This window comes from Moschus berezovskii, chromosome 4 (genome assembly GCF_049115385.1).
Source record: "Moschus berezovskii isolate FMDL1 chromosome 4, NW_MosBer_1.0, whole genome shotgun sequence".
Taxonomy (NCBI): domain Eukaryota; kingdom Metazoa; phylum Chordata; class Mammalia; order Artiodactyla; family Moschidae; genus Moschus; species Moschus berezovskii.
This window is the reverse complement of record NC_142463.1, coordinates 79,723,930-79,967,722: the sequence shown is the minus strand read 5'-3', so window position 1 is coordinate 79,967,722 and position 243,793 is coordinate 79,723,930. Positions and strand designations below refer to the sequence as shown.

Here is a 243,793-nt window from a genome sequence, read left to right as displayed (position 1 = left end):
AAAACAACAGAACAGGAAAGACTAGAGATCTCTTCAAGAAAATTAGAGATACCAAGGGAACATTTCATGCAAAGATGGGCTCGATAAAGGACAGAAATGGTATGGACCTAAAAGCAGAAGAACTGTACAAAAAAGATCTTCACATGACCCAGATAATCACGATGGTGTGATCACTCACCTAGAGCCAGACATCTTGGAATGTGAAGTCAAGTGGGCCTTAGAAAGCATCACTACGAACAAAGCTAGTGGAGGTGATGGATTCCAGTTGAGCTATTTAAAATCCTGAAAGATGATGCTGTGAAAGTGCTGCACTCAATATGCCAGCAAATTTGGCAAACTCAGCAGTGGCCACAGGACTAGAAAAGGTCAGTCTTCATTCCAATCCCAAAGAATGCTCAAACTACCGCACAATTGCACTCATCTCACACACTTGAAAGTCATGCTTAAAATTCTCCAAGCCAGGCTTCAGCAATACGTGAACCGTGAACTTCCAGATGTTCAAGCAGGTTTTAGAAAAGGCAGAGGAACCAAAGATCAAATTGCCAACATCCACTGGATCATGGAGAAAGCAAGAGTGTTCCAGAAAAACATCTATTTCTGCTTTATTGACTATGCCAAAGCCTTTGACTATGTGGATCACAATAAACTGTGAAAAATTCTGAAAGAGATGGGAATACCAGACCACCTGACCTGCCTCTTGAGAAATCTGTGTTCAGGTCAAGAAGCAACAGTTAGAACTGGACATGGAACAACAGACTGGTTCCAAATAGAAAAAGGAGTACATCAAGGCTGTATATTGTCATCCTGCTTATTTAACTTATATGCAGAGTGCATCTTGAGGAACGCTGGGCTGGAAGAAGCACAAGCTGGAATCAAGATTGCCAGGAGAAATATCAATAACCTCAGATATGCAGGTGACACCACCCTTATAGCAGAAAGTGTAGAGGTACTAAAAAGCCTCTTGATGAAAGTGAAAAAGGAGAGTGAAAAAGTTGGCTTGAAGCTCAACATTCAGAAAACTAAGATCATGGCATCTGGTCCCATCACTTCATGGGAAATAAGTGGGGAAACAGTGTAAACAGTGTCAGACTTTATTTTTGGGGGCTCCAAAATGACTGCAGATGCTGACTGCAGCCATGAAATTAAAAAACGCTTACTCCTTGGAAGGAACATTATGACCAAACTGGATAGCATATTAAAAAGCAGAGACATTACTTTGCCAACAAATGTCCTTCTAGTCAAGGCTATGGTTTTTCCATTGGTCATGTATGGAAGTGAGAGTTGGACTGCAAAGAAAGCTGAGTGCAGAAGAATTGATGCTTTGGAACTGTGGTGCTGGAGAAGACTCCTGAGAGTCCGTTGGACTGCAAGGAGATCCAACCAGTGCCTTCTAAAGGGGATCAGTCCTGGGTGTTCATTGGAAGGACTGATGCTAAAGCTGAAACTCCAGTACTCTGGCCACCTCTTGCGACGAGTTGACTCACTGGAAAAGACTGATGCTGGGAAGGATTGGGGGCGGGAGGAGAAGGGGACGACAGAGAATGAGATGGCTGGATGGCACCACTGACTCGATGGACATGAGTTTGAGTGAACTCCAGGAGTTGGTGATGGACAGGGAGGCCTGGGGTGCTGTGATTCATGGGGTCGCGGAGAGTCGGACACAACTGAGCTTCTGAACTGAACTGAACAAACTAGGGGGGAGTGAAGCCATACTACTAAGCGCTACAGAAATGGTTAGAGAGCAAGCAGAAGAAGTGCATGTAGACACACATGAGATACTTGACAACACACAGAGGATAAAGCCCTCATTGTGTAGCACAGATTGATGGTAAGGAAGAGACTGTTTTGATAAAGAGTATGTTTGAGAAGATGGGATGAGTGGGATCTGGGGTTTTGTGAAGAAGTTATTTTAAAAAAGAATTTCTTCTGATTAGAGGAAATAATTCGGAAGGATAATGGTCAGATGTTTTTGGTCTTCATTTCCTGTGAGCTGTTGATAGAGAACAGGGTGAGAAAATAATTTGAGGTTAAATATCTGGAGACACTTTGAGATTCGTTTATGAGTTGAAATCATGAGTAGGAGGATTTACAGTGAGGATCTTCACTGTCAAGACATTTCCAAGTCTCCTACTATCTCCTCTCTCCTGATCAGTTTTGCTGCTCCTGGGCCCTGAGACTCATTCTTTCCTTACATTCCGTAAGTCTTCCAGAATCTGCTCCAGTAATTTAAATTCACGTGGTCTTTTCAGTTCATCAAACTGATAGACAATTCAGGTTGTTGTTGTTCAGTCACTCAGTTGTGTCCTACTCTGAGCAACCTCTTGGACTGCAGCACACCAGGCTTCGATGTCCTCCATCTCTCAGAGTTTGCACAGACTCATGTCTGTTGAGTTGGTGATGCCATGCAACCATCTCATCCTGCTATCCCCTTCTCCTCCTGCCCTCAATCTTTCCCAGCAGCAGGGTCTTCTCCAATGAGTCAACTCCACATCAGGTGGCCAAAGTATTGGAGCTTCATCAAACAAACAGACAATTCAGGTAGACTTTTTAACAGAAATTTTATTGGAAGAATTTTGATAACAATCATTTATTATTCTTTTTAAATACATCTGAGTTTAAACAAAATACATGAATGTCTTCAAGTAGAAAAAAGTGAAATACACATTTGGAATTTGTTATGTTGTTCTTAGGCAAATCATAATTGCTCACTCTAGTATATTCAAACCAAATTACAATATAGTCTTTGACATTCCAACCTAGCCTTGTGCTCAAATGTTTACTTAGAAATGTTTTGATGGTGTACTCTTCACCAAAGGTATCAAACCCAAATCAAACTTGGTGATATGTTTAAACCATTAAAGACAGGGAGGTAAAGTGTTGTAGGGGTATTTAAAATATACCAAGAAGGGATTTGGCAGCTTTTCATTCACAGTATTTCTGATACAGAAGAGTCATTCTGTTTGTTGATCAGACTCACAAATGTTGGGGCAAAATATCACTTGGACAGATATATCACTAAATTTGTTGCTGTTAGGGAAAGCGATAAGACTACATGACAAGCTCTTGACAGGGTATGTCTAGTTCAAAACAGAATAATGAGTCTAATTTACAATATGATACATAAAATTCAAATACTAACATTCAAAACAAAGATTTTTTTTTTGCCAGTGAAAGAGAAGTTTTACATTGGCAGCAGTAATGAAAACAGACAGAAAATAAGAAATAGAAGCTCTACTAAAATTTAGTATTTAGAGGGGAAAAAGAGAAGATATAAACTACCTTAGGAATATTTAAATCACTTAATGAATACATGTAGTGTTGCTTTTATAGAAGCACTTTGAAGATAGACCTTTGAAAGAATTTTGGATGAAAATGCATCTGGGATAAATGAAATAGAATGTTATACACAGGCCCTTAAAGTACTGGATAAAAGGAATATAGCAATTTCCTATAAAAAGAGAGACTGTGGTTTCTCATTCAAAATACACAAAATATAAAAACTCAGGTGATCCCAGTTCCACTGTCCCAGTTCTAGCAAATTGCTGTCCTAACACAGCTTGCAAAATGGAAAACATCTCTGTATTCCCACTGTTCCTGTATTACAATGAAGTAGTAGCTTACAGGGTGACTTTAAAAAAATAAAACCGCCATAGTGAATATAAAGTCACTTATCTGTGCAAAAATGCCAAAGAAAAGCTAAGATGTCTTCTGTAATAAACAGTAAATTACTGGTTTTACCTTACTTGTGTATCCACTGCTGACTACAATAGTTGCTCACTGGTTAACCAAACATTTACTGTGCATGTAAGTGTAAATTCATGCTAAATTTGGTGATAACAGGATGTATGAGACAAAGACATTCTTTTTTTACAGACTTTCCACCATGATCAAAGTTACAAATATTAAAATTTTCAAAGCCGTGGGAAGAGTTCACAGTTAAATATTAAGTTTAAGCATAGATTAATACTAATTATGAAATATATTTCCTTTCGAAGAGCTATTAAGTCTATAAAATGTAATGTAAGTCAAATTGTACACATCCCTCTCCTGCAGTACAAAATCACCTGTACTTAGAAGACAACTTCCTACCAATTAATTTAATGTCTCTTGGCCAGGAGGTGTTTCTCGTCACTCACACTGGCGCTGACACTTGAGTCAGTCCCTTTTAAGCAGTTAACTCTGTGTCAAGAAAACATTTTACAATTTTCAAAAAAATGGTCTTAAAAGTGCTTAAAGGACCTCTGATTGTTCATTTTAGCCTGCAGAGTTTAAGTTAAATGGAAAAGGTAATAAGCGTAGGAGAGGATCCAAAGAAGGAATGAGTCTAAACAAACATTATGTGCTGTGCTTAGTCGCTCAGTCATGTCAAACACTTTGCGGCCCTGTGGACTGTAGCCCACCAGGCTCCTCTGTCCATGCGATTTCCCAGGCAAAAATGCTGGAGTGGGTTGCCATTTCCTTCCCCAGGGAATTTCCCAACCCAGGGATCAAACCTGCATCTACTGCTTGCCAGGTGGAATTTTTACCACTGAGCCACCTGGGAAGTCATAATTTTATAGAAGAGTGTATTTAAGTCTGATATAACTTCCTGGATATTTAAATCACTATGCTGCTGCTGCTAAGTCACTTCAGTCGTGTCCGACTCTGTGTGACCCCATAGACGGAAGCCCACCAGGCTCCCCCGTCCCTGGGATTCTCCAGGCAAGAACACTGGAGTGGGTTGCCATTTCCTTCTCCAATGTGTGGAAGTGGAAAGTGAAAAGTGAAAGTGAAGTCGCTCAGTCGTGTCCGACCCTTAGCGACCCCACGGACTGCAGCCTACCAGGCTCCTCCATCCATGGGATTTTCTAGGCAATAGTACTGGAGTGGCTTGCCATTGCCTTCTCCGATAGAGTGACATATAGTTGTCACCAAAAAGTACTTGATCTAGAATCAGGGCTCTGCTACTGGCCATTCTCCAGTCAGTTCATTTACATTCTCTCAAAACAGCTTCCTCATCTGTAAAATGGAGTTATGAATTTCTTCCTCATAAGCATATTAGGAGAATCAGAAGATAAAATGCATTTGAAGATCTATCAATCAAAATCATGCAACATTCTTTTTTTTTTAATGAAAATATAAGGATTTTACATGTGATAACATGGAAAAAGCCATACAAACAGCCTGATATATAAATACTTAATAAAAGGGTGTTCTTTCTGTATAATTTATAGTTAGGAAATGGTTAAACATAAACCAAAGACACCCTCATCAAAGACACACTGATTTATAGTAAATAAAACTATACTATCTGCAAATACTTTTTGATATAGAATTTTTCATTGTCTTGATTCTGTGGTAGAGATCTAGATCATGAAGACTTTTGGGGGATCATGTCTTCAAACAGTCTTCTCTGAATAAAACTTTTATTGAATGTTCTTCGAAGAATAAAATCATTTCCTTTTTTTTTTGCCAAAGTTCTTGTGAATTGGAAAATAATTTGTTTTGAAGACAGTGACAAAAAGAAAAACAAAGTTTAACTTTCTCAAGGTAATGCTTTTAATGAAAAGTTGAAAGTTTCAATTTAGCATTTGGGATTCTCTATAAGACTTCAAAATTCTACCCTGTTAAAATTTTTGTTTTGTTCTATTCAACATTTAATGCCCAATTTTGTGTGGCTCTGGGAATAATGTTAAGAATTCAAGATCCCTCCAGTGACTGAACACTTAAAGTAATAAGAATGAAATTATATGACCTGTGAATTAGCCTGGTTTCTAAAAAGTATCAATTCACAGAACATAAAATAAACTAAGCAGGGCTTAAATTGGATTTAGTCTTGGGCAATAAACAGAAAAATTTACTCACAAGTTAAAAGTATACGATACAGAGGTGTCACTATCAAAAAAAAAAATCAGGAACTGGTTACACAAGAGTAGAAAAGTAAAAAAGAGTAAAAAATTAATTATATCTTTCATAAAGAATACTATGGAAATAATATTCTAAGCCTCATAATTAGCTATGAAAAATAAGACAGTAAAACTCCATTTATAAAGTGCCTTAATGTACCAAAAATGGAGGTCATATGTCTTTTATTTAAAAATGCTTCTTCATCACATTTACATAAAGGCAAATATTATTACACTGGAGACACAGCACAGAAGAGTAGAAAGAACTCTTGACTTGGAGTCAGAAAACCTGGATTCTGGTCTTGACTTTGCCACTATAATTATCTCTGTGACCTTGAGCAAATGACAGCATTTCTGGGCTTCAGTTTTCTCATCTGTAAAATGAGAGGTAGAACGAGACTGCTGCTATGGACAGCCTCCTTGGATGTAAAATTCTAAAATTCTATGTTCAGCGATGAATTATTTTCATTCTTAAGCCCCAGAATTATGTAAGAGGATGCTACCTTATTAATAATATCTATTAAATTGATTATTCTGTAGGAGGTTAAAAAATAGAACTCTGATCAACTGCATCTGGAGTCAGTGATTTGGCTTTTAACAAAGGTGCACAAAAGTCACAGTATTTTGGCTACTGGTGTATACAAACAGGCTTTGAAGAATGCTGGAGCATTCCAGGTATACGGGAAATGCCAGTTACATCTGCTTCCACTTCCTCATGTCTCTGCAGAAGAGGCTGTGGGTAAGTATGAGGAACGCTGAGCTACAGATAAACTAGATACTGTCATTCAACAAAGCGCACAAGGAGCCAGCAAAATAAAGGAGCTGTGAATAGGTTAAGCCCTTCATCTCGATGAATATATTCTTAGATGTAAAAACACAAAACTAGTCTAGGTATATATATTTCTATTTAGGGAAGTTTACTTGGCAAGGTAAACATTCCCTGAGCAATACAAATTTGTTCTCCAGAGTATATTTTGGTTCTTAAAATATTAGGAAAATTTTATCTCATTTTTTCCCTCAAAATTAGCCCAACATTAGAATCCCCAATAGGGACATTCTAAATGTATTTTATAAGAATAATCAAGTAGTATTTGTCAGTGAAATTATCTACTTTAGCAATACATCTGTGCCAAGAACACTGAGAAGACAAAAGTATTTCCTAAGAGTGAGAAAAAAATTTGTTTTCCTGTTGTACACACAGGCTTAAGAACATTTAATTAAATCATAAATGTTAATGCCAACCTGCTAAATGTTTTGAATTGGAGATCTCTTATAACAGGTGCAAATCAGAGTTTCATCTTGGTCAAATGTCCTAAAAAACCACACTCATGCACTTGTGTACTGAGAGTGTAAAAGTTAAAGTGATGCATATTTTGACAGAAAATTTCACTTGGAATGGAGGACTCAGTGAAAGGCAGAAATGGATCTTCAGTGTGCCCTGGTAAATTTTACAGGCCAATGTAAATATTACCTCTGTATGCGACGTATCAGTACAGTTTCACATATTTAGTTTTTAAAGGCACACATCAAAGTCCCTGCCTTCATGCAGACCTGTCACTTTCCACAATATGCCAAAACCTACAGAATATCTCAGGCTTGGCAGTGGATGCAAACTTCCAAGTGACTACTTATACTTACAGTGAAAAAGTAGTACCATATTCAGGACATTTCCTTTTATATTTCCCTCTTGAAACATCTTAACAATTGTTTCAGTTAAAAGCATTCTGATGACAGGAATTTTTAGCTTCAGAACTGCCTGGCAGTATGTAAAAATACTTTGAAAATACATATAATCTGCAGAAAAAGACTATCAATAGTTCATGGCAATCTGCAGTGATTTAGAAAAGCATGAAGAAAGTAGTCTGTAGTTTACAGTATATTTCATAAATTGTAGGTCAGAAATAGGGCAACAGGTACTCTGAAACTTAAGACAAAACCAACAGTGATTTCTGCCACATCAGTCAAAAAGTGCTTATTACTTATCTTCATTCTAAACATTCATTTCCATCCTGCAGGGTTCCCCCCCAAAATTTTTTTAAAATTTTTCCCTTTCAGTTAAAAGGGAATGTACATTATGAGAAAATGAAGTACAATGGGAAAATATCTATGCAGATCAATTTCTTCATAAAACACAGAAAATATTTAAGTAGAGTGTTCAAGCACTTATCTCAAATTGCAATTTTATTTTTCAAATAAACAGGAACCTAGAAATCAACTTATTATGAACTTCCAAGATACTTGTGTTAGGAGTTCTATATTACCACATTTACTCCATACCTTCAATACTTCACTCAATAAAATGCCGCTTTAGGATTCCTGAAAGCAATTGTATTTTTGCAATGCTTGCATAGGAAAACAAATTATAGGACTTGGCATTTGAAGAACGAAAAAGCAAAATAACATTGTCACAACCTTTTCTGCTTTCACTCTACATGCTTTTCCCTTTCATTAAGAGAATCTTTAAAAATAGCAAAGAGATACAGGCAAGTTTATCATAGACACAGTAGCTTTATAGAAATTTGAAATTTAGCAGATGTCTTAAGTCAAAACACCTGTCTGTATAACAGAAGCATCTGCAAAGTTTTGAAAACACAGTCCACAAAATAATTTAATATAATAACCAAATTTGATTTAAAAAGCAAAATAACACCTTTTATTTTTTGATGAGAGAGCAATAAAAGGCAAATTTTTCTGTATCTAAACCTATGCTTGAAGTACACAAAAAGACATCTGTATATGTTACTAACAAGAGTCTTCTTTTGTACAGAATACCTATTTAAGAAAAAAAAAACATATACATGACCTTTGATGGAACATTACTATGCTGGCAAATACATTTTCTGATACAAAGGCACTTTGAAAACCCAATATGGTTTGGTTCATAAGTTTGCAAGGTACAAACAATTTCACAAACATATGATTATACTGAAAAACGTCAACAACTGTGACATTACATATAAAACAGATTTCCATTTCTTATTTTTTTTTTCTTTTTTAAAATAACACTGGTTTTGTGGGAATGAAAGCAGTGGTTTCCAGCAGCTTCAGTGAAGACATTCCAGATGATTAGAGACCCACAGTCTGAATTTCTTACTGGCTAGGATGAAGGGTGGGCGTGAGGGCATTTGAAATGAAAAAAAAAAAAGAAACAACAATACCGAGAAAACAATACCCTGGAACAAAACTAGAAACCTCAGAAATCAAAATGGTTTGGTGAGAAGAGCACAAAGACAAGACCAGAAGTCCAGAGAGATCCTCTTACTTCTGACCCCTTAGTTGTAAACTCCCAGCAGAGCACAAACGGTGGACTCTGCCTGGTCTACTTGGCGCTGGGGAGTTGTAGTGACGATTTCTCTTTTTAGAAAGCTAGGTACAATATTTAGGATTGTACAGTACCAGAAAAATTAGGTCCCCCCAAAAAGCATAGTTTCTTTTCACTCATTACATGGCCGCAAAGTCAATCTGTACATAAAGCTGTCTCACTCCAGCCTGAAAAGTTAAAAAAAAAAGAGAGAAAATTAAACAAACTATAACAGACTATATATTTCTAAAAAGTAGTAGGAAAAATTAGTTTTCTTTCTTTCTGAGAAAGGGAAGAATTATTTTTCTCTTCTGTCTTTGGGAAAGAATTCTCCATTTTTCATCATAAAGTGCCAATAATTTTATTTTAGAAACAAGTATGTTAATAAGTTATGAAAACAAACAAAAAGATTCTCCATATAGCTCAACAAAAGAAAGCTGTGGTACTAATTACATGCCTTGCCCAAGTGAATTTTGGAAAAATGAGGTTACCCATCTACCTATTCTCCTAGAGAGAACACCACAGTGATTGATGAGTTGGCTATTAAAATCAGAAGTCAATGCCATCTAAATCTTCCTATGATAAATGATTTGCAAACACTGAAATAAGTAAAACCATCTATTAGTTATTGATTCCTTTACTCTCCAACTCCTCCCTTCAATTTTGGATATAAACGTGCTATTCAAGGACACTGCTCCCAAAATTGCTCCCATCTCTTCTGTATCAATTTTTCTATATTTGCTATCTACACTTCCTTTACTCTCTTCTCTCTTGAACCTGTTTCAACCACTTTTGCTCCCAACCACTTCCCCTAAATTGCTCCGACCAGTCTCAATTCTCAGTCCTCATCTTAGTAACTAGTCTAGCAGCAAGGACACAGGAGATCAGTTCCTCCTGCTGACACTTTTCCCACTCTCAGCTTCCACAGAATACTCACTGGTTGCCCTTTTACCTCACTTATCAGTCTTTCTCAGTCTCCTTTGGGGGTTCTACCTCCTGTCTTTGAACACTAAACACTCAAATACCCAAAGACTCAATCCTCAGATCCCTTCTTTTTTGATACTTCCCCCTAGATGGTCTTACCCAATATTCAGACTTTCAGTACTGTCTACATTCTCACTCTTTTTGTAGGCTGAAACCTACCTACCATCTACTTGACAGTTCTACTTATGAATGTCTGAAAGCACTGAAACACAGCTAAGCTGATCACTATCTCCTCCCCTCAAATCAGCTGATGAGGTATCTTCTCCGGCTCAATTCCTCCCTCAATGTTGCAACTGCCTGTCTTTCTCTCACTCCCAACCCATTATTAGCAAAACCTGTTTGCCTCACCTCCAAAATAATGCAAATCCAGAGTCTGATCACTTTATGGCACCTCCACTGCTATCCCCTGGCCTGAGTCACTATCATCTCTTACCTGTATTTTGTAACAGCCTGTGATCTAGTAAAGGCCTTTGCACTCCTTTGGTCTGTTTCCAGCAGAGCAACTATGGTGCTGTCACTCTATCACTCAAACCCAACAACAGTTTAATCTCCCTTAGTCCTTAGGTCTGAGTCCTTACAGTGGCCTTTAGAGCCCTCCCACGATCTGGTCCCTGACTGCCTCTCGTTTGACTTTGTACTCTCCCTTTGGTCACTCTGTTCCAGCCACAGCTGGCCCTTCTGCCTGGAACAGTGGTCCTCAAGACTGCCACGTGGCATATTCCCTCTCTTGTCACATCTCTACTCAGATGTCAGTGAGGCTTACCCTGACCACCCTATATCAAATGCAGTCAATTCATTCATCCAACAAATACGTTTTATGCATCTCTTAGATTGCTGGTACTGTTCTGTCTGCTGGGAATACAATAGCCAACAAAACAGGTACAAAATACCTTGTGCTCATGGAGTTTATAAGCTATTGGGAACTAAGAAGGAGGGGAGATGATAAATAATCAAGTATATATAGTATGTCAGATGAGATGATGAGATAGATATCATCTATCCATATATCTATCCATTCATGAAGAAAAAAAAAAACAAAGCTTAGTGCAAGAAATGGTAAATGCCTCAGCACCTCTGGTCTCCCTACTCTGCTCTCCCTATCTATAACACTTATCACTTTCTATTATATCATAAAACTTCTTTGCTGTGATACTGTTTATTGTCACTCTCCATTGACAATGGACTCTCTCTGAAATAAAAAGATTGTCTATTTTTTCACTGCTGACTCCCAGAACCTCAAGTAGTCCCCACCACACAGTAAGTGATTAACAAACATTTGTTGGATAAAGTAAAATTCTACTAATTTCCTTCTTTCAATAAACAACTTGAAAAACATTAAAGCATACAATCAGTTACAATAAGCACTTTATCAGTAACAGAATGAAAAGTAAATTAGAACATTTAGAAGAACGGAAAATCCAGAGTGGGGGATAAAATAATAATGCTACCTTTTCATAGGAATTTCTGGGCTCCTCAAAGCATTGCTTCTAGCATGGATTTCTTTCCCCCTAGCATTCAAGTTTTGGAGAGCTCTGGCCCAATACTATGAATGCCCAAAGAGGCAGGAGCTGCTCTAATGAAATAAAAAGCCCAATAAGACCCCAGTGCCTTTCCAGCACAGAAAACGTTAGCTTTTTTGTCTCATTAAGAAGTAAAAAAAAAATCCTTGCTGTGGTAAAGTTACTGTTCTCTGAAAATGCATTTAATAGCATGCACTCCTTGAGGTCTGTGGGAGAAAAAAGATAGAACTTAATATCTTATGATTTTAAGCTAAAAACTGAAACAGAATCTCAGTTTTTCTAATTTTAGAATTGTGGATAAATATCAGTCCTACCTATCTCACAAAACTGTTGTGTATTCATCCAGTATTTGACATTTAATAAACCCTTGTTACGTAACAGGCACTATTGTAAGGATCATGTGTGAACATATGAGAAAGATTTTACATGCTATAAAAAACAAATTATGATTGATTATATTTGATTTACTCAACCCAGATGGGTCCCAAAATAACTATACTTGCAAATTTCTTGTATATCTAACCTCAAGTTGTTGTTCAGTGGTCAAGTCGTGTCCAACTCTTTATTGCCCAAATAAACTGGCTTAATTTCTTTTCAGTTCAGTTCAGTTCAATTCAGTCGCTCAGTCGTGTCCGACTCTCCGCGACCCCATGAATCACAGCACGCCAGGCCTCCCTGTCCATCACCAACTCCCGGAGTTCACTCAAACTCATGTCCACAGAGTCGGTGATGCCATCCAGCCATCTCATTCTCGGTCTTCCCCTTCTCCTCCCGCCCCCAACCTTTCCCAGCATCAGAGTCTTTTCCAGTGAGTCAACTCGTTGCATGAGGTGGCCAAAGTATTGCAGTTTCAGCTTTAGCATCAGTTCTTCCAATGAACACCCAGGATTGATCTCCCTTAGAATGGACTGGTTGGATCTCCTTGCAGTACAAGGGACTCTCAAGAGTCTTCTCCAACACCACAGTTCAAAAGCATCAATTCTTCGGCGATCAGCTTTCTTCACAGTCCAACTCTCACATCCATACATGACCACTGAAAAAACCATAGCCTTCACTAGACGGACCTTTGTTGGCAAAGTAATGTCTCTGCTTTTCAATATACTATCAAGGTTGGTCATAACTTTCCTTCCAAGGAGCAAGCGTCTTTTAATTTCATGGCTGCAGTCACCATCTGCAGTGACTTTGGAGCCCAAAAAAATAAAGTCTGACACTGTTACCACTGTTTTTGCCATCTATTTCTTTTCAACAAACTTGTTAATGAAAGCTAAATGGACAAAATAAGTTGGTCTCCCATTATTATCTCTGCCACTTTCCTAAATCCCAGCCCAAATACAGTGACGAAGGTAGGAAGAAATGAGGTAGCCCAAGGCAATAAAAAAAAAAAAAGGGAGAAAAACAAAGAGGCTAGGAAAATTTATCTTTGCATAATCATGAGTTAATTACTCAAGCTGGTATTTTTCCCGAGGGCCCACTGCTTCATACAAAAGCTCTGTCTAACAGAAAATGTGATGTGTTTCATCCATCTGGCTGGATGGGCACAGTTTTAAGTCTTCCAGGTTCCCATTTTCCTTTCTCAATTTCCTTCAAAGTAGAGAGAAAAAGTGAAATTTTCAAAAACTTCTATAGTATGTCACCTACTTTCTGAACGCAAACTAGGTTTCCTATACAGTTTATTCTCATGACAAATACTCTAGGAGATCAAAACGGTGCTCAGTTCCCTTAAATATTCTACTATTGGGATGACGCTAGCAATCAGAGGCCTGCTGAGGGTCGTCCTTCAAAAAAGTGAAAAACATAGAATACTTGTACCTTATATCCTGAGAATCATGTACAAACCATAAAAAAATCAGTTAAAACTTTTTTAAGTGGGAAAGACAGTTATTTTTAACACCTATGCTTCTAAGAAAATAACTGTTAACCTGATGTCATAGACTTAGAATATTTGCCATAAATATTCATTGCTGTGGAAAGGAAAATAACTCAGCAACAAAAATTTAGAAAAATAAACAAGAATATGGCTATAGAAAATTACTGATAGTTTGTACTTCTCTACCAATTCTCACTGATGCTTTTGAAGAACCAATGCTTTTGAACTGTGGTGTTGGAGAAGACTCTTGAGATTCCCTTGGACTGCAAAGAGATCCAACCAGTCCATCCTAAAGGAGATCAGTCCTGGGTGTTCATTGGAAGGGCTAATGCTGAAGCTGAAGCTCCAATACTTTGGCCACTTCATGTGAAGAGTTGACTCACTGGAAAAGACTCTGATGTTGGGAGGGATTGGGGGCAGGAGAAGGGGACAAGAGAGGATGAGATGGCTGGATGGCATCACCGACTCGATAGAAATGAGTTTGGATAAACTCCGGGAGTTGGTGATGGACAGGGAGGCCTGGTGTGCTGTGATTCATGGGATCGCAAAGAGTCGGACACGACTGAGTGACTGAACTGAACTGAACCAATTCTCAGAAACTACAGAAACTTTCTACTTTAGTTTTTGACTGAATGTATTATATTAATCTTTATCCCATAAAAATGAATTTTTGAAAAACTGCCTTGGTCTTTCATGTGAAAACAGAATCGTCTCAGAATTCATGAAATAGTGACTGAATATGATGAAATTACAAGTCATGAACAATAACGTGGGTCTGGGCTCCTTTTTCTATAAACTGGGGCTAATATCCCACCTGTCTTGTAAGGAAAGACTAATACATTTGGTACCCATCACAGTGTTTGGCATGTGGAGGGCTCTCAGTAAGGCTAGCTGCTGATGCTGTTGTTATTTCCACCACCATCAACAAATGAGCACTTAAACCTTGTGGATTAATGAAAAACAACCAATACTTACAAAAGATTAAAACCCCCCACAAACAGGAAAGGGTGGAAAAACAACTCGCCACCTGGAAAGCTGGATAGCTTTCCCTCCTTCTCCTCTCACCTCCCAGGAGACACAACAAGGAGGGGTGATGTCTGCTGTCAGAAACACTGGAGGCATTATGCATGCAGAAGAGTGGTGGAGGTGGGAGGTTCTGAATCTTGGGGAACTCTCAACTGGGCTAGTGAGGAGGCTCAGGTTCCTTCGGGGTATCAGTGTTAACTTCTATTTTGAGCCTAGAGACTAGAGCAAAGAAGGCTGAAGCAGGAAGCTGAGGAGTTAGGACTTAACAGGCAGAAACAGGCCAGAAGAGAAGAAAACATGGACGATATCAAGACAGAAGTTCTACTGAAGACTAAATAACATGTATTAAGTTAAACTGTCTTTTCTGCTTTATGGAGCTGAGGAGGGTTATGAACCCAAGCATATTCTAGATTTTTCTTCTAACATTATTTCTAAACAAAAGTGTGTCTAAAAATTAACAGATGATATCAGCCAGTTCAAAACAAGAAACATAAAATGATAAACTGCCTTCCTCATCCAGTTTCCCACGTCCACATCCTGCTCAAATACTAAATGTAAATAATGTTTTCTACTTCATCAATTCCCAAAAGATACATCATTTTTTAAAAGTTAATGCATGCAGTGAGGAGAATGGACTTTTCCAATGTCAAAAAAAACCCTGTAGTTTAAAACTGGATTATCACTTAACTAATAATCCCAAAGAAACATTACTGAAGAGACTTCTACCAATTCACTTGTATTAGTCTACATTCGTGACAGCAACCCAGCTTCCTTAACCATTCATGATTAAGTGATAACGATGGAAAATGAGAATAAAAAGACATGCTTAACACAGTTCCAAAAGAGTCACAAAGTTTATAGATTTATAAACAAAACAAAAAGCTATAGTTCTCAAATTTAATGTTAACCTCAAAGTTATCTCCATACAAATTTTAACAAGAACAACTTAAAAAAAATTTTTTTTAATCAATTTAAGATCAGCTCTAACAAAAATACTTTAAAATATCATAGAAGCACCAAGTATTAAGAAAATTCTTCTTTTGATCTTTTGGAACTAAGGCCACCAGTATTTAAAGTCTTTCTACAAGAAAAGTACTTAAAGCATTAGTGTAATTTTTTTCTTTTGGACTCTGTAGGAGAAGGCGAGGGTGGGATGATCTGAGACAATAGCATTGAAACATGTATATTATCATATATGAAACAGATCACCAGTCCAGGTTCGATGCATGAGACAGGGTGCTCAGGGCTGGTGCACTGGGATGACCCAGAGAGATGGGGAGGGAAGTGGGAGGCGGGTTCAGGATAGGGAACACATGTACACCCATGGCTGATTCATGTCAATGTATGGCAAAAACCACTAGTATATTGCAAAGTAATTAGCCTCCAACTAAAATAAATAAATTTTTAAAAAATGAAGTAAATTTTATTACTTTTGGTAAGTAAAATCTATGATTAAGATATAATTTAAATTTTTTAAAAATGTAAAAAATCTTAAATTTCAATTCACGAATTGAAAATGTTACTGCAAGCCCTAGGATATACTCATAGCATAATGAATATGCGTGATGAGGGCATAAGCAGAAAAGGAAAATAATTTTTTAAAAAACCCTTCAATTTCACATATTTCAGAACCAAAATAACTATCACACATCAACTTACAATCATTAAATGTGTGGAATGAAAGTTATGAGTACGGTGACTTCACTCTCACCACTGGGAAAAATGTGTTGAACCATTTTCACTGCAAGCCTAAGACAGTCCCTGGTCTCTGCAAGGAATGAAATCAAGTTGGTTTGACCTTAGCTGGTAAAAAGGCTTAAATATGTTTTAGAGCTGAAAATTTTCAAAACCCAAACACAGCTTCCACAACCAAAGAAGCAGCTGAGTAAACTTTCAATTTCAGCCATTTTCAAAGCAAAGCCAAGATTTCTACGGTTACCAGAAGAACCTCCCTCCACATACTTCAATTACAACTTCAGCAGTTCTTAGCACAGACACCACTATTTGTGCATTTCTAAACCTATAAATCGCACTCCTTTCTCAGAGGGAGAACTGTGACTTAAGTGCCAAAGTTTTAAGACAGCATGAGGTATTCTAGAGCTGGACAGATGCTCATGCTGTGAGGGTGGAAGGACATGGTATAACTAGGAGAAAATCGATAGACTGAAGGAAAGAATCATGATCTAGAAATGGTAGTGGAAAGCAAGGTTGTTGAAGGCTACTGAAGGCTGGCCATGCTCTTTTTGCCTCTGAAAAAGGGAGGAGGTGTGAGAAGGATTCTGACTTACTGTGAAGGTTTTTACATGCTGCATTATGAAACTTGTAATACCACAGATTTCTTACAGCATCTGCTAAGAAAAGACTTGGTTCTTAAAAGTCTGGGATAAATAAACGGTACTAGTATACTGTTTTGCAGTAGAGTAAGTCTTGCTGTTGCCTACGTTATAAGACCATTTCATTAATTATTCCAAAGGAACATAACCATGCATCTCTCTTTTATTAGACAAGAGAGATCATTTGATTTATACTAAGGTCCTGAATTTAAACTGTCCATCTGTCTCTCTCTCTCTTTCTCTTATTTGTATATGAGGCTTAGAAGGGTCTTTAAGGCTTTAGAGAGAAAGTAACAATTGAATTGGACCTTTACATTAGAGTAGGAGAAAGCAAGAGAGTTTCAGAAAAACATCTATTTCTGCTTCATTGACTATGCCAAAGCCTTTGACTGTGTGGATCACAATAAACTGTGGAACATTCTGAAAGAGATGGGAATCCCAGACCACCTGACCTGCCTCTTGAGAAACCTGTATGCAGGTCAGGAAGCAACAGTTAGAACCGGTCATGGAACAACAGACTGGTTCCAAATAGGAAAAGGTGTACGTCAAGGTTGTATATTGTCACCTTGCTTATTTAACTTATATGCAGAGTACATCATGAGGAACGCTGGGCTGGAAGAAGCACAAGCTGGAATCAAGATTGCTGGGAGAAATATCAATAACCTTAGATATGCAGATGACACTACCCTTATGGCAGAAAGTGAAGAGGAACTCAAAAGCCTCTTGATGAAAGTGAAAGAGGAGAGTGAAAAGGTTGGCTTGAAGCTCAACATTCAGAAAACAAAGATCATGGCATCTGGTCCCATCACTTCATGGGAAATAGATGGAAAAACAGTGGAAACAGTGTCAGACTTTGTTTTTTTGGGCTCCAAAATCACTGCAGATGCTGATTGCAGCCATGAAATTAAAAGACGCTTGCTCCTTGGAAGGAAAGTTATGACCAACCTTGATAGTATAGTAAAAAGCAGAGACATTACTTTGCCGACCAAGGTCCGTCTAGTCAAGGCTATGGTTTTTCCCGTGGTCATGTATGGATGTGAGAGTTGGACTGTGAAGAAAGCTGATGGCCGAAGAATCGATGCTTTTGAACTGTGGTGTTGGAGAAGACTCTTGAGAGTCCCTTATACTGCAAGGAGATCCAACCAGTCCATTCTAAAGGAGATCAATCCTGGATGTTCATTGGAGGGACTGATGCTAAAGCTGAAACTCCAATACTTTGGCCACCTCATGAGACGAGTTGACTCACTGGAAAAGACTCTGATGCTGGGAAGGGTTGGGGGCGGGAGGAGAAGGGGACGACGGAGAATGAGATGGCTGGATGGCATCACCGACTCTGTGGACATGAGTTTGAGTGTACTCCGGGAGTTGGTGATGGACAGGGAGGCCTGGCGTGCTGTGATTCATGGGGTCGCGGAGAGTCGGACACGACTGAGCGACTGAACTGAACTGAACTGAGGATTTTTGTCTCATACAGATAAGTAGGTAGTCTAGTGGGGCTGGAGTATGAAGTACCTGGCAGTGAATTATAGCAGGAGAAAGGCTTGAAAAGTTAATTGGGTCATGTTAGAAAGTTTGGGCTTTATCCTGGTGGTAAGGAGGAGCCACTGAAGTTTTATTTTTTAACTTTTTATTTTGAAAAGACTTAAAGACAAAAGACTAGCACAATAAATATCTATCTACCCATCACTTATATAAACCAATCACGAACATTTTGCCATATTTGCTTTTTTTTCTGTATGTGTATTTATTTGTAATCTTTTTCACTTTTGCTGAAGCATTGGAAAGTCAGACATCCTGACGCTCTGCCATTAAAGCCTTTGGCATGTATCTCCTAAGAACAGGAGTGTTCTTCTATAGCCACAATACCATATCATACCCAAGAAGTTTAACACCTACACAATTATGTGAATTATTATGTATCCATATTTCAATTACCTGATTACCCAGAAGTTTCCTTTGTGATGTTTCTCCCCAGTTTAAGGTCCAATCAGGCACCACACACTGCATTTAATTGTGAAGTCTCCTCTAATTTAGAAAAAGCCCCTATCATTCCTTTTATTCCTTTCATGACACTTTTTAAGAATCCAGGGTGACAGGCCACAAGCTGGGTTTGTCTGGTTGTTTACTAGTGACTGGATTTACATTAACCGTTTCTGGCAAGAGTACCACACAGGTCATGTATACTTCCCACTGCATCACATCAGGAGGCTTGGGTCAGTTTTTAAGCACAGATTTTTATGGCATGGAATCAGTTTCCACATTAGATTTATGTGTTAGATAAATTTGGCAGCAGTGTCAACATCTACATTTTCTGCCAAATATTTCCAGCAAACGAGACCCCCCCATCCAAAAAAAAATCTGTGGTCTCTCTCTCCTCAGATATTCTTGACATGATGTTCTTATTTTCCCAGTAGGTTCAGAATAACCTAGTAATCACTTTTAGTTTATCAGTCACTATGTCAACTCATGATGGCTTAAACATTACCTGATATAATTTGGTTGCAGCCATGAACTGACTAATTCATGATTCCATATACAGAATTAAGAAAAACTCAAGAGCATCTTAAGTCATTAAATCACAAAGAAGGAGCAGAGGCTTTGCTATCGACAAAAATGTTAAAAGAGAGTTTGCTTTAAGTTAAAGCGACTGACCAGGCATTATTCTTATTCCAAATACTATCTTAGAATTCCTAGCTTCAAACAGCATTTAACATGTCTTATAAGGAGTATACAGTAAGGGAGAATCCACTTTTTCATAAAGGAACTCAAATCAGCTCAATGATGAATAAACAGGACTGTCTTCATTAAGAGTATTCACTAAAGCAAGGACCTCCCAAATTTGACTCTGTGACTGAAAAAATCTTTTATATGTACCTCACAGTGTAGAATATATATATATATATTTTTTTTAATATGTTAAATAGTAAGTATTTTTAAAACTAGTAGATACAATAAATTCCTAGACCCTTAAAAGAGGTGAGTAAAAATATCATACCTGAGTAAAAATGTTATGCGTTTGGCTTAAAATCCACCTGGCATCAGCATCAGGTGCTACTACTAATTTCAAGGTCCCAACATAAACATCAGAACATAAGGTCCAGAAATGCTGTTCTTGTAAACTGTAAACTCCTTGCAACTGCTGCACCTAAAATATGAAGAGCAGATATTAACATGAAATCAAATATAAGTAGATGCAACTTAAATCATTACACAACACAGGAGGATTCTATCCTCTAAGGAAAAACGTGGGCTGGTGGAGTGGGTTCGAACTGATTAACAGATACCTATTGAATACTCACTATGTGCTGGTACTATGACAGGTGTTCAGGAAATATAAATGAACACATATCAAAATTTGTAGGGTATAGGTGAGAGAGTGCCTAGGGGAAATTTACATTTTCAAATACAGCTGACTGGAGAACAGTGCAGGGGAAGGGACACCAGCCTGCCTCTCAGTCAAAAATCTGAGGATGCAACCAACCATGGATCATGTAGTACTGTGGTACTTACTACTGAAAAAAAAAAAAATTCCATGTATAAGTAGAACGTGCAGTTCAAACCTGAGTTGTTCAAGAGTCAACCATACATCGATCAGAGGATAAACATAAATACAAATGAGCTAAGAAATTAGGAAAAGAACAACAAGGTCAACTTAAGAAATAAAAAGGAAAGAAATAAAGGATGGGAAGCAGAAATGTGGAAATGATGGAATTCTCAATGTCAAAACACTACTTCTTTGAAAAAAAATCAATGAGCTAGAGAGTCAGTGTTTTATACACAGTGGGGGCATATTTTAGACAGGATGAGTCTTCACTGTGTACAACTGTCAGAAACTACAATCCCAGGACCCAGGGAACTAAATGCCAACATATACACTTCCCCAACTCATGTGACAACCAAAAACGGGAGGGGTGGCTCTAAGTCTTTCCAATGGCTCCTTAAGTGTTCCTCACCCTGAGGTTGAGAACCAGTGACAAGACAAACTGATGGAGCTTAAAAAATAAAATAAATATGTAATTAAACAAAGTACTAAATGAAAAAGGAAAACAACTACCAATAACAAATTTAAAAAACCATAAAGGGAATACTCTAAGATATGAATGTATCAACATATGAGTATACAATATATTACAACCAAGTAGAATCCTAATACTTCTCACCATCTCTACTGCCATCAGTCCAGTTAAAGCCACTCCAGTTTGATTAAGCAGTCTCCCTATTGCTAGCCTTGCACCTCTTCATCTAGTCTCGAAATAGGAGCCCAAGTGAGACTCTGTTGCTTTAAGTCAGATGATTTCATTCTGCTCAAAATCCTCAGTAGAATCCCATCTTACTCTGAACCAAAACCAATGCTTCCACAATAACTCACATGGACCCATGTGATGCAGCGCTTATTATTTACATTTACATCATCTCCTCTTCCTTCTCCCCTTGCATCCTCTTACCCAGCTACAGCAGCATTCTCACCACTGTCTGAAGAGTCTGAAACACTCCTGTCTCAGGGTATTTGCTATTCCCTCTGCCTGGAGTGTCCTTTCTTCCACAATAATGACTAGTCTACTTTATGTGGGCCTTTACTCAAACGCCAACTTCTCAGGAAGCCTTTCTACTGTTATCCTAGCTAAAACAACGCTTTCATTTTTACATTTCTCTGCTTTGTTTTACTTTTCAGCAGCTAACGACACACGCCACATTACTTATGTTATTTATATTGTTTATTGCCTGTCTACTATGACAGAACTCAAGCTCAATAAAAGCAGGGATTTATTTTTGAGTTTCATGTTTGTATCCTGAACACCTAAAACTATAAGCATCTAAGCCTGGCCTGCAAGTAAGTGCTCAGTAAACAGTATATTATGTATATATAAAATGAATAAACACTCAATTTTGGTATTTGCTTTGGCAGCACATATATTAAAATTAGAATGATACAGAGAAGATTAACTTGGCCCTTGTGCAAGAATGACATGCAGATTTGTGAAGTGTTCCCTATTTTTGTGGTGGTCATTTCACAATGTACATGAATATCAAAACATCAAATTGTACACTTTATATAATTTTAATTTATCAATTTTACCTCACTAAAGCTGGAAAAAAATAAATAATAAAATCAGAAAACCAACAAAAAATAAATTCTAAAAAACTAGACAAAAATGAATAAATTTTGGGAAATTATTTCAGAAAATCCCATAAAAAAAAACAAAACAGAAAATATGAAAGGACCATTAAAAACTGAAAAGGTAATAAAAGTTCTCTTTCATAAAGTCCCCCAGCCCTGCCGAGTCCCAGAGGGAAAACTTTCAAGTAACTTAATCTCTTTGTTTTGCCAGAAAATAAAAAAGAGGCACTACCTCATATAAGTAAAAATAATCTTGATCCCCAACCAGATAAAGACAGTAACATATAAGCTGAATTCTCTTATGAATTAAGTAAGCTAAATCCAACAGTATATTAAAAAAAATAACGTATCATGACTAAGTTAGGTTTATCCCAAGAGGGAAACAATAAACATCAGAAATTCTATTACTGTTATTCTTCAATTAAAGAAGCAAAGGAGAAAAATCACACAATCATTTTAATGAATTGCAATTACTTAATAAAATTCAACCCCTGTTTATGCTTAGAAGGACACTTCTTTAACTTACTAAAAGCTATCTACCAAAAATGTATAGAAAACACTTAAGGAAAAAAACATTAGATGTATTCCATTGAAGATCAGGAAAATCTTTACAAAGATGCCCAAACTACTGCTATTGTTCAGTATCTCTGTAGATAGTAGATCTGGAAGAGATGAACTAAGATCAGAACTCAGAAGTTAAAAGAGGCTCAATGTAAAAAGATCTTTATAATAACTCAGTTCAGTTCAGTTCAGTCACTCAGTCGCATCTGACTCTTTGCGACTCCATGAATCACAATTAGATCAACTTAAAAGAGAAAGAGGTTACTCTGTGAAGAGATTAGCCACTAGTTCCTGGAAATGGTCAAGAAGCTGGATGACTAACTAAATGTTGCAGAGGAGATTCTTGCAACAGACAGAAGTCTGGACCAAGTGAATAATAAGATCTTTTCAAATTCTGAGATTCTCTGATTCTTAAGTAATCTATTTGGGATGCTAACTAAGAAAAGGTTGAACTTTTTATCAAAATATTTATTTTTATCAGAATCTGATGCATACAGGATTACCTTCTATGAGCTCCAAGACTCCTGGGAAATTGAGACAATACCCACTGTGCCCGTTAAAAAAAAACAACTGTTTTTACTGGGGAAACAGGGCAAGGTGGACTTTCTCTTCCTCTTTCAGGACTCTGATGACAGAGCAGTTTGAAGTTGATATCCTGTACATTTTTCTAAAGAGCATCCTGACGAATGGTGTGCTGCTGCTGCTAAGTCGCTTCAGTTGTGTCCGACTCTGTGCGATCCCATAAACGGCAGTCCACCAGGCTCCCCCGTCCCTGGGATTCTCCAGGCAAGAACACAGGAGTGGGTTGTCATTTCCTTCTCCAATGCATGAAAGTGAAAAGTGAAAGTGAAGTCGCTCAGTCGTGTCCGACTCTCCGCAACCCCATGGACTACAGCCTACCAGGCTCCTCCGTCCATGGGATTTTCCAGGCAAGAGCACTGGAGTGGGGTGCCATTGCCTCCTCCCACGAATGGTGTAGTGAAACACCAATGCTAGTGAAACAACACGCTGACTGAGGAGATTTCTTCTACCTCCATGGAAACAGCAGCACAAGTACATTCTTGCAGGTATTCTAAAGCATTAGTTAAGGAATGACTCTTACAGAAATTGGCATTCAGTTCAGTTCAGTCGCTCAGTCGTGTCCGACTCTCCGCGACCCCATGAATCACAGCACGCCAGGCCTCCCTGTCCATCACCAACTCCCGGAGTTCACTCAAACTCATGTCCACAGAGTCGGTGATGCCATCCAGCCATCTCATTCTCGGTCGTCCCCATCTCCTCCCGCCCCCAACCCTCCCAGCATCAGAGTCTTTTCCAGTGAGTCAACTCATCGCATGAGGTGGCCTTAACTTTCCTCAAATTAAAAATGTGCAGAAAGTGTAGTTACAGATGAAAGTCTATGTGGTTCTTCTTGTTCTGACAGTGTGGTGTAACAAAAAGAGCAGGAGCTTCTAAAGCCAGAATTATATGGATTAGAATCCTGATTAGCCGCTACCATCTGTGACCTCTGAGTTATTTAAATCTTCTGAGCCTCAATTTTACTCAATTTTCCTAGGGAAAGGAACAGGAAACAGCCTGTATGGTTAATTTGAAGAACAGAAACAATATACGTACATCACTTAGTATAGGGGCCAGCTTAGAGTAGGCATTCACTAAATTGCCCCTTTCTCTTCCACAATTATGCTGACTGGTCCTCCCTTAAAATCATAAAACCACAAAAGGCAAATGGGCAGCATTTCACTTTCCCTATCTCAAAAAGAATTATTTTACACCTTCTCTTTTTCCCTCTGGTCTTCTCATTTCTCTGCATGATTACACTGCCCTGTAAGTCAAAGAGAAAACAGAGGCACACAGAAAAGCTCTTCTGACCCACCGAATCTACCAGTCAACCCTCATCTATTTCAGCATTCTCTGCCTTCCCTTGTGGGATACAGTACCCCTGGCTCGTATCTACAATTAATTCCTCCATAACGCTTTGGATCCTATCCCTTCTCACCTTCTCAAGAACTTCATTCCTTCATTAAATTAACTTGCTTCACTACCACATCATTAATTTCTTCCTCTCAGTTGGCATGTTTCCGTTAGCAACACACATGTTCCCAAACTGCACTGAGCAATACAGAAGTCACTCAACACATGTGACTAAATACATGAAAATGTAATGAAATTAAAAAAATTAGTTGCACTAGCTCAAAATTATTAAGCTTCAAATGCTCAACAGCCACAGGTTCCTTGTGACTTCCATACTGGACAAGGAAATTATTGAACATCTCCATTACTGGGGAATGTTCTATGGGATGCTGTTTTAACAAATTCTCTTCCCCTTCTTACTGTATCCATAGCCAAGCTTTCAGCTCATTACTCTTTAACAACACTTCTTAAAAGAATTGACTGTAACAACTATCTCTACTTCCCCCATTCATTTCCACCCTAATCTACTAAATCAATTCAGTTCAGTTCAGTTCAGTTGCTCAGTCGTGTCCGACTCTTTGCGACCCTATGAATCACAGCACGCCAGGCCTCCCTGTCTATCACCAACTCCCGGAGCTCACTCAAACACATGTCCATCAAGTCAAGCTTTCACCAAATTTACTGAAAATGTTTTTATCAAGGCCATTAATGCCGTTCATGATGCCAATCAATGGTCACTTCTTTGTTTCTATTAGAATTGCCTCACAGAAATATTTGGCACAGTTGATTACTTACTCCTTCTTCAACTTCTTCTGGGTTTTCCAGCTCCCTTTCTACCTATGCTCTAAATCTGGAGTTGAAAGTTGAGCCAAAGAATAGAGCTGAATCCTTCCATGGTAATCTCATACAATCCTAATGTTTTAAAGGCAATTTATATGTTGATGAATCAAAACTCCTCCTAGTTCTAATCAGACCCTAAAATTCTGTATTTGCACATATAAGCACTTCAGTGACATTTCGCTTAGAAGTATAGTAGGCATTTCAGTCTTAACATATCCAGAATAGAACTCTTGATATGGGAAGATTTTCCACCCTCACACCTGCATCAACCTCAACAAACAGTATTAGGATCTAGCTAGTTGCAATTCAACACTTTTTCTCCCCTCTGCTAATATAATCTAATCTCTAAAAACTTATCCAAAATATCTACTTAGCTCCACTGTCATTGCTACCATTGTAGTCCAAGCCATAACTTTTCAAATTAAATGATAATATCTTCTTAATTGGTTTCCTTTGCTTTCATTCTTCCTAGAGTTTATTCTCTAATAGCAAGCAGAATAAGCTTTTAAAATTTAAGTTCTGTGACACTCTCCCTGCATAAAAGCTTTCTAATGTTTCCCACAGAATCAGAATTAAATCCAAATCTCTTAGTAAGACCAACACTTCTGTATCATCCATCCCCGGCCATTCTCTCCAGCCTTTCCAGCCACTCTTCCCTTTATCTATTATGCTTCAGCCACAATGGCTTTTCCTCACTGTTTTTCAAATACACTAAATTAGTTCCAGCCATAGAACTTATTGCATTAGCATTTGCCTTTGCTTGGAACACTCTTCTCCAAGATTTTCATATGTCTGGCTCCTTCTGATCAACAAGATTTCAGCTTCCTTGAATGTGACATCCTCAGTAAATCTGACGGAGCCATCCATGTCTACCACCTCACTTTGTTTCATTTCTATTATAGGAATCATCACTGATATTTCCTTATTTATTTCTTGTTTAGTGCCTGTGTTTCCCCGCCAGACCATAAATACGTTGACAGACCCTGTCTGTCTTGTTTACCATTACACCCCTAGGACCTTAGATGGGGGGCTCACAAAATACATGCTGAAGAAATGCTTATACCATCTGCTATTCATATTTATATTTTAAAAGAGCCGCTGGATTTCTAGACTAGATGAGGACAATTTCTACCACATTTCTTTAGTGAAGCTCAACATTTTCCAATGATTTTATTCTGGTTTAAGTGGCATTCATGGTCAGCTTTTAATCTTGGAAGAAATACTAAATTATACACACATGCTACCCATATTTATAAAAGTTGAAACCCCCAACAACTTGGAAACAACTAAAACCCAATGGTTTGGAAGCATTGAAACTTACCCTCTGATAGCACTGAGGTAAAGTATTTTCCAAAAGCGGAGGAGTTCTCTGCATTAATATTCCAACAGACTCTCTTAAGAGAGGAATAACACTGTAGAAAAGGAAGACAACAAATTTATTAGAGCCATATTCTGACCATCCCATTCTGCAAGAAAGTAATAATATACCTCCTGACAATAGAATATAACAAAGATTTATCAGAATAATATGAGGAAAAAGAATCTAGTCACTATTTCAAATTTTTCATGGGACAAAAAAGTTATTATTTAAAGTAAAAGTAGAAGAGTTAAATGAAATATATCAGTGTATGAAAAAAGAGTTAAATGAAATATTTCAGTACTAATATAATACTACTTCACAGTACTGGAGCACCTAAAAATCTAAACACAGCAGTCATTCAACTGCCATTTAAAATATGACTTCAAATGGCTAGAATCTTCCAAGATAATCTATAAAGCATATCATGGCTGACTGGTCCTTAACATTTATCAAACATTTACATGCACTTATCCAAACAGTTCTATTAAGGAATATACAAAAAAAATTAATACAGTATATTAGGTTCATTCATCCAATGTTTTTCCAATCCGATTATGTATCAATCTTCTTTGATTATTAAAAAAAGTAGAAGCCTAGATATCACCACAGATCTAGTGAAGAATCAGCACCTCCAGTGATAGGGCCCAAAAGACTGTATGAATTGATGTAATTAGTCTGTAACTGGTATTTGGAAAGTAGAGCTTTAAGCTATTCAGATGGTTAAATGCACAGAAAACAGTTAATGGTGAGGGTGACTCTACTGCAACAGTTTTCTAAACGAGTGACACATCAAATTCACCTTAAGAGTGTGGTTGGTTTTCATTTCTAACATACTGAATGAGAATCTCTGAGGAAAAGGTGAAGTACCAATATTTTTAGAAAGCCCTCCAGGGGGAGTCCAGTAAGTCACTGGAGTGAGCAGACACTCACTGCTCTAATGCTTGATGCTGACTGAAAGGCAAGGTCAGGAATAGCTTCATTACATTTAAATGAACCTTTTTTTTTTTTAAATGTAATTAATTTATTTTTTATTGGAGGCAAATTATTTTACAATATTATATTGGTTGGTTTTGCCATACATTGATATGAATTTGCCCCGGGTTTACATAAGTTCCCCCTCCTGAACCCCCCTCCCACCTCCCTCCTCCCTTTATCCTCCCTCTTCATTACATTTAATAGCTGAAGCCAGTGCTTTGTTTTAAACTTAGAATCTCAATGTTTCTAGAGTAAAACCCCTCCTGATTATAGCTAAAGGTATGTGTGCATGCTCAATGTTGTCCATCTCTTTGCACAGACTGTAGCCTGCCAGGCTCCTCTATCCACGGAATTCTTCAGGCAAGAATACTGGAGTCAGTAGCCATTTCCTACTCCAGGGGATCTTTCCGACCCAGGGATCAAACTCATGTCTCCTGCATTGGCAGGTGAACTCTTTCCAACTGAACCACTTGGGAAACCCCAGAAACCCCATAGCTATAGGAGATAAAGAGAAAACAAAACATACACCTTTTAAGGAAGGTAGAAGGTGAAGTGGATAACTTAAAAGATTAGTGTTATTTTTGACAGACAGAAAGGAAAGAGAAGATATTAATGATCAGAGGAATAGGGACAATGCTTGTCTTGCTGTTATATTCCCAAGGAGGCCCAGTAAAGTGCTGGTCACAAAGTGGGCCCATACTTGTTGGTTAAATGAAAGATAAATGTATCTAGCAATTAGATGTTTCAGAATCTGATTAAAGAAAGGAAAGGCCTCAGAGAAGAAATTAAGAAATTGCTCCCACACTTTGTGTACAGAGATAAGTAGCTGGGTAAGGAGGGTAAAAGTAGGAACAGAGACAAACAGGAAAATTAAACAGACTCTGAGAGATACTGAGATGCTGAGAAGCTGGAGTCCTGGGAAGTAACACCAAGGGCAAGTTTAGAAACCTAATAAGTGTGGAGAGAATAGCAGTAATGCATATAAAAGCTCAACATGGACAGGAGTTGAAGACACATTCAAGTGAAAATATTCTTCAGTCAGACAGTGATTTGCTAGCCAAAAATAATTAGATGCCACCTTTAATTGCTTCTTCTCCCTTAAAACCTTCATGCTCTAAATCACCAAGTTCTCATGACTTAAACTGCTAAGCATTTCTTGCCTCCATTCCCCTCCTTCATTCTATTACATACGTCTACAAAAATCTCTGTATCATTTCACTTGGATTATCAAATAGCCTCCTAAGTGGTCCCTTTGCCTCTAGTCTTATTTTCTTAAGTCCACTGTGACAGGCGGCTTCAAAGATGGATCCCAGTGACCCCTGCCTTCCTAGTGTGCATGCTCTTGTGTCATCCCCTCCCCGTGAGTGTGGTCTGGATCCAGTGACTTGCTCCTAATGCATCAAGTATGGCAAAAGTGATGCTTCTAAGGTAAAAGACTCTGGCTTCCATCTTTTCCACACTCCTCTCTTGCTCTCTCACTTATTCAAAGCTGCCACACTGTGAGCTGCCCTAGGCAGAGGCCCAAGGCAAGGGGAACTAAGAGATGCTTCTGAAGAAGAAACGAGACCCTCAGTCCAAGAGCCCCAAAGAAACTCAATACTGTCAACAACCACTTCAGTGAGACTGGAAGTAGATTCTCTCCCAGACCAGCATTAGAATGACTACAGCCCTGGCTGACACCTTGACTGTCACCGTGTGAAGGAGCCTGAGCCAGAGAGCCCAGTTAGCCATGCTCAAGCTCCTGAACCAAGGCAAAGAATAATGTGTGTCATTTTAGCTATGCTCTTTTTGTGTAAGCTGTTACCTTACCATCGATAAGTAATAGAACCATTCTGTGTAAAGCTATTAGACTAATCTAATTAAAATCAGAACCTGACTCTATCTTTCCCTCAAAATAAAAAAGGAAAATCCATTAACAGCTCCCTACTGACTGGTGTGCTCCAGTCCACGGGGTCACAAAGAGCCGGAAACGACTGAGCGACTGAACTGAACTGAACTGCCTGGGGAATTAAATGTAAACTCTAGCTTCACCTCCTATCATTCCTGCTTCACAGTTTAAGCTCTCTAAAATGTAAACATACTTGTACTTCACTTTCTGCTGTTTCTTTCTTTCATGCTTTGTCTCATGCTGTAATCTCTCTACATGTCCCTAAACTGTCCTTTAATCTGGCTTCTAGTCCTTCTTTAAAATCTCAACTGTCACCCCTTGTAGGGGATATTCTCGGATCCCAAACTGTCCTCCAAACTCTACGAAGTTCTTCTCTGTGCTCTTACAAAAAGTTTGTGATATCTATAGTAAGGCTGGAGGGAAAATGGGTGGAAAGCAACTAGAATTGGGGTTAAGGATTTTGACAGTGAAAGAACCTGAACAGTAATGTCTGTTTCTATCCACCGTGCTGTTATTGAAAAGGTGAAGTTTCCCTGGATTTACCAAAAAGGCAAAGAAAAACATCATAGTAGAATAACAAGGCATAATTCAATTATGACATTCTTCTTTCCTCTCTCCATCCTCATTTCTCAGGAAAAAGAAAGGATCCATAACTAAATGCTTTTATATATCTAACTTAAACAATTTTTGTTTTCCTACTTTCCTTATTGTACTTCTCAGGAAATGAGGCACAAAAGTAGTTCCCCCAGAATAACTCTTTGAGAATAAGAAAAAAGTATTTTTTCCATGTGCCGACTAAATTTAGCTATTTTGATCATTTCTTCTTCAATCTTTATCTCAAAAAACTGCTAATAATGCCTGGAGATACCTCATGTGGAAAAATCACTCAAGCGTAAATCATACAACCTAGGTTCTAACTCTGCCATTAAACAGCTTTAGACAAATAATATAACCTTCCAAAACATCAGTTTTCTCATCTATAAAATAAGGGACTAGATTAAATTTCTAGGCAATTTCTTCCATCTTTAATTTATTTTCATTCAGTAAGAAAAAAAAAAAAACGGTCAAAGTACAAGGAATACTAGAGAGAGAATATATTTGGAAATGAAATATAAGTTGCCTTTGTATACTAAAAAGCAACAACATGCCAGTATCATCAACTGAGATATACTTTGCAAACCAATCTAATCCATTACTAAATAGGTAAATCTGCAAATAGATTTTATTATGGAATCAATACAAATAAGCAATAAGTACTACATGCTTTGCTTGGCATCAGATTTTCTAGAATCAGATGGAATCTTACTCTAGAGTTGTGGAAACGGAGACCTACTGCACCAAAGTAACTTGCTTAAGGTTAAAGCTAGTGAATGGGAGAGCTAGAATAATAATAGGTCTTCTGACTCCAAAATCAATTTTGAACAGTTCAAGTCTACAAACATTTACTGCTTATCTACCACGTACCAGGCATGTGCTAGGCACCAGAAATAAAAAGATAAATAATTCACAATGCCTTACTTCAAAGGAACTCAACAGTATTGCAAAAGCCTGTAGAGATCAATGGAAACTACACAACAAACATTTACTGGATTGACCCAACATGTGGAAAAAGACACACATGAATACAAAACAACTGTAGATTAAAAGCCTGTATCCGTTTTCATTTCCCAGGAACTTTTGGCAGATGGTTTTTTAATTAGTATGTTGATAACTTACTCTTCAACATACCTTTAAAAATAAAAAATACATCTTTCCAACTTCCCTGGTGGTGCAGCGGATAAGGATCTGCCTGCCAATGCAGGGAACATGGGTTTGACCCCTGATCCAGGAAGATTCCACATGCTCCAGAGCAACTCAGCCCATGCGCCACAACTACTGAGCCTGTGCGCCAAGACTACTGAAGCCCACGCACCTGTGCTCCACCGCAAGAGAAGCCACCACAGTGAAAGTCAAGTCAAGTCAAGTCGCTCAGTCGTGTCCAACTCTTTGCGACCCCATGGACTGCAGCCTACCAGGCTCCTCTGTCCATGGGATTTTCCAGGCAAGAGTACTGGAGTGGGGTGCCATTTCCTTCTCCAGGGGATCTTCCCGACCCAGGGATCGAACCCGGGTCTCCAGCATTGCAGACTGTCTTTACTGTCCGAGCCACAGCCTGACACAACTAGAGAAAGCCTGCACAAAGGCAAAGAGCAGGCGCAGCCAAAAATTAATTAAAAAATATATATCCTTCAAAACAATGTGGGGAAGAAAGGAACAGAAGAGAACATGGATTTTACTGTAACAACAGACGTGCAATATGAGCAGTGATATTACTTAAGCAATAGTTGTAAAATATAATCTTGCAAAAAACTTTTAAAATCTTTGTCTTAGTATAGCTAAGGCTAGATTAAGACTTTCCCCCAAAAGAGCTAAAGCACAATTAATACAAGAGAGTTAAGTCCAATCTAGATTAATCCTTAAGGAAATCAATTTTAAAACAGTAAAGACATTTCTTTAATATAGTCTCCTAATAAGTCACCAAATACACAGGGAAACAGTGACAGACTTTATTTTCTTGGGCTCAAAATCACTGCGGATGGTGACTGCAGCCATGAAATAAAAAGACGCTTACTCCTTGGAAGAAGTTATGACGAACCTAGACAGCATATTGAAAAGCAGACATTACTTTGCCAACAAAGGTCCATCTTGTCAAGGTTATGGTTTTTCCAGTAGTCATGTATGAATGTGAGAGTTGGACTATAAAGAAAGCTGAGCGCTGAAGAATTGATGCTTTTGAACTGTGGTGTTGGAGAAAACTCTTGAGTGTTCCTTGGACTGCAAGGAGATCAATCCAGTCCATCCTAAAGGAAATCAGTCCTGAATGTTCATTGGAAGGACTGATGTTGAAGTTGAAACTCCAATACTTTAGCCACCTGATGCAAAGAACTGACTCACTGGAAAAGACCCTGATGCTGGGAAAGACTGAAGGCGGGAGGAGAAGGGGAAAACAGAGGATGAGATGGTTGGATGGCATCACTGACTCAATGGACATGAGTTTGAGTAAACTCTGGGAGTTGGTGATGGACAGGGAGGCCCGGCGTGCTGCAGTCCATGGGGTCACAAAGAGCTGGACATGACTGAGCGACTGAACTGAATAAGTCACGAAAAACAACAGTCTACAAATTCATCCAAATCTTTGTTCAAATGTTTATGTGTATACTCCACAGTGTTGCCTCTCAAAGTCTGCTACTCTCTTTGTAAAAACAACAACAATGAACAACAACTAGTACTTCTCCTTTTCTCCTAAAATTTACTTTCACATGTGGCCCTTAGTTTGAGGATTCTAGAACTGGTGAAGCTCCATGATCACAGATAACACAGTGTTAGAATTAACAGAATTTAGAGATCCCCCATTTTAATACAATTCAAAAAACATAACGGAGACAAATACTTTAATAAAATTAATATTAGAAGTCAGCATCTATTTTAAAATAATTAAATGAAAGCTATAACTGATACAAGATAATAATATATAGAGAGTGTACCAATGAGGTTTTTACTGACCTTGCTACACTATAAAATTTCAAATGGTTGTCTACTTAGGTAGAATTTTAATAAAATGCTTACATTCAAGAGCAGCAAGCATTCACCAAAGCACATGGAAACATCAGGCTAATTTTCTCCAATATTAAAATATTGCTAAGAATTTCAGCTGTAGGAGCTATAACTAGGTCATGAAACCGGGATGTGGAGAAAAAAGTACTTGCTAAATCAAGTGTGGTGATAAGCAATTTAAAATCAAAGTCAATTTCTATAATAATCTCAAAAGTCATAAAAATGTAAAAGAAACCTGCAGAAACTCTATTTTTGTTTTTTAAAATTGTGTTTAGCTCAGGAGTTTGTGCCCATATTTTTCTGATTAACTACTGTAATAGGGAATCATAAAATAGATTTTAGCATGGATCTATCTAGCCATAATGAAAGGATATGGAAAAAAGACAAACTTAGCAAATTCCTGACTGAGCTAAGACTTAGAGTTGCATCCAAACCCAAAAAGTAAGCATTTGGAAACAATTAGAGGTCACTTCTGGTTGACTAACTCAATTCTAGCTTTAACAATGAAATACCATTTTCCTAGCATATATAAAAGAATGACTCATTAGGTACATGAGTTTACCAGTAAAACATGGTAATATTTTTATTCCTCAAAAGCTTAGTCAAATTTACAGTCATATAATCAGAAATTTACAATTAATATGAAAGTTTACATGATAGCAGATTAAATAAGCAACAGTTAGCTATTACTCTTTACTGCCAGTAACTCTGCAAATGAAAATTTTACTTCAAAAGCATTTAGTGAAAGTCTCACCATTTCAACAGTAAATAAAATTGTCTAGCAATAATTATAAATAAACCAAAGAAAAAGATATACATTATGAAAACTCGAAGAACAATCAGACTAGCAATAATCATAATCCTCAACAATAAAGAATTCCAGAGAGTTGAAACCATCACTTAACTCTGAGAACAAATACCTATTAATAATAATTAAAACATAATTACTGATTCAACTTTTTTGAATTGGCTAACGGACTAAGTCTCCCTGCATATTATCAGTGGTTTTTATAATCCACAGACATAAACACAGCTGTACTTTATAAAAGAGTCTATAAATTTGAAGTATTTTCTAGCATATGTCATATACTCAAAAATGTTTAGTGGACAAAAGAAGCCAAAGAAAATTGACCCTGAAAAGCAATGTATTCTACATTTAGGCATGGTGATCCTGTTGATAAGCTGTAAATATACAGTCATATTTGCACAAATACAATTATTCCACTGTAAAAAACAATTACCTATAAACCCAGAATTTGGTAAGCCTAATACAGAACAGAAAACCTAAAACCACAGGGATTGTGATTTACCTTATAATTATACTGAGCTTCTGAAATCTACTGCTTAAATCAGTGCATATTTACAGAGTACCTATTTTACTCAATAACAGAGACAGATGATATCCTAAAATACCCCTACAACTTGGAGCCAACATCATGAAAAAGTGACCCTTTTCTCTAAAGTTCTGGAACTTAGTTATAACACTTAACGCATCTGGTCTCTGGATCAAAAGCATTTGTAAATAATGTCAAATTAGCAGATAATAATGTCTTTGTTTAAACAACACTTAATAGCTTCTTTAAGTACTATTAATAAAGTACTTTAAGTACTTAATAAATTTTTTTCCAATTTGATCCTCACAACAATTTAAGCAGCTTTAAGAAAATGTTGGAATGACAGATACAGACAAGATCATAAGCGCTTATTTAGACCAACTCCCTCATTTTACAGAAGAGAAAACCATCTCAGAGAGATCAAGACAACTCGTTCTTTGTTACATATTGGTAAGCAGCAGAACTGGAGGTAATAACTCCAACACTAAAGCTTTCTTCTCTACACTGCAGCCTCTCATGACGACTGAGTCCTCTGGGGTCAGAGACCAGCTTGTATTCCTTTTCTTTCCAGTGCCGCGCACAGTGCACGGAATATAGTAAGTGCTGGACACACGTCTGCTGAATGGACAGTCTATTATAAAGTTTCAAACACTAGTGGAAGATTATTAAAATGTCGAACAGCCCTTGTTTGATATGACTTTCAACACTTAACAATAACAGCTAAATAACAAAGCAGTAAAAAGGCCCTTAAAAGAATCATTCCCCCAAAAGAATCTCTAATAAGCAAAAGCAGAAGTATCTTATCCTCTATTCAAGTATAGGTGACAAAGAATTAATTATACTTAGGCAGGAGCAATCAGCATTCCCAACTCTTAATATGCAACCTGTTATCTTAATAAAGGCTTTTCATTCTCTTGAAAAAGAATATTCTCATGAATAAAAAACTAAAATAACACCAACAATATAAATAGAAAATAAAAGTGATAACATATGTATCCATGAAGCACAAAGGTGCAAATAAGTATGAAAAATGAATGAGAACTCATGCTAATATCCTCTCAAGAGGGAGGGAAATGGGGAGAGACAATGGAATAGAAGTAAGAGGGCAAAGAACACCACAAGATACAGTTTAGAGAGAAGACTGGAATAAATCTTATTATTCATATTAAATATGGTAACATTTGCATCTAAAAGCTAATGAGAACTGGAGGCACCTCTCTACTCCCTCGTGACCCACTGAAAGCGGTGGCTACGCTAACATGGATAAAGGCAGGAGATGAAGCTCTTTAAGGAAATCTGCATTTTAAAAAATGGTACGAAACAGGACTTTATTTCAAAAACCAGATGAGATGGCAAGAAATATTTATATATTAATACTATCAAAACCAACATATCATTAAATGGCTTCAGCAATTACAAGTTTTAACTCAAGACAAAAAGGCCTTAAGATCAGTGAGAAAAATATAAGAGGAATGGGACCAGGGTGCTGATCAATACCTAGGTTCAATAAGACTATTAGTAATCTGAGCTAAACTGTGTCTAGCTACTCCCAGGTTAAGCAGTTAACACTTACACAATGCCTGCCAAGTGGCAGGTCTGGTCTATACTTGGTATATCTTAACCTACTTAGTCCACATATTACAAGTTATGAGGTAAATGTAACTGTCATTTCCACTTTCAAAATGAAAAACTGAGGTTAAGTGACTTGCCCAGGGTCACACAGATAAAAGGTCAAAACAGGATCTGAACCCAGGCAGCTATGCTCAGAAGTAAACACTCTTAACTGCTCGGTAAGACTTCTTCTAATTAAGTCATCAAGGTGGCTCTGTTAGTGCTCCCAAGGCACCTTCACCTAAAGGAGAACTCTGACTTTAGGAGAAGCTGGCCTTCAAAGTGTATTGAAGGCCTGGATCATAAAAAGAAATTTAAAAACTCAGGAAAAGATGAACAGTAATAAAAATATGAAAGTTTTCTGCCATCTGAGAGGTGACTGGTACAGTCAAAACTTGAACAGAAGCAAACCTTGACACCTACTTTCTGTTCTGTGCCCATACTCAATGATAACTTTCAAAGTCAGATGTCTGTGGGAGGCAAATCTAATATAGGAAATAAAAAGCAAAGGAAAAAGTACCCTTATTTGCTTATCCAAATTAAACCTAAAATATATGTGAGAGTATATTTTTTATTAAATATCTCAAAGTAGATTTTTAATTGCTACACTGGAGGCTGCATAAGTATTTAGCTGCTGAGGTAGGAGTAGAAATCATGTTTTCAAAGGATAAATTAAGTGAGAGAACAGAGTAACTTAAGTGCAGGCTATACCTAGTGGTGGAGAATTTCACAGTAATTACATGTAAATTAACAATGAACATTGAAAATGTATAATCAAAAGGGAGTAATATTTTTTCTTTTGGTAGGTATAAATTAAGAGTTGAAAAAACACAATGTACTTTCAACCTTTAAAAAAGGCTAAAAATGTCTATGATTCCAAAGTCAAAAGGATATTCAACATATAAGTCTCATTTCTAATCCCTTCCTCAGTCTAGAGGTAACTATATATATTATATTCATTTTCAATTTGTTCTTTGAACATGCAGAGTATATATGCATCTTTCCTTATCAAAAAGATAAAGTGCTACTTTTTAATCTGTCTTGTGCTGTACTCCTATATATCAGGTGCTACATATCAAATGCTCTTTTGTTTTCTTAACAATATAGCTTGAAAATAATGCCTCATTACCAAAGCTAGTGGAGGCGATAGAATTCCCGTTGATCTATTTGAAATCATAAAAGAAGATGCTGTGAAAGTGCTGCACTCAATACGCCAGCATATTTGCAAAACTCAGCAGCAGCCACAGGACTGGAAAAGGTCAGTTTTCATTCCAATCCCAAAGAAAGGCAATGCCAAAGAATGCTCAAAATACCGCACAACTGCACTCACCTCACATGCTAGCAACGTAATACTCAAAATTCTCCAAGCCAGGCTTCAACAGTATGTGAAGTGTGAAATTCCACATGTTCAAGCTGGATTTAGAAAAGGCAGAGGAACCAGAGATCAAATTGCCAACATCCATTGGATCATTGAAAAAGCAAGAGAGTTCCAGAAAAACAACTACTACTTTATTGACCGACAAAGCCTTTCACTGTGTGGATCACAACAAACTGGAAAATTCTTAAAGAAATGAGAATACCAGACCACCTGATCTGCCTCTTGAGAAATCTGTATGCAGATCAAGAACCAACAGTTAGAACTGGACATGGAACAACAGACTGGTTCCAAATTGGGAAAGGAGTACATCAAGGCTGTATATTGTCACCCTGCTTATTTAACTTATATGCAGAGTACATCATGCAAAACGCTGGGCTGGATGAAACACAAGCTGGAATCAAGATTGCTGGGAGAAATATCAATAACTCAGATACTCAGATGACATGACCCTTATGGCAGAAAGCAAAGAAGAACTAAAGAGCCTCTTGATTGAAAGTGAAAGAGGAGACTGAAAAAGTTGACTTAAAACTCAGCATTCAGAAAACTAACATCATGATATCCGGTCCAATCACTTCATGGCAAGTAGATGGGGAAACAGTGAGAGACTTTATATCTTTGGGCTCCAAAATCACTGCAGATGGTGATTGCAGCCACGAAATTAAAAGATGCTTGCTCCTTGGAAGAAAAGCTAAGACAAACCTAGACAGCATATTAAAAAGCATATATTACTTTACCAACAAAGGTCCATCTAGTCAAAGCTATGGTTTTTCCAGTAGTCATGTATGGATGTGAGAGTTGGACTATAAAGAAAGCTGAGCACTGAAGAATTGATGCTTTTGAACTGTGGTGTTGGAGAAGACTCTTGAGAGTCTCTTGGACTGCAAGGAGATCCAACCAGTCCATCTTAAAGGAAAGTAGCCATGACTATTCACTGGAAGGACTGATGTTGAATCTGAAACACCAATACTTTAGCCATCTGATGCAAAGAACTGACTCACTGGAAAAGACCCTGATGCTGGGAAAGATTGAAGGCGGGAGGAGAAGGGGACAGCAGAGGATGAGATGATTGTATGGCATCACCTACTTGATGAACATGAGTTTGAGCAAGCTCCGGGAGTTGGTGATGGACAGGGAAGCCTGACGTACTGCAGTCCATGGGGTCACAAAGAGTCGGACACAACTGAGAGACTGAACTGAACTGAATCATACAGAGATCTTCCTTATTCTTTTCTGTTATACTAAAAAAAACATGTAACACTAAATGTATTAGCCTAACCATTTAAAAATGTATAATTCAGTAGTGTCAAGTAACACTATTGTACAAAAGATCTCTAGAACTTTTTTCATGTTGCAACACTAAAACTCTTTACCCATTAAACACTAAAATTTCCCATCCCTCCTGCTCCCAGCCCTTGGCAACATCCTACTCTGTTTCCATATTTCTTTATATATTTCAATATGATTAGACTCATATAATATTTGCTCTTTGGGACTGGATTATTTAGTATAATGTCCTGAAGTTTCATGATGAAGTGTATGATAGAATTTCCTTCTTTTTAAAGGCTGCATAATATTATACTATATGTATAAACCATATTTTTTTAATCCATTCATCTGTTGATGGAGACGTGCGTTACTTCTACCTCTTATCTATTGTGAATAATGCTGCAATGAACACAGGTATATGAGTATCTCTTTGCAATCCTCCTCTGAGTTCTTTTGGACATGTACCCAGAAATGGAATTGCTAGATTACATGATAACTCTACTTTTAACTTTCTGAGGAACATGAATACTAATTTCCACAATGGCTGCACCATTTTACATTCCTTCCAAAAGTAAACAAAGGCTCCAAATTCTCCACATCCTTGCTTACAGGTATTATTTACTCTTTTGATAGGGGACATCCTGATAGGTGGGCTTCCCTGGTAGCTCAACTGGTAAAGAATCCACCTGCAATGCAGGAGACCCCAGTTTGATTCCTGGGTCAGGAAGATCCCCTGGACAAGGGATAAGCTACCCACTCCAGTATTCATGGGTTTCCCTGGTGGCTCAGAAGGTAAAGAATCCACCTGCAATGTCGGAGACCTAGGTAGAATCCCCTGGGTTGAGAAGATCCCCTAGACGAGGGCATGGCAACTCATTCTAGTATTCTTGCTTGGAGAATCCCCATAGACTGTAGCCCAGCAGGCTCCTCTGTCCATGAGGTCACAAAGAGTCGGACAGGACTGAGCATCTAAGCACAGCAGAGCATCCTGATGGGTGTGAGGTGATGTCCTGTCATTTGTATTTGCATTTCCCTAGTTATTAGCAATGTTGAGCATCTTTTCATGCGCTTACTGGCACATGTAAATCTTCAGAGAAATGTCTATTAAAATCCTTTGCTTCTTTTTAAATTGGTTTATTTTGTTTTTGTTGTTCAGTGTAGACCTTATATATTCTGAGTATTAACATCTTACAAGATATATGATTTGCAATTGTTTGCCTCAATTGCATAAACTGACTTTTTAGACAATTCCAAAAATTACTCTGCCGACTGTTTCTTTTGATGAACAGAAGTTCTTAAGTTTGGTAAAGTCCAATTTGTCTATTTTTTATTTTGTTGCTGTTTTCTTTGGTTTCTATTAAAAAAAAAAATCACTCCAAAAACCAATATCCTAAAACTTTTCTATGTTTTTGCCTAGGGTTTTAATAGTTTTAGATCATATGTTTAAAGTCTTTAATCCATTTTGAGTTAATTTTTATTGTGGAGTAAAGGTCCAATGTCTTTTTGCATGTTGGTACCCAGTTTTTCCAAAATCATTTGTTGAAAAGACTGCTTTATCCCCATTGTGTAGTCTAGGCACCTTATCAAAAATCATTCGGCTATTTATATGCAAACATTTATTACTGGGCTCTCTATTCAGCTTACTGCTTTCCAGCTCTGTCTTTATGCCAGGACCACACCATCTCAATCACTGTTGTTTTGCTGTACATTTTGAAATCAGGGAGTGGGAGGCCTCCAATTTTGTTCTTCTCTCTTGAGATTGTTTTGGCTATTCAGTTTCCTCATATTCCACACAAGTTTTAGGATTTTTTAAAAAACTATTTCTGCAAAAAGATGCCAGTAGGATTTTGAATCTGTAGATCACTTTGGGCAGCATATACATTTTAACAATACTAAAGTCTTCTGATCCACAAGCATGAGATATCTTTTCATTTATTTGTATCTGCTTTGGTTTCTTTTAGCAATATTTTATAGTTTTTTCAATGTACACATCTTTCATCTCCTTGGTGGAGTTATTCTTATGTATTTTCCTTTCTGGTGCTATGCTAAATGGGATTGTTTTTAAAATTTCTTCTGATTGGCTCTTGTTAGTCTTTAAGAATACAACTGGGTTTTGAGTGTTGATTTTGCATTTTGCAACTTTGCTGAATTCTTTATTAGTTCTAACTGTTTGTATATGTGTGTGTAATCTTTAGGATTTTCTACATGTAAGATCATGTCATGTGTGAACAGGGATAATTTATGATAATCCCTTGTATTTTAATTAATTTTTTAATGAAGTAAAATTGCTTTACAAGTTGTGTCAGCAGCCAGGACAAGGAAACAACCTAAATGTCCATCAACAGGTGAATGAATAGAGGAGATGTGGTACATAAATACAATGGAATATTATTCAGCCATAAAAAGGAATGACACTGGGTCATTTGTAGTGATGTGGATGAACTAGAGTCTGTCAAACAGAGTGAAATCAGAAACATAAAAAAAATATCGTATATTAATGCATACATATGGAATCTGGGCTTCCCTTGTGGCTCAGCTAGTAAAGAATCACCTGTAATGCAGGAGACCTGGGTTTGATCCCTGGTTGGGAAGATCCCCTGGAGAAGGGAAAGGCTACCCAATGTACTATTCTGGGCTGAAGAATTCCATGGACTGTACAGTCCACGGGGTTGCAAAGAGTCGGACACAACTGAGCAATTTTCACTTCACTGTGGAATCTGGAAAATTGGTACTGAAGAACTTATCTGCAGGAGAGGGTGGGATGTATTGAACAGGGATAATTGTAATTCTTCATTTCCAATTTGTATGTCCTTTATTTATTTTTCTTGTCTGATTGCTCTGCCTAGAACCTGCAGTACTTTGGTGAACAGCAGTGGGAAAATTGGGCATCCTTGCCTTGCTCATGATCTTAGAGGAAAAGTTTTCAGTCCTTCCCCAGGTGTGGTTTCTCCTATATGGTTGTTACTATGTTGAGGTAACTTCCTTCTATTCGTGGTTTGTTGAGTGTTTTTAATCATGAAAAGGTGTTGACTTTTGTCACTTCTCTGCACTGTTTTGAGATGATTACATCCTTTCTTCCTTCACGCTACTCATGTGGTGTATAATACTGACTGATTTTCATGTGTTAAACCATCCTTATTTTCCAAGCATAAATCTCCCCTAGTCGTGATGTATGATCCTTTTTATGTGCTGTTGAATTTGATTTGCCTACTGTTTTGCTTAGGATTTTTAAGTCAACACTCATCAAGGATACTGGTCTATAGTTTTCTTGATGTGTCTTTATCTGATATTGGTATCAGGTTAACACTGGCCTCATGAGTTTGGGAGCCTTCTTTTCTCTTCAAATCTTTGGAAGAGTGTGAAAAGAACTAGTGCTAATATTTCTTTAAATTTTTGGTAGAATTCACCAGTGAAATCATCTGCTCATGGGCTTTTCTTTGTTGAAAGGTTTTTGATTACTGCTTTTATCTTCTCACTAGTAATAGGTTTGTTCAGATTTTTAAAATTTCTTCATGATGCAGCCTTGGTAGGTTGCATGCTTCTAGAAATTTAGCAATTTCTTATAGGTTATCCAATTTGTTGGCATATAATTATCCACAGCAATCTCCTACAATTCTATCTCTGTGATATACGTTGAAATATCTCCTCTTTCATTTCTTATTTTAGATAATTGAGTCTCTTTCTTTTTCTTAGTTGGTTTAGCAAAGTTTTGTCAATTTTCTTGCTCTTTTCAAAAAATCAACTCTAGGTTTTGTTGACTTTTTCCTATTATTTTTCTGTTCTCTATTTCATTTATCTCTGCTCTAACCTTATTGTTTCCTTCCTTCTCCTGATTTTGAATTCAGTTTGTTCTTCTTTTTCCAGTTCCTTGAGTTGTAAGGTTGTAAGGTTAGATTGTTAACTTGAGATCGTTCTAGTTTTGTAATGTATGCATTTATAGCTATGACCTTCCCTCTTTGTACCGGTTTTGCTGAATTCCATACATTTTGGTATGTTGTGTCTTTGTTTTCATTTTTCTCCATATATTTTCTGAATTCTCTTGTGATTTGTTCTTTGACCCATTGGTTGTTACACAATGTGTTAATTTCCACATATTTTTAAATGCTCTTGCTTGCCTTTTGCTATTGATTTCCAGTTTCATTCCACTGTGGTCAGAGAAAATATTTCAGATAGTTTCAACGTTCTATACTTTGTTAGGACCTCTTTTGTGACATGATGTGTCATCTTTTTGGGAGAATGTTCCACATACACTTGAGAAGAATGTGTATTCTGCTGTAGTTAGGTTAGGTCCAACAACAACCTGTTAGTCCCAACTGGTCCACTGTGTTCAAGTCTTCTCTGTTTATTGAGCCTCTAATGATTGATTAGTTTATTTCCTAGTTGCCCTAAGGTATTGATGTTTCTCACTATTACTATGTTCAGTTCAGTCGCTCAGTCGTGTCCGACTCTTTGCGACCCCATGAATCACAGCACGCCAGGCCTCCCTGTCCATCACCAACTCCCGGAGTTCACTCAAACTCATGTCCATCGAGTCGGTGATGCCATCCAGCCATCTCATTCTCTGTTGTCCCCTTCTCCTCCCGCCCCCTATCCCTCCCAGCATCAGAGTCTTTTCCAGTGAGTCAACTTGTCACATGAGGTGGCCAAAGTATTGCAGTTTCAGCTTTAGCATCAGTCCTTCCAATGAACACCCAGGAATGATCTCCTTTAGAATGGACTGGTTGGATCTCCTTGCAGTCCAAGGGACTCTCAAGAGTCTCCTCCAATACCACAGTTCAAAAGCATCAATTATTCCGCGATCAGCTTTCTTCACAGTCCAACTCTCACATCCATACATGACCACTGGAAAAACCATAGCCGTGACTAGACGGACCTTTGTTCCGTTCCGTTCCGTTGCTCAGTCGTGTCCGACTCTTTGCGACCCCGTGGACTGTAGCCTACCAGGCTTCTCCGTCCATGGGATTCTCCAGGCAAGAATACTGGAGTGGGTTACCATTTCCGTTACTACCTATTATTTCTTCCCACCTCTTCATCAGTGTTGATTTATATATTCATGAGATCTCACGTTAGCAGCATATGTACTTATAAATGTATCTTCCTGGTGAACTGACCTTTTTAATCCTTATAATTTTCTTCCTTGTCTCTTGTGACAGTTTTGGTTGTCTGTTCTGGTTAATATTAACTATGGCTACCACTACTCTCTTTAGACTCCTGTTTGTACAAAGTATCTTTTCCTACTTTTTCACTTTTAGTCTCTTTGAGTCCTTATATCTATAGTGAATCACTTGTAGGCAGAATAAAGATGAATCTTGTTTTTTAAAAAAAAATCCATTTATCCAGCCAGTCAATGCCTTTGAATTGATATGCTTAATCCCTTTACATATAAAGTAATTACTGGCATGAAAGGACTTAATATTATCATTTTGTTCAGTTTTCTATCTTTAGCTTTTTCATCTCTTCCCCTCTTTTGCTGTCTTCCTTTGTGTTTCATTGATTTTTTTTTTGTAGTGACATGTTTGATTTCCTTCTCATTTCCCTTTGCATATATTCTATAAATATTTCCTTTGTGGTTATCATTGCATGTGACAAGTTACTTATCTCTTTCTGCTTTCAAGAGTCTTACTTTGTATGTAACCTCTGACAGTTTGATTATGATGTGTCTCAGTGTGGGCTTTATTTTTATATTTATCCTAGTTGAAGTTCTTTACATTTCTTGAGTTTCTATATCCACTTTTCTTCTCAGATGTGGGAAATTTCCAGCCTCAGTTTCTTTAAATAGGTATTCTTCCCCTTTTATTCTTTACTTTCTGGGACCCACAATCCACAATGCATATGTTATTCTGCTAATCAGTAAATCCTCCAGGATCCCCCACACCTTTTTTTGCTTCTTTTTTATGTTCTTCTGCCTCAATAATTTTTGTAAGTCCTGCCCTCAAATTCACTGATTCTATCTTTTGCCTGGTCACATCTGCTGCTGAGGCCCTCCAGTAAAATTTTTAATTTGTTTCTTTTGTTTGGCTCTTGTCCATTTCTGTCTCTTTGATGATATTCCCATTTTGTTCATGTACCATTTTCCTGATTTTGTTTAGTGTCCACTTGTGCTTTTTAAAAATTATCTGGGCATCTTAAGGACAGTAATTTTTATTTCTTTACCTAGCAATTTATATGTCTCCTTTTCTTGAGTCTGGTTTCTGAATATCTAATTGTTTCCATGGTTGGCTGTTTCTTTATGTCTTATTTTTCATTGTTGGGATTTCAGCATCTGAAGAATCAGTCAACTCTCCAGACTTTGTGGTCAAGATTTCATGCAGGGAGGACTTTCTCTGCATAATCTGGCTGGAGATTCTGAATTCTCAAGCGTTTTCTGGTATGTGCCCTCTCTGACGGAGAAGGCAATGGCAAGCCACTCCAGTACTCTTGCCTAGAAAATCCCATGGATGGAGGAGTCTGGTAGGCTGCAGTCCATGGGGTCGCTACTAGTCAGATAGGACTGAGAGACTTCACTTTCACTTTTCACTTTCACACATTGGAGAAGGAAATGGCAACCCACTCCAGTGTTCTTGCCTGGAGAATCCCAGGGATGGGGGAGCCTGGTGGGCTTCCGTCTATGGGATCACACAGAGTCGGACACGACTGAAGTGACTTAGCAGCAGCAGCAGCAGCAGCCCTCTCTGAGCTTGTGCGTATAATCTCCTATTTGAAAAAGTAAGCTGGCTCCTACTCAGGAGCTCCTCCTGGTGTCCATCTGTAATACTGCTGCCTCTTGGACTTGTAGTAAGTCACAGTCCTGGGGTCCCACCTAATGGCTGTCTGAGGTACTGTATCCCCATCTTCCCAGGCAGCTCAGTGGTAAATGCTTGCCCAGCAGATTGGGTTCGCTCATTGGAACCAGAAGATCCCCAGAGAAGGAAATAGCAACCCACTCCAGTATTCTTGCCTGGTAAATACCATAGACAGAGACCCTGGTGGGCTACAGTCCATGGTGTCGTAGAGAGTCAGACATGATTTAACATCTGAACACTATCAACAGCAACCTAAGCAGGCACCCGTTTTGGTCAGTACCTGAATACAAGCAAGGCAAACCTCTCAGACAACCCTGCTAAAAGTCAGTTTATATTAAACTCCTTTCCCTGCCCTGGAAGAATATGGGGATTATGGGTTTCTTCCCAAACAGTCTACCACGTGCAGAAAAGTAGGAAGTGCCATGAATTTCCAATCAAGCTTCCATTGTGGTTAGTTTTCCATTAGGCAACTGTGCAGAAACCTTTTAACTAGTTTCTGGATTTCTCACAAGGCTATTTTGTCAATTTGCTCAGTTAAGTATCCATGGAGGAAAGAGAATCTAGGGCTTCCTATTCTGCCATCTTGCTGATTTTACTTCCCTGGTCACTCAGTCGTGTCCGACTTTTTGCGACCCCATGGACTGTAGCCTGCCAGACTCCTCTATCCATGGGGATTCTTTACGCAAGAATACTGGAGTGGGTTGCCATACCCTCCTCCAGGGTATGTCCCCAACCTAGGTCTCCCGCATTTCAGACAGATTCTTTACTGTCTTGAGCCACCAGGGAAGCCCCCCCACCCCGCCGTTTTTGAGGGGATGCAGAGAATTCCCTTACTAATGCACATTTGTATTCTTTCTAACCCAAGCACATAAAACCACAAAGAATGGCCTTAAAAATAAATCTTACAGATTTTTCTCAATTTATGTTTAGGATACATTCCCAGAAGTAGGATTGCTTAATCAAAGGTAAACATACATTATGATAGATGTTTGTTAAAGTTCTCTCCACAGAGATAGTACCACTCTCATTTCTATCAGCAATGTATCAGAATACTTATTTTACCTATGCCCTTGCCAAATATTATGCAAGTTTCTGAATAATTATTCATCTGATTGGAAAGAAGTGACACTACAATGAAGTTTTAGTTTACATTTCGTTTTTTATGAGTGAGGCTAAACTACTTTAACGAAGATCATGGCATCTGGTCCCATCACTTCATGGGAAATAGATGGGGAAACAGTGGAAACAGTGTCAGACTTTATTTTTTGGGGCTCCAAAATCACTGCAGATGCTGATTGCAGCCAGGAAATTAAAAGACGCTTACTCCTTGGAAGGAAAGTTATGACCAACCTAGATAGCATATTAAAAAGCAGAGACATTACTTTGCCAACAAAGGTCCGTCTAGTGAAGGCTATGGTTTTTCCCGTGGTCATGTATGGATGTAAGAGTTGGACTGTGAAGAAAGCTGATCGCCGAAGAATTGATGTTTTTGAACTGTGGTGCTGGAGAAGACTCTTGAGAGTTCCTTGGACTGCAAGGAGAGCCAACCAGTGCATTCTAAAGGAGATCGATCCTGGGTGTTCATTGGAAGGACTGATGCTGAAGCTGAAACTGCAATACTTTGGCCACCTCATGCGACAAGTTGACTCACTGGAAAAGAGTCTGATGCTAGGAGGGATTGAGGGTGGGAGGAGACGGGGACGACAGAGAATGAGATGGCTGGATGGCGTCACCGACTCGATGGACATGAGTTTGAGTGAACTCCGGGAGTTGGTGATGGACAGGGAGGCCTGGCGTGCTGTGATTCATGGGGTCGCAAAGAGTCGGACACAACTGAGCGACTGAAGTGAACTGAACTGAAACTACTTTTACCCATTTAAAAGTCATTTGTATTTCTTTTCCTATGAACTAAATGAGTTTATACTTTTGCTCATTTTTCTTTCACGTTTTTAATTTTTTAATTTAAGAGCTCTGTCTATATTAGGGAGATTAGTCCTTTATGATCTAAGTGGTAAATATGTATCCCAGTTTATTATGATTTTTGACCTCCCTCATGGTGTTCTTTTTTCTTTGCCAAAGTTCTTTTTTCTTTCTAAATGTAACTCATCAATCTTTTCTCTCACTGATTCTAGGTTTTGAGCCATAGCTAGCTATTCCCCTAACACACTCATGCTGTAAAAGTAATTCAGACGTTGAGTTTGTGTTTTACTTTTAGAACTCCAATCCATTTGGAATTATCTGGTATACAGTATGAAGTACAGTTCCAATTTGTCTTTTCCACATCATTATCCAGTTACTAAAAAAAAGCCCATCTTTTCCCCACTTACTCAAAATGCTGCTTTTATCCCTATAAAATTTCTATCTGCAGATAAATCTACTTTTATAATTCTAATCTGCTCCATCTCACTATTTTAATTATAAGGACTTTATATCTTTTCCAAGGTTTTCTTGGCTATTCCTCCTGCTTCTTTGTTTCTCCTTATAAACTTTAAAATCGCTTTTATTACCTCCTCTCTAAAAAAAAAAATTTGACTCTTCAAAAACACCAAGTTGTTATTGTTGCTGTTATTCAGTCACCTAAGTCGTGTCCAACTCTTTGTGACCCCATGGACTGCAGCATGCCAGGCCTCCCTGTCCCTCACCATCTCCCAGAGTTTGCCCAGGTTTGTGTTTGTTGCATTGGTGATGCCGTCCAGCCATCTCATCTTCTGACACCCTCTTCTCTTTCTGCCCTCAATCTTTCCCAGCAACAGGGACTTTTCCAGTGAGTCATCAGATGACCAAAAATACTGGAGCTTCAGCTTTAGCATCAGTCCTTCCGGTGAATATTCTGGGTTGATCTCCCTTAAGATTGACTGGTTTGATCTCCTAGCTATCCAAGGGACTTTCAGGGGTCTTTTTCAGCAACACAGTTCAAAGGCATCGATTTTTTGGCATTCTGCCTTCTTCACAGTCCAGCTCTCACAACCACTGGGAAGACCATAGCCTTGACTACACAGACCTTTGTCGGCAGAGTAGTCTCCACTTTTTAATACACTGTCTAGGTTTGTCATCGCTTTCTTGCTAAGAAGCAATCATCTTCTGTTTTCATGGCTGCAGTCAGCATCTGCAGTGATTTTGGAGCCCAAGAAAAGGAAATACCACTATTTCACTTTTTCCCTTCCTATTTGCCATGCAATAATGGGGCCGGATGCCATGATCTTAGTTTTTCTTAATATTTAGTCTTAAGCCAGCTCTTTCACTTTCCTCCTTCACCCTCATCAAGAGGCTCTTTAGTTCCTCTTAGCTTTCTGCCATTAGAGTGGTATCATCTGCGTGTCTGAGGTTGTTGATGATTCTCCTGCCTATCTTGATTTCAGCTTATAACTCATCCAGCCTGGTATTTCTCATGATGTGCTTAAGCATATAGGTTAAACAAACTGTCACCTAGCCTATACAGCAGACAGCCCTGTCGTACTCCTTTCTTGATCTTGAAACAATCAGCTATTCCATGAAGGAAACTGCTCTTCTTGAGCCTCATACAGGTTTCTTAGGAGACAGGTAAGGTGGTCTGGTATTCCCATCTCTTTCAGAATTTTCCACAGTATATTATGATCCACACAGTCAAAGGCTTTGGCATAGTCAATGAAACAGAAATAGATGTTTTTCTGGAACTCTCTTGCTTTCTCCATGATCCAGCGGATGTTGGCAATTTGATCTCTGGTGCCTCTGCCTTTTCTAAAACCTGCTTGAACATCTCGAAGTTCACGGTTCATATATTGCTGAAGCCTGGCTTCAAGAATTTTGAACATGACTTTACTAGCATGTGAGATGAGTGCAATTGTGCGGTAGTTTTGAGCATTCTTTGGCATTGCCTTTCTTTGGGATTGGAATGAAGACTGACCTTTTCCAGTCCTGTGGCCACTGCTGAGCTTTCCAAATTTGCTGGCATATTGAGTGCAGCACTTTCACAGCAACATCTTTCAAGATTTGAAATAGCTCAACTGAATTCTATCACCTCCACTAGCTTTGTTCACAGTGATGCTTTCTAAGGCCCACTTGACTTCACATTCCAAGATGTCTGGCTCTAGGTCAGTGATCACACCATCGTGATTACCTTAGTCATGAAGATCTTTTTTGTACAGTTCTTCTGTGTATTCTTGCCACCTCTTCTTAACATCTTCTGCTTCTGTTAGGTCCATCCCATTTCTGTCCTTTATCGAGCCCATCTTTGCATGAAATGTTCCCTTGGTATCTCTAATTTTCTTGAAGAGATCTCTAGTCTTTCCTGTTCTGTTGTTTTCCTCTATTTCTTTGCACTGATCGCTGAGGAAGGCTTTCTTATCTCTCCTTGCTCTTCTTTGGAACTCTGCATTCAGATGCTTATATCTTTCCTTTTCTCCTTTGCTTTTCGCTTCTCTTCTTTTCACAACTATTTGTAAGGTATTTCTATTAGAATAGTTTAAAATTCATAAATACCATAAGAATTAACATGTTTATAATGTTGACTCTTCAAAAACACCATAACTGAACAAAAAAAAAATTCTGAAGGTCTACCTTGGTGTTTTTCAGAAGTGTTTAAAATTTTTCTCCTATAAGTTTTATAAATTTTATCTCTAGATTGTCTTTGTTATTGCTACTGAAAAGGTGTCTTCTCTTTAGCTGTATCATTCAACTGGATTTTGCTTATATACATATATCCTGGGTTGGAAAGATCCTCTGGAGTAGGAAATGGCAACCCACTCCAGTATTCTTGCCTGAGAAATCCCTTAGACAGAGGAGTCTGGTGAGCTGTAGTCCATGGGATCACCAAGAGTCCAACACGACTTAGCAACTAGTAACAACATACTTCATATCCAGTACTTTCCTAGATGTGTAGATGAGAAGTTATTAACAATAATTACATACAAATGGATACTTCAGGGCATTAGGGAATTCTCTGCAAGAATGCTGCATGAGAAAAGCTGTTAGATCAATCAGTATTTATAAATGCTCTACTGGTTTTACATATAATTAAAAATATAATTATTATGCAATAATATTCCAATATGTTCAATTTACAAAATGGATACTAACCCCAAATTAAAATCTTGGGGAACTGTTTACCTTTATCTTAGCCTCCAAAAGTATGGTTCACAAATTATAACCACTTGAAAGACAAACCGCAAAGGAAATTGTTAGGGAACACCCAAAACCATTCTTGAAAAAAAAATCTGTAATTTCTCATATATATTAAACTATTTGAGGATATGGTAGATACTTACTTGCTTAAAAGAAAATACTTATTAAATTTAATATAGGCTACAAATAATTACCTTTTTAACCACAAGGTCAACAAGGTTTATCAAAATTAGTATCTGATCCAAATCCTGTATTCATGTACAACGATAATCATCTAGATAATCATTCAGAATTTGGAATTTATAAATTTAATTCATTATTGCATAATCTTTCCATTGCAGACCTCAATTTATGCCATTACTTGTCATTTCTAAGGCCTATACCTCAGTTTGCTTCTAAAAGTTGGGCTATTTTTTCTTCTATATGATAATAAATAAACGTATTATTTGAAATACTTTTGCATCTAACAAAAAGACAATTTATTTTATTAAAGAAGCTTTTCTTTGTATTTACAAATGATTACAGTGAAAGTCACAGAGCACCACGAGATAATAACTTTTGTTAGTTGCCGAAAACTGATTTTGAGAAAAAAAATAAAAAGACAAAAAACTCCAGCAAGGCTTCAAAAATACCACACCACTAACAAAGCTTTTTTCGGCATCCTGTTTATATATTTTTTCCCATAATGCACAGGTGCCCCTTTTAGTTAAGTGAATCAAACATCAAGCTACAGATTTATGTAGCTTTTAAATTAACATGCTTCTCTTGGCTAATGGAACTACAGATAATTTTTTTTCTTATTCTTTTTTATATTTTTATCAGGTTTATCAACATAACTACTTTCAAAGTTTTTAAAAACTAGTTTTAAACATGCGACTTCCATTAAATCGTCAGTTTCTCCTCTGAATAGCCATAGCATGTTGCTGCTCTACCTGAAAACTGGCTATCGCCTGAGGACAATTTTCCCCACAGCATTTTCTCTTCTATACTCCCTGCACTACCGAGGCTTGTGGGGAGGTAAACATCCTCCTCACTTATCACTACGACTGTTCTTCCTACACCCCCATCACAGCTCCTTTAAGGCCCACACCATCAGGTTATTCCAGCCTTTCTCTTCCTCTCTTAGCATGTGTGCTCAGCTGTGTCCAGCTCTTTGCAACCCTACAGACTGTAGCCCTCCAGGCTGCTCTGTCCATGGAATTCTCCAGGCAAGAATACTAGAGTGGGTAACCATTCCCTTCTCCAGGGGATATTCCCAACCCAGGAACCGAACCCAGGTCTCCTGCACTCAGGCAAATACTTTACCACCTGAGCCACCAGGGAACCCCCACCCTCTGCCCATCCTCATTAACAGAGATACAATTCTTTACAGCTCCCCTTCAGACACTAAAGAGTTTAGCAATAGGATTATTCTCTTTCCTTCTCTATCCTTTTCATTACTCTATTAAATATCCATGTGAACAGTGCATTCCAACATTTGGCTTTATATGATGATCCTTTGCTGAATCCACCCTAAGATCAGACCCTAGATCTTAAGATCTCAGTTTCAAGCATCTCACAAACCTTCCTACTTCTGGATTTCTTCCCCTAATCCATCCTCCCTAACACCTCAGAATTCCAATCCAGTCCACTGCTATCACTTTTACCTTAAGAATCTATCATTACCTTTAAATCTTAAGTTTCCCACCCTGCCTTACTCCTTTCTCACACAGTCAGTACTCATCCAACAAAACCCAAAACCTTTTAAATCCAATTCTCTGCCTGCTGCTGCTGCTGCTAAGTCACTTCAGTCGTATCAGACTCTGTGTGACCCCATAGACAGAAGCCCACCAGGCTCCCCCATCCCTGGGGTTCTCCAGGCAAGAACAGTGGAGTGGGTTGCCATTTCCTTCTCCAATGTGTGAAAGTGAAAAGTGAAAGTGAAGTCGCTCACTCGTGTCTGACCCTTAGTGACCCCACAGACGGCAGCCTACCAGGCTCCTCCATCCATGGGATTTTCCGGGCAAGAGTACTGGAGTGGCTTGCCATTGCCTTCTCCGAATTCTCTGTCTACTCTATACTCTTTACCAAGTAGCTAAAGAAGAGCAGGGGGAAAAAAAAAAAACAAAAACCCAACATACAATTGCTGGTTGTTTTCACTTTAAATTCATGACCACATATCTCACAGTGAGATCTACTGATCTCACACTGGGACTTAAGTGTTGCCAGCAGTCACACTGCTCTGCTCCCCTTTACAGTAAAGAGCTTTGAAAAGTGGTTGACTACAGTTATCTCTGCTTCTTCTCTGCCAAGTTTCTTAAAATTATTCTGATCAGGCTTTCATTTTCATCACTCTCTGGGGATCTTATCTAAGTTACCAATTATCAGCCCCACAGCATTTAACAGGGTTAATCACTGCAGATGCTGATTGCAGCCATGAAATTAAAAGACGCTTACTCTTTGGAAGGAAAGTTAAGACCAACCTAGATAGCATATTAAAAAGCAGAGACATCACTTTGCCAACAAAGGTCCGTCTAGTCAAGGCTATGGTTTTTTCCGTGGTCATGTATGGATGTGAGAGTTGACTGAAGAAAGCTGATCGCGGAAGAATTGATGCTTTTGAACGGTGGTGCTGGAGAAGAATCTTGAGAGTCCCTTGGACTGCAAGGAGATCCAACCAGTCCATTTAGAGGAGATCAATCCTGGGTGTTCATTGGAAGGACTGATGCTGAAGCTGAAACTCCAATACTTTGGCCACCTCATGCGACGAGTTGACTCTCTGGAAAAGAGTCTGATGCTAGGAGGGATTGGGGGTGGGAGGAGACGGGGAAGACAGAGAATGAGATGGCTGGATGGCATCACCGACTCTGTGGACATGAGTTTGAGTGAACTCCGGGAGTTGGTGATGGACAGGGAGACCTGGCGTGCTGTGATTCATGGGGTCGCAAAGAGTCGGACACGAATGAGTGACTGAACTGAAATGAATCATTCCTTCTTGTTTAAAACACCATCTTTACATGGCTTCTAAAGCAAGGCATGCTCATGACTTTCTTCCCGCCTCACTGGCCACTCCACTTTACTCTCCGCTTCTGGAATTGCCTCCTGTTCCCCATCTCCCCTAGGATTCAGTCCTCAGGCTTCTTCTCTCTATCTATACTCATTCTCTGGGCAAACGCATCCAATTTCATGGCTTTAAATACCATGCATAAACAGAGGACACCCAAATTTCTATCTTCTACCTCACCCCCTTCTCCAAACTCTAGATATACCTATCTGCCACCCTGATGCTGAGAAAGACTGAAGGAAGGAGGAGAAGGGGACAGCAGAGGAAGAGATGGTAGAATGGCATCACCAACTCAATGGACATGAATTTGAGGAAGCTCCGGGAGTTGGTGATTGACAGGGAAGCCTGGCATGCTACAGTCCACGGGGTCACAAAGAGTCGGACACAACTGAGGACTGAACTGAACTGAACTGAACTGGCCACTCTCTACCCTGCTCACTGCCCTCCCCTGTCACCGTTTCTCACACACCAGGCATGCTCCCATCTCAGTGTGTTTACTTCAAGTTCCCTCTATCTGGAATGTTCTTCTGACCAGTCCCAAGTTCCTCTCCTGCAGTATTAAGGTCTCTGCTCAAATGTCACCTCATGCAGAAGACTTTCCACATCCTTCTAAAATATAGCCCCTTCACCTACTTCATAGAATTTACCATCATGTGACATCACATTATCTACCTGTGTGTTCATCTGCTTTATTGACTCTACCCTCCTTAGAACATAAACTCCACTAGGGTAAGGTATCTGCTACATTGTTTACCAACTAGTTCAGTTCAGTTCAGTTCAGTAGCTCAGTCGTGTCCGACTCTCCGCGACCCCATGAATCACAGCACACCAGGCCTCCCTGTCCATCACCCACTCCTGGAGTTCACTCAAACTCATGTCCACAGAGTCGGTGATGCCATCCAGCCATCTCATTCTCCATTGTCCCCTTCTCCTCCCGCCCCCAACCTTTCCCAGCATCAGAGTCTTTTCCAGTGAGTCAACTCGTCACATGAGGTGGCCAAAGTATTGCAGTTTCAGCTTTAGCATCAGTCCTTCCAATGAACACCCAGGATCGATCTCCTTTAGAATGGACTGGTTGGATCTCCTTGCAGTCCAAGGGACTCTCAACAGTCTTCTCCAACACCACAGTTCAAAAGCACCAATTCTTCAGCGATCAGCTTTCTTCACAGTCAACTCTCACATCCATACATGACCACGGGAAAAACCATAGCCTTGACTAGAAGGACCTTGGTTGGCAAAGTAATGTCTCTGCTTTTTAATATACTATCTAGGTTGGTCATAACTTTCCTTCCAAGGAGTAAGCGTCTTTTAATTTCATGGCTGCAATCAGCATCCGCAGTGATTGTGGAGCCCAAAAAAATAAAGTCTGACACTGTTTCCACTGTTTCCCCATCTATTTCCCATGAAGTGATGGGACCAGATGCCATGATCTTTGTTTTCTGAATGTTGAGCTTCAAGCCAACCTTTTCACTCTCCTCTTTCACTTTCATCAAGAGGCTTTTTAGTTCTTCACTTTCTGCCATAAGGGTAGTGTCATCTGCATATCTGCACAGAGTGGACACTAAAACATTTGTCAAATGATTTAAAGATAGGGTAAAGTTGTCTGCTTTATCTCCAAGTGATGGGATTAAGAGGATATTTCAATAGACAAGTTGTACATTTCAGTAACATTTGAGTTTTTTACAATCAACATGTATTACTTTTGCTAAGAGAAGAAAAGAACAAGTAAAAGAATAACAAAATGAAAAAGAATCAAATTATATGAATTTGAGACTATGTATTTTTTAAACTACTGAGAAAAAGTTTTAGAAACAGGTCCGTAGGACTTACACAGGGCTTCCCTTGTAGCTCAGTTGGTAAAAAATCTGCCTGCAGTGCAGGAGACCGGGGTTCGATCCCTGGGTTGGGAAGATCCCTTGGAGAAGGAAATGGCAACCCACTCCAGTATCCTTGCCTGGAAAATCTCATGGACACAGCAGCCTGGTGGGCTGCAGTCCATGGGGTCGCAGAGTTGGGCACGACTGAGCGACTAACACACAACAGGACTTACACAAGGACACGTAGGTTTTATAGGTTCATCTTGAAAGCCAACTGTAGGTGACTGGTTGTGGCTGCCTCAAGCAGTACTCCCTGAAGCTAAACTGGGTTCAGAAGAAAAGACGGTGGCTTTCCAGGAAAATGGAAGTGGTAGGAATTGTGGTATTCATGCCACATAAATGCCACTCCATGACTTTATATGTGAACTACTGGACTGGCCAAAAAGTTCATTCAGGGGAAAACTCAAATGAACTTTTTGGCCAACCCAGTATTTCCAATTCTTTATATTCAGCTGAGTGCTCCCAAGAATTCCATACTTTTACTTGTACCACCTACCTGAAATCTCCATATGAATGTCTAACGAGAGACCTCAAATCTATCAACAACCAAAACAGAACTTCCAATCAGCAATACCTTTGAAACAGATAAACTCTTCCCCTAGTTTTCCCTCTTTCAGCAGAGGCACCTTCAATTCACTCAGCTGCTCACATAACAACTCTAGGAAGTATCCTTAATTTCCCCTCTTTCACTCAACGCTTCACCTAAACATTTGTATCTATGAGCAAATCTTATCACCTCTAGGCCCAAAGCATTTTCTAACTTCAGCTAGTCTTTCCACCTCCTCAATTATTAGTACTTTAGACCAAGGAACCCAGGTCTCTTATTTGTTCCACTATAACAGCTTTCTAGCCAATCTGCCTATGTGCCTTCTTTCCCCGCTTTAATCCTATTACCTTCACTGCAGCCAAAATCATTTTTTTTTCAAAATCATTTTTAACGATACAAATCAAATAATGGCATGCCTTATGGTTTCCTCCTCCACCAGAAATAAAAATCCAAATTCCTAACCACTGGCTCATTTTCCCAGGCCTGTCTCTCCAGCTTTATTTCAAAGCACTCTCCCCTTACTCCCTATACTTCTGCCATACCGACCTCCTTCCAGTGCTAACGTTCTTTTCACTATAGGGCTTTTACACTAGCTGTTCCTTAGGCTAGAGTGCTCTCTTAGACATTTTGACTCAAAACCCTCCCTCTTCAGAAGTCTTTCCTTATGATTCAATCTAAAGTGGTATCTTGAGGGGGCAGTCCTCAGATGGTGGAGGAACAGGACAGGGAGACCACGTACTCCCCCACAAATTCGTCAAAAGATCATTTGAACGCTGAGCAACTTCCACAAAACAACTTCTGAATGCCTGCAGAGGACACCAGGCACCCAGAAAGGCAGCCCATTCTCTTCAAAAGGAGGTGGGACAAAATATAAAAGACAAAAGGAGAGACAAAAGAGGGATGGAGACCCATCCCAGGGAGGGAGTCGTGAAGGAGGAGAAGTTTCCAAATATCAGGAAAACCTCTCACCAGCAGGTCTGTGGGGAGTTTTGGAATCTCAGAGGGCATCATAACTGGGAAGGAAAAAAAAAAAACACAGAATGTGTGCCTAACCGCAACTCCCAATGGAGCCCAGACACTCGCGTTTGCCACCAGCAAGTGGGGCTGAACAGGGAGGGAGGCGAGGGTTGCATGCTTAGGGTAAGGACTGGGCCTGAATGCCCTGAGGACAATCTGAGGGAGCTAACGTAAGATAGCAACCCAAACGTGGGACACCCAGAGAGAAAAAAAAAAAGAGAGAGAGAACTTTCCCACAAGAAGCTCTAACCTAAGGCACAGCCTGACCCACTCACAGAACAAAGGACTGAGCGAATACCAAAGAAGAGCTAGCCGGCTGCAGACCAGCCCATCCTCCTGATGGAGACAGAGAGGCAGGTGGGTGACAGCCAAAGCCAGAGGGCAACGGGCAATCTCGGCCCCAGAGACAGCATCCTCCACCAAACTGTGAGCAGACTCCCAGTTGCTAACCAAGTCTTCCTGGGATCCTGGAGGGTGGACCTCTGCCAGGAGGGGGGCAGCCAGACCCCAGCCCCCCAGAGGAAACACACGGCACACCTGAGATGGCACTCTTGTGCTGCACCCAGGAAACCGAGCAGCCACGACCAGGGAGGTGATTAAGAAGCACAGCCCACCTGGGACAGTGTGCTCACCAAGCACCTGGTTGCCTGAGCTGCTCGGACCTGGGAAGGGTACAAAACGCATGCCCAACCTAGTGGAGCAAAACTCCATGCCTTTGTGGAATACCCAAGAACCTGAACCTGAGCAGCTTACATCCAGGAATTGCATGAAACCCAGGACCAGCTTTGAACAGTTACCCTGCAGAGCAACCTGGAGCCTGAGCAGTGTAGACTGGGAAAGCACACATGTCACGAGTTGGGGCAAACCCAATGCGGTCCATACACTGTGAACACTCCCCACACACACCAGTGATATTTGTAGTGCTCCTCCATCCCCACAGCATAACTGAACAAGTGAGCCTAAATAAGTGACCACCTTTGCCCCATTGTGTCAGGGCAGAAATTAGACACTGAAGAGACTTGCAAACAGCAAAAGCCAAAATAAACAAAGAATAGGGAACTGCTCTGGAAGTGACAGGTGCAACAGATTAAAAGCCTGTAGTTAGCACTAACTAAGCACTGGAACGGCCCTATAGACCTTGAGAAGAAGTATAAGCTGGAACAGGGAACTATCTGAACCTGAACTGACCCCACACTGACCTCAACAGCTCCAGAGAAATTCCTAGATATATTTTTACTATTGTCATTTTTTAATTAAAAAAAAAAATTTTAAGTTCTTTATTACTCCTTTAATTTTCATTTTTAGAACTTACTATTATCTTACCAAAAAAAGACCCAATTTTTAATGCAAATTTCATACATATATATTTTTTATAATTTTTGTGATTGATTTTGATTTGTATTTTTAATATTGTATTCTTCAGAGTGTAACCTCTACTCTAGATTTTTTAATCTTTGCTTTTTGGTATTTGTCATCAATTTTGCACCTTTAAGAATCTAATCTTCAGTACCCATTTTTGCTTAGGGGTGTGATTACTGGCTTTATTGCTCTCTCCCTTTTTGACTCCCCCTCTTCTCCTCCTGGTCACCTCTATCTCCCTCCTCCCTCTTCTCTTCTCCATGTAACTCTGTGGACCTCTTTGGGTGTCCCTCACTGTGGAGAATCTTTAGATATTCTATTATCTGTGCTGTATGGATGGAGAAGTCTTGAGGCTACTGTAAGAATAAGACTGAAAGCCAAAGGCAGGAGGCTTAAATCCAAAACTTGAGAACAGCAGAAAACTCCTGACCCCAGGGAACATTAATCAACAGGAGCTCATCCAATAGCCTCCATACCTGCACTGAAACCAAGATCCATCCAAGAGCCAACAAGTTCCAGACTAAGACAAACTACGTTAATTCTCCAGAAACGAAGGAACATAGCCCTGAGCATTAAAATACAGGCTACCCAAAGTCACACCAAACCCACAGATACCTCAAAACTCACTAATGGACACTTCACTGCACAACAGAGAGAAGAGATCCATTTCCACCAACCAGAACACTGACACAAGGTTCCCTAACCAGGAAACCTTGACAAGCCACTAGTCCAACCCCACCCACAGCAAGAAACCTCCACAATAAAGAGGAACCACAAACTTCCAGCACACAGAAAGGCCACCTCAAACACAGCAATCTAAACAAGATGAAAAGGCAGAGAAATATTCAGCAGGTAAAGGAACATGATAAATGCCTACCAAACCAAACAAAAGAGAGGAGATAGGGAGTCTACCTGAAAAAGAATTCAGAATAATGATAGTAAAGATGATCCAAAATCTCAAAAACAAAATGGAGTTACAGATAAACAGACTAGAGACAAGAATTGAGAAGATGCAAGAAATGTTTAACAAGGACCTAGAAGAAATAAGAGAGTCAATCAATAATGAATAATGCAATAACTGAGATCAAAGGCACCCTGCAGGGAACCAACAGTAGAATAACTGAGGCAGATTAGGATAAGTGAGGTATAAGGTAGAATGGTGGAAATAAATGAAGCAGAGAGGAAAAAAGAAAAAAGAATTAGAAGAAATGAGGACAATCTCAGAGACCTCTGGGACAATGTTAAATGCCCCAGCATCTGAATCATAGGAGTCCCCGAAGAAGACAAAAAGAAAGGCCGTGAGAAAATACTTGAGGAGATAATAGTTGAAAACTTCCCTAAAATGAGGAAGGAAATAGCCACCCACGTCCAAGAAACCCAGAGAGTCCCAAACAGGATAAACCCAAGGTGAAACAGTCCAAGACACATATTAATCAAATTAACAAAGATCAAACACAAAGAGTAAATATTAAAAGCAGCAAGGGAAAAGCAACAAAAACACACAAGGGGATTCCCACATGGATAACAGCTTATCTTTCAATAGAAACTCTTCAGGCCAGAAGGGAACGGCAGGACATACTTAAAGTGATTAAAGAGAAAAACCTACAACAAATATGAAGGAGATATCAAAAGCTTTACAGACAAGCAAAAGCTGAGAGAATTCAGCACCACCAAACCAGCTCTACAACAAATGCTAAAGGAAAATCTCTAGACAGGAAACACAGAAAAGGTTTATAAATTCGAACCCAAAACAACAAAGTAAATGGCAATGGGATGATATTTATCCATAATTACCTTATATGTACATGGGTTGACTGCCCAAACCAAAGGACAAAGACTGGCTGAATGGATAAAAAATAAAACCCCTATATATGCTATCTTACACAAGACCCACCTCAAAACAAGGGACACAGACTGAAAGTGAAGGGCTTAAAAACAATATTTCACGCAAATGGAGACCAAAAGAAAGCAGGAGTAGCAATACTCATATCAGATAAAATAGACTTTGAAATAAAGGCTGTGAAAAGAGACAAAGAAGGACATAATGATCAAAGGATCAATCCAAGAAGATGAAACAATTATAAATATATATGCACCCAACATAGGAAGGCACATTATGGAAGGCAAATGCTAACAAGCATGAAAGGGGAAATTAACAGTAACAGAAATTAATAGTAACAACAATAGTGGGAGACTTTAACACACCACTCACACTTATGGCTAGATCAACCAAACAGAAAATTAGCAAGGAAACACAAACTTTAAATGAGACAATGGACCAGTTAGACCTAATGGATATCTATAGGACATTTCACCCCAAAACAATGAATTTCATCGTTTTCTCAAGTGCACAAGGAACCTTCTCCAGGATAGATCACATCCTGGGCCATAAATCCAGCCTTGATAAATTTGAAAAAACTGAAATCATTTCAAGCATCTTTTCTGATCACAATGCGGTAAAATTAGATGTCAACTACAGGAAAAAAAAACTATTAAAAATACAAACATATGGAGGCTAAACAACACACTTCTGAATAACCAACGAATCACAGAAGAAATCAAAAAAGAAATCAAAATATGCATAGAAACTAATGAAAATGAAAACAAGACAACCCAAAACCAATGGGATTCAGTAAAAGCAATGCTAAGGGGAAGGTTCATAGCAATACAAGCTTACTTAAAGAAACAAGAGAAAAGTCAAATAAATATCCTAAATTTACACCTAAAGCAACTAGAGAAAAAGAAGAAATGAAGAACCCCAGGGTTAGCAGAAGGAAAGAAATCATAAAAATTAGGGCAGAAATAAATGAAAAAGACAGGAGACTATAGCAAAAATCAACAAAACTAAAAGCTGGTTCTTTGAGAAGATAAATAAAATAGAAAAACCATTAGCCAGACTCATCAAGAAAAAAAGAGAGAAGAATCAAATCAACAAAATTAGAAATGAAAATGGAGAAATCACAACAGACAACACAGAAATACAAGGGATCATAAAAGACTACTATCAGCAACTATATGACAATAAAATGGACAACTTGGAAGAAATGGACGAATTCTTAGAAAAGTGTAACCTTCCAAAACTGAACCAGGAAGAAATAGAAAATCTTAACAGATCCATCGCAAGTGCAGAAATTCAAAGTGTAATAAAAACTCTTCCAACAAACAAAACCCCAGGACCAGATGGCTTTACAGGTTAATTCTACCAAAAATATAGAGAAGAGCTAACACTTATCCTTCTCAAACTCTTCCAGAAAACTGCAGGGGAAGGTAAACTTCCAAACTCATTCTGTGAGGCCACCTAATACCAAAACCCTAATACCAAAACCAGATAAAGATGCCACAAAAAAAGAAAACTACAGGACATATCACTGATGAACATAGATGAAAAAAATCCTCAAAAAAAGTCTAGCAAACAGAATCCAACAAAATATTCAAAAGATTATACATCATGACCAAGTGGGCTTTATCCCAGGGATTCAAGGATTCTTCAATATTCACAAATCAATCAATGTGATACACTACATTAACAAATTGAAACATAAAAAATATATGATTATCTCAATAGATGCAGAGAAAGCCTTTGACAAAATTCAACTTTCATTTATGATAAAAAACCCTCCAGAAAGCAGGCATAGAACGAACATACCTCAACATAATAAAGGCCATATATGATAAACCCACAGGAAACATTATCCTCAATGGTGAAAAAATGAAAGCATTTCCCCTAAAGTCAGGAACAAGACAAGGCTGCCCACTCTCACCACTACTATTCAACACAGTTTTGGAAGTTTTGGCCACAGCAATCAGAGAAGAAAAAGGAATGAAAGGAATCCAGATTGGAAAAGAAGAAGTAAAACTCTCGCTGTTTCTAGATGACATGATCCTCTACATAGAAAACCCTAAAGACTCCACCAGAAAATTACTAGAGCTAATCAATGAATACAGTAAAGTTTCAGGATATAAAATTAACATACAAAAATCCCTTGCATTCCTATACACTAACAATGAGAAAACAGAAAGAGAAATTAAGGAAACAATTCCATTCACCTTTGCAATGAAAAGAATAAAATATTTAGGAATATATCTAACTAAAGAAACAAAAGACCTATATATAGAAAACTATAAAACACTGATGAAAGAAATCAAAGATGACACAAAAAGATGGAGAAATATACCATGGTCATGGATGAGAAGAATCAATATAGTGAAAATAAGTATACTACCCAAAGCAATCTATAGATTCAATGCAATCCCTATCAAGCTGCAAATGATATTTTTCAGAGAACTAGAACAGATAATTTGACAATTTGTATGGAAATACAAAAAGCCTCGAATAGCCAAAGCAATCTTGAGAAAGAAGAATGGAACTGGAAGACTCAAACTGCCTGACTTCAGACTATAATCCAAAGCTACAGTCATCCAGACAGTACGATACTGGCACAAAGACAGAAATATAGATCAATGGAACAAAACAGAAAGCCCAGAGATAAATCCATGCACCTATGGACACCTTATCTTTGACAAAGGAGGCAAGAATATACAGTGGAGAAAAAATAATCTCTTTAACAAGTGGTGCAAGGGAAAATGGTCAACCACTTGTAAAAGAATGAAACTAGAACACTTTCTAACACCATACACAAAAATAAACTCAAAATGGAAAAGATCTAAATGTAAGACCAGAAAATATAAAACTCCTAGAGGAAAACAGGCAAAAACACTCTCTGACATAAATCACAGCAGGATCCTCTATTTCCCACCTCCCAGAGTAATGGAAATAAAAGCAAAAATAAACAAATGGGACCTAATTAAACTTAAAAGCTTTTGCACAACAAAGGAAACTATAAGCAAGGTGAAAAGACAGCCTTCAGGAGAAAATAATAGCAAACGAAGCAACTGATAAAGAATTAATCTCAAAAATATATAAGCAGCTCATGAAGCTCAATTCCAAAAAATTAAACGACCCTATCAAAAACTGGGCCAAAGAATGAAACACATTTCTCCAAAGAAGACATATAGATAGCTAACAAACACATGGAAAGATGCTCAACATCACTCATTATCAGAGAAAAACAAATCAAAACCACAATGAGGTACCATCTCACCCTGGTCAGAATGGATGCTATCAAAAACTCTACACACAATAAATGCTGGAGAGGGGAAGAAAAGGGAACCTGCTTACACTGTTGGTGGCAATGCAAACTAGTACAGCCATTGTGGAGAACAGTGTGGCGATTCCTTAAAAAACTGGAAATAGAACTGCCATACGACCCAGCAATCCCACCGCTGGGCATACACACCAAGGAAACCAGAACTGAAAGAGACACGTGTACCCCAGTGTTCACTGTTTATAATAGCTAGGACATGGAAGCAACCTAGATGTCCATCGGCAGATGAATGGATAAGAAAGTTGTGGTACATAATACACAATGGAATAATACTCAGCTATTAAAAAGAATGCTTGAATCAGTTCTAATGAGGTGGAGGCAACTGGAGCCTATTACACAGAGTGAAGTAAGTCAGAAAGAAAAATACCACTACAGTGTACTAACGCATATATATGGAATTTAGAAAGATGGTAATGATGATCCTATACGTGAGACAGCAAAAGAGACCCAGATGTAAAGAACAGACTTTTGGACTCTATGGGAGAAGACAACAGTGATATGATTTGAGAGGTAGCATTGAAACACATATATTACCATATGTGAAATAGATTGCCAGTCTAGGTTTGATGCATGAGACAGGGAATCAGGGCCAGTGCACTGGGACAACCCTGAGGGATGGGATGGGGAGGGAGGTGGAAGGGGGTTTCAGGATGGGGGACACATGTACACTCATGGGAGATTCATGTCAATGCATGGAAAAAACCACTACAATACTGTAAAATAATTAGCCTCCAAAAATAATTAATTTACAAAAAGAAAAAAAGTGGTATCTCAGTCTCTACAACCCCATATTAACTCTCTGCACAATACCTGCTTGATATTGGTTTATTGATTAATTTGTGTCTCTCTCTTCTGCTATAATGTAAGATCAAAACTATAAGTATCTTGTCCTTTCACTACCCTGGTAAGAGGTACTTACTTAATAAATATTTGCTGAAAATAATTTGTATAGCTTTTCAATGTGTTATATTTCAACAACAACAAAAAAAGGTTTTCTTGTCTTGTGTGCGTTTATTTATTTATTTACTCATATTTCTGGTGCAACAACTGAATGGGACTAGAAACTTCTAAGTAAGAAATCCCCATTTAGGATTAGAGAAAATCATTCTCTGAGACTGAAAAAAACACAAATTTATTTTGATTCAAATCAAAAAATGTATCAAGTTTTACCTGGCACAGTTAGGTGCTGACTTTATAACCATGAAAAAACAGTTTGCCCTTATGGAGCTTAAAGGAAAATGTAAAACAGGCTCTAAGTAACTGCTGCAAGTGGAGTTGCAGGTTTACGGGTTTACCTTACCCCTCCTGAGATGCAGGGAATCAGGAAAGGCTTCTTCAAGGAAGTGCCATTTAAAAGGAAAGATCTATGCATTTGGAGAGTGAATGGAAAGTAAGAAGGACACTCAATGTAAGGTTAGTTTATTTTGCAGAGAGGAAAAATGAGAAAGCCCCAGAATCCAGAGAGCTCATAACATGTTTCCAAGAAACTGACAGTTACTTACTATGGCTGGAGAACAGATATAAATTGAGACAATGTGAGAGAAAGACTGAAGAGATAAATGAATCGCAACATGAAGGCCTACTAAGGAATTCAGACTTTATCCTGAGGGTAAGAAAGCCATGAAAAGATTCAAAGCAAGGTAATTTTTCCACGTACCATAATCTTTATTAAAGAAAGATCACTTTGGCCAAAGTGTAGAAAATAAATTAGAAGGAGACAGAAAGGCCAACCTCTTCCAAGCAACAAATGACAGACTTAGGATATAACATTGGAGACAAAGAAAAATTGAGATTAAGATCCAACTCTAAGAAGTATTAGAAGCAACCAAGAATTACAACACAAAATAAAATGAACACTGAACATGCAAATAAAGAGGAACAGATACACATCTATCAGCAGTTAAGTTTCACAGAATATGTGATATCTAAGCTTTAGAACTTTCAAGAAAGTACAGTAAGATTTCCAAATATGAAGAATAGAGATTCTAATCTTTATAAAAGATTTTTAAACAGCAGAGATGTTTGCTAGTACAAATAATTTAAATAAAATTTAAAAATAAGCTGCATGTTTAAAATGTATATCCTATCTTTTATGAAAAAACTTAAAATCTACATTTATGATGAATTTACAAGATTATAATTTCATTGTAATTTTTTAAGTCTATCTATTCAACTACAAGCTATAAAAATCATCATAGTCTACCCACTAATGGGTCTTTGTTATCATTATAAAGACAGCTTTACTAACAGTAAAATCATATGGATAAACTAGACAAAATCAGTCCAATCAAGACATACCTCTGTAAATAAGTCAAGACTGGGAAATAAAGGCACAACTGTTCCATTATTCTAATAAAAATTAAAATAATTTTAATAATTATTTAATATATTTATATAAATATATAAATTTATATAGATATATTATATAAAAATATTTATATAAATATATATTTATATTTAATAATTATTTAATAATCAGATGACCATTATATCTACTACTGTGGGATCCCTTAGAAGAAATGGAATAGCCATCATGGTCAACAAAAGAGTCCGAAATGCAGTACTTGGATGCAATCTTAAAACTGACAGAATGATTTCTGTTCGTTTCCAAGGCAAACCATTCAATATTACAGTAATCCAAGTCTATGCTCCAATCAGTAATGCTGAAGAAGCCGAAGTTGAACGGTTCTATGAAGACCTACAAGACCTTTTAGAACTAACACCCAAAAAAGATGTCCTTTTCATTATAGGGGACTGGAATGCAAAAGGAGGAAGTCAAGAAACACCTGGAGTAACAGGCAAATTTGGCCTTGGAGCACGAAATGAAGCAGGGCAAACACCCTCTTCCAACAACACAAGAGAAGACTCTACACATGGACGTCACCAGAAGGTCAACACCGAAATCAGACTGATTATATTCTTTGCAGCCAAAGATGGAGAAGCTGTATACAGTTAGCAAAAACAAGACCAGGAGCTGACTGTGGCTCAGATCATGAACTCCTTATTGCCAAATTCAGACTTAAATTGAAGAAAGTAGGGAAAACTACTAGACCATTCAGATATGACCTAAATCAAATCCCTTATGATTATACAGTGGAAGTGAGAAATAGATTTAAGGGACTAGATCTGATAGATAGAGTACCTGATGAACTCTGGACGGAGGTTCGTGACACTGTACAGGAGACAGGGACCAAGACCATCCCCATGGAAAAGAAATGCAAAAAAGCAAAATGGCTGTCTGAGGAGGTCTTACAAATAGCTGTGAAAAGAAGAGACGCGAAAAGCAAAGGAGAAAAGGAAAGATATAAGCATCTGAATGCAGAGTTCCAAAGAATAGCAAGGAGATAAGAAAGCCTTCCTCAGCGATCAATGCAAAGAAATAGAGGGAAACAAAAGAATAGGAAAAACAAAAGATCTTTTCAAGAAAATTAGAGATATCAAGGGAACATTTCATGCAAAGATGGGCTCGATAAAGGACAGAAATGGTATGGGCCTAACAGAAGCAGAAGATATTAAGAAGAGGTGGCAAGAATACACAGAAGAACTGTACAAAAAAGATCTTCACAACGAAGATAATCACGATGGCGTGATCACTCACCTGAGGCCACACATCTTGGAATGTGAAGTCAAGTGGGCCTTAGAGAGCATCACTAGGAACAAAGCTAGTGGAGGTGATGGAATTCCAGTTGAGCTATTTCAAATCCTGAAAGATGATGCTGTGAAAGTGCTGCACTCAATATGCCAGCAAACTTGGAAAACTCAGCAGTGGCCACTGGACTGGAAAAGGTCAGTCTTCATTCCAATCCCAAAGAAAGGCAATGCCAAAGAATGCTCAAACTACCACACAATTGCACTCATCTCACACGCTAGTATGGTCATGCTCAAAATTCTCCAAGCCAGGCTTCAGCAATATGTGAACCGTGAACTTCGAGATGTTCAAGCAGGTTTTAGAAAAGGCAGAGGAATCAGAGATCAAATTGCCAACATCCGCTGGATCATGGAAAAAGCAAGAGAGTTCCAGAAAAACATCTATTTCTGCTTCATTGACTATGCCAAAGCCTTTGACTGTGTGGATCACAATAAACTGTGGAACATTCTGAAAGAGATGGGAATACCAAACCACCTGACCTGCCTCTTGAGAAACCTGTATGCAGGTCAGGAAGCAACAGTTAGAACTGCACATGAACAAAAGACTGGTTCCAAATAGGAAAAGGAGTACGTCAAGGTTGTATATCGTCACCTTGCTTATTTAACTTATATGCAGAGTACATCATGAGGAACGCAGGGCTGGAAGAAGCACAAGCTGAAATCAAGATTGCCAGGAGAAATATCAATAACATCAGATATGCAGATGACACCACCCTTATGGCAGAAAGTGAAGAGGAACTAAAAAGCCTCTTGATGAAAGTGAAAGAGGAGAGTGAAAAGGTTGGCTTGAAGCTCAACATTCAGAAAACGAAGATCATGGCATCTGGTGCCTTCACTTCATGGGAAATAGATGGGGAAAGAGGGGAAATAGATGGGGAAAGAGTGGAAACAGTGTCAGACTTTATTTTTTTGGGCTCCAAAATCACTGCAGATGCTGACTGCAGCCAGGAAATTAAAAGATGCTTACTCCTTGGAAGGAAAGTTATGACCAACCTAGATAGCATATTAAGAAGTAGAGACATTACTTTGCCAACCAAGGTCTGTCTAGTGAAGGCTATGGTTTTTCCCGTGGTCATGTATGGATGTGAGAGTTGGACTGTGAAGAAAGCTGATCGCCGAAGAATTGATGCTTCTGAACTGTGGTATTGAAGGAGACTCTTGAGAGTCCCTTGTACTGCAAGGAGATCCAACCAGTCCATTCTAAAGGAGATCAATCCTGGGTGTTCACTGGAAGGACTGATGCTAAAGCTGAAACTCCAATACTTTGGCCACCTCATGCAAACAGTTGACTCACTGGAAAAGAGTCTGATGCTAGTAAGGATTGAGGGTGGGAGGAGACGGGGACAACAGAGAATGAGATGGCTGGATGGCATCACCGACTCGATGGACATGAGTTTGAGTGAACTCCGGGAGTTGGTGATGGACAAGGAGACCTGGCGTGCTGTGATTCATGGGGTCACAAAGAGTCGGACACAGCTGAGCGACTGAACTGAACTGAACTGTTCCATTTTTCTAATAAAAATTAAATTAATAAATTGACATAAATTTAAAAGACAGTAACTATCCTCTAATTCTGATAATACTTATTGAGAATTTATACACAATCACACTTTTATATAAACATTGGTATACCATCAGTTCAGTTCCGTTCAGTTCAGTCGCTCAGTCGTGTCCGACTCTTTGTGACCCCATGAATCACAGCACGCCAGGCCTCCCTGTCCATCACCAACTCCCAGAGTTCACTCAAACTCATGTCCATCGAGTCGGTGATGCCATCCAGCCATCTCCTTCTCTGTCGTCCCCGTCTCCTCCCACCCTCAATCCCTCCTAGCATCAGACTCTTTTCCAGTGAGTCAACTCGTCGCATGAGGTGGCCAAAGTATTGGAGTTTCAGCTTTACCATCAGTCCTTCCAGTGAACACCCAGGATTGATCTCCTTTAGAATGGACTGGTTGGATCTCCTTGCAGTACAAGGGACTCTCAAGAGTCTTCTCCAGCACCACCGTTCAAAAGCATCAATTCTTCGGCGATCAGCTTTCTTCACAGTCCAACTCTCACATCCATACATGACCACGGGAAAAACCATAGCCTTGACTAGACGGACCTTGGTTGACAAAGTAATGTCTCTGCTTTTTAATACAATAACAGGCAATAAATAGCCAAAAAGCTAAAAGACAGATCCTTCCTCAAGAATTTATAATCTCGATAGAGGACATAAATATACTTCAGTAAATATTTTTACAAGACTTCTACAACAATAATGTGAATTTATAAATTAAAGCTAGTTCTAGAAGAGATTTTAGCATTCTTTTACATTTGATAGTACAAAATACAGATGTCAAAGGAATAATATTCTAACATTAATACATTTTATATTTCCAGTGTTCTACTCTACAACTATAGTGCTGGGTTAAAGAAAATTACTATTGATTTGATTTACAGAAGATCAATCACTAAATACAAATAAGAAATATCAAACCTGATAAGATGAAAAGATAAAACAATTTATGTAGAAATCTGTTGAAGACCAAAAAAACCCCAACACCATAATAATTTAGATCTGTAATTTAAGTAAGATATTTATCACCTCTCATTTTAATATCTGAAAGTAACATACCAACACTTACCTTATAACTATGAGCATGGCTATCAGGATTGAACAAATAGGATCTGCTATCATCAGACCAAAATTCTGCATCATGATGGCAGAGGCAATTACACCAATACTCCCAAGTGTATCTGCTAGAATGTGTAAAAATACACCTAGAAATAAAGCATAATGAGAATCAAAATCACATTTTCTGCTCAATTAAAAATGTAAATTTTTCTTAAAACTATATTCTTGGTTTTATATATTAAAAAATTAAATATCAATTTGAAAATCAGTACGAATGCTGATTCAGTTTAGTAAAGAAGTAATAATACCCCTCGGAATTAAAATAATCTTTCTTTGTAAAAAACAGGAGGAGTTAAAATATTTGAGTTGTAAGTTATACTCACTCTTCATGATCCTTAATATTTTTCTATAATATAAATGAAGAAGTGAAGAAATACTTGATTTAAAAAAAATTCTGTGCACATTCATTTCTGGTTGAGTCCAGAAGTTAGCTAATAATTTGTTAGAAGAAAACTGCATTAGACTGAAAGAATCAGTCAAGAAAATACTGTTTATAACTACAAATATATGTACACACAGAGCCCTCTACAGGTAATTAAAATTATTACCTTTTAAGACTAAGATTTTCCTATGGACCATAACTCTGCTAATTAACTGGTAAACTAATTATCCTGAAGGTATTGTTAACTAAAGTTACAAACTAAACTCAAACACATGAATCAAAGTAACGGTCTGAATATTTTAAAGAGGATATAAATATATTTTTAACTTCTAATAATTAATTATTACATTGAAAGTTAAAGCGTTGATCGCTCAGTTGTGTCTGATGCTTTGCGATCCTATAGACTATAGCCCACCAGGCTCCTCTGTCTATTGGATTCTCCAGGCAAGAATACTGGAGTGGGCTGCCATTCCCTTCTTCAAAAATATTACAATGGTAAGATACTGATACGCTAACTGCCCACGAACCTATATGTATGAACATTTAATAAATGATACTTGACAGGAAAACAACTTAAAAAGTCAAAAAATTCAACAATTAAATAGATTAACAAGTCTTGGGATCACTTTAAGTTTTAAAAATAAAACTTAAGGATGATACACATGGAAGTGGATGAGGGTCCCTAACTTGCAAAACTCTGAAGTGATATGATAAAGGCTTTAAATTTTTATATATTCTTTAGTCAGTGTTCTTGTAGGATCCGAATTGAAAACAGTTTTAACCACTAAAAGGAAAAAGAAAAGAATTCTTTGCTCTTGATTTTCCTTTAATTGGCAAGTCCCTGGCTACATCTTAGGTGCTAACCTAAAAACCAGTTTTACTGGCAAATGTCCTTAACTAAATATGCCCTTTTTACTTTCCACTAACCTTTTCAAGAAGAAAGTTACTAAAGAAAGAAATCTAAACTAATATGTTTAACGCATATAAAAGCCAGAAGTCATACTGAAAATGCAGCAAATAACTGAAAAATTCAGTAAACTTGGTTTTCACCTGTGAGTATCTATGTGGAAAAGTGTTAGTATCTGGCAGTTATCCTATGGGCTGCTTCAGCCACCATAAATGGACACTCAGAAAATATTAGTTAATTTTTACAACAGCTTATATAAAAGATAATTAGGAAGGCAAATCTGACCTCCCTTTCCTCAGTTTGTGATGATTTCCATAACTAAAACTTAACTCTTAATATCAAGGCTAAATGTATAGTATTATATATTCATGATTACAAGTCATTTCAACAAACGCTGCCCTAAAACAATTCTCTGTATTTCACAAAGGGAAAATTAGTGACTAGAAGGCACATTTAAGCCTCCTGAAATGAGGTCCTCAGGATGAAGGAATATAGTCCTAGGAAAAAAATAAAAAGCAAGAGCTACATCAAAAAAAATAGTGGAGAAAATAAAAATAAGCACAGCAGAAACAGGATCACAAGTTAGTGAGAAAGTCTGACTGTGGTCAAAAGTTAACAAAGAGGACCTCCCTGGTGGTCCAGTGGTTAAAAAACTACCTTTCAATGCAGAGGATGTGGGCTTGATCCCTGATCTGGAACTAAGTTCCCACATGCCTTAGGGCAACTAAGCCCACACACCTCACCTAGAGAGCCCGAGTGCCGCAAGGAAAGACCCTGCATGCCACAACTAAGACCCAATGCAGCCAAAAATAAATAAATAAATAAATAAATATTTTTAAAAATTAATAAAGGCAGGAAGATGGGCAGCTGGAAATTAAAAAATTTGACAATGAAACCTATATAGAAATCCAGAGCCAAAGATCAGTTCACATCCCAAAAAAAGAAACTGCCATTGTTCATGGACAAGACAGATTTTCTCTAGCTTGTAAAATTTTGTAATGTATCATTTTACATAACCTGTAAGCTCCTGTTTACATTTTACCATCTGATGCTTATGTATATGCAAAAGATCTCTCTTTGCATCACATTTTTTGAAAATATGACATTACTTTTGAGAGCAGTTTTAGGTTCACAGCAAAATAAGTGGCAGATACAGAGATTTCACTTATACCCACTGTTCCAACTCAGGCACAGTCCCTCTCATTATCAACATCCCCCACCAGAATAGTGCATTTGTTACAAATGACATATTATTATCACCCAAAGTTCATAGTTCATATTTGGATTCACTCTTGGTGTTATACATTTTCTGAGTTTGGATGCATTACATTTTTAGCACTAAATTTTCCTACAACATAAATTCATACTGAATATTATTTTTAGAAAAATTATTTAACAATTCTATAAAGGCAAACATATATAGTGTTACTAGAGTCAATGGCAAGAGTATATATATTTAAGCAGTCTAGTTCTGAATATTTTAATTTTCTTATTAAATATTAAGAAAATAGCTCAGTGACAGTTAAAAGAACATCTGCTAACATACCTAATAGTACATATTAAAAAATCAACTAGGAAGGCTAACATTTTAAACACAAATACTATGCTATATGTTTTTCTTAAAGGAAAACTACAGTTAGCTCAAAACTATGAAGCCAGCTGCATAAAACTGAGAAATACACAAACAGTCTGTCATACCTTGTAAAATCTGTCTACTGGGTCCTGTTGTTTCTTTTAAGGAGGGGCCATCTGTAGAGAGTTAAGTTAAATTATTTTAAAACATGTCTTCAATTCCTGATTCAATTTTTGCAATTCAGAGTACTTTTCATTCAAATGTATCGTGAAGGATGCATGATTACATAGCCACATCAGACCTACAAAATTATTTTTAAAATTTAATATGGTAATTAAATGAAGATAGACATAGGAAATTTCAAAATGCATCAACAGTACAGAGTATTTAGGAAATTAGCAAATTTAGGCAATTTGGTTTAAAAAATCCAGTAAATTAAAAACATTATGAATTTTCTAATATCCATAGCATACTTTACAGAATTTGCTACATCAATTTTACAGTTGGAAAATTCAGAAAAAACAAAACTACCCCTTGATATTATAAGAAGACCAAGAAATGAAACCAGGACATTTTCCAGAAAAACTGGATTACGGCAAACAGTTTCTCAATAGCTTCTAGATGAATGCGGCAAGATTTTCATACAGTAAAGATAAAAATACTTTTTCATTTTGCCTTTTTGATGAAGAAATAAAAAATATAATGCAATTTTTATACTAAATAGTTGGAAGATCACTAATCAACATTAACGTCGAAGCAAAAATACAGGTGAACAATGTAAATGATCAGCAGTATTTGTTGTAAGGGAGCATCAGGATGACTGATGAGCTTTCTGATTAACAAAGTCCCAGTTCTTGGCCCACAGTAACGAAGAATGGACCTACCCTTGTTTACTACAGCTTTGATGGAACACTGTGACAATGCCAGAAGAATTGTAAAAGCACAAGGTTATGCAATGATTTTGGTCTAAATATGGTACTGCTGCATGAGGAGAAAGATGTAGTCATCTTAAAAATCCTGAGAGATAAAAGTGTAACTGTTCTAAAACTCAGACTCCTGTTCAGGGCATGAGATTTTTGTCTATACATAGTTAGTCCAGATAAAGACAGTCATTTTTTTTTCTTTTCTATTATGGTTTAAGATAGTCCTGTGCCATACAGTTCAGTTCAGTTCAGTCGCTCAGTCGTGTCCGACTCTCCGCGACCCCATGAATCACAGCACGCCAGGCCTCCCTGTCCATCACCAACTCCCGGAGTACACTCAAACTCATGTCCACAGAGTCGGTGATGCCATCCAGCCATCTCATTCTCCGTCGTCCCCTTCTCCTCCTGCCCCCAACCTTTCCCAGCATCAGAGTCTTTTCCAGTGAGTCAACTCGTCTCATGAGGTGGCCAAAGTATTGGAGTTTCAGCTTTAGCATCAGTCCCTCCAATGAACATCCAGGATTGATCTCCTTTAGAATGGACTGGTTGGATCTCCTTGCAGTATAAGGGACTCTCAAGAGTCTTCTCCAACACCACAGTTCAAAAGCATCGATTCTTCGGCGATCAGCTTTCTTCACAGTCCAACTCTCACATCCATACATGACCACGGGAAAAACCATTGCCTTGACTAGACGGACCTTGGTTGGCAAAGTAATAGGACCTTATTTATTTTATATATAGTAGTTTGTATCTGCTGATCCCACATTTTAGATTTATCATATAAGTGATAAATATCATATTGTATTTATCTTCCTCTTTCTGACTTACTTCACTTACTATGACAATCCCTAAATCCATTCATGTTGCTGCAAATGGCATTATTTCATTCCTTCTTATGGCTGAATACTATTCCATTGTGCATATATACCATATCTTTTTTATCTATTCATCTACTGATAGACATTTAGGTTGCTTCCATGTCTTGGCTATTGTAAATATTGCTGCTGTGAACACTGGGGTGCATCTTTTTGAATTAGTTACACTCAGGAGATGGTAAGGGACAGGGAGGCCTAGCATGCTGCAGTCCATGGGGTCAGAGTCTGACACAAATGCAGGACTGAACAACAACATTCTCCAGATATATGCCAGGAGTGGGATTGCTAGATCATATGGCAACTCAATTTTTAGTTTTTCAAGGAACCTCCATACTGTTTTCCACAGTGGCTGCACCAATTCACATTCCCGCCAGCAATGTAGGAGGGTTTCCTTTTCTCCACATCCTCTCCAGCATTTGTTATTTGTATACTTTTTCATGATGATCATTCTGACTGGTGTTAGGTGGTACCTCGTTGTAGTTTTGACTTGCATTTCTCTAATAATTAGAGATGCTAAGCATCTTTTCATGTGCTTATTAGCCATCTGTATATCTTCTTTGGAGAAATGTCTATTTAGACCTTTGGCCCATTTTTTGATTGGCTTGTTTGTTTCTATGTTATTGAGTTGAATGAGCTGTTTGTGTATTTTGGAAATTAAGCCCTTTTCGATAGCATCATTTTCAAATATTTTCTTCCAGTCAGCAGGCTGTCTTTTCAGTTTGTTTATGGTTTCCTTTGCTGTGCAAAAGCTTGTAAGTTTGATTAGGTCCCATTTATTTACTTTTGTCTTTATTTCTATTGCCTTGGGAGTCTGACCTAAGAAAACACTGGTACGATTTATGTCAGAGAATCCTTTGCCTGTGTTCTCTTCTAGGAGTTTTATGGTGTCATGTCCTGTATTTACGTCTTTAAGCCACTTTGAGTTTAGTTTTATGTATGGTGTGAGAGTGTCATCTAACTCACTGATCTACATGCAGCTGTCCAGTTTTCCCAATATCAGTCACTGATGAGATTCAACAGTCATTTTTGATATAATTATTTAAAAACTTATATTCAGCTATACTAATATAACAGTTACATAAAATAACTCCCACCTATGTAAAATCTGACAATCCTTTTGGATATAAAATTTGTTTTCTGTAGCAGATATTGGCTACCTCCTTACCAGACCCATTTCTTCTTCCTCTCTGATAAACAACTTAACTAGATTTCCCAGGCTCCCTGAGTTAGGGATCACCTGAGTTAGGTGGTGTATGTGACTGAGTCGTATACAAAGAAAATACAAGATGTAAATTATTTCCAGGCTCAGCTCATAAGAATATCCTATATGATCTTCTATATACTCAGAAGGCAATGGCAAGCCACTCCAGTACTCTTGCCTAGAAAATCCCATGGATGGAGGAGCCTGGTAGGCTGCAGTCTGTGGGGTCGCTAAGGGTCGGACACGACTGAGCAACTTCACTTTCACTTTTCACTTTCACACATTGGAGAAGGAAATGGCAACCCACTCTAGTGTTCTTGCCTGGAGAATCCCAGGGATGGCAGAGCCTGGTGGGCTTCCGTCTATGGGGTCACACAGAGTCGGACACAACTGAAGTGACTTAGCAGCAGCAGCATACTCTATCTCCAGCTAGATGCAGAGAATCCAGCGGTGGAATTCAAGGGTTAAGAATCCTAAAGATGGAAAGAGCCTGGATTCCTGAATGGCCATGAGGAGAAAAGCCCCTACCCTCTACCCAATCAATCCAAGATATAAACTTTTACTGTTTAAGTCACTAAGATATGAACACTTAAAAAACCTGTGACACTCCACTCACAGTGACAGCTGACACAGTGACACTTCACTCACAGTGCAGCATTCCAATAAATACAAAGTTCACAGTAATGCATAGTGAGACTATAATGGTTCTTATAGGCAAAATGGAATAATGGCCTTATTACTTTTGCATTCTCAGACTGGCTTATAAAATACTGAAGGTAGAATAACAGTTAACAGCAGATTTTGAAGTCAGATTCCCTGTTTGAGGCCTGGCATTTCTATTTACCAGTTACTATAATTGTATCTTAAAGTCATTTCCAAATCTTTTCTTTTCCCATAGAAGGGCTACTTTTCAACTATCTAAAAGCTTATCACAGTGTATTCCCCAGAGTATTAGAAAAATTGTAGGACATCAAACAAGGGGTCAATTGTAAATGTTGGTGGCAGTGACTCTTAAAGATTGGCTAGCAAATCTTTTTGTAAGTAACACAGTTTCTAATTCTTTGCTTCTAATAAAAAGTAGGGATTAGCTAATAAAACTACCAGTTAATAGATCATCAAAAATATTTGATGATATACTACGTAACTTTTGGAATATAATTCTGAAGGTAATCAAAGAATTGACAGAAACTGCTATAACAGAATTCCTTCTATTTAAGGTTTCTTAGAACTTACACTATAAAGATGGAAAACAGGAACAGAATTGATGTCAAAACCTGTTTTATGCTAATAAGTTATTTATCCATAAACTAACTGAGAAAAAGAGTTTCAATCATCTTATTAAGATATGTATTTCAAATACAATGCTGCTTTTTAATGATTATATATGTATCAAAAATCAAAACATAATTATTTGACTTTATAATATTAAAAGCTACAATAATTCCATCTGAAATATTTAAACACTATCTTATGTTCCTAAAAGATAAAAGATTTTAATTAATATACCTATTTTATTGCCAAGAAATATAACAGATGACCAATTAAAGCCTTAACACAAGTATACTCCACTTCATAAAATTCTGGAAAGGAAGTGGAATAGAAATAAAAATTCAGGAGAAAGGATGTTATAAAATTGACAACTGTTTAAATATTTTTAAATAGGTGACAATGGGTCTCAAATCATTAAGTTAGAGTCCACTGACTATGTTCAATAAAGTAATACAGAAATTTCATTCTAAAATATAAAGTATCAAATTATATTCTCTGCAATTAAACAATAAACTTTTTTTAGAAATCATCCTAAGAATGTGAATATACGGTTTTTATCAAAATTATTTTGTGATGTATGTGAGCAAAAAGCTTAGAAAAGTAAGGTGTTAAAGCAGACAAGTGTAATAAATAGTTACAAAAGTAGAGCAAATATTAGAGACTGAAAATATTAGGGACTTAGTACTCAATCCCTCAGGCCCATTTCATCTTTTCAGATTGAAAGTTTTAGGATTCTGTCTTTGTGGCAAGTACAGACAATCTTTAAGCATACAACTTATTTAAAGATTAGTCAAACCCAAGCAGCTTCTATTAGATTAATAATATTCTAAAATTCTGTGAATAAACTAAATATAATTTTAAAATAAAATATTAAGTAACTTGGTAAATACCTTATAACTTAGTGTCCAATACTATATAAGTTAACATATAAAGACTTCTAAGGGAACTGGAGGTAAATATCAGGTGATATGTTAAAATTACAATAAAAATGTGGAAAATCGAAAACTATTATACTTTTATAAGCCTATATATGGCACAAAAGGCCTTATCATAATTAAAAAAAAAAAACTGCTGAAATGCAATAGCTCCCCATTCACTGACACTCATTAAAATAGTGGCATTTTATTATGATAAACTCACTGAAAAAAGCTACATTCACTGCCTTATGCCAAGTTAATTTCATTTTATACTGAAAACAAAGTCTTAGAAACCATTTAGTCCAATTTATTAGAAAGGAACTTGACTGCAATATTTTTAACAGATTATTTCAACTTGAAAAATTAATCTGTGCCATTTCTGTTTAAGAAGCTGTCCATCTGAAAGCATTTTTGTTGTACTCACCATGAGAGTGAAAGTGTCCATGTCCATGAGCATGATCATGGCTGTGTGCAGCACCATGCTTCAGTTCATGACTATGGCAGTGATCTCCATGGCCATGTGTCTGATCCAGAGCACCATTAAAGAGAGAATGACTGTGTCCATGGCCTAAAAGCAAAGTGTGTAAGAACAGAAGGTATGTAAAAATATATCACTTCATGGTTACAATAATACTGACATTAGTGAAAAGAATTAGCGCTAAAACCAGATTCAGTTCAATAAACATTTATTTGTAGAAAGTCCTAAAATGATGATGCTCAGTCGCTCAGTTGTGTCCAACTTTTTGCGACCCCATGGACTGTAGCTTGCGGGGCTCCTCTGCCCATGGGGTTTTCCAGGCAAGAACACTGGAGTGGGTTGCCATTTCCTATTCCAGGGGATCTTCCTGACCCAGGGATCAAATCCATATCTCTGACATCTCCTGCATTGGCAGGCGGATTTTTTACCACTGAGCCACCCAGAAAGCCCCACTGATTCATTAAAACAATACTGAGTTCTTAGTATAGAGTTCAGGAAGGAAATAAAAGCACAGTAAGAAGTGGCAGACTCTACTGGTGATAAAAATAAGTGAGAAGTACACAGAAGGATTTAAAGAGATTAGATAATGTTGCTCATTCATTCCAGAAGTACTTAGTTGGAACACATTATGTTACAGTACCATCCCAGGCACTGGGAATAAAACAGTGAACACGGACAAAAATCTTGGCCAAAACTTTGTCAAGGACTATCATACATATAACACTAACAAAGTTAAAATAATACATGCATATGGTTGCGTTAAGGCAGAGGCAGGGAAATGGCTGCATTTGGTAAAAGGACCAATAAAATTAAAGCAAGTAGAATCCTTAGAGGAAAAAAGGCACAAAATAGTGGGGAATCATTTCTCCATATGAGACCTAAAAACTACCTAACCATCATAGAAAAATCTTCTACAAACTATTTCCAAGGACAGAAAATGACTCGATGCTACCTAATTCAAAAATATCACTTATATTTACAAAAATCCTAAATACCCTAAAATCAAACTCAGCAGTGCATTATATGAAAAATTATGAATAAGGAGATCAACTTCCAGAATGCTAGACAGAGGTTGTTGGCAAGCTAGCTCTCCTAAAACAATAAAAATATGGGAAACACAACTAAAAACTTTCAGAAGTCTGATAATTAACCAAACCCACAAAAGGAACTGAAAATCATCTATCCAAGAAGCTACCAAATCCCAGTAAGACAGCAGAGTCTTGATGTTTTAACTTGGGGTTAGTTCCATTCCACTTCCTGCCTAAGCTCAAATGAAATTAGCCAAAAGTCAGCAGCTTTGCAGACACTGGAGAGATCTGATTTCTTCTGATACTCTGTTAAAAGCAACATGTGCAGAACACAGTCAATATTTTGTCCAAACTTGGCAGTTCCCTGAAAAAAAATCTTTATTCTCAATGTGGTAACTATCAGATTCAGAGCTCAGCTTCAAGAATTCAATGGACATACACTGCAGGACATGAATCAATACAAGGAAGTCATGCAATAGGATAAATAACTATAATAATATCAGGATCAACAAACTTTGAGAGGAGAGGGTGAATTAATCTGATACCAATGTCATTTTGGAGAAGGGGATGACAGAGGATGAGATGGTTGGATGGCATCACTGACTCAATGGATATGAGTTTGAGTAAACTCCAGGAGTTGGTGATGGACAGGGAGGCCTGGCGTGCTGCAGTCCATGGAGTTGCAAAGAGCTGGACACAACTAAGCAACTGAACTGATACTGAATGTCATTTTAATACTAAAGGTCCAGTTTTCAATAAACAATTAGTAAGATATTCAAAGAAAGAGAAAAATATGCCAAAACAGGAGAAAAACCAGCCAACAGAAAATGTTCCTGAAGGGGACTCAGATTTTTGACTTTATAGACAAAAACTTTGATCAGCGACTACAAATAAGGTCAAAGAAGGAAATCACATCTAAAGAATCAAAGTACAATAATGATTACTCATCAAGTAGAGAATATTAATAAAGAAATAAAAAACCAAACAGAAACTCTGGAATTAAAAAAAAACATTATAACTGAAATGAAACATCCACTTTAGAAGGGCTCAACCACAGATTTGGGCTGCAATAACAGTAAACTTGACGATAGATCAATAGAGATTATATACTCTGAAAAACAAGTGGAAAAAAGAAAATCAAGAAAAATGAACCTTAGAGACCTATTAAAACATCGTCTACCAAATTAAATATAATTAAAGTCCCAAAGAGAAAAGAGGGAGAAAAAGAAATATAAAAAATACCTGAAGAAATAATAGATGGAAACTCCCCAAATTTAACAAAAAATATTATCTACACATTCAAGAAGTTCAGGAAACGCCAGGTAGAATAAACTCAAATAGAACTACATCTAAAGACATCATAGTCAAATTGATGAACATCAAAGAGAAATCTTGAAAATTGTATAGCAAGATAAAAAGGACTTATGTACAAGGGATCTTGAATAAGATTAAATGCTTACTTCACAACAAAAATCAGGGAGGTCAAAAGACAATGGGGTAACAAATTTAAAATAGAAGAAGACTCAATCAAGAATTCTAAATTCAACTAAAGTCTCCTTTAAATATAAAGGAAAAATCAGACACTTCCACATAAACAAAAGTATTTCCTACAAATGAAATGACACTAAATAGTAATTTAAATCCACTTAAAGAAATAAAGAGCACCAGTAAGAGTACTCATGCAAGAGAAGACAAATGTATTTTTTAATTTGCAACTTGTTTCTTCTCCTGTATGTTTTAGAAGACAATTGCATAAAGCAATAATTACAAAACTGTACTGATGGGCTTATAACATAAAAACATGTAAATTGTCTGACAACAGTAGTATAAATAAGGGAGGTGGGAGTAGAGATATATCTGAGCAAAGTTTTTGTATATTATTCCGTTCCGTTCCGTCGCTCAGTCGTGTTCGACTCTTTGTGACCCCGTGGACTGTAGCCTACCAGGCTTCTCCATCCATGGGATTCTCCAGGCAAGAATACTGGAGTGGGTTACCGTTTCCTTCTCCAGGGGATCTTCCCGACCCAGGGATTGAACCCGGGTCTCCCGCATTGGAGGCAGATGCTTTAACCTCTGAGCCATTAAATTACTATTAACCTGAATTATTAAATTACTATTAATGTTTTAAATTAAGATGATGTTTGTAATCCCCAGGGCAACAATTAAGAAGAGAACTAAAAAATTATACAGTAAAAGAAACAAGAGAATTAAAAAGTATATATACTAGATATATATACTAGATAAAATATATCTAGTATATATAAAAGTATATATACTAGAAAATATCTATATAATATAGAAGATAAGAATCAAGGATCAGAGTAACTGAAAGGACAAAAGATTCAGACAACAAATATCAAATGGCAGATGTAAATTCTACCTTAGTAGTAATTAAAGGAAATGTAAATTTTTTTAAACCTCTAGTCAAAAGGCACAGACGGTAAAAAATGGACTAAAAACAATGATTCAGCTACATTCTGTCTATAAGAGGAAAACTGTAGATTCAAAGACATAAATAAATTGCAAGTAAAATGACAGAAAAACAAATCAATGTCATGCAAGCAGTTAAAAAAGAGACAGAGAGAGCCAGAATGGCTATCATAATACTATAAGCCAGAAATTACTGTGAGAAAAAAAGAACATGTTATTAGCAAATTCTATGCCTCAGGAAGACATCCATGACTATAGAAATAAATGAACTGAACAACACAGCTCCAAAATACATGAAGCAAAAACTAAAAAAATTAACTGGAAAACTTACAACAATATTACTTGAGGACTTCAATACCCTACTTTCAATAATGGATAGACACGTAGGCAGAAGATCACAAAGCAACAGAAGACTGAACAACTATGAACAAACTATACCTAACAGACAGCTACAGAACACCCCACCCAACAACAGCATTCTTCTCACATGCACGTGGAAGAATCTCTAGGATAGACAAATGCTAGGTCATTAAAATAAGAAACAAGATTCAATAAACATTTTTAAAATTTGAAATAATAAAAAAGGTATGTCATCTTATCACAATGGAATTAAATCAGAAATCAAGAAGAAAATTAGAGAAATTCACAAATATGAGAAAATCCAAAAGGATACCACTAAATAACTAACGGGTCAAAGAAGAAATCACAAAGAAATTTTAAAATACTTTGAGATAAACAAAACTGAAAATATGACATACCCAAACTTACATTATAGCAAGGGTTAGACAAATATTTATAGCTATTAAGCCTCTGCTAAAAGGAAAAAAAAATTCAAATCAATAATCTAATCTTCCACCTTAAAATATTAGAAAAAGAAAAAAAACTAAATCTAAAAGCAAGGAAAAGAGTGTATAATAAACATTACAGCAGAAATAAAATGAAATAAAGAAAAGAAATAGAGAAAAACCAAAAGGAAAAAATAATTAGACTGACCACGAAAAAAAAAAAAGTAAAAATTACTAAAATCACTGCTGACCTTATGAGAAAAAGAAAAGACATACTTTTTAATACATATCTAAAATCATTGATAAGTCACTTAGATGAAAGACAAATTCCTAGAAACACACAAACAACTGAAATGACTCATTAGGAAACAGAGATCAGATAGACCTATAACAAGCAAAAAAACTGAATTAATAATTTTAAAACTGTCAACAATGAAACACTTGGTTTTCACAAGCAAATTCTGCCAAACATTTAGAAAGAATTAGTACTTCATTAGATATCCCTCAACTATACCCCCCCAAAAAACAGAAGAAAAGGGAATGCTTCCCAACACCAGTGTTACTCTGATATCCGCACCAGCCAACGATCTAAAAGAAAACTGAGGACAAATATCCCTTAGGAGTATAAACACAACAAGTGTGAAAAGTGTTAGTTGCTCAGTTTTGTCTGACTCTTTGTGATCCCATGGACCACCAGGCTCCTGCCTCCATGGGATTTTCCAGGCAAGAATACTGCAGTGGGTTGCCATTTCCTTCTCCAGGGGATCTTCCCAACCCAGAAATTGAACCTGGATCTCCTGCACTGCAGGCAGACTCTTTACCATCTGAACCACCAGGGAAGTACAAAAGTCTTCTATAAATACACAAGTCTTCAACAAAGTACAAGCAAACCAAATCCAGTAATATGTCAAAAGGATTACAAACCATGGCCAAATGGGATTTATCCTGAGAATGCAAAGGTGGTTTAATATCTGAAAACCAAGCAATGTAACACACTATATGAATAGAGTAAAAGAACCAACTGATTATCTTTAAAAATGAAGAAAAAATCATTTAAAAAGCCCAATACCCTTTCATGATGAAAACACCCAATGAACTAGGAATAAAAGGAAAATTTCCTTAATTTGGTAAGGAGTATTTCTGAAAAACCCATAGCTAACACAGCTAAAATCATATTTAATGATGAAATATTGAATGCTTTCACCCTAAAATCAGGAAAAAGAAAAGAATGTTCATTCTCACTACTTCTATTTAACTGTAGGATCTAGCCAGGGCATTTAGATTTGTTTGATGCAAGGCTGCCACAAACCTCCAATTTGTGAAAAATGCAGAATGTGCAAAGCTCAATAAAATAAGGTATGCTTATATATAGAAAATTCTAAACACTCCACTAAAAGCCTGTTAGGATAATGAACTACTTCAACAATGTGGCAGGACACAATATCAATATACAAATATGAGCTCTATTCCTATACTAGCAATGAGCAATCCAAATATGAAACTAAGAAAACAATCCTACTTATAGTGGCAGCCAAAAAAAAAAAAAAAACCCCTACTGGTAAAGTTAACAAAAGAAGTGTGAGACAGTTACTCTAACAACTACAAAACACTGTTGTAAGAAACTAAAGAAGCTGAAAATAAATGGAAAGGCATCCCATGTTCATGGATCAGGAGACTTAAGATGTTAAGATGACAATAATTCCAAAATTCATCTACAGATTCAATACAATTTCTTTCAAAGCCCCAGCTGCCCTTTTTAAGCAGAAATTGACAAACTGATCCTAAAGTTTATATGGAAATGCAAGAAGGGACTCAGGGTAGCCAAAGTAACCTTAAAAAAGAATAAAGTTGGACAATTCAAATGTTTTAATTTCAAAACATACCCAAAAGCTACATTAATCAAAACTGCACAGTAATGGTACAAGGACAGACATACAGATCCACAAAATAGAACCGACAGTCCAGAACTAAACTCAACTGATTATTGACAAGGGTGCCAAGACAATTCAATGAGGAAAAACAATCCTTTAAAAAAATTCTGTTCAGACAGAATTTTACATTTATATAAATGTATTATAAATTAATATTATTAATACATTAATAATTATATAATATATATTTATAAATTATAAATATATATTATATATTTATAATATATTATTTATAAAAATTAATGTTATTTATATAAATAAATATATTATAAATTAATATATACACATTTATATATAAGAAAATGATATTGGACTATGCCTCACACCATATACAAAAATTGACATAAAATGGATCACAGACCTAAGCTTTAACACTCGAAAGAATTTTCATGAGAAAAATCTTATCAACATAATTACCAACTTTAAAGCAGGAAAAAAAAATGATTACTTCAATAGATGCAGGGAAAAAAAATATTCTTAACTTGGTAAAACAGTTTTATCAGAAACAGACCATAAACATCAGACTCATTGGTAAAACTTCAGTAGCATTTTTTAAATAGCAATGGTTCTAAACCTTTATTGCGCATTAAAGTTGACTGGAGAGCTTCAAAACATGCTGATGTTGGGGCAAAACATGCTGATGTTGGGGTCTATTCCTCCAGAGAGTCTGATGTAAATATTCTGGGATTAAATCTGGGCATCAATGTTTCTTTAAAAGTTAGCCAGGTGATTATACAGGTTGACACAATGATATAAGCTGTAACTACTTCTAAACACTGTGATAGAGATTCTGGCTATGTAATTAAGACAAACAGGAAAAATAGTTTTCATTCTTAATAGAAAAAACTAAAAATAACTAAAGATGAACCAAAGTGACTAAGACAATAGAGGACTCAAAATTTCAGATGTTAATTCTCCAGAATTAAACATAAAGGCAATGCATTCCCAATCAAATCACAAAAAGATTTTTCATAAAACCTGACAAGGTGATTAAAAATATCAAATGAGCAAGACAGGCCCAAACAACTCTGGAGGAAAAAAACAGAAAGATGAGACTAATCCTTCCAGATGTTAAAACATCAAGTTTATAGCAATTAGTCCCGTGTGATTCTGATATTAAGGTAATTTAGGCTAAATGTGTCCTTTTATATCAGTGAGGTAAAGAGCAAATTGATAAATGGTGCTTGGAAAACTGCTTACTCACACTGAGAAAAAAAGTCTTAACTCTTCATCACAAAAATATATATAAATGAAGGACCAACGTAGTTGGGACAAAAACCAAAATTTTCACAGTATTAAATAATAAAAATATTTTTATGACTCAGGGATAGGAACTCCTTAAAAAAAAAAAAAGCAGAAAACATACCACAAAGTATATAAGACAAAAAAAAAAAAAGAAACTAGACAATATCCAAATTATAAACCCCGGGGCGAGAGGAGAAGGGGACGACAGAGAATGAGATGGTTGGATGGCATCACCGACTCTGTGGACATGAGTTTGAGTGAACTCCGGGAGTTGGTGACGGACAGGGAGGCCTGGTGTGCTGTGATTCATGGGGTCGCGGAGAGTTGGACACGACTGAGTGACTGAACTGAACTGAAATAAAAGTTTAAACAGACAAGCCACAGACTATAAAAATATATCTACAACACATAAAACAAAGAATTAGTATTAAAAATACATAAACAAAAGCTTGTAAATGGATTAATAATAAGACAATAGAAAAATGGGGTGTTAAGGGGGGATGGGACAATTCCAGAAGAGGAAATAACCTGAATGATGGCCAAAAAACATACAGAAAGATTTTCAACCTCACTACTAGTCCAAAAGATAACAAATAAAGTAAGATATCATTTTTATCAAAATATCAGCAAACTGGTTTTAAACCCATAATAGTAAGTTCTGATATGGGTAAAAGAATCCTAGTACTTACATTTTATGCTGGGGTAAACGTAAATGAGTCGTTTGGAGGGCAAACTGCTAATGTCCATTGAAACTAAATATTATATATCCTGTGTTTCAGCAATTCTATTAATATTCGAGAAACTTTCAATTCAAAGAACTTTCTGTGATGATGGAAACTGTCTATATTTGCTATCCAATATGGTAACCCTATGTGTCTACTGAGCACTTGAAATGTCATTTACTGAATTCTTAATTTTATTACATTTCATTAACCATAATTTAAACTTAGTCACATGTGACTAACAACTACTATATAGGACAGCACAGCTCTGGAGAAACGTTTGCATGTGTTCATAAAGATATGCTTCATATGGAAGTATGACAATCCATAGAAGACTGTTTAAATAAACCACAGTAACCCACACCACGCAGTTTCATGTGTCTGTGAACAAGAGATGGTACACTGATGGACACCAGGTGGAAGGATCTCACAGACAGACTGTATTATAAATTTCATACCCGCATACACTATGATTTTTTAATATCTAAATTTGTATTGTTGTTTTGGTATTTGCTTTATATAAATGTTATCATACCAAACAGATGAGCTACAGAGGTCTTGAAGTAGCCACACCAAACTGATACTGTAACTCTGAGAAACCACAAAAGGGGAAGATTCAGGAAGACATTAACATGAGTCAATTAACATATTGCTCTTGTTATTAAAAATCAATATAGAGTTAGACTTTAAAAATCATCAATTTTCAAAAGTGAATAATTATGACAGAAACCAGAAATGAAGAAACAAAGGGTTCTAACCATCATACCAGAGCCATGAGAATGTCCATGACCTCCATGCTTGAAAACAAATATTCCTACTAGGTTTACCACAAACCCAAGAATTGAAACAAGAAGCAGTCTCTCATGATGTACATCTGGAGGGGCTAATGCTCTCTAGAAAACACAGAATACAAACAAACTGTATTGATATATTTTCTGACTAATCAATTGATAAAAATAAAAAGCAACTTAAAAAATTTTTTTATTTTCAGAATTAAAACCACGCCAAAATTGTCTGCCAAAACAGTTAACAGAAATAAAACCATTCCTCACATATTTCAGAAAAGGTAACAATTATTATTTTTAAGTAAGTACACTTAAAGGCATGAATATTTGGACTAAAACCATCCTTCTTTGGAATCTTAAAATACTGTAATTTTAAGTTGATTAACTTTTAAATTTTTACTTGTTTTAAACACCGAAATATTGAAGATTCATTGGCAAAATCCTCAGATTCTATTTTAAGAACTATTTCCAACAGAACTCACCACCAGGATTGTTGTGTGTTTACTTTTCAGTGTCAAAACATCATTCACAGCTTACAAAGCACTACTATTTGTTTTTCACATATAACTTTCCAATTATTTTATAAGTTCCTCTTATATACACATAATACTTTATGCAACCCAAGACTGGCCTCAGTAAATATCCAATGATAGTGTGAAAAAATAGCTCTATTACATGTACCTTTAGTTAGTAAACATTTTCATTACAGAAATGTAATTTACTGGCTCTAATTATTATCTACTATACCTCAACTCCTTCTGAGAAAATAAAAAAAGCAGTGAAGATCAAAAACAGGCCATTGACAAAGCCAGCCAGAACCTCCGCTCTAACATACCTAGAGAAGAGCAAAGTAAACAACTGAATTAAGTTATTTCTTTAAAAGAAAACCAAATCATAAATTTACATATATTCAGAGGTACTAAACCATACTACGTAGTTATATGTAGCCAACAAAGTCCCAGTGTTTATAGGATAGTATTTTCCTTGTACATGTCACAAAATTGAGAAAATAAATTTAATCACCATGAGTTATGTTTAAAGAAGAATGCCATAAAATACAGAGATATCTACAAGCCGACCAAAAGACCTTTTTAGAGTAAGCAGTTTTAGAGAGACCTTTCAGAGTAATGTAAATCTCAAGCTGCAACTGGAGAAGGAAGAATAGGACCAGATAAGTGGGCAAAGAAGGAAGGATACAAAGATAAAAAGTTGAGAAAGAGAGCTTGAAAAAGGGCTTTTGTAACTTATTAATTCCTCCTTTTCTAAGAACTCCTTATACTTTTTACTTTGTATCTTTCAGCTTTCAGTTCTGAATTATCCCAGAGACAACTTGAGATTTATATTTCTATCACTCTTCTTCTAAAGATGACTAAATTTAAGAAAAAATCTTCAATTACCTAAATTATAGAATCAATTCTAGTTTCACATAATTTTAATTAAACTATTTTAAAAATACCTGTCTTTTGTTCCATGGACTTCTGAAGCTTTCTGCTTCCTACCTGTGTGAAGCATTGGGGAAAGATTTTATTTTTTCATGAGCTATATTTGGCTTAGTTAAAGTTATTAGAAACAACTTTAACTTGGCAGTTTAACATGTTCAGACATTATTCAAAGGGTGTAAACAGCAGTTAATCACTCTGGTCCTTAAACAATGTAATAGGAGCATCAAAAATATGATTTTTTCAAGCTTTCTGTGTTAATTTCTAGATAACACAATTTTTACGGCAAAAATATTTTTAAAGTAAATAGAACAAACTCTTTAAAATATATTCCATACAGTAATGTTGGAGTTTGCCCTGTAAAGCACATTTCAAAGTAGTGTATATATATATATCTATATATCTATACTCAGAAATAAAGCATATATCTACCTTCTAATACATATAAGTGAATTAATATATTATTTATCAAAGCATATACTTTATTATTAAATTCAAAGAATTTACTGCCTGCGTTCCACAATCCACACTTAGGAATTTATCTGTGTCAACAGGGCTACTTCTCCAAAATAAAAACGCACTTTCTTTTAACCCACTCTTCTAATCTCATAGCTAATGCATGATTGAAAGCCTTTTGTCCTTGAGTTCCACTAGATTTCAAGATAAAAGGCAAGATCAGTTTTCAGGTATCTCTTTGTCCCTAATGCTTAGTAGGTGTTCTATAAATTCTGATAAATAGTTGGGCTTAAATGATTTAATTAGGCTTAATGTATTTGCTAAATTTGACTAGCGGATTAAAATGAAAAACTTGTAAAGTCCAGATACACTTGCTTTTACAAATGACTGTGTTTATTTGAATAGCCTGTCTGGGAATTGAAATGTATGATCCATTAATGTACTATTACCTATTTAAGAATGATCACACCTGTATTCCTTAGCCAAAGCAAAAAATATACAAGTATATGTACATATGTATACTAGCACGGACACAGGCATCCACCTATCAGATGTGTATTACTTTCATTCTGGCTTTACTATTTCAAAATTAGGAGTGTGACAAGACACAAAGGTGACATCACACAAAAAATACTGAAGAGCTTTCACTGCCTCCGAGATTCCTCTGTTTTTCTATTGCACTCAGTCTGCTACTGTGCTCATACTGAACTGGAGATTTGGGGATTCTTCACTGGCTCAGCCTATTCAGTGACATTTTGATATACTGGCAAAACAGCAGTATATTTCTACTGCTGCTACTTACTACTATAGCAGTTACTAACAGTTTCAAATGTTACATCAGCTTTTATTCCCTAATTTTTCCCTTCTCAAAAGAAAAAAAGAGCAAAGAAGAAGACAGGATAAACAAATTAAAAGGTGGCAAGAATATTACTCTCATATATTTTAATTAAAGTTGAATTAGTAAAACCTGCTATGGTACTGAAGGTATTCAAAGCCATTTCTAAAAACCATCTTATACCAGGAGATTATGCATTCTAAATAGAAAACAGGATACCCTAAGAATTAAGAATTTTTAGTTACTGTCTATCCAGAAATGTTGCTTAATACATTCTAATTTGATTTTTTATATAAAATATGTATGAATCACTAATTTTCCAACACAAAATTATAATTTCACACACAACCTTTCTTTAGTAATTCAAAATATACTTAAGAATCTTTGATTATATAGTGCCATGGAATAGGTTCTTTTCTGAGTTTTCAAGCTGTTTGGATTTGTAAACAGGATCTCTTGCTCTATACTATAAAAACAATATAATTTGTTTTTTGTCTCATCTCCTGGGTTATACCCCAGATCAGAAAGTTCTGTCACAGAAATTCACATATCTCTCTTTTAGCACTTGTCACACAATGTATGGTTATTACAATATTTTTACAGAACTGTTTCCCCATCAGACTACAAGTTCTTCTAGGCAGAAGTCACACCTTATTCATTTTGATATCATTAGAAGTAACACAGTATTCAAATCATAGTGGATCCTCCATAAACATTTGAAGAGAACAAAAGCTCATGCAAGCAGTATGTGCTCACTCAAGAACAAAAGCAAAGCTAGAAAGAAAGAGGAAGCAGTGGAGGACTACGCGTAGGAGAGATACAAGAGACAGTTGATGTAAGAAGGCAGATGTGAATGGGAGAGGGAGAGAATGAGAGAAACTGCACAAGGAAGGAAGTTCTCAGGGAACCTGTGAAAGAAGGAAAGAGAACCTGAAAAAAAAAGAAAACAACTACAGCTGAAGAGGTTAAGCAGTGGAAAAGAAAGAACGAACCTGAGGGTACAGTGGTATAGTATAGAGGGACAGAGTAGCAGAAAGGAAAAAATAAAAGAAAAGATGGGAGGGAGGGAGGAAGAATGACAGTAGAAGGGAGAAGAAGAGAAAAAACCTGAACACAGACGCAAGTAACTAGAAAGAAACAACAGAAAAGGAGGGAAGGGAATTTAGGAGAAATAAAGAGGAGAGAATGAGTAGGAGGATGGGGACAAGGATGACAGATGGAATGAAAACAGGAAAGATAGTAAAGAAAGGCAAGAATGTGAGCCAGCACTCAAAAAAAAAGCAGGGAAAAGACCTAGGGCAACTGAACAAACAAGCAGGTGAGAGGGGAGCAGGAACAAGAAAGCAGGTGGAAGAGAGACGAAGCGGACGTTAGTTCTGAGTGCTGCCCAAACATAATTACACTGTAAAATATTCTGGACTCAAAAAAAAAAAAAAAGAAAGAAAACAGGCAGAGTAAATCAAATAATGGAAACCCCATTGTTCCCCCCAATCAGAGATGGCATAAAGAAACCTCTGACTCTAAGGTTACTAGGCTCAGAAGTGAGACCAGATGTTCAGAGCAAGTCCCTTCAGCATAAAAACACTTTCCTAATATTTAATTAATTGTCTGAATTCAGAAAAAGTAAGAGAAATATTCTACATAAAGGCAGAGCTGAAGACAATAAGTAAACAAAATATCAACCAAAAATGAAAAATAAACAAGCATGATCATATTCATATTCTGAAACTTTTTCTTTTTCCTCTTCTTCTCTCAAAAAGAAAAGGTTAAGAGCTGGGAAATTCCCCTATCTAGTAACCATCTCACCTGAAATTCTCTGGTAAAATCAAGATGCAAAAGAACTTAGATGCAAAAAAAATTTACTTATTATAGATTCTAATTATATATTGTCCAAAAATGGGCAAAACTAAGCCATCGAGTCAGGAAAGTGGAATGTGAGTGTTAAAGAACTAGAAGGAGACATGAGGGGGTTTCAAGGGTTCAAGTTACATAAGTGTGTTCAACTGAAAAGTGAGCTTGAGATTTATGTATCATTTTCTGTATTTCTTATACTTCAATAAAAATGTTTTTAAAAAGTCTTACCCATAAGAGAAAGCATCATTATCTCTCCATTTTGAAATAACAGATGCTGCCAATCCAGCCAAAATGGCAGTGCTATCGAAAAACATGTGAAAAGAGTCGGAAATCAAACCTAAGCTGGAAAAGAACAAACACATTGGCATATTACAATAATAATCAAATAGCAGTCATCCTCTAAAAATCTAAGATTCAGCCTCTGCTTATCAGGAACTAATCTTATAAAAGGACAACACAAATATGATATATTGAAAAATATCTAAGATAATTTTTAAGTGTCTAAGAAGACACCCACACACTCCCTTACCAAAGGAAGAGACCAGCTGCTATTGAAAGAAAGGTAGGAATATGCCCACCCTCTGGTGACTAGCAAAGGTTGACTGGAAAGAGAAACAGAAAAAATAGCCATTTGTTACTGGGGCCAAGGCTGAAGCCAGCTTGGGCTCAAGACCTTACACTGATATAAAGCAAAGGTCTGCTGTTAGAAAAGGAACAAGACCCTTTCTTCTTTTTTTGATACAACTCTGGCAAGAGGGATGAGAAATGGGGCAGGAACATTAAAAACACTCACTCCTACACTCAGGAGTAAAGGGCCTGCCCAATACTGAGACTGCAAAAGAAGAACCAAACACCCATCCCCCCACTTCTCCAACCAAGTTCAGTTCAGTTCAGTTCAGTTCAGTCGCTCAGTCGTGTCTGACTCTTTGCAACCCCACGAATTGCAGCACGCCAGGCCTCCCTATCCATCACCAACTCTCGGAGTTTACCCAAACTCATGTCCATCGAGTCGGTGATGCCATCCAGCCATCTCAAGCTCTGTCGTGCCCTTCTCCTCCTGCCCCCAATCCCTCCCAGCATCAGGGTCTTTTCCAATGAGTCAACCCTCTGCATGACATGGCCAAAATATTGGAGTTTCAGCTTCAGCATCAGTCTCCAACCAAAGCCTTGCCTAAAGCAAAAGACAATAGCAATCTACCTCTGAGAGCCAAGAAAGAGCACAGAGAGGACTCCTCCCTTATGGCACAGGTATGCATGGCTTGCTGAAACCTCAGAATGGTAACTAGTTATACCAAAACACAATAGCCCAGCTCAACTATTGCCCAAATAGGTTCAAAACCCCCACACTAATGGCCTGACCAAAAAAATAATAAAAAAAAAGATGTGCACACCTCTGGTCATAAATACTACTAACCTCAGTCTCTACTGTTCTTTTAAACATAACATATAGCACTTTATGTATAAGGCAAATTAACAAGATCAAGGGGAAAAAAAAGTAATAAGACCTACTGTCAAAAGCTAAAACAGTCGAAAGAAGCAGAATCTGAAAAGTTCCAGAGATTATATTGTAATAGGAACTATAAAATGTGATTAATATGTTAAAGGATGTGTTACAAAGCTGGGGAAAATTTATGATCAGAGATAGAAACCAGAAAATAGTCAAATGGAAATGACAAAAAAAATTTAAATATCATAATATTGAAGATTAAAAATAATATACACAGACTTCTGAGCAGACAGGACACAGAGAGGAAGAATCAATGAGATCAAAGCACATTATCCAGAGTAAAACACAAAGAAAAGGAATGGAAAAAAGAGAACAGAAAATTCAAAATCTGTCAAAGCATCAGACAGACATGTATTTGGATTCTCAGTTATGGAGAGGGAAGAATAAGGTAGAAAAAGTATTTAAAGAGAAAATGATTAGAGTTTTCCAAAATTAATGGAAAAAACAAACAAACCAACAACAACAACAAAACAATTCCATATCCAAGAAGCTTAATGAGATCCAAGCAAGGCAAAACCCTACATAACTCACAAATTGCTGAATACCAAACAGAAAGAGAAAATTCTGAAAACAATCAAAAAAAAAAACAAAGAAAGGAAAACTGGATACATAAAAGCAAAGCTAAAGATTAATAGCATATTTTGCATCAGAAACTACTCAAGGCAGAATCCAATGAAGTAATATCTTTAAAATATTGAAAAACAAAAAAATGTGTCAACTAAAATTCTATATTGTGTAAAATATCTTTCAAAAATGAAGGCAAAACAGACTTTTTCAGACAACCGAAACTAAGAGAATTCACTGCTAGCAGGTCTGAACTACAATAAAAAGTTATTGAAGTACAAATATGATACCACGTGGAAACTTAGATTTGTATGATAAAGATCATTAAATGTGGGGAAATATTAAATATAATTTTTCTAATTTTTAGTACTTTTAAAAGTAACTTTAAAACAGAAAAGGTAACTTTAAAACAGAAAAAAGGAGGATAAAACAATAAACTAAGGTTGGTTCTTTGAAACTATCAGTAAAATTCACAACCTTTAACTAAAATGACCAAGAATAAAGAGAAAGGGTTCATTATTACCAAAATCAGCAATGAAAGTGACACACTACTACTGACTTTAGGGAAAATAAAGATTATAAGAAGTTACTATGAACAACTAAATATAAGCCAACAAATTAGGTAACTTAGATGGTACTTACAAACTCCTAAACAATCTAGCAAAATTGAGAGTCAAAAAGAAGTCTAAACAGATTTATAGAAAGTAAGCAGATTAAATTAATGCTTTTAAAACTCAACAACAAAAAAAGCCTAGGCCCAGATAGCTTCACTGGTAAATCCTACTAAACATTTAAAGAACAATAAATGTCAATTCCTAGAAGATGAAGGAATACTTCGCAATTTATTGTATAAGTATTACTCTGATCCCCAAATCAGACAAAAGACATCACAGGAAACTAGAGACCAGTAGTTTTTGCAAACACACATACACACAAGAATCTTCAACAAAACACTAGCAAATCAAATTCACCAAAAAAAAAAAAGGAGTACAGACCACAAACCACAACCCCGACAATGCAAGGTTGGTTAACTACATGAAAATCAATCAATATAATACATCATATCAATGGAATGAGAGACAAAAACCACACTATCATCTTAATAGATGTAGGAAAGTATTTGACAAAATCCAACATTTTTATGATGAAAACATTCAACAAACTTGCAGTAGAGGGAACTTCCTGAACTGATAAATAGCATCTATAAAAAACCCACAGCTAACATCAGCATCATTATTATGGCCAAAGATTGAATGTGTGAGTATCTGTTCAGTCATGTTCAACTGTATGTGACCCTTTGGACTGTAACCCGTGAGGCTACTCTATCCATGGGATTTTTCCAGGGGGTGGGTTGCCATTTCCTCCTCCAGGGGATCTTCCTGACCCAGGGATCGAAACCACGTCTCCTGTGTCTCTTGCATTGCAGGCGGACTCTTTACCACTGAGCCACGCGGGAAGCCCCGAAGAGTGAATGCTTTCCTCTCAGCTCAGGTACAAGATAAAAATGTCCCCTCACCACTTCTATTTAACAATGTACTAGAGAGTATAACAAGGCAGGAAATGAAATAAAAAGCACCTAGACTGGAAGGGAAGGAGTACAAACTATCTCTATTTGCAAGTGGCATGATCTTTTATATGCAAAATCTTAAGGACAATTTAAATCTGTTAGAACTAATGAATTTGGCAAGGTTGAAAGCTACAAGATCAATATACAAAAATGAATTATATTTTATGCATTAGTGATGCACAAAATGCAATTTTAACAATTTCCATTTATAATAGCATCAAAAAATACTAAAGAATAAATTCAGCAAAAAAAAAAAAAGTGCAAAAGCTACACTCTGGAAACTATAAATATTGTTTAAAAAAATAAAGACCTAAATAAATGGAAAGATATCCATGTTTACGGATAAGACAATACTGCTAAGATGGTAATACTTCCCCAATTGATCCACAGATTCAACTTATTCTCTAATAAAATCCCAGCTGACCTCTTTGGAGAAACTGACAAGTTGATCTTAAAATTCATATGGAAAAGCAGGAAATCTAGAATAGCCAAAACAATACTGAAAGAAAAGCAAAGTTGGAGAACTCACACTTCCCAATTTCAAAACTTATTATAAAGCTACAGTAATAAAAACAATATGGTACTAGGATAAGAATAAACACACAGATCAATGGAATAGAATTTAGAGTGTCCAACAAATGATGCTGAAACAACTGGACGTCCACATGCAAAAAAAATTATTTTTGACCCTTTCTTCATATTATATACAATAATTAACCTAAAATGGACCAAAGACCTAAACATAAAAGCTAACTAGCAGTCTCACGGAGAAGGCAATGGCAAGCCACTCCAGTACTCTTGCCTGGAAAAATCCCATGGATGGAGGAGCCTGGTGGGCTGCAGTCCGTGGGGTGGCTAAGGGTCGGACACGACTGAGCAACTTCACTTTCACTTTTCACTTTCACACATTGGAGAAGGAAATGGCAACCCACTCCAGTGTTCTTGCCTGGAGAATCCCAGGGATGGGGGAGCCTGGTGGGCTTCTGTCTATGGGGTCACACAGAGTCGGATACAGCTGAAGTGACTTAGCAGCAGCAGCAGCAGCAGTCTAAACCTTTTTGGCACCAGGGACTGGTTTCATGGAAGATAATTTTTCCACAGATGGGAAAGGGGTAGGCATGGTTTAGGTGGTAATGAGAGCAATGGGGGAGAAGATTCAGGCAGTAATGTGAGCGAAGAGGAGCAACAGGGAGCCACTCATCTCCTGCTCTGAGCCTGGTTTCTAACAGCCATGACCCAGAACAAGTCCAGTGGTTGGAGAACTCTGAGCTAAAGCATTCACAACCTCAGGGTAGACAATGGTTTCTTAAATATGACTTCAGAAGCATAAGCAATAAAAGAAAAAAAGAGGAACACAGACTGAACATCACTGAAATTTTAAAACTTTCATGCTTCAAAGGACAGTATCAAGAAAGTGATACAATGTACAAGTGGGAGAAAATATCTGCTAATCATATATCGGACAAAAGGCTTGTATCCAGAATATAGGAAGAATTCTTAAAACTCTTCAAAGACAGAAAATATCCATTTTTTAAAAGTGAATAAAGGATCTGAACAGACATTTCTCCAAAGAAGACATACAAATTGCCATCAGCACTAGAAAAGTTACTCAACATCATTAAACGCAACTCAAAACGATGATAAGTAACAACTTCACATCCACTATGATGACCAGAATAAAAAAGTCCTTGTATACCGACGGCTGATTCATGTGGATGGATGGCAGAAATCAACACAATATTGTAATTATCCTTCAATTAAAAGTAAATAAATTAAGAAAAAAAAGTCCAATAACTACAAATGTTGGTGGAGAAACTGGAATTCTTTCACATTGCTGAAATATTATTTGGCAATAAAAATAAAAGAAATACTGATACATGAAGAACATGGATAACCCTGGAAGCCACTGGGCTAAGTGAAATAAAACATCACAAAGGATAACATGCAAATTATTCCATTTATATGAAATGTTCAGAACAGGCGAATACATAGAGACAGAAGGCAGATTAGTGATCACCTAGAATTGGGACAGATCAGGGGACAAGGGAATTGGAGGGTGATAGCTAGAGCTTTAAAGTTTCCTTCTGGAATAATAGAAGCGTTGCAAAATGGACTGTTGTGATGATTTTACAACTCTATAAATACATTAAAAGCCATTAACTAGTACAACATGAATGGGAGAATTTTAAGGTATTTGAATTGTATCTCAATAAAGCTATTTTTAAAAAAGATATCTGACAATCTAATGCAAGGTCGGCAAGCTATAGGCCACAGGTTAAATCTGGACCACTATCTATTTTTATAAATAAAGTTTTGCTGAAACACAGTTACGCTCATTTGTTTATATATTGTCTATGGCTATTTCTGTGCTATAACAGTAGAATCGAGGAACTGTGACAGAGATTTTATGACCCTTAAAGCCTAAAATATTTACTATTTGCTGTCAAGAGGAAAGGTTTATTTATTAACCTCAGGTATAAAGCAAAAGAACACTATATTGTGGGGTTTACATAAAAGTGAAACATATGACAGTTAAAGCACAAAAGATAGAATGAAATGGAACTGTATTATTATAAAATTCTTATAAGATACATGAAATGACATATTATTTGTGATGTTAAAGATTCATATTATACACGCTTTTAAGAAAGACACTGAAACAGGAGGGAAGGGCAGGAAATTCTTTTGGGTAGAGGATTCTGTACCAACACAAAGCAGATGTTCTGCTAGCAAGAAACTCACTTTCACCCAAGACTATCTTCATATATGTGACAGACTTTCACTGTCATGAAGGGAAGAGTGAAAATATAAAAACAAAAACAATCAAATGAAAAGCACACCCTCAAGGGCCAGGCTCAAAGGGCTGAGCCTGCATAAGACTGAGGCTTTGTCAAGATAATGAATGTCCCTCTGCACTCACCACAAACCTCACACAGAGTAACGATCAATAACCATCTATAGCTTGGCAGGCGAAGGGCACCATGAGCACAAAGAGAGAGCTTCTGTGACACATGCATATAAGAAAACTGGAAGTGAAAGGCCTAACCAACTAATAGGCTGACAGAGGACACACACCGATTCCTAGTAATGAATACTATTACCTCAGTATCTACTGCTCTTTACTCATAACGTCCAGCCTTTGATCAAAAATCTCAAGAAACACAAATACAGGATGAAAAATAACTCGTAAAGAGATAATGCAGTTAACGGAACCAGACAACAATACTGACCCAGATATAGGAGCTATCAGAACTATAAGTAATAAAGGATCTATGGGAAAGGTGGGGGGGAAATGCATGAATCAGTAAGAAATTTCAGCAAAATGGAAGTACAAAAAAAAAAATTTAACAAAAAATAAGGTGTTAGAGATGAAGAATTCTACCAACTGGCTTAACCACAGACTGGACAGAGCTGAGCATCATCAGCGAACTTTAAGCAAGGTCAACAGAAACATTCTGAAAGTAAGCACGTCAGCAGTTCAATCTTTAAACATAAGAAGTATCAGAAGGGTTAAGAGCACTACTTTTGAAGTCAGAGTATCTGAGTTCAAATTCCACCTCTACCATTTACTACTTCTGTGAATGTCAACTTGCTTAACTACTTTGGACCTCAATTTAGCACCATTTAAACAGGTAACAGGTATGGGGGGAAGATGGCAGAGGAATATGACGGGGAGACCACTTTCTTCCCTACAAATTCATCAAAAGAACATTTGAACACTGAGTAAATTCCACAGAACAACTTCTGGATGCCAGCAGAGGACATCAGGCACCCAGAAAAGCAGCTCATTGTTTTTGAAAGGAGGTAGGAAAAAATATAAAAGATAAAAAGAGAGGCAAAAGAGGTAGGGATGGAGATCCATCCCGGGAAGGGAGTCTTAAAAAAGAGAGAAGTTTCCAAACACCAGGAAACACTCTCACTGGGGAGTCTGTGGCGAGCCTTGGAACCACAGAGGGCCACATAACCAGGAGGAAAAATAAATAAATAATTAAAACCCACAGAATATGCGCCCAATGGTAACTCCCAGCAGAGAAGCAGCACAGACGCCCGCATCCGCCACTAGCAAGCAGGGGCTGGGCAGGGAGGCACAGACTGCATTGCTTAAAGTAAAGACCGGGCCTGAATGCCCCGAGGGCAATCTGAGGGACCTAACTTGAGATAGCAGCCCAGACTGTGGGATAGCTATCCAGCAAAAAGGCAAAAAGCCCTAACCTAAGGCACAGCCAGACCTGCTCACAGAACAAAGGACTAGAGCTATGCGAAAAGCCCTAACCTATGACACTGCCTTGACGCACTCCTTTTCCTATTTGGAACCAGTCTGTTGTTCCATGACCGGTTCTAACTGTTGCTTCCTGACCTGCATACAGGTTTCTCAAGAGGCAGGTCAGGTGGTCTGGGATTCCCATCTCTTTCAGAATGTTCCACAGTTTATTGTGATCCACACAGTCAAAGGCTTTGGCATAGTCAATGAAGCAGAAATAGATGTTTTTCTGAAACTCTCTTGCTTTCTCCATGATCCAGCGGATGTTGGCAATTTGATCTCTGGTGCCTCTGCCTTTTCTAAAACCTGCTTGAACATCTGGGAGTTCACGGTTTACATACTGCTGAAGCCTGGCTTGGAGAATTTTGAGCATGACTTTACTAGCGTGTGAGATGAGTGCAATTGTGCGGTAGTTTGAACATTCTTTGGCATTGCCTTTCTTTGGGATTGGAATGAAGACTGACCTCTTCCAGTCCTGTGGCCACCGCTGAGTTTTCCAAATCTGCTGGCATATTGAGTGCAGCACTTTCACAGCATCATCTTTCAAGACTTGAAATAGCTCAACTGGAATTCCATCACCACCACTAGCTTTGTTCGTAGTGATGCTTTCCAAGGCCCACTTGACTTCACATTCCAAGATGTCTGGCTCTAGGTCAGTGATCACATTATCGTGACTATCTTGGTCGTGAAGATCTTTTTTGTACAGTTCTTCTGTGTATTCCTGCCACCTCTTCTTAATATCTTCTGCTTCTGTTAGGTCCATACCATTTCTGTCCTTTATCGAGCCCATCTTTGCATGAAAAGTTCCCTTGGAATCTCTTGGGCTGGAAGAAGCACAAGCTGGAATCAAGATTGCTGGGAGAAATATCAATAACCTCAGATATGCAGATGACACTACCCTTATGGCAGAAAGTGAAGAGGAACTCAAAAGCCTCTTGATGAAAGTGAAAGAGGAGAGTGAAAAGGTTGGCTTGAAGCTCAACATTCAGAAAACAAAGATCATGGCATCTGGTCCCATCACTTCATGGGAAATAGATGGAAAAACAGTGGAAACAGTGTCAGACTTTGTTTTTTTGGGCTCCAAAATCACTGCAGATGCTGATTGCAGCCATGAAATTAAAAGACGCTTGCTCCTTGGAAGGAAAGTTATGACCAACCTTGATAGTATATTAAAAAGCAGAGACATTACTTTGCCGACCAAGGTCCGTCTAGTCAAGGCAATGGTTTTTCCCGTGGTCATGTATGGATGTGAGAGTTGGACTGTGAAGAAAGCTGATCGCCGAAGAATCGATGCTTTTGAACTGTGGTGTTGGAGAAGACTCTTGAGAGTCCCTTATACTGCAAGGAGATCCAACCAGTCCATTCTAAAGGAGATCAATCCTGGATGTTCATTGGAGGGACTGATGCTAAAGCTGAAACTCCAATACTTTGGCCACCTCATGCGACGAGTTGACTCACTGGAAAAGACTCTGATGCTGGGAAAGGTTGGGGGCGGGAGGAGAAGGGGACGACGGAGAATGAGATGGCTGGATGGCATCACCGACTCTGTGGACATGAGTTTGAGTGTACTCCGGGAGTTGGTGATGGACAGGGAGGCCTGGCGTGCTGTGATTCATGGGGTCGCGGAGAGTCGGACACGACTGAGCGACTGAACTGAACTGAACTGATGACACTGCCAGGCCCACTCACAGAACAAAGGACTGAGCAGAGCTAGCCGGCTGCCGACCAGCCCATACCCCTCTGGAAACAGGCAGATGAGGGCAGCCAGAGCCAGGAGGGGGCAATCGTGGCCCCAGAGAAGCATCTGATACCAAACTGCAAGCAGGCTTCATTGCTAACAGAGACTTCTTGGGTTTCTGGACAGTCAACATCCACCCAAGAAGGTGTGCCGGCTGTACACCCAGAAAACCGTGGCAGGGACAGGGAAGCAATCAGTTGCAGCAACCACGCTCGCCAAACACCTGGTCACCTGAGCTGCTCGGACCTGGGAAGGGCACAAAACACAGCCCCAACTGAGTCTGCACCTTTGAGGAGTACCCGAGAACCTGAACCTGAGAGACTTAGACCTGGGAAGTGCATACAACCCAGGGCCGGCCTCAGACAGTCCTGGCAGAGCAACCTAGAGCCTGTGCAGTATAGATTGGGACAGCACACAAGCCGGGAGCGGGGGACAAACCCAGTATGGCCGGGACACTGCGAGCACTCCCCATAGACGCCAGAGATATTTCTCTGCAGCGTTCCTCCCTTCCCAGAACAGGACTGAACAAGTGAGCCTTATAAAGTGTCCACCACCGCCCCCTAATGTCAGGGCTGAAATTAGACACTGAAGAGACCAGCAAACAGAAGAAGCTAAAACAAACAGAGGGAGAGGGAACCGCCTTGGAAGTGACAGGTGCAAAAGATTAAAACCCTGTAGTTAGCATTGACTACATAGGAAGGGACCTATGTAGTCAATGCTAACTACAGGGTTTTAATCTTTTGCACCTGTCACTTCCAAGGCGGTTCCCTCTCCCTCTGTTTGCAGAGTACATCATGAGGAACGCTGGGCTGGAAGAAGCAGAAGCTGGAGTCAAGATTGCTGGGAGAAATATCAATAACCTCAGATATGCAGATGACACTACCCTTATGGCAGAAAGTGAAGAGGAACTCAAAAGACTCTTGATGAAAGTGAAAGAGGAGAGTGAAAAGGTTGGTTTGAAGCTCAACATTCAGAAAACAAAGATCATGGCATCTGGTCCCATCACTTCATGGGAAATAGATGGAAAAACAGTGGAAACAGTGTCAGACTTTATTTTTTTGGGCTCCAAAATCACTGCTGATGCTGATTGCAGCCATGAAATTAAAAGACGCTTGCTCCTTGGAAGGAAAGTTATGACCAACCTTGATAGTATATTAAAAAGCAGAGACATTACTTTGCCAACCAAGGTCCGTCTAGTCAAGGCAATGGTTTTTCCCGTGGTCATCTATGGTTGTGAGAGTTGGACTGTGAAGAAGGCTGATCGCCGAAGAATCGATGCTTTTGAACTGTGGTGTTGGAGAAGACTCTTGAGAGTCCCTTATACTGCAAGGAGATCCAACCAGTCCATTCTAAAGGAGATCAATCCTGGATGTTCATTGGAGGGACTGATGCTAAAGCTGAAACTCCAATACTTTGGCCACCTCATGCGACGAGTTGACTCACTGGAAAAGACTCTGATGCTGGGAAAGGTTGGGGGCGGGAGGAGAAGGGGACGACGGAGAATGAGATGGCTGGATGGCATCACCGACTCTGTGGACATGAGTTTGAGTGTACTCCGGGAGTTGGTGATGGACAGGGAGGCCTGGCGTGCTGTGATTCATGGGGTCGCGGAGAGTCGGACACGACTGAGCGACTGAACTGAACTGAACTGAAGCCGGATCAAGGAACTATCTGAAAATGAACTGACCCCACACTGTCCACAACACCAACAGAGAAAGTCCAAGATATATTTTTACTATTATCATTCTTTAATTTTTAAATTTTAAGTCTTCTATTACTACTTTAATTTGCATTTTTATAACCTACTATTACTTTGCAAAGAAAAAGACCCTATTTTTTAAAGCAAACTTCATATATATATATTTTATAATTTTTGTGACTGTTTTTTTCCCTTTATTATTGTATTTTTGAAAATCCAACCTCTACTCTAGATTTTTAATCTTTGCTTTTTAATATTTGTTATCAATTTTGTCCCTTTAAGAACCCAATCCTCAGTACCCATTTTTACTTGGGAGTGAGATCACTGGCCTGACTGCTCTCTCCTGCTTTTGACTCTCCTTTTTCTCCACCAGGTCGCCTCTATCTCCTCCCTCCCCTTCTCTTCTCTACCCAACTCTGTGAATCTCTGTGTGTGTTCCAGACTGTGGAGAACACTTAGGGAACTGATTACTAGCTGGATCTGTCTCTCTCCTTTTGATTCCCCCTCTTTTCCTCCTGGCCACCTCTGTCTCCCTCCTCCCTCTTCTTTTCTCCATGTAACTCTGTGAATCTCTCTGAGTGTCCCTCACTGTGGAGAAACTTTTCATCTTTAACCTAGATGTTTTATCAACGGTGCTGTATAGATGGAGAAGTCTTGAGGCTACTGTAAGAAGAAGACAGAAAACCAGAGGCAGGAGGCTTAAGTCCAAATCCTGAGAGCACCAGAGAACTCCTGACTCCAGGGAACATTAATCAACAGGAGCTCATCAAACGCCTCCATACCTACACTGAAACCAAGCACCACCCAAGGGCCAACAAGTTCCAGAGCAAGACATACCAAGCAAATTCTCCAGCAACACAGGAACATAGCTCTGAGCTTCAATATACAGGCTGTCCAAAGTCACATCAAACCCACTGACATCTCAAAACTCATTATTGGACACTTCATTGCACTTCAGAGAGAAGAAATCCAGTTCCACCCACCAGAATGCCAACACAAGCTTCCCTAACCAGGAAACCTTGACAAGGCCCCTGTCCAACCCCACCCACAGTGAGGAAACTCCACAATAAAGAGAACTCCACAAACTTCCAGAATATGGAAAGGCCACCCCAAACACAACAATAGAAATAAGATGAAGAGGCAGAGGAATACCCAGCAGGTAAAGGAACAGCATAAATGCCCACCAAGCCAAACAAAAGAGGAAGAGACAGGGAATCTACCTGATAAAGAATTCCGAATAATGATAGTGGAAATGATCCAAAATCTTGAAAAAAATAAAATGGAGTTACAGATAAATAGCCTGGAGACAAGGATTGAGAAGATACAAGAAAGGTTTAACAAGGATCTAGAAGAAATAAAAAAGAGTCAATATATAATGAACAATGCAATAAATGAGATCAAAAACACTCTGGAGGGAACCAAGAGAAGAATAATGGAAGCAGAAGATAGGATAAGTAAGGCAGAAGATAGAATGGTAGAAATAAATGAAACAGAGAGGAAAAAAGAAAAACGAATTAAAAGAAATGAGGACAATCTTAGAGACCTTTGGGACAATGTTAAACACCCCAACATTCGAATCATAGGAGTCCCAGAAGAAGAAGATAAAAAGAAAGACCAGGAGAAAATACTTGAGGAAATAATAGTTGAAATTTTCCCTAAAATGGGGAAGGAAATAATCACCCAAGTCCAAGAAACCCAGGGAGTCCCCAACAGGATAAACCCAAGGCAAAATACCCCAAGGCACATATTAATCAAATTAATCAAACATGAAGAACAAATATTAAAAGCAGCAAGGGAAAAGCAACATATAACACACAAGGAGATCCCCATAAGGATAACAGCTGATCGTTCAATAGAAACTCTTCAGGCCAGGAGGAAATGGCTGGGCATACTTAAAGTGATGAAAGAAAATAACCTACAGCCCAGATTACTGTACCCAAAAGGATCTCACTCAAATATGAAGGAGAAATCAAAAGCTTTACAGACAAGCAAAAGCTGAGAGAATTCAGCATCACCAAACCAGCTCTCCAACAAATGCTAAAAGGATCTTCTCTAGACAGGAAACACAGAAAGGGTGTATAAACTCGAACCCAAAACAATAAAGTAAATGGCAAATGGGATCATACTTAACAATAATCAATTCAGTTCAGTCGCTCAGTCATGTCCGACTCTCTGCGACCCCATGAATCACAGCACGCCAGGCCTCCCTGTCCCTCACCAACTCTCGGAGTTCACTCAAACTCATGTCCACAGAGTCAGTGATGCCATCCAGCCATCTCATTCTCTGTCGTCCCCGTCTCCTCCCACCCCCAACCTTTCCCAGCATCAGAGTCTTTTCCAGTGAGTCAACTCGTCGCATGAGGTGGCCAAAGTATTGCAATTAAATATAAATGGGTTGAATGCCTCAACCAAAACACAAAGACTGGCTGAATGGATACAAAAACAAGACCCCTATATATGTTGTCTACAAGAGACCCACCTCAAAACAAGGGATACATACAGACTGAAAGTGAAGGGCTGGAAAAAGATATTCTACACAAATAGAGACCAAAAGAAAGCAGGAGTAGTCATACTGATATCAGATAAAATAGACTTTAAAACAAAGGCTGTGAAAAGAGACAAAGAAGGACACTACATAACGATCAAAGGATCAATGCAAGAAGAAGATATAACAATTATAAATATATATGCACCCAACATAGGAGCACCACAATATGTAAGACAAATGCTAACAAGTATGAAAGGGGAAATTAACGATAACACAATAATAGTGGGAGACTTTAATACCCCACTTACACCTATGGATAGATCAACTAAACAGAAAATTAACAAGGAAACACAAACTTTAAATGATACAATGAATCAGTTAGACCTAATCGATATCTATAGGACATTTCACCCCCAAACAATGAATTTCACCTTTTTCTCAAGTGCACACGGAACGTTCTGCAGGATAGATCACATCGTGGGCCATAAATCTAGCCTTGGTAAATTTAAAAAAAATTGAAATCATTCCAAGCATCTTTTCTGACCACAATGCAGTAAGATTAGATTTCAGTTACTGATGAAAAACTATTAAAAATGCCAACATATGGAGGCTGAACAACACGCTGCTGAAAAATGAACAAATCATAGAAGAAATCAAAAAAGAAATCAAAATATGCATAGAAACAAATGAAAATGAAAACACAAAAACCCAAAACCTGTGGGACACTGTAAAAGCAGTGCTAAGGGGAAGGTTCATAGCAATACAGGCATACCTCAAGAAACAAGAAAAAAGTCAACTAAATAACCTAACTCTACATCTAAAGAAACTAGAAAAGGAAGAAATGAAGAACCCCAGGGTTAGTAGAAGGAAAGAAATCTTAAAAATTAGGGCAGAAATAAACACAAAAGAAACAAAAGAGACCATAGCAAAAATCAACAAAGCCAAAAGCTGGTTCTTTGACAGGGTAAATAAAATTGACAAACCACTAGCCAGACTCATCAAGAAACAAAGGGAGAAAAATCAAATCAATAAAATTAGAAATGAAAATGGAGAGATCACAACAGACAACACAGAAATACAAAGGATCATAAGAGACTACTATCAGCAACTATATGCCAATAAAATGGACAACTTGGAAGAAATGGACAAATTCATAGAAAAGTACAACTTTCCAAAACTGAACCAGTAAGAAATAGAAAATCTTAAAGACCCATCACAAGCACGGAAATTGAAACTGTAATCAGAAATCTTCCAGCAAACAAAAGCCCAAGTCCAGACGGCTTCACAGCTGAATTATACCAAAAATTTAGAGAAGAGCTAACACCTATCCTACTCAAACTTCCAGAAAATTGCAGAGAAAGGTAAACTTCCAAACTCATTCTATGAGGCCACCATCACCCTAATACCAAAACCTGACAAAGATACCACAGAAAAAGAAAACTACAGGCCAGTATATCACTGATGAACATAGATGCAAAAATCCTTAACAAAACTGAAGCAAACAGAATCCAATAACAACACATTAAAAAGATCATACATCATGACCAAGTGGGCTTTATCCCAGGGATGCAAGGATTCTTCAATATCCGCAAATCAGTCAATGTAATACACCACATTAACAAATTGAAAGATAAAAACCATATGATTATCTCAATAGATGCAGAGAAAGCCTCTGACAAAATTCAACATCCTTTTATGATACAAACCCTCCAGAAAGCAGGCATAGAACGAACATACCTCAACATAATAAAAGCTATATATGACAAACCCACAGCAAACATTATCCTCAATGGTGAAAAATTGAAAACATTTCCCCTAAAGTCAGGAACAAGACAACGGTGCCCACACTATTCAACACAGTTTTGGAAGTTTTGGCCACAGCAATCAGAGCAGAAAAAGAAATAAAAGGAATCCAGATTGGAAAAGAAGAAGTAAAACTCTCATTGTTTGCATATGACATGATCCTCTACATAGAAAACCCTAAAGACTCCACCAGAAAATTACTAGAGCTAATCAATGAATACAGTAAAGTTGCAGGATATAAAATCAACACACAGAAATCCCTTGCATTCCTATACACTAATAATGAGAAAATAGAGAAATTAAGGAAACAATTCCATTCACCATTGCAATGAAAAGAATAAAATACTTAGGAATATATCTACCTAAAGAAACAAAAGACCAATATATAGAAAACTATAAAACACTGGTGAAAGAAACCGAAGAGGACACTAATAGATGGAGAATATACCATGTTATGGCAAGCCACTCCAGTACTCTTGCCTAGAAAATCCCATGGATGGAGGAGCCTGGTAGGCTGTAGTCCGTGGGGTCGCTAAGGGTCGGACACGACTGAGCAACTTCACTTTCACTTTTCACTTTCACACATTGGAGAAGGAAATGGCAGCCCACTCCAGTGTTCTTGCCTGGAGAATCCCAGGGACGGGGGAGCCTGATGGGCTTCCGTCTATGGGGTCACACAGAGTCGGACACGACTGAAGTGACTTAGCAGCAGCAGCAGCATACCATGTTCATGGATCAGAGGAATCAATATAGTGAAAATGCATAAACTATTCAAAGCAATCTATAGATTCAATGCAATCCCTATCAAGCTACCAACGATATTTTTCACAGAGCTAGAACAAATAATTTCACAATTTGTATGGAAATACAAAAAACCTCGAATAGCCAAAGCAATCTTGAGAAAGAAGAATGGAACTGGAGGAATCAACCTGCCGGACTTCAGGCTCTACTACAAAGCCACAGTCATCAAGACAGTATGGTACTGGCATAAAGACAGAAATATAGATCAATGGAACAAAATAGAAAGCCCAGAGACAAATCCACACACCTACGAACACCTTATCTTTGACAAAGGAGGCAAGAATATAAAATGGAGAAAAGACAAACTCTTTTAACAAGTGGTGCTGGGAAAACTGGTCAACCACTTGTAAAAGAATGAAACTAGAACACTCCCTAACACCATACACAAAAACAAACTCAAAATGGATTAAAGATCTAAACATAAGACCAGAAACTCTAAAACTCCTACAGGAGAACATAGTCAAAACACTCTCCGACATAAATCACAACAGGGTCCTCTATGACCCACCTCCCAGAATATTGGAAATAAAAGCAAAAATAAACAAATGGGACCTAATTAAACTTAAAAGCTTCTGCACAACAAAGAAAACTATAAGCAAGGTGAAAAGACAGCCTTCAGAATGGGAGAAAATAATAGCAAATGAAGCAACTGACAAAAAATTAATCTCCAAAATATACAAGCAGCTCATGCAGCTCAATTCCAGAAAAATAAATGACCCAATCAAAAAATGGGCCAAAGAACTAAACAGACATTTCTCCAAAGAAGACAAACAGATGGCTAACAAACACATGAAAAGATGCTCAACATCACTCATTATCAGAGAAATGCAAATCAAAACCACAATGAGGTATCATTTCACGCCAGTCAGAATGGCGGCTATCCAAAAGTCTACAAGCAATAAATGCTGGAGAGGGTGTGGAGAAAAGGGAACCCTCTTACACTGTTGGTGGGAATGCAAACTACTAGAGCCACTATGGAGAACAGGGCGGCAATTCCTTAAAAAACTGGAAATAGAACTGCAATATGACCCAGCAATCGAACTACTGGGCATACACCCGAGGAAACCAGAATTGAAAGAGACACGTGTACCCCAATGTTCATCGCAGCACTGTTTATAATAGCCAGGACATGGAAGCAACCTAGATGTCCATCAGCAGATGAATGGATAAGAAAGCGGTGGTACATATACACAATGGAGTATTACTCAGCCATTAAAAAGAATACATTTGAATCAGTTCTAATCAGGTGGATGAAACTGGAGCCTATTATACAGAGTAAAGTAAGCCAGAAAGAAAAACACCAATACAGTATACTAACGCATATATATGGAATTTAGAAAGATGGTAACAATAACCCTGTATGCAAGACAGCAAAAGAGACACAGATGTATAGAATAGTCTTTTGGACTCTGGGAGAGGGCGAGGGTGGGATGATTTGGGAGAATGGCATTGAAACATGTATATTATCATATGTGAAATGAATCGCCAGTCCAGGTTCGATGCATGATATAGGGTGCTCGGGGCTGGTGCACTGGGATGACCCAGAGGGATGGGATGGGGAGGGAGGTGGGAGGGGGTTCAGGATGGGGAACACGTGTACACCCATGGTGGATTCATGTCGATGTATGGCCAAACCAATACAATATTGTGAAGTAAAAAAATTTTTTTTAAATAAAAACAACAAAAAAAAAACTAAAAGTAAACAGGTAACAGTAAAAAGTGTCATAAGTGTTATAATTAAATTATAGTTATACAACATATCACTGTGCTTGTCACACTAAACCCACATCAATATTCCCATTATTTCTATTATTATTAATAAATTACTTCATTATTAGTAATGACTGAACTGAACTGGAGTAATAATATTAGTATTAATATCTAGTATTCCCAGCATGATCCATAGCTCTTAATATCTGGATATATGTCAGAACTTTCTTCAGTTGTTAACTGCTACAAACTAAAAGTCAAAACCTTCTTCACTGAAGTAGAAAAAGCAGTTTTTAAATTTCCTTGTTATTTAGGATAATTATAAACCTAGAAACTAAAGTAAAGCATATTACTCACCCATATAGAAAAGAACAAAAATTTACAAGTTCCTCAAAAATCATTTTGAAAATGTCTTAAATTTTATCATGAACCTTATATATTTTATTCAAATATACAGAGATGCATAAAATAGTTTTAAGTACTGTCTACTGAAGTGACTTAGCAGCAGCAGCAGCATACTTACCTGAAACCCAACTCAAAGCAGAACAAGAATGAGTGAACAAATAAAAAGGCTGAATGAGAAAATCAATACCTGAAGAGGACAAAGTAAGGTTCTTGCCAATCAAGTACAGATTTATAGTTATTTTAAGATTTTTCCTTGAACAGATCACTGAAAACTACACATTTGACCCTTAACACTAAAAATAATAATTTAAATTTTGAGGTATGAAGACCCATTTGAAGAAAATCTTTGTAATGTGTTACAAAACCAATAAAGATTGTTTATGATTTTTTTTCTATGTTCTGACATGATATAGTAAGCTATTTTTAAAATCTGGTTCAAAAAACTCTCTCTCTAGTCTGATAATACAGTTGACAATGAGAATTTTTACCCACTCTGCCTTGATTTCATGAAATTTTATAACTAAATTCAAAAGTCAATTTCAGTAACAACAGTAGTCTACATATTTAACTTCCCTGGTGGGTCAGACGGTAAAGCATCTGCCCACAATGCAGGAGACCTGGGTTGGATCCCTGGATGGGGAAGATCCTCTGGAGAAGGAAATAGCAACCCACTCCTGGAAAATTCCATGAAAGGAGCCTGGTAGGCTACAGTCCATGGGGTCGCAAAGATTCGGGCATGACTGAGCAACTTTACTTCACTTTATATATTTAACAGATTTATTTTTCCTCTCTGTATATAGTTTTAAATGTTTTTACTTCTTAATTGGAGGGTTTTATTGTATATATGACTTTTATTCTAAATAACTGTAAATCAGTTATAGAAGGCAAGGTATTTATGCTAAATAAATATAAACTTTAAAATTCACTGATTTATTGATCTACATATATAGTTACTGAAATCTTGTTATGGGTTGAACTATATTCTCCCCCAAATTTCTAAGCTGAAGCCTTACATCTCCAGTAACTCAGAATGTGACTTTATTTGGAAATAGGGTCACTGCAGACATAATTTGTAGAGATTAAGTCAGTCAGGTGGGCCCAAATCCAATATGTCTGCTCTCCTTATAAAAAGGGATATCTGAAGACAGACATGTACACAGGGAGACTGCCAAGCAAAGATAAGGCAGAGGTCATGTGACGCTTCGACAAGCCAAGGAACGCAAAAGACTGCCAGCAAAGCAAGGGACCTGGACCTCATCGACCTCAGAAGGAACCAATCCTGATAACACCTTAATCTCTGACTTTTAGGCTCCAGAACTACAAGACAACAACTTTTTGTTGTTTAAGTCACCCAGTCTGTGGTACTTACAGCTACCCTAGAAAATTAATATACATCATCTCTTTTACAACAATTTATTTATATTTGGTGTCAATAGACACCAAAGACTGCCTCAATAGTGGGAAAAAAATGATAAACCTCTTCTGTATACTAGAGGAATCAGATTCCTTTCCAATGATTAAATGTAGCGTGGCAATTTTAATACTCATCAAAATGATATTTTAATTTTATTTAAATTTTTAATAAATTTGTCATTAAAATTGTTTTTTTTCCAACATTTCATAAAATATGATTCTACCTGAAAAAAATACTCCCTCTTTTGAGGTGGCAGAACATGAAGCTCTCTTAAAGCACTGTGATTATGAGAGCGTGAACCCCACACCATGATTTGAAAATTACTTAGTTGCATCTATGTAGGCAAACTCATGTGAAAATAGTCTGCTTCTGTTCTCTACTCACCTATCATATATCAAAACAGTGCTCATGAGGAATGTCAATTTTACTGCTCATCTTCAATCAGCAAATGTTTCTAATTATGAATTATCACCTAAACTACCTGGCACAAAATCCTTAGAAAATAAAGGCAGCATAGGGAATTCTTAAGGCTATATGATTTACACACAAAATGTAACTTGATTTAAAAAAATGGTTGCTAAAAGCAGCGTATTGTTTTGGCTCTGATCGTTAAACACTAAATATTAAAATTCATTTTTAAACTTTTTTTAAATGACCATGTTCTACAGGTATTTTAATAAAGAAAATTTCTAAGGATATAAAAATGGAAACATGATCACTAAAGCAAAATATAACAAATCTGAACAGAACATCTGGCCAAAGAAACTTATGAAAGGGATTTTATCTAAGGTCTACTGAAGGCAATGCCAAAGAATGCTCAAACTACCGCACAATTGCACTCATCTCACATGCTAGTAAAGTCATGCTCAAAATTCTCGAAGCCAGGCTTCAGCAATATGTGAACCGTGAACTCCCAGATGTTCAAGCAGGTTTTAGAAAAGGCAGAGGCACCAGAGATCAAATTGCCAACACCACTGGATCATGGAGAAAGCAAGAGACTTCCAGAAAAACATCTATTTCTGCTTCATTGACTATGCCAAAGCCTTTGACTGTATGGATCACAATAAACTGTGGAACATTCTGAAAGAGATGGGAATACCAGACCACCTGACCTGCCTCTTGAGAAACCTGTATGCAGGTCAGGAAGCAACAGTCAGAACTGGACATGGAACAACAGACTGGTTCCAAATAGGAAAAGGAGTACGTCAAGGCTGTATATTGTCACCTTGCTTATTTAACTTATATGCAGAGTACATCATGAGGAACGCTGGGCTGGAAGAAGCACAAGCTGGAATCAAGATTGCCGGGAGAAATATCAATAACCTCAGATATGCAGATGACACTACCCTTATGGCAGAAAGTGAAGAGGAACTCAAAAGCCTCTTAATGAAAGTGAAAGAGGAGAGTGAAAAGGTTGGCTTGAAGCTCAACATTCAGAAAACAAAGATCATGGCATCTGGTCCCATCACTTCATGGGAAATAGATGGGGAAACAGTGGAAACAGTGTCAGACTATTTTGGGGGGCTCCAAAACCACTGCAGATGCTGACTGCAGCCATGAAATTAAAAGACGCTTACTCCTTGGAAGGAAAGCTATGACCAACCTAGACAGCATATTAAGAAGCAGAGACATTACTTTGCCAACAAAGGTCCGTCTAGTGAAGAATATGGTTTTTCCCGTGGTCATGTATGGATGTGAGAGTTGGACTGTGAAGAAAGCTGAGCGCCGGAGAATTGATGCTTTTGAACTGTGGTGTTGGAGAAGACTTTTGAGAGTCCCTTATACTGCAAGGAGATCCAACCAGTCCATTCTAAAGGAGATCAATCCTGGGTGTTCATTGGAAGGACTGATGCTAAAGCTGAAACTGCAATACTTTGGCCACCTCATGCGACAAGTTGACTCCCTGGAAAAGACTCTGATGCTGGGAAAGGTTGGGGGCGGGAGGAGAAGGTGACGAGAGAGAATGAGATGGCTGGATGGCATCACCAACTCTGTGGACATGAGTTTGAGTGAACTCTGGGAGTTGGTGATGGACAGGGAGGCCTGGCGTGCTGTGATTCATGGGGTCGCGGAGAGTCGGACACAACTGAGCGACTGAACTGAACTGAACTGAAGGAAAAGACAAAGGAAGAAAGAACCGATAAACTGAGACTTAAGAGACATATCAATCAAATACCATAGATCTTGTTTAAATTCTGATTTGTAAAACCAACTTCAAACAGAATTTATGAGACAATATGGGATATATGAACACTCACTCAATGGACATTTGATATTAATAAATTATATATTTTTATAGGTAAAAATAGCACTGAAGTGAAGTGAAAGTCGCTCAATGTGTCCGACTCTTTGTGAACCCATGGACTGTAACCCACCAGGCTCCTCTGTCCATGGAATTTTCCAGGCCATACTGGAGTAGGTAGCAATCCCCTTCTCCAGGGAATCTTCCCAACCCAAGGATTGAATCCAGGTATCCTGCAATGCAGGTGGATTCTTTACCATCTGAGCCACTAGGGAAGTCCAAGAATACTGGAGTGGGTAACCTATCTCTTCTCCAGCGTATCTTCCAACCCAGGAATTGACCTGGGGTCTCCGACATGGCAGGTTGATTCTTTACCAGCTGAGCTACCAGGAAGTCCAAGAATAGCACTGGATTATAGTAAAAACAGGGACTCTTATCTTTTAGACCCAATTGAAGTAGTTATTGATATGTAAGAAATCATACTGTAGCTGGTATCCACATTAAAACAATTCAATGGTGACAGATATAACAGATGAAACAAAATAGGCCACATGTTAATAAACATTAAAGGTAGGTGACAGAGACATGAGGTCCACTGAACTCTCTACTTTTACATACATTTTCCAAAATAAAAAATTTAAAGGTCTATAGGTAACTAAGCTAACAGCAAATTTATAGTGGCTGTTAGAGATTAACTGGAAATCGAACACAGGGAATCATCAACTTGAGTTCCATGAGATGGAAAGGGGGAAACTATTTACTATCAATTAATTAGCAAGAAAATAGAAAATCCTTAGAATTCTGATATTTGTATAAGTTGTTAAACTAATGAGTTATGGTGAAAAACCCACAACTCCACTACATTCCATATAACACCTTCCTGTAAGGTAGAATTCTCAGCAAAATGGAATAGGAATCTGTTTTTATAAAGTTAAAAAAAAAAAAAAGACAGAAAGCAAAAGAAGTCATCACTGTAACCTGGTAACCAATGTCTTTTCAGAAGGGAAAAGCCGATAAAAATTCAAGATATTTAAAATCTTTAATGCCACAGAAAAAATGTTACTAGTGGAAGCATTTTTCTTTACCAAGGAATTACTTTACAAACATATGCTGCGACATATTATACAGAAGTAGGACAGAAACAGTGACTAGTAGGGCCTAAAACATTTCTTGACCAAGTAATTACTTTGCTAATACAAAGACATTAATCTTTAGAGTTAGATGAGTTTCCTCTAAGCCTAAGAGGAAAATGATTGTTAACAGCTTTGGTAGAAAATATCACTGAAAATTAAAAATCCTAACAGTGAGGTAAACATAAAAAAGAAGAGCATTAAAACAAAAAAAAGAAGCAAACTATATTAAGATAATAGGGGGAAAAATCACTGTATAGTACAAAATATTTGGGTAACTGATGCCTCTAAGCTCTTCTACTACTCTGGAAAGTAGAAAACTCCCTGGGCCTTTTATAAACTATTCCACCTGTAGAAGAGGTCCCACTTTCTGAGCCTACATATTTCCTTTCATCATTGGTAAAAAATTCATGACTTTCAGAATATCTGGTTGACTGGAAAAAAGATGACATTTGCAACTAGACACGAACAATGTGATAAAGGTTTAGCCACTGAAATACTGGTGAAGAGTGTTGTGTGCCAGTGTCCAAATAAGTCTCCTTAAGAGACACTGTACATACTTTTTATCTCTTTTTGTCTCCATTCTGGATATTCTGCTGCTAGGGATGGCTGGACGGAGAAGGCAATGGCAAGCCACTCCAGTACTCTTGCCTAGAAAATCCCATGGACGGAGGAGCCTGGTAGGCTGCAGTCCATGGGGTCACTAAGAGTCAGGCACGACTGAATGACTTCACTTTTCACTTTCACACATTGGAGAAGGAAATGGCAACCCACTCCAGTGTTCTTGCCTGGAGAATCCCAGGGATGGGTGAGCCTAGTGGGCTGCCATCTATGGGGTCGCACAGAGTCAGACATGACTGAAGCGACTTAGCAGCAGCAGCAGCAGCAGGGATGGCTGGAACTGTAATAGCCATTTTGGAAATAAAGTTTTATTTTGCTCAGACAATCACTAATTTGGGGTTTTCCTAAAACTGAATAATTTAATCCTAGATGGTACAAAACCACATTGTTATATCTACTATACTACCTCAAGATTACGCAACAATAAATAAGTAAATGAAAATAAAATTCTAGAAAGAAAAGAACCATAGAAGAAAAGATCACATATGGTATTCCTACCATTTTGCTACCAATAATAGAGAAAGAAGGGGCTTAATGTCCTTCCCCGCAACCCTGCCCCAAATGAGGTAGTTAGCAAGGTTAGTATAGGTAGACTAAATCCATATATTCATTATTCCTTTGTTCTTTCATTCAGCAAACATGTATTAAACATATTATGTGCCATGTACTAAGGTGCCTGAATAAGATAGAAAAGATTCCACTTTAATAACATTTACGTTCTAGTGGAAAGGTAAAAAGTACTAGATATTTATTAAGGGAAAATATACAAAGAGCTTAGCTATTCTCCACTGATGATACAGTCTCATCATCAAAAATACAAATCAACTATAATTAAGTTCTTATTTAAAATGAAGGTGCTAAATCAGAACCAAAACTGTTTAACATTCATTCCAATGAGGTCAAATGTTTCTGTGAACCTTTATTCATGAAGAGAAAATGTGTTTTACCTATCTTTGAATTCCATAATGGAAAAAATTCTTGACATCTCATACATCTTGAAACTACTTTTACAGAACACAAAGGAACATAGAAATGACTATGACAAAAATAGAAAACAAGTTTTGGTAAGGAATTTACTCAAGGAACTTAAAATCTAATTGAACCTTCAGGAACAGAGATAATTTAGTCATGTAAAGAAACAGCTAATCAGTCTACAAAGGGGCTCCAAATTTGTAGTGTCTGAATAAGACAAAAAGTCAGATTATGAAAAGGCCCAAGCAACTTCTAAGTCCACAAAGGCTTCAACAGGAACACATTTGTACTCCCAATCAACTGATAAAAATTAGCATTGGGGAAAAAATAAATGATTGTGGACGTGGAGGTTAACACAGTAATGCATACCTGCTAATTAATCTAGGCATGACAGACAGTAGTTCAGAGCTAGATTGCAAAGATATAACACAAGGAAAGGGAGTAAACTGGCGAAGAGGCCTAAAGTCAAAAGAACAAGTCACCTGAAGGCAGAACAAGCCATGCACCATTGATGTTTTCTTTATATCCTGATGAATACTGACTAATTGCTTAGAAAACAATGGTCTTAGTGATTTCCTCAACAGATCTCTACAGATCAAAAGAATTACTGTATACCTAACTTTCCATAGACCGGTGGTTTAGGTACTTCAAACATAATCACTTCAACAAGACATCTCACTTCGTGATTTATGCAATGGAAGGCCACAGTGAAATGTATTGTAATATAACATAACTACAGCAAAACTGTACACAGGCAAACCAAGATAGAGCCCTGACAACAGTCAACACATATGCCACAATATGGCATAATTCAGGAAGAGGAAAATGTAAAACAAATATTGCATATTTATATGTAATAGAACATATTTATTATATTGTAAATGTAATATTACATATTTATAATAAAGTATGATTATTTCAATACAAACTAAGACAATATCATGCTTTTAACATGACAACATATCAAAGAGTATTAATATTACAGGACACATAAATCTGATCCCCAAATGATTACAAACGGTTATTACCTAAATTGAGATTTTATTATGTTTCAATATGCCTTTTACACTTGAGTGATGACTAAACCAATAACTGGCATAATCTGCTGAGTAGTTCTGATAAAAAAGAATTGACATTTGAATTTAAAAGTCTACCTTTTCATATAAAAGTATACATGTCACAAAAACTGGTGGTATCACCTAATGTCATTGTTCAATCTCAATAAAGACCAAAAACAAATTCTCTCTGAAAATGGACCTTAAAGGACAGAGACTTAGTTTATTAAATTAATAGAAAATAAAGCATAGATGGCATAGGTTCTTAAAATTGGGGTCCAAGATCTATTTCAAGGAATCCAAGAAAAAACTGAAATTTTATATAAAATTTTGAAGTATTGGCTATTATAAGACAAGTACGATATTTAAAGAGGAATCAATACACCTAGAAGTGAGATGATCTTTTCCTTAGCTCAACAATTTTACTAGACCTTAAGCATTCAACTGCAAATACCTGCATAAAATTACTGCATTTCCACAGTCAGACCTCGTCCCAAAGCAGTTTAAAACAAAAACAAAAAGAACCAAAGGTGACACCAAAAACCACCAACTCAAGAGATGAAAAGCTTTTAGAAAACTATGTGGCATCTTTTAGCACAGTCAAGACCAGAAGAAAACCTTGAGTTTCAGCATAAAAGTAAAGAGAATGAAACATGTTTCTCCATATATCCCCTTTATAAACCTCTCCCTCGTTTCAAGACCTAGTATCAAATTAAGTATAAGATCTCAGGTATTCCCTCCCACAATTTTAAAGGTCAATTCCTAATACCACTACCCCACAGAACGGCAAGAAAAGGATTTCTCCCAATTTCAAGAAAGTGGGCAAAGCTAAGGTGTGCAAAAACAAAAGACTCTTCATCTGTCAAAATGAGGAGGGGACCTGTCACCCTGGTTTGAAGGAGTAGGGGGTGGGGATGGGGGTGCTTGGCGAAGGAGGCGGGGACCTAAATCTTAACTGCTGCACGTGATGGCCTCGGCTCTTAAGAAACGTAACCGTGCCAGACTGGTGTGGATATGAAAACTGAGCAGCATAGGTGGTGGCAAAGGCAAGACCTGAGCCTCCGGGTGAGGAGCTACGTGGCATTAAGCAAACAGAGGTTCGTCTCCCCCACCCCCTGCTTCCGCCCCAACCCTTTTCCCCTTTGGTTACCAGTTGCTCCAGATGCCGTAGAGTAGTTCAACAAAAGCGAAAGAGAGGTTCAGGCACAGGAAGAAAAACAGGTTCCGAGACGTCTTGTCCGACAGGATAGACCTAGGCATGACACAAGTGGGAAAAGAACGGGGAAAGTCAAAGAAGTGCCAGACCGGGAGGCTGGGTCCCCTTTCAAGACCCTCCCAGTCCACACGCTCCTTTCCTCACACGAACGAGGGTGTCCCAGACGCTGCCCCCCTGGACCTCGGGCCATCTTCAGATCTGGGCCTTCTCCCCTCGTGCCGGACACCCACTTCCCGCAAACACAGTTCCCCGCACCTAAACCAGCCTGAGATCTTGCGGAACAGATTGAACTTGGGTGGTTTGTATTCATCGTCCTTGATGGACAGAGGCAACATCTTCTCTGCCCGGCGAAGGGCCGGGTCTACTCCCCTCTAGCAGTGGCTCCGTGGGAGATGGTAGTGATACAGGTGACGCTTCAGATGGGAATCCCCAGCGCCTGTCCCGGGCCGCGCGCCGCTTCCAGACACAGACTCAGACACACACCCGGGAACCGGGCGACTTCCGGCCCGGGCCGCGCAACGCGTCCTGGGACGGGAAAGGGGGAAGGCGGGGCCGGGGGCGGGACTTGCGCGGTGGGCGGGGCTTACGGCGGGGGCGGAGTTGCGAGTTTTACAGCAGCCAAAGAGAGGTGGTGTGCTGTAGGTGGTCTAAAGGGCTGACTTGGAGTCAAGTCCCGCAACCCGTACTCAGCAAGAAAATCCTGAGGTGGCCACCCACGAGTCGTGCTGACCGGAAGGTTGAGCGCCCGCTCACGTCCACTCCGACTACCTATCACTGCTGTTCCCGGATGCGCTGGCATCCTGCGCCTGCCCTTTCGCCATTGCCCGTATCTATTAGCATCAAATCCCGGTTTGTTAGGTAGCAGTGCTTAAGAATCCAGTCTGCAGGAAGCGCAAATGATGATGGTTTTGCTGGGTGAACTCTATGGGTGCCCAAATCCCAGTAGTCCACCAAGCCCCCGCGCCTCCAAACAGCGCCTGACCTTTCTGTACGTCACGCGGGAGACAAATACCTTCCGAAAGAATGTTAAGTGTATTTAAAAGAGTTCTTTTTGAAAAGAGTGCCTACGAGACCGTGTTGAAATTGAGATTTGGTTAAGGCGTTGACTGATTCCCCGACCAGCTCGATCCGCTGTTAACCCCAAACTCGAGTTCGTACACGTCCCCTTTACTTCCAGGTCATCCCAGAGGCCGGCGCCGCGGCTCTGATTCTCGTGAGAACCCCATTGCCCATTTCAGGGAAGCGCAAGGAAAACTGACTCGCTGGTGGGACACGAGGGTTTGCGGAGCGCGGAGGGGTGAGCCTGCGGACCAGCCCTGGTCCCCACGGTCGCCGGAGCTCCTCTTCGGTGTCTTTACGGGAAATTGTTTGGGTAAGGTCAGGTGGTCCATCACCTGAATGATTAAAAGTTGCTACGTTGAGGGAGAAATGGGGGGAAAGACTGGCTTTTGGAAGTGAGCTAGAAACTACAAAACCGAGCTTCTTGGGAACAGCCTTTTAATCTAACAGGAAGTGGAGCATCACTGAAAGGGAGGGGCGGCCACCGGCTACTGTCCCCGGCTTTAGGCTCTCTCTTTGTGGGCAGCGTTTCATCCAGGTTGTCAATCCAGCGAATGACGCCGGGTGAATGCAAACTGCTGGGTTTGGAGAAAAAGCAAAAAATGAGTAAGTGAGACGCCCCTTGCGTTTTATGATAACCAAGCTGCAAGCAAATAAATCGCCTAGGTCTCACTGCAGTCTTTTCTGCACGAGAGGTAAGGAAATAGCAAAATTCTCTCTGGTTAAAAATTTTTTTACAATGAGAATATATGTTTTGCTCTCTTTCTTGGAACTTTATAACTTTGTGGGGTAGTGATTCTGTTTTTATTTTTGGAAATATAATGTATATATTCTACAATTTAAAAAAAATGCTCGAGTTAATTTAAAATGCTATGTAAAATCAGCTAGATTCCAGAAATTAAGTTCTGGACAGAGTATTTTGTCTTTGCCTTTCTTGGCCTATATTTCATTACTTTAATTTGAACAGAAAAACATAGAAATATTTTCAGTTAGCAGCATTTATTTATATTTTTAGGAAGCTTTTATATTAGCCAGAAACTAAATTTTGCTCAACTGCACTGCTGGGGAAAGGTTAAATGGGTACAAATTAGGTTAATATTTAAATATTATAAATATTTCGACTGCAGTTGAATTTTTCCTCCAAAGCTGCTTTATTTCAATATGATGTAACTGGGGACAGGGGTTGGGGGGGAGGGTGGTTCAGATGTGTATATGGAAATAACTAAATTTCAGCAACTCATTTCCAGTATTCTCTTAACTCATCAAGGTCAGCTGCAATTTGACCCTGTGTTTTTGTATTCTGCCTTTGAAAATAAATTCTTTATATTGCTACAGATGAGAAATTGTTCAGTTGGTTTATGGAGAAGTCTCCGACACCGTTTTTCAAATAGTTTTGAAATAAGTTGGAGAAACTGAAATTTAATTTTCGTTACATTGGTTCTGGAACTCCTAAATTCCTACACTGCTTACTCTCAAAAACGTAAGATAGCTATTCCTGCAAAGAACTTCTTTCAAAAAATGGCAGTGCCACTTCACATTCTTTGATGGCATAATTACCAACTTCAGTTGTAAATATTTTCTTAGAAATATAATGGTTTATATAAATTTCCAATTTACAAATATAAATTGGACACTAAATCAGGAGAAGTTCTCTGAGTGGAAAATGACATCTGGCTTGTTTTGTCATCTTGAAATGATGTTTGTTAACCAATGTATGTTGTCATATCAAAGTTATAGTTACTTTCTTTAATTCATTCAACTATCATTTAATGTGTCTACTATGTGCTAGGCTCTGTGCTAAGCAGAGAATTAAAGTTCCTAGAGGAATTTTACGGGAAGAGGAAGCAGATGTGAGGACAGGGCAGATCAGTCCAGGATTTTAGAACTATGTGATGCTAAGATGTGCACAAGGGGTGCTTTTGGTATAGAGAGGTGGAGCAAGTGTTACCTGATGAGTCTAGATACAGGCTAAGCCACTCGTTTGTCCCTTCAGTAACTGTATCATGAAAGAATATGAGTTTGAAAAATCAAAAGTGATTCTTCAGCTCTATTCAGGTGGTCATTATAGATGCAGTATCTTGCAAGTCTCTAATCAGCTCTGAATTCCTTCATATATTATGAGTTTATAAGATTTATAAAATAGGTAGATATATTCATGAACATTTTAAAACTAATGAATGAATTTCTGCCCTGAACTTTTATGTAGTTGTTTAGATCATTGACTAATTGTATTAAGTTAACTGTGTGGACTATATGAGGGAAAAGCTCTAACATCTTAGACATGTAATTGAGGACTGTGAGAAATGAAGGCCGAGAGGAGTAAGGGGCATAAGGTCATCTCCAGCCAAAGTTCTGGCTCTCTTTGGGCAATAGGAAGGAATAGGAAGGATGCCATCTGTCATTCCTCAGTAATGTAATTAATCTTGACCTTAACCTGCAACTCTATTTTAAACCCTGTATTTTTCTTTTAGTACTTCAAATTGAATGCCATATGAACCTTAAGTGAAAAAAGAGTTTTGATGATAGATAAAACTACAGACACTTTAAAGTCTGGAAATTGAATACAAGTGCAAGTTGCTGCATCTGGAGGCCTTTCTGCATGGCATATGTGTTCTGGTTTCAAATGAGTAAACATTAGATCATCAGGATAATATGGGTTTACTGTTTCTGGATACTTAAGGGAAAGATAAAAACAAAAATATAGCAATGTTAGCATGAACCTCAGGAAGATGTCATCTACCTAGTGGCCTACATGTAATTTTTAGAACACAGTATAGAAATTTTTAAGTTCTAAAAATAATTCAAAGTCTATGGACCATGGCATTAAAGCATTTTTTAAATTCTGCCTGATTGACAAAAACATCACAGGAAATTCTTTGATTTCCCTTAATAGTGCCAAGAGAGCCTGTTCCTATCAATTACTGAAGCCATAAGGAAAATTTTTTCAAAAATTAAAACTTTACCATAATGAGGTAAGTACCAGTATTTTCTTTCTACTTTTTAAAAATTGTGGTAAAATACACAAATCTGCCATCTTAACCATTTTTAAGTGTGTAGCTCAGTAGTATTAAGTGTATGGACTATGTTGAAAAGTCAATCTCAAGAACTTTTTCATCCTGCAAAACTGAAACTCTATAACCATTAAACAGCTCTCCGTTTCTCTGTTCCCTGGGTCCCTGGCAGCCACCATTCTACTTTTCTGTTCCTTTGAATTTGACTCTTCTAGATTCCTCACGTAAGTGAATCATAGAGCATTTGTTCTTTTGTACTGGCTTATTTCACTGAGCATGATGTCCTCAAGGTTCATCCATGCTGTAACATGTGTCAGAATTTCCTTCATTTTAAAGGCTGAATAATATTTCATTGTATGTCTATACCACATTTGTTTATCCATTCATCTGTCAATGGACATTTGGGTTGCTTCCACCTTTTGGCCCTTGTGAATAATGCTGCTGTGAACATAGGTGAAGTACCAGTATTTTTATCTGAGAAAAAATGTTTCCTATAGAGGTACTTTTGTTTCCTTGGAAATAAAGAGTTTTTACTTGAGCCAGGATCTGTTAGAAAATACTGCATTGCCTGTTTTAGATCTTATCCATTGAAATAGTATTCCAGACTATAACATAAAGTCAATAAAAAGTTTATTCCTGTAAACTAGAACAGAGCTGAAAACAGAGACTACCCTGAAAGCACTGAAAATACAAGGTGGGTCACATGGGAGGTGGGAGTTTGTTCAGACCCTCTACTCTTTCTGTGGCTCAGGAAACATTTAATATTCTCAGGCTCAGCTATCCCATTTACAAAATGGGGTGGATGTATTTTAATTGCTGTGTCTCTAAAGATTTGAGATGTTAGGTAACACACAGAGGAAAGAGGTCTGACAACTTTTGTTACTACTGGTAAGCTCTGTGAGGGCAGGAATTGGAGGTCTTACTCATTATCAACCCTAGTGTCTGACAGTGTGCAGGGCTGGGTAAGCACCTAGGAATGTTTGTTTGTGGACTACCAGGGATATTCTGACCTTTCTCTAACAAAGTTAGGAAGCTAACATGAATTCGGATTGCATTGATTTTAGATCTGATATCTAAAGCTATTTAGAAATTATAATTCATACATATAAAATCTGTTTCTCTTCAAGAAACAATTTTGGAATGTGAGTTTGTTGCTGAAAACCAGTATTGAGTAAAAAGTAAGAGGATTCTGTAGAACATTCCAAGGATCTGTTGCCCAGCAATCTTGCCTCCCCTCCACTTTCCTGTGACTAAAACAGAGAGAAGTTCAAATGAAAAGCTTCAATATTCTGGAATGGTAAAAATAATGTATTTGCAGATAGACTTGGTTTCTTTTTGACCCATTTCTTGAACTAATTTTGCATGACACTGTACTGAGCTAAAAATGCTTTTCTATTTCTAGGCTTTCTTCTTAGGATGGATTGACTCCTTGGATCCTTATAAGTAGTGGATGTTCCTCTTAGGAATAAGGCCATTCCTTCTCCTGCTTTGATATATGTCCATAAGTTTGATCATCTTCAAACATCATCATCATAATTATCATCATAATAGCTACAGTTAGTTAGCAATTCCAAGAGGAAGATGCAAGACTGGAAGAAACTTTCATCTAGCATAATTGAAACCTGTGCACTTTGAGGGTAGAGAGGACCTCTTTGCCTCAGTAACAAATGGCTGGATTGACAGAGGCAGTGTTTTAAGAAGACTTTCTACATAATATTTATATGTTATTTCCTCTTTAATCAATGATGAGAAAGCAAATCTAGTTAATTGAGTAGCTACCTGAAGAAGTATTGAGAAGCTATTTGATGATTTGTACAGGATGCCTTCAGTTTAGTCGCTCAGTTGTGTCTGACTCTTTGCGACCCCATGAATCACAGCACACCAGGCCTCCCTGTCCATCACCAACTCCCAGAGTTCACTCAATCTCACGTCCATCGAGTCGGTGATGCCATCTAGCCATCTCATTCTCTGTCGTCCCCATCTCCTCCCACCCCCAATCCCTCCTAGCATCAAACTGTTTTCCAGTGAGTCAACTCGTCCCATAAGGTGGCCAAAGTATTGGAGTTTCAGCTTTAGCATCAGTCCTTCCAATGAACACCCAGGATTGATCTCCTTAGGAGGGGACAAAAATGCCAGGACTGACAAGCAGCCTATGCTACTGATAACAGGGCGAGACTGGGGAGGAAAGTGGAGACACGGATACTTGGTGTCTGCTATCTATGTTTTATGGGCTTCCCAGGTGGCTCAGTGGTAAAGAATCCTCCTGCAGTGTAGGAGACCCAGTCTCAATCGCTGGGTCAGGAAGATCCCCTGTAGGAGGAAATGGCAACCCACTCCAGTATTCTTGACATGGAAATCCCAATACAGTCCATGGGATTGCAAAGAATCAGACACTGCCTAGCAAATGAGCACACATGTGCGCACACACACACACACACACACACACACACACACAGACACTTTTTTTAGAGTTCATTTGAACCTGATATACCTGTAAGGGAATGACTCACTCAACCTGGCTGCCAGGAGGAGGACTTGCTTTTTAATGTGATCAATACAGAAATTCTTTCTTACAGCTTGCAGTGAGAAATGACCTGTGGCAGCAACTTCTGTTTTTTAAAATGTGATATTGTAGTAAATGCATCTATTTGCCAATATGTTTTAACAATTCTGTTCCAGAACTGTAGGCTCAAAAGGGCAGGAAAGGTCAATCTTAAGCCTTCTAAATGACAGAACTTAGATTGGCTATCAGTGATCCTATATATGTTGTAGTCAGTTATACTGTTGATAAAAAAAGATGAATCATTTTAACCCTAAGAGCCAGTTCATGACACAGTAGATCCAGATTGTAGGCATCTAAATGATTCATTCAGATCACTGTACAGTTGGTTGTAAACACAGCGAAACCACAACATAAATTTGTGATACTATGTGGATCCTTTTATTATTTATTACTTTAAGTCTATTCATATTCCTGCCTTTCTTATTCCTAAATAGATAATATCATTAACACAAAATAACTTATTTTGATTATTTAGACTGGTGAAAAAAGTAATGAGAGTTAAGACTCCCTGATGGGAGTTAAGGACTTCTCTGGTGGTCCAGTGATTAAAACTTCATCTTCCAGTGCAGGGGACACAGGTTCGATCCCTGGTCAGGGAGCTAAGATCCCACATGCCTCATGGCCAAAAACCCAAAACATAAACCAGAAGCAATATTTTAACAAATTCAATAAAGACTTTAAAAAATATGGCTTATATATTAAGAAAGGTGTTTCTTAAAAAGAAGAAGAATCATAAAAAAAAAAATAGATGGGTTCCTTAGAAGGAAAACTGAGGGAAAATCATTTAGGAAGGAGAGGATATCATTGGTTGAAAATGAGAAAGCTGAATGGCATTTATAAAATACAATGAAAAGAATGAATTTTCTGAATAGGGGGAAATAAAAGGTAAAAGCTCTTCTTAGAATACTGTCTAGCACCTGGAAAAGACTCATAAAGAACAGTAACCTTTCATGTACTATTATTGGCATTCTGGATTTTGCAATGAAATAAATTCTAGTGTGTGCTGCTTAAAACTAATGGAAGAGGCTTACTCTGAGCAATAATGAACTGACTTATGTGGTTTTCTGACTTAGTTTTCTGTTTCTGCCAATTGTCCTGAAGTCTCTAGGGTTTTTTCAGTTTCTAAACAAAAATTAAACTTTCATTTCTCAACTAGCCATGACTTTATTATCTCTTTGTTTAAGTCATGTATGGTGCCAGATTAAGGATACAGCTTCTGGTTATTGTTACCAGAATTTACAAGGATAATATTATCTGATAAGTAATGGTTTTCTCCCAAGGCAATTCAGCTTATTCTCCAGTAACTTCCATAGAAATAGGGATGTTCAAAAGTATTTTAATGCAGAATATCTTTGAAAAAATCAGAGTTCTGGGACATCTTCCATAAAGTAGTTTTGGCCACAGAACTTAAAGTAGAAAGGTGACTTGTGTGGCCTGAGCTTTAGACTACATGTCATGCCCTGGTGCCCAGATGGGTGATAACCCAGGTCTTTCATAGAGGGAATGGTTTCTTAAGTCTTAACTCGATCTTAATTTGCATCTGAGTTTTTTTTTTTTAATTTCAGGCATTTCTTATTCATTATGAAGTTTGTGGTTGTTATTTAGTCATTGTGTCTGACTTTTTGCTACCCCATGGATTACAGACTACCAGGTTCCTCTGTCCATGGGAATTCTCAGACAGGAACACTGGAGTGGGTTGCCATTTCCTTCTCCAGGGGATCTTCCCAACCCAGGGACCGAACCCGCATCTCCTGCTTTAGCAGGTGGATTCTTTACCACCGAGCCACCAGGGAAGCCCCATTGTGAAGTTTAAGACTGTTTACATATAGATTCCCTCGCTTTTTTCAACCACAGAGAATTGTGAACCTTGCTCAAAGAATGGCCAGGCACTGTTCTGGATTGCAGAGCCTGACAGAAAGGGCTCTCAATACAGTCAGAGTCAGAAAGGAGGCTCAGTCAATAGTTGCAATACCTGGAAACAAAGTCCAGTAGCACTGCTTTCCCCGTCCCCAGGATCACTGAGGATGGAGAGCGGTGAGAGAAACACTCACAGGGGAGGGGATGTTTGAAAGAGTCTTGCCCATAGAAGGGCAGGGTGTAGGAGTCTGGTGGGTGGGGAGAATGGGTTTTGTAGTGGAAAAGAGTGTGTACAACATGTGGAGTCATGGTCACCCTGCTGGCTCTAGGTACCGTCAGAGGAAGGTCCTTTGGAATTGGGTGCCACATGTGCCTTTGCCTCAGTTGGAACAATGTATGTCACCTGCATGCTGTAAACCTGGCCAGAAACTGCTCATCAGGTGTGCGCTGATATCTTCTGATTCTTCTTTCATGTTCACAAAAGGGAACCCCAGGCTCTAAATTAGCCTCTGTGCTCCACCTTGGAATGTTTTTATCTCGTGGCAGTGAAGGGCCCCTTTCTGAGCATCTATATGCTATAATCATCAGGTTTTTTTTGGCAAGTGCGTATTTTGGAGGATGAGCCAGAGGAGAAAGCAATCTGTACAATATGAGGCAAGTCTCATAGTGAAATGGCAGAATAGTTACTATTCTTCCACCATCTGTGGCATTAAAATGAAAATGACAGCTTCTCAGTGTATGACGTGACGCTGCTCATTGCTTTTCTATCTTGTGAGTCAGAGGATATAGCTAATCTTCATTCATGCCATGCTCTGGCTAAACTAGTCTTTGTTCATGCTATGCTCTGGCTATTTGTTTTCAGCTTTTGTCTAGACAATTGTTGCTTTTTAATCCCAAGGAACTAGCCTGGAGTAAAGAATTCATCATTCAGTAGTGTTCTTCCTGAGGAACTCTGGTAGAAGGTGTAGTAAATAACTGAATAGCAGGGCTTTGAAAATTCAGATTGCCTCATTCATTTAAAGACAACAGTAGAGTTTTTGTAACTGTTGCTTCATTGTATTATTTACTTTCCTACTCTGTCTTATGTCCACATTTAAGAACATTTCTTAAAATTTCAAATAATGGTTTTCTAAAAGCTACCTCACTTTTCAAATATTTAAAAATTCTAATATAATGACCCAGTCATTCCACTCCCAGGTACATGCCCAAAAGAAATGAAAACATATGTTCACAAAAAAGCATGTACATGATTATTTGTAACAGCAATATTCATAATAGCAAAATGTGGAAGCAACCCAAATGTCCAGCAACTGTTAACACAAACAAAATGTGGTAGGTATATCTGTACAATAGAATGTTATTTGGCAATAAAAAAGGAATTAAGTATGGATATATACTATGGCATGGGTGAACCTTGAAAACATTTAGACTAAGTGAAAAAAAGCCAGACACATAGGCAATATGTGTATGATCTCTTTTTAGGACATGTCCAGAATAGGCAAACTATGGAGATAGAAAGTGGATCAGTGTTTGCTTGGTGCTGGAGTAGAGAATGAGGGGAAATGGGGGTGAGGAGCGACTGCTAATGAGTAGGTCTTGGGTTTCTTTTTAGAGTGTTAAAAATGTTACAAAATTAGATTTGGTTGCATAATTCTATGTAGATACTAAAAGCTACTGAACTATGTACTTATTTGGGTGAAGCTTATGGTATGTGAAGTAAATGTTAATAAAGTTGTAAAAAATATCAACATACCAATATTAATGTTTATGTTATCATACAGGTACCTTAGTGACAGTCTCATAGGCTAATTTATGACGCATCCTTGCAGAATTTACCACAACACGGTGGAAAGAGTCATGGACTATGCCATCAGGAATCTCGATCTTTTTTGTAATGAAGCAGGGTTTCAGAAAATACAGACAGATATCATTTTAAATTTTATTTATTTATTATTTTTGGCTGCCCTGTCTTCATTGCTGTGCAGGGGCTTTCTCTAGTTGCAGTGAGTGGGGGTTGCTCTCTAGCTGTGGTGCACAGGCTTCTCATTGCCATCCCTTCTCTGGTTGTGGAGCACGGGCTCTAGGGCACTCGAGTTTCAGTAGTTGTGGCTCCTGGGCTCTACAGCACAGGCTCAGTAGTTGTGGTGAATGGGCTTAGTTGCTCCCTGGCATGTGGGATCTTCCCAGACCAGGGATTGAACCCATGTCACCTGCATTGGTAGGCAGATTCTTAACCACTGGACCAGCAGGAAGGTTTACAGATATACTTTTAAATTAAATCATTTTAATTCTTGATTCTTTCTAAGATGAAGTTTATCCAGGTGTATTCTTTCTCATATTCCCCATTCAAAACTCAGAGCTGTGAATTAGATGATACATTCTTCTCTAGACAATGAACAGAAGAAAGCTATACACTGAAATCCAAATAGCTATATGAAGTCATCACTCTCCAATCTGTTCTAAGGCTGTTTCCACTGCATCTACAATAAAGTCCCAGACTTCAGCTGTTCGTAAAGTACAGAGATGCCACTTGCACTGCAATCTATATAGTTCTTACTTTTCTATACAGACTACACATTTTGCATAACTTTATCGGTCTGTATAATTGCATGAAATATTTACATTGTCTTTCCAAAGATATAAATTATTCATAACTCTCAAAACATTTTTGATACAAGGAAAATAGGGGATTAGAAGATCTGACAGAGGAAATTTCTATGATGGATATGGAGGAAAACTCCCACTTAAAGGTATATTATTGGTAAAAGTGAAACAGTCGTTCATGAATTCTCTCTGACAATGTCTACTTATAGTAGGCTATAGAGATGAATCTTCATTACTCTTTCTCTACTAAACGCAGGTAGTTAGCAAAATCTGCTTTATAGACTAGAGACACTGCTATATAAATTCTAGAATATGTTATTCCTACTCTGCTGTAGAAAATGAACATTAAGATCTCAATCAGGGTATACTTTAATGTAGTTGTCAGATGAATCTTAACTCTGAGTGCTTATAACCAGCCATTTTTATGCAGAACTTAAAATATGAGACTTGCTTTTTATGAGACTTGCTTTTGATTCAGTGTTAGAAGGATTATCAAGGTCTTTGAATCAAGACTATTAATTTATAATGGTTTCTGTTTGGTTTATCACATTAACAGTATGTTTTGTTTTTGGGAGAGATTATATACAATGAAGACATTTGTACTCTCAAACCTTAAATTGGCCATCCTTGAAAAATAATCATAGTAAAGCTGAGGTTACCTAAAAAATAATCCATTTTATTCATTTTTTAGAGTGAGCCCAAGATGAAAGGGGAAACACAAAATTGCTTTTCTTAACAGAACAGGCTGCAGACAAAGTCCAGGAGAGAATATCCTTGAAAGCTCTCTGAAAGGATTACTACAAGGGAACATTGCTTTTCAAATCTGGACTTTTGAAAAGTGAGAGTCGCTGAGTGACATTGACCATTCCTTTGTCCTTATGAATAAGTTCTTCTTTTGCTTGCACATCGCTCAGTGCACTAGCACAGTATGGGGTATAGTCTCCTTCCATCTTTGGAATTCTCCAGTACCCACTCTTGTGAACTTTAAAAGATGTTAAAGGCAAGGTCTGTATGACCTCTGTATGTCCTTGTTGACCTGTATAGAGAAAAGCTATTTCTACAGTGACACTGCACACCTCACAACATGAAACAAGATCAGGGGAACTGTTGCCAAGTTTCCTCAATGAAAAACAGAAGAGTAGTTGCACATCATTTGAATAGTGAAGTGAGATTTCATTTGGAATCTAATGTCTCCAGAATGATGGCCCAGCTACAAGTGCCCAATTGAAACCACAAGGTGTCCTTCTGATGTATTCTCTTCATTACCACTATCCTAAATTAACTTTGAGTTTATTTACTTTATCTGTCTTTCCCTCCTATTTCCTCTGCTATGAACAGCAGAGACATCGTCTATCTTATTCATTGCTGTATGCACAGAACCTAAAATAGTGCTCAGTAATTATTTAATTTATTGAGTAAATAAGCAAATACTATGGCACGCAAAGCACAGAGTACAGGATCTAATAAGTAATAAACCATTATAATTGTTTGCTGCTGCTGCTCCTACCACTGTTATCTGATTCATATATTAGGATTCTGCATATGATTTCATTTGAAAACAAATTTGCTGCCAAAAGTTAAGTTTAAATTTAGTATACTGAAATGTTTATATGTGTGTGTATGTATATCTATATATATATATTAGAATAAGTTGTACACCTTAAATATATATAATTTTATGTGTCAATGATATCTCAATAAAGCCATTTAAATAATTAGTATACTACTAAGAGAAATATTGGAGAAGGAAATGGCAACCCACTCCAGTGTTCTTGCCTGGAGAATCCCAGGGACAGGGGAGCCTGGTGGGCTGCTGTCTTTGGGGTCGCACAGAGTCGGACACGACTGAAGCGACTTTGCAGCAAGAGAAATATATACTAAATTATTTAAATAGTTACTAAGAAAAATATAGGGCTTCCCAGGTGGCTCACTGGTAAAGAATCCGCCGCCAATGTAGATGTGGGTTCGATCCCTGGGTTGGGAAGATCCCCTGGAGAAGGAAATGGCAATCCATTCCACTCCAGTATTCTTGCCTGGGAAATCCCATGGACAGAGGAACCTGGTGGACTACAGTTCATGTAATCACAAAAGAGTCAGATACGACTGAGTGACTAAACAACAACAAAAGAGAAATATAATCCAATTTGAAAATAATAATCTCATTTCCAAATTTTTAGTAGCAAAATGAGGGCAAATTTTAAAATATGCTGCTTAATTCTTCCTGTATATAGATGTTCTTTTGTCTGCAACTGCAAAGCAGTCAGAGAAGGGAAGGTTTATTCACTGTGCTTTTTGTCTTAGGCCAAATCAAAAAGGCAGGAGGAACTGAACTTGAATAACTAAAAGGTGATTAACCTTTCTCTCCTTAAAAAAGCAGAGGCAAAACCATGGTAACTAGTAAGAATGCTAAGATTCTGCATTTTACTTCCATTTCTACCCCAGGTGTTGCCACATCTGCAAGCTCCCAGGAAGAGTGATGGGAATTCGCGTGCTCCGTCTCTCTTTGGTGGTCATCCTTGTGTTACTGCTGGTAGCTGGGGCTTTAACCACTTTACTCCCTAATATCAAAGAAGACAAGATGCTCACTTTGCGTAGGGAAATAAAATCTCAGGGCAAGCCCACGCAGGATTCCTTTACTCTCATAATGCAGACGTACAACAGAACAGATCTCTTATTGAGACTTTTAAATCATTATCAGGCAGTTCCATATCTGCACAAAGTGATTGTGGTATGGAACAATGTTGGGGAGAAGGGACCAGAGGAGTTATGGAACTCCCTAGGGCCTCACCCTGTCCCGGTGAACTTCAAAGCACAGACCACAAACAGGATGAGAAATCGACTCCAGGTCTTTCCCGAACTGGAAACCAAAGGTGAGTTGCAGCTGGGTTTTTAGTCTGACAGGGCTGCAGTTAACCAGAACTGGGGACTCATGTGTGGCTTTGGGGCCTCCTACTTACCTTAATTGTCTGGAGAAAATAGGGAAATTTAATCATGAGAAAGCATTTTGAAAAACTTAAGAGGCAGTTTCCCAGTTGTCAAGAAGCCGTCTCCTGGGGAGAAATCACATATATCTTACAACAGTGATAAAGAAGTTAATTAATATTGTAAAAGAAGACATGCTATGATTACATCTTATTGCATCACAGGAGTTAGTAAAATGCTGTTTAACTTATGCTTGATGTGTTTTGCCACCTTCTTTTCCTCCCACTCATAGCAGTTACATGAGCTTGTAATTTGCTTAAAAGAACCTTGGCTTTATTTATTTATAGGTTCATTAGTTTCTAGGATAATGGATGATAACTACATGATAATCTCCCCCTTTGGAAATTATAAAATCAATTATAGTCCAAGCAAAAACTTTTTCTGCTAGATAAATCTTTAAGAATACATTTTTTATTTACTAATTTCATTCAGAAAATAGTTCATCTGAATGATGTATAAAGACACCACTGTGTCTTACAACTTCTGTCTTCACTTCCAAACTGTTTGATTTAAATTTTTTTTCTTTCATTTCAGCGGTGTTAATGGTAGATGATGACTTGCTAATTAGCGCCCAGGACCTTGTTTTCGCTTTTTCTGTGTGGCAGGTAATGTTGCTACATGCTTTATGAAATCATCAGTATAAAGTCTGATCTAGTGTTTAACCAGAGCAACATGGTTTAATGTGGGGGTTACTCCTGACTAGTGTAGACAATAAAAAGGAGATTACTTTGTCATAAAGTAATCAGATTTCCTGAGCTCAGTTAAGCTAACTGACAGTTATGGTACCTTTTATCTATACTTGATTTATATTTGGTATATTGGGGAGAAGAGCTAGAATTGCCTTCCAAAGAGCAATGAGGAAATGATCTGGTATAGGACAGAGCAAAGACTAAAATCCCGAGACACTTTCCACAAGGCCACAGACCTGTATCTCAAATGAGAAGTGTATTTCTGTATTAATGCTGCATAGAGCTTCCTCTGAAAGAAATAATTAATTATATCCACAAAATTTAATTCTGAGACCATTGTTTAAAAATTAATAATAATACTACATACATGCACCATTGTGGTGGCAGATTTTTCCCCCCTTAAATCCCAGCTGGTATAAATAGGCATTAATTGCCTGGTATTCTATAAAAATACCTTTTTCCTGTTGATTATTTGTTCATAGTAGCCAACTTTTTACAAGTTTCACTACAAGTACCTAAAAAGCAGAATTGCATACAAATACTCTGAAGCCTGTCCAGTAATTAAACACTGTGCTACCCAATAAATTGTCTAATTTGCACTGTAGTAACTCTCCTTGATTAGCAGCTTGAGATGTGACAACATTAGGTATTAATGGTAAGCGGTCACAGTACTCTACAGATACCAGCATTTTCAAAACTTCAGTTTTCAGCTTCCTGCCTAGCGTACTGGTCAACACATTTTTTCCATATCAGCAACTTTTCCAGCCCCATAAATAAAAGCTTCCCAGGCAAAAATTTCTAATGTAATACTCCAGCTGTGAGATTTCTATTTCAGGTGAAAAAATCAATTTTCTGAAAATGTCAGGTTTGGGGAAATATGAGTACTACAGTTAATTAGAACAATCCAAGTAAACCATGATTAAAGATGGATAAATATGATTTTAAGCTTCATCCATAAAACTGTCAAGAACAGTTTCAATCCATTGCCCAAGATAATCTGACTCCTCAAGTTCGGTCCCATTGGTGCCCTATGGAGTATAGAGATTTGGGGCATAGGGACAAACAGGATCAGAACAGACACACGTCTGTGCCTTTGCACTTAACCGTGACCTCCATTTGCAGTGCTTTTCCTTTTCCTGCTCTAGCCATCTGTGAAATCTCTGTCATCCTCCTAGATTATGTAAGTGGTACCTCGTCTCTGAGGCTTCCCGGCGTTTATCTCCCCAAGCCCCTGATGTTCCCCTTTACCTCCCAACAACACACTTGTCCCTCTGTCCTCAGTGCTGTCCTCAGAATTATTCAGCAGCATTTACAGCTTTCTCAACAGTGTGGTAATTTCTAGTTCACGTATCTGTATCATACTGTCCCTAGACTATGCATTCTTTGACATGGGATTAAATACAGACTGATTCGTGTGTGTTTGTGTGTCCCCAGTTTAGTGTCTGTTGGTAAATGAGTGAAACTCAAGGTATTTATGAGATTGAACTAAACTTTTTTCAGTTCATATTTCTTTTCCATGACTCACTGCTTTTCTTTGTTCGCTGATTTCTGTTTTATTTTTAGTCATTCTCATCCTACTATTATTGCTTTAATACCATCCTGTCTTCATAGTTCCAGAGACATCTCTTCATATATATGTATATATATGACTTCCCCCATGGCTAAGCCGCAAAGAATCCACCTGCAGTATAGAAGACGCAGAAGACACTGATGTGGTCCCTGGGTCAGGAAGATCCCCTGGAGGAGGCAATAGCAAGCCACTCCAGTATTCTTCTGGGAAAATCCCATGGGTAAAAGAGCCAGCCGGCTATGGTCCATGGGGTCGCAAAGAGTCAGACACAACTGAAGCGACTATACACATATATATATGTATAGGTGTGTGTATATATATACACAACCATACATATTGACCTTTGAACAACACAAGCTTGAAGCATACAGGTCCACTTATACTCAGATATTTTCAATAAATAAATACCATATTACTATATGGTATGTGGTTGGTTGAATCTGTAGATACAGAACCATGGATATTGAAGGCTGACTATAAAGTTATACATGAATTTTCCATTATACTGTCAGTTGGCACCCTTAAACCCTGCATTGTTTAAGGGCCAACTGTATATATGTGTGTGTGTGTATGTATATTTTTTTAAGAATAAAGAAAAGGGATAAAAATAAAACATTGTTTAAAACCAACAGTGACTTTCAAAAACATTGAAATCAACATGGAAAAGCAGTAAAATGATACATGTACATCCATAATTTTATTTACTCCTAAGAGATTAAAAGTTTTTCAAAATAATCACATATCTTCTTAATCTCCTATAATAAACATTGTTCATATAGTCAACTTCTTTTACAGTAAACTCTGAAAAACCAGACTCTTTGGTGACTAGAATTTATTAATATCAGATAATGTGTAAATTGGGAGACTATTTGAGAGGTCAGAAATGTTTTTAAAAGATTTGGGTTATGATGGAATTTGAACTTTAAGCTTATTAGGACATAGATTTATGAAGTTGCCTGGAGTTAAAGGAAATTGAGATGTAGAAGCCAGGAATAAAATAACACTGATAAATCAGTTTAATTCTTTCTGTAGCAAATCATTGCCTTTTTTATGATGTTAGCTCTAAAGAAATGCCACATTGAATTATTAGTATTATTTTTTATCTTTTCAGCAATTTCCTGATCAAATTGTAGGATTTGTTCCCAGAAAGCATGTGTCTACTTCCTCTGGTATCTACAGCTATGGAGGTTTTGAACTGCAGACACCAGGGTTTGGAAATGGTGATCATTACTCCCTGGTCCTGATTGGAGCATCGTTCTTCCACAGCAAATACCTGGAACTCTTTCAGAGGCAGCCTGCAGCTGTCCATGCTTTGTTAGATGAGACGCAGAACTGTGATGACATTGCCATGAATTTTATCATCGCCAAGCACACTGGGAAGACTTCAGGGGTATTTGTGAAACCTGTAAACATAGCCAATTTAGAAAAAGAAACTACCGGTGGCTATTCTGGAATGTGGCATCGAGCTGAGCACTTTCTGCAGAGGTCTTATTGTATAAATAAGCTTGTTAACATCTATGACAGCATGCCGTTAAAATACTCCAACATTATGATTTCTCAGTTTGGTTTTCCATATGCCAATCACAAAAGTAAAATGTGAGAGTGAAACAGTCAAAAACAAACCTCAGAACTGCTTGTTATTTGAGTAGCTTCTTTGTGCTCTGGTTGGTCTTTTTATTTATTTATTTTTAAGCAACATCACAAACTTTTTTTCTACTCCAGAAGTCTCTGCAAAGGGGAAGAATGCATGGGGCTTCTAGGATGTACAATTTACATGTGCTTCAAAACCCAAGAAGCTGATATTATCCAGATAGGTCTCGTGATAAGTCTTCATTCATGGATATAATTCCTTGGTCAACAATTTTATTGTTTACATACCAAGACTGTTTGACAATTTTTTAGAATTGAAGTATAGTTGATTTACAGTGTCGTGATAATGCTCTATAATTTTGTTTTTTGACTCCTGGCACTTGCCATAAGGACCTTTAGCAAGCTGTTTCCAGGATCAAAATCTCCAGAGAGATATTTCTCAGCTTTATCATTCAAGGATGATTATTTTCATCTGAAGCCTGAAATGCCTCTTTCTCAAAAGACTGTGGTGTAGGGAAAAGCCATGTGAGGCGAGAATAGTCTCAGTCTCATATAAAAACAAGCGGAGATTTTGTGACAATCAGGATTTCTCTTCTGGTTCTTCCAACCAGCCCTTTCTAGAACTAGCTCGTCCCCAGCACGGTTTTGACGCCACCATCAGTGCTTTCTGTGGTCAAGTCTGTTGTGACTGGTTGCGTTAATTTTAGTAGCTGAATGATGTCTAGTTGTTTGCTTAACTTTTGTGAACATTTACTGCATGGATCACAAAAAAGTGTAGCCTGTATTTCCTATATGCAACTTCTATGCAGCAAGGAGTAACTGGATTCAGGTCCTGCATTTTGGCACTGAATCTGACTTTGAGATTGTACATTAATTTTTAGATTTTATATAAAAGATGTATTGTTTAAGAAATATGTGTAACATAACTCTTCTGACAGAGTGATTCAGTAAGACCAGGCAGAAATTAAAACCCTTACTATCAGATGATCTTTATTGTTATAAAAGCGTAAGTTATCTCATGGATACTAAAATGTGTGTGTTACACACAAAGTCAGTCTCTTGGATTCTGAATTCCCCCTCCGAGCCCCTGCTGCCAAAGGATTCAGAGATCATGATGAAATTTGAATTACATAGATGTAGAAAAAAATAAAAGACCTGAGTCATAGCAGAGAAATTCCACAGGGAGCCTGCATCAGTTCATTGTTAAGTTGCCCACTCTCTGTTACATGAATTAGTGTCTGTTCCACACTGTCTGTGTTTGGTCCTTAATTCACTAAAGGAATGCTTAATTAAGCCTCTTTCCACCACATTCTCCTCTTCCTATTCCCTCTCCTTCGCCCATATTCCATAATGGTCTCAAAATGGCACAGCTATGAAAATAATCATGGTTAATGTTCCAACGATGAAATCTCTTGTGCAGTTACCTCAGTGTATATTGTTCCTTTACATGGGCATGTGTATGTGTCAATGCCATCTGAGAAAACCAGTAGAACTTGAAGCCTCATTAAAAATCTATAGTGTTAATTATCTGCTTTGTCAAACCTTGGTAGTGATTTTTTTTTTTTTTTGCCTCTTGAGATTGACAGATAAATAAAATAAACTTTTACCATCCAGATGTTTTTGTTAATTAAGCAGACAAATGCTTTTGTTGTCCGTATTCACACAAATTCCAAATATTCTCATACTGCTTAGAGTAAGGTAGGGATATCTGCTACACTTCCCATGAGAAAATTTTCCAGTGGAAAAATATTCTCAGATTTTTTCATCTTCTTTTCTTAAACGTCTATTCTTCAGCATCACTTAATTTGCTCATATATTTTCAGACGTTGTAGAGCAAATATGAAGGCAAAGTGAAGTTCAATCTGTATTACTAAGACTCTTGCATTGATTGGCACTAAACTTCTACACAGGTGGCACTAATGGTAAAGAATCCGCCTGCCGATGCAGGAGACATAAGAGACACAGATTCTATTCCTGTGTCGGGAAGATCCCCTGGAGGAGGGCATGGCAACCCACTCCAGTATTCTTGCCTGGAGAATCTCATGGACAGAGGAGCCTGGCAGGCTACAGTCCACGGGATCACAAGACTCAGACTTAGCAACTAAACCACCAAGACATGACAGGCAGAGAAACTACATGCTTTGGCAACCAAAAAACTAACTGAGTATTCTTGCCTGGAGAATCTCATGGACAGAGGAGCCTGGCAGGCTACAGTCCACGGGATCACAAAGAGTCAGACATGACTGAAGCAACTTAGCGCGCATGTACAATTTTCCCTTCATGCGTCTTATTCTTACTCCAGATGATCTGGAGCAAAGATGATGCTCAGGCTTAAAACTACATAAGAAAAGCAAAATAGTTTAGAGGTTAAGTGTGCCAGTAGAGTACTTGGGCTCAAATCCTTCCTGTATCTCATACTTGCTTAACCTCTTGGAGCTTCAGTTTCCTCATCTGCAAAAGTGAGAATAATATCTACATAGGGATTTGTTTTAAGGAATAAAGGAGATAGCCTGTATAAATATAAACACGAGACTTGCCCATTTAAAAATGGTCAATAAAGGAAAGGTGTTGCAATGTGTATGGACAATGAGTGTATGCTTAATCATGTCTGACTTTTGGGACCTCGTGGACTATAGCCTGCCAGGCTTCTCTGTCCGTGGGTTTATCCCGGCAGAAATACCGGAGCAGGTTGCTATTTTCTCCTTCAGGGAATCTTCCCGACCCAGGGATTGAACTTGCATCTCCTGCATTACAGGTGGATTCTTTACCACTGAGCCACCAGGGAAGCCCATCATTGACGATAAGGGCAGTTAATTCTATGTTATCAGAAAGGCCCCTAAATCCCCCAGGTGAGATATTCGGGAAATTGCTTCTACATAACAGTGTTCTACATAACCATGGCGGTTTTCATCTCATTTTCTTTATTTCAAATGCCCCTCTTCTTATTAAGACAGTACATACTCATTCTAAGCAATTTTGGCATATGCAAAATGGTATAAAAAAGACATTAAGAGCCTACCACGTTAAAAATCACTAAACATTTTTGTGTCTATTCTTTCTGACTTTTCTAGGCATACGTTTTAATAGCATGGTTTGGTATTTCATTGGATGGATAAACCATGGTTTATATAATCAATCATATTGCTATTCTATTAGATAATATCTTATTATTCTAACAACATTTGGGCAAGCATCCTTACCTTGAACAAATATCTTTGAGCATACCTATAATGATTTCTTTAAAATCAAGTCTAAAAGTCCAATGCCTGGTTCCATTTAGTAGTTGTATTTTAGGGTTTTTAATACATATATATGCCCCCATAAGCATTCCCATAGCTACAGTATTTCTGCATCCAAGAGCACCTGTTTCTCATCAGACTTCCCAACATTGCATATTATTTAAAATATTCTTAATTTCATTTTCCATGCACAAAATACTCAAATGTTGCAGAATTTGGAAAGACTTTGGCTATGTTAAGAACTCCATGTTGAGAAGGCTGAAAAACAGGCAATCAACTGTCAGATGAAAGGTTCCAGGACAGTATAAACTTTGGGAATCTTCTGAAGTGCTTCCAAAAATTCTTTGCTCCCAGGATGGAGTATAGGCAATGAATTGTTGGCTCTTTGCTGGTCCCAGGAAACAAAAACTTGGAAGCAGAAACAGCAAAAAAAATACACTGGTTCCTCTTAAAAAGACCTGGGGCTTTGACCACAAAGTCAGGAGTGGATGAGTATGTGTCTGCATGTGTGTGTGTGTTGTGTGTGCACGTGCACAAGCACACAGGCCTACACACATACCTACATGCACACGTGTGGTGGCAGTGGGCAGGGTAGGAGGTAGAAGGAGTGGCAAGGAGTGGGGGTGGAGCAGAGGACAATGCTGTCATGGACCAGGAAGAGAGAGGTGCCAAATCCCATTGGTCCCCAGGAGGACATGGATGGTGAGATCTGATCATCCTCTTTCCATGCTATTTCTTCAGCCAGCTTTTGTTTTTCTGCTAGGGTTCCCCCAACTCTCTCCCCTTCCACCTCTTCTCCTTTTATGAAGGTTCTGTCAATATAAAACCCATTTTTTTTCTTTTTAGTTTCTTACTTTTATTATTCTTTTATGCTTTCTTTCTGGGAGAAAAAATAATAAGCCTCCACCTCTGCACATTTCAAGCCTGTACCTTCTTTTTTAAAATTTTTTTTATTGGAGTATAGTTGCTTAACAGTGTTGTATTAATTTCTATTGTACAACAAAGTGAATCAGCTATACATATACATATATTCCCTCTTTTTGGGGATTTCCTTCCCACTGAGGTCTCCACAGAGTATCAAATAGAGTTCCCTGTGCTTTATGGTAGGTTCTCATTAGCCATCCACTTTATATAGGGTAGTGTATATATGTCAATCCCAATCTCCCAATTCATCCCACCTGCCTTCTTTCCTCTTGGTGGCCACACATTAGTTCTCTTTGTCCGTGTCTCTGTTTCTGCTTTGCAAATATGTTCATCTCTACTATTTTTCTAGATTCCACATATATGCATTTATATAAGATATGTGTTTTTCTCTTTCTGACTTCACTCTGCAATATTTAAAAAATATACCTATTGTGGATGAAACACAAAGAACATTTGATTCATCGGAAACATGCACTGAGTCCTGGATCCACTAAATTTCCTCATCTGCTGAATGAGGCTGAAAATACCTGACCTAAAATCTCACCAATGGCTTTTGGTTTCAAAGAGCACAGTGTGTAGGAAGAACTTTATCAAGAAAATGAAAGAATTTTTTAAAAAATCATTACAGATAAAGAGCAGCTCAATTGAGAATGAAAGAAACTTGTTTGGGAATTACTAGGAGTGTCAAAATTATACCTCAGAGCATAAAAAAGCAAAATTAATATGAAAGCATCAAAAACAATTTAAGGAACCAATTTTATTAGCTCTGGTTCAGAATACAGTGTTTAAATGAAGTATTTATTTAAACTAAAGATGACATGAGGCTCTTTCTTATTTCACATGTCAATATTTCTTTTATTTGGAAATATAAAGGATCATATTTTTGACCGGAATGCTTTTAAGTAGTTTAAAAAAATAAATCTGAAGGAAACAGCTTTAATTTACAGCAATGGTTCTTCACTTGGGCTCATTTCCTGCCTAGGGGTCATTAGTAGTGTCTGAAGACACATTTGGTTGTTACAAATGGGAGCTGCCTACTGGGATGTAAGAAGGATGCTACAGCCCTCCCGCCACAAGAATTAGCCATCCCCAAATGTCAGTAGTGTTGAAGTTGAGGAAAATGCATGGCCTCATATTATAGAATATTTGACTGGTGATTTTTATATATGACACTTTTATGACAATGGAAGTTGCATTGCTAACATTTTATATAACAGTGCCTATTAGAACAAAATTAGGGGGGGGAAACATGTTTATATTAGAGAGATCCAGAAAAACATCTACTTCTGCTTTATTGACTATGCCAAAGCCTTTGACTGTGTGGATCACAACAAACTATGGAAAAATCTTAAAGAGATGGGAATACCAAACCACCTGACCTGCCTCTTGAGAAATCTGTATGCAGGTCAGGAAACAACAGTTAGAACTGGACATGGACAGACTGGTTCCAAATAGGGAAAGGAGTATGTCAAGGCTGTATATTGTCGCCCTGCTTATTTAACTTATATGCAGAGTACATCATGAGAAATGCTGGGCTGGATGAAGCACCAGCTGGAATCGAGACTGCGGGGAGAAATATCAATAACCTCAAATATGCAGATTACACCACCCTTGATGGACAGGGAGGCCTGGCGTGCTGTGATTCATGGGGTTGCAGAGAGTCGGACACGACTGAGTGACTGAACCGAACTGAACTGAACACCACCCTTATGGCAGAAACCAAAGAAGAACTAAAGAGCCTCTTGAAATTGAAAGAGGAAAGTGAAAAAGTTGGCTTAAAACTCAACATTCAGAAAACTAAGATCATGGCATCTGGTCCCATCACTTCATGGAAAATAGGTGGGGAAGCAATGGAAACAGTGGCAGACTTTATTTTGGGGGGCTCCAAAATCACTGCATATGGTGACTGCAGCCATGAAACTAAAAGATGCTTGCTCCTTGGAAGAGAATTTATGACCAACCCAGACAGCATATTAAAAAGCAGAGACATTACTTTGTCAGCAAAGGTCCCCATAGTCAAAGCTATGGTTTTTCCAGTAGTCATGTATGGATGTGTGAGTTGGACTATAAAGGAAACTGAGAGCCAAAGAATTGATGCTTTTGAACTGTGTTGTTGGAGAAGACTCTTGAGAGTCCCTTGGACTGCAAGGAGATCCAACCAGTCCATTCTAAAGGAAATCAGTCCTGAATTTTCATTGGAAACATTGATACTGAAGCTGAAACTCCAATACTTTGGCTACCTGATGCGAAGAACCAACTTATTGGAAAAGACCCTGATGCTGGGAAAGATTGAAGGCAGGAGGAGAAGGGGATGAGAGAGAAGGGGATGAGAGAGGATGAGATGGTTGGATGGCATCACTGCCTCAAAGGACATGAGTTTGAGTAAGCTCTGGGAGTTGGTGATGGACAGGGAGGCCTAGTGTGCTGCAGTCCATGGGGTCGCAAAGAGTTGGACATGACTGAGCGACTGAACTGAACAGAATTGAAGACATCTGCTGCATAGTTGTATGACCCTGAATCTGATCAAAGATCCAGAAGTTTTCATGATTAAGGTTTATTTTTGATTCTTTTTTTTTATCCACTTGCCTTTTTCTTTTTTCACATATAAGCATCTGAATGCAGAGTTCCAAAGAATAGCAAGGAGAGATAAGAAAGCCTTCCTCAGCGATCAATGCAAAGAAATAGAGGAAAACAACAGAATAGGAAAAAGAGATCTCTTCAAGAAAATTAGAGATACCAAGGGAACATTTCAGGCAAAGATGGGCTCGATAAAGGACAGAAATGGTATGGACCTAACAGAAGCAGAAGATATTAAGAAGAGGTGGCAAGAATACACAGAAGAACTGTACAAAAAAGATCTTCACGATGAAGATAATCACGATGGCGTGATCACTCACCTGGAGCCAGACATCTTGGAATGTGAAGTCAAGTGGGCCTTAGAGAGCATCACTGCAAACAAAGCTAGTGGAGGTGATGGAATTCCAATTGAGCTATTTATCTGGGGCTCAGTTTCCACATCTATGAAAGACATGGATGAATTAAGTGATTAGGAAATTTATTTCCATTTATAAAATTCTGCAACCCTGAATCATGTTGAATTGGTATGCTTTGAAGGAATCATGTTATACTTCCTGAGAAGAAAACAAATCCCCTGAAGTTTAGCTCTGCCGTAGCTTACAACCTTCCCTACACCATAAGCCTATTTTCCTTGGAATTCTTTCTCAAAGCGAAAACTAACTTAATAAACATCACTACTGTTGTACTGCTTTCAGATCAAAAGAAATCATCATGATGACGGGATGAAAAAGAAGTTGATGATGTAGTTGTTCAGTGGTAAACACTGACTGGAAGAATTTATGACTTAAAAGATATTTTACTTCATAACTAAGCATCTATTGCTATGTCCTTTAGGAAGATTCCCTCAAAATTTGCAAGAGGTTGACAAAATACTTGAATAAAATTGAAGTATGAATCAGATATACAGCCGTTAACTTGTTAAACCCAGAATGCAAATACAAGTTTTAAAGACTAAAGTAAACTGATTCCTTTGAAATTAATGAAACATGATTTTAATGAAATTTTCTGTTTTACCAGCAGATGTCAGTGCAACCTAATTAACTGAGTAACTATTTTTTTTTAGCAGATTAAATACCTGCCAGTAAACTGAGTGAAAACAGTCTTAAAATAGCAGTTTAAAAAAACCTACTGTCAATGTGTTTGATTAAGAATATCTTCCTAGGTGGAGCTATAGAGAAAAAACCAATCCTTAAAAAGTTATGAAGTTAAAATGGGCCCTTGCCTAGGTAAATGATGTTACGTAAGTTAAAACACATTGTTATTATCATCATAATTTATGTGACATTAACATTTCTCAGTGACATATAAAAGACATGATCTTAATTAAGTACAAAATGCTAATCTGTAAAGCATAAGAATGTGGATGTGTTAGTCTCTCAGTCGTGTTCAACTCTTTGTGACCCTGTGGACTGTAGCTTGCCAGGTTCCTCTTTCCATGGGATTCTCCAAGCAAGAATACTAGAGTGGGTAGCCATTCCTTTCTCCAGGGATTTTCCCAACTCAGGGGTCAAACTCCAGGTCTCCCACAGTGCAGGCAGACTCTTTACCATCTGAGCTACCAGGAAAGCTCCAAAACATAAGAATAACTATTTTAAAACTCACACGCCACAGACACTAGAGCCATAGGAAACTCATTTGTCTTTGGGTGACATTTTTATAGCTCCTGAAGAAACACATTAATTCCTAATGAAACCTAAAATATATATTGTGTGATACCATCTGTTTTCTAGAATGTAGCTTGTAGAAAAAGTTGTTAATCTAACAGCAGTAACAGCAATGTCTTTGATGAACATGCATTTATGCATCTTTCTAACAGCCTGCAACTTAAATACCTGTATCACTCACCTTTCAGGATTCAATAGCTGTCGTTTAGGGAGGTTAGTTAATCTGTCTATTAAGAAAACTTATGCAGAAAGTCAAAGTGACAGACCTCAGATGATTCCAAGGCTATATTCTTTCCTTTATGCAATTTTCCACTCTTCTAAAAATGCTATTTCATGACACTGTGTAAAAAGAGGCTTCTTGTTGCATTTTTGTCACACATGGAACTCAAGCTATATTTTGTACAAAAGATTTCTACAACAAAGTCGTGTCATTTGGGACACGATTAGAATAAAGCTAAAATAAGAATAAAGTAAAGAAATACATGTAAAACCACTTTTATAAAGCAAAAGTCAGGTTTTTTTTATATATATAAAATAAATGTGCAGTTACCACGTAACCTAGCAATTCCATGCCTGAGTATTTACCCAATAAATATGAAAATATGTATTTACGCAAAGACATGCATAAGATGGTTTATCACAATTTAATCATAATCATTAAAAGCAGAAAACAACTCAAATTTCTATCAGTTAGTTAAAGAATAAATATACTGTGGTTTACCCATGAGACAGAATGCTACTTAGCAACAAATGGGAACCAAAGACTGATACATGCAACAACATGGTAGAATATCAAATCTCTAAGCCAAGTGAAGGAAGACCGAAACAAAACTACATACTATATGATTTCGTGTATATGAAAATGCAAAGACCTTCTGGAAGAGGCAAAACTGTAGAGAAAGAAAACAGATCACTGGCTGCCAGAACCTGGAAGTAGCAAAGAGGTTGACTATAAAAGAGCATGAGGACAATTTGGGGGATGACAAAAGTATTCTAGAGCTTGATGGTGATGGTATTAATGGTACTATGTACACTTATCAAAACTCACAAAACTACAAACTTAAAATTGGTGAATTTTACGTAAATTTTACCACAATAAACCAGACTTTTTTAAAAAAACTAAAAGACATTGGGCACATACAATGTCTTAATAATTTCATAAATAATAAACTTTAAGAGTTGAGTCAAATAACAAGAGACAGAGAAGTTAACAACCTGAACCTTGCCTTGGAATAGTTTGCCTAGTCTGGGAATGAAGGAGAACAGAAATCAGGGTGCTAGTATTAGCCGGCCAACCCACTTGTGTGTGAGCTTAGTCGCTAAGTGGTGTCTGACTCTTCGTGACCCCATAGACTGTAGTCTGCCAGGCTCCTCTGTCCATGAGATTTCCCAGGCAATAATACTGGAGTGGGTTGCCATTTCCTCCTCCAGGGGATCTCCCTGACCCTGGGATCAAACTTACATCTCCTGCTTGGAAGGAGGATTCTTTGCCTCTGAGCCACCTGGAAAGCCCCGAATAGGATAACTTTTCTCCAAATTTCAGTTAACTTAATAAAAGACATTGAATTAAATAAAATTTTAAAATTTTGTCTTGAGCTCAAGACAAAAACAAAACAAAACAAAAAAAAGGACTAGGTTCACCATTCCAAAAAAATCTTCCACTTGCTGATTAAGGATGATTAGAGGAAATCTCGGAGATGGCAATGGCAGCCCACTTCAGTACTCTTGCCTGGAGAATCCCATGGACGGAGGAGCCTGGTAGGCTGCAGTCCATGGGGTCGCTAAGAGTCGGACACTACTGAGCGACTTCACTTTCACTTTTCCCTTTCATGCATTGGAGAAGGAAATGGCAACCCACTCCAGTATTCTTGCCTGGAGAATCTCAGGGATGGGGGAGCCTGGTGGGCTGCCATCTATGGGGTCGCACAGAGTCGGACACGACTGAAGCGACTTAGCAGCAGCAGCAGCAGAGGAAATCTAATATATGAACCCTAAGCAGGGAAGCTTCCCTGGTGGCTCAGACCATAAAGCATCTGCCTGCAGTGTGGGAGACACCGGTTCGATCCCTGGGTTGGGAAGATCCCCTGGAGAAGGAAATGGCGACCCACTCCAGTACTCTTGCCTGGAAAATTCCATGGACTGAAGAGCCTGGTGGGCTAAAGTCCATGGGATCTCAAAGAGTCGGACACAACTGAGCCACTTCACTTTACTTCACTTCAAGCAGGGAAGCAGTGTTAATCAACTTTATTACTCTCCATTCCTTTGGAGAGGGAAATTATATAATTTGGCCAGCAGGTGTCATGCACTCCTCTATGAAAAACTGACAGCTCTTCATATCAAAATGCTTTCTTAATGTTTTCCTGCTACTTTCATTTGTAATGGTTATGAACATTTCCCCCTCTCTCTATATATATACACATATCCTTAAAAGGAAGGAGGATGTTTTAAATATCCAATCTTTTCCTCCTTTTTTCCTCAGCTCTAATCAAGTATGAATAATTAAATGTACATATTAAAACAGAAAAGAAATCACTCTTATTTCATTATGTTTAGTGTTTCAAAGATTTTTGGAAAATGGAGTAAACAGCATCACCAACGTTATTTGCATAATTTTGGCAAACTCGGTCTTTTAATGGCATTCTCTTTACTGTCAATGTTATGTCTTGAGTGAAGCCTTCCTCTGGGATCTCATATACCATAAAATGTTCCATTATCTACATAAAGCAATCGCCATGTTGTCTTGGAACTGTTTATGTAAAAGGTCTATCTCTCTTCTCTTTTGACCACTCCCCCAACTAGGAGTGTACCAGTGCTGCATCTCCAAATATGTAACATAGTTCAGTTCAGTTCAGTTCAGTCGCTCAGTTGTGTCCGACTCTCTGCGACCCCATGAATCACAGCACGCCAGGCCTTCCTGTCCATCACCAACTCCCGGAGTTCATTCAAACTCATGTCCATAGAGTGATGCCATCCAGCCATCTCATTCTCTGTCGTCCCCTTCTCCTCCCACCCCCAACCTTTCCCAGCATCAGAGTCTTTTCCAGTGAGTCAACTCATCGCATGAGGTGGCCAAAGTACTGAAGTACCTTGTACTAAAAAATTTTTTTTGATAATAAGCAAATAAGTGATTAAACCCTTGAATCAATTTTGCCTTTTCCAAGACAGTGGTTTTTCAATAACCAGGTGAAAAGTTAAAGGACCAGTAGTTAGTTGAATCAATAGAAAAGTACATAGAGGCAAATGGCTATCTTCCCTGGAGGAACATTTAGGACAATTGTAGCTTGCTGAAAAAAGGGCAGCAGCATATAGAATCCAAAAACAGGATAATGGAGTAGCAGATGGCTTCTGTGATGGACTAGCAGGAAGGCTTAACTTTTTTTTTAAAAAATTGAAGATGTTTTTATTGCCTCTTTAAAATACCACAATGGAGTCCATAGAACCATCTGGCATCTTGCTGTTTCTGCCGCCGGACCACTCAGATCTTATCAGTCAGCCTGCTGAATTGTTCCTTTTTAAGAAACATAGATGCTATTCAAAATTTTTCTGAAATCCTTGTTTTTAACTGCGGTGGCTTGCTGAATCAAAGCACCTGAATTTGACACAAGTTCAATGACATTTCCTTCAAGAATCAACTCATCTTCCTGGACTTGAGATACTGAACAAGCAACCCCTGGCCTCATCTGAATCCTGCGGATGTATTTTTCACCCCCCAAATTTAATCTCCACAAGAGAACCATTCTCCTGAATAACAAAGTTGATGGGGAAGTGGGCACACACAGATCTCATCTTGTAATGGAAACCCAGTGTAACACCCTTGATCATGTTCTGTACGTGACTACAGATTGTGTGAACAGTTGCCAGTTCCTTTCTGTTTCCCCACCATTTGTCAACCCAGAGCCTCTTCTTTTTCTTTCCAAAGAGACTCAATTCTACATTGATGTGATTGAAGTCCCTCCACAGGGTGCCTCTGGGGCCCTTCACAATAACTGCCCATCCCTTCAAAGTAGCATTGACATTTTTCTGGAACATCGACAGTCTGATTGCTGAAAAAAGTCTTCATTCTCACAGTAGATGTGGCAAAGAGCAGTCTTAACTTTTTAGTACCAAAAATTCTTTGACACCTGGGGAAGACTACAGATCCCTTCTTGGAAAAATGTTTTTAAAGAACATAAAACAAAACACGTAAGATTACAAAGGAAACTAATTACATATAAATACAATTTTCAAAATAGGCTTAAATAATTTATTAATAAGATTTAGCAGTAGGTTTGATAACTACCATAATTTCTTAACATTAGGAGTGTAAATGATATTTTAAGAAATTTGTGACAACTGTAATATGATATGAAAATATATTTTTGACAGTCACAGGCACTGCTAGTCTTTGTAGTTTTTGCCTACATTGATGAAAATGCTAAATTTTAAACTAGTAAAATTAAAGTCATAATTTTTTTTTTCCTTTTTAAATATATAGGCCCCTTTAATTCTATTCATAAACCACCTGAAGGGGTATATGGACCCAAGGTTAAGAACCTCTGGTTAGGGCTTCCCTGGTGGCTCAGTGGTAAAGAATCCACCACCAATGCAGGAGACATGGGTTCAATCCCTGATCTGCATGCTGCAGATCCCACATGCTGCAGAGAAACTAAGCCTGTGCGCCACAACTATTGAGCCTATGCCCTGCCCAGCATAGACAAAATAAAATAAATAAATAAAATTATAGTAAACAAGAATCTCTGGATGAAAGGGAAGTTAGGGTGATGGAAAATAGAGAATTATGAGGGAAGAGGAAGCTAAAGGAGTTTCCTTCTGCAGGTAGTCTTCTCTCTTTTCCTTCAGAAAGCTCACAGTATTCAGTGAGGTTTGTACCCCTGTCCTTCCATAAAGCCATCCTTTCCCGTCATGTCTGGTGTCCAGGCAGGACGCTGACCAGAGTGTATCTCAGTCCTTACTTCATTTGATTTCTCTTTGGCTTTTGTACTGTTGACTACTCTCTTTTTAAAGCTTCTTTTCTCCTTTGGCCTCTTTCTTTCTCTCATATCTTTCTGGTTCCTTTTCAGCCTCCTATCCTACTTCATCTTATGTCTATGGATGGGTCCCTGGAGTTCTAACGACTCTGTATATCTGCTCTCATTCTGCGTTCTTTCTCTGGATAGTCTTGTCAATATAATCTACATCTTTAGCTGAAGGTTCTTTCCTGATCCTAAGTCCCTATGTTCAACTATCCATAACTCTTCTTAAATATACCAGGGATCCCTCAGACTCAATATACCCCCCAATTAAATTTATTCTCTTCCCCTCTCTGCCTCTTTTATGTTCCCCATTTGGGTGAATGACACTGGATTCCAAATCTCCCCAAATTAAAGCTCTTTTGATTTAATCTTCCTTATCCCAAACATAAAAATAACTGCCAATTTTTCCAGAGTATCTATCTTGAAGACTGCTCAAGTTTGTCCCTTTTTTTTTCCATGTTACTATGATTGCCTTAGACATTTTAATAACCAGTAACAATTCATGTTTACACTTGGTACTCTGCCAAGTGTTTTGTGTAAACTGTTTATTTAATCCTCATATCACCCCACCGGATAAAAATGATTATGCCTAAAATTACACCTGAGGAAATAGAAGAAAAGGGAGAGAAGGAATTTCCCAACTTTACAAGGCTTTTAAATGGCAAAGCCAGGATCAGCACGTTGGTCTGTTGGATTCCAGAGCCATTTGCCCAGCTGTTGCTCTCAGGGTCTCCAGGATTGCTCTGGTCAATTTTATTTATTATGGCACCACCTAAGTTCTCTCTCTTAGAGGCAAATCTTATTTGGCTGCCTAGGCTTTTCAGTGTTCCCAAGACCCTCCCCCATGGAGCTCAAATTCCTCAGCTAGGCTCCAAGAACTCACCCTGCTTATGTCTCTAGCCTCTTCTCTCGCAGCCACCTAGCTTCCATTCCACACCCAGATGCTTTTCTTCCCAGGGGCTTTTCTTCCTGAGCCCCACAGTATCAGTTTGCTAAGGTAGTCATAATAAAGTACCACAGACTGGGTAACTTGAACAACGGGAATACATTTTATCACAGTTTCAGAGGCTGAAAGTCAGAGATCATGGTGTCGGCAGGGCTGTTTCTTTTGAAGTCTCTCTCCTTGACTTGCAGGTGGCCGTCTTCTCATTGTGTTCTCACATAATTTTCCCTCTGTGCTTCTGCATCCCTGGTGTCTTTCTGAGTGTCCGTGTTTTCTCTTCTTTCTTAGGAGGACGTCTAGTAAGACTGGATTACTGGCTCTACCTAATGGCCTCATTTTGACTTAATTACCCCTTTAAAGGCCCTAACTCTAAATACAATCACATGAAGAGCTCCAGGGGGTATGGCATTACCAAATAAAATCCTGGGAGGATACTATTCAGTCCACAACACCTGCTCACATAGCTCATTTTGAGTCATCCTTTTCAATTCCTTCTTTCATGGCACCCTCTCTGGGACGTCTTCTCTGGCTGCCTCAGGTCTGAGTTAAATACTTCTGACATTAATTCTGTTACAATCCTTGAACTTCTTGCTGTTATACTATTCTGTATTGCAATTATTTTATTTCTCTGACACCCCCATTGGACCAAGCTCCTCGAAGGCAGGAATTGTGACTCATTTTTCATTTTTCTAGCCAAAGCCCAAAACACAGTACCTGGATTGTATGTGTATTTAATCAGTCAATTAGTTAACAATTTGATAGTTAATATTTTCCAAAAGCTTATTTCAGTCAGGTACTTTTCAAGAAATTAAGGACACAGTGGTGAGCAAGACCAAAGAAAAGTTCCTCCTTTCATAGAATTGACATTTAGCTAGCAGTCAATAAACTGGTAAAAAATAAATGAACAGTATAATTCTGGTACTGAAAAAGAAAATAAAATGGAGTAATTTGGTGGAGAGCAGCTTTTGTTGTTGTTTAGTTGCTAAGTCATGTCCAACTTTTTACAACTCCCGTGGAATGTAGCCACCTCTGCTGACAAAGGTCTGTATAGTCAAAGCTATGGGTTTTCCAGTAGTCATGTATGGATTGTGAGAGTTGGACCATAAAGAAAGCTGAGCACTGAAGAATTTGTGCTTTTGAACTGTAGTGTTGAAGAAAACTCTTAAGAGTCCTTTGGACTGCAAGGAGATCAAACCAGTCCATCCTAAAGGAAATCAGTCCTGAATGTTCATTAGAAGACTGATGCTGAAGCTGAAACTCCAATACTTTGGCCACCTGACGTGAATAACTGACTCACTGGCAAAGACCCTGATGCTGGGAAAGATTGAAGGCAGGAGGAGAAGGGGAAGACAGAGGATGAGATGGTTGGATGGCATCGCTGACTCGATGGACATGAGTTTGAGCAAGCTCTGGGCGTTGGTGATGGACAGGGAAGCCTGGCATGCTGCAGTCCATGGGGTCGCAAAGAGTTGAAAATGACCGAGCGACTGAACTGACCGATTGACTGGACTGTAACTCACCAGGCTTCTCTGTCCAGGGGATTTCCCTGGCAAGAATACTGGAGTGGGTTGCCATTTCCTTCTCCAGGGGATCTTCCTGACCCAGGAGTCAAACTTGCATGTCCTGCACTGTGGGTAGATTCTTTACCTCTGAGCCACCAGGGAAGCCCTAAAAGGTAGTGTTAGAGGATTTCTTTCATCTGGGGTTCAGGGAAAGCTGGGGACGGCATTTGAGACATGGCTTGAATGATGAGATGTAACCATGTATGATCTATAAGAAGAGAGTTTCAAGCAGGAAAGATCACAGGCAAAGACCCTGAGATGGGAATTAACTTGGCAAATTTGAGGGACAGTAAGAAGTCCAGAGTGACTTTAGATCAGTGACTGATGGTGAGAGCAGAAGAAGATGATGTCAGAACCTCAAGCTGATTTCTAAGTACAGAGGAAGCCACTGAACTGTGTTGAACCAGGGCTGGATATGATATGATTTGTGGCCTTAATAATATTCCTCTGGCTGCTGTGTGTGGTGTAGATTTTAGAAGGACGATGGTGGAGCTGGGAGTCTAGTGAAGAGAGTGCTGTCAATAATAGAACAATGGTCTCAGTTGGGAGTGATCTTGTACCCCCAAGCTTCAAAGGGCATTTGGCAATGCTGGAGAGAGTATTGGTTTTCACAGCTGCGGGGCTGGAGTGCTACCGTAGGGTAGTAGGTAAAGGCCAAGGATGCTGCTAAACAGCCTCCAATGCACAGGAGAGCCCCCAAGACAAAGAATTATTTGGTCAAAATGTCAGTAGTGCTGAGACTGAAAAACTCTGACTTAGAGAGAAATGACAGTGGTTTGACCCCAGTGGTAGCAATGGAGGTTGTAAGAAGTTCTTAGACTTCAGATATATTTGGAGGTAACTGGTAAACTATACAGGACTTGTAGACATATCAGATGTGGGCTCTTAGGTTTGGGGCCTGAGAAACGAGGTGAATGTTGTTAATGAGGTGGATGAGGAACACTGGGGGTTAGTCATAAGAGCATAAATGATATATAAAGCCATGAGACTGGGTGAACTCATTCAGGTAGATAATGTAGAGAACCAAAGAGGCCTCGGACAGTCCAGCACTGGAAATCCTCTTAGAGGAAGTGTAGCCAAGGCTGGAGACAAGAATGAGGTCCTCAGAAGGCCAGAAAGGATGGGCTCCAAACTCAGAGAGGGTCACCCAAGGAGCAAGACACTTCTTCCACTAAAAATGGGAGGAAGGTAAAGTTCATGAATGGCTTCTCAGATGTCTCAGTGGTAAAGAATTGCCTGCCAACGCAGGAGGCACAGGAGATGTGAGTTTAATCCTTGGGTCAGGAAGATCCCTTGGAAGAGGAAATGGCAACCCCCTCCAGTATTCTTGCCTGGGAAATCCCATGGACAGTGGAGCCTGGCTGGCTACAGTCCATCGGGTCACAAAGAGTCAGACATGACCTAATGACTAAGCATGCACAAAGTTCATGAATAGGTGTATAGGCAGGTGAGTGGACTTGGTAACAATAAGAAGGGTAGCTTTAATTGCATTTATTGTTTTTATTAGACTGAGCGACTAAGCACGTACATATTGTCTTATATACTAAGGTCTGAGTGTGAGTATCAGTTGACTATGAGTGTCAATGTGTGTATAGCAGGGGGAGATATTTGAGATTTGAGAAGGGAGAATGTTATTTGATAGCAAAATTGGAGAGAGGGAGAATGAAATAACCATGGAAATTAGATAGAATTTTCAGAGTTTTGAGCCATTTGAGCTTTGTAGTCAAAATTTAAAATGAGTCCAGTCAGTATAATTTCTTTTTTTTTATAATTTCTGAATTAATAATTAATTAATAACTTATATTGAATAAATAAAATATCAAAGTAACAATAATATCAACATCTACCATTTCTTGACCATTTGTAATGTAGCATGCTTCAATCTTTACAGAATACCCTTATTTAATACTCTCAAATAACCCCCATGAGATAGGCAACATTATACTGAACTAACTTCTAAGGAAACTAGAGCTCAGAGATATTAAGTGATTTGTTCAAGCCTACAGAGTAAAGAAGAGAATCCAAAACTGGTTCCATCAAACCAGAGCTCATATTCTTCACTAGCATTTTGTATCCTCCTCAGGCTGTTGTTATTGCTGTTGTTAAGTTGTGTGCAACTCTTTGTGACCCCATAGACTGCAGCCCACCAGGCTCCTCTGTTCATGGAATTCTCCAGGTAGGAATACTGGAGTGGGTAGCCATACCCTTCTCCAGGGGATCTTCCCAACCCAGGGATCAAACCCATGTCTCCTGCATTGCAGGCAGATTCTTTATCATCTGAACCACCAGAGAAGCCCTCCTCAGGCTATGCTTAATGACAATCACTGCCCTGAGCAGGACTTTGTCATTTCCCTACCTTTCTAAAGGCCAAAAATGTTAATAACTCCAAGAGAAGGGGCGGGAGTAAAGGGAGGCAGTGCTGAAAAAAGTCACCAGTTTTCTTAAAAATGCATATAATTGATGCTATGATTTACTTTGTTGTGATGTGTCTCTTCTTATTTATCCACATGGGTTCAGGAAGGCCTGTGGAGAGGGAATAAGACACCAGAGAGGCAACAAGCACAGGGTGTGATTTGCCCTCAGTCTCCAACCTCCCATGGGACAGTCTTGAATACAGAAGAGCAACTAAGATGACTTCTACCAAGGAAACATTCCACTTTCCCCTATGCCTCCACCTTTGGTTGGAAGAAGATGTGAGGGTTGAGAAAGAGGTTATCTAAAACCTCCAGAGATTCTCTGATGAGAATGGAGATTTTCCTTTGTAATTTGACTTCTAATGCACACCCAGCTCACCCCACATTCTTGACAGCGATGTAGTTACCTTAGAGATTTAATGCAAAATATGACAGGTCCTTTCATTCAAAACCACAAAAACAAAATGATGCACTGAGTTTCCCTCATTTTAAATTGTTGTCAGCCATACTCTTTACTTCTCTCCCTTCAACAATTAAAACGTTTTCAGTTCAGTTCAGTTCAGTTCAGTCGCTCAGTCGTGTCTGACTCTTTGCGACCTTATGAATCGCAGCACGCCAGGCCTCCCTGTCCATCACCAACTCTTGGAGTTTACCCAAACTCATGGCATCAAGTCAGTGATGCCATTCAGCCATCTCATTCTCTGTCATCCCCGTCTCCTCCCGCCCCCAATCCCTCCCAGCATCAGAGTCTTTTCCAGTGAGTCAACTCGTCGCATGAGGTGGCCAAAGTATTGCAGTTTCAGCTTTAGCATCAGTCCTTCCAATGAACACCCAGGAATGGTCTCCTTTAGGATGACTGGTTGGATCTCTTTGCAGTCCAAGGGACTCTCAAGAGTCTTCTCCAACACCACAGTTCAAAAGCATCCATTCTTCGTGATCAGCTTTTCTCACAGTCCAACTCTCACATCCACACATGACCACTGGAAAAACCATAGCCTTGACTAGACGGACTTTTGTTGGCAAAGTAATGTCTCTGCTTTTTAATATGCTATCTAGGTTGGTCATAAGTTTCCTTCCAAGGGGTAAGTGTCTTTTAATTTCCTGGCTGCAGTCAGCATCCACAGTGATTTTGGAGCCCAAAAAAATAAAGTCTGACACTATTTCCACTGTTTCCCCATCTATTTCCCATGAAGTGATGGGACCAGATGCCATGATCTTTGTTTTCTGAATGTTGAGCTTCAAGCCAACCTTTTCACTCTCCTCTTTCACTTTCCTCAAGAGGCTTTTGAGTTCCTCTTCACTTTCTGCCATAAGGGTGGTGTCATCTGCATATCTGAGGTTATTGACATTTCTCCTGGCAATCTTGATTCCAGCTTGTGTTTCTTCCAGCCCAGCATTCCTCATGATGTACTCTGCATATAAGTTAAATAAGCAAGGTGACAATATACAACCTTGACGTACTCCTTTTCCTATTTGGAACCAGTCTGTTGTTCCATGTCCAGTTCTGACTGTTGCTTCCTGACCTGCATACAGGTTTCTCAAGAGGCAGGTCAGGTGGTCTGGTATTCCCATCTCTTTCAGAATGTTCCACAGTTTATTGTGATCCACACAGTCAAAGGCTTTGGCATAGTCAATGAAGCAGAAATAGATGTTTTTCTGGAACTCTCTTGCTTTCTCCATGATCCAGTGGATGTTGGCAATTTGATCTCTGGTGCCTCTGCCTTTTCTAAAACCTGCTTGAACATCTGGAAGTCCACGGTTCACATATTGCTGAAGCCTGGCTTGGAGAATTTTGAGCGTGACTTTACTAGCGTGTGCGATGAGTGCAATTGTGCGGTAGTTCGAGCATTCTTTGGCATTGCCTTTCTTTGGGATTTCCAGTCCTGTGGCCACTGCTGAGTTTTCCAAATTTGCTAGCATATTGTGTGCAGCACTTTCACAGCATCATCTTTCAGGATTTGAAATAGCTCAACTGGAATTCCATCACCTCCACTAGCTTTGTTCGTAGTGATGCTTTGTAAGGCCCACTTTACTTCACATTCCAAGATGTCTGGCTCTAGGTCAGTGATCACACCATCGTGATTATCTTGGTCGTGAAGATCTTTTTTGTGCAGTCCCTCTGTGTATTCTTGCCACCTCTTCTTAATATCTTCTGCTTCTGTTAGGTCCATCCCATTTCTGTCCTTTATCAAGCCCATCTTTGCATGAAATGTTCCCTTGGTATCTCTAATTTTCTTGAAGAGATCTCTTGTTATTCCTTTACTGTTGTTTTCCTCTATTTCTTTGCATTGATCACTGAGGAAGGCTTTCTTATCTCTCCTTGCCATTCTTTGGAACTCTGCATTCAGATGCTTATATCTTTCCTTTTCTCCTTTGCTTTTCGCTTCTCTTCTATTGTAAGGCTATTTGTAAGGCCTCCTCAGACAGCCATCTTGCTTTTTTGCATTTCTTTTCCACGGGGATGGTCTTGATGCCTGTCTCCTGTACAATGTCACAAACCTCCATCCATAGTTCATCAGGCACTCTATCTATCAGATCTAGTCCCTTAAATCTATTTCTCACTTCCACTGTATAATCATAAGGGATTTGATTTAGGTCATATCTGAATGGTCTAGTAGTTTTCCCTACTTTCTTCAATTTAAGTCTGAATTTGGCAATAAGGAGTTCATGACCAGCTATGAAGAGATATCCCAGGACCAAGGTAAGAGAAACCCAAATAAGACGGTAGGTATTGCGAGGGGGCATCAGAGGGCAGACACACTGCAATCATAATCACAGAAAACTAGTCGATCTGATCACATGGACCACAGCTCTAACTCAATGAAACTAAGCCATGCCGTGTGGGGCCACCTAAGACGGGTGGGGCATGGTGGAGAGGTCTGACAGAATGTGGTCCACTGGAGAAGGGAATGGCAAACCACTTCAGTATACTTGCCTTGAGAACCCCGTGAACAGTATCAAAAGGCAAAATGATTGGATACTGAATGAGGAATTCCCCAGGTCGGTAGGTCCCCAGTATTCTACTGGAGATCAGTGGAGAAATAACTCCAGAAGGAATGAAGGGATGGAGCCAAAGCAAAACAAATAGCCAGTTGTGGATGTGACTGGTGATAGAAGCAAGGTCCGATGCTATAAAGAGCAATATTGCATAGGAACCTGGAATGTTAGGTCCATGAATCAAGGCAAATTGAAAGTGGTCAAACAGGAGATGGCAAGAGTGAATGTAGACATTCTAGGAATCAGTGAACTAAAATGGACTGGAATGGGTGAACTTAACTCAGATGACCATTATATCTACTACTGTGGGCAGGAATCCCTTAGAAGAAAAGGAGTAGTCATCATGGTCAACAAAAGAGTCTGAAATGCAGTACTTGGATGCAATCTTAAAAATGACAGAATGATTTCTGTTCGTTCCCAAGGCAAACCATTCAATATTACAGTAATCCAAGCCTATGCCCCAACCAGAAACACTGAAGGAGTTGAAGTTGAACTGTTCTATGAAGACCTACAAGACCTTTTAGAACTAACACCCAAAAAAGATGTCCTTTTCATTATAAGGGACTGGAATGCAAAAGTAGGAAGTCAAGAAACACCTGGAGTAACAGGCAAATTTGGCCTTAGAGCACGGAATGAAGCAGGGCAAAGGCTAATAGAGTTTTGTCAAGAGAACGCACTGGTCATAGCAAACACCCTCTTCCAACAACACAAGAGAAGACTCTACACATAGACATCACCAGATGGTCAACACCGAAATCAGATTGATTGTATTCTTTGCAACCAAAGATGGATAAGCTGTATACAGTTAGCAAAAGCAAGACCAGGAGCTGACTGTGGCTCAGATCATGAGCTCCTTATGGCCAAATTCAGACTTAAATTGAAAAAGTAGGGAAAACCACTAGACCATTGAAACATGACCTAAATCAAATCCCTTATGATTATACAGTGGAAGTGAGAAATAGATTTAAGGGACTAGATCTGATAGAGTGCCTGATGAACTATGGACTACAAATCCAAAAGTAACCTGGTCCCACCCTGACTCCCTGACTTCCCAACCTCCCCTCCAGGCCTCACTCAGGCTGCCCTAGCCACAGGGGATCTGGGTTGTTCTCTGTACATGCCAAGCAGATTCTCATCGCCCACCCTGGCTGTTTCCTCTCCCTGAAAGGCCGTTCTTCCCTCAGAAACTGGCACAGCTGGCATCCTCTTGTTCCTCAGGTTGTCTCCCCAACAAGGCTATCCTTTACGCTGCTGTTCCCTTGTGTGTGTGCATGCTCAGTCACTTCTGTCGAGTCTGACTCTCTGCAACCCTGTGGACTGTAGCCTGCCATGCTCCTCTGTCCATGGAATTCTCCAGGCAAGAACACTGGAGTGGGTTGCCATTTCCTTCTCTTCGGGATCTGTGCGAACCAGGGATGGAATCTTTCTTTGTCTCTTATGTCTCCTGCACTGGCAGGCAGGTTCTTTACCACTAACGCCACCTGGGAAGACTTCTCAGCTTTCTATTTCTGCTTAGGACACTGTGATCTGCTGTACCATATATCTTACCTGTCTATTTATCTAGTTCTGTCTTCCTTCACTAGAAGGTAAAGTATCCTTAACTTTGATATAAAAAGTCTAAATTTGCTAGACATGTCTGTTTAAATACTTATCAGTGCTTATTTACAAAAACTGACTACAATCTGGGTCTTGTGGCAAAGCTTGACAAATTTCAAATTGTTCTCATACAAAGTATGTTTTCTAAACATAACTGAAAATAAAAAGCAAACAATGAAAGACATGCAAAAAAATTTAATATACTTGGAAAGGAGAAGTTAAATTGTAAATTACAAACATTTATAACTAAAAATATTAAAATTATTATATGTTAAAATATGAGCGAACCAGCAAAAGTAGTTTTTAGAAAAAAATATGTAGCCTTAAATGTTTATATTAGGAAAGAATAAATGAGCTGCACTTGCAAGCTTAGAAAAAAAATATTTAAGGAGGAATAAAAGTTAAAAACAAATTAATGTTTTAGAAAATAGAAAATATAATAGGATTTACAAAGTCTTTGGTTCTTTGAAAAGACTACTAAAATACACAAACTGCTAGCAAGGTTGATAAAGAAGATTAAAGAGGGCACAAATAAACAATGTTATCAATGGAAAAAGAAAATTATTTCATATTCAGGAAAATTTATAAAACATAATTTTGATTAATTTTGTGCCAATAAGTTTGAAAATTTAGAAAAAAAATATACAAACTTTTAGAAGTAGTTCAACAGCCTATTAAGAACACTGACAAAGAAATCGAACGTCTTCCCATAAAGGAAACATCAAATCTCAGATAGTTTTATTGATGTGTTCTACAAAATTTGCAAAGAAAAGTTTATTCTACTCTTTTGAAATCTCTTTCAGAAAATAGAAAAAAGAGGGAATAATCCTGACCATACTCTGTGGGTTCAATATAATCATGATAGCAACCAGACAAGGATTGTATAAGAAAAAAAAATTGCAGGCCAACTTTACTTATGAATACAAATTTAAGAATTCTAAATAAATATTAGATACATCACGATCAAGTTGGATTATCTCAAGAATTCAAGACTGATATAACTTTAGAAAATTCTAGAATGCTATTCATCAGAAGAATAGATTAAAGGAGGTATAACCTATACATTTTTTCTTGAATATTTGGTGTTATTCCAAGGAATATTTGAAAAAACAAAAAACAGTGAGTTGTTTGGATTTAAAACCAAAGTTTCTAAGTTTCCCTGTCTCTGACTAAAGTGTTCTTTTATCACCTGGCAGAATGAAGAAGTTAAAAAAGGAAGAAAATTAGATTTTCATATCTGAGTTTTGTCCTTAAAATATCCTATTTAATAAGCCTGTCACTGGAACGGCTTTATTTTCTTATATTGTGAATTTTCCCATACAAATTCATGCAAAATATACAAAAAAAGTCTTCTGAGGAACTATCTTATTACAAAGTTTGGTGAGCAGCATCTCCTCCATTCTTTTATCTTGTAATTAATAATTTTAAAGTTAAAAAATTGTTAATTGTGTAGCATGACTTGTGATTTATTTTTTAATGACTAGAATAGTTTGTAATCAAATTTCTTTTGCCAGATTAAAACAGGAATAAAGTAAAGTAACATATTTACTGAGCTTAACATGCTCTATAGACGTTGACTTGTAAACTCCTATGAGGTTACTGATGCTTGAAGAAGTGAAGAAACTGGCCAACATTCCCTGTTTCTACCATAGAGTGTTATTGGAAATTAAGCAGAGTTTATTTGACTTTGAGATCAGCCTCCATCTGCCAGACTTGGGAGGAAAAATGACATACTGAGACAGTTTTCTTGATAATTAGAGAAAATTTTCACTTTCTTTCACAGTTTTTTGTTTTCTTTTTTACTTTGGTGCTTTTGGTATGGGAACCTTAACCAAATCATTTCTGCAATTTTGCTGGATTCTCTATTTATAAATCAAAGTTTTTATTGAGTTTTATATAGATTCCCATTTTGATAAGCTCATTAAAAACTGTAGTAAAGATGCTAGGAATTTAGTTTGATATCCAAAGGCACTGGTAAGTTTTTGTACTAGAGGAAATGTACTTGACTTCTATGTTTGATCTGGGAAAAGACTAAAAGGTAAGAGAATTTTTGTTTGACTTCATAGCATCTTCCAGGTTTCTATGGCTCCCCTCATTGTATTATATTCTACTCTTTTTCTCTTCACTTTTCATACTCAATCTATCATTAATCATTTAAAATAGACTCCATAGCTCATGCAACTCCTCTGCCTCTACCATGAACCCACCCTACCTGAGGATGGACAAAGAAATGGCAACCCATCCAGAATTCTTGCCTGGAAAATTCAATGGACAGAGGAGCCTGGAGGGCCGCAATCCATGGTGTAGTGAAGAGTCGGACACGACTGATCACAATACCACCTGACTCCTGCCCTAAGCCTGGAAACCCTAAAAAAATCCTGCTGCTGCTGTTCTGTTCTGGCAGCTAAATTCTAAAGAAGTTTCCCAATCATACAGTCGTTCTCACTGTAAATTTATGTTCTGAAAATTTGCTGAGCACTCAATACTGCTTACCAAATTATTTCTTATTGAAACTACAATTAGCTATCTTAGTCTTTTTACACAAGGCCCGATAGCTTAATTTTTCTATTGAAGACTTCAGTGTATTTCTTCTCCACCCAGTAATAGAAAAGAATTTCCCTTTCTCTTTTTTTTGGAAAATATTGAGCTCATTAGGTTATCATTAGACCCATGTTTTTAAAGATCTAGTTTGTTCATGCTTCCATCCTGGTTAGCTACTTATATTTACTTTTGTTTTCAAAGACATTGCCCAAATACAACACCATCCATGGAAGAATGTAACTTAGTAACTACCAAAGATGTTTTCTGTCTTTTTTAGGAAGCTGTGCTATTGTTTCTAATAATCTGCATTAATTCCAGTTCTTAGAGATTCTTCAAAACTCATTTTAAGTGAATTAGTTAATATGTACACAAAGCCCTTAATATATTATAATCACAAGCAGGTAGATTGGTGGATCTGGCTGTATTCTCATTGTTTGATTTACTATTGTTTTATACTGTTTAGAAAATATTTAGTGTTTATTCACAAATATGTTTGCTTATAAGTATAGGCAAATGTTTAACCATTTATTATAATTGACATGATTCTTTTTATAAACTCGTATTGAATAGGTCCAAAATAAATAATTCAGTGTATCTCAGCTGCTGTAACTGTTCTATTCAGCTTTATATTGGGACCTACATGAGTTTTATCTCATGAACATCATTAAAATGGCCTTAGGTAATCACAACAATGGAAATTTCAGACATCAGAATGATTGCATACACACACAGACACATCTTTTAAAGGTAAACTAAATCTATAATATAATTAAAATTGTGAGCTGGAATAGAGAATATATCTTGTGCTTTACTGTATGATTACAGGGCCTAATGTAAGCCTGTGAATAGAGTACATACTCACTACTTGGATGAATGAGTAAAAGGACTTGTGGTCATCAGTAATGCATCTAGACACTGAAGCCAGTTGCTTACACACATATCCTAGCTCCATTGCTCCATAACTCTGTGATGTTAAGCAAATGATATGCATTCTCTGAATCCCAGTTTCTCAGTCATTAACTGTAGATAATCATTATATTCACCTCAAAAATTTTTCTTGAGCATTAAATGAATTAATAATACCCTACAGATAATAAGCATTCAGTTAGTATTAGCTATTACTGTTAGGTACAGTTACACTAAAATGGAGCCTTGTCTTTAATATTTTTTATGTAGATATGCTTTTTTCATAATTCATAGAACTTAGAAATATTTTTTTAATTTTATATCTGGGTATAAGGCTTTCCTGGTGGCTCAGAGGTTAAAGTGTCTGCCTGCAATGCGGGAGACCTGGGTTCTATCCCTGGGTTGGGAAGATCCCCTGGAGAAGGAAAGGCTACCCACTCCAGTATTCTTGCCTGGAGAATCCCATGGAGGAAGGAGCCTAGTAGGCTACAGTCCATGGGGTCACAAAGAGTCGGACATGACTGAGCTACTTCACTTTCACTTTATGTCTGGGTATAACCGATTAACAATATTGTGATAGTTTTGGGTGAATAGCAAAGGGACTCAGCTATACAAATGCTTCATATGTAGATATTTTCTAAAACCATTACCACAACAAGATCTGCATAGAATAATTGTTCAATGAGGTTCTTGCTGCTGTGTGGGTTCAGTTCAGTTCAATAGCTCAGTCATGTCTTACTCTTTGCCACCCCATGGACTGCAGCACGCCAGGCCTCCCTGTCCATCACCAACTCCCGGAGTTTACTCAAACTCATGTTCATTGAGTCGGTGATGCCATCCAACCACCTCATCCTCTGTCATCCCCTTCTCCTGCACCTTCAATCTTTCCCAGCATTAGGGTCTTTTCAAATGAGTCAGTTTTTCACATCAAGTGGCCAAACTATTGGAGTTTCAGCTTCAACATCAATCCTTCCAATGAATATTCAGGACTGATTTCCTTTAGGATTGACTGATTGGATCTCCTTGCAGTCCAAGGGACTCTCAAGAGTCTTCTCCAATACCACAGCTCAAAAGCATTAATTCTTCGGCGCTCAGCTTTCTTTATAGTCGAACTCTCACATCCATACAACTCTATGGGAAAAATCATAGCCTTGACTAGATGGACCTTTGTTGGCAAAGTAATGTCTCTGCTTTTTAATATCCTCTCTAGGTTGGTCATAACTTTCCTTCCAAGGAGCAAGAGTCTTTTAATTTCATGGTTGAAGTCACCAACTGCAGTGATTTTGGAGCCACCCAAAATAAAGTCTGCCACTGCTTCCACTGTTTTTCCATCTGTTTGCCATGAAGTGATGGGACCAGATACCATGATCTTAGTTTTCTGAATGGTGAGCTTTAAACCAACTTTTTCACTCTCCTCTTTCACTTTCATCAAGAGGCTCTTTAGTTCTTCTTCACTTTCTGCCATAAGGGTGGTGTCATCTGCATATCTGAGGTTATTGATAGTTCTCCTAGCAATCTTGATTCCAGCTTGTGCTTCTTCCAGCCTAGCATTTCTCATGATGTACTCTGCATATAAGTTAAATAAGCAGGGTGACAATACACAGCCTTGACGTACTCCTTTTCCTATTTGGAACCAGTCTGTTGTCCCATGTCCAGTTCTAACCATTGCTTCCTGACTTGCATACAGATTTCTCAAGAGGCAGGTCAGGTGGTCTGGTATTCCCACCTCTTGAAGAATTTTCCACAGTTTATTGTGATCCACACAATCAAAGGCTTTGGCATAGTCAATAAAGCAGAAGTAGATATTTTTCTGGAACTCTCTTGCTTTTTCAATGATCCAGTGGATGTTGGCAATTTGATCTCTGGTTCCTCTGCCTTTTCTAAAACCAGTTTGAATACCTGGAAGTTCATGGTTCACATACAGTAGAAGCCTGGTTTGAAGAATTTTGAGCATTAATTTGCTAGCATGTGAGATGAGTGCAATTGTGCGGTAGTTTGGGTATTCTTTGGCATTGCCTTTCTTTGGGATTGGAATGAAAACTGACCTTTCCCAGTCCTGTGGCCACTGCTGAGTTTTCAAAATTTGCTGTTATATTGAGGGTGGCACTTTCACAGCATCATCTTTCAGGATTTGAAATAGCTCAACTGGAATTCCATCACCTCCACTTACTTTGTTCGTAGTGATGCTTCCTAAGGCCCACTTGACTTCACATTCCAGGATGTCTGGCTCTAGGTGAGTGGCCACACCGTCATGATTATCTGGTTTGTGAAGATCTTTTTTGTATAGTTCTTCTGTGTATTCTTGCCACCTCCTCTTAATATCTTCTGCTTCTGTTAGGTTCATACCATTTCTCTCCTTTATTGAGCCCATCTTTGCATGAAATGTTCTCTTGGTATCTCTAATTTTCTTGAAGAGATCTCTTGTTTTTCCTATTCTGTTGTTTTCCTCTATTTCTTTGCACTGATCGTTGAGGAAGGCTTTCTTATCTCTCCTTGCTATTCTTTGGAACTCTGCATTCAAATGGGTATATCTTTCCTTTTCACTTCTCTTCTTTTCACAGCTATTTGTAAGGCCTCCTCAGACAGCCATTTCGATTTTTTGCATTTCTTTTTCTTGGGAATGGTCTTGATCCCTGTCTCCTGTGCAATGTTATGAACCTCCTCCATAGTTCTTCAGATCTAGTCCCTTAACCCATTCATGGGTTAAATGAATGTTCAATGGGTTAAATGAATGTTAAAGCCTAGTTTAGCTCCTGACACAGGGTAGACGTCAAGAATACTAGTTTTTCTCCCCCCTTTTTCTCCCCTGACTTATCATGTCCTTAACCTCATATTTCTTTCTGACCACTGCTATTCTTATGACTGTATTACATATAACTTTTTGGCATTGCTAATCCCACAACTTTGATCTCAAGACATCTATTATTCTCTGGGTCTTTTATGTTCATTTACAAGAAAACCTTGATTCTATAATTAGGTAAACCAGAATTTAAACCTTGGTGTTACCACTTGATCTCCACAGGTTTTATACACTCATCTACAAAAAGGTCCTTAATCTACTTTACAGAGTTGCTGAAAGGATTAGGGCAGTTATATGCTCTGTTCCCATTATAATGCCTGCTGCTGCTGCTGCTGCTAAGTCGCTTCAGTCGTATCCGACTCTGTGCCACCCCATGGACGGCAGCCCACCAGGCTCCCCCGTCCCTGGGATTCTCCAGGCAAGAACACTGGAGTGGGTTGCCATTTCCTTCTCCAATGCATGAACGTGAAGTTGCTCCATCGTGTCCGACTCTTAGCGACCCCATGGACTACAGCCTATCAGGCTCCCCTGTCCATGGGATTTTCCAGGCAAGAGTACCAGAGTGGGTTGCTATTGCCTTCTCCTTATAATGCCTGGCACACAGTAAATTATCAAAATACATTACTCTAGTTCCTTCTCTCCTTGAATTGCTACTAGTGCTACTGCTAAGTCGCTTCAGTCATGTCCGACTCTGTGCAACCCCATAGATGGAAGCCCACCAGTCTCCGCCATCCCTGGGATTCTTCAGGCAAGAACACTGGAGTGAGTTGGCATTTCCTTCTCCAATGCATGAAAGTGAAAAGTGAAAGGGAACTTGCTCAGTCATGTCCGACTCTTAGCGACCCCGTGGATTGCAGCCTACCAGGCTCCTCTGTCCGTGGGGTTTTCCAGGCACGATTACTGGAGTGGGGTGCCATTGCCTTCTCTGCTCCTTGAACTGACTTCCCTCATTTTGCATTTTTCTGCTGTACTTTATTTCTTTAAAGGATTCAAAGAAAACTATTTACTCTGACCCATCTGTTTTCTGGCTTTCCTGGTGGCTCAAGTGGTAAAGAATCTCCCTGCAATGCAGGAGACCCAGGTTTGATTCCTGGGTCAGAAATATCCCCTGGGGACGGGAATGACAACCCACTCAAGTACTATTGCCTGGAGAATTCCATGGACTAGAGGAACCTGGTGTCATACAGTCCATGGGGTAACAAAGAGTCAGACATGACTGAGTGACTAACACGATCATCTTTTCTCACAGCATTTTGCATTTTTGTTTTCCAAAAGAACTTGAATAGTTTTAGATTCTCCTGCCTCCTTTAAGGACTGTGCTTATAGAGAATATAAGCCTATAAAGAACACAAAAAAATTTTCCACTGGAAAATTTCACCGGTGGCTCAATAGTAAGGAATCTGCCTGCAGTGCAGAAGACACAGGTTCCATCTCCTTGGGTTGGAAAGATCCCCTGGAATAGGAAATGGCAACCCACTCCAGTATTCTTGCCTGGAAAATCCCATGAACTGTAGCCTGCCAGCTGCTACATGTCACAAAAGTGTCGGACACAACTTAGCGACTAAACAACAAGAGGAAGCGGGGTCTGGGAATTTTCCTGGAGATTTTGACCAATATCTTAATAATCGGGTTTCCCATCTCCATTCAAACACTTTCCTTAACCCAGAAAAAAATTTAAACTCTCTCCTATGGGGGAAAAAAATACCCAGGAAATAATTTAATCCTTGTATATTATAACTGGTCATTTGCAGTTGAAAAGCCAAGAACTTGATATCTTTAATTTTTGGTTTGCACTGCACCTACCTCCCCTGTCCTTGTTTCTCATCCTGCTTCTTGGGAGAATGGAACAATCCAGTCTAGTGTCAAGGACAGGAAAGGTTCAGATAGAGGAAATACTTCACTGTCTCCATGACACAGGGATTTTATTTATAGTTTAAAATACTTCAGTCTTAATCAGATTTGGGTTTTCTGGAAACCCAAAGTACATTTCTGAGATAGCAGTTCATGTTGTCATATTGAAATTTGTTCCTCTAGGCTTTATTTTCTGACAATAGGCTTTACAACAGAATTATTGTGTTTAAACAGTGAATATTGGGCAAGTAGGTGGCATTAGTGGTAAAGAACCTGTCTGTCAGTGCAGGAGACATGAGATGTGGGTTCGATCTCTGGGTCAGGAAGATCCCCTGGAGAAGGGAATGGCAACTCACTGCAGTATTCTTGCCTGGAAAATCCCATAGACAGAGGAGCCTGGTGGGCTACAGTCCATGGAGTTGCAAAGAATCAGACTCGACTGAAGCAACTTAGCATGCAGACTCATGGAAGTAACTTAAGCCTCTTCCGTCTTCAATAATCTGGTTTGATATAATATGTGATGTTTCAAATAATATGTTCTTTACTCCACAAAGTCTTCTTTGATTTCTCGAGAATTAGTTCTGTATTTCCAGAATTCCAGGTATTTACTTCTATGATAACCTTTAGCACTCTGTTCACTATACCTCTTATTAGACTATTAGATTACAAGCTCACTGAGGTCAGGGCCAGTGTCTGTTTCACTGTTGCATCCCCAGTGCCAGACACAGCACCTGGCTCATAGGAAAAATACAAAAACTGCTTGGAAGAATAAATGAACAAATTCACTGATATTATCTAAACCATTCCTCACCTACCCTCAATATATTAGAAGAAGAAAATAAGTAATAAAGTGTTGTGGATGTCTTTTTTAGTCCAATCACTGACTCAAAGTAAAAATCTTTTATATAAAATTGCTACAGAGAGTCAAGCTTTTGCTCAAATATTTCCCAAAGATAGAATAGATTTAGCATATTTCCATTTATGGGTAGTTTATATTTTTAGAAAGTGCGTTTAATAATTGAATCAAAATCTGCCTCCTTGGTTCTGTCTGCCCTTTGGAGTTTTATATATTTGCATTTTCTATACTAGAATTCTCCAAATTTGTTAAAAAGACATAAAATCAAAAAGCATTAAAAAGTGGTAAGGACTATTATTTTGCACAGAAATCATCAACCAGAATGTCCGCTTTTTCCTCCAATAAAACACACAGGTCTTGCTTTCAAACTAAGGTACTCACAGACAAGTCAGAAAGGTAATAGGGCAGGAATACTGAAAGGTTTGGCTACTGCATTCCAAGAGGGGAAACTGCTGTGACTTTTTAAGCCTTGTCTTTGTTGTGAGAGAAGCATTGTCTAGGTACTTTATAATATATGTCATACAACACATGATGAGGATTCATTTCTGCTGGAGGTAGCTTATACTGGACAATGCTCATCAATATTTCTCTATGTGCTTTTGCTCTGTCCCCTTATTGCTAGGGAGAAGGAAATGGCAACCCACTCCAGTATTCTTGCCTAGAGAATCCCGTGGACAGAGGAACCTGGTGGGCTGTTGTCCATGGGGTCGCAAAGAGTCGGACACAACTGGAGCAACTTAGCATGCATGCATTGGAGAAGGCAATGGAAACCCACTTCATTGTTCTTGCCTGGAGAATCCCAGAGACAGAGGAGCTTGGTGAGCTGCCGTCTATGGCGTTGCACAGAGTCAGACATGACTGAAGCGACTTAGCATCAGCAGCAACATATTACTACTGCCTAATTGTCATTGTTGCCTCAATTCCTACATCTAAAAGGCCCAAATTACCTACTTTTCTTAATCAATTTCTTCAGCCGGTTGTTCTATGGTTGACATCATTATTCCCACAGGCTTATAAAATATGGGGTTAATTTGTCCTGCTCATTCCCCTATCCTGTCAGTTACCCAGTCATTCACATTTCTCCTCTGTAGTATTTCTCACATCTGCTGCTTTCTCTCCAGTGAGGCTGACAAATGGCCTTCATCAGGCACATGATTTGATTTCTGCTGCCCTTCCTTATTCCAGCTTCTATCCCATTTTAATGTAAAAGGCATACCACAGCTATACTAATTTTCCCTTAAAATCCCCTGTTATCAGTATGTCACCTAGTTTAAAACCTGTAATGTATTGATGTTCTGCTGCATCAGAGGCCAAACTCCTCTGCCTCCACTTCAAGGTCCTTCTTCAACCCGCTAAGCCCTCAAACTGTCCAGTCCGCCCCATCTACCCACCCTCCCTTCAAACTCCAGGTCCACTCCTGTCACCCACCTTTCACTGCAGCCCACCTGCTCCCCCACCCTCTCACAACCCTGCTGCATCTGACTGGTGTCATCTGCAGTCTCCTCCAGGCCAGTTCTGAAGCCCACTTAGGTCCTATTTTCTCCACAGTTTTTTGGCTCAATTTTTCCAGGATTTACCCAGCTCCTTTCTTCTCTCTCCTCTATTATTTTTATTGTGAATTATAAACCAAAGTAAATACAACTTATGTGTACAGTTTAACAAGTAGTTGTAAAAAGAACACCATCCAGATGGGAAATACAACCTGCTGGAACTCTGGGGGCCCATCCCAGCTCCCTTCCCAATTAATGTATCCCTTCCCAATTAATTTTATAGTACTAACTCTCTCATCATTTATAGTAATTAAGTACCAACTTGCTTTGCCTTGTGGCTTAACTGTGTTAATTTTATTCCTCCTCCTCGACTGTAGGCTGTTAAAGGGCAGGGTCTGTATAGATTATTCTTCAGAAATCCTGCAATATCCCAAGCAGTGCTAAGCATATATGGGTATTAAATAGATACTTGCTCATTGATTATAGGACAACACTGAGGACAAACAATGGTGCTTGTGTCCCATCTGTATTTTTGTGTCCAAGAGTGAACGCTGTGATCTCTCTCAAGCACATGCTAATGTTTAGAAAATGGCACAATTCTACTTCACTGAGTACTTGCCCCATATATTATGCTGTGGTTTCAGTTTTCTTTTCCTTTATATCGCACTCAGCTTCCTTGGAAATTCCTCAGGGAATTTCCAGTTTTGTCAGACAGAATGTAGAAGAATGCCTTGTTAATGAATGTTGTCCATGGCAACATTGCAGAAACACTAGCAATTTTCTATTTCAAAGACTTGCTGTAATCACAAAACAACCTTCTCTCTTCCATTGCACAACTCTTCCTCTCATGAAAGGACTTTGCATGGCATCTAAATGTCTTTAGGACTAAATGTTTTAAGGAATGTTAGCAACATTCCCTATCTTGGAGGTTTAATCACACGAGACTTCTAAAGAAGATTCCACGCCAGGAAAAGAGAAGAAAAGATATATGTATAATAAACAAATAAGGTAATAATAAACAAACAAGACACACATAAAAAATAAGTAATTTCTGAAGAAGCTCTCTGTGTAAGTAAAATATTTGATTCAAGGAAATGATACAGTGTAAACATAAAAAATACATACAGTATGCCAATGATGGTACTGAGAAAAATGGCATATATATCACAAAACCATAACAATTCTAGTCAGTTCAGTTCAGTTCAGTTCAGTCGCTCAGTCGTGTCCGACTCTCCGCGACCCCATGAATCACAGCACGCCAGGCCTCCCTGTCCATCACCAACTCCCGGAGTACACTCAAACTCATGTCCACAGAGTCGGTGATGCCATCCAGCCATCTCATTCTCCGTCGTCCCCTTCTCCTCCCGCCCCCAACCTTTCCCAGCATCAGAGTAGATAGTGAGAAAATAATGCAAAAGAAGCATTCTTGTGAGAAGAACCCGGGATTTAGCAGCAAAAGGAAGGAAATCCACCTTTTTGTCTTATCCTAGAACTTTTATGGCTGAGGCAAAATTCATTGTATTGCAGAATTATTTCTGTCTTGGGATAATTATAATGAGGCAGTGGAGATAAGCAGGAAGGAAACCAACACTTATTGAAATGGGTTTTCTGTTTTTTTACAATAGCTTAGCTCATGCCTCGGCCAGTGAAATGTCTATGTCAGGCGGGATAGAAAGCTACAAAGAATAGCACCTGACAATCACCACTCTGTCAGTTAAGCAGCTACGCTTAACCGCCAAATGTCAGATGTGGGGAGGACAAGCGCTATGGAGAAGTCTCAGATTTTCATTCGCTCAGTTTACAAATGAACGAGCTTCTCCCATGTGCCAGACCCTATTGTAGTCACTTCGGATACATCTTTGAACAAATAGGTGAAAGTCCTCTTTTTTTTGCTTTTGTGGCACCCACATTCTAGCAAAGTTATGCTGATCGTGATTCATACAGTGTGATAGGAATCTGTGAGTAAGAATCAACTTTAATGAATTTCAAAAACAAAAATATATATTGTTTACTTTGTGGGGAAACCATAGAAAGCTTATAAGTAAACAGAAGCCTCAAGATAGTGGTTGACTAGATAAGGATGAATGAAAGCAATAGGATCAGGAGGGAACAAACAGGTAACTCCAATGACATCTGTGTGTTAAAGCTCTGAGTTTGGGTAAAGGAATGATAGGTGCATGTTTTACTATTTTGCTTTACAAGCTAAGTAAGAGTTACATAATATCCTTTGTACATATAGGATATTACATCATAAAGTTTTGTTTGTTTGTTTGTTTTTAATGAAAGGGGAGAGAAGATGGCAGTGATTTTTTACAAAGGAGCAAGAAGGCAGGGCATGAAATTTATTTTCTCACATTTTTGGAGTCTGGAAGTCCAAGATCACGGGACAGTATGTCAGTTTCTGATGAGAGCTCTCTTCCTGGCTTGCAGATAGCCATCTTCTAACCATGACTTTGCATGATAGAGAGAGCAAGTTCTCTGGTAACTCTTCTTACTAATCCCACCATGAGCTCTCTACCTTCACGAACTTATCTAAATCTAATTATCTCCCAAAGTCCCTATCTGCAAATACTACCTTATTGGGAGTTACGGTTTCAACATATGAATTTCGAGGACAAATATTCTATCTATAACAGACTCTGCAGAGGGTTTACTGAGGAGTGTTTTCAGTAGACATAAGAAAGTGGAAAGTCATAAATGGACAGAAGTAGAAACGACCAGGAATGAGATTGCAACTGAGACCTCAATCTATTTTATGAGGAGTTGTGGAGCTGGGATAGACCTTCAGAAATATAGTGAATTAAAGGCAAGGGGATAGCCATTGGCTGTTGGTTGCTCCCTAAAGGGCATAACCCGAGCAAGACAGTATCTAGGGAGAGATGCAGTTTTGAGCCATCAATGGCTGATGGTTCCAGCAGCTAGAAGACTGGTGTTTAAGCCGTGAAGAAGTGATCTGGGAAAAACATGACTGTAATCACCAGAGTTTAAAGAGCTAGAATATCATGGTGATTAAAACAGACTGAAGCAAAAATCTGAACTCTGTATGGTCTACGAAATTTCAATGAAATCTATTAAAATTTTTTTCTCATCTGTAAAAAATGGTTATAATAATACTATACTCATATAAAATAGCATAATATATTTTACATTATAATTATATTTGCATTATTCTAACAATTGTTATAAGATTACATAAACTTCAAAATATACAAAGAAATTTATTGTAGTACCTGACTTGTACCTTCACTAAATGGTAGCAATTATTACTATATTAATATCATATAATTTCTGAAACAAGATTGAGTATATACAAATAAACAGTCAGATGCCTCAATTAGTTCATAGGATAAAAATTTTTTTGAGAAATTTTCAGTACTTATTGATATCAGTGCCTTGGGATGTTCTGAATTGTAGTGTCAAATTTCACACAGGGGTCTGAGATGGCAAATGGATTTAATCCCAAAATCTGGCTAGGAGTAATCTGTAGTAGCTGCTGGGAGGGTAGTGTTAGGAAACTTTCTAAGGAGATTTCCACTTCCAGTTAGATTGTAGTTAGATGGGAAAGAACTTTGAACCTAGTAACAACTAGGAAAAACACCCAAGCAAAATTTTAAAAATCATACTTTTTTATGGAGCTAGACATGTTCAGTTCAGTTCAGTTCTGTTGCTCAGTCGTGTCTGACTCTCCGCGACCCCATGAATCACAGCACGCCAGGCCTCCCTGTCCATCACCAACTCCTGGAGTTCACTCAAACTCATGTCCACAGAGTCAGTGATGCCATCCAGCCATCTCATTCTCCGTCGTCCCCTTCTCCTCCCGCCCCCAACCTTTCCCAGCATCAGAGTCTTTTCCAGTGAGTCAACTGGTCGCATGAGGTGGCCAAAGTATTGCAGTTTCAGCTTTAGCATCAGTCCTTCCAATGAACACCCAGGATCGACCTCCCTTAGAATGGACTGGTTGGATCTCCTTGCAGTACAAGGGACTCTCAAGAGTCTTCTCCAACACCACAGTTCAAAAGCATCAATTCTTCGGCGCTCAGCTTTCTTCACAGACCAACTCTCACATCCATACATGACCACGGGAAAAACCATAGCCTTGACTAGATGGACGTTGGTTGGCAAAGTAATGTCTCTGCTTTTTAATATATTATCAAGGTTGGTCATAACTTTCCTTCCAAGGAGTAAGTGTCTTTTAATTTCATGGCTGCAATCAGCATCTGCAGTGATTTTGGAGCCCCCCCAAAAAAAGTCTGACACTGTTTCCACTGTTTTTCCATCTATTTCCCATGAAGTGATGGGACCAGATGCCATGATCTTAGTTTTCTGAATGTTGAGCTTCAAGCCAACCTTTTCGCTCTCCTCTTTCACTTTCATCAAGAGGCTTTTGAGTTCCTCTTCACTTTCTGCCATAAGGGTGGTGTCATCAGCATATCTGAGATTATTGATATTTCTCCCAGCAATCTTGATTCCAGCTTGTGCTTCTTCCAGCCCAGCGTTCCTCATGATGTACTCTGCATATAAGTTAAATAAGCAAGGTGACAATATACAGCCTTGACGCACTCCTTTTCCTATTTGGAACCAATCTGTTGTTCCATGACCAGTTCTAACTGTTGCTTCCTAACTGCATACAGGTTTCTCAAGAGGCAAGTCAGGTGGTCTGGTATTCCCATCTCTTTCAGAATTTTCCACAGTTTATTTTGATCCACACAAAGGCTTTGGCAATGAAACAGAATAGATGTTTTTCTGGAACTCTCTTGCTTTCTCCATGATCCAGCAGATGTTGGCAATTTGATCTCTGGTGCCTCTGCCTTTTCTAAAACCTGCTTGAATATCTGGAAGTTCACAGTTCACATATTGCTGAAGCCTGGCTTCGAGAATTTTGAGCATGACTTTACCAGCATGTGAGATGAGTGCAATTGTGCGGTAGTTTGAGCATTCTTTGGCATTGCCTTTCTTTGGGATTGGAATGAAGACTGACCTTTTCCAGTCCTGTGGCCACTGCTGAGTTTTCCAAATTTGCTGGCATATTGAGTGCAGCACTTTCACAGCGTCATCTTTCAAGATTTGAAATAGCTCAGCTGGAATTCCATCACCTCCACTAGCTTTGTTTGTAGTGATGCTTTCTAAGGCCCACTTGACTTCACATTGCAAGATGTCTGGCTCTAGGTCAGTGATCACGTTATTGTGACCATCTTGGTCGTGAAGATCTTTTTTGTACAGTTCTTCTGTGTATTCCTGCCACCTCTTCTTAATATCTTCTGCTTCTGTTAGGTCCATACCATTTCTGTCCTTTATCGAGCCCATCTTTGCATGAAATGTTCCCTTGGAATCTCTAATTTTCTTGAAGAGATCTCTTGTTTTCCCTTTTCTGTTGTTTTCCTCTATTTCTTTGCATTGATAATTGAGGAAGGCTTTCTTATCTCTCCTTGCTATTCTTTGGAACTCTGCATTCAGATGCTTATATCTTTCCTTTTCTCCTTTGCTTTTCGCCTCTCTTCTTTTCACAGCTATTTGTAAGGCCTCCTCAGACAGCCATTTTGCTTTTTTGCATTTCTTTTCCACGGGGATGGTCTTGGTCCCTGTCTCCTGTACAATGTCACGAACCTCCATCCATAGTTCATCAAGCACTCTATCTATCAGATCTAGTCCCTTAAATCTATTTCTCACTTCCACTGTATAATCATAAGGGATTTGATTTAGGTCATATCTGAATGGTCTAGTAGTTTTCCCTACTTTCTTCAATTTCAGTCTGAATTTGGCCATAAGGAGTTCATGATCTGAGCCACAGTCAGCTCCTGGTCTTGTTTTTGCTAACTGTATAGAGCTTCTCCATCTTTGGTTGCAAAGAATACAGTCAATCTGATTTCGGTGTTGACCATCTGGTGATGTCCATGTGTAGAGTCTTCTCTTGTGTTGTTGGCAGAGGGTGTTTGCTATGACCAGTGCATTCTTGGCAAAATTCTATTAGCCTTTGCCCTGCTTCATTCCGTGCTCTAAGGCCAAATTTGCCTGTTACTCCAGGTGTTTCTTGACTTCCTACTTTTGCATTCCAGCCCCCTATAATGAAAAGGACATCTTTTTTGGGTGTTAGTTCTAAAAGGTCTTGTAGGTCTTCATAGAACTGTTCAACTTCGGCTTCTTCAGCATTACTGGTTGGGGCATAGGCCTGGATTGCTGTAATATTGAATGGTTTGCCTTGGAAACGAACAGAAATCATTCTGTCATTTTTAAGATTGCATCCAAGTACTGCATTTCTGACTCTTTTGTTGACCACGATGGCTACTCCATTTCTTCTAAGGGATTCCTGCCCACAGTAATAGATATAATGGTCATCTGAGTTAAACTCACCCATTCCAGTCCATTTTAGTTCACTGATTCCTAGAATGTCTATGTTCACTCTTGCCATCTCCTGTTTGACCACTTCCAATTTGCCTTGATTCATGGACCTAACATTCCAGGTTCCTATGCAATATTGCTCTTTATAGCACCGGACCTTGCTTCTATCACCAGTCACATCCACAACTGGGTACTGGTTTTGCTTTTGCTCCGTCCCTTTATTCCTTCTAGAGTTACTTCTCCACTGATATCCAGTAGCATACTGGGCACCTACCGACCTGGGGAATTCCTCATTCAGTATCCTATCATTTTGCCCTTTGATACTGTTCATGGGGTTCTCAAGGCAAGTATACTGAAGTGGTTTTCCATTCCCTTCTCCAGTGGACCACATTCGGCTGTGGTCCATGTGATCAGATCGACTAGTTTCCTGTGATTATGATTTCAGTGTGTCTGACCTCTAATGCCCCCTCCCAATACCTACCCTCTTATTTGGGTTTCACTTACCTTGATCGTGGAAAATCTCTTCACAGCCTCTCCAGCAAAGTGCAGCCGCTGTACCTTACCTTGGACAAGGGGTATCTCCTCAGGGCCGCCCCTCCTGACCTTGAAGGTGGAGTAGCTCCTCTCAGCCCTCCTGCACCCACGCAGCCACCACCTATTGGATGTGGGATAGCTTCTCTTGGCCGCATGAGTTTGAGCAAACTCAGGGAGATAGTGAAGGACAGGGAAGAAGCCTGGCATGTTGCAGTTCATGGGGTCAAGGAGAGTCAGACACGACTTGGCAACTAAACAACAAGCAAGAGAGAGGGACATAAGGAAGTCCATAAGAACTAAATTACAGGGACTTCCCTGGTGGTTCAGTGGCTAAGACTTTACCTTCCAATGCAGGTGGTATGGGTTTGATCCGTGGTTGGGGAGTTAAGATCCCACAGGCTTCTCAGCCAAAAAACAAGACAACATAAAACAGAAACAATAGTGCTTCAATAAAGACTTTAATAATGGCCCACATTAAAAAAAAAAAAAAACTTTAAAAAGAGAACTAAATTACAGAGCAGTATGTGCCACATCTATTTGATCTGGGAACTGTGGCTGCCTATATACCTGGGTGGAGAGGAGGTGCCTGTTCTGTGTCCAAATGGATGGAGGAACTGGCCTGTCATGGTTCGAGAAACAGAACAAATAAGGATAAATCAGCTAAGACTTTTCCTTAAATAACAGAATGCATTAAAGAAACAGGATGACATCTAGAAAAGTCCCATATATAAAGCAAATTGCTAGGTCTGATGATTCTCTATAACCCTACTCTGAATTTGTGCTGAGACCACAGTGGGTGTTGCGGGGGTGACAGTGTAGTCCGTAGCATTCTTTAGCAGTCTTGTGGTAATTAGAGTTCAGGGATCTGCCCAATTAAGTCCAAAAAGTGAACCAAGTATATCTTAAAATTCAACACAATTGACTGCCAGCTCAATTATCAGTTAAAAAAAAAAAAAAGAAGAAGAAGAAGAGAGGCATATAAGTTGAACTAATCACAAATGAACTTTAAAACAAAACCAAGAACAATCTCTAGAATTGTTAGAATTTCTAGAACTGAAAAGTGTAATGTTTGAAGTTAAAATTTCATTGGACGTGTTTAACAGCAGATAGATCACTGCAGAAAAAATTAGTAAATTCTTTTAAAAGTTAATAAAAATTATCTAAAGAAGAAAGGTAACGTGATTTTAGAAAACAAAGTATCAGGAATTGCGGGATAATGTCAGATGGTCTTCAGTTCAGTTCAGTCGCTCAGTCGTGTCCGACTCTCCGCGACCCCATGAATCACAGCACACCAGGCCTCCCTGTCCATCACCAACTCCCGGAGTACACTCAAACTCATGTCCACAGAGTCGGTGATGCCATCCAGCCATCTCATTCTCCGTCGTCCCCTTCTCCTCCCGCCCCCAACCTTTCCCAGCATCAGAGTCTTTTCCAGTGAGTCAACTCGTCGCTTGAGGTGGCCAAAGTATTGGAGTTTCAGCTTTAGCATCAGTCCCTCCAATGAACATCCAGGATTGATCTCCTTTAGAATGGACTGGTTGGATCTCCTTGCAGATACATGTAATTGGGGTCCTGGAAATGGAGGAGAGAGACAAGGGGATATAAAAGATATATGATGAAAGAAAAACCTAAAATTTTCCAAATTCACTGGAAAGGGTGACATATAAGTATTTACTTTATCAATAGATATATATTTTTGTTTAATTTCTTAAATTTTTAATATTAGAAAAGATAAATATTTAAGTAAAGAGGTTTTGAAATTAGACTGCTTGTGTTTGAATCTCTGATCCATAATTATTAGTGTGTCACCTTAGAAAACTTTCTTTAGCATTCCAGGTTCTTCGTCCCTCATCTGTAAACTGAGTATAATAGCATATTCACCTCATAGAGAACATTATGAAATAATACACGTTAAGCTTTTAGCATGGTTCCTGGCACCTAGAAAGAACTCAATAGAAGTAAAATTTCTCCTCTTTCATATTCTCTTTCTCTTCTTTGTCAGCTAGGAAATCTTTAGCCGTGGTCATGTCTATGCCCAAAGGCCAAGTTCATATCAGATACAGCAAGCTGTAAGACTCTTTCCTGATGACCTCAATTCAAGGTAAAGTTGCTTCAAATTCATTGTAAATAAAGCATTAGATATGATCCTCATCCAGAGAGGGTGAACCAGCATATTGATGGGAGAGGCTGGAATAATCAGGTCTGTCCATATCTGAAGACTTAACCTCTGGCCAAGCATACCATTCCGCTGAACATACCACAAGGCCTGGAAAATGGTACCTAACAGCCTGCTACTTGGTGACTAAGCTTTTGTTTTGGAGAGAAAGCAGAACAATTCAAGCAACCTATCAGAGATACCATGGTTTTCTACTTCCTTCCTAACCAAGTTTAGTTTTCATTTTGCCTTTCTGGCAGAAAAATACACTAGAATGACGTCTGTTTGGGCAGTCTGGACCAACTCTGTGCCCCTCCCCAATGGTCAGTGATCCTTTGTGTTTGGACTAGTTTTCTCTTTTGCACCATCTGGCATCTGTCCGTGTGGAAAAATAGGGCTGATTTTCTAGCAGACACAGCCTTACATTTTTTATGCTGTTTATTTTTGTTGGTTTTAAATTTCTTTTATTAGGAAGAACTATATGTCTTCTAAAAATCCAGAAAATTTTACTAGGCTCTCTTTTTTTTCAGATAATATCTTAAAATATCAAGGGAGAGCATTTCCTGCTTTTATCATTGGGAAAACCCATTTGTTTATACGTTTGTCAAGGTAGTGTTTATTTTTACCCTAAATTGTGATCTTTAGACCAGTTTATCAATTCAAGCATTTTAATATATGTAACAATTATTCATTTACCAGATACCTTTCTTGGTGGGGGGATGCACTAATGAATATATCAAACACATGATGAAGATCTTGCCTTTGTTGATCTTACAGTATAGTGAGGAAGAAAGAGAACAGTAGAACAATACCACTGACTTGAGGGTGACAGTCTTACAATGACAGAAAACCAGCATCTACCATTGTATAAAGTCAAATCCTTGGAACAAATATTGTTGTGTTGTTGTTGTTCAGTCACTTGGTAGTGTCCAACTCTTTATGACCCTATGGACTGCAGTGCAACAGGATTCTCTGTCCTTCACTGTCTCCCCGAGCTTCCTCAAACTCACATCCACTGAGTTGATGATGCCATCCAACCATCTCATCCTCTGTCACCCGCTTCTCCTGTCCTCAATCTTTCTCAGCATCAAGGTCTTTTCCAATGAGTTGACTCCCTGCATCAGGTGGTCAAAGTAGTGGGACTTCAGCATCGGTCCTTCCAATTAATATTCAAGGTTGATTTCCTTTAGGATTGACTGGTTTGATTTTGCAGTCCAAGGGACTCTCAAGAGTCTTTACCAGTCCCACAGTTTGAAAGCATCAATTCTTCAGTGCTCAGTCTTCTTTATGGTCCAACTCTTACATCTTTACATGACTACTGGAAAAACCATAGCTTTAACTATACAGACCTTTGTTGGCCAAGTGATGTCTCTGCTTTTATAAATATCTGTAGAACCTCCTAATGGCTCTGCTTCCCTGATTGAACCCTGACTGATACAAGTATTGAGCAGATTTCCATAGGTGTTCCTCATCTGAGAAGCTCCAGGCAAAGCAGGAAGTAAGAGACAACACAGGGAAAACTATCAGTTTGCTCCTGTGCAAAATTGGCTAGAGCAGATATTGGAAAGGTAGCTGCAGCAGTGGCGGGAATAAGAGGTGAGACTGGAAGTGTTTGAAGTGGCACACAAGAGGTGTCTCATACGGCATTCTATAATTAAAAAAAAATGCATTGGGTGCTAAGGTACTACTCAGTTCATTTGGAGAAGGGCATATCAAGGGAAGGATTCATAGATCTCTATGCCTAGAAAACAATGTACTCAAATAAACATCATCACACTTGTTATAATCATTGTAACATTCCAGTTTTATCAGTAAAGCTTGTTCCTTACCTTAGTCTTGGATCCTTTCAGGTTTTAACTGAATATCCATATTTAGTAAGGAGTTTCTGCTGCTGTAAAAAGTGCAATTTGTCGATGACATGAAGAAAGGAACTCAGATGCTCTTTGTTTAATAGTGTGAAACACCAAATCTATCAAATCAACAGCACAAGACCTTATGGAGTCTTTACAAAGAGGATGTCTTTTTTACTTCCTGGACAGATTCCCAGCACTTCTTTCATAAATGCAGGTTTTAATACTGTATTTTTCACTTTTCTTTTCCTTTCTTATCTGTGGCAACAGGGGAGGATTTTGGAAGTGTAACAAAGGGTGACCAAAAAAGTAGACTGGGCTTCATATGGATTGATAGTGACGTGTGCAATGTCGGTAAAATTTTTGCTTATATTTTGCCTGGACATAAACATTTACAACATAAGCCAATGCCTATTGTAAACAGCCATTTTTATACCATTAAAAAGAAACTATGAAATCAAGCCTTTCATTAACCAGCTTTGTATTTTGGGTAATGTAAATTCTCTGGGCTTCTGCTGCTTCTTTTATATATAATAGATGTTTTGGTTAAAGATATTTTGTTCTATTTCAATGATTCTATTATTAAGGCTTTTGTTTTGCAATAAAATTTCAAATCACCAAAGAAACCCAGAAAAATACCAGGAAAATAACATTATTTCAATTTTCTTACTGGGTTTCAGATTTCACTGGTGTTAATAGTTTAATTTATCAGCACCTTATTAATGGAGTTGTTTACTCTCTCATCGGGGGAAAAAGTAAATTCAAATCCTTATTATACTGGACATATTGTTTTTAGATTTTTATCACTTAAAAGCATCAGAAAAAGTTCCTTTTCATAATATTTAAAGGAAATTAAACAATTCACTTCTAGTAGCAATAAATCAGTTAAGTTCTACACACCACACCCCTTGACAAGCACCTTGAAAGAAAGATCAAAACCCTTGCAAATTTTTTGTACCCCTAAAAATCCCATTGTTTTGAGAAGCTCCCTTGATTGCTGAAATTCAAAAAGTCTGAAGAGTTGGATCTGATGAAAACTGAAAGTAAACCCCCTAACAATTGTGTTTAGCAATATTTTAAAAGAACAAAGTTTAAAATCTAAGTAGGTGAATTGAACCGGATGTGAGACATTCTGAGATCATCTTCTTTGACGTATATGCTATCAGATGTAAAAATAAATCCAACCCAGTAGCCAGGAAAGGCTGCAATTCTCTGCATAAGAATAAAAGCTATTCAAACTCTCTGACAGCAATGAAACAAAAGAATACAATAAAGGTAAAGAGGAGGAAAAAAAGCCTCTAAAACTTAGAAACAAGAAAATGAAATTTACCATGCAGGTGATAGCTCAGCAGTAAAGAATCCTCCTGCAATGCAGGAGACTTGCAGGAGACAAAGATTCAATCCCTTGGTTGGGAAGATCCCTTTGTAGAAGGAAATGGAGATCCACTCCAGTATTCTTGCCTGGAAAATCCCCATGAACAGAGGAGCTTGGCAGGCTACAGTCCATGGCATTGCAGAGTCGGACATGACTGAGTGACTAAGCAGAAATAACTGCTTTTGACTCCCTCTGACACAAGCGATACCACCCTTTATTAAATTTCTCTTTCCCAATACTCCATTAACTACTTTACATACATGATGCTCTGTGTGCATGAATGGATAGTCAAGTTTGAGGCTAAGTACCTCCACTCAGAAAACAAAGATCATGGCATCTGGTCCCATCACTTCATGGGAAATAGATGGGAAAACAGTGGAAACAGTGTCAGACTTTATTTTGGGGGGCTCCAAAATCACTGCGGATGCCGATTGCAGCCATGAAATTAAAAGACACTTGCTCCTTGGAAGGAAAGTTATGACCAACCTAGATAGTATATTAAAAAGCAGAGACATTACTTTGCCAACCAAGGTCCGTCTAGTCAAGGCTATGGTTTTTCCCGTGGTCATGTATGGATGTGAGAGTTGGACTGTGAAGAAAACTGATCGCCGAAGAACTGATGCTTTTGAACTGTGGTGCTGGAGAAGACTCTTGAGAGTCCCTTGGACTGCAAGGAGATCCAACCAGTCCATTCTAAAGGAGATCAATCCTGGGTGTTCATTGGAAGGACTGATGCTAAAGCTGAAACTGCAATACTTTGGCCACTTCATGGGATGAGTTGACTCACTGGAAAAGACTCTGATGCTGGGAAGGATTGGGGGTGGGAGGAGAAGGGAACGACAGAAAATGAGATGGCTGATGGCATCACCGACTCGATGGACATGAGTTTGAGTGAACTCCGGGAGTTGGTGATGGACAGGGAGGCCTGGCGTGCTGTGATTCATGGGGTCGCAAAGAGTCAGACACGACTGAGTGACTGAACTGAACTGAACTGAACCTCCACTTAAGCAGTTCAGTTGTGGTGATAGATTTGGGCAAATCTATTTTCATGAAGGTGCTCAGTATCCCCCCAGGAAACAGCTAACTAAAGAAGGAACTAGATCATGTGCCTAACCCAATATCAAAGCCTTTGTCATCAGAAAAGAGGAGAGAAGAGTTTGCTCACTCCTTGGGAGACTTAGATTTATGCCTTGCTCATGGACATGACTGAAGCAACTTAGCAGCAGCAGCAGCATGGACTCTTGTTGCAGTTTCTCCTTTGTCCTTGGATGTGGGGGTGTCTTTTTCTGGTGGGTTCCAACATTCTCTGATGGTTGTTCAGCAGCTAGTTGTGATTTTGGTGTTCTAGCAGGAGAAGATGAGTGCACCTCCTACTCTGCCATCCTAGAGATTTGGGCTCTGAGTCAGGGAGAGAGAGAGTCAGGTGGGAGTAAGAGAGAGTATGCCCTAGAAGAGCATTTCCATGAAAACTGGAAAGTATTGCTACTCCTCTAATGCAGTGTAACATAAATGAGGGAGAGAGACACATCTCCTATTTATCACAATCTGACAAATAGTTTTAGTACATTGAGTGAGAAATGTGTGAACTGAGTGAAAGTGTTCGTCGCTCAGTTGTGTAAACTCTTTGAGACCCCATGAGATACTCTGTCCATGGAATTCTCCAGGCAAGAATACTGAAGTGGATAGTCATTTGCTTCTCCAGGGGATCTTCCCCACCCAGGGATTGAACTGGGATCTCCCATGATGCAAACAGATTCTTTACCATCTGAGCCACCAGGGAAGCCCAAGAAGTATGTCAGTTGAATTCAGTTCAGTTGCTCAGTTGTGTCCGACTTTGTGACCCCATGTACTGCACTACTCCAGCCCTCCCTGTCCATCACCAGCTCCTGGAGTTTACCCAAACTCATGTCCATTGAGTCAGTGATGCCATCCAACCATCTCATCCTCTGTTGTCCCCTTCTCTTCCTGCCTTCAATCTTTCCCAGCATCAGTGTCTTTTCCAACAAATTAGTTCTTCGCATCAGGTAGCCAAAGTATTGGAGTTTCAGCTTCAGCATCAGTCCTTCCAGTGAATATTCAGGACTGATTTCCTTTAGGATGAACTGGTTGGATCTCCTTGCAGTCCAAGGTACTCTCAAGTGTCTTCTCCAACACCACAGTTTAAAAGCATCAACTCTTTGGTGCTCAGCTTTCTTTATAGTCCAACTCTCACATCCATACACGACTACTGGAAAAACCACAGCTTTGACTATGTGGACCTTTGTTGGCAAAGTAATGTCTCTGCTTTTTAATATGCTGTCTGGGTTGGTCCTAACTTTTCTTCCAAGGAGCAAGCATCTTTTAACTTTATGGCTGCAATCACCATCTGCAGTGATTTTGGAGCCCCCCAAAATAAAGTCTGCCACTGTTTCCACTGTTTCCCCACTTATTTGCCATGAAGTGATGGGACCAGATGCCATGATTTTAGTTTTCTGAATGGTGAGCTTTAAGCCAACTTTTTCACTCTCCTCTTTCACTTTGAAGAGGCTTTTTTGTTCCTCTTCACTTTCTGCCATAAGGGTGGTGTCATCTGCATATCTGAGGTTATTGATGTTTCTCCCGGCAATCTTGATTTCAGCTTGTGCTTCATCCAGCCCAGCATTTCTCATATGTACTCTGAATATAAGTTAAATAAGCAGGGTGACAATATATAGCAGAAGTGTGTTGCAGGTAACTATAGAGAACTTTGGTGGGAGGTAGCATTTGCTTAAAAAGTTTCAGTGGGATCTGCTGGATGCCCTTTGATACGTGGATATATTTGATCGTGCTTCTAGAAATTCACTTTTACTTCCAGAAAGCTTGTAGGCAAAAAAAAGATGGGTGTTTTCATCAGGAGAGGCTAAGTGGTCATAACAAACATGTCACTTCTGTTTACGAGCCAGTGATGAGAAGTGCTATAGCCTTGCCTAATAGTAAGTGGGCAAAATGGAGGAATAGAGAGTGTCTCTGCCACCATAAAGGGTGGATCTATAAGAAACAAGTAGGTGAAGGCAGTAGCTTGTGAAATATGCTCTTAATTTGACCTCATTCATTCCCACACATACCTGAGACCAAGGATAATGGTAATAGTCTGTATGTTGTTATTGTTGTTTAGTCACTAGGAGTTGTCCAACTCTTTGAGACCCCCATGGACTGTAGCCTGCCAGGTTCCTCTGTCCATGGGATTTCCCAGGCAAGAATACTGGAGTGGGTTATCATTTCCTTCTTCAGGGGATATTCCTGACTCAAGGATGGAAATTGAGTTTCCTGCATTTGCAGGCAGGTTACTTACCACTGAGCCAGTAGGGAAGTTCCTTGGTGGTATATATAATACCTTTTATTTATCCTCATGACAGATTCAGAGAAGTTAAGTAATTGACTAGAAGTTATACAGCTGTCCAGTTCTCCATGACTCCAAAACTGTTTTTTTATTTTTCCACATTTGCCACAAAGCTATATGCTTTAAAATAACCCCAAACATTTATGAAATTCCTGCTCCCTTCTTTATTTTTTCCTTTATTTTTTCACAACAACCTAGGGAGGTAAGATTGGTATTATCCTCAGTAGGCTCAGAGAGGTTAAGTAACTTGATCTAAGTCACAAAGCCTGCAAGAAGAGATAGGCTTGAGCCCAGATCTTTTGCCTTCACTTGGAGAACTATTTCCATTCACTCTTTCAAGCAAGTGCACCCAGACAGGTTAAGAATTTGCCCAAAGTCACAAAACTAGCAAGCAACAGACTAGAATTCAAATTCAAATCACACAACTCCCAGACCCATGCTTTTTGCATCACAACACCTCTCCTTAGGGGGATGATTCATTCACACTCCATGTACATGTATTATCAATGTTATCAACCTCAGACTATAAACTTAGTTCACTGCAAACTGCTCATTCATTTGGTGACTGCTACTGTAGAGAACCGGAGAAGGCAATGGCAAGCCACTCCAGTACTATTGCCTAGAAAATCCCATGGATGGAGGAGTCTGGTGGGCTGTAGTCCATGGGGTCGCTGGGGGTCGGACACAACTGAGCGACTTCACTTTCACTTTTTACTTTCACACATTGGAGAAGGAAATGGCAACCCACTCCAGTGTTCTTGCCTGGAGAATCCCAGGGATGGGGGAGCCTGGTGGGCTTCCGTCTATGGGGTCGCACAGAGTCGGACACGACTAAAGTGACTTAGCAGCAGCAGCACTGTAGAGAATAGCTTCTTTCTAGTTTAAAACTTTATTTTTCATTAGAACAAATCGTTGAACATCTCTAAAGCATAGATTCCTTGTCCTTCACAAATTGAACAGAAACACCTTTTCTATTAATTGTATTAGATATCAAATATGCAAGATGAATGATTAACCCATGGGATGTTTTTGAGGCAGAATTTATAAAAAAAAACTCAAACAACGTCCATTAACATAAGCTGAGAAGGAAAACAGATGAAGCACTAACAAAAAAACAAATTTAAGGGAAATAAATACTAAATACTAAGAACTGAGCACAATTAATTTTTCTAAATGTGTGACATGTAAAATGGTAGAAAATATATCCTATAGTAAGAATATTCTACGGTGTTGTTTAGTCACTAAGTCACATCTGACTCTGCAGCCCCAAAGACTGTAGCCTGCCAGGCTCCTTTGTTCACTCCAGAATACTGGAGTGGATTACTCCCATTTCCTCCTCCAGGAGATCTTCCCTACTCAGGGATCAAACCAGTGTCTCCTGCATCTCCCGCATTGGGGGCAGATTCTTTACCACTGAGGGCTTCCCTGGTGGCTCAGACAGTAAAAGCGTCTGCCTGCAATGTGGGAGACCTCGGTTCAATCCCTGGGTCAGGAAGATTCCCTGGACAAGGAAATGGCAACCCACTCCAGTACACTTGCCTGGAAAATTCTATGGATGGAGGAGTCTAGTGGGCTACAGTCCATGGGGTCCCAAAGAGTTGGACACGACTGAGTTACTTCACTTTCACTTTTCTTTACTGCTGAGCCACCAGGGAGGTCTATACTAGGATGAAGATAGAATCAAAGAAGCGGGGAGAAAACTAGAGAAAGTCAAGTTGTTTGCATACCAACTAATTCGTAGGTCATTTCCAACTGCAAAATCTAGCCCTATGCAGATAGAGTTTGAGACTTGTCTGAAGTAAATTAAACTTTGTTTATCTGCAAATAGACTGATTTCTTCACACAGGCTCTCAACTACACTCTTTATTTAAAAATAGCCTTTGTAACAGGACATATTTCTAAGATGACAAATGGAACAAAAACACTTTTCCATTAATTGTATTAGACATCAAATATGCAAGACGAATGATTAACCCACGGATGTTTTTGAGGCAGAATCTATAAAGAAAAGCTCAAACAACGTCAGTTGACATAAGCTGAGAAGGAAAGCAGATGAAGCACTAACAATAATCTACCTTCAAATTATTGCGAAAGCAAAGAATGTTTAGATTTAGCTTTCACCATTTTTCCTGTCACCAGTAAAGAATCTGCCTGCAATGCAGGAGACACAGAAGATACGGGTTCAATCCAGGGAAAATCCCCTGGAGCAGGAAATAGCAACCCACTCCAGTATTCTTGCTGGGGAAATTCCAAGGACAGAGGAGCTGATCAGGTTACAGTTCCTGGACTCACAAAGAGTTTCTGACATGACTTAGCAAATAGACAACAACAACAATTTTCCCTAAAGGGCAAACAACTGACTCCAATCAAAGACACTATTAAAATGACTGCCTTCAAATCCAAAGTTGATGCAGAGGGTCTGCAGAAGGGTCTCAACTCTAACTACTCCTTTTTATTTTTTTCCTTTAAGCTATGTACAGTTTTAACTTTAAAAATTCCAATTATTACCGTTTAAAATATTTCCTTGGGACTTCCCTGGTGGTCCAGCGGTTAAGAATCTGTTTGCCAATGCAGGGCACACAGATTCAATCGATCCCTAATCCAAGAGGATTCTACATGACTCAGAGCAATTAACCCTGTGGAACACAGCTCCTGAGCCTGTGCCCTAGAGCCTGGGAGCAACAATGATTAAAGCCTGCCTGCCTAGAACCTGTGTTCCTCAACAAGCGAAGCCACTGCAATGAGAAGCTTGTGCACAACACTGAAGAGTAGCCCTGGCTGACCACAACTAGAGAAAGGCTACACGCAACGAAGACGCAGCGCAGCCAAAAATAAATAATTTTAAAAATTTTCCTGGCAGCTATGTCATCACAAGTGTGAAAACAACAACAACAAAAAAAAAAAAACAAAAAACACAGAAAGATATCTACTTTGTTAATAAGTGAAAAGTTTGCTGAATAGTGAAGCTATGCTATTTTTGGAGACATTCATGTTTACATTCAGTTGAAAATCCTTATAATTCACTATAACTATTTCTGAATTAACACCATTTAGACTACAGGTTAATTTCTGCTACTGTCATAGTTAATTGCAATCATTTCTTTTCTAACACATTTATTTATTATTTTTAATTTTTATTTTATATTGGAGAATAGTCAATTAACAATGTTGTATTAATTTTAGGTATACAGCAAAAAGCAATGTAAGTCAGACAGAAAAAGACAAATATATAATATCACATATATGTGAATCTAAAAAAATGTTACAAATGGTCTTATTTATAAAGCTGAAGTAGACTCACAGATTTAGAGAATGGATTTATGGTTATCGGGGGGAAGGTAGGAGAAAGGGACAGATTGGGACTGTCATGTACATGCTGCTAAATTTAAAACAGATAATATAGACTACTGTGTTCAGCAGACAAAGATCATGGCATCTAGTCCCATCACTTCATGGGAAATAGATGGGGAAACAGTGGAAGCAGTGTCAGACTTTATTTTTTGGGGCTCCAAAATCACTGAGGATGCTGATTGCAGCCAGGAAATGAAAAGACGCTTACTCCTTGGAAGAAAAGTTATGACCAGCCTAGAGAGCATATTAAAAAGCAGAGACATTACTTTGCCAACCAAGGTCCGTCTAGTCAAGGCTATGGTTTTTCCCGTGGTCATGTATGGATGTGAGAGTTGGACTGTGAAGAAAGCTGATCGCCAAAGAATTGATGTTTTTGAACTGTGGTGCTGGAGAAGACTCTTGAGAGTCCCTTGGACTGCAAGGAGATCCAACCAGTCCATTCTAGAGGAGGTTAATCCTGTGTTCATTGGAAGGACTGATGCTAAAGCTGAAACTGCAATACTTTGGCCACCTCATGCAACGAGTTGACTCACTGGAAAAGACTCTGATGCTGGGAGGGATTGGGGGCGGGAGGAGACAGGGATGATAGAGAATGAGATGGCTGGATGGCATCACCGACTAGATGGACATGAGTCTGAGTGAACTCGGGGAGTTGGTGATGGACAGGGAGGCCTGGCGTGCTGTGATTCATGGGGTCGCAAAGAGTCAGACACGACTGAGAGACTGAACTGAACTGAACTGAACTGAATCGTGTGTAAAGTAGATAGCTGATGGGAAGCTGCCATATAGCACAGGGAGATCTGTGATGATCTAGATGGGTGGGAAGTAAGGTGAGGCGGTAGGAAAATTCAAGAGGGAAGGGACATATGTATGCATCTTTCTGATTCACTTGGCTGCAACTAACACAATATTGTAAAGCAGTTATACTACAATAAAACTTTTTCTAACTAAAATAAAATAGATAACCAACAAGGACCTACTGTGCTCTAGTACAGAGAGTGCTGCTCAATATTCTGTAATAACCTAAATGGGAAAAGACCTTAAAAAAGAATAAATATATGTATGTCAATAACTGGCTACTCTTCAGAATCACCTAAGATTGATGCTAAAGCTGAAACTCCAATACTTTGGCCACCTCATGTGATGAGTTGACTCACTGGAAAAGACTCTGATGCTGGGAGGGATTGGGGGCAGGAGGAGAAGGGGACGACAGAGGATGAGATGGATGGATGGCATCACCAACTCGATGGACATGAGTTTGAGTGAACTCTGGGAGTTGGTGATGGACAGGGAGGCCTGGTGTGCTGTGATTCATGGGGTCGCAGAGTCGGACACAACTGAGAGACTAAATTGAACTGAACTGAAGGCATTGTCAATAAACATAGCCACATTGCCCCACCTGTAGTGGTTCTAGTTTAATTGGAGTATGGGGTCCCAAGCAAGTTATTCCCAGGTAATCTGACACCTGATCTATAGCTGTCTGGTACTGGTCTTGTATGAGCCTACGTTTTCTTGAAAAATTAGCCAGCCCACCCAAACAAACATACCAGAAGCCCTAACATGTGGAAGATTAGCCATGTCATGCTATGACTGGTTTATTACTTTTTTTAGTTTAACAGTTTAGTTATTAGTGTATTCTTCACAAATGCATATCACGACTGGTGATGAATCACATTTTTAATATGAGAAATCATAACAAGGTGGTGTTAAATCTTTTACCTTAATGAATATGATAAAAACCTTTCCCACATCTTATTATTAAATTTAAAGCTTTATCTTTAGCAATTCTCTCTGTATAATTCTGCAGCCTTCCTTGCACACAATTTGATGCTGCTCAGCATGTCTGCTGTCTTTGTTTTTATATTCATCTATTCCCTAGAAAAGTGGTAATTAGTTTTAAGATTAAAAGCCAATCCTGACTGGGAGAGCACTGAGCTATTATTACTGCTGGGTAATGTATCACTGGAAGTCCATGCACGGTAAGTCAGAAAAAAGGTTTTTCTTATGTTCTCTCATTGGTTTATTATTACAGTTAGGGGAACATCCTGCACAATTTATTTCTTAAGCAGAGTAGGGATGGAAGAAAGTAAAGAATATAAAAATGAGAAACAGTGAGTTTCTAGGGAGCAATCACTAAATCTGACATTTTATGTCCCAGAAGAGCAGGGATTCAGCATCCAAACCCTGATCTACTGGAGAAGAGGGAGTCTCCAGATTTCTATAAATCCTCTGAAATGACAAGCAAAATAATGTGTGTGTGTGTGTGTGTGTGTGTGTGCGCGCGCGCAGTTTTGAGAAGGTAAATGCACTTGACATCTAACAAAGGCTGAACATTGAGGTATCTACAAATTGATCTGAAGGAACAGCCTCTTCTCAAATCTTTTCCTTCTTACCAGTAACCAATTCTGGCTCATTTGACACTTTTCTTTCAGGATCCTTCTGCTGGTACAAGCCATAAGTACTTTATATATTTCTTCAGTGTGTTCTTTCAGGATTTCCTGATTAACGAATATTGGAATCAGGCTTGCCTCTTATGTATAAGGACCACTGTGGCCAGAACTTAATTTCCTGAACAATAATTGCTGCAACTACTCTTCCTTTTCTGCCAACACTACCTCTATTTATACTGTCTTCATCTTCTTTTTCCAGACTTCTGCTTGTCTTCTTGGTGGGTGGACCCACTAGCTAGGTGCCAATGAAGCTTAGTATCTACCTAGCTCTAGGCTCTTCTCCCTTGCTCTGTGGAGGAGCAGGTTGAGATCTTCTATGGCAGGGCAGGACCTCAGCTCTCCTGAGTGAGTGGGAAGGTAGAGGACAGGGTCTTCATTTCTTTATTTCTTAACATTGCGTCAAGGTCCATCCATTTATTCATCCATGGTTCTATTATTTTGCATGGAGAATTCTCTGTTTCCTATTTCATTTCTGTTGGACTGTGTGTGTGTGTGTGTGTGTGTGTAATTGCATGGAGGGTGTAGTCTGAGCACTTAGGCTGTAGGAATGGGCCTATAATGCTGTTTCCTGATAATCAAGGCTCAAGGCCAGACAGTTTACAAAAAGATCTCTGATATTTAAAGCAAGCTGTAGCTTTAACTCTATACATCAGGAGCCTAATGCCATGAACCATGTCAGCCACAGTTGTTCCTATTTATTGAGATTTACTGCATATAAAGCACGTGTGTGTTCATCACTCCATCGTGTCCAACTCTTTGCGACCCCATGGACTATAGACTTCCAGGCTCCTCTGTCTGTCGAATTCTCCAGGCAAGAATACTGGAATGGGTTGCCAGTCTGTTCTTCAGGTCAAACCCAGGTGTCCTGCATTGCAGACAGATTCTTTACCATCTGAGCCACCAAGGAAGCCCATAAAGCATGTAATTTGTATTATCTCATTTAATCTCCACAATAATCCTCTTGTGCTGCTGCTAAGTCACTTCAGTCGTGTCCGACTCTGTGCGACCCCATAGATGGCAGCCCACCAGGCTCCACAGTCCCTGGGATTCTCCAGGCAAGAACATTGGAGTGGGTTGCCATTTCCTTCTCCAATGCATGAAAGTGAAAAGTGAAAGTGAAGTTGCTCAGTCGTGCCCGACTTTTAGCGACGCCATGGACTGCAGCCTACCAGGCTTCTCCGTCCATGGGATTTTCCAGACAAGAGTACTAGAGTGGGGTGCCATTGCCTTCTCTGGTAATCCTCTTAGGTAGGTCCAATTATTATTCCCAGATTATTATCTACAGATAATAAAGATTTAGTGTAACCAAGTAATTTGCGTGTCATACAACTAGTAACTGGTTGAGTTGGGAGGTCTGCCTGACTCCAGAGCATCGTGCTCATCAGCATTAACTCCATGTCATCTGGAAGGATCCAGAATCTCTAGGGTAGGTAGAGTCACAGTCACAGAGGATAGTCATTGTGACCTTGAAGCCCAGGGAATAAATACAGCATTGGCTACATATTTCTCACAGATTTTTCAGAGGTATTTTCTTGTATAAAGAATATTGAAAGTAGCAAGTTTTAATATGAACATTCGGTTCAGTTCAGTTCAGTCGCTCAGTCGTGTCCGACTCTCCACAACCCCATGAATCACAGAACGCCAGGCCTCCCTGTCCATCACCAACTCCCGGAGTTCACTCAAACTCATGTCCACAGAGTCAGTGATGCCATCCAGCCATCTAATTCTCTGTCGTCCCCTTCTCCTCCCGCCCCCAACCTTTCCCAGCATCAGAGTCTTTTCCAGTGAGTCAACTCGTCGCATGAGGTGGCCAAAGTATTGCAGTTTTAGCTTTAGCATCAGTCCTTCCAATGAACACTCAGGATTGATCTCCTTTAGAATGGATTGGTTGGATCCTCAAGGGACTCTCAAGAGTCTTCTCCAACACCACAGTTCAAAAGCATCAATTCTTCGGCGATCAGCTTTCTTCACAGTCCAACTCTCACATCCATACATGACCACGGGAAAAACCATAGCCTTGACTAGACGGACCTTGGTTGGCAAAGTAATGTCTCTGCTTTTTAATATACTATCAAGGTTGGTCATAACTTTCCTTCCAAGGAGTAAGCATCTTTTAATTTCATGGCTGCAGTCAACATCTGCAGTGATTTTGGAGCCCCAAAAAATAAAGTCTGACACTGTTTCCACTGTTTTTCCATCTATTTCCTATGAAGTGATGGGACCAAATGCCATGATCTTTGTTTTCTGAATGTTGAGCCTCAAGCCAACCTTTTCACTCTCCTCTTTCACTTTCATCAAGAGGCTTCTTAATTCCTCTTCACTTTCTGCCATTAGGGTGGTGTCACCTGTGTATCTGAGGTTATTGATATTTCTCCCAGCAATCTTGATTCCAGCTTGTGCTTCTTCCAGCCCAGCGTTCCTCATGATGTACTCTGCATATAAGTTAAATAAGCAAGGTAGACATCATTAAATCAACAACAACAAACAATGTATTTAATCACTGCTGCTGCTAAGTCACAGACCTTGAAAACATATAACCAGTCCCTTCAGAAAACCCATGAGTATTTATCTGCTCATCACAATTTATAGTGACGTTTCCTCAATGTCCTTCCTCAAGGAACAGCATTTTAAAATTAAATCTAATAACACTTTGTTTAATTATCAGAAAATATCAGTATACCACTGCTTATCTATATTTAAATATATTTAAATAATTCTATTTTAGCACTGATGATTATGTGTCCAGCTATGTTAGAAATTATTTTATCTTAGGATATGATATAAAAATTATGGAGTGTCTCTTACTTTGTTATCCATAAACTATGTATCATGTGTGCCACCAGATTACAAACTTGATCTTCTGCAGTCAGTAACAAGGAGCTGCTGCTGCTGCTAAGTCGCGTCAGTCCTGTCCGATTCTTAGCGACCCCATGGACTGTAGCCTACCAGGCTCCGCCATCCATGGGACTCCAGGCAAGAGTACTGGAGTGGGTTGCCATTGCCTTCTCCGTAACAAGGAGCTGCTGCTGCTGCTTAGTCGCTTCAGTCGTGTCCGACTCTGTGTGACCCCATAGACGGCAGCCCACCAGGCTCCCCTGTCCCTGGGATTCTCCAGGCAAGAACACTGGAGTGGGTTGCCATTTCCTTCTCCAATGCATGAAAGTGAAAAGTGAAAGTGAAGTCGCTCAGTCATGTCCGACTCTTAGCGACCCCATGGACTGTAGCCCACCAGGCTCCTCCATCCATGGGATTTTCCAGGCAAGAGTACTACCAACTGCTAAAATAACTTTCGTTGTGACTTTATTTATTTTTGCTTGCTGTGCTGGGTCTTCAGTACTGTGCGGGCTTCTCTGTAATTGTGGCGAACAGAGGCTACTCTCCAGCTGCAGTGTGCAGGCTACTGTCTAGTTGCAGTGCCCGGGCGTCTCATTGCGGTAGCTTTTCTTGCTGTGCAGCATGGGCTCTAGGACTCTCAGCTTCAGTAGTTGCTGCTCCTGGGGTCTAGGGCACAAATGGAATAGCTGTGTCAAAAGTTGTGGTACCCGGCCCAGCTGCCCTGAGGCACGTGGAATCATCCCAGACCAAGGATCGAACCCATGTCCCCTTCACTAAACGGCAGATTCTTTACCACTGAACCACCAGGGAAACCCTGTGGTGGTTTCAGTATCTTAATAATAACTCTCACAATTCGAACAGTCATTCATCAATTTTTTTACTTTGTGTTTTTTTTTTTTTTCAGTGTATGCCAGCCACTATAGAAGGTAAAGACTTCATAGTTTTCTATTGGAAGTCAGTGACAGAATTTTGACGCCCTTGGAATATTTCCCAGGGACACTTGATCACCTAGTAAAATTTATTTTAAGAACCATGATACTACTGATCAAAATAAGATATCTAATTACCATACACACACTTTACAATGTCTAGTAAATGCATTTTTTTATTATTAGTAATTGATGGAAAAAGGGAGAAATGAATGTGAAGTCTAAGTGACATGAAAAGGACATAAAGTAGTTTTTTGAGAAATCAAGTGGCCTGCCTTATAAATGAGCAGTCTTGCTGATATGTTAGGGCCCAAACCCATTTATTTCTATGGAGAAATCATGTTTTCTTCAAATTATGCACATCTTTTCTTATTCTAACTGAGGCATATGGAAATAAGCCCAGAATATAATCTCAGAGTCATCATAAAATAAGAAATTCCTTTTTCTGCTGTGTTTTTTAGGTATTCTTTTCTGTATTCCTACTTCACTAGAATAATTATGTTTTTTTGAAACCTACTTACAATAAAATTCCTCTTCTCGTTTCATAGTGTTAGAATCCTCAAAAAGCACTTAGGGAGATCCTGATGACCCACATGAAAAAGGATCAGTCAATAGTGAATCACTGGAATTCCATCAAATTGTACAAAATAACTTTGAAATCATAAGCCTAGAATAGAAGTAAGGGTATTCAACCCGTCATGACAGACTGATTACTGCCTTCATATCTCTGGAATATAGTCATTGCCGATATTCCTACAAATACCCAACAATTTAAATAATCAAACCTATGAGCTCTTCCTAAAAACTTGCCCCCTAAGTCCTTTTTCATTAGCATAAGCAATCTGTTAAGAATTCATGGTTTCTGCTCCTTGTTCTGCTATTACAGCAACCTTCATATCATAGGCATATGCAAAGAAACGAACACCACCTAACCAGTAACATCAAATTGTCATGACAATTGCTATGTTAAATACAAAATGACAAACCAATTTCTAATTGCTGAAGCATAAAATCAAGGTACAACCATACTTTCAGATCTCTTTTAGCAAATACGTATAATGGTGATGGTGGTGGTGTTGGTAATAAGTGATGGGACTAGAAAGGGGAGTTTGGAAGAGATAAACATATTAGACAAATATTAAAAATTCAGTGCTAACTGAGACTACCCATTGAAAGACGACCAATTATAGAGTGGCCTGATCCTATGCAAATATAAAATATGAAATCTGTTTTACCCATCTATTAATAATAATAATAATAAAAGCTCACCTCTTTTGTGCATCTTTCAGTTTGAAAAAGATAGTTGTAAAATATGCCTGATAAATAAAATATGTCTGATAGTCTGATAAGTTATTCCATTAAAGCTGCTGCTACTGCTGCTGCTAAGTCGCTTCAGTCGTATCCGACTCTGTGCGACCCCATAGACGGTAGCCCAACAGGCTCCTCTGTCCCTGGGGTTCTCTAGGGAAGAATACTGGAGTGGGTTGCCATTCCACTAAAGCTAGGAGAATCTTAATGTGCCTCCCTAGGGGCTTCCCAGGTGGCACTAGTCGTAAAGAATCCACCTGCCATTGCAGTAGACACAGGAGATGAAGATTCAGTCCTTGGATTGGGAAGATCCCCTGGAGTAGGAAATGGAAACCCACTCCAGTATTCTTGCTCACCCTCAGAAAGTACTTCAGCTGGTTCTGGTTCTCCACCTGGTTGGATATTCCTAATCTTTTGGGGCTTTCCAGGTAGCTTAGTGGTAAAGAATTCACTTGCCAATGCAGGAGATTCAGGAGACGCTGGATTGATCATTGTGTTAGGAAGATCCCCTGGAGAAGGAAATGGCAATCCACGCCAATATTCTTTTCTGGAAAATCCCCAAATCCCATGTACAGAGTCTGGTGAACTGTAGCCCATGGGGTCACAAAGAGTTGAACACAACTGAGTGACTGAACACACAGAGTTCTAGAGCAAAATCATGCCTTGAGCAGGGGAGAATCACACATCATTCAGACAGCAGCTCTTGGCAAGCTACCAGGCACACGGAAAAGGAAAACTTTGATCATGAGGCAGTAAGTAACTATCTGGCTAGAGTTGCTCCTCATAAGTTGACTTTTGTCACACCTACAAAGTCATAAGATCAAGTATGAAAGTGTTAATTGCTCAGTTGTGTCCGACTCTTTGCAACCCCATGAACTGTAGGCCAAAGCTCCTCTGTCCATGGTATTCTCTAGGCAAGAATACTGGAGTGGGTTGCTATTCCCTTCTTCAGGGGATCTTTCTTACCCAGGGATAGAACCTGGGTCTCCTACATTGCAGGCAGATTCTTTACTGTTTGAGCCACCAAGGAAGCCCAAGATCAAGTATGCCCAGCAACAATTCACTGTAAGAGAGAAATGGAATACCTGGAAGCAGGCATAGCACTGGCTGGAAGGCACAAGTAAGCTATAGAAGTAAGTATCCCAGACCCACCTCTCACTAAGCACTTTCATGGGCCCTTGTCCTCACCTTACATTTATAGCCATGGAAGTGAAGGGGCAGGGCATCGCTTTATGACAAGCTGATGGAGGACAAAAAAGACCAAGCTTAGTTTATAGATAGGTTGACTCAATGTGTAAGTGCAAGCTAGAAAAAAAAAAAAAAGACTGCTGAATACTGCAATCCTATAGAGGACTGGCTCCAAAATTCAGTCATGAGGGTAGGTCCTCCCAACAAGCAGAGCTTTATAGAGTGCATACTCTTCTTTCTTAAAAGTAGCCTAAAACGAGAATATACATAGACTCATGGGTAGTGGTGAATGGATTAGCTGCATATTTAAAGTGCCTGTGAAAATAAATACTTGAACATCAGGGATAAGAAAGTCTGGAGAAGAGACATGTGGATGACCTAAAGAAGTGGACATAAAATATGAAGATCTTTGTATCACATATCAATGCCCAACAGAAATCACTTATCATGGAAGAGGCACTAAATTACCAAGGAGACAGAATGACTCAGCCAGTTGACATCATCCTGTTGTCTCCAATCATTCTTGTGCTAGCACAATGGACTGTTGTAGTGGACCCATTGATACTGATGAAGGCTGACGTGCAGGGCTTAAGTGGGCTCCCATTGACCATGGTTGATCTAGTTACTGCTGCTGTCAAATGCTCAACCTTCCAGCACCTGAGCTCCATATATATCGCCTTATCCCTAGAAGACACCAATCAACATGCTGGAATGAGCTTAAAAGCAACAGGCTCAACTGGAAGATCACAGAGGGCCGTTTAGAAACCCATCACAGGATCAAGCTATTATGCTGGGTTTATACTTGGAAGTTTTGGTTTCCATTTGATTAGTCAGATGTTAGAGATATTTACTTTAATCTGCCTTATTAGCAATTAATATTTAATTTGATGTGTCATGTGTTAGTCTCTCAGTCGTGTCTAATTTGTAACCCCATGGACTCTAGGCTCTTTAGACACTAGACCCACTAGACTTCTGTCATAAAATTCTCCAGGCAAGAATACTTGAGTAGGTAGCCATTCCCTTCTTGAGGGGCTCTTCCAAACCCAGAGATCAAACAGGTCTCCTGCATTGCAGGCAGATTTTTTACTGTCTGAACTACCAGGGAAGCTCCCATTTAGCTTAATGCTGCTGCTGCTGCTGCTAAGTCATGTCAGTCGTGTCCGACTCTGTGTGACCCCATAGATGGCAGCCCACCAGGCTCCCCTGTCCCTGGGATTCTCCAGGCAAGAACACTGGAGTGGGTTGCCATTTCCTTCTCCAATGCATGAAAAGTGAAAGTGAAGTTGCTCAGTTGTGTCCGAGTCTTAGCGACGCCTACCAGGCTCCTCTGTCCATGGGATTTCCCAGGCAAGAGTATGGAGTGGGGTGCCATCATTTAGCTTAATAGTTTTCACCAAATAAAATGCTTCTGAGTCTTGCTCACTAAGATGGAAACTGTCCAAACTGAAATCAATCATCAATCAGTCGAACATATGACTAACTCATTTTGATTAGATCTGGGTATTAATGAGACAAAAGTTGAAGTCACTGGCCTTTTTAAAGTTCTTATTTTAAGAAAGCATGTTTTATTTTTAGAATTTGTGTGCAGCAGAAGCTATCTGGTACAAGCCATCCATCTTCTGCTTGCCACACTAATCCTCAGCCAAACTGGTATAATAAAATTACTTCCTTCTCCTTCTGGCCCTAGGTTATGGAACTTCTTAATGTTATTCCTTGGTGACCCATATTTCTGACATTGAACTCAAATTAGGTCAGTGGCTGCTACCCTTAAGTTTAACATAATAACATTGTACTATGATAGAACTACGCCTTAGACACAGCAAGTACTCAAAAGATGTTTGTTTAATTAATTTGAATAATTTCACAGAGCATCAGTATTTGCAGGAGTTTTAGAAAATATTTTAAAATCATCTCTACACATTTCTCATTGAGGTTATTCTTAAATATTTAGTAGTTATTTTGGATAGGTCCTTTTTTATTTTTAAAGGAGAAATACTACTTTGAGATTTGTTTTAAAACTTTTTTTCAGATACTGAAACCTAGGAGTCAGCATTTTAGCAAATACCTCAACTAATTGTTGATTCACATGGTTCACATTTTATTGCATACATGCATATTAGGTGGTGCATGTTCTTCCTGGGCATAGGCTTAGATCACAGAGCCATATATTCAGGTCACACTCTCTTAACAATGCTCAGAATCCTCTCCAGTTAGCTAGACTTTAATGATCTATTTTTGGTTTTGTCAGACATTTTATTTATTTATTTATTTTTGTCAGACATTTTAAAGTTGTTCAGTTCATGCCCTTCTCTTTATTAGGAATGGTTCTAGTGTTTCATTATTATTTTATTTTTATTTTTATTGGAGGCTAATTATTTTACAATATTATATTGGTTGGTTTTGTCATACATTGACATGAATCCGTAGGAACATCATGAAAAACAGTCCAAGCTTTTTTAGTAAATGAAAATTTTTAGTAAGTTTTTTAATAAATGTAAATATAATAGATCCATGGTTTGGAAGACTAAGTATTTTGAAGATGCTCAATTCATGCCCTTTTCTTTATTAAGAATGGTTCTAGTGTTTCATCATTAAGTATGATGTTAGCTGCTGCTTTCTGACATTCACTATGTTAAGAAAGTATTCTATTCCTCAATTTCTAAAACTCTAAAATCAGTAAATGGTACGCATGTGAATTACATTTGTTGAGCTTCGGTTTCAAAGCTACCTTTCTAACATAAACTGGAACACATTCAATCTTTTTAAGCTTTGGAATGGTTTATACAGAACTGGACTTACGGACTTCAGATCATTTTCTAAAGGGACATTTTTTTGTATATGTATGACATTATAATTTCCATTGTTTTACTACATTAGTAATTTTTTCCCATTCTTATTGTCTCCATTTTTATACATGAGCTAAAAAAAAAGATGTCAAGAAAAAATCATCTCTATCCCTTATCTTCCACACCCAATTTTTTTTAATCTCCTGAATACATCCACCTGTAATCCATCTACTTCTCAGTTTTACAGCCACCACCTAGTGTCTACCTCTACCATTTTTTACTTGCAGTGATGCTGATTGGTCTTCAATCTCATTCAGTGTCCCTTGGACTGCAAGGAGATCAAACCAGTCAATCCTAAAGGAAATCAACCCTGACTATTCATTGGAAGGACTCATGATGAAACTGAAGTTCCAATACTTTGGCCACAAGATGCAAAGGGCTGAGTCATTGGAAAAGATCCTGATGCTGGGAAAGACTGAGGGCAGGAACAGAAGGGGTGAGAGATGAGATGAGAAGGGAAGATGAGATGGTTGGATGGCATCATTAACTCAATGGACATGGGTTTGAGAAAGCTCCGGGAGATAGTGAAGGATAGGGGAGCCTGGCATGCTGCAGTCATGGGGTTGCAAACAGTTGGACATGACAGTGAATGAACAGCTCCTTCAACCTAGCCTTCACAGGGCAGTTAATTGATTTTAAAGTGAAAACTTGATCACTTTATACTCCTGTTTAAAATACTTTAATACTGCTTATTGCTTTTAGGATAAAGACCATAATACTTTGAGATCCTCCAGATCTGTCCTCTGCCCACCTCACTGGCAATGGTGTTTCTAGAGTTCAATTAGGGCCAGTGACCTGAAAAGTGAGGGGTGAAGACTTCTCCCGAAGGTACTACTAGACAGTAAACATCCTATTTTTCCTATTGATGTGGGGTGGCTTCCAGAACTAAAGGTCCCTAGGATGCAGCTGCTTCCCAGCTTCACTCCCTTCCACTCCGCCTCAGTTTCACTCTGCTCTCTCTTTGCTACTTTTCTTTCAGTTCTTAGAACATCCCAAGTGCCTTTCATCTCAGAGCCTTTTGGTTTATTGCTTTTTCTACCTAGAGCCATTTTATTGTTCTAAATATTACTCAACCTACAGCTCTCAGATTAAATGTCATTTCCTCAGGGAAAACTTCCCTGGACTAAGGTGGTTCCCCAAATCATAGGCTCTGCTCTTCACACAGGTAGCCTAGTCTCTCCCATCAGATGAAACATTTTGGAGAGGCAGGGGCAATTTTTGTCTTGTTTACTGCAGTTTTCATAGTGCCTGACTCGCTCCATCCACGTTTGTTGAATGAATGAACTGCTTTGCAGTTTGCACTGCAATTGGGAGGGACTTTACTGATAATGAAATTGGGATTTGGGATGGTTGTTGGTATTGCTCATGGTCTTATAGCTAATTAGCAGCAATATCAGAAGTGAAATGCTGTAGAGAATATTGATTCTGGACCCAGTAAGCTTTCCAAGTATGAACTCATTGAATCCCCGACAGCTGCAGGAACTAGGTACCATTAAGGTAACTTACCTGAGGTCACACATGATGGGTAATGGAATCAGGACTTGAACCACTTTTACTCTGAAAGAAATGGCCACTCCAAATACTCCAGTAGGACTGAGAAAACAGACAGAATGTAGCCTCATCACAAGGCAGAGAGAAAATAAGAAAAGGCAAGAATGTCGGTAAGAACTCAAGGGCAGGTCACACTGAACAGATATATTCTTTTCAGCTGAATGTGTATCTCATGAAGTTACCTGTGTTCCAATGGGTCCTGTTAATTTGGAAAGTACCATCAGTGCCCCAAATTAAGGATGGGGGTGCATACTGAGGCTAAGGCAGTTGGGGAAATAGTAGTACTTCAGATTTGATGAAGACATGCTTTGTGAGAGCTGCTGACGTTTGAATCCTCCTTCTGTAGGAGAAAGCCCCCCACCCCCAGGAATGAAGCTTGTTGCTGTGACAGGGGTGGGGCTAGTAGACCACCTGCTGTATGTTAACCTCTTACAAAGACACTCTACAACATCCTCAAAACCAAATGGTTTTTTGGTTTTCCTATACACTGATAATGAGAAAATAGAGAAATTAAGGAAACAATTCCATTCACCATTGCAATGAAAAGAATAAAGAAAAAAAAAACCAAATGGGAGAAAACATCTGTGTTTCAGAGAAAAGGGTGAAGAAGCAGGGCAAGAGGAGAATAGAACAAGGAGTGAAAGAGGAAAGAGAGAGCTGAGGAGAGACAAGGAAAGACAGGATGAACCATAGAATATAAGACAAGGCAGCCTTTTTGCAATATAGGATTTAATGATTGTCGAAAGAACTAAGAGATTTCATTTATTTAGAATGTGAGTGATAGGATTAGTGGGTTTTGTCTTTATTAATTGTTCCACTGCTGTTTCTAAAGCATACCACTTTTAAAATAGTAATGGCATCTTTATAATCATCATTGTTAGTCTCAGTCCATCTCCTTTACATATATTGTTTACATGCAATATTTGTGAAATTGTCCTTGTGAATTAACCCATCACTTCTCTTAGAGTCCCTGCAAGCTTCCTTCTAGAAGCTCAATATTTGTGTTGTATCCCAGACCTCAGGACTCTTGGATATCTAGACTTCTGACACTCTGTGAATTGGTAAACAATTAAGACAGAATCAGAATTACCTCATCACAATTTCTACTAATAGAAAAACCAAGAATTATCTCATTATGGGATTCCCTGGTGGATCACATTGTAAAGAATCTGTCTTCAATGCAGGAGACCCAAGTTCGATCCCTGGGTTGGGAAGATCCCCTGGAGGAGGAAATGGCAACCCACTGCAGTATTCTTGCCTGTAAAATCCCATGGACAGAGGACCCGGGTGGGCTACAGTACATAGGGTTGCAGTGAGTCAGACACAACTGAGCGACTGACACTTTGATGAACTGGTGAGACTTTTAGATAACTCAGTTTGTATACAGCAAATCCAGAGGGTGGGATTCTGATTCCAAGAGAGAGAATGTAATCTGACATTCAATCAAATGTGAGGGGGAAAAAGCAAAGCTCACAATAGGAGGGTTGGTTCATGTGTCATATATAAATTGGGCGTTGTATTGTCTTTTCCCAAATTCCCTCTAATAACATAGATGTCATGTGCAGTATAGGTGGTGTATTTCACGAGTATTATAATCCTATAAAAGTATTTTGAGACTGTAGGGTGTGAGTCATGACAAAAATCCCAAGAATTATTATCCTTTCTCTTCTACCCAGGAGGGCTCATTTTTGCATCTCATCTGTAGCAATGTATGTTATGAAGAACTATTAAGATGAAATAAGATGAAAGCAATATCAAAATATAAAACCAAGTCTAGATCATAAAGAACGAATTTCTCCAGTTAAATTATATTGTTAATAATTAATGCAGTATTTACAAGATATAAAATCTGACATTACATTTTTTAAATCTGTCTGAGAGCCTCAAATTTTATCTTAATATTTTCTTTTTGTACTTTAAATTTCTTTCATAATGAAATTATATTTGAAATATATTTGGTCTATTTGTCAGTTTATCTTTTATTAACCTGATTTTGTTTAGTGGATTATTATTTTTTGCTTATTTATCTAGTTCTAACATTCAGAAAACAAAGATCATGGCATCTGGTCCCATCACTTCATGGGAAATAGATGGGGAAGCAGTGGAAACAGTGTCAGACTTTATTTTTTTGGGCTCCAAAATCACTGCGGATGCTGATTGCAGCCATGAAATTAAAAGACGCTTACTCCTTGGAAGGAAAGTTATGACCAACCTTGATAGTATATTAAAAAGCAGAGACATTACTTTGCCAACAAAGGTCCGTCTAGTCAAGGCTATGGTTTTTCCCGTGGTCATGTATGGATGTGAGAGTTGGACTGTGAAGAAGGCTGATCGCCGAAGAATTGATGCTTTTGAACTGTGGTGCTGGAGAAGACTCTTGAGAGTCCCTTGGACTGCAAGGAGATCCAACCAATCCATTCTAGAGGAGATCAATCCTGGGTGTTCATTGGAAGGACTGATGCTAGAGCTGAAACTGCAATACTTTGGCCACCTCATGTGACGAGTTGACTCACTGGAAAAGACTCTGATGCTGGGAGGGATTGGGGGCGGGAGGAGACGGGGATGACAGAGAATGAGACGGCTGGATGGCATCACCGACTCAATGGAATCACCGACTCGATGGACATGAGTTTGAGTGAACTCCGGGAGTTGGTGATGGACGGAGCCCTGGTGTGCTGTGATTCATGGGGTCACAAAGAGTCGGACACGACTGAGCGACTGAACTGAACTGAACTATGCACTTGAACTTGTTCATTTCTTTAAAGAGATATTTATGTTGCCTGGTTTGTGGCATTTATAAAATTTGCTTTCCACTGAAACTGTCCTTTGTAAATTTGAAGATATGTACTAATTCAGAATTTTAATCATGTATTTAACAAAAGAGGCAAATATTTATTTTGAAAAATATCCTCTGAGTTGAAGAAAGTCCATAGTAATGTATGTGACTGTCTGGCAGGATGATTGTCTGCTGATGATTGACTTTAGCCATTGACCAGTTCTACATCGGTTTAACAAATTCATCTCCGTGTTTTGATTTTCTGTTTATGTGTCTACTCTTCCAATTCTTCTTTGAACCAGTTACAATATCTTACTGACTCCATTATAAACTAGGTTGGTTGAATATAATCTTTGACACTTAAAAATTCTTTATCTGCAAGTTTATTAGCAAAGCGAAACAGAAGAAGAACAAGGTCCCCAGATGATCTGTATAATTAAAAGTGCAAATTTACTACTCCAAACTGAAATAGAAAACATGTGGCAGGCCTTGACAATTTGGGCCACAGAAATTGTGTGATTAAAATGCCTTTATCACACAACTGTAGTGCTGAACTATATTTGATTAACTCTGGTTTATGCTATTGAAAAAAATATATGCTGTGACTGCTGCTGATAGATTGCTTCATAATACACAATTTAGGGTCAGAGCATCAAAGATAACAAAAATAAGAGCAATGTTTTAAAGTCAAGTGACTGAATTAAGGCACATTTTTTAACAGCAAAGGGTGCTAAAAACATTCCTGAATATCTGATACATCAAAAACAAGATTACGTAAAATTTAGCTGCACATTTTGGTCTATTCTCTTTGTATACATGTGCAGTCACTAAGCTGTGTCTGGTTTTTTGCAATCCCATGGACATAGCCAGCCAGGCTCCTCTATCCATTGAATTTTCTAGGCAAGAATGCAGGAACAGGTTGCATTTCCTCCTCCAAAGCATCTTCCCTACCCAGGAATCCAATCTGTGTCTCTTACACTGGCAGTTGGATTTTTTGCCTCTGAGCTACCAGGAAAGCCAATTTTGATGGCATATTCCTCACACTCTCCCAACTTATGCTTACTTACCCCCAATAAATTATGTGCTATGTAGGTTTTTTGCCAACATCCGCTGGATCATGGAGAAAGCAAGAGAGTTTCAGAAAAACATCTATTTCTGCTTCATTGACTATGCCAAAGCCTTTGACTGTGTGGATCACAATAAACTGTGGAACATTCTGAAAGAGATGGGAATCCCAGACCACCTGACCTGCCTCTTGAGAAACCTGTATGCAGGTCAGGAAGCAACAGTTAGAACCGGTCATGGAACAACAGACTGGTTCCAAATAGGAAAAGGTGTACGTCAAGGTTGTATATTGTCACCTTGCTTATTTAACTTATATGCAGAGTACATCATGAGGAACGCTGGGCTGGAAGAAGCACAAGCTGGAATCAAGATTGCTGGGAGAAATATCAATAACCTCAGATATGCAGATGACACTACCCTTATGGCAGAAAGTGAAGAGGAACTCAAAAGCCTCTTGATGAAAGTGAAAGAGGAGAGTGAAAAGGTTGGCTTGAAGCTCAACATTCAGAAAACAAAGATCATGGCATCTGGTCCCATCACTTCATGGGAAATAGATGGAAAAACAGTGGAAACAGTGTCAGACTTTGTTTTTTTGGGCTCCAAAATCACTGCAGATGCTGATTGCAGCCATGAAATTAAAAGACGCTTGCTCCTTGGAAGGAAAGTTATGACCAACCTTGATAGTATATTAAAAAGCAGAGACATTACTTTGCCGACCAAGGTCCGTCTAGTCAAGGCTATGGTTTTTCCCGTGGTCATGTATGGATGTGAGAGTTGGACTGTGAAGAAAGCTGATCGCCGAAGAATCGATGCTTTTGAACTGTGGTGTTGGAGAAGACTCTTGAGAGTCCCTTATACTGCAAGGAGATCCAACCAGTCCATTCTAAAGGAGATCAATCCTGGATGTTCATTGGAGGGACTGATGCTAAAGCTGAAACTCCAATACTTTGGCCACCTCATGCGACGAGTTGACTCATTGGAAAAGACTCTGATGCTGGGAAAGGTTGGGGGCGGGAGGAGAAGGGGACGACGGAGAATGAGATGGCTGGATGGCATCACCGACTCTGTGGACATGAGTTTGAGTGTACTCCGGGAGTTGGTGATGGACAGGGAGGCCTGGCGTGCTGTGATTCATGGGGTCGCGGAGAGTCGGACACGACTGAGCGACTGAACTGAACTGAATGTAGGTTTTAAAAAAAATAAAAGTATTTAAGTAACAGACATGCGAGTTTTAAAAAATTAACAAAATACAATGATGACAACAACTGAGCATTTTTCTTCTCAATGGAATTGCAAGACATTCCATTCACAAATATTATAGTTCAATAAAAATTTTGTACACGTAGCCCCAAAAGTCCACACCAGATTAGACCACTTTATCAAATCACTAAAATTAGAAGTAATGAAAACATTATCATAATTTTTTTAGAGCCATAAAGATCTGAGGAACTCTGGGAAAGATGTTCTCATACAAGTAGAACATATCAGTGATATCAAATTACCTTACAAGAAAGTCAGGAGATACCCAGTAATCAAGTACACTCATGACAATGACCTTGATCTGGTATGACTTCACTGGATCCATGCCCATTTGGACTGAACTTCTAAAAGAAACACAGATATTGGGCAGTTAAAGTGGGCCAGCCCTCTTCCTTGGTATTATGTTGAGAACTTAGGAAATTACTCTGAGTTGCTTATTGTAAATCACTATGTTCCCAAGGCCATCAATTCTCCTTACAAAATGCTATTTCAACATAATTTGACAAAACTTTCAAGTGACTATAACTAATAGTTATTCTACTAGCAAATATTCTGTTTCTATACTGAAATGAGAGGAGAATGGGAAGTACAAATCATTTTAGCTGTCTTTACATAACTGAGCGGCAAACACTGAAGTCTCAAGGTCAGCATTCATGCATTTTCCAAGTAATTGCTAAAAACACAGCCTTCCTCTTCCTAGTGAACTACCAGGTTGCTTCTACAGCACTGCTCCTTTTCTCATACTTCTGGTACCTGCACTATGTTCTGTTTGGTTTGCTCTGGTCATTTGGGATTCTAAGAGAATCTACTTAGAAAGATCTTGGCCTTCATATAATTAATTTTTAGGAATATGAAAAGCTGTGGAAACCATCGAGAAGTAGGTGTTAGTAACAATGAAAATATTTAGAGTAATCAATTTTTCTTTATGTATCATATTCAGTGAATGCATAGCAGACAATATTTTATTTTAAAGTTTGTTACCTGCAGAATTGTTCCTTGGGGAGATACTGTGAGTTCTCTGTAATATGTCAGCATTAATGGAGCATTGAGAAATCATGACTGAATAATTACTGGTCTGCTCATCTGAGGTGAGGGATGGGGGTTCATTTCTCTCTGTCTTTCAAAATTCTATTTACTTAATCAATGTAATGAACATATAAAATCATACAAATGACTTGAAGAGACAGAGTCTTATAACTGGCAAAACTTGCTCATTATTCCAAGGCAATCAATTCTATTTCAGGCCAAATGATGGTGATAAACATTAGAGCTATGTGCCAAATATTCCCATTTCTGCCCCATTCTAGGCTCATGATGGGCTCATACTTCTATGCCCTTTATTGTTAGGAAGAGAACCATACTAGTTCTGCAGAATGAGTTATAAGAAAAATGGAGTGGGTGACTTCTGGGTTGGACTTCTTGGTTTTCACAGTGAGACCCTCCAGATCTTACTCTTTCCTTTTGCATGATGATAGATAATTGTAAGAAAGATAGTGGCTGTTCCATCAACCTGGGTCCCTGAGTGACTAGAATGCATTGAATCCATCCCCACCTCCCTGTCCCCAAATGGATTTGAAACATGAGCCAGGAATTACTCTTTGTTGTTTTAAGGTACTGAACTTTAAAATTTATTGGTACTACCTTCACACGTCTCTACTCATGCATAATAAAGTCATAAATTGCTAACTGGATATAACAGGAGAAGGAAAATACCTCAGGCAGTGCATATCTGACCACAGAGATTGTTGGACAACTTCCCTCCAATTTCACAATCTTGACTAGGCTCAAGCTCACATTAAGATTCCTTTAATAGAGGCATGCTTTAGCACTACATGCCACTAACAACGTGCTTCTCAGATAGCTTCCCAATGGGACTCTATGCACAAGATAACATAGAAAGGCCCAAAAATAATGTGGTTAAAATACGTTCACGCTTTGAAATGAGCTCTCTGCAATTTCTAAATTTAACTCAAGTCATCACACTGTGGCTTTGCAACCTCCTGGCGGTGCTTCCCAGGTGTAACCTGAAACTGGTTCTGATACTCAGTATTTCTGTCCTCTGAGAGCACAAGTAGAGACCTAAGAAGTAGGTAGATCCCTCCAGGTTTTAGGTGGGAAATTTAATAAACAAGGGAATTCACATAGAAGACTTATCTTCAGTCAGTTCAGTTGCTTAGTCGTCTCCAACTCTTTGCAACCTCATGAATCATGTGGCCACAAATTGAGTAGATCTCCATACCCACAACCAGAATCTTAAAAAGTTTATGCAGAGGACTTAACTGAGTTCAGTCACATATGTAGTCCAAATGATCTCATCAGCTCATTATTATCTCAAGGCTATATCCTTGAGAGAGCATCTGGAATTGACAAAGGCAAGTGGAACACACATTCCAAGGACAGGGATAGGGAGCCTTTAATGCCTGGGTCAAACCTGCAGTCACAACTCTTAACAACTTACCCCAACATGCACTCTGCACAGTGGTGGAGACAGACATCATGTAAAATACATCTTTATACTCAAGAGCTCAAATTTGTGGGTGAAAAAATATCCACTTATTTTTTCTAAGTATTTTGTGCTATGGACTTAAAATACATTTTCTCAATGAATTCTAAAAACTTTCTTGCAATCTGGCATTGTGAACTAGAACGCCATGAACTAGTGATGTTGACAATTTATTGTTTTTATGCACAAGGCATTATGCTGTGTGCCTTATATACACTGACTTATTAATTTATCATAGCAAATCCACTAAGGGGAAGCTGAGATTCAAAGAATTTAAGAAAGTTTTCCAAAGAAATATATGAGTAAGTGTTAGATATGGGACTTACCCTCAGGTCTAATCTCAAAGTCTGTAATGGTTCAATATTGTGGATACTGCAGAGGGATTATGCTCATCAGGAATTTAGTATCTGTTTGGAAGATGACTAACACAGACATTTCCTGGTATGAAACTGAGAAAACCGATGACAAAGCTAAGTAAATATAGCCAGTAAATTCCTTTTATAAAAACTATTCCTATGAGATTTGCTCCATTGTCTATAAGTTTCAACAATAGCAAGTATTCAGTGGTATGACGTTGTTGCTATTATTCAGTCAATAAGTCATGTCCAACTCTTTGTGACCCCCAGGGACTGCAGTACGCCAGGCTTTCCTGTCCTTCACTTTCTCCCAGAGATTATTCAAATTCATGTCCATTGAGATAACCTGGAAGAAATGGACAGAGTCTTAGAAAACTTCAATCTTCCACGACTGAACCAGGAAGAAATAGAAACTATGACCAACACAAGTACAAGCACTGAAATTGAAGCTGTGATCAAAAGTCTCCCAAAAAGCAAAAGCCCAGGACAAGATGGCTTCACAGGAGAATTCTATCAAACATTTAGAGAAGAGCTAATGCCTATCCTTCTAAAACTCTTTCAAAAAATTGCAGAGGAAGGAACACTTCCAAATTCATTCTATGAGGCCATCATAACCCTGATACCAAAACCAGACAAAGACAACACAAAAAAGAAAACTACAGGCCAATATCACTGATGAACATAGATGCAAAAATCCTCAACAAAATTTTAGCAAACAGAATTCAGCAACACATCAAAAATCTCATACACGGTGATCAAGTTGGATTTATTCCAGGGATGCAAGGATTCTTCAATATATGCGAATCAATCTATGTGATACACTATATTAACAAATTGAAAGATAAAAATCATATGATTATCTAAATAGAAAAGCTTTGACAAAATTCAGCACCCATTTATGATTAAAACTCTTCAAAAAATGGGCATAGAAGGAATCTACCTTAACATAGTAAAGGCCATATATGATAAGCCTACAGCAAACATTATTCCCAGTGGTGAAAAACTGAAAGCATTCACCCTAAGAGCAGGAACAAGACAAGGGTGTCCACTTTCACCACTATTATTCAACATAGTTCTGGAAGTCCTAGCTACAGTCATCAGAGAAGAAAAATAAATAAAAGGAATCCAGATTAGAAAAGAAAAAGTAAAGCTCTCACTGCTTGCAGATGACATGATACTGTACATAGAAAACCATAAAGATAGTACCAGAAAATTACTAGAGCTAATCAGTGAATTCAGCAAAGTTGCAGGATACAAAATCAATGCACAGAAATCACTTGCATTTCTATGTACAAGCAATGAAAAATCAGAAAGAGAAATTAAGGAATCAATCCCATTCACCCTTGCAACTAAAAGAATTAAATATCTAGGAATAAACTTACTTAAGGAGACAAAAGAACTGTACACAGAAAATTATAAGACACTGATGAAAGAAATCAAAGATGACAAACAGATGGGGAGATATTCCATGTTCCTGGGTAGGAAGAATCAATATTGTGAAAATGACTATACTATCAAATGCAATCTACAGATTTAATGCGATCCCTATCAAATTACCAATGGCATTTTTCACAGAACTAGAACAAAAAAAATTCACAATTCATATGGAAACATAAAAGACCCCGAATAGCCAAAGCAGTTGGAGAAGGAAGAATGGAGCTGGAGGAATCAACCTTCCTGACTTCAGATTATACTACAAAGCTATGGTCATCAAGACAGTATGGTACTGGAACAAAAACAGAGATATAGACCAATGGAACGAGATAGAAAGCCCATAAATAAACCCATACACCTCTGGGCAACCTATTTTTGACAAAGGAGGCAAGAATATACAATGGAATAAAGACAGCCCCTCCAATAAATGGTGCCTGGAAAACTGGACAGCTAGATGTAAAAGAATGAAATTAGAACACTTCTAACACCATACACAAAGATAAACTCAAAATGGATTAAAGACCTAAATGTTAGACCAGAAACTGTAAAATTCTTAGAGGAAAGCATAGGCAGAACACTCGATATTATAAATCAAAGCAAGATCCTCTATGACCCACCTCCTAGAGTAACAGAAATAAAAACAAAAGTAAACAAGTGGGACCTGATTAAACTTAAAAGCTTTTGCACAGCAAAGGAAACTACAAGCAAGGTGAAAAGACAACCCTCAGAATGGGAAAAAATAATAGCAAATGAAACAACTGACAAAGGATTAATTTCCAAAATATACAAGCAGCTCATACAATTCAATGCCAGAAAAGCAAACAACCCAGTCAAAAAGTGGAAAAAAGACCTAAACAGACAGTTCTCCAAAGAAGACATACAGATGGCTAACAAGCACATGAAAAGATGCTCAACATCGCTCATTATTAGCGAAATGCAAATCAAAACTACAATGAGATATCACCTCACACCAGTCAGAATGGCCATCATCAAAAAGTCTACAAACAATAAGTGCTGGAGACAGTGTGGAGAAGAGGGAACTCTCTTGCACTGTTGATGGGAATGTAAATTGACACAGCCACTATGGAAGATGGTGTGGATAGTCCTTAAAAAACTAGGAATAAAACCATCATATGACCCAGTAATCCCACTCCTAGGCATTACCCTGAGGAAAACAAAATTGAAAAAGACACATGTATCCCATTGTTCACTGCAGCACTATTTACGATAGCTGGAACATGGAAGCAACCTAGATGTCCATCGATAGATGAACGGATAAAGAAATTGTGGTATATATACACAATGGAATATTACTCAGCCTTAGAAAGGAACACATTTGAGTCAGTTCTGATGAAGTGGATGAACCTGGAACCTATTATACTGAGTGAAGTGAGTCAGGAGAGAGAGATAAATATCATATTTTAATGCATATATACGGAATCTAGAAAAATGGGAATGAAGAATTTATCTGCAGGGCAGCAATGGAGAAACAGACATAGAGAATAGACTTATGGACACGGGGAGAGGGGAGGAGAGGGTGAGATGTATGGAGAGAATAACATGGAAACTCACATTACCATATGTAAAATAGATAGCCAACGGGAATTTGCTGTATGGCCCAGGAAACTCAACTAGGGGTTCTGTATCAATCTAGAGGAGTTGGGAGGGAGGTTCAAAAGGGAGGGGATTTATGTATACCTATATCATGAGGAATGCTGGGCTGGAAGAAGCACAAGCTGGAATCAAGATTGCTGGGAGAAATATCAATAACCTCAGATATGCAGATGACACTACCCTTATGGCAGAAAGTGAAGAGGAACTCAAAAGCCTCTTGATGAAAGTGAAAGAGGAGAGTGAAAAGGTTGGCTTGAAGCTCAACATTCAGAAAACAAAGATCATGGCATCTGGTCCCATCACTTCATGGGAAATAGATGGAAAAACAGTGGAAACAGTGTCAGACTTTATTTTTTTGGGCTCCAAAATCACTGCAGATGCTGATTGCAGCCATGAAATTAAAAGACGCTTGCTCCTTGGAAGGAAAGTTATGACCAACCTTGATAGTATATTAAAAAGCAGAGACATTACTTTGCCAACCAAGGTCCGTCTAGTCAAGGCAATGGTTTTTCCCGTGGTCATGTATGGATGTGAGAGTTGGACTGTGAAGAAGGCTGACCGCCGAAGAATCGATGCTTTTGAACTGTGGTGTTGGAGAAGACTCTTGAGAGTCCCTTATACTGCAAGGAGATCCAACCAGTCCATTCTAGAGGAGATCAATCCTGGATGTTCATTGGAGGGACTGATGCTAAAGCTGAAACTGCAATACTTTGGCCACCTCATGCGACGAGTTGACTCACTGGAAAAGACTCTGATGCTGGGAAAGGTTGGGGGCGGGAGGAGAAGGGGACGACGGAGAATGAGATGGCTAGATGGCATCACCGACTCTGTGGACATGAGTTTGAGTGAACTTCGGGAGTTGGTGATGGACAGGGAGGCCTGGCGTGCTGTGATTCATGGGGTCGCGGAGAGTCGGACACGACTGAGCGACTGAACTGAACTGAACTGAACTGAACTGATGGCTGATTTATGTTGAGATTTGACAGAAAACAAAAAACTTCTGTAAAGTAATTATCCTTCAATAAAAAAATAAATTAAGTAAAATAAAAGAAAAAGATTCATGTCCATTGAAAATTCATGTCCAATGAGATTCAGAGATATGAATAGTCATTAACTATTTATCAAGAAATTGTTAAATATTAACTAAGGATCAAGTATTTTCATCCTTTTTTCTGTGCCCTGGGTCTCAGCCGCTCTTGCATCCACCTGTGACTCTCTCTAAATTCAATATCTGTAAATGTTTCCCTCTCATTTACTCAACTTGTACCTGTTACTGAGAATGTAATCAGATGAGAATATTTTTTTGTAATATAGGAAGGACATCACTTCATCTTTACTTGCAAGTGATTAATTCTCCTAATTTATTTGGCCCCCTGGGCTTCCCTGGTAGCTCAGATGGTACAGAATCCTCCTGCAATGTGGGAGACCTGGGTTTGATTCCTGAGTTGGTAAGATCACCTGGAGGAGGGCATGGCAACCCACTCCCGTTTTCTTGCCTGGAGGACCCCCATGAACAGAAGAGCCTGGCAGGCTACAGTCCATGGGGTTACAAAGAGTCAGATACGACTGAATGACTAAGCACAGCACAGGACAACTGGACCCATAGAATGTGAGAAGGCAAATGGAGAAGCTCAGACACTATGAAGCTGAATTTGGAATGTTGACTAAAGAAATGCTAGGGCCATAAAGGCAGAAAAGGGCATTCCTGACATAGGTAAAATCTTTTCAAGCATGCTCAGTTTTCTCCTGTGTTTCCCAACTATGTCTCTTCCTGTGAGTATAACCCTTTGCAACTACCTCTACCAACTCTTTCTCAGGTATGGTGGTTTCTCTGTTCTCGTCACCATTTGCTTAACTCCAGCCCTTACAGTTTCATAACCTGGTGGTTCAGTGGTGAAGAATCCACCTGCCAATACAAGAGACATGGGTTCGACGCCTGGATTCCATCCCTGGGTTGGGAAGATCCCCAAGAAGGAAATGGCAACCCACTCCAGTATTCTTGCCTGGAGAATCCCATGGACAGAGGAGTCTGGTGCCACAGTCCATGCGGTCACAAGAGAGTCAGACACAACTTAGTGACTAAAACAGCAATAGCATAAGTCCTCACAGCTCCATACCATCAAAATCGTTTTCATGCTGGTTCATTTTCTGCATCATAGCCTGAATTTGCATTCTGAAACATAAATCTAGTCACTTGTCTTTCATCCTTCAGATATTTGTTGGTTTCCTACTACCCACAAGGTATAAATAATCAAGCATCACAGCCTGATGTACAAGACACTTTGCAACTCAACTCAGTCCCAGCTTTCTTCTAGAATCCCCTTTCCTGACATTTCCTTTCTGAACTGCTTCCATTGCCCCATTTCCCACCTCACCCATTAACCTGACAGGTTAATCATAGCACGCCTCTCTTTCTAGAGTATTTCATGATTTTTCAGGTCAATGTGATTTGGAAGCTGGTTATAACACCTTTCCTTTGACTTTTCTATCTAGAAAATGCACACTTATTCTTTAAATCCAGTACAAATATCAACTCTTTGGTAAAGCCTTTCCCAGCTGCCCCAGGCAAAGCTCATCAGCTTCTTTATGGGACCAGCAAAGCACATTGTTGCCATTTATAGTATAGACTTCATTGTGTTATAACTCATCTGTTCGTATGTCTTTCTTTTCTACTAAACTGGGAGCAGGACCTATAATATCTCAGACATTACTGTATTCCCTGTGACTTTTATAAGGCTTGACACATAGCAAATGCTCAAAAATGTTCGCCTAGTAAAAGGAAAGAGTTTTCTCCCTTAGTATCTAAATTACCAGTCCAAGATGATAACTCGATCATAAGAGACAGACACTGTGGTCCCATCACAATAACGTGTGCCTCAGATAACCGAATTTTAGCAAGTGTTCCACTGAAACAAGCCAGACGGTTCTTCTGTAGCAGTTTGACAGAAATACCTAGGTAAACAGAACTGCTATTTTGGGCATCCTGTCATCTCCCACTTGTCTCCGATGCAACTGTAGAAAGAGCTTGTGCTGGCACTGATGTCTTAGGAATGTAAGCTCCGTGCATGGCCACTGCTGTTTGTCTCCGTTACCCGCTGTCCTTGGAGCAGGCCCTCTGCATTGTGTGACGTGTCCCGATTCAGAGCCCATCAAGACCGGTGGCACGGTCTGCATGCAGGATTTTGATAGATAAGCTTCCTAGCTCTTAGGTTAACAGAATGCTTTTTTTCCTTGCTGCATGAAAATTCAATAACATCAATACTCACGTACAACTGCTGCTAGGGAAAAGAAATACACAGCAAGAATGTGAAAACCACACACATCTATAGTCATTTACTTTGGACACGTTCCTAGAAAAATTTGCTTCCGTATATTATCCTTTTCCCATCCACGAAGGCCCAATTTAAAATCTATCTGGGAATCCAAAATAGGACACAAATGAAACTACCTATGAAATAGACTCACAGACATAGAGAATACATTTGTAAATGCCAAGGAGGATTAGGGTGGGGGAAGGATGGATTGAGAGTTTGGGGTCAGTAGATGCAAGCTATTGCATATGAGATGGATAAACAATGAGGTCCTATTGTATATAGCACAGGGAACTATAATATCCTGTGAGAAACAATAATGGAAAAGAAGATAAAAAGGAATGTATATATATGTATACACATATGTATATATATATATATATGTATAATTGAATCACTTTGTCATGTAGCAGAAATTAGCATACCATTGTAAATCAACTATGTTGCCCTTGCTGTTTAGTCACTAAGTCATGTCAGATTCTTTACAACCCCACGGACTGTTGCCCACCCCCCAGACTTCTCTGTCCATGGGATTTTCCAGGCAAGAATACTGGCATTGGTTGCCATTTCCTTCTCCAGGGGATCTTACTTACCCAGGGATCGAACCTGTATTTCCTGCTTGGCAGGCAGATTATTTCCCACTGAGCCACCAGGGAAGCCCAAATCAACTAGACTTCAATAAATTTTTTAAAATGATTCAATTCAGTTCAGTTCAGTTGCTCAGTCGTATCCGACTCTTTGCGACCCCATGAATCACAGCACGCCAGGCCTCCCTGTCCATCACCAACTCCCCGAGTTCACTCAAACTCATGTCCATCGAGTTGGTGATGCCATCAGCCATCTCATTCTCTGTCATCCCCTTCTCCTCCCACCCCCAATCCTTCCCAGCATCAGAGTCTTTTCCAGTGAGTCAACACTTCGCATGAGGTGGCCAAAGTATTGGAGTTTCAGCTTTAGCATCAGTCCTTCCAATGAACACCCAGGATTGATCTCGTTTAGAATGGACTGGTTGGATCTCCTTGCAGTCCAAGGGACTCTCAAGAGTCTTCTTCAACACCACAGTTCAAAAGCATCGATTCTTCGGCGATCAGCTTTCTTCACAGTCCAACTCTCACATCCATACATGACCACTGGAAAAACCATAGCCCTGACTAGACCGACCTTTGTTGGCAAAGTAATGTCTCTGCTTTTCAATATATTATCTAGGTTGGTCATAACTTTCCTTCCAAGGAGCAAGCGTCTTTTAATTTCATGGCTGCAATCAGCATCTGCAGTGATTTTGGAGCCCAAAAAAATAGTCTGACACTGTTTCCACTGTTTTCCCATCTATTTCCCATGAAATGATGGGACCAGATGCCATGATCTTTGTTTTCTGAATGTTGAGCTTCAAGCCAACCTTTTCACTCTCCTCTTTCACTTTCCTCAAGAGGCTTTTTAGTTACTCTTCACTTTCTGCCATAAGGGTGGTGTCATCTGCATATCTGAGGTTATAGATATTTCTCCCAGCAATCTTGATTCCAGCTTGTACTTCTTCCAGCCCAGCGTTCCTCATGATGTACTCTGCATATAAGTTAAATAAGCAGGGTGACAATATACAACCTTGACGTACTCCTTTTCCTATTCGGAACCAGTCTGTTCCATGTACAGTTCTGACTGTTGCTTACTGACCTGCATACAGGTTCCTCAGTAAACCTAAAAAAGGAAAAGAAAATCTCTCTTGTTCAGGAAGCTTCTCCACTATGCAACCACAGTTGCAGTTTGAGATAGACCAAGTTACTCTTTTGAAGAGCTCAAAACTTACCATTGTCAATATTTTCCCCAGTGACTGCCAATTATGTTAATGTGTCACTTCCAAAATTCATTTTCAGTCATCTGTGAGTTTTCCCCCTTGTAGATGTCTGTTTACACGCTCATATTCTAGAGACAGAGAACATATGGGCTGGCTCATTTTGCTGTAGCAGTGCAGAATCAACAGTTTGCTTGAACTTAGCTAATTAAACTTTAATATTAGATAGCTGATTATATTGCCTGCATACTTGGCCAGAGTATTTGGGAACATACTATTATCATAATCCTGCTATTCTAGTTTATGTTTATGGCTCTTCAGTTCTACACTCACAGTTTTAAACAGCAAGCATGGCTGGAAGTCATTTAATCAGTTCAGCGTATAAAAAAGTGACCCCAAACTGTGCTGATTCATCAACATTTTAATGTTACAACTCATATATGCATATAATTCCAGCTCCAGTTCTCCTTGCTAGGAAAAAGTAGAAGATGAGAGTTTGTACTTTTAAGAATTTTAAAAACATATATATATATATATATAGTTAAAAAAAAACAAAAAGGACAAAAGACATGGTTAGTGTCTTTTGTTGTCTAATAAAAATTCATGTTAGATCTTAGTATATAGTTTGGATTATCAAAACGGTCATTGCTGAAACAATTCTTTATATTAAAAGTAAAAAGGTAGCAGACTGTCAGTATGCCTACATCATAGGCTCAGGGAGATTGACTGTAAGACTCTGGAATCTTTAGCTTTCCAAAATTTCATTTTCATAGCTTTAAAATGAGAGGATGAAAACCAAAACAGTGTTTAATGTCTCCTTATCCTCCCTTCTTCTCTTCCTCTTTTTCTTTTCCTTCTTCATTTTGACGTTGACCTGGGAGAGCTAGCAAAACTGTATGCATATTCATGTAACCAGAGGAGCAGAATACCTCCCAATTTACCCCTGGGGTGTTGCAAGCACAGGACTCATAAATGCATGTTTCCTCCCTTCAGCTCATGGAGTGTGATTGGGCCTTGCCTGGAAATGATATTTGGGCCTAAAGTGGTGAAAACTGTAACTTCACAGTTTCTACCAGCTCTTTGATAGGTAAATTTGAAACAGATTAGAAACTAGAGGATGAACAGAATGGCTAGCCAGTAGATAAAACTAATACCTTTTTTCATGCATGAAGGGCTGTTCCTTTTGTAGGCAGAGATCTGTACAGTTTCTCTTACATGTCAGGAAAATGCTTCTTCTTAAAATATGGAACTAGGTTACACTGTTTCCAAGAACAAGTATGTGTCTTTAGGAAACAGTTTTGCCTGCAAGTGTATTCAGTGGTTGAGACTGGATGATCAGTATGGCTTGTTCTTTTATTTTCCACTAGGGGGAGATTTTAAAGGACTCATGCTCTGGACCATCCTTTTCAAGCTCAACCAATGGGTTAAGCTGCACTGAATAAACCAGTCTTTGGAAATTGCATTATAAGCAAGTTTTACATTCCACAAATTGTCTCACGGGGGCAAGACATGAATTCTGATGCAACTAAACGTCTGTTTTTGTATCTTCATATGTTTTGGGTGGCAGACAACTTAGCCCTAGTCCTTGCTGTGTAACTTCCCTCCAAACCCCATAATCTGAGGTGTGTGAAGTGCTGTCATTTGCAGAGAATGTGTGGGGAGGGGAGACTATTTAGATCTGATCATTTGTACACTCACATAATGCTGAGACAACACCATTCTTTACAATATGGTCCCTTCAGGCCTCTCCTGATTCCACCCCTTGGCTCTGGGAAATAAGGTTATTTTGTTAAGATGCCTGTGCTCCCATTTTTAACCACCTTTCTATAAACAGCTAGAAATCAAGCCTCAGGTATCCTGCCTGAGAATACAGACAGCTCTCTTGCTTGGGCTCTCTCCCTCTCCTTCCCTCTTTCTCCTGCTTCCCTCTCTTTCTCTTCTCTTATCCCTTTTCTCTTTGCTTTCTTCCCAGTCCAGGGTAAACATCTAATGTGATTGAACAGGCAAGAACCCACTTACTCAGATATTTAACTGACAGCTTAAGTTTCATATGGGCAAATCAAACCTTCTGAGTTTAGATCCTCAAACTGCTACTTCTTCAATGTTCCGCCTCTCAGGAAAATGGCACTTCCTCACACTCGTGAGCCCCAAACTTGTAATTCATCCATGATTCCCCTCTTTTCCTCATCCTCTTCATGCTCAGTCTTCACCGGTTCATCCTTAGCTTCCCCTGTTTGCTTTGTATCACAGAGGGACTGATTCCTGCAGGGTATCCTTGCGGGGGGCCCCTGGCAGCCTACTGTCTGCATTGGCAGCTGACCGGATGGCAGGAAAAAGAGTGAAGCCAGGGTGTTTAACCTTCCTGTGTGTGAGCCTCAGTAATGTCTGCATCTCCAGCCTCCCAATGGACAACTTCCACTTCCCGACCCCATACCCGTGTTCCAGTTTCTGCCAAAAAGCTCTGACTTCTGGGCTATAATACCATCACTTCCTCTCTTCAGCCCCCAGCATACAGTCATTAGTGGCTTTCTGCTGTTACTAACTTCTAGGATGTCCCACCATCCTATATGGCTTCTTGGCTCTTTAATCATTGGTACAAATAATTCCTCCATTGCCTAACTCCCTCCATTGCATTTTACTGGTCAGGGTGATATCAAATGTTCACGCTGAAACATATCCCTGGCAAGGGGAATGAGATGAACACAGTTGACTTGCATTAATCCACTTTCATCCTCTGGGACTGGGGAAGAGCCATGAAGCTCATAGTTGCTGAATGTTCTGCTGCTGCTGCTAAGTCATTTAAGTCGTGTCCAACTCTGTCCACCAGGCTCCACCGTCCCTGGGATTCTCCAGGTAAGAAAACTGGAGTGGGTTGCCATTTCCTTCTCCAACGCATGAAACTGAAAAGTGAAAGTGAAGTCACTCAGTCGTGTCCGACTCTTAGCGACCCCATGGACTGCAGGCTCCTCCGTCCATGGGATTTTCCAGGCAAGAGCATTGGAGGGGAGTGCCATTGCCTTCTCCATTCTGAATGTTCATTCTCCCATTAAACACATTCATCCCCAGCAGCTATAGCCACAATTTCTTAATCAAAAGAAAAAAGGATATAGATATTCGACTCTGTTTATTTCTCTACATATTTGGAGGTATTAGTAAATATTCTGAGAATTTTTCCTACTCACTGAAAGATTTGTGAGGACAGAATTGGGATTAGAAACTAAGACTTGTTCTGCTTTTGTATTTTGCTAGAGAATTTTATCTCTTTTCTCCTGGTTGTCATTTTTTGAAATGTACTACTTTAGGCTATGTCTTTGTTTGATTGTTTTGAGTAACAAAAGCCACTGTTTTAAAAGTGCTTTTCCTCACTTTTGGTTGGGAAAGAAATTCTGTGAGGACATTTTTATTGATCATCTTAAGGCAGAAATCAAATGGCATTTACAAAATGTTTATTGATATTAGATATATTGTACAGAGATGCATTGCTAAGAGGTAAAACTATAAAGAAAATTTCCAATACTTGGCCACTTGCAGAAGACCCCGATTCTGGGAAAAATTGAAGGCAAAAGGAGAAGGGGGTGGCAGAGGATGAGATGGCTAGATAGCATCACCAACTCAATGGACATGAATTTGAGCAAACTCTGGGAGATCGTGAAGGGCAGAGCAACTTGCTGTGCTGCAGTCTATGGTGTTGCAAAGAACTGGACATGACTTCGTGACTGAGCAGCAACAAGTACTCTCAGGGTTGTGGTTACTCTGGAGGGAAGAGAAACATGGAAGGACCATGTGCTGGGGGTACTTCTGGGAACTGGTAACTTTCTGTTTCTTGCCTGCATGGTAGATACATGACCTTTGCTTTATAATTATGCGCTAAACTCTATACATGTGTTTTACATATTCTTTTCTATATGTGTTATACTTTACAATTGAAAAAGAAGTTTAAAATATCATCAACTATTGCAAACTGTAAGACATTACTCCTTAGGAGAAAATCTGATTACACCACTCACACACTTAATAATGTCCAATAATTTCCCAATGCACTTGGAATCAGACCAGACTCCTCACTGTGTATACCAAGGCTTTACCGGATCTGGGGTCCATTCACCTCTCCAACTTCTCCTCTTGCTCTTTAAGCCCCACCCACTTAAATCCTTTGAATATGTCCAACTCACATCCACCTCAAGGTTTTTGTACTTGCTGTTTCCTCTGCTTAGAATATTCCTTTCCAAACTTCATGAAGCCGATGCTACCCTATATTCAGCTCCCAGTTGATCATCACTCAGATGCTTTCTCTTAGTCTCAGAGCCACAATACCTGCTGCCCCACCATCCACCCATCCTCTCCCCATCACTGTGCTCTAGCCTATCAGCTTGCTTTGTTTCTTTCATGTCCTTATCATTACAGGAAATTATGAATATGAGACACTATTTCGTATACTGATCATTTCTCGAAAGTAACTGGTTACTGTGTTTACTTGTCTGTTGGCACCTTGTACTAGAGTAGAAATGTTTCTATCTCATTCATTGTTTTTACCCCCACCACCAAAAGCTGACTGACACATAGCAGATTCTTATCTGTTGAATATTTTTAAATATATATTTTGAATATAAATTTAAAATTTTTTTTTAAATTTTTGGTTATGCTGTGTCTTCATCGCTGCACAAGGGTTTTTCTAGTTATGGCGATCAGGGACTATTCTGTAGTGGTGGTGCTTGGGCCTCTCATTGCGGTGGCTTCTCTGGTGTGGAGCACAGATTCTATGTGCACAAGCTTCAGAAGTTGCAGCATGTGGGCTTGGTTTCTTTGTGGCATGTGGAATCTTCTTGGACCAAGGATTGAACCTGTGTCATCTGTATTGGCAGGCAGATTCTTATCCACTGTATCACCGGGCAAGTCCAAAGTGTTTCTTTAAAACAGTCTCTGCCTGTGAATTAAATAATCTTTTTTTAAGATGTGCTCTCAAGCACAGCTAGCATACCTCCTTAATGGCTTTAATCCAGGAGCCAAGCAATGCTGACAGGGGCAAGACAGATGATGTAAGTGAGTGAAGTTTCCCAAGTCAAGAAAAGGATAGTGGTGAGAGCTAAGGTTGCAGCCTCTATTTAGACACATGAAAACAGCAGCCCAGTGTGTCGAAACTGTCTAATTTTTAAGAGACATCAGAAATTCAAATCTCTCTGTGAAATGTGCCAAGTGTTGGCTCAAGTTTTTAAAACATTCCATATGAACTTAATAGAACATATATGTGGACCAAATTTAACTCTGGAGTCTCTGGCTTGAGATTTGGTTTCGGAAATAGGAAAGAAAATGCCAATCAAAAGCCTCCTCTTGGGCAAAGAAATATTCAGATTGAATGGAGGGAAAGTGGAAGTCGCTCAGGAGTGTCCAGTTCTTTGCGATCCCATGGACTGTAGCCCACCAGTTTCCTCTTTGCATGGAATTCTCCAGGCAAGAATACTGGAGTGAGTTGCTATTCCCTTATCTAGGGGATCTCCCCAACCCAGGGATTGAACCTGGGTCTCCTGCATTGCAGTCAGATTCTTTACCATCTGAGCCACCAGGGAAGCCCAAATGGAGGGAAGGAAAATAGGAGAATAAGGGTAAAACAAAAGTTAGATTGATGTCTCAATTGTCATGCCCCATAGGCTTCCTAAGTGAATAGTTCATATGCCATTTGGTTACATTAAGGTGCTAAGAGTGGTTTTAAAGTGAGGAGCAGGAAGGGAGAGTTTTATTTGCATTTCACAGATAAAGTAAGATAAAATGATGTCTTGAGGAAGGGAGGAAGGATGGAAATAGAGGGCTTCTTTCCTTATAAAGTCCATCATTGCTACATTTAGAGTAAGGAGGACCATGTGATGAGGATCAGAAATCCATTAGAGACAATTTATGGAAACTCTTGATGTGTATAAAGCAAAGAAGGTAAAAACTGTGTTGATTTGGATGTATGCATACACAGACTGGAGTAGCTTGCATGGGAAAACTAGCCAAATAATGAAATGGCTAAAGAAGAAACTTTGCTTTTTTAATCCAAAGACTGTTTTGATTAGTGATGTCTTGATCATTTAGGTACAAACTATAACTACTCAATGAATATCAAATACGATTCTACTTTGAGCATTATCAGGCGGAACAAACTAATCATCTGCTAGGGCTGTCAGTTCCCATGGGGGATTAGGTGTATTTCTCAGAACAAGAAGTTTTCATAAATATAAATAAACATCAGAGCATTCAGATAATGAATGGAGGAAGTTCAGCTATGCTACTGGGAGTGGGTCCTGGAAGTGCTTTCTAGTTAACAGATGATTTCAAGTGCTTTCATGTGATGGTGAAAAGTGCCTGCTATAGCCAAGCCTTCAGTCCAACAATAACCAAGGAGATTTGATTTTAGACATAGCCCAATAATATGAATGAGTGACTCAGTGGTAAAGAACCCACCTGCCAATGAAGGAGATGCAAGAGACTCAGGTTTGATCCCTGAGTCAGCAAGATCCCCTGGAGGAGGACATGGCAACTTGCTCCAGTATTCTTGCCTGGAAAATTCCATGAACAGAGGAGCTTAATGGGCTACAGTCCATAGGGTCGCAAAGAACTGGGCATGCGCACACACACACACACAAAATTAGAAAATTAGAAAAATTAGAAAATTCTAAAATTAGAATATTGGAGGAGGGAATTTATGTAAATAGAGAGAGGATGATGGTGAAGAGGAATCAGTGGATAAGAATCAGAATAATCCTTTTCAGTTAGAAAGAGTGCAATTCTGAATTGTGAAATTAATGCTGATTTGGTCCCGTTGCCAAGTGCTTCTTCGGGACTTCCTACTCCAAGCAGTAGATGGATGAAAATGAGGAGGCACTCAACACAGAGAACTCTGAAATACTGGTATTTCTGGCAGGTGGTAGTCTGGAGATCAGTGATGTCACTGAGGATGATGCTAGGACTTATTTTGGTATAGCTGGCAGTGAAAATGAGACAACTGAAACTCAAGCAGAGCTTACAGTGCAAGGTTCTCTGATTGAGACATCAAAGAAAATGACCATAGCATGTACAAAGCATAATCTCCCCATCTCCCTTACTTTTCCTCCATGTGGAAATGTGTCCTCAGAGGAACATTGCTCTCTCTCCTATGATTTGTCTGCAAATCTATCTTTGTTTCAAACAAAAATCTTTAAGACCTTCGAAGAAAAAGAATCAGCATAAAAACAGGGCATGGAGGGAGAATCAGAAAGGAAAGGATGACTTGGAGATAGAGGGTTGGACATGAGAGGCAATAAAGGACACCACGTTAAAACAAACAAACAAACAAAACAGCGTGGAAAGGAAACTGGAAAGGAAGACAGAAGGCAAGAGAAGCAGGATAGGAAAGGTTTTAACAGTAGCAGGAAAAAGCCTGCTCCCAGATGTGGGAAGCCTCATAAATTTTGCAATGAGACATATGAAACAGAAGGTCCCTCTGCAGAGCATATAGTTAGAACAGAGTTGTTTTTCTCATGTTCTTATGCTGACTTCTGAGTTCTGCTGTAGATAATAAACAGTTACCAGTAGACTAAGTGCCCTAAATTCCAATTTTCTAAGTGGATCATGGGCAAGTGAGAAGCTTTTTCCCAAGGAGGACCCTGATTTGTGTAACAAAGAACTTTCTGAGGCTGCCCTTAACATAATACTCCCCACTGGGGAGCACTAGCTTCTCATAGGACTTTAGGGCCCTATGATCACTGGAGCACAACCAAAACCTATCAATTATCACCACAAGTGTTTATTTCTTAAAATCTTCCTCGTTTTGTCCTTCTGCGCTAATAGTGTTTTCAAATACATTGCTTAACACACCCCAGATGGTATTTTATTGTAGTTATTCTCCATAGGCAGAAAGTTTGTCACATAAACATAAATACATACTAATAGTCTGGTCAGTGAATAGGGAAGGCTTAAACGCAATGCAAGAAATCACAAAATAAAGATACCAAACAAAAGCCTTTCATAAATAAAAAGCAAGTTTAAAAAAAAGACAGCAAGCTGAGGGAAATAAATTTTTAAATTTACTATGTGTTTCTGAATTGCCAAAGTAGTAAATACTTATTGTAAAAAAAAAATTTTCAAGCAATATAGAAGATACATATGGAAAAGTGGAAGTGACTTCCTTTCCCTCCCCACTACTTACTTTTTGCTCTGTTAACTTGAGAATTCTGTACACACATAAAGGTTTTTTCTATGCACAAACATACCCCAAGTGTATCTACCAGCCTCACAAACTCCTCTGTCATCACTCAAGTGTGACCTCTCACCAGCATATGCAAGGGAACAGATTTTCCTTAATGAAGGTTTTCCTGAAGAAACATTTAGTCAGCAGAGAACCTTGATGTCTTTGCTTCTGCTTGGACCACATTCATGTTGTTAAAGACCAGCCTCAACAGGATGCTATTTGCTCTCTGAACATTAACCACAGAAGGACTATTTGGAGTGGGGTGCACTTCCCTTTACTACCTCAGCTTCTTATCCTCCACGACACCACCACAAGGGTTGGAAATTTTACTGAAGTGGTGAACTTAGGGAGAAAGCATAATGCTGTATGCTAAATATGACTTTCCCAAGGCTTAGGGAAAACAGAAAGCAAGAAGGATGCCATCCATGGGCAAAACTCAGTGATTCTTAATTCCACATTTCAGCTTTCTTGAAAAATATCTTCTTCTAACCTTCACCAGGGAATTTTTCTTTAAGGAAAATGCAAACTGTAATCATAATGTTGTTTTATTAATTGAGCTATTCCCAGGATGCCTTAGAGGACAATCAGTGATAGCTGTTGACACACAGAGCCCCACACAATAAGCCAGTGGAATGAGAACTAGGCGGGTACTCCAAATTTAGCCCTTTCAAGATTTTCCTGGCCTATGTGATTCACACATCTGTTTATTCTCATTAATGTATAGTAAGTAGTCAGCTAAACTCACATACACACACACATCTTCAAGTAAAATACTTACTCTCAGAGACTGTACTGGGTGAACCATTCAGGAGAACTGGAACTATAGTCTTAACTGACTTGAAATTTGCGATGTGTATATTTCACTTTGGAATTCATATTGTACAATATTTTGCAGGAAGGAGTTAATTGTTTTCTTTTAGTTTGAAACCCCCTCATTCTCAAACTCTTTCTAATTGGGCTCCTTTTGCCAAGATGGGAGGGGAGTTTGGGGAGAATGGTTACATGTGTATGTACAGCTGAGTCCCTTCACTGTTCACCCAAAACTATCACAATATAGTTAATTGGCTATTCCCCGATACTACAGCCCATGGGGTCACAAAGAGTCAGACACAACTGAGTGACTAAGCACAGCAGAGCACAATACAAAATAAAAAGCTTAAATTAAAAAAACGGGCTCCTTGTACCTGAGTGGGAAAAGAAAAGAATTCATTGGAGAGCAATGTACCATTCAATGGCTGTGCCACAGTGCCGTGCCATCTCAGTCACGTTCGATTCTTTATGACCCCATGGACTACAGCCCACCAGCTTCTCTGTCCGTGGAATTGTCCAGTCAAGAATACTAATCAGTTTAAAATTAATCTGGTTTATAATAACTCGGTTAAATTCTTAATTAAGAATTTTCCATTTGAGAGAAGTAAGAAGACTGATTTTATTCTTCCAGTAACAACTAGATCCACTGAGATACAGTGTTCTATTTTATGAAAGGGAGTAATACTGTACGCATCATAAAGATTGTCAAGAAATACATTTGTAGAAAAAATATAAAAGGGTTAATATCCTTGATAAAAAGAGCTATCATAAAATCCATTTTTTAAAAGTTTGTAATACCTAGATGGGCAAAATAACGATACCACTTACAAAGAAAACTAAAAGAATAATGATATGTGTGTCCTAAAAATACAAAAATCAAAATGAAGTAACAATAAGACATAATTGCTATTGATAACATTTACCAAAAAAAAATTTTAATGACAATCCTGGTAACAGTATGATGAGATAAGCCCTCTTATCTAATGGTAGAATTATAATTTAGTAGAGCTGCTCTGAAAAACAGTTTGGCAATATGTATCAAGACATTTCTCTCAACTTTTAGTTTATTAATGTCTTCTATATAAATGATGAGAACTATTGATTTAAATTTATGCATAAAATTTTGTTTTGATATTAATTAGAATATATAAAAGTTATAACCAATCTAAGGGTCAAACTTTAGGGGGAAATACAGGTATATTATGACGCACACATACCATACAATATTATGACTCAAAAGCTAGAATGTTTTCAACACAGGGACTATGGTGTGAAATCGTGTAAACTCTTAAACTACGTAAGTTTCATTTGTAGACCCATGGAAAAGCTTTGGAGTGATACCATGCAAATCCAATTAGCCACCCTGAAAAAAAGAATATCCATCAATACTACTTTATAGTTTGCATAGGAAGGAAAATTAATACCACAAAAGCTATAGTGAATCAGACATTTTTATATTTAGAACCTTGTGCTTACTTTTATAATGTTAATAATTAACACTGAGGAGTATATTAACAAGCACAGAGGCAAAAAGTAATTCACAACCACAGAAAGTTTTAAAACAATAAATTAAATTCAAAACTATGCAAAGTAAGCAAAATATATCCCTACTATAAGGAGTTTTTACACTGAGTAGACTGAATAAGTCTTATTTAGTGAGATCTAGTCTATGGGGTCACACAGAGTCGGACACGACTGAAGTGACTTAGCAGCAGCAGCAGAAGTTTCGTAATACATAAGTATTCTCAGTGGGTAGGCTTCAGGATGAATTCAGCATTTCTAAAAACAAGAAGTTCAGCATGAACTAAGGAAGCAAAGAATCCCTATGTCCTTTCATCTGAAGGGCAAAGAGCCAAAAAGAAGTTCATGGAAGTTCTACTTGAAATTAGCATTCTCTACAGAAAGCAAAAAAGAATTCACAGTTATTCCTTAGGGTACAAGAGTTGGTTCTTCAAGATGTTTCCCAATACTGTTGAGCAACTAAGAATGTAAAATGCAGCAAAACCCTGTATGGCAATAGTGGAGATATTTGAAAGCTCTTTTATATTCTATTTTTTTTTAATTTACTTGTTTTTAATTGAAAGATAATTGTTTTACAGAATTTTGCTGTTTTCTGTCAAACCTCAATATGAATCAGTCATAGGTATACATATGTCCCCTTACTCTTGAACCTCCCTCCCATCTCTCTCCCCATCCCACCCCTCTAGGTTGATACAGAGCCCCTGTTTGAGCTTTCTGAGCCATACAGCAAATTCCCATTGGCGATCTATTTTACATATGGTAATGTAAGTTTCCATGTTATTCTCTCCATACATCTCCCCTCTCCTCTCCTCTCCCCGTGACCGTAAGTCTGTTCTCTATGTCTGTTTCTCCATTGCTACCCTGCAAATAAATTCATTAGTACCATCTTTCTAGATTCCATATATATGCATCAATATATGATATTTATATTTCTCTTTCTGACTTACCTCACTCTGTATAATAGGCTTTAGGTTCATCCACCTCATCAGAACTGATTCAAATGTGTTACTTTTTATGGCTGATTAATATTCCATTGAGTATATATATCACAGCTTCTTTATCCATTCATCTGATGGACATCTAGGTTGCTTCCATGTTCTAGCTATTGCAAACAGTGCTTCAATGAACAATGGAATACATGCGTCTCTTTCAATTCTGGTTTCCTCAGGGTTTATGCCTAGATTTTGATGCTGGGAAGGATTGGGAGTGGGAGGAGAAGGGGACGACAGAGAATGAGATGGCTGGATGGCATCACCAACTCGATGGACATGAGTTTGAGTGAACTCCGGGAGTTGGTGATGGACAGGGAGGCCTGGCGTGCTGTGATTCATGGGGTCACGGAGTATCGGACACGACTGAGCGACTGAACTGAACTGAACTGATGATGGTTTTATTCCTAGTTTTTTAAGGACTCTCCATACCATCTTCCATAGTGGCTGTGTCAATTTACATTCCCATCAACGGTGCAAGAGTGTTCCCTTTTTTCCACACCATCTCCGGCATTTACTGTTTGTAGACTTTTTGATGATGGCCATTCTGACTGGTGTGAGGTGATATCTCATTGTAGTTTTGATTTGCATGTCTCTAATAATGAGCGATGTTGAGCATCTTTTCACGTGCTTGTTAGCCATCTGTATGTCTTCTTTGGAGAACTGTCTGTTTAGGTCTTTTTCCCACTTTTTGATTGTGTTGTTTGTTTTTCTGATATTTATATTCTATTTTCTTTATTGGTCAGTAGATAATTAGACCAAAAATGGGTGAATTATATATAATATAGTCACATAATATAGTCACACAATAAATCACAATAAATCTTTATTGGGCATTTATTTTAGGGCCCAGAGATACAGCAGTAAGACAATGCTGCTGTTTGCAAGGAGCTGATATTCTAGTGAGAGAGCACAAAAGTAAACAATAAATGTATCATTTCCAGGAATCATAAGTGCAATGAAGAATAAGCAGGACACAGGGTTAGAGGAACTATATACTGTTGTGTGAAGACCTACTTCAGAGAGCATTGAAAAGGCTGCTCACAGGAGGCCTGATTTAGACAGTTTGGAATGAAGTGAGAAAACAAACGACGACATGACCCAAAGGAAGAGTGTTCCAAGCAGAACAGAGAGGACATATAAAGAGCCAAGGTGGAAACAAGCTTGACACAGTTTACGGAGATAAAAACGGCTGAAGTAGAGTGGTCAGGAGCGGAATTGCTGAGGAAGCCCCTGAGTCAGATTATTTGGAACCTTACCAGCATAACTATGACTTTCTTCCAAATGCACTAGAAGCAATCGGAAGGCTTTAAGAGAGGGTATGATGTGAGCCAATTTACTCCGAATTTTGACTGCTGATAGGGAAATAGATTTTTAAAGGAAACAAATGTTGAAATAAGGAGAAATATCGGAGAAGTTCAGTAGTTCAGGTGTGAGATGACAGTGGCTTGGATAGAGTGATAGAGATGAAGGTGATCAGATTGAGGCTATCGCAAACAAAACCAACAGAGTATGCTAATGGACCAGTTTTATCATCTGCGATACACAGAAAGGCCGAGGATGATTTCCAGGTTGATAATGGAATATCACTAAATTGTGAACTGCTAAGAGAGAAACACTTTTGGGGATGTCAGGAAAGAGGAAAATTGGGAGGTAGTCAGGAAATGAATCTATTTTGGATATGTCAAATTTGAGGTGGTTTGTTAAATATCCAAGTGAACATAGCAACTAGGTAGTACAGCAGTTTGCTAGAGTCTGGAGCTCAGGAAAGTGGTTTAGACAATAGATATAATAGTTACACATTTGAGAGTCATTAGACTACAGATGGGATTTAAAGCCAGAGGACTAACTGAGATGGCTAGGAAGTAAGGGTATCAAGCAGGGTATTTTTTAAAAATTTATTTATTTTAATTGGAGGTTAATTACTTTACATTATTGTATTGGTTTTGTCATACATTGACATGAATCTGCCCTGGGTGTACATCTTGAACCCCCCTCCCACCTCCCCCCTCATCCCATCCCTCTGGGTCATCCCAGTGCACCAGCCCCGAGCATCCTGTATTATGCATCGAACATGGACTGGCAATTCATTTCACATATGATAATATACATGCTTCAATGCCAACTATTATGATAGATATAATAGTTATAAGTTTGAGAATATGATGCTACTAAGTCACTTTAGTCGTGTCCTACTCTTGGCGACCCTATAGCCCGCCAGGTTCCTCTGTCCATACGATTCTCCAGGCAAGAATACTAACGTGGATTGCCATGCCCTCCTCCAGGGAATCTTCCCAACCCAGGGGATTTAAAGACAGAGAAATAATTGAGATTGCTAGGAAGTAAGGGTATCAAGAGAAGCTTCTCTCCAGATGCGCTGCACGAGGAAAGAAGCAGGAAGAAGTGTCAGGATGGCAAGAAGCTGCTGAGACCGGCTAAGTCCGAGTACCACATGGACTTCATCCAGTAACAGAGTCTGCAGTTTGAGCACTGGGATGTCATGCTGGATAAGCTGCGTAAAGTAACCATCAGGGGCACCTCCCAGAACTGGACACCCAACCTCACCAACCTCATGACGCGGCAGCTGCTGGACTTCCCTGCTACCTTCTGGTGCAAGGAAGACTCCTAGGCCATGGATTGGAAATAAGCCGAGGCCCAGAAGTTCAGGGAGCGCTTGTCTGACTTGGCCAAAATCCGCAAGGTCATGTACTTTCTCATCACCTTCAGCGAGGGCCTTGAGCACGCCAACCTCAAGGCCTCTGTGGTCTTTAACTAGCTGCTCTCTGCTACCACTCCTCTTAGCTACCTGCCTGGCCCCTGCCCTTACCCCATCCCCCAGGTGTTTGGGGACATTCTTTTAGCTGCTGGTCTGCACTTGGCTTGGCTGGAACCCGAGCCTGCATCCTTCCTTCTCTGCTTCCCCTGGTGCTGGCTCTCCTTTTCACAAGAGGAAATGCAAAGGCTTCAAAGTCCAGAAGCTGGCCTGGGGGCCACTGCTTCTGCCTTCTACCTTGGAGGCCTGGTCTGGGCCAGTGTGGGAAGATGAGAGACGATGGGAGATTACTTTCTCTCTGCTCCATTGTTGGGACTGAGAGAGAGACAGACAAAGAAACAAATCTAAAGAACCAGCCATTAAGACGACAGAGCAACCTCCTTGGAGAGTCTGACCAACAGTCACTTACTGGCCTCTTGGCCACAATGCCTTTTCCCAGAGTCCGTGTTCGGAGGTGAGAATCTAGCCTGAGAACCCAGAAAGGTGCTCGGCATGCACCTTGTGTGGTCCCACCATGCCTCAGGTCTAAGACATTGGGCAGGGTTGTGTGGGGCTGATTTGGACAGTAGTGAGGGGCTGGCACTCTGGAGGCCATGAAGGCCAACTCTTGCTTCTGGGAATGACTTCAGGAGGGGAGAAGTGAAGGGGGAGAAAGAAAAATTCATGTAGAGATGGAACTATCTTTATGTATACATGTATACTGAGAAAAGAGAAGCCTAAGACTGAGTAGTATTGGACCACTTCAATAATTAGAAATTGGATAGATAATGAGGAGCCATCAAAGACATAGGGGCTTCTTTAGTAGCCCAGACAGTAAAGAATCTGCCTGCCATGCAGAAGACCAGGGTTAGATCCCTAGGCCAGGAAGATCCCCTGGAGAAGGAAATGGCAACCCACTCCAGTATCCTCTCCTGGAGAATCCCATGGACAGAGGAGCCCAGTGGGCTATAGTCCATGGGGCCACAAACAGTTGGACATGACTGAGCAATTAACATTAACATCAAAGACATGGAGAGGGAGTGTTTAGTGAGAGAGGAGGAAAACTAGTAAAGCCTAGGATCTGGAATCTTAAGGAGAGAGTATTTCTAGGAGAAGGGGAGTGCCAAAAAGTCAAGCAAGACAAGAACTGACCTTGGTATTTGGCAACTTGGAGGTCACTGATGACTATGAGAGCAATACGTGGGAGGTTAGGTACAGAGGCCTCACTGGAGTGAGTTAAAAGACAATAGAAGGTGAGGAAGTGGAGATAGCAAAAACAGACTACTCTTTTAGGGAATTTTGCTATTAAGAGAGCAGAGTAATGGAGCCTTTGTTGTATGAGAAAGTGTCGGGAAGGAGGATTTTAAATATATGTGTATATATATGCCTTTTTAATATTGAAAGATACTAAAGCATGTGTGCATACTGATAATGGGAATGATTTCTCAGTGAAGAGTAAAGATTCTCTGTGTAAGAGAAACAATGTAAGAAACAATACAAAAGTTTAACATTTTCAGGACTTATCTGGTGGTACAATAGATAAGAATCCACCTGCCAATGCAGGGCACATGGGTTCAGTCCCTGGTCCAAGAAGATTACACATGCTGCAGGGCAACTAAGCCTATGCACTACTACTACCGAAGCCTGTGTGCCTAGAGCCTATGCTCCCCAACAAAAGAAGCAAATTTTTTTTCAAATAATAAAAAATCAGTTAAAAATTTAATATTTGAACAAAAGAGGTTTTCCCCCATGTATTATGGGCTTCCCTGGTGGCTCAGAGAGTAAAGAATCTGCCTGCGATGTTGGAGACCTGGGTTGGATCCCTGGGTTGGTAAGATAACCTGGAGGAGGGAATGGCAACCCACTCCAGTATTCTTGCCTTGAGAATACCCATGGACAGAGGAGCCTGACAGGCTGCAGTCCATGGAGTCACAAAGAGTCAGACACAACTGAGCGACTAAGAACAGCACATGGGGAAGAAGTCTGAAAATTTGAGAAAGGATAGAAGTCAATTGAATGGCATCTTTAGAGTGCTACAGGAAAAATAAAAAAGCATCAGTTAAGGATTTTACATACAGAAAGTTATTCCAAATAACAAAAATGAAAACAACAGATTTAAAATAGTTTGTGTCAAAATTCCAACAGATTATTTTTTTTACAGAAATGGAAAAACTGATTGTCCAATTCGTATAGAAATAAAAGTGGTCCTGAAGAGCTAAAATAATCTTGAAAAAAAGAATAAAATCTGATGCTTCACACATTCTAATTTCAAAACTTACCACAAAGCTACATCATGGTCAAAAAAAGAGTCCAAAATGCAGTACTTGGATGCAATCTCAAAAACGACAGAATGATCTCTGTTCGTTTCCAAGGCAAACCATTCAATATCACAGTAATCCAAGCCAATGCCCCGACCAGTAATGCTGAAGAAGCTGAAGTTGAATGGTTCTATGAAGAGAAGGAAAGTTATGACCAACCTAGATAGCATATTAAAAAGCAGAGACATTACTTTGCCAGCCAAGGTCCGACTAGTCAAGGCTATGGTTTTTCCAGTGGTCATGTATGGATGTGAGAGTTGGACTGTGAAGAAAGCTGATCACTGAAGAATTGATGCTTTTGAACTGTGGTGTTGGAGAAGACTCTTGAGAGTCCTTTGGACTGCAAGGAGATCCAACCAATCCATTCTAAAAGAGATCAATCCTGGGTGTTCATTGGAAGGACTGATGCTAAAGCTGAAACTCCAATACTTTGGCCACCTCAAGCGAAGAGCTGACTCACTGGAAAATACTCTGATGCTGGGAAAGGTTGGGGGCAGGAGGAGAAGGGGAAGACAGAGGATAAGATGGCTGGATGGCATCACCGACTCGATGGACATGAGTTTAAGCAACCTCCGGGAGTTGGTGATGGACAGGGAGGCCTGGGGTGCTGTGATTCATGGGGTCACAAAGAGTCAGACACGACTGAGCGACTGAACTTAACTGAACTGAATGACTAATGGTGATTAGTGACTATTAATACTTAGTCAGTGATCCATTTTGATTTAATTTTTGTATGTGTGTGAGGCAGGGGTTCAACTTCATTTTTTTATGTATGGTAATTCAGTTGTCCCAACACCATTTGTTGAAGAAATTATTGTTTCGCTATTGAATAGACCTGGCACCTTTATCAAAAACCAATTGACCATAAGTGTATTGGTGTATTTATGGACTCTCAATTCTATTCCATTTGTTAATAAGTCTATCCTTATGCCAGTATCATTCTCTTTCAATTACTGTTCAGTTCAGTTCAGTTGCTCAGTCATGTCCGACTCTTTGTGACCCCATGAATCACAGCACCCCAGGCCTCCCTGTCCATCACCAACTCCCAGAGGTTGCTTAAACTCATGTCCATTGAGTTGGTGATGCCATCCTGCCATCTTATCCTCTGTCTTCCCCTTCTCCTCCTGCCCCCAACCTTTCCCAGCATCAGAGTATTTTCCAGTGAGTCAGCTCTTCGCTTGAGGTGGCCAAAGTATTGGAGTTTCAGCTTTAGCATCAGTCCTTCCAATGAACACTCAGGACTGATCTCTTTTAGAATGGATTGGTTGGATCTCCTTGCAATCCAAGGGACTCTCAAGAGTCTTCTCCAACACCACAGTTCAAAAGCATCAATTCTTCAGCGATCAGCTTTCTTCACAGTCCAACTCTCACATCCATACATGACCACTGGAAAAACCATAGCCTTGACTAGATGGACCTTGGTTGCAAAGTAATGTCTCTGCTTTTTAATATGCTATCTAGGTTGGTCATAACTTTCCTTCCAAGGAGTAAGCATCTTAATTTCATGGCTGCAATCAGCATCTGCAGTGATTTTGGAGCCCCCCAAAATAAAGTCTGACACTGTTTCCACTGTTTTTCCATCTATTTCCCATGAAATGATGGGACCAGATGCCATGATCTTTGTTTTCTGAATGTTGAGCTTCAAGTCAACAGTTTCACTCTCCTCTTTCACTTTCCTCAAGAGGCTTTTTAGTTCCTCTTCACTTTCTGCCATAATGGTGGTGTCATCTGCATATCTGAGGTTATTGATATTTCTCCCGGCAATCTTGATTCCATAGGGAAATGCAAATGAAAACCACAGTGAGGTCACACAGCACAACTACTAGGATGGTGATCATTTCTTTTATATTTTTATTTTTATTATTTTTTTTAATTTCTTTTTTTTATTGGATGCTAATTATTTTACAATATTATATTGGTTGGTTTTGCCATATATTGACATGAATCCGCCCCGGGTGTACATGAGTTCCCCCTCCCGAACCCTCCTCCCACCTCCCTCTCCCCCTTATCCTCCCTCTGGGTCGTCCCCGCATACCAGCCCCAAGCATCCTGTAACATGCATCAACCCTGAACTGGCGATTCATTTCACATATGATAATATACATGTTTCAATGCCATTCTCCCAAACCATCCCACACTCACCCTCTCCCACAGAGTCCCAAAGACTGTTTTATACATCTGTGTCTCTTTTGCTGTCTTGTATACAGGGTTATCATTTGCATCTTTCTAAATTCCATATATATGCGTTAGTATATTTTATTGGTGTTTTTCTTTCTGGCTTACTTCACTCTGTATAATAGGCTCTAGTTTCATCCACCTCATTAGAACTGGTTCAAATGCATTCTTTTTAATGGCTGAGTAATACTCCATTGATCATTTCTTTTATTTATTTATTTTTTTAAGTAATTAATTTATTTTTTATTGGAGGCAAATTATTTTACAATATTATATTTGTTGGTTTTGCCATATATTGACATGAATTCGCCCCGGGTTTACATAAGTTCCCCCTCCTGAACCCCCCTCCCACCTCCCTCCTCCCTTTATCCTCCCTGTGGGTCATCCCTGCACACCAGCCCCAAGCATCCTATAACATTCATCGACCCTGAACTGGTGATTCATTTCACATACAACAACATACTTGTTTCAATGCCATTCTCCCAAATCATCCCACCTTCACCCTCTTCCACAGAGTCCCAAAGACTCTTCTATACATCTGTGTCTCTTTTGCTGTCTCGTATACAGGGTTATTGTTTGCATCTTTCTAAATTCCATATATATGCATTAGTATACTGCATTGGTGTTTTTCTTTCTGGCTTACTTCACTCTGTATAATAGGCTCCAGTTTCATCCACCTCATTAGAACTGATTCAAATGTATTCTTTTTAATGGCTGAATAATACTCCATTGTGTATATGTACCAAAGCTTTCTTATCCATTCGTCTGCAGATGGACATCTAGGTTGCTTCCATGTCCTGGCTATTATAAACAGTGCTGCAATGAACATTGGAGTACATGTGTCTCTTTCAATTCTGGTTTCCTTGGTGTGTATGCCAAGGAGTGTGATTGCTGGATCATATGGCAGTTCTGTTTACAGTTTTTTGAGGAATCTCCACACTGTTCTCCATAGTGGCTGTACTAGTTTGCATTCCCACCAGTGTAAGAGGGTTCTTTTCTCTCCACATCCTCTCCAGCATTTATTGCATGTGGACTTTTGGATAGCAGCCATTCTGACTGGTGTGAAATGGTATCTCATTGTGGTTTTGATTTGCATCTCTCTGATTATGAGAGATGTTGAGCATTTTTTCATGTGTTTGTTAGCCATCTTTATGTCTTCTTTGGAGAAATGTCTGTTTAGTTCTTTGGCCCATTTTTTGATTGGGTCATTTATTTTTCTGGAATTGAGCTGCAGGAGCTGCTTGTATATTTTGGAGATTAATCCTTTATCAGTTGCTTCATTTGCTATTATTTTCTCCCATTCTGAAGGCTGTCTTTTCACCTTACTTATAGTTTCCTTTGCTGTGCAGAAGCTTTTGATTTTAATTAGGTCCCATTTGTTTATTTTTGCTTTTATTTCCAATATTCTGGGAGGTGGGTCATGGAGGATCCTGCTGTGATTTATGTCGGAGAGTGTTTTGCCTACGTTCTCCTCTAGGAGTTTTATAGTTTCTGGTCTTACATTTAGCTCTTTAATCCATTTTGAGTTTATTTTGGTGTATGGTATTAGGAAGTGATCTAGTTTCATTCTTTTACAAGTGGCTGACCAGTTTTCCCAGCACAACTTGTTAAAGAGTTTGTCTTTTCTCCATTTTATATTCTTGCCTCCTTTGTCAAAGATAAGGTATCCATAGTTGTGTGGATTAATCTCTGGGCTTTCTATATTGTTCCATTGATCTATATTTCTGTCTTTATGCCAGTACCATACTGTCTTGATGACTGTGGCTTTGTAGTAGAGCCTGAAGTCCGGCAGGTTAATTCCCCCAGTTCCATTTTCCTTCCTCAAGATTGCTTTGGCTATTTGAGGTTTTTTGTATTTCCATACAAATTGTGAGATTATTTATTCTAGTTCTGTGAAAAATATCATTGGTAGCTTGATAGGGATTGCATTAAATGTATAAATTACTTTGGGTAGTATACTCATTTTTACAATATTTATTCTTCCAATCCATGAACATGGTATATTTCTCCATCTATTAGTGTCCTCTGATCATTTCTTTTAAAGAAAAATAGCACATGATGAGAATGTGGAGAAAATGGAACACTTGTACATCACTAATAAGAATGCAAAATGTTGCAGCTCCTATGAAAAAATAGCTTAATCTTTCCTCAGAAAGCTAAATATAAGCTATGATTTAGCAATTCCATTCTCACCTCAAAGAGGGACTCAAATAGACATTTATACACCAATACTTCTGGTGGCTCAGATGGTAAAGAGTCTGCCTGCAATGCAGGAGACCTTGGTTCAATCCTTGGGTCAGGAAGATCCCCTGGAGAAAGAAATGGCAACCCACTTTAGTATTCTTGCCGGAGAAATTCCATAGACAGAAAAAAACTGGCAGTCTACAGTCCATAAACTTGGACACTTGGAGTCAGACACAACAGAGCAACTAATACCAACAGACCAATACTAACTGTAGCATTACTTATAATAGCCAAAAGTTAGAAACTTCTCCAGTGTCTATCAACAGATGAATGGATAAACAAAATGTGATTATATACATACAGTGGAATATTTTCAGCCATGAAAAGGAATGAAATTCTGATCCATGTTCATTCAACATGGATGAACCTTGAAAACATATTAAGTGAAATAATCCAGACAAAAAAGACATATATGCATGGTTTTATTTATATGAAATATATATAATAGACAAATTTATAGGGACAGAAAGTAGATTAAAAGATACCTGTGGCTAGAAGCTATTGCATAATTCTTGGCTATAGTGTTTTTTGAGATGATGAAAATGTTTTGGAAATAAATGGTGGCAATAGTTTCAATTATGAATGCAATTAATACCTTTGAACTGTACTGTTAAGGTAGTTAAAATGGCAAGTTTTTTATATATTTTATCACAATAAAAATTTTAAATAATATAAAAAAGAAAACAATTTTAGATAATCAGAAGTGGATTAAAAATGTTTTCAGCACCTCGGCTTTACAAGAAATTTCAAAGGAAGTTTTTCATCCTGAAAGGAAATGATATAAAATGAAAATCTTGATTGAAAGGAAGGAAGGGAGAGAACAAGAAATTGTAAATATGTGGGTAAAATAAAGGTCTATCTTTCTCTTCTTAATTTCTTAAAAATAAATTGACTAAAGTAGAAATAATAATGGTGTATTTCAGGTTTAGAACATATTTGGGGCTTTAAACATATGGTGTAAAATGTATGACAATAATAGCACAAGTGATAGGAAGAGAAAAAATAGAAATTGTGCTGTTACCAGGGTCTTACATATATATCAAATAGTACAGTATTAATTATAGATAGATAAGAAAGCTCTAAATATAATAATTATAAAGAGGTAGTTAAAAACATAAATGGAAGAGACAGAATGAAACTCTAAACAATTCTCAACTGAAGGGAAGATAGAAGAAAAAAGGCCCCACAAACAAAGGGAACAAATAGAAAACAGAGAGTGAGATGAGAATTTAAACCCAATCATGTCAATGATCATATCAACTATAACTGAACTCACAATGTTAAAAACTGGAGATTGAAGACTCATGAGGAAGCAAGACCTAGTTAGAACAATATACAGTTTAGAAGGGATATATTCTAAATATAAACACAGTTTGAAAATAAAAGGGTAGAAAAATGAAAATTCAGTGTCATTTTACCCACTTTATTTTACCCACATATTTACAATTTCTTGTTCTCTCCCTTCCTATATACCCTAGGTTTGACATTTCATTTTTAAAGGTTACAGCTATCTCAGAGGGACTGAACTAGATGTACTCTTATCCTTCCTCTGAAGCATAACAGTACACCACTGCACAATGCCACCCAATCTGAAGACCAATGATAAAGAAAATTCTTCAAGAAAAAATGAAGATCCATCTATGAACATCTAAATAAAAAAACACAGAAGAGCATCATCAGAATAAAAAATTTTTATGCCAGTTTGTATTGCCAATTTCCAAAACAATGCAGCAAACATAAACCCAGTCCAGATGTCAATTATGAATACTAATATAGCTTGAGGTTTTATTTAAAGGCAGCAATTTTTTTAAATAGTTATTGCAGCAGTTGCTACACTAAGGACTAATAATTATAGTACTTCAACTCTTCCCCTGTCCTTCTAAATTAATTTTCCAGAGTTGGAGTGTAATCTTTTCCCTCTTAGACTATACATTGAGACTTTCTTTTCACCACACTTTGTAATGTCTCAGTTCAGTTCAGTCTCTCAGTCGTGTCCGACTCTTTGCGACCCCATGAATCACCAGGCCTCCCTGTCCATCACCAACTCCCGGAGTTCACGCAAACTCATGTCCACAGTCGGTGATGCCATCCAGCCATCTCATTCTCCGTCGTCCCCTTCTTCTCCTGCCCCCAATCCCTCCCAACATCAGAGTCTTTTCCAGTGAGTCAACTGTTCAGCTGTCAATTCTAGTCAACTGTGGCCAAAGTATTGGAGTTTCAGCTTTAGCATCAGTCCTTCCAGTGAACACCCAGGACTAGTATACAGTGTTTCTACTTCCCATGTCTTTGCTCTGCACAGTCACCTTGCCCTTCCTCCCACCATCTAATGAAGAAAAGATGGTCAGACTAAGTAACAACTGAAGTCAAAAAGATGTCTGTGTGTTTTGTGTGGCTGCAGAGTTAGATCGAAATTGTCAGGCACAGATTTAATCTTGTAATTTTGTTTACACATTGGGGAAGAGGAATTCAGTTTGTTAAACGTCATGGAACTGCACCCAGGTTTTACTAAGCTAGGAACTTGGACCTTCTCTGTGTGTGTTAGTTGCTCAGTTGTGTCTGACTGTTTGCGACCCCATGGACTATATAGACCACCAGCCTCCTCTGTCCATGAGGAGATTCTCCAGGCAAGAATATCGGAGTGGGTAGCCAGTCCCTTCTCCAGGGGATTTTCCAGACTCAGGAATCAAACCTGGGTCTCCTTCACTACAGGCAGATTTTTACCGTCTGAGCCACTAGAGCTGGGAACTTGGACCTTTTATGTGTAGTGACTTTTTGATTCTAGTTTTCATAACCTGGAGGTCAGACTGTTGCTTTTGCATGATGTATGTAGTGTCTCATGACTTCTGTTTGCTTTGTTTTATAGTATCTGTACTTGTATTTTTCAAGAGCTATTTTGTAAATAGATGGTGTTATTTCTCCACTGAAAATACAATTTAAAAAAAAAAAAGCAAAATCACCACTCCCAAAAAAAGGGTAGAACAATATGCAATAAAAAATTAAGTGTAATATAGTCACACCAGTCTGCTATTAACATCAGAGTCTTCAAGACAGGGAATCAGGGATGAAGTTATCTGATGATAAAAGGTTCAATTCATCAAGAATGATCCTAAATGCTTATATCCCTAATAACAAAATTTCAAAATACATGAAACAAAAATTGACAGAACTAAATGGAGAAACAGATTTGTTTCTACATGTTGCTGGATTTGATTTTTAAAACATCTTTATGTCTCTAAACATGTGGATTGGAAGATTCAATATTATTAGGATGTCAGTCCCTCTCAGATTGATGTATAGATCTAAAGCTATTCAATTTAAATTCTAAGCAGCTTTTTGTTTGTTGGTTTTTTGAAGAGACTGATATGCAAAATCTAAAATTTATGTGTGAATAGAATATGATCTTTAAAAAGTTGAATAAAATTGAAACTCTTACACAAACTTACTGAACTTATCAACTTATTAAAAAGCTTAATATCAATTTATTAGAAAGCTGTAGTAATCAAAGTAGTGAGTTATTGACAAAAGTAGAAAGAAATAGATCAATAGAACTACATAGAATAAAAATACACATACATTTTTAAAAGTTAAATTATTTTTGACAAAGCACCAAGATAATTCAATGGAAAAAGAAAAGTCAACAAATAATGCTGTAATATAGTATATCTGTGGGGAAAAAATGAATCTCAACTGCCACATTATGTGATACATAAATATTAATTTGAAATACATGATGAGACTAAACTAGAAATGTAACACTATAAAACTTCTAGGAAAAAAATAGGAAGTCATCATGATTTTCTGGTACACAGGGATTTCTTAGAACTCAAGAAGACCTAACCATAATATAAGATTTATATTTGTAATTTATAAATGTTAAGAACTTCTTTTTTTCAGTGAAACACCGATAATAAAACAAAAATATAAACCACAGACCCAGAGAAAATATCTGAAATACATACAGAATGAGAAAAGACTTGTTTCTAAGTCATATAAAGAACACTGACACAACATCACTATCATCATCATCATCATTACCACCATCGCTGTCATTCAAACAACCTGATTTTTTAAGTGGACAGAAGATTGGGGGGGAAAACCAGTTTATAAAAGAGTATAT

The 243,793-nt window shown here is 38.7% G+C and overlaps 2 protein-coding genes, 1 non-coding gene and 1 pseudogene across 4 annotated transcripts; 2 read left to right on the top strand and 2 right to left on the bottom strand.

Moving 5' to 3' along the window:
* Positions 1-2,541: 2,541 nt before the first annotated feature.
* Positions 2,542-119,717, bottom strand: SLC30A7 (solute carrier family 30 member 7). Its single transcript, XM_055404029.2, has 11 exons — positions 119,452-119,717; positions 119,131-119,232; positions 92,232-92,345; positions 88,167-88,254; positions 87,401-87,527; positions 78,440-78,583; positions 72,956-73,006; positions 69,919-70,054; positions 26,669-26,759; positions 19,912-20,061; positions 2,542-9,374 (listed from the first exon to the last, which is right to left on the bottom strand). The coding sequence occupies exons 1-11, from the start codon at positions 119,529-119,531 to the stop codon at positions 9,327-9,329; spliced, it is 1,131 nt and encodes a 376-aa protein (XP_055260004.1). The 5' UTR covers positions 119,532-119,717; the 3' UTR covers positions 2,542-9,326.
* On the top strand, positions 21,811-21,913 carry LOC129541853 (U6 spliceosomal RNA). The gene has a single exon (XR_008682911.1). It is a non-coding gene; the product is annotated as a U6 spliceosomal RNA (small nuclear RNA).
* Positions 119,718-120,265: 548 nt separating the features above from the next.
* On the top strand, positions 120,266-138,727 carry EXTL2 (exostosin like glycosyltransferase 2). 2 transcript variants are annotated; one of them, XM_055403270.2, is made up of 6 exons: positions 120,266-120,568; positions 120,782-120,950; positions 123,149-123,227; positions 132,733-133,160; positions 133,807-133,877; positions 136,643-138,727. In XM_055403270.2, exons 3-6 carry the CDS (start codon positions 123,223-123,225, stop codon positions 137,129-137,131), a joined length of 993 nt encoding a protein of 330 aa, XP_055259245.1. In that variant the 5' UTR covers positions 120,266-120,568; positions 120,782-120,950; positions 123,149-123,222; the 3' UTR covers positions 137,132-138,727. The 2 variants fall into 2 exon arrangements, with proteins under 2 accessions (XP_055259245.1, XP_055259246.1); XM_055403271.2 differs by lacking the exon at positions 120,782-120,950.
* Positions 138,728-149,010: 10,283 nt separating this feature from the next.
* LOC129541357 (large ribosomal subunit protein uL6 pseudogene) lies at positions 149,011-149,585 on the bottom strand (annotated as a pseudogene).
* Positions 149,586-243,793: the final 94,208 nt, after the last annotated feature.

What these genes read in the sequence shown, in the direction of transcription:
- SLC30A7 (XM_055404029.2), bottom strand. Translation starts at nt 119,531, where the DNA reads ATGTTGCCTCTGTCCATCAAGGACGATGAATACAAACCACCCAAGTTC. An exon ending in TTTTCTCAGAAGGAGTTGAG is followed by an intron (nt 87,528 to 88,166) that starts GTATAGTAGATA and finishes TGTGTTTTCTAG; the next exon opens with AGAGCATTAGCCCCTCCAGA. An exon ending in CAGTAGACAGATTTTACAAG is followed by an intron (nt 70,055 to 72,955) that starts GTATGACAGACT and finishes CTTTATTTCTAG; the next exon opens with GTGTATTTTTACACATTCTA.
- EXTL2 (XM_055403271.2), top strand. An exon ending in TCCCGAACTGGAAACCAAAG is followed by an intron (nt 133,161 to 133,806) that starts GTGAGTTGCAGC and finishes CTTTCATTTCAG; the next exon opens with CGGTGTTAATGGTAGATGAT. An exon ending in TCGCTTTTTCTGTGTGGCAG is followed by an intron (nt 133,878 to 136,642) that starts GTAATGTTGCTA and finishes TTATCTTTTCAG; the next exon opens with CAATTTCCTGATCAAATTGT.